The sequence below is a fragment of the Ornithodoros turicata genome, chromosome 1, assembly GCF_037126465.1.
Source record: "Ornithodoros turicata isolate Travis chromosome 1, ASM3712646v1, whole genome shotgun sequence".
NCBI lineage: Eukaryota > Metazoa > Arthropoda > Arachnida > Ixodida > Argasidae > Ornithodoros > Ornithodoros turicata.
This window is the reverse complement of record NC_088201.1, coordinates 128,111,973-128,400,330: the sequence shown is the minus strand read 5'-3', so window position 1 is coordinate 128,400,330 and position 288,358 is coordinate 128,111,973. Positions and strand designations below refer to the sequence as shown.

Below are 288,358 nucleotides of genomic sequence, written 5' to 3'. Positions count from 1 at the left end.
TCACCATCCTCAACGGGTATACTAGTTGGTTGTGTGACGGGCACCCACTGATACAAAAATGCATTGTCAGCAATGACAGGAGCAGAAAACTCAACTATTCCTGTTTTTCTGGGTTGATCGCACTTCGAACAATTTTTTTTTCTTATTTCTCTAGGCAAGATACTTCAAAAAAATATCTTCGATGCCGGTACTCGATACCCTCAAAAATTTTATTTCCGATACCGATACAAGATACAGAACCGAAATTGATTTTCGATACAGATACTCGGTACTGTATCGTTGATACTTCGATACATAACTGAAATCCCGAATATAATACAGCTGGTGTTATGATCAGCGAAGTCTATATTACTGAAATCACAACATAATAAAGCTGGTGTTATGATTCCCGAAGTTTACATCACTGAAATAACAACATAATAAAGCTGGTAATATGGTTAGGGAAGTAAAAACATTTATTCGTTATTTCTAGAGCCTTTAGAGTATTTTTATAGCGCACTTTTTCTGACAGGGCTTGAGCGTATCCGACCGCACGGATTTAATGAAGCTGCACTGTCTAAGCAACTAGTCTTGTTAGAACTTTAGACTGAAGCCATGGGTACGTTGAAACGATCGCATCAATAAGCAGCCTAGCAAAAAACAATTCTTTAAGACAATGTTCTTCGTGCGTACCGGTCTGTGAGCACTTGACTATACATACGAATAAACCTGAAACTTTTTTTTTCTGTTGCTTTTATCGTTTGGTACTGCAGTACTTACCCGGTAGCCTGTGACTTTGCCTCTGACTTTGCCTCTGACTTGATTTTCTTAGTTGGCCGTTGTGAATTGTGAGCTGTAGAACGGTTTACAGTGCTGAAGGTAAGCCGTCGGTTATTCTTTCCGCATGGCAGACGCGGAATCCACACTTCAAGTCAAGTGGACGTGCTTTTGCGCACTGAGGAGGGGGACATCGGGCAGCGCAGTTCCAGAAGCCGTGAGGTTGGTCCTGTGTAAGGCGTTTTCGGCGCGTCCGCCGTAGAAAGAGACGGAGGAGATTCTTCTGGAACCAACTAGAAGCCGCGCGCGCCCACGAGCGCGTCCCAGGGCATGGCCCAGGGCCTTCTCTCCGGGCGACCTTGACGATGGAGCGCGCACGCGGACGTAAGCTTCGAACGAATTTATGGTCGACATGTCTACGCCGCTGCGGCCTGGCTTGTACTACCGCCTGAGCGAGCGCCGCCGACCCAAGTCTCACAACAGCCTCAATATTTGCGTCTTTTTTTAGTATCGAGTATCGTTAAAATACACGATACACTAAAATGTATTTTCGATACCGATACTCCGATACTCTCATTTTTGGCACGCGATACCTAATACCGATACACAAAATGTATGGAAAGATTGTATCGAAGATACATGTATCTGCGATACTGCCCACCACTGCTAGACAAGCTGTATGAGACGGCGACCCGGGAGCTCGTGTGCCGGTTCCCATGTCTCTCAGATACCATTGGCTCTGGGAATGTAAGTTTATGTGCAGCATTTTGCCGTGGTTGCTCATTAGACGGTAAAATAGACTGGAAGCAATGGACGGCGGGAATCAATGAATTTGCACTGTCGTAACCTTGTAGTATCAGTCATCAGATCAGTCCCGGCTTGGTACGCTGTTATTTCATCTTGCCCGTCATACATTCTCCAGGGATCATGGAAAGCTGCACTGCGCTCCAAAGCCAAATATGAGCGTGTCAAAATAAGACGATCCGGGGACGCCGTTATCATTGCAGAAGCGACGAGGCCGTCCAGTCCTGGGGCCAAAAGGCCGGCGGATAACACTCTCGAAGGCACCGCGAAGCGGACGTACAGAGCAAGAAGCTCGAGCAAGACAAAATGTTTTACTTATGGATGCGAAGCTATGATAGCATATCTGTCATCTGCTTGAGCTATGTGCTCTGTATGATTGAATTTCACACGCGTTTATATTCTCTGAGACTATTTTGTAAAGCTATACTTATTAAAGCTTACTGCTACTTTTCTAGGTTCCCGTCACAGATGCGCAACCCAGTGACACCCCCGATACTGTACAGCAGCACATGGAATTAATTAAAGAAGAAATGCTGAGGGAGCACCCAAGCGCTCTGTTAATTGAAAGCAGCATGGATGGTGAGCAAATGTCCATCCTTCAAGGAGGTGCTGGAAACGTACCCGGCGTTTCAAGACCCCAAGCAGGTACTTCTCATTGCCTTATGACTTGTATTTAGCTCTGATTAATGTCAGCTTTTGCTCATTGTAGGATCGCATAGTTTATGTCTGGAAAACAATTATTTTCTGGTGCTTCAGGTTCGGCAGGAATTTAACGCGTTGACAGGCATCAACATTGAAACTGCCTTCGACCGAGCGCTCCAGGACATCTCAGGGGCAGTTTTGAAGTATGGCAGGAACAGGCGTCATTTGAGAGGTCTCTTTGCGCTTTTGGACAGCTCGGAAGGAAATGACGGTCAGATAATTCAACAACAACAACTTTATTTTCGACCTTGGAGAGTGGGGAGTTTCATCGCCACAGGCGATACTCGACCCCATTGCTGGATGGAATGGGGGGAATAAAATAACGAGCCCCTTCACAATAACGATCGAAGTCCGATGGTGTCCAGAAATGTCAGAAGAGCTTTGAGTGCAGAGCGTTGCTGGGCTGGATTGGGCCAGGGACCAAGCAATTTCGATAGGGAGAAAGGGCGAGAGTCCAGCTGACGAAGAGACTCGGAGAGTGTGGTTCGGGAAGGTTCGTAGTGAGGGCAATGAAGAAGAATGTGCTCCAGATACTCAAGAGCACCCCAGTGGCAGCAGGTGGGAGAGTCAACTTGTCTCAAGCGGTAACGCCACTGAGCTGTAAAGGCCACATCGAGGCGCATTCGGTGGATTAATGCAGCATCTTGACGAGAGGTGTTTCGTGGCATGCGGAAAGCGAGCGTGGGATCAACTCTGTTCAACATAGAGGGGGGAAGAATGTCGGTTGTCCGTTGGCGGGAAGCCAGGGGTGTCACTAGGCGTCGCAGAATGGAACGGTGGTCTCCTCTCAGCAGAACAATACGGGTCCGTTTCCGATACGAGAGTGCTGCTTCTGCGGCGCTGTCGGCCTGCTCGTTCCCCACGACACCACAATGGGCTGGAACCCACTGGAGAACTAGCCTGTGGCCTGCGGCGTAGATAGTGTGGTAAGACATTAGCACATTTTTGACTACATTTTTGACTAGGGGTGCGGATGGGCCTCGTATGCCGGAATTTTCAATTGGTTCAAGGGCAGATTTGGAGTCTGTAAAGACTGCCCATTCCCGGGGTGGAAAATCAGCGATGTGTTGTAGAAAGAAAAGGATGGCATAGAGCTTCGCAGCTGTGGAGGAGGTTGGATGTGAGAGGCGTCTTCCGTGCACGACGCCTTCGGATGGAATGACGAAGGCTGAGGCGGACTTGTTGTTTCGGGATGCGCCATCAGTATATGCTGCCGTAAACGTAGAAAACTTCGCGTCTACCAGAGCATGAAAATGGGCTCGGAGGACTTGAGGGGGGACCTGATCTCTTCTATCAGATAATTCATATTAAGAATATCGTATTCTTTATCCATTTTATAATATATGTAGTGCATGCGTATCTTTTCTGAGTGTCAAGACGACGTATCAATCTATGTATCGTGCTGAAATACCCAGAATCCCTGATAATTCTCTCAGTATTGCGCGTTGATTGTTGTTGATTGTTGATGTTAACAAAATAAAAGGGAGAGGTTGAATTCCTCACACGATGAATTCGCATATTGGGCGTGTTTGATATCGGTCGAGGTCATTGCCACGAATAAAAGCGGGGTCTTATTGCTGACCGTTAGGGTTAGCAGGGAAGCCGGCGTCAAAGAAGCACAAATATTTGGAATTTGGTTAGGTAACGCTATTTTTCTAAGGTCAGGTTAGTATTTTGGCAGTTTACCAGTCCGTCAGAAGGCTCCACGTCTGAAATTCCCGATTGCGATTTTACTATGAGAATCGGCCCTCCGACATAAACGCTAAATGACCTTGCAAAAATGGCTTCTATATAATATCCGTAGCTTCTGTTAAAAAAAGGTACATCGATTATTCCCTGTGTATATTCATTGAACATTCACGTTTTCAATATATGCAGCAATGACTGCGACACTCCTGGTGGCTCCCAGTCTTGTACGCGAAAGACCCGAGTCTTTCATTAAACCGCCGGTGAGTGTTCTGGCTCATGCTTAATCTATTTGGATTTCACTACTGAGTTCTGCTTTAGACATCACATAGTGAAAGGTTTTCTTTTGTGACTTTCGGCTACCCTACCAATGCATTGTGCGTGCCTTTCCGCTATTGCCGCTGGTGCGAACCTTGAAGGCGATATTGTTTTAGAAACGCTTCCAAGATTTTACCCTATTATAACATTCCAGGCGAACGACGAGCACATCTACCCTGTGGTGTGCTACTCCGGTGAGCTGCCCTCTCCAGAACGAGTGCTGGTATGCCTGGAGGCTGAGTCTATAGCTGTATCAACCTTGAAGGAAGGAGTTGTGACGCTCATCACCCTTTACTGGGTGATGGACATTGAGTTCCTGCCGAAGTGCACTTCTACACTGCAAATGCTCTGCACTTTAATTGATGTACCCCTTGCTCGCATCAACCCGTGTGCTAAAGCAGCGATTTCATCGCTCAAGTAGGTTTTTAAAATAAAAATATTGAGTTTGAAACAGTCTTCATGATGTGCTTTCTTCTTATCCACACACACAAATCACCGTAACAAAGTCGTCATTCAGTAACGTCATTAATATTGGCATCAGGGGCAACCCGACATTGGGGAACAGTTCTCGTTATACCCGTAGAAAAGCAGCATGAGTTTGGTGGCAAACGCCTCACCGAAGGATGTAAATCGCTCCTCTCTACAGGCAGAAATGTGCTGCCTATAAGGTAGAAATGTCTCATCACCGGGGTGTAAGAGTTAACCCTCTCGGGTAAAGCTACTGTCTCAAGAAAATAGGGGACTATACCCCTCTAGGGCAAAACATTCCTGCCGCCACGGTAGAATATTCCCTCACGAGGGGAGCAGCATTTATCACCAAGACGGTTCCAACTATCTCTTTACGGAGGTAGATTTGCGTGCCATAAAAGGCAGAAAACATATACTCACAGAAGGAGGACATTCCACCACGTACGAGGAGAACTTTGACACGAATGGGGGAGAACCGCCGACCCTCTATCGGGTTGCAGAGTTCAACCCCTGGGGTAGAAGTGGAGGGGTAGAACTGTTTCTACCCCTCACTTTCTACCTGAAAAGGGTTGAGAATTTGGGACAACGCACTTCTACCTCAAAAGGTTGAAATTTACACTTTTTTTTCTTAGAGTGTGGTATTTCCTATAACGGACACAGAGCGCGGCGGTTTAAATGAAGCAAACAGACAAATGGAAATGCTCACAGTCCACAAAGCTTGGAAAGGTACTAGCATTCCCTTTCCAAGAGAGAACAAATACTATACATATATTGCTTGTCGCGCGAACTTCCGTGAATTCGAGGGTACTGCTCGCCTCCGAAACAAAACGGAGGGTGAGCTGTGTTAGGCTGCGTTCCAATACCCCGGTAAGTCGACTGCCTAGCGGTCTAACCGGAAGTGCCGCCATGTTAAGTCTCGTTTCAAATCTCGCCAAGTCCGCTATTCAGTCGGCTACCGCCCAGTGCGCGTCGATGCAGTCTAGTTATACGCCTGACCATCTGACAGACGGGATGGAGACGCGCGTTGACGGTTCCAGCGTGCCCGCTGTTTCTGCTGGCTTTAAATGTAAAGTTGCACATAGTGGTATGTTTTTTAAAACTGCGTACAGAGTTGCAACACATGTTTAGTTGTGAAGGTGACAGTTTATGCACGATGCCCTACAAACTTAGCGCATTAGAGTCATGCTGCGCTTGCGCCGTACGGATTTCTTGCGTGAGCAACGAGATAGCGCCACAGGTGCCTCGGCTAGGCACGCCTGTTCCAACAGTGACAAGCAAAGGGGTCTACTTAGCTGCTTAGTCAGGCGGCTTCGCGGGCGCGAGGTATTCGAACGCAGCCTTAGTACAGGTTTCGCGAAGATAAACTTCGGGGTTTGTAACGAAGATAAAACAAATAAGAACAGTGTCGGGAAGCTAAAGTAGATGTTAGAGGACGTATTATGCCCCAAAATTTTATGTCGATACTGCCATTTGGTCAGTTTCTCAGCAGATAAACTGTGAAAATTTAAAAACCGCCGCTGCCTAATCGTCTATACCTGTGTTTCAGCTCCTTCCCGTCAGATGGCGAAACTGTCGAACGCGGCGTTGCAGACGACATCAAAACCAAGTGAACAAGTGGAACTGAATGCAGGGTCGTACTCTGCAACGCCGCGTTCGACCGTTTCGCCATCTGACGGAAAGAAGCTGAAACAAGTAGTATGGGATCAGCTCAAGAAGCCGGCAAGTCACATCTTCGTCTGGACGCCATTAATTAGCAATTAGAGCTAATTAGGACCCCCCACATTAATCAGGACCCACCAGGGAGTCATTACACTAATTGGGGATCATCTAAGACACGTCCAGACCACTGTGTGAGTTGCCGGCTACTTGAGCTGATAAAAAATAAAAAAATAGGTAGAAAATAAAATAAAAAGATAGAGATAGAGTGGAGAGAAGGAGTTTAGTTGAAGATCAACGACGTCATCTTGAAGAAAGCGGCCCGGAACGGCCGCTGACCGTCGCTGGGCGACGGAGCACAGAGGCAGGTTGCAAAGCATCGCAGCACCAGTTCTGCACATCCTGTGACGTCAGCTGTGACGTCATCATGGCATGTCTGGGCAAGTTAGGACAGCTCTGGACATGCAAGGAGAAAAATACTCGTAATACAGAGGCTGGGAAAGCAAGAGTATGCAAACCATCATTAGCTAACAAGAAAAAACAATTAGTTACACAACAAATGAGCCCACCAGAACAGGAGCGCAGAACCATGCGACTGCTCCATCCGAGAGGCAGGCAGAAACTGACTCGTAATGCTTTTTTGTCCTGTATAAAGCCCCGCAGCTGCACCCCCTAGCGGTTACTTTCTCAACTAATCTCACAACAAAATTATTAAGAATCACGCCAGCGCTACTCCCGGTCCCAAGGCAGAAGATGATAGAAAATGGCGGGAATGCCCGGACAACAGCAACCAGCACTGGCACGAAAATCGCAAACAAAGCGGGAACAAAGTTGACAAAAGCATTAGTTACGCAACAAATCACCTCACCACAGCAGGAGCGCAGACCGATGCGACTGCTCTCGTCGACAGCCAGGGATCAAGTGACGACGGAGCGAACGACCGCACGTCTTCTCCCAACGAGAGCCAGAGGTGGACTGACGTAAGCGCCACTCTACGGGTGCTACGCATGCGCGCGCTCGTAGCGCCCTCTGCGCGCTCCTACCGCCACCTGCGAGAGGCTAAGAGAGAAGAGCATTCCTGCGCCCCCTGCTGGCCGTTCTCATTGGTCGTGAGGCTAAGTGAGAAGAGCATTCCTGCGCCCCCTGCTGGCAGTTCTCATTGGTCCAGACATCATCCTATTGTCTCAGGGCTACACTGTTTTTTTCCACTAATGTCCTTTGGTCAATCTGCAGTGAAGCCACGGTATGACGTCATCATGCACCTGCGTGGCTCAAGGACGCGTGCGCTCTAGACAGGGGACCTATTATTTATTGAATCACTATCCCAAGATTATTTCCTTTATTCTTCTATAACGATTGCATAGGAAACTATTGCAGAAGAGCACCATGCATGAAAACTGATCGTAGGAATTCCAAAGTCTTACTAAATGAGACTTTCAAAAGAACAAAACATCCTAACATGTAACTCCATCAATGGCTAATAAGAGGACTAGGCACTCAACAAATCAACGCGCGCAGAACTCGGGGCAGCACTATCGTCAAGACGACAATGTTCCTTGTCAAAAAAGAAAAAAATACTAAGCGTCAACAAAGGAAAGCATGCATATCGGGGCATATCAGGACAAATTCGTACGACTGCTGGGCAACAGAGGAAAACAAACACTTGAACAGAGTGAAAAGACGCTCACTATCATCGGACACGTACACTACATTCCCTCATTGTAAATCCGCTCGTCACAAAATCCACCTGCATCGTCGAAGACCATTCACCAGTGACGAACCACACATCCGCACCCCATCAGAGGCAGACAGAACCCCACCTAAGCTACGCTCTTCCACTGACGGCCAACGCCAGGAGCAGAATTTGCGTGTCGAGACCCGTCAGTGTCCAAGAGAGAAGTGAATCCTTGCGCCCCCTGCAGGCCGTTCTCATTGGTCGTAACGGCATCCTATTGTCTCAGGGCTACCCTGTTTTTTTCCACTAATGCTCCTCTAGACAAGGTCAACCTGCAGTGAAGCCACGGTATGACGTCATCATGCAGGTGCGTGGCTCAAGGACGCGTACGCTCTAGACAGGGCACCTGTTATTTATTGAATCACTATCCCTAGATTATTTCCTTTATTCTACTATAATGATTGCGTAGGGAACTATTGCAGAAGAGCACCATATATGAGAGGAGATTGTAGCATTTCATTCCCAAAGTCTTACTGTACAGGGAAAAAAATGGTTCAGCAAGACATGTTCATCCCACCCGAGAGCCAGGTAGATAATTGAATAATGATGCTTTGTTCCTCCTGAATAAAGTCACACACCTGTCCCCCTCGCGGTTACTCTCTGAACTAAATGAATCGCAAAAGTATTAAGAATGGCACTATTCCCATTCAAGGCAGCACTATCGTCAAGAATGCTTCTCTTCAAAAAGGAAAAATCTACATCTAGAAGGAAAGCATGTCAGAACAAGCCCAGGCATGATCAGCACATGTTTGTCAGACAAGGGGGGAAAAAGCGAAAAGAAACAAAGAAGGAAACCAGCATCAAACTATTTCTAAGCACACGCACTCCTCTTATTCAAAAACAGTGCTCATCATAAATCTGCCCAGGACAATACACACCATTCTGCCACACTTTTTTCCAGTAACGGTCAATGCATTGCTACAGACTGTGTGACGTCATCACATCCTGTCTGAAGAAGAAGACACCGGCAAAGACTCCTATTATTTATTGAATCGCAAGATTATTTCCTTTGTCCTACTCTTAATGACATTGATTCTCTCATTAAAATTCAACAAAAAAGCACCCCGCATATTAACGATTTTCACCCCAAAGACTCATCATGGTCATTAGAATTACAGTAAACTACCACTGCTCTTTTAAAATAATAAGTGAGACCACTCAACATCACCTCCAGGCTTATGTAATACATGACCCTTTCTATGCTCATACATTCGTTGTCTGAGGCTACACCTGCGAGCAAAAAAGGCGCGGAAGCCGGGTGGGCAAAGTTCCATTCGCGCATTGCGCATAAAGGCGGGAAAAGCCTGGGAGCAAAGTTCTATTCGCGCATTCCAAAGCACAAGACAGAACGCCTTTACGGGAACACGATAGCATTCCTATACTATATTAATGATTATTGCATTGCAGTTTAGAAAAACTACAACTAAACTATAATTTTAGGACCCCATTAAAATTCTACTTTCTATGGAAACTATAATTGCCCTGTTACTTGGATCGCTACTAATGAAGCGCTCCAATTTTTTCTCTCTTCCCATTTCAGCCTTGTCATGCAGGGAAGCAGACTCATATCCAAAATAATTAATTTACACTGAGGGTGCCGTGCTTCAGGAATTCCTATCCTGCGCTCAGATGCAAGCATTTCTTCACGGATACCTTTAACAGCTGACTTCCTCAACATATCGAACACCCAACAAAATCAAACAAACAACCTCACTTCCACTGGTAGAACACTATTTAGCTTTTACACAGGAGGCTTTCTTCTACATAAAAAGTAGAGAAAATAAGAAAAGAGCAGCAAAAAATTGCGTGCACTTTTGCTTGACTTAAAAAACCTGAAGCATATGCCAATAAACCAAGAAAAAGACACTCATGTCTGGTATCTGATAGTGCCACATACACAGACGCATTGCCCTTGCGTAAAGAAAGCACAGGACAGGGATACACAAATATCCTTAGGTGAGCAGGGAAAAGGCTTAAGACCTCAGGTCACCACACATCGCCACGCGGCTAACACAAATAATAAGATACTAGCGGCGGGAAGAACTGCAACACTGCTAAACAAGTCCAGACATGCCACGATGACGTCACAAATCAGGGGAAAAAAAAGCACACGCATGCACGCACAGAGGACAACGCATTAAACACACGGAGCGCTCAGGAATAATCGTAGCGTTACCGCACATTGCTACGAAGCTCAACGTCTAACACAAGACGGCAGCAACAAGATATTAAAGGATAAAAATTGCAACACTACTGAACAAGTCCAGACATGCGACATCGCATACAAAACACTGCTCATCGGGGAAAAGGCCTAAGCCCGCGGCGGATCATCATAGAGCATACACAACTTCATTTTTCTATTTCGCGTAAATTAAACGCGGTCTGCTTGGAAAACGACGTACAAATTTTCTTAAGGAGCAGAGAAATATATCTACTCCGTGCTCAGATACCAGCATTTCTGCTCAAAAATCTGCAAAATTAAGCACTGCTTACTTCGTCAAGATATCGAACAAAATCAAACAAACAAACAACCCCACTTCCACTGGTACAACACTATTCAGCTTTTACGCAGGAGGCTTTGTTCTACATAAAAAGTAGAGAAAATAAGAAAAGAGCAGCGAAAAATTACACGCATTTGCGCTCCAATAGCTGTAACTGCAAGAAACCGTAGCGCACGCCAATAAACTGAGAAAAAGACACTCATGTCTGGTATCTGATAGTGCCACATACACAGCCGCATTACCCTTGCGTAAAGAAAGCACAGGACAGGGATACACAAATTTCCTTAGGTGAGCAGGGAAAAGGCTTAAGACCTCAGGTCACCTCACATCGCCACGCGGCTAGCACAACATGACACCAACAACATACTAGCGGCGGGAAGAACTGCAACACTGCTAAACAAGTCCAGACATGCCACGATGACGTCACAAATCAGGGGAAAAAAAGCACACGCACACACGCACAGAGTACAACGCATTAAACACACGGTGCGCTCAGGAATAATCGTAGCGTTACCGCACGTCGCTACGAAGCTCAACGTCTAACACAAGACGACACCAACAAGATATTAAAGGGTAAAAATTGCAACACTACTGAACAAGTCCAGACATGCGACATCGCATACAAAACACTGCTCATCGGGGAAAAGGGCTGAGCCTGCGGCGGATCATCATAGAGCATACACAACTTCAATTTTCTATTTCGCGTAAACTAAACGCGGTCTGCTTGGAAAACGACGTACAAATTTTCTTAAGGAGCAGAGAAATATATCTACTCCGTGCTCAGATACCAGCATTTCTGCTCAAAAACCTGCAAAATTAAGCACTGCTTACTTCGTCAAGATATCGAACACCCAACAAAATCAAACAAACAACCCCACTTCCACTGATAGAACACTATTCAGCTTTTACGCAGGAGGCTTTCTTCTACATAAAAGTAGAGAAAATAAGAAAAGAGCAGCGAAAAATTACACGCACTTTTGCTCGCATAGCTATAAGAGAGAAAAATAAAATAAAATAACGACGCACACGCTAATAAACTGTGACAAAGACACCCATTTCTGCTATCAGATAATTATTGCATAATGCTAAATACTCATTTGGATTGGCCCTGCGTGAAGAAAGCACAGGACAGGGATACACAATCTATCTTAAGCGAGCACGGAAAGTCACTTCTACTCGAACAGCTTAATACCATAAAGTCTGAATTTTTGCAAAGAAAATAAAGCTTGAACAACGCTACGAAGGTGACAGACACATACTAACAAACAAACAAACACTTCTTCGAGTCTGTATTATCTTTTAAAAAATAACGAAAGCACACACAAAAAATCAAATCGGCTAGGTAGCCTACCAGACGTTGCGCCTTAAAGTTGACTGCACGCAATGCGCGGAAGCATGCTGTGAAGCCAACTTGCGGTTTTGCTGGATGTACATGAAGTCCGATTCCAATTGGAAATCGCGCTAAGGACGTGCCAAACGTGGAATTTTCGCAAAATTAATCCCAATACCTGGAATTCTGTTCATTTTAGCGGGAATGCTGGCGCTTGTGCTCCATTATTCGAAATTTTCGAATATTCGAATTTCTCGATTATTAAATTTTCGAATACGAATAGGGGTCGAATATCAACAATATTCGAAATTTCGAATATTCGCACACCTCTAGTGAATACTGACACTCAACGATATATAACAAAAAACAAACAAATTCCATTCTCATGAACTCTCCTCTGCCGAGCGGCTTTCTCCTGCTCTACCTGAATGCTGACTTTTCCCCCCCTCACCTACATTCTGAGTAAAAGCAGTGACAGAAGAAAAGAAACCCGAAAAATTACACGCATTTGTGTCACAGGACAGGGATACACAAATTTCCTTAAGTGAGCAGGGAAAAGGCTTAAGTCGTACCGCTCAGGAATAATCGGAGAATCACCGCTTATCGCTACGCGCCTAGCACCTGAACAGCGCTACGAACGTGACAGATACATACTAACAAACAAACAAACAACAGCAGGACCGGCGTCGGGCACTCATAAAATACCCTGCCCAAAACAAAGACTTCGCCAGGTTCGCGAGGCAATTCCATCAAAAACGCTCGTCCTATCCTACAGATAGCAATGCAAACGCGACTGCCCTTATTTTTTAAACCACTATTTCACGCAATAGTACATAAATGTATCACTCGTGTCACACGAAAAGGCAAGCGCGCGTCCAAACCGCGAGAACAGGTCCGCGTTGCGCTCGCGCCGCGGGGAATCGCGCGCGTCGCGAGTCCAAACCACGAGACCGGGTCCGCGCGCGCGCGTCGCGAGTCCAAACCGCGAGACCGGGCCCGCGCGCGCTTCGCGGTTCGGGCGCACTGCTTTATCACTTAAACAGCAACAGAGCTGACATCGTAGTACCCTCGCGATAAATCTTTTATTCCAGCGCCTGCAGAATGTATTCAGAAAAGGCTTCGGGTGTGTAAGGTCAGCCCAAGGCGTGTTGATGGGAGCGCGCTGCTCTGTTGGGTACCCAAGCTTGCAGCCAGCGATGCTGGAATGATTATTTTATTTGATTTTATTTGGAGTCATTATCGGCTCACCTATTTAGTGAAGACCTATGAACACGGTTTGGTTTAAAAGTGATGAGAGCTACAGTGTGTAGCGAATGATGTTCACATTTACGCGTCTGTATAATGATCGCTGCGTAGAAGCACGGCACCGTTTTCTTCGTAGCGAACATGCATTCCTTTCTTTCTTTATTGGTTCGCGCCGGCCGAGTGGCGATATCCTATTGCATCCGGAACGAGGACCGATCGTCTTGCGTAAGCATACATGTCTGTACCGTCTTTTGGCGATGGTAGGATAATTATTGACCTGATAAATAATATGGATTTATGTGGTTGTGAAAATAGACTTTGTGTTTGTGAGTGTGAAAATGTTAGTGTGTGTGCGCGCGCGCACGCGCTGGGACCCCACTTGACAAGTAAGTGTTTGCCTTTTCGTGTGACACGAGTGATACATTTATGTACTATTGCGTGAAATAGTGGTTTAAAAAATAAGGGCAGTCGCGTTTGCATTGCTATCTGTAGGATAGGACGAGCGTTTTTGATGGAATTGCCTCGCGAACCTGGCGAAGTCTTTGTTTTGGGCAGGGTATTTTATGAGTGCCCGACGCCGGTCCTGCTGTTGTTTGTTTGTTTGTTAGTATGTATCTGTCACGTTCGTAGCGCTGTTCAAGTGCTAGGCGCGTAGCGATAAGCGGTGATTCTCCGATTATTCCTGAGCGGTACGACTTAAGCCTTTTCCCTGCTCACTTAAGGAAATTTGTGTATCCCTGTCCTGTGACACAAATGCGTGTAATTTTTCGCGGTTCTTTTCTTCTGTCACTGCTTTTACTCAGAATGTAGGTGAGGGGGGGAAAAGTCAGCATTCAGGTAGAGCAGGAGAAAGCCGCTCGGCAGAGGAGAGTTCATGAGAATGGAATTTGTTTGTTTTTTGTTATATATCGTTGAGTGTCAGTATTCACTAGAGGTGTGCGAACATTCGAAATTTCGAATATTGTTGATATTCGACCCCTATTCGTATTCGAAAATTTAATAATCGAGAAATTCGAATATTCGAAAATTTCGAATAATGGAGCACAAGCGCCAGCATCCCCGCTAAAATGAACAGAATTCCAGGTATTGGGATTAATTTTGCGAAAATTCCACGTTTGGCACGTCCTTAGCGCGATTTCCAATTGGAATCGGACTTCATGTACATCCAGCAAAACCGCAAGTTGGCTTCACAGCATGCTTCCGCGCATTGCGTGCAGTCAACTTTAAGGCGCAACGTCTGGTAGGCTACCTAGCCGATTTGATTTTTTGTGTGTGCTTTCGTTATTTTTTAAAAGATAATACAGACTCGAAGAAGTGTTTGTTTGTTTGTTAGTATGTGTCTGTCACCTTCGTAGCGTTGTTCAAGCTTTATTTTCTTTGCAAAAATTCAGACTTTATGGTATTAAGCTGTTCGAGTAGAAGTGACTTTCCGTGCTCGCTTAAGATAGATTGTGTATCCCTGTCCTGTGCTTTCTTCACGCAGGGCCAATCCAAATGAGTATTTAGCATTATGCAATAATTATCTGATAGCAGAAATGGGTGTCTTTGTCACAGTTTATTAGCGTGTGCGTCGTTATTTTATTTTATTTTTCTCTCTTATAGCTATGCGAGCAAAAGTGCGTGTAATTTTTCGCTGCTCTTTTCTTTTTTTCTCTACTTTTATGTAGAAGAAAGCCTCCTGCGTAAAAGCTGAATAGTGTTCTATCAGTGGAAGTGGGGTTGTTTGTTTGATTTTGTTGGGTGTTCGATATCTTGACGAAGTAAGCAGTGCTTAATTTTGCAGGTTTTTGAGCAGAAATGCTGGTATCTGAGCACGGAGTAGATATATTTCTCTGCTCCTTAAGAAAATTTGTACGTCGTTTTCCAAGCAGACCGCGTTTAGTTTACGCGAAATAGAAAATTGAAGTTGTGTATGCTCTATGATGATCCGCCGCAGGCTCAGCCCTTTTCCCCGATGAGCAGTGTTTTGTATGCGATGTCGCATGTCTGGACTTGTTCAGTAGTGTTGCAATTTTTACCCTTTAATATCTTGTTGGTGTCGTCTTGTGTTAGACTTTGAGCTTCGTAGCGACGTGCGGTAACGCTACGATTATTCCTGAGCGCACCGTGTGTTTAATGCGTTGTACTCTGTGCGTGTGTGCGTGTGCTTTTTTCCCCCTGATTTGTGACGTCATCGTGGCATGTCTGGACTTGTTTAGCAGTGTTGCAGTTCTTCCCGCCGCTAGTATGTTGTTGGTGTCATGTTGTGCTAGCCGCGTGGCGATGTGAGGTGACCTGAGGTCTTAAGCCTTTTCCCTGCTCACCTAAGGAAATTTGTGTATCCCTGTCCTGTGCTTTCTTTACGCAAGGGTAATGCGGCTGTGTATGTGGCACTATCAGATACCAGACATGAGTGTCTTTTTCTCAGTTTATTGGCGTGCGCTACGGTTTCTTGCAGTTACAGCTATTGGAGCGCAAATGCGTGTAATTTTTCGCTGCTCTTTTCTTATTTTCTCTACTTTTTATGTAGAACAAAGCCTCCTGCGTAAAAGCTGAATAGTGTTGTACCAGTGGAAGTGGGGTTGTTTGTTTGTTTGATTTTGTTCGATATCTTGACGAAGTAAGCAGTGCTTAATTTTGCAGATTTTTGAGCAGAAATGCTGGTATCTGAGCACGGAGTAGATATATTTCTCTGCTCCTTAAGAAAATTTGTACGTCGTTTTCCAAGCAGACCGCGTTTAATTTACGCGAAATAGAAAAATGAAGTTGTGTATGCTCTATGATGATCCGCCGTGGGCTTAGGCCTTTTCCCCGATGAGCAGTGTTTTGTATGCGATGTCGGATGTCTGGACTTGTTCAGTAGTGTTGCAATTTTTATCCTTTAATATCTTGTTGCTGCCGTCTTGTGTTAGACGTTGAGCTTCGTAGCAATGTGCGGTAACGCTACGATTATTCCTGAGCGCTCCGTGTGTTTAATGCGTTGTCCTCTGTGCGTGCATGCGTGTGCTTTTTTTTCCCCTGATTTGTGACGTCATCGTGGCATGTCTGGACTTGTTTAGCAGTGTTGCAGTTCTTCCCGCCGCTAGTATCTTATTATTTGTGTTAGCCGCGTGGCGATGTGTGGTGACCTGAGGTCTTAAGCCTTTTCCCTGCTCACCTAAGGATATTTGTGTATCCCTGTCCTGTGCTTTCTTTACGCAAGGGCAATGCGTCTGTGTATGTGGCACTATCAGATACCAGACACGAGTGTCTTTTTCTTGGTTTATTGGCATATGCTTCAGGTTTTTTAAGTCAAGCAAAAGTGCACGCAATTTTTTGCTGCTCTTTTCTTATTTTCTCTACTTTTTATGTAGAAGAAAGCCTCCTGTGTAAAAGCTAAATAGTTTTCTACCAGTGGAAGTGAGGTTGTTTGTTTGATTTTGTTGGGTGTTCGATATGTTGAGGAAGTCAGCTGTTAAAGGTATCCGTGAAGAAATGCTTGCATCTGAGCGCAGGATAGGAATTCCTGAAGCACGGCACCCTCAGTGTAAATTAATTATTTTGGATATGAGTCTGCTTCCCTGCATGACAAGGCTGAAATGGGAAGAGAGAAAAAATTGGAGCGCTTCATTAGTAGCGATCCAAGTAACAGGGCAATTATAGTTTCCATAGAAAGTAGAATTTTAATGGGGTCCTAAAATTATAGTTTAGTTGTAGTTTTTCTAAACTGCAATGCAATAATCATTAATATAGTATAGGAATGCTATCGTGTTCCCGTAAAGGCGTTCTGTCTTGTGCTTTGGAATGCGCGAATAGAACTTTGCTCCCAGGCTTTTCCCGCCTTTATGCGCAATGCGCGAATGGAACTTTGCCCACCCGGCTTCCGCGCCTTTTTTGCTCGCAGGTGTAGCCTCAGACAACAAATGTATGAGCATAGAAAGGGTCATGTATTACATAAGCCTGGAGGTGATGTTGAGTGGTCTCACTTATTATTTTAAAAGAGCAGTGGTAGTTTACTGTAATTCTAATGACCATGATGAGCCTTTGGGGTGAAAATCGTTAATATGCGGGGTGCTTTTTTGTTGAATTTTAATGAGAGAATCAATGTCATTAAGAGTAGGACAAAGGAAATAATCTTGCGATTCAATAAATAATAGGAGTCTTTGCCGGTGTCTTCTTCTTCAGACAGGATGTGATGACGTCACACAGTCTGTAGCAATGCATTGACCGTTACTGGAAAAAAGTGTGGCAGAATGGTGTGTATTGTCCTGGGCAGATTTATGATGAGCACTGTTTTTGAATAAGAGGAGTGCGTGTGCTTAGAAATAGTTTGATGCTGGTTTCCTTCTTTGTTTCTTTTCGCTTTTTCCCCCCTTGTCTGACAAACATGTGCTGATCATGCCTGGGCTTGTTCTGACATGCTTTCCTTCTAGATGTAGATTTTTCCTTTTTGAAGAGAAGCATTCTTGACGATAGTGCTGCCTTGAATGGGAATAGTGCCATTCTTAATACTTTTGCGATTCATTTAGTTCAGAGAGTAACCGCGAGGGGGACAGGTGTGTGACTTTATTCAGGAGGAACAAAGCATCATTATTCAATTATCTACCTGGCTCTCGGGTGGGATGAACATGTCTTGCTGAACCATTTTTTTCCCTGTACAGTAAGACTTTGGGAATAAAATGCTACAATCTCCTCTCATATATGGTGCTCTTCTGCAATAGTTCCCTACGCAATCATTATAGTAGAATAAAGGAAATAATCTAGGGATAGTGATTCAATAAATAACAGGTGCCCTGTCTAGAGCGTACGCGTCCTTGAGCCACGCACCTGCATGATGACGTCATACCGTGGCTTCACTGCAGGTTGACCTTGTCTAGAGGAGCATTAGTGGAAAAAAACAGGGTAGCCCTGAGACAATAGGATGCCGTTACGACCAATGAGAACGGCCTGCAGGGGCGCAAGGATTCACTTCTCTCTTGGACACTGACGGGTCTCGACACGCAAATTCTGCTCCTGGCGTTGGCCGTCAGTGGAAGAGCGTAGCTTAGGTGGGGTTCTGTCTGCCTCTGATGGGGTGCGGATGTGTGGTTCGTCACTGGTGAATGGTGTTCGACGATGCAGGTGGATTTTGTGACGAGCGGATTTACAATGAGGGAATGTAGTGTACGTGTCCGATGATAGTGAGCGTCTTATCACTCTGTTCAAGTGTTTGTTTTCCTCTGTTGCCCAGCAGTCGTACGAATTTGTTCTGATATGCCCCGATATGCATGCTTTCCTTTGTTGACGCTTAGTATTTTTTTCTTTTTTGACAAGGAACATTGTCGTCTTGACGATAGTGCTGCCCCGAGTTCTGCGCGCGTTGATTTGTTGAGTGCCTAGTCCTCTTATTAGCCATTGATGGAGTTACATGTGAGGATGTTTTGTTCTTTTGAAAGTCTCATTTAGTAAGACTTTGGAATTCCTACGATCAGTTTTCATGCATGGTGCTCTTCTGCAATAGTTTCCTATGCAATCGTTATAGAAGAATAAAGGAAATAATCTTGGGATAGTGATTCAATAAATAATAGGTCCCCTGTCTAGAGCGCACGTGTCCTTGAGCCACGCAGGTGCATGATGACGTCATACCGTGGCTTCACTGCAGATTGACCAAAGGAGCATTAGTGGAAAAAAACAGTGTAGCCCTGAGACAATAGGATGATGTCTGGACCAATGAGAACTGCCAGCAGGGGGCGCAGGAATGCTCTTCTCACTTAGCCTCACGACCAATGAGAACGGCCAGCAGGGGGCGCAGGAATGCTCTTCTCTCTTAGCCTCTCGCAGGTGGCGGTAGGAGCGCGCAGAGGGCGCTACGAGCGCGCGCATGCGTAGCACCCGTAGAGTGGCGCTTACGTCAGTCCACCTCTGGCTCTCGTTGGGAGAAGACGTGCGGTCGTTCGCTCCGTCGTCACTTGATCCCTGGCTGTCGACGAGAGCAGTCGCATCGGTCTGCGCTCCTGCTGTGGTGAGGTGATTTGCTGCGTAACTAATGCTTTCGTCAACTTTGTTCCCGCTTTGTTTGCGATTTTCGTGCCAGTGCTGGTTGCTGTTGTCCGGGCATTCCCGCCATTTTCTATCATCTTCTGCCTTGGGACCGGGAGTAGCGCTGGCGTGATTCTTAATAATTTTGTTGTGAGATTAGTTGAGAAAGTAACCGCTAGGGGGTGCAGCTGCGGGGCTTTATACAGGACAAAAAAGCATTACGAGTCAGTTTCTGCCTGCCTCTCGGATGGAGCAGTCGCATGGTTCTGCGCTCCTGTTCTGGTGGGCTCATTTGTTGTGTAACTAATTGTTTTTTCTTGTTAGCTAATGATGGTTTGCATACTCTTGCTTTCCCAGCCTCTGTATTACGAGTATTTTTCTCCTTGCATGTCCAGAGCTGTCCTAACTTGCCCAGACATGCCATGATGACGTCACAGCTGACGTCACAGGATGTGCAGAACTGGTGCTGCGATGCTTTGCAACCTGCCTCTGTGCTCCGTCGCCCAGCGACGGTCAGCGGCCGTTCCGGGCCGCTTTCTTCAAGATGACGTCGTTGATCTTCAACTAAACTCCTTCTCTCCACTCTATCTCTATCTTTTTATTTTATTTTCTACCTATTTTTTTATTTTTTATCAGCTCAAGTAGCCGGCAACACACACAGTGGTCTGGACGTGTCTTAGATGATCCCCAATTAGTGTAATGACTCCCTGGTGGGTCCTGATTAATGTGGGGGGTCCCAATTAGCTCTAATTGCTAATTAATGGCGTCCAGACGAAGATGTGACTTGCCGGCTTCTTGAGCTGATCCCATACTACTGAAACACAGGTATAGCCATTTAGGCAGCGGCGTTCTTTTTTTTTTTTTTTTTTCACGATTTATCCGCAGAGCGGCATTATCGATAAAATTTTGGAGCATACTACGTCCTCTAACATCTACTTTAGCTTCCCGACACTGTTCTTATTTGTTTTATCTTCGTTACAAACCCCGAAGTTTATCTTGGCGAACCCTGTATTATTCGATTATGCACAAAAACAACAGTCAAGTGTGGAGTTGCGCGGTGCATTAACTCTGCAACGAGGTAACGCCTGTGTTTCTTACTGCTCTTAGTCTGAGACACTCAGTAGGTTCATCAACAGTCAAATTTGAGAGTGCCACAGAATTCTGCATCTCTGCCTCTTTCGCAATAAATGCTCAATGTAACAAGACGGTCAGTTTTGGAAGGAGCGAAATCTTGAATCTTGCACAGGACCGCCCTTTGTTTCTGAGAAACATCATTCAGCCCCTGTATGGCACGTACTTTTTTGTTCGTGATGCGATCACCTCAGAATATCAAAACCTCGATGTACCCAAGATATTCTCTTTGGGACGTACAGAGGATATACAGAAATATATATATCCCCAACAACTAAACTATTTTGAAAAAAAAAAAAGAAAACAGACTGGACGTCCATGTGACGTCCATGGAACATAGCTACAGTTGTGACATCTGCGACATAGTTTGGGTCACATCACGAATATCCATGGGACGTACATAGGATGTCTCGACGTCTTGGACGTCTGCGACACATTTCGGACGTCTCCAGGATATTCGTGGTTCACTGGGATTGTGTAGGGTGACATCTCTTCCTGTAAAATTCGCTTCTTCTTTGCTTCTCGCGCTGTTTAACATCGTTTTGCAGATATGGAACGCCAGGGAAGGGCGGGTAACGGGATAACGATTTCTCGACTGCACCTCCACGTACTGACGTGCATGACTGCAAAACAACAAAAATCCAAAACCCTAGGGAAATCCACCACTTGCGGAGAAACTGGCGTCGTCTATTGGACGCGGAAGGAACTATAAGTCTCAACAACGTGCCGTTATATGATGTGCTCCATTAGTTTACACGAATCCTAAAAAGTGGAGCTGGTTAGTAGATAGAATTAGCATAGCTGACACCCATTCTGAAGACAGAAATTAGCTTGTGACCTACGCCATCGGCTCAGACACATACAAAACATAGGTGGGGAGTAACGCCTTACAAAGTAGGGCGTTACCGGTAACGCGTTACATTCGAGTAGTGAAATATGGTAACGCATTACATTTGGGAGAAAAGTAATGAGTAACGTAACGTCATTAAATTTTTAATAACTAACGCGTAACGGCGTTATGCGTTACTGCGTGTTCGGGAACATTGCTTCATCGTCTAAACTTGAAAGCTCGAGCGAGGACCGTGCCTGCAGAATCCGGGAAAATCCCCGATTTTTTCTAGTCATGTTCAACAATGACAAGAAGGTCACATCGGCACCCACGAAGAACGCAAAAGAAGGGTTATTGACCTACCCTTGTTGAGATGTCACCTTTGTTTACCACCACTGGTTTTTCACTCCCTCTGGTATTTTTCGGACGAATGGGGCAAAAGCGACAGGAAAATAGCCTCTACCCTCTGAACAAGTAACAAAGTACCAAGGCATTGGCTGTTTGGATTTGTACTGTGTGAGATAAGAGGTCACCGTCTCTATCAGCCTTGACAAGGAGCACTCACTGGTCATTGGGCGTCCTCTCAGCCAAACGGGCGAAGGTCACAGATGAAAATTTTGAACATCAACTACTTCTGTGTTGCAATAAATCGTACATGTAGGTTGTGTTCATGCGTGACCCTTGTTTGTGCCCAACATTGCTTGTATTGATTTGCGGAATGCACTTATATGACTCAACCGAAAATGGTACATATTATAAGAACAACTGGTGAAGTACTGCAAAAGTAACGGCATTACTTATCAGAAGTAACGGCGTTAGTAACGCGTTACCTACTACCGCAACAGTAACGAATAACGTAACGCGTTACTTTTTGAAAAAAGTAGTGAGTAACGGTAGTGCACTACAAAATAAAAGTAAGTTTCCCACCTATGCATACAAATCAGGTTTCACACAGATTAACGCATCTTCGTGCCAGCACTTCCACCTTCAAATGTTCATCGCTCTTGAGTGGTCTGTCGTTCTTGTAACACAGCTCTTAATTGAAATGCAGGTGCATGACGCTCTGAAAGAAAAGTGCTTGGTTTTAGTCCTCTTAATGTTTCCGAAAACTTCACAGTGACTATTCTTCTGAAATGAGCAAATGCAGAACGAAAGCACGTGGCCTTCGTTCGAGAGTGCTCGGTTAGAACGCTCCTGAAATATCGCAGTGGTTTTGTTTCTTTCTGGTCGTCGGTTAGACTGTTTCTTTGGGTGTTTGTCGGTCTGGTCGAGAACAGTGTGAATTTCTATCCATGATCGAGGAGGACGGCATCCCGTTTGCGTTCTTGGATTTCGGGTGGACAGCTGATCTAACTGCACGCAATGTAAGGCAGCAACAAGTGTGGGAGTACCTGCATCAAACAACAAAAACGGTGAGGCCGGCGCACTGGGGCTGGTCGCACATGGCAGAAGGGCACGTAAGCGACGTTATGCTGAATGCTACGTGCGCTAATCCCGATCTCGTTCTCATAAGAGGCACGTGCCTCCCGTCGATGAAAAGTGAAAACTACGTCGTGACTGTGTGGCTCCATCGCGACGATGGACTGTCCTTGGTGGCCACTGCAAATGCGTTATAGGGTGAGTACATTTTCACAACAGGGGTAGATTCCCCTAAAGCAGTGAACGCATGGTTTTGGAGTCGTTTATTAACTTCATGTGGTGGTTATTCACGTGCCACGACGTTGCAGCTCTCCTCTTCCACTTGTCCACAGAGGGAAGCCGTGGCTCAGGGTCAAAACGGCCATCATGTACAGACTTGCCTTGCCAATGGACTGTTGCCGAACAAGGTAAGTTTCCCAATATGCTGTTCGTACGACAGACGCCTTGCTTTGCGATCAGTGGTTTACCCAGAATATCGTCCTTTTGGGGGGGGGGGGGCTCTGCTCCGCAAGGGGGTTTATTTACGTGCTTTTGACACAATATTGTGCAACCATACAAAATTTTAGGGGCGACCTCCAGATTCTTTTTTTTCGGGTGGTGGGGTGGGGTGATGGTGGATAAATCACTGTTTGTAATGCACAAATGTGCATCGTGTTCTTGCGGAGGAGGCATCAGCAAGTGTCTTTGGAAGCTAGCGTGCACAAAGATTTTGTTGCTACACATATGTACTAGGGGCCACTTGCTCATTTTGCTGGTCTTGCTATTACAGCTAAGAGACACTGCCCGCCACTCCCACTGAGTGACATCACATTCAGAAAATGTGTGGTGAATAAGCCGGCTCCACCCGTGAAGAAGACGTTTTACAATCCATGCAAGGGAGTTGAAAGCTGTCCCTCAGATTATGACGCTTTTGTCGAAAAGCTGGGAGAATGCTGCCCATCTCTCCTGTGGCTTCGGTACACTGCTAATTCGTCTGTGCCCACAGCAAAGACTGTGGCCCCCATCCCCATTGAAGACAACGAAGATCTTTAGAGTGCAAAGGCTCTCAGTGAAGTTCGATGTTTTATGAACTGTTTATTCCCAATGTCAGATGAAGAAAGGGAGGTGCTGACGGAGGTGACAAAAGGGCAGGCAGAAAATAGAAGGTGGCACAAGGAAAGAGTTGGGCGCATTACCGCTTCCAACTTTGCACGCGTGATTAACTGCCAGAAACATGATGGACTCATATCAGATATCATGTACCCACGAAATCGTGTTGCAGCGAGGCAGCTTGCCTATGGGAGACAACATGAAGCTGTTGCGGTTGATGCATACAGAGAAATCATGGCTATGTATGAAAAGGACGCAGACGTCAGAGAAACGGGTCTCCATGTCCATCCCCAATACAATGTTTTGGCAGCATCCCCAGACAGAATTGTGGTTGTGGATGGGGAAGAAGGTTTGCTGGAGGTCAAGCGTCCCTCCAGCAAGCAGAACATGTCCCCAGTGGAAGCCTGTGCTTATAGGGACTTTTCTTGTGAATTAGTAGACGGTGTAGTTACATTGAAGCGTACACATAGCTACTACTTCCAGGTCCAGGGGCAGATGGGAGTGACAGGGCATCAGTTGTGCGACTTTGTAATTTGGACGTACAATGCAGAACTGGCAAGGTCGATCAGTGTAGACCAGGAATTTTGGAATGTGATGTGTTTGCCAGCATTGTTGTATTTTTTTGAGCATGCTCTCATCCCAGAACTTCTCACGAAACGCATTCGCCGCTTGGGGACCTTGAGGAAGTATATCCCATACAAAAAATATATAAATGGGTACTATGTCGTAGACAGAATATGGGAGCTGAAGTCCGTCTAAGGAGGCTCTAGTCGTGAAGCACAAAATGAATGTATATATTGTAACTTGTAGAGCATATAGTGAATGTATATAATGTATATAGTCTTAATGTGAGGTCTATAGTCTTAATGTATAGTAATGTAATGCATAGCGTGTGAATGTATGTACAGAATGTATAGTCAGTGCTTATAATGAATGTAGTAAATGCATATAGTGCAACAAACATTTTCCCAGATGCTCTTCTCATAACTGAGTCATTTTTATTACTTTGTTCATCATGCAGTCACTTCAGATTACATTATGATAAAATATGCACAGTTGTTTAATATCTTCCCTCTGTCGTGTTAGGCCTCATTTATTAAGGGCATTTGGAAATTACTAAGGTAGCAGTATACATGAAATACGTGCTCAGCATTGTCCACCATGCTGATGGGAAAGGCCCGATCAAGAATGTGAAATTCTTTCACACGTCTGATCACACGTTCAACATGCGTTCTTGCACTGGCAATTTGCTCTTGAACACTGCTCTTGGACATTTGGGCTTCTCCTCTCACCCTGAATGGTGGATTGTACACTTCAATTCCACAGTCCAGACACGGAAAAATTGAAGCCCTTATCTACCATTATGGCATCACCTGCTTCGAGGCGGTCTAGCAATTCACTGCTCTGCACTATGTCCACATCAGATACGGACCCACCCCAATGCCGGGAAACAAAGCTGATGTAACCATCTGGGATGCAGCCAACAACTGCTTTATATGTGTTGTAATGTTTATAATGCGAAAAAGTATGTCTCTGCGCATTTAGTGAGGATGGCCTTTGGATTCTGACTTCAGTCGCATCGAGTATTAATCTCGTGTTGGGAAACTTGTGAAAAGCTTTTGGCAAATTCGTTTGTGTTTCCTGGACAGTTGGAAATGCTGTCATGTCTCGCAATTCAACATTAAGAAAATTTATCCATGTGGAGAATATTCTGCTGAACCTTCCCTCGGATATTCCAAAATTACGTGCAATCTCTTTTCCAGGCATTCCATTTCTTAACCTCACTGCACCATGAAAAACTCTTCCATGAGCTCTCTTTCCCTGATTCTTCCCCGCCGTTCATGTGGCTTCCTCTCTGAGCTGCCCCCGTATGTCATCGTTGAGGCTTTCGGCGACAACCAGTCAAAGAGTGTTTCAAAAACTCTGAAGTCTGGTAGTCCTGTATAGTACCGATAGTCAACTTTGTCTCGAATAAGTGACAGGCTTAAAAGACAAGACCTTGCATCACGGAGTTCTAATTGGAGATACGAAGTTTGGACCGTGAGAGTTATTACTTGCTGCTGCAGTTGTGCAACCTTCCGAGAGAGGTCTTCTTGGGGTACATCAGAGTGTGGCGATGGGGCAGCTCGTTCTTGTGCATATTGTGGGATGACATATGAAGAAAAAACATTATTATGAGCCTGTTTACATTTGGCTGCAGTAACACATGAATGACCATGCATACTTACCGGTACTGACTGCACAAGGTAGTTCATGTGCTGCTTCGACGGTGCTGATATCGAAGTGATCTAAACAGTGTTAAACAAAAACATTACAGACATACACTAACATGGTACTTCTGTGAGGTGAAGATGTATTTCTAATAATTAAAAGCTATCTTTTGCTGCTGTTCTGATACTGCAGAGTATGGAAACACCGACCTGAATCAACGTTTGCCAATCGCACAGTCACTTCCGTCTGCTCCGACTGTTCCACGGAGCCAGGGTCATTGTCTTTGCTTAAAATAAAACGGAAGATAGATTGAAAGGAACTCCGGAACATGTTTAGCATACTGATATGTCGCCCTGTCTAGCTTTCCGTAGACAGCTCCAAGACTCCAACTCACCTTACAACCACACCACAGAGCTCATTGTCATCCTGACTGCGCTTTCTCTTGTTTGGGCCTGGAATACGCCACGCATAAACAACAAGCAACACAAAACACCGTATGTGGTTCTCTTCATGCCCGTACCACTGTTCCCATATCTTGAGACGTCCTACGCCGTTTAAGGCGTTGATACCGGCCTTCAACGGACATATTGTGATGTTTGCGGTAGACCAAAACTGTCGGCACATAGTCAACGTGGTTCTTGTCGCTGCTAGGCTCACCTGGAACACCCGACAACGAAGTAATGCGTGGTTGCCGCGAAAAAAGATATTGCACGGAATAACTATTCAATCAACAGTTTCAACCTTTAATGAGATTGCTTACCGGTTACAAAGTCATCCCCGCATAATCTTGAGTGTTGCGTAGGTGTCCAAGGTTTTCCGTCCTTCCCCAGTCTTTCCATAGCCCGAACCCACGCTTCTCGTTTTTGAGGATATAACCTAGCACATGGAAACCTAAAGAAACGAAACTTCCTGGGGGGGGGGGGGGCTGCACATAATAATTCGTACAGCCATAAGAGACGCAATTCACAGGCATGGCTTGCAGCAGTAGCGAAATGGCTTCTGTTTTCCCGCCAGTTCGCAACCCGGCGGGAAGCAGGAGGGAGCGGAGGATGTGCGCATGCGCATGTTTCGCGTTATTTTCGCAAGTGGCGGATTGGGAAATAAAGGCAATCCTTCTCCGATACACCTAAGCTCATCCACTTTTAATAGGGTAGGGCCAACCGAATCCTCGAATCCTAGACAGGGATTCAAGATTCGGGAATCCGAATGCCTGAGGCCAAAACGAAGAATCGAATCTTTCGAATCCACCAACCACGCTCAGCAAGGTGAGACGTTGGGCGTGTAGAAACATGCTTGTAGTAGAGTAGCGCAGAAGACAACACGGACACAGAAGAGAACCTACAGAAACCTGGCCGTCACATTTTGTTCTGCCGGAGAAATGTCATCTCCTTTTCAGATAGGTGGATCAATGGTGTCGCCATGCATTCACTTCATTACTTATCTATTACATCTGCCTCCACTATCTCCCGTGTGAATCGGCAGGAAGACCTTCAGTAGCAGACGGTATCTCAAAAGCTAGGTACACACCCACACGACTTGCAGTGGAGCGCCAGCCATCCTTCCCTTTTGTCTTTTGCAACCACTGAGGAAGCATTCGGACAATTTTAATTTACTTTTTAAACTTTGAAAATTGCCAAGCGAACCTCACTTTTTACACAAATATGAAGTCCTCCACGGATAACCACAGACCCAACAAATTATGCACAGCATCGCAACAGAAATAGTCGAAAAAGACCAGTAAAATTTCCGCTTTAGCGCCGACTGCTTGATTGTCGCAAAGAACAGCGCACAGAAGATGCGGGAAGAGGAGGAAGTGTTTCCGCCTCGTGTTTTACCTTTCTTTCCCCCAGCTTTGACCTTGATGCTGGTGACAACCCGTCTTATGACAAAGAAAAGCAAACAACCATTTTATCACAAAGAAGGCAACACAAATGAATGCGGGGAAAGGGATTTGCCGCACCTGCGTATTCGTTGTAACTTCGAGGATTTGTGTCTGTTCCCTTTTCTCAATGTCGTTACTCTGCCAAGGGTCGTGGTAAGAGTCGGGATGCATTGTTTAAAATTGGGAAAGACGGAATGTCAAGTTTAGTATCATTCTTGAAAGTGTTTAGTACCTCAAGAGTGACAATGAAATGAGGACATTTCATTTTCTTAGAATGGGTCGTGTCAGTGTCATTGTCATCGTCAGCTGACATGCTCATCGTCAATCTGTGTAAGTGGCGCCACCACAATATTTAATGGCCGTGCCGACGTCGTAATTGTCTGTTGTCATTCATATGTTACGGTAGAACGTTGTGCGACGACCTATTCCGCACTTTACTATCCTAAATTATATTTGTAAATACGTCTCACCATTGTTAAAACGTTTGTATTTCTTGATACCCCGGCTGCCGCATCATTTGTTTCAAGAGTTTGGCGGAAGATGTCTTGGAGTGAGCCACGGCCAGTCCACCTTCCTTCCACACTTGGCAACGCAGGACGTTCTATTTTTCATCCCACCTCACAGTTTACATTACTCAGGGCTGCAAGAGTTAGGGCAGGAACTCTTACATTACAAGTTTAAACGTGTAATGTTCTAGGGAGCCTTCTGCTTCCACCGCTTTATTCTATCTTCAACCTTCACTAGCTATCCCTCCGTGTTCCCTTCTCTTCGTCGTCTGCCGAGGAGGAGGAGGAGGAGTGTCGTTGGGAGGAACCCGGGAGGTCTGCCTGCCTGATTAGGCGGCATGTTTCTCGGGAAGGGAAAGGTGGTGGAGAGGAGGAGTGGGTGAAGTGGAGGAGGATAGCTGCGTCCATGGGCCGACTTCAGGGGAACTGTGCCGGCATACGCCTATTACACATCTGAGGGAAACCCAGCAAAAACCCCAGACGGCACAGCCGGCCCGCGGATTCGAACCGCGGACCTCCCAGTCTCCAAGCGCACGCGTTACCGCTGCGCCACCGGAGCTGGTCGTCGTCTGCCCGCTCCATCCTCCTCAGCTTTAGGAATCATCCTTCCGTGAATGATAAGGAATGACGTTGCTTATCGTTGCCATCTCTCTTTTTGTGTGGGCTCCTGTATAACCAAAGGCTTTTAAGACGCCTCCTTGGTGGCCCGTCTTCAATACGACGAATAGGCCGCGGAACCCAGCTCGACTTCCTGGGAGACCCAGCCGGACTAGCACCTGTTCCCCCACTTTAATGTCCGGTATCTTTGCATTTAGACGTTTGTCGAAATTCCTCTTCATGCGACCGCTGTATTTTCTTCTTCCTGTGCGGATCGCCGCCGCTCTTTAAAGTAACGTGGTCGGTGATTCCTAGCTGCTCATCCGCGGGGAACACTGCAGGCATGTTGTAAGCTGCAAAATATGGACTGCACCCAAGTGCTGCAGTGTGGGACCGATTGTGATGACGCACTGTTGCTTCTAGCGCGCACTTCCACCCTCCTCCAAAGTCATGGTAGACAGACATGTATTGTTTCAGGTCTCGGATTACTCTCTCTGCAGGCCGTTGGCTGCTGGGTGGTACGGAGTTGTGGGTCGGAGTTTTATCCCTCCTTGTTTGGCCCATTCCTTTAGTCGGCGACTTCTAAATGATGGCCCATTGTCCGACACTATAATAACACTGGACACAATAACTTTGGTAGTCTTGAACATCTCGCGTTCCATGAATGTGATGACGCAAGCGGAATCCTCTCTCACCGGCCGCGCTGCTACCATGCGTGTGCACTGGTCGATCACTACCAAAAACGCCTGTGTACGCGTGACGCCTTCTCTCTTCTTTTTGAGTTCTGCGAAATCCAAATGGATGGTCTCAAATGGTATACTCGAGTGAATAGGTAACATTACAGTATCCGTTGCCTGACGGTACTTCGCTTTGCACTTCTGGCATATTGTGCAAGATGCTGCGTACTTGCTTATGTCCGACCTCACATTCTTCCATGTGAACCTTCTGGAGATCTTATTATATGTTCTCCAGAACCCATCGTGGCCTCCTGAGTCTGGGCTGTCGTTATTACGCTCCAGAATTGTTGGACATGCGTGCCAGGCACTCGTAGTCTGCCATCTTGTGGGTGCAGTTCTTCATGTCCTCCCCTTCGCTTAATGAGGTTCGCCGATTCCTTTGCTGGAGAGATCGTCAACCTGGAGATGGCATCTGCATCAGTCAGATCTGCCGCCTGTCGGTGAAATGCTTGGAAATCGAACTGCTGGAGTTCGTAAATCCACCTCGCAGTCCTTCCTTTGCGTTCCGACAAGGCTAGAAGGTAAGACAATGCTTGGTTGTCGGTGAAGAGGAATAATCTTCTCCCCTCATATAAGGACGGAAATATCGCATGGCTAGCAGTACAGCAAATGCTTCCTTCTCGGTCGTCGTAAAATTTGTTTCACTGTTGGAGAACGTGTGTGAGTGGTATCCAATAAGAGTTTGTTGTTGGCCCTTCGGTTTGTCTTTACGTCGCTAGTGCAGGATAGCTCCCGTCCCGTAATTCAATTCAATTCAGTTTTATTCGAGATTATTTTTATTTGAGATTTTAATGAGATGCATCGGTCTTCAGTTCAAAGCCCAGGGAGAAATCTGGCAATGACAACACCGGGTCGGATGATATCCGTCGAATGAGTGCCGTGTACACTCGTGGTACACTGGTCACACTCGTCGGTCCACAAGAATGGAACATCTTTGCGTGTCAGTTGAGTCATACACTTTGTGAGAGTGGCATATCCTGGGATGAAGGCTCGAAAATGTCCAACTAGGCCGAGAAAGACCCTCAGGGAGTGGACAACGTGGGGTTTCTCGAGATTCCCTATCCGCGCCACTGATTCCTGCTTTGTAGTCTTCGTGTTTCCGTCCAGTACCCGCCCTAGGAAGACTACTTTATCCTTGAAAAACACGCCCTTCTCGAAATTAATTTTCATTTTCGCTGTGCATAGGGCCTCCAAGACTTTTGCGAGGTGTGTGCGATGTTCCAATTCGGATTTTGAATAAATTATAATGTCATCGATGTACACTGCGCAGAATTGATTGAAAGGTCGCAATACTTCATCCATGATCTTCTGAAACCGTGCCCCGGAGTTCTTCCACCCAAACAGCAACCGGTTGTATTCGTAGAGGCCAGGGTGTCGAACCGAAACGTGTTTCGTTCCGGTTCTATCAGAAACGGTCCGGTACCGGTTCTGCTCCGGAGCAAAAACATAACGGTTCATACCGGTTTTAACCGGTTCCACTACTGGTGGGCATATTCATTCCCAGACAAAAAATTTATCTTGCACAATGTAAAGCCGTTTGTTCCGCATAGAAGGTATTTAATATTATGAGGCAGCTGTGAAATTGGCAGCTCCTGGTTCCTGTAAGTGACTGCCTGTTCAAATAGGCTTTCTCCTTTCTTGAAGCATATGCTACTGACGGACTTGTTTGTTGTGATGTCATACTTAAAGTACTTTGTTGCTGGCTTGGTGCGATCGCGTCCCATCCAAATGTCTGTTGCTGCTTCCTAGCCTGCAAGCACCACCGCACGAGTACGACGCAAATCGAGAAACACCTTCACTCACAAACGCGCTTGACTGCTCCGTTTTCTTTTCTTCGTATCCTGTCCACATAGGTATCTGCCCTTGCGGATACGTTAATGTATACAACTTCGCTGCTCTCAAGCAAGGGACGCGTAGCGCGGCAGTACTGAAAGAGAATCAGTTACGCCGCCCCCTTGGGTCGCTCTTTAGTTGAGGAGAGTTTGGGCGGGTGAAGTTAAAACGAACACTGCGGCACATTGGTAGAGAGTCACAACCGGTCACATGCACCTCTAAGTCTATGTGCGCGAACGATAAAACGTTACAAAGGGAGCCTAAGGGTCATAGTATACCGACATATATTCCACCGTAGCCGTAACCCTCGTAAAGTATCCATGGCATGACTTCAGAACACTCGACGTCAGTTTCGTTCAGGGTGTCGGAGCGAACCGAAAATCAGGACCGAAAAGCGAAAAAAAAAAAATGAACAAATAGGCGAACGAAACTTTCGTTCATCTATTCGTAGTCCAAACTGGCTCTTCTTGGACCGAAGACCGTTAGATAAATTTTTCGGTTTCCCTCCTGAGCGAAAAAAACGAATATGGTTTCGATTCTGTTCCGGTTCGCACCAAAACAGCGTTTTTTTTTCGAGTTTCGTTTCTTGGTTTCGGTTCGCTCCGACACCCTCGTAGAGGCCGAAGGGGGTCACGAAGGTCGTGCACAAAACATAAGATGGTTTTGCTGTTGATTGTTTCTTAGTTTTACGGAAAGAATTCAGACTCGATAGTGTATTTATTTCCTGTGGTCGATGAAGAAAATGTTAAGAGTGGATATCACCGAGGAGCCATCTACGATTCACGAGTTAAGGCGGAGATTTGGTCAAGTTGGTACTGTGGTTCTCCTCGGGAGGTTGCACAAAAAACACGAAGCGGCTCCCAAGCATGATCCCAGGCATGTAAGGCCTTTCGTCGAGTGGAGGTGCAATGTTATTTATGACATTCCTCTGACGTGCGGGAAGTCATACGACAGGCTGCGCGAACACTCATCCTCCCTGCAAACCCACACCGGCATCAACCTGGCCATGCATTGCCGCGATTGCGGATGCCCACCTCGTTTGGAAGACACATGTGTACGCGAGGGCTACTCCGACAGGCTCGGTGAGAAATATCTATTGACCTATTGTAAAAGGAGATTAGTTATCTTCAAGATTGTTCTTGATTATCCCGCTTTCCTGTTCTTCTCTCCTTTCCGGTTTTTGCCCCCTTTGGGAAGTAAAGCTTCAGTTGCTAGTCAGCGCTCTGTGTGTGCACTTATCTTTTCTTCGTGCCCCGTCTCTGCGTTGTTTTTACGAGTTCGATTCACGGCTTTGTTGCATGTAGATGGCGCCACACAAACATCGGGGTCTCAGCAAGGTGAAAGCTCCAACCAATGCCCCTGTTACGAGTTACTCCTCCGCGGGATTGTGTAGTTCCATAAATATGTGTGACCTCCTTGACTGTAGAGGTGCAGGAACCTCCCGTCATGTGTGCGTTGCCAAGGTCAACTGAGCTAATGAAAAAAAAGCACATCCGGTCAAGAGATCCATCAAATCAGGAGATCCAACCGGCCACGCGACAGTGAGTGAAAAGATCCAAAGCGCCAAGAGTTTCAACCTGGTCAAGAGATCCATCGAGTCAGGAGATTCAACCGGTCACTTGATAGACGAGGCGAGCCAGGAGATCCAACCAGTCAAAGCGTCATACTGGTCGGGATCCCGACAGGAAAGAAAGTCTATCCCTTACCATGTTAACTGCAGAACGATTGCGCTGTACGTGATATTAAGTTGGGAAGTAATATGCCCGGTAACAGTGAATACTTTTCGGTGTTTTCTCTCTCCTTACCACACACGCACACTCGCACAAAAAAGTAAGCGAGAAAATCCTGAGGTTGTGCTGTAGGTTACGGCGGCGAGTCCCCCTGGTGAGCTTAAAGTTGTCTTTGCACTTTCATGGTCAAGCGTCTTCCCTTCACTTCTCCGCATCTTTCCGGTTCATCCGTACGTTTTGTCATGAAGGGCGCTTCGATCGGCAAAAATTTTTGGGCAGAGACAGGGTGTTCATAGATGTTTCTGTCAATATCCTGACCTTTAGCTACCCTGGGGTGGCTACGGCACGTCTGACGCAAATGATCCGCAGACTTCGGCTGCAGCACCTGGATTTCATTGTGCTATATATCGGCGGGAACGACCTACAGAGTGGGAAGCCAGTGGACGATCTATTACGGGACGTAAAAGTGCGTTGTAAGACGCAATCACTCGCGTTTCTCTCGAATCGATGATTTCACGTGTAATGGATGGCTCTTGATATACATGAAAATTTACAGGAATGCGTGGAGGTGGCGAGACAAGTTACCGACAAGTATACAAAGCTTTGTACATACCGAGCTCTTGTTCCGACTTATCCCGCGGTATCTCCTCAGATTAGACACTACAATAAGCAGTTGGCTCGACTTCGCCAGGTGGCATCGGGACATGTCACCTTTGAACTTGGATGTACTTATATAAAACGATCTCTTGAACTTAGCTTGAAATATCATCGTGTCAACATGAACGTGCGCTTTGGATTTTACCTGTAACGTGTTCCACACATGTGCTGTCTCAATGTGGTAAATTCGCTCTTTTTCACTGATGCAGCGCTATATTAGTGCCTTTGATGATAGCAGGGACAACGGAATGCGCACGACGATCAGCAGTACAGGCTAATGAATGTCTGGTTTTGTGAAAGCTTTCTTTTCGATACACATTTATAACCAATCCTGTTGTCTATCGTCCTTTCTTATAGCACAAGATATTGACGAAAGCGAAGGAGCCGAAGGAAGGAATGCTGGAAAGAGACGGCAACCACATCTCCCAAGGGCTTGGACTTTCCTGTATCACAGGAATCATCACCGTAGCGCTCACAAAGCCATATGGAGGATAGATAAAGTTCAAGCACACAAGACCTATTACCTACATGAGGAAAGCGAAAGCTTGTGATAAGTGTGGTGCAAAAGGTCATGTCAACGGGGAATGTTGTGACTTCCTAATGTGAATGACAAAATATGAGGTGACACAAGCGAGCTGATATATGATTCTTAGAAGCAGCATTTCCTTGAGCCATATGAAGGGAGATACAGACGAAGAGGACAACTGCCCTTTTGTTTTTCTCTTGCCTTCAAAGGGCAAACAAAATGAAGCCTCCATCTATCATACACTTTTCTATCATACACTATGATACGTCTTCGAGTGTTGGCGTTGCGATGGTTGTAGACTAGTGCGTTTGTAGCGGTAAAGGGAGCCAGCCAAGAGATATGGCTGGTCTTCCACCATGATGCCAATATATATATATATATATATATCATACACTAGCTCTCTTGTGCACTTGCGATTTTTTCTGCACATGAGGATGTCACAAGGTAGACAGTAGAGACTTTCTTCAAAGAAACGGCATCTCGATTTTTATTTGTAGCTACTTTTATAAGACTTGGAAAATGTAATCACCTCAAAATATTCGGCGCACGTAAGACCCTCCGTTGGGCAAGATTAATCCACAGATCTGACCACTGTGGCGTCGGACGGTGACTTTTTTTTTGGGGGGGGGGAAATTTTTCCCTAAACCCCTGCACCGGAGCATCTAATAACAAAAGTAGTGCCAATTTTCATATTCAGTGCAGTTAAAAAAAAACTTATATGCTTACAAAGAAAAGACAGCACGATATAAACGTAAACGTCCCTTCGAAGGATGGAAGGGTCCCTTCACCGAAAAATTAGCGGCCACAGTGCACAGAAAACAAACAAGGATGATACGACATAGCTGCAGGCCTGCCTGCCGGAAAACGTGCATTGTCATTGTCATTGTAAACGTGCATTCTCACGTGCATTGTCATTGTCAGGGCTGCCTTCCGGAAACGTGCATTGTCAACGTGCACGTCATAGGGCGCAAGAGCCCTATGACGTGCATTGGACGTTTCATGATCAGGTCGGAAAAGCCCAAGGCAGAGGACAGAATGGGAGAGTGCGACACAAACACTATCTCCAACTATCTCAAACCGCAGACGCTTTTGTCGTTCCCTTACCTAATCTCCCACAAAGGGCTGTTTCAAGGACTTCAACAATGGGAAGGGGACCTGTCAGGAAAGGCAATCTAGCATAGGGTGTTGTATATACGCTGCTGTGTGGCGGAGGGGTCCTTTTCTCCCATCTAGCCCGCGGTATGGCGCCACAGGGAGACGCGCAAAATATATCAATCAAGCAGCGCGTTACATACCTTCATATTTTATCATATATCGGGAGAACAGATAACCGGATGCGGATGATCCTGGTGTTAAAATGCTCTAGAAAGAGTTTTGCTTTGCCGCTCCACGAAAATTTCTGCATAAGTCTTCTTGTTTGTTTTTTTTTTTTTTGTTTTTAGAAGAGCGTGTCAAAGCGTGAGTATCCAATTTTGGTAATTTTTTGTACTTCAGTGACGTGTTTAGAAAAATGGCTTGAGGAAACCAATAATTTTTCCTGAAGCGACAAAGTGCATTTCCGAACGCTATCGAACAAGACCAGTCTCGTGAAAATCGGTTCATTGTTTACCGAAACAGACTGCAAAGTTTGTCCCATAGAAAATATATGGGGCCACCGGATGTGGTACCCCCTCTTAATGAGTTACATTTAAGAATTATAAGGGTACGTTTTCTCCTGAAAGTGAACTATTAGTTAATTAACTATTATTAATTAGATAACTATTAGGAAGCAAAGGTAGACTAGGAGTACACTATAGGCCTGTTGCCCTGGGCCAGGTGGCGCTGCAAACCTTGTGTGTCAGCGCCCTAGTGGCGGCCTTTTCAACACACGGCCGCTCCCTAGCAGACGACACTCATTCTAAGCTGGCAATGTTGGTGTGGTGTTATCGTTTATAGTCTCTTTTAGGGATGTAAAAAAGTCGAAAGGACTGGCAAATTTATTCGAAAAAAGTTGTTGAACCACGTGTACAATGTGCAGCACGACATGTGTATGCAGCACGACAAAGATGTATGTAGGCACCACGCGTGTATGTCGCGAATGACGCTGTTTGTTAGAGTGTTTGGTGTGCTCCTCTGATGCACTGGGGGTTCCAAAGTATACATTTAATTCTGTGAAAAATCAGGCCTAACAAGAACGAGGCAAAGATGTATTCGTAGGGTGCTTATCGAATTCAATGGGGACTCAACGAAAATGTTCGCCGTTATACTTGAACATAAGTGAACAATAATAACGGGACATCTAAAATAATAGACAAACTGTTTAATGGCTCAACACCCGAACAGTTGCTCTTTCCTGGGACCTCTGGGTATGTTCTCCGCGTGCGGAATGTTCACGACGTTAGCATGAACACAGAACAAACAGCCAATGAGTAACACAGTCCCATGGTTCCGGAGCGTTTTCGGGCACAGCTATGTAGCGTGAGAGTGTAGTGACACGGCATCCCAAGGAAGATGAGGGATGCCGTGTGCGCACGCACCACCCGCACCCAAGCTTCGCTCCACCGCCATTAAACCATTCTCATGCCAACCGTCAGCCTGTGTGGTTGTCCTTTCATTTGAACTGAGAGCGCAAGATACACGGACAAAGAACGGAGAAATAGACAGGATGGGTGCTAACTTCCAACTAAGTTTATTGAAGAAAATGAGCAAAAAAGAGCAAAAAGGCAGAAATCTCCCCACAGCGCACGTGTCACTTTCTGGGTGCACCGGTTCTGAGCACACCGGTTCTGAGGAAGATCAGTTCCTTTTCGGTTAGAGATACAGAAGGTGTGCTAACGCATACATCTTGATGGTTATTTATCTTTTCTGGCATCCCCACGCGAGCGACGAAGTATCAGCACGTCGTTTCCGTCCTTCCACCCGAGATATCTGCTGGTGTGACCGACATTATCTGCGCTCCGTCGGGCCCTACGGCCTTCGACACACTCCCAAGCAGCACAATGTACTGAAAGTCGAGTGCAATAGGGGTGGACGGTATGTGTCTTATCGATGTTCCTTAGTTCCACGAGTCTGTTCAAGGCCTTCCACCTACCCGTCCACCCCTATTGCACCCAACTTTCAGTACATTTTGCTGCTTGGGCTTAAGGCAGCTATCATTCAGCGCATCATGGCATCCGACCGGAAGCGTTTCCAACAGCTTCTCTTCGCTGAAGATCTCGGAGACCGGCGACCATCCCAATTTCTACGCATATGCAGAGCCTGCTCGGTGACCGCGCCCACACTTTTGACGAAGCACTCCTCAAGGAGCGATTCTTACAGCGCCTTCCATCTACCGTGCAGATGATACTGGCCACTGCAACCAACCTTTCGCTCACAGAACTGCCGCTTCATGCGGACCAGATTCTGGAAGTGGCGCAGCCTTCACTAGCCGTCATGCAGGCCACCCTCCCGATGCCCGCTCACGTGTCTGCATCCTGCACTTCCGTGACTGCCCCTCCGCCTTGCTTCCGTCCTGCCGAGCCAACAAGCGAAATTGCCGCTCTTCGAGACGACGTTCACGAGCTCTGTGCCCCCATCGCCTCGACGCAGTCGAACCGTGGCCCTGCCTCCCCTCGACGCCAGCAATTCCGTCGCGGTTCACGATCCCGACAATTTCGTAGGTCCCATTCTCCAGAGCGTGCCAACCCTCCGCCATTCTGTTGGTACCACTGGTCCTTCGGTGCTCAAGCTCGCAATTGCCAACCGCCGTGTTCCTGGCCGGGAAACCTTCCCGGGGAGCGCAAAAGGCGGCGAGCGCCCCTCCTCCTGTCCATCGGGACCGCCTGTTCTTCGTCGCCGACTTAGCATCTCCAGTCACCAGGGCCCGGCGCGTCCAAGTTTCCATGAGCGGAGGCTGACGAGGCAGCTTTTGACGCCATCAAGAAGGCCCTCGCGCGCGCGACACTTCTTGCTCACCCTCGTCCCGATGCTTCTTTTTCGTTGATGGTCGATGCCTCCGACCGGGCCTTGGGCGCTGTTCTTCAACAAGAAGTCGATCACTGCACCCAACCTCTTGCCTTCTTTTCACGCAAGATGTCTCCAACCGAGGCCCGCTACAGCGCTTTCGGCAAGGAACTGCTGGCAGCTTATTCAGCCGTGCACCACTTTCGCACTTTTTGGAGGGACGGCGTTTTGTTATCTGGACTGACCATAAGCCCCTCGTTGGAGCCTTCACGTCCGCCGACCAAAATTATTGCCCCCGCGAGATTCGCCACCTTGAGTACATCGCGAAATTTTCTACGGACGTACGCCGGGTGAAGGGCTCTGCCAATGTAGCCGCCGATGCACTCAGCCCCGTCTACGCTGTACCCGGCCAGCCCGTCCTCAGCATCGACAACCTGGCAGCCGCACAAAAGTCGGACGACCAGCCATGCCAGCTCCGCGCGTCCTCGCGCAGTCCCTCAAGCTCGCTGACATTCTCCTACCCGGCTCAGCCGTCCCCATCCTCTGCGACACGTCAGGCTCGTCACCCCGCCCTGTCGTCCCTTCTACTCTCCGCCGCGCAGTTTTTTGACAGCGTCCACTGCCTCACCCATCCCGGAGTTCGCACCACCATCAAGTTGGTTACCGACCGTTTCGTCTGGCCAGGGGTGTGGCAGGACATCCGCCGCTGGGTGCGCGCCTGCATGGCGGTGCCACCGCCACACCATCTCACCGCTTGGCCAGTTCGCCCCACCAACAAGCCGTTTCTCGAAGGTCTATATTGACATAGTTGGACCCCTGCCCCTCTCTGACCGTCATCGCTATCTTCTAACATGCGTCGACAGATTCACCAGATGGGCTGAAGCAGCACCCATGCAGGACAGCACAGCTGAAACTGTCGCAGCGACTTTTCTTCAGACGTGCATTGCCCGATTCGGTGTGCCAGAAGAAATCGTCACCGACCGGGGCCCGCAATTTGAAAGTCGACTTTTCACTGCCTTCACCACCCTTCTCGGCACGAAGCGTTTGCGCATGACCGCTTACCATCCGGCGTGTAACGGCCTGGTAGAAAGATTGCGCCGTCACCTCAAGAAGGCACTTATGGCTCATTTGGACGGTTCCCGCTGGACCGAGCACCTGCCATTGGTGCTCCTCTGAATCAGAGCTGCCGTGAACCACGACCTCGGCTGCTCGTCAGCAGAACTTGTGTACTGCACGTCCATCTGGCTTCCTGCCGACATTTTCAACCATCGGTAATCTTCGCGACCATCACCCCTAGCCCCATCAGACTACGCCCAACGCTTGAGGGCTGCTCTCTCCCGGCTGCGCCAAACACCTACCAGAGCTGTTTCCTCCTCTTCCCCGTACGTCGCCCAGGACCTCACCAGCTCCTCCCACGTATTCCTGCGCACCGACTCCACCCGCGCTCTCTCTAGCGAAGAGTTCGTTTAGGGCTTCGCATTTTAGGAATTATCTAGACCTGGAGTACAACAAAAATACCACCAACAATATCGCTGCTAGTAGGGAACATTTCTTTCGGTGACATCTTTTCTGGGGACTTTTCTTGCGTGGGTTTCTTTTCTTGGGACATTCTTTCTTACACCCTTCGCGCCTACTCTTTCCGTAGCCTCTTCCGGGAAAATGATACAAGCATACTCCCAGACGCTGTTCATGATTCCCCAAATTCCACGAAGAAGACATTGCCTTAGCCACCTTCCCGCTGTTATGGCACCGAACGACACAGCCGTAATTTACCTCAGGCTTACGCTTTCGTTTTTTGCGTTCCTTTTCGGAAAAACGGTGAACTCTTCGACACGTCCTACCAGCTGCTACCAGATGTGCATACGAGGCGGGAGCGGCCGCGTGTCGTAGCATTCCGACGGTAGGGGTCAGAGTGGCGCTCCAGTCGCTCGCCTCAAACTTTAGTGGAACAGCCCTGTATACAAGTTTATTTACACAGGGATACCAGTGTCCCGCCCGACTGCCAAATCCTGAGTGCTAGTAACAATCATATTCTCGTTCCGCTACACCTCGGTCCGAGGTCAGAGACAAGGTAGGTTTCACGTTCCGAGACATTCATTCATTGTGACGAGTTTGGTTGACCTTTCGTTCCTATTACAGAGTCCTGTCTACAACGCAGAATGTCGTCGGTGATGACCACTTCAGATACATTAATCAGAAGTTGATCAACGCCTTATGAATGGATGTGCCTCATGTTCAAATAAAATCGCAGTTTAGATAGTGCACGTCGTTGACATTAACAGCAAAACAATGCAATATATTAAAAAACGAATCTAAAATTTAATGCGTGTTGGTGTCAATTTCTTTACTTATGACAGTGTTTTAGGAATTCCCAGCAGGCAGTGCAAACCAGAGCAACATATTCAGAAAACGAATCTCAAAATGGAAGGCATCTGGATAATCGTTCAATAGTACCAAACTCTTACGAATCAAACAATCTTTCATGAAAGCCAAGGGAAAACCTCAGACAGCACATCCGGTGTCCGGATTGCGTCACCTCCTAGTCTAGGCGGGGAAGGCGATCATCCTAAGAGTAACGTCACGGGAGCTGGTAATGTCAAACATGCCACAAGACGTTTTTGCTTCGACCAAATAGACGTGCACTGGAAGATTCGATCTTTGAGAAAATGTTATAATTAATGTCAAATAGCCAGTAAAGCATGTATTGTTTCAAACAACAGTAACTGTAAATGGAACAACCATGGCTCCAAAGGCTCCACATGAATCCACTGATTGGAGCCTCATTGGAGCTCCATGGCTCCACTGAGGTAAATGGAACAACAAATGGAAGACACCGAGCGCGTTCGACATCCCATCCTCCTTCCCAGCAAGCATCGCCTGGCTGAACAGCTTATCATGGACGTGGTGCACACGCGCCTTCACCATGCCAGGGTACAAGACAAGTTATGCGAACTGCGACAAGGCTACTGGGTGACGAGGGGACGTCAAGCCGTGCGCCGGACACTGCACACGTGCCTCCAATGCAGGCGAAGGCGTCTCAGTCCAGAACCTGCACCGGTCGCACCTTTACCGAGAGAAAGGCTAACCCCCTCGCTCCCGTTCGACACCGTAGGCGTCGATTTCGCCGGACCTCTTTATATCTCTAGGGAGGGCGGCACCGAGTACAAGGCCTACATCACGCTCTTCACCTGCGGAGTAACCAGAGCTGTCCACCTAGAGCTAGTCTCCGGAATGACCACGCAGCACTTCCTTCCCGCCGTTCGTCGCTTCATCTCCAGACGGGGTGTTCCATCCCTAGTCATGTCAGACAACGCGCGCACCTTCCATCACGCCACCCGCTTTCTTTCAGTCATCTCCTCCCCCGATGTCCAGGAACTCGCCGCCCACCACCACATTCAGTGGAAGTTCATCTTTGAAAGGGCACCGTGGTGGTGGTGGGGGGGGGGGGATGGTGGGAGAGGATGGTGCGTTCCGTCAAGGAGGCTCTGAAACGCTGCTTGGGCAGGCGGCGTCTTAACTTTGAGGTGCTCACCACAGCCCTATACCAAGTGGAGAGCATCATCAACTGCTGTCCGTTAAGCCACATCTCCTCGGACCCGCTCGACCTCGAACCTCTCACGCCATCCCACCTTTTGCTTGGGAAAAGATCCACCACTCTGCCCGAGATCATCCCTGTCGCACCACCAAGGGACACCAGAGGTCTTCAGCGCCACTTGAGGACCCAAGAGCAGACGAAACAGCACTTCTGGACGAGATGGCGCAGGGAATACCTGCTGCAAATGAGATCCGCTCACATCGCACAGTCCAACCAGGAGGCCCAACTGAGACTTGGAGATGTCGTCGTCATTCACAACAAGGGGACACCACCGATGCTCTGGAAGCTCGGTCGCGTCACCCGGCTCGTCCTTGAACGCGACGGCGTGATATGTGGTTGCCGTCTCGCGTTGGCAAACAGGTCGACCATTTATCGCCCGGTTCAACTGCTTCATCGCATGGAAGCAGACTTGGGAGCACCGCCGGCCCGGGAGGGTGTTGAATAAAGACGAAGAGCGTGGAAAGAGGACGAGCGCGAGATGGGGCAGTGGGCCATAGTTCACGAGAATAAAATCAGTGTTCGAAACGGCCGCAAGACGAGCGGTCGCGTACTTACTGTAATACCAGCAGCTCCACGGCGGGAGTAGCCTTGGGTCGCTAGCTGGGGTCATCTGGTCACCTCGAGGCTCAGTAAAATTCCACTACAAGCAAAGACTGATGGAGGCAGTAACTTCACACCTCCACACAAATAATGTTCTACGCACAGAAGTATGTCGCGAAACTTCAACAATCACAAAAGTTAGTGCCGTACCACGCACACACACACAGAAACCCTAGAGTGGACACCCTGAGCGGTACATTCTAGGCTTCACCATGTCTTTGCACAAAACACTGACATGTATGAAGGAGATTAACCAAATAATATATAACAACTTAAGTACTCGGTAGCGCCACAATAGCTAATAAATATACACACCGTACTGATTCCTATCAAGGAGGGGTAGCGCGTCTGCGCAATATTCAGCGCACCCGTAATGTGGCTTATTTCGATATTGTATTTTTGCTGCACGAGTGACCAACGTGTCAGTTTGGGCGAGATACACGAAGGGATTGTAGTCTGTCACTACATGGGGGGGGGGGGGGGAGGATATGTTTAATAGAGTGAAAGAAGAAAAACGGAAATGTCAGCCAGGCTATTGCCAGCTTGCTATTTCGAAAAAGAAACTGAAAAGTAAACAGAAAAACAGAAAACGAAAGAAACTGAGAATAAACAAAAGAAATAAAGGAAAGGAAAAAATGAAAGAAAAATAGGATTTTTGCTCCATATACCCAAGTACCACGTGCCCGAGTGCACACAGGATAGCAAAGGCCTCCCGCTCTATTGCAGGCCATTTTGTTTCGGAGAGTGCCAGCTTTTTGCTGAAAAATGCTCTTGGCATACGCGTATCGTATTTGCGTATACGCTTATCGGCGTATTTGCCAATGGCTGTGTCCTTTGTCGCCGCATCTCCTCTCCCGACGACCATCTCATCCTTCAAGATGACCTCACCCTCATCGATCACTGGTGCAGTAAGTGGTTAATGACACTCAATATTGATAAATGTTTCCACGTCCCATTTTGTAGGAAAACGCCAAAATTCAATCACTCGTACTCCCTTAATGGTTCTGTAATTTCGTCCGCTACATCATATAAGTATCTGGGTATTAATTTGCAAAACGATCTTTCTTGGAACGTCCACATAAGCTCGATCGTTAACAAAGCTAACCGCACCTGAGGATATTTGAAACGGCATCTCTCGTCTGCTCCCCCTGGCATATCAACCGTGCCGAACTGCACGTCCGTAGGAGGGTCGCACGCTTATCACTGTTTCACAAGTTCTACAATTCTCCTGCCATCAGGTCATCCTACATCAATCCTCCTCACAGAATATCATCTCGCATCGACCACGAACTCAAAGTTGCAAGCTTAAAATGTAACACTCAATCATTTTCAAATTCCTTTTCCCCCAAGACTGCCATTGAATGGAATAACCTCCCGCCCAACATCGTTACCATAACAGACCCGTCTCAATTTCGTAATTCTATTTCCAGTGAATAAACCTTGCGTCATATACAATACCTTGTGTAACCTACTTGTATAGCGTTGTTGTTGTTTCCATTTCTTGTTGCTGTTTTACTGCCTTTTTTTCTATGTATTATTTTTTTCTTCACTTCTTGTAACCCACTCCTCCCATGTAACGCCCGTATGAGACTTCTGCGAGTACAATAAATTGATTGATTGATTTAGTCGCCTTGACACTTAGGCCAACATTTGCATTGCCTGTAGTACTTTGCGCAAATGCTCTAAGTGTTCCTCCCAGCTGTTGGAATACACGGCTACGTCATCTATGTAGGCACGCGCATATTCCCTGTGCTCACGTAGCACTTCATTCATCAGCCTATGAAAGGTAGCCGCGGAGTTTTTTAGCCCTTATGGCATGACACGCCACGCGTATAGCCCATACGGTGTGTGGAACGCGGTGTACCTTTGGGACTCAGCATCAACCCGAATTTACCAGTAACCACGCGTCATGTCGAGCACCGAAATGTAGTTTGCGTTGGCTACACTGTACAGCAATTCGGATATGTTGCGCATCGGGAAGTTCTCCGTCTCCGACATTGCGTTTAATGATGGAAGATGGAAGTCGCTGAAAAGGTTAGCCAGCTGTAGGACCCGAACCCACATCTTCTGGATTACCGGTCCAGGGCTCTACCAAGCGAGCTAAGCTAACACACCTCCCCAGCCGCTTCCAAGGGCGCGTCATCTGATGGGACAAACCAACCACTCTCTCACTCATCCCGCTTTCACTATTACATTTTTCTCACTCATACACGTATTCATACGACGGGATCAACGCAAGCGGCAACTGTTGAACATGAGACAATTGATGTCCTGAGGCTGGAACACAGACTTTGTATGTTTGAGGCTTTGTAGGCTTTGAGGCTTTGTATGTATTTGTCCTTGTGTTCCAGCCTCAGCACATCAATTATCTCATGCACTGCGTTTAAGTTACGACAGTCGGCACACATAGGAGCGACCCGTCCTTTTTGGCTACACATGCGATCGGATGGGCGAAACTGCTTTCTATCGGGTAGATCAATCCCCAATTGAGGAGTTCGAAAATTTGCCTTTCGACCTCTTCTCGCAGTGCCACAGGGATACGATAGATACAGGGCCTGACATACTTTGCGCCTTCCACAATGCGGATGGCATGCGACCCCACTTTGCGCTGCCCCGGTACATCAGTGAATACAGCCTTAAATGAGTTGATGAACTGAATTAGTTGCTCCTTTTTTACTTTGCCTAGCGAATCGCATCCCTCTAGCATTTGTGAGATGGTTGCAGGATTCTCTCTCTTTGGTATGCTCTCCACGTCACGGAACTCTGCGCCGCTTTCGAAGATAATGCTTATCGCATGCACCCTTGATATTTCGTAACTTTCACAGCCGACAGCCGGCGCTGCGCATTTCCAATATGGGGGTCACAGCGGTGATGGGCAGCGTATGACAGTATGACAGACCGTTGTGGCATCGCCAAGGGACGTAACTTGCCCTTTGCTACCGACGAGCATGACTAGTCTGCCCTAGGCAACAATAATGTCGCATATCGGAGCAACAGCAGAAAGCACTCGTGGGTGCCTTGTCGAGGGCGAAGCGGTACTCAATGCGGGGCACATTGTATATTGCGGCATAAAACCCCGTACAGCAGCGTCACTGACCGTCCAAGGATTGCGTGTGCAGACTTCAGATGTGCAAAGCAAGCCGCCGAAGACCTGCTTCACGTTGACAAAGGACCGGAGTCTAACCGTAAGTCATTAGATTATGCTCCAGTTGAACAGCAGGAAGAATTCGCCAAGCCCAAAGTTTCGGCTGGTTCCCGCTTTCTTATGCAAAAGTTACATAAGTTAGATTATCGCCTAACTTATCTTCACCCAAGATCGTGGTTTATAGTATATATATATATATATATATATATACAAAGGAAAAATAGCCGAAGCACTGTAGCTGCACGTTGAGCACATGTTTACAATTTGATCGTGCCCTCCCAGCAGAGGACAGCTGTTTCGGTCTACTTGGACCTCGTCAGCCTGGAGCAGGGAAGTGACACGATCTTGGATCGGCGCAACAGTGCGTCTCGGCGAGACGTCAATGTTCCACGGTGACGGCGTCACCTGTGGAGGCCGCAGTGCAAGCCAGCAAGTACATATACAAAGGAAAAATAGCCGAAGCTCTGTAGCTGCACGTTGAGCACATGTTTACTATTTGATCGTGCCCTCCCAGCCAAGGACAGCTGTTTCGGTCTACTTGGACCTCGTCAGCCTGGCGCAGGGAAGTGACACGATCTTGGATCGGCGCAACATTCTTTCGTACACTGCAAGTAACTTGGATGACTCTGAGACTAAGGATGGCTCCACGTATGATCAAGAAAGCGGGGCTGCTGCTAGCAATGTTCCCGGGACATCTGATGTGTCGGATTCTAATTCCGACTGTAGCAACGAGCCTGCCGGCGACATCACTCAGCCACATAAGATTTCATGCATCTAATTTAAAGACAACAGAAGTGTCCATCTCATAATCAAATATCACAACCCCTCACAGGAGGTAATGTTAAAGGAAAATTTATTAAACTTAAGAATGAAAAAAAAAAAACTGCTACTTTACACCTTAGTTGACATACACCTTACACACATACTACATACTCACTTACTTACATACACAGATAGTACTCCTTAAGTCCACCACTCTAGATGTCTGCGATTATCTACAGTATGGAATGCAGTAAATAATGAGTATATACACAGATGCAGAGTATTTACGGGGCAAATGAGAGCACGTTAATGACGCTCAGGGGGGTCGCACCAGAGACGGTCACACACACACTGTGAAGCAAGATAGAGGTGTGATGCCGCCATTCCAACGCGAACCGTTGCACAACTAAATACAGTAGTCAATGCTGTAACACTCTGGTCAGCAAAACGCGCATGTTGCGAACTAAGGGGTCGTCCGCTGACGTCGGGCCACAGCAGTGCAGCGAGCTTACCACATAACCGAAGCACCACACGCAGTGAGCAAGAGGTACTTGTCATGCGAAAGGACAAATATATGGGTCACATTAAAGTGTCCCGTGGCCCTACGCGACCACAATGCAAACATGAACTTCCTTAATGGTTTGAATCAGTTGAAGGGGCAATACTGCATCATTAGGAAATAAAAAAACAAGAAAAACATGGCGGCTTTTTTTTTCAATAACTAATCCATATATTGTTTACAAAGGACTGCATCCTGAAAACCATATGGCAATGAAAGAGTTCAAACTCAGCATTGTAGCAGCCCTAACCACACAGTCAAGGACGGAACCAGATAGAGGAAACAAGCGTGTTCTCTCCGTGCGCCAAATCAAACCATCAAAACTATGCATTGACCCTGCTCTCGCTTCCACTGCTGCAAAACACTAGACCGAGCCTTGCACCACACGGCAGCGTGCGAACTGTACCACAAAACAAGGCCGTAAGGATTTCTGTGATATGCTGTAGAACCACGACCTCCTCTACGTGGTATGTTGCTTTGTCTTACGATACGAGACGTGAAAAGGGGGAAAATTCTTGTTAAAAGTACACACCCACACATACTTGCTGAAACTGTAGTCGTCCTTTCTCACCTTTTCCTTTCCCACTTTTCCAAAGCCCTTCATCCCTCCCCCTCCGAAACCAAAGCCTTTCACTCACCCTTTGCTGCGATTCAACAGGTGCACCATCGGCACGCCGACCCCTTGTTACAGGTGGCGCCGCATCGGCGCGGCTGCGTATACTACCTTTAATACCCCACTTACACTAGCGTTCTAACCGCCGTTTTGTAGACCACGGTTGAGTAGTGTCAACCGCATTTTACCCAACCACGGTCGAAACCTGTTATACAGAGCAAATTGATCTCAGTCGAGACTAGCGCCCCAAACGAACAAGATCAGAAGCTACGAAACAGTAAAAAAGTTTACGCTGAGCAACAATAGAATAAAGTCATGCATAGATTACTTAAACGACATGCAACGTTTATTTAAAACAGTTTGTGGGATCACTGCTCGCCATCCCATCACTCGGGGTCGTAGTCCCTCTGTGCAGTGTACGAGGGAGGCACTCAACAAAGCCCAGCTTACCAGAAGACAGCAAGGTTTATTACATCTTATCGACTGACAGACCAACCGCTCAGCCTGAGCCCCCACGGCAAAACAGCCCCGGCCAAATGGTTTCCTCCGCTTTTATTAAGTTCACCGGAGGCCACACCTCCAATAGGAACCGGTGGCGCACCTTGCCACCACAGGTAAACAAGATAAGCGAGATAAGCCCCACAGCGGGTGTCACATCCACGTGCCGGCGATAACGTCCCCCACACTCCCCCCTCCTCAATCTCACAGGAGGAGATCATCTGCGCCCAGCATGATATCTTCCGGGTCTTCGGGAACCAGAACTGGAGCTGCACCAGGTCGGTCGAGTGTAGGCGGGACAGGTCCTCTCAGGAGGTCCGGGCAATGACGTCGGAGCAGAGCCAAGGCAGCAGCAATGTTGGACTCCACTGAACTCGAAGCGGACCTCTGGGCCTCCGTGCGAGCATGGTGAAGATTTCCCCGACGGTGGGCGGTACGGTGAAGCTCAGGGACGCCACACAAATGGCATAGGATACGCCTTTCCTCGTCCGTCATGGGCAGAAGAGGGTCGGCGGAGTGACGAACCTCCAGGGTCAGGCCTCGGAAGGGATGCGGGATCTGGTTCGGGTCCATTCCCCTCAACGGTCTAGGTTGGGAACTCCAACGGGATCTCGACGCCCACGACAGAGAGCAGCCGCTTTCGACGACAGTCCACGTGGCTACGGAATGCGATGCTCGTCGGGCAGGAGTGTTGACATCAGGAGCAGAAAACTGATTACGCCTTCCACGAAGTTGGCGGTGGGAGGAGCTGCGCTCCCCTGCTTGGTGCCTCGGTGTCATACCTTTTAAAAACAATAAAACAGTGAAACAGTACAAATGGTAAGAAGGAATCTCCTGGCGGCTAGGGTCTGACTAAACCCCGAATGCATCGTGAGTAACCGTGAAGACGGGAAACGCACGGAAAAGACTAAGTCGGATGCAGTATGCACTAAAGACCGAGATAGTCAATGCCACTGAGCTACGTCTGCAAGGGCGTGAGCTACAGCGTATGCAACCTGGTTCGAAATTGGAACTGGTGCAAATCTGCATGATATAGCGGAAGCACGCAACTTGCGACATCAAACGAAGGCACCGGCACGGCGCACCTGATTTCAATCTCGTCTGATATTTCCGTTGTCGCCTGATAAGGCAGGCTGCTGATCATGCAAGGCTGCGATCCATTCGTACAAAGTACTTGCAAAGGCACATGCACGTAATGTCGCAGCAGCGCCTGCGTTTGCGGTGGCGATGCCAAACCCACGTCAAGGCACTTTCCCCCGACGACGCCACACTTGACAAGCGCTCTGTCATACGGTGGTAGCAGATCGCGGCACTGCAAGTCCGCAGTCAGCTCTACTTTTCACGGGTCTGAGCCGTGCACCTGCTGGGCGTCAACGGCGCTGCACCACGTGAAGTACACGCTAAGCGGTGTATCTCCCCTGCCCTGGGGGGCGGAGATTGGGGGCTGAAGCGGGTGATTAGGTCCGTGGCGGGAACTAGAAAACAAAAAGGACCGCAACCAAATTTAGCAGAAAATGAAAGCGTCAAAAAAGAAAACCTACCCACGGCCACGCTCTCAAGGCCGGCTATTTGACGTAACACACGCAAGGAAAGAACGGATAAGGGCAAAAAAGGGAGCACACCGGAAACCCGCGGTATAACTGCTACCCAATACGAACCCTCCGCGCCCATCCAATCAGCGTAAACAACATTCAAAATAAGAACAGGCCGAAGGTATGACCCGTTATTAACATGCAGCAATTAGCGAAAAGGGGAAAGGAAGCTGTTGGGCTGTATCTTTTGCGTCTAGTGCAAATCCTTTAGTTTCGGATTAGTTATCTTTTAATAATAAAAGGCCCGAGCAGCGCGAGGTGTGTGATGACAAAGTGGTGTACCACATTCTCTCGCTGACTGGACCGAACTGGATGTCTGACTGATGCTCTCTCGGTAGTGTTGAAGCCACACGCACAGATTGTCCACGGCATAAAACCTCAACAAAGGTTATGGGCCCAGATCGATTTCAAGACACCGAGTAATCTCAAGCGGTGAGCAAGTTCATATTCTTTTGAGAAACCAAAATGGCGGAGGGAACGTCGACTAACCACTCGGTCCACTTAGAGAAGCTTGACTTCAGCAATTATCCCACATGGCGTTTTAAAATGACGATATACCTCAAGGCGAAGGGACTTTGGTCAGCCGTGGAAGGCGAACGCCCAATTGACCAAGATGCATACATATGCACCGCCGAAACCCAACTTGGACGGACTGTCAAAAGGATTCGTACTGACAATGGGGGTGAGTTCGTCAACGATCGTTTGGCACATTTCTTAAAAGCAAGGGGAATAGTTCATGAGAGGACCGCGCCATATTCACCCGCTCAGAATGGCGTTGCAGAGCGAATGAACAGAACATTAGTCGAGACAGCTCGAACGCTCCTGCACGAAGCTGAACTGCCTATGTTTTTTTTTGGGCCGAGGCAGTCAACGCTGCGGCATACATAAAAAACCGTTGCAGCAAGAAGGTTCTCGATGGAGGCATACCAGAGGAAATATACTCGAAACGCTACCAATCGGTACGATACTTTAAAGTTTTTGGTTGCCTTGCCTATGCCTGGATTCCTGGCAACCAAAGAAACAAGCTCGATAAAAAGAGCCGGCAGGTTATTTTTGTGGGATATTACCAAGACAAGAAAGCTTATCGTCTCTATGATCCGTCCAGCAAGTCAATCATTGCTAGCAGAGACGTAAAATTTATAGAAGACAAAAAGGGTTCACTCCTGTTGAACAGCGACAGTAACAGCCAGGAGGATTACGAAAGTTTTCAGTACTCAAGTCAAATCCTACCACGAGAACCAGAACCTCCTCATGATAACGTATTTGTTGATATGGATGTGGCTGAATCACAAGCAGAAGGTGGGAATGTTGTGACCACCCAGGTGGGAAATCACAGCTCAATATCTCAACTTGAACAAGACAGTGAGTATGAAGCTACTGACGAATCTGATGTGGAGCCTCCACAAAACGACGCTCCAATAAGACGATCGACGAGAATCAGTAGACCACCTAGTCGTCTGCAAGTTGATCCAAAGAAGGCTAACTACTGTGAAATGGCGTCAGAACAGCAAACGGAGCAAAAGCAAACTGACCCACGATCTTACGATGAAGCAATGGCGTCGCCACAACGAGCACAGTGGATCGAAGCCATGGAAGAGGAACTCAAATCTCTTCATAAAATGGAAACGTGGACCTTAGTACCAAAGAAAGCAGGCATGAAAGTGGTCAAATCAAAATGGGTCTATCGCATCAAGAGAGACGCCGCAGGAAATATAGACAAGTATAAGGCACGCCTTGTTGCCGTAGGGACATCGCAGGTTGAAGGCGTGGATTATTTTGAGACCTTCTCACCCGTTGTCAAGTTGACAAGTTTGCGAATCCTCCTTGCATTAGGCCTTGAGGAAGGAATGGCGATGCACCAACTTGATGTGAAGACGGCGTACCTTCACGGAAGACTCGAGGAAACTGTCTACGTGGAGCCACCTTTGGGCTATCCCGGAGCTGCCAATAAAGTATGTCTACTAAAGAAGGCACTTTACGGCCTCAAGCAATCCTGGAGGACATGGTACCTAACGCTTGATGAAATCCTCAGGAACTTGGGTTACAGGAGACTTGAAGCGGATAGATGTGTTTACCTATTGATCCAAGGACATCAGAAGGTTATTCTAAGTGTATATGTGGACGACATGCTTATGATGGCCACTTCATCAGCCCTTCTAAAAACAGCCATCAAGGACCTAGGGCAACAGGTCGCACTGAAAGACTTGGGAGAGCCAACCTATATTCTCGGAATTGAGGTACAACATGACAGACAGAACAGGACCCTAGCGATCAGTCAAAGAAAATACATTGACGAGATCTTAAATCGCTTCAAGATGGAGGATTGCAAACCGATAAAAACACCAATGGAAGTTGGACAGAGGAATGACACGACGACTGCGACTGCTGCAGAGAAGAATCCGAATGTACCATATCAGTCCCTGATAGGAAATTTAATGTATTTGGTGCAAGGGACACGCCCAGACCTTGCATTTGTCACTCGCTACCTGAGCCAGTTCAACTTAAATCACACGCTAAGTCACTGGAGGATGGCGAAAAGAGTGATCCGCTACCTCAAAGGAACCCGCAACGTTGGAATAACGTACAGCGCATGCAAGGAGCCCATAACAGGTTACACCGATGCAAGCTGGAACGAGTGCGGCACTGGCAGATCGAGGAGTGGTTACGTATTCACAATGTCTCAGGGTGCGATCAGTTGGAGATCGACGAGACAACAACTAATAGCTTTGTCAACATGCGAAGCGGAATACATTGCGCTTACGGAAGGCTTAAAAGAAGGAAAGTGGATTAAAACGTTCATGGCAGAACTTGGATTCAATAACTATGGAACTCAGACCTTAGAAGTCCGTTGTGACAACCAGTCTGCCATCAGAATAACTGAAAACCCGATGTATCATCAACGAACAAAGCACATCGATCTCAAATATCTATTCGCCAGAAATGAAGTGGAAAACAAACGGTTCAGGATCACATTCTTACGCACTGAGGACATGATCGCCGACGCTTTGACGAAACCAGTGTCGAACGCAAAGAACACCGTGTGCGGCAAAGGATTCGGCTTCACAAACTATCCTTGATGTGTAGGATTTGCTGGACGCAGGGGGGCATTTGTTGGGCTGTATCTTTTGCGTCTAGCGCAAATCCTTTAGTTTCGGATTAGTTATCTTTTAATAATAAAAGGCCCAAGCAGCGCGAGGTGTGTGATGACAAAGTGGTGTACCACATTCTCTCGCTGACTGGACCGAACTGGATGTCTGACTGATGCCCTCTCGGTAGTGTTGAAGCCACACGCACAGATTGTCCACGGCATAAAACCTCAACAGAAGCGCGTTGGAATTTCTCAGCGCTGCCGCTATCCAACCACCCCGTCATGCCAATCCAAACATCAAATGAGACCACCAGAAATACCCTTTTAAACTTTTTGGAAACCTATTGGGTCTTCCTCGCAACCAGACAGACGAGCCGGTTGGGCGCCACTTGTGGGAAAAATGTCCAGTATACGAGCAGGCAGTTATATATGACAATATTTTTGGCAACTTGTTGCAACTAGGGCTTTCAGTTTTAACGGAATACGACCAGGCGTTAGCAGCATGTCTTTGTCTGCTTGCCTCCGTCGTATTTTTGCCCATTTGCCTTCTCTTTCGTTCGTTTGCTTTCTGAGTTCTTTGTTATAATAACCACCATGCATTGTTTTCGTGTTGTTGTATGTATCTTGTATATATTATTGTGCCCATTGTGCTTCATCGTGCGTAGCGATGTCACTGAGCAAAGCTACATCCGCGGAGATACGGGGGAAAGACAATAACTTTTTCCTCTGTTTCGCCCAGCTGCAGTGTGAACTCAGACGAAGGCAGTGTGAGCCCAACGCTGTCCGTAACGAACTCGACCGCCAACGCCGGAAAAGAAATCGAGCGCAACAACAACTGCAAACTCTGACCTTGCGGTGTACAAGACAGAGAGAGCATCGCAACTACCGCCGTTCAGCATCGTGGTGGAGACAACACTCCCAGGACTTCCCGACGACTATTTTAAAAGTGTCTTTCGTGTAACTCGGGCCACTTTCAACTACCTGGTTGAAGTATGCCAAAGCATGGTCAAGGTCGACACCCACTTAAGGAAAGCGATACCGCTCAGACAGAGAGTAGCCGTGGCCCTGTATAGGCTGTCGTCATCTGCGGAGCACAGGACTGTGGCGAACTCGTTCGGGGTCAGCAGGTCTTTCGTCAACATTTTCTACAGGGTGTTCTGCGCACAAATTGTGAGTAAACTGGAAGCGCAGTTTGTCAAACTTCCAACAGACGCTGAGTTGCCAGAGCACCTGCGTCGGTTCGAAGCCGTAACAGGTTTTCCGCAAGGCTTTGGAGCTCCAGATGGCTGCCATATTGAGGTATGCCCGCCGACGGACCACGGCTCAGACTACTAGAATTCTAAGGGATGGTACAGTGTTTTTGCTTGCCATTGGTGATCATACCTACAAGTTCTCATGTGAATGTGGGGTCCCCTGGAATGAACCACGATTCAGCAGTACTTCAGAGGTCCAGGCTGCTTGCTGTAATCAACAGTACCCTCTTCAACACATTCACAGTGACTTTGCAAGGTGTGGATGTGGGTCCTGTCATATTGTGTGACCAGGCTTTTCCGCTGCAGCAACACCTAATGAAGCCGTATCCTGACACACCACGAAAGCAAGAGTGCAACGCCCGACTCTCTGGTGCAAGGCGAGGCGTGTAGAACGCATTTGGAAGGCTGAAAGCGAGGTTCAGGATTTTACACAAAGCACTTGAGTGTGTATTGACAAGGATAACGAAGTCGGGATAACCTTATTAAAAAAAAAAGAAATTAGCGAGTTCGTTCCCGATCACGCAGACCGGATAAGGAGTTTTCCTGTTAACTAATTTCCGGATAACTGGGAGGCATCACTATATACTTGGATTTGTGTGTGTGTGTGTGTTGCTTACGCATACGCCTCTAATAAGAACAGTTTCTGAAGTTGTACGTCATCACTCACATTACGAAAAATAATTAGCAGGAGCTCTCTTTTGCTGCACGTATAACGTGTGTTTGTAAGTGCTCAAACGTCCGCATGCCAGTACTGGACAGCCGTTTCGACAGCCGAAACAGCTGTCCAGTACCGGCATGTGGATGCTTGAGCACTCACAGCCACTCACATTAGTTATGCTGCTGTGTTAGGTATCGCCGCATAGCTCCCTCTGTGTTCAGTTAAACAAACTTTTATGTAACCGCCACCTATTGAACATTTTGTGAAATAAACATAGATATCCTACATGGCGCAGCCGACTGCCACGTAACTGTGCAGTGCGAAAACCACGCGGTTTCCCAGGGAATCCCGACATCATCGCCGAAATGAAAACGCCACCACAAGAAGTTTGATGTGTATTGCGACGTGACCGGAACGTTTTTCTCCCTCGTTCGCCCGCCCGCAACGCTCACCACTCGACAGCAACGTATGTACAACTCCCCGCAACCTTAACTTGAACGCCACTTGGCGTGGCGGAGAAGGAGGAGAGACACCCTAGTGGGACTCAGCTGAACTATTGGGAGAGCGCGTTTCGGGCCACTCGCGTGTAGGGGTGTTTGGTTGTTGCTCAAATGCCTCGAAGGCAGGCAGGGGTTGCTTTCTGAAGACGCTGTTATCGGGATGGTGATTGTTTGTGTTGCTTATTTGAGATGTACGTTGGATGATATCGATAATATCACCGATATTCCAGGCATTGCCGCGTTGACAGCTAAGAATGATTATGTGCACCCGAATGGATTAGCAATGATGCTGTATCAACTCGAGACGAAATAAACAAGGATAAAACAACTTTATTTTGTGACTGTGATTGGGAGGTTTCATCTCCTTATGTGGCGATGTTGTACACCATTGCTGATGGTAACGTGGTGCAATCAGGATAGAAGTGCGTCATACATTTATTTGACTCAGGAAATAATGAAATTAAGTCAGCCGTAGTAGGTGCGAGCAGTTATGAATAGGGCACCGAAACCGCAGTCGAAACAGGACAACTTGTGCATTTTCATGTCGCTACACGTTTAACATAATACTTCAGAGAGAAAAGTAACACATACAGTTCAAAAGGACTTGAAGCTCTTCGCCTTGTGACGGCTGAACGCCCCAAACTGCTAGGCAGCATCTCAAGGCGTGGGCTAGTCCCGGGACGGTGCAAATATGTACAAGGATGTATTGACCGTCAAGAACAGTTGCAAATATAACGACATGAAAAGGAAAGGCAAGTCCTGTTTCAATTGCCGCCTACTACGTCGTATTTTTAATTTATTTTAAATTTTAATATTTTTTAATTTAATTTTATCGTCTCAGGATTGTTCACCTCAACCGACTTGCCATATCGAGCAAACTACATATTTGGACATGTCTATTCATAACTAAGTTTCCATTTCAAAGTGTCAAGTGAACAGGAGGAGCAAGTAGGTTCGCTAGTCGACGAATTTGCGGACATTTTTTCACTAGCGACAAACGTAGGCTACTGTCCATATGTCGAGCTGGACATCAACCTCTCCCACGATCGACCAGCTCGATGACAACCGTATCGCCTATCACAACCTGACCGCCAATTGCCCTCTGACCAAGTCAACACCTGGAGACAGCAAGGCATCTGTCGTCCTTCAACATCTGCTTATGCATCACCAGCCTTCATCGTAGAACAACCACTTCAGGAAACCACTCCGAAACGTCTACAGGTTTTCTCGCTCAATTTAATCCAATGGTCACTCAATTTAATCCCGTGGTCACTCATTTTAATCCCATGGTCACTGAAATTAATCCAATGGTCACTGAATTTAATCATATGGTCAACCAAATTAATCCAGTGGTCAGCCAATTTAATCCGTCCCATATCATTGCATGTGCCGCCATTGGAATCAGTATAACCCAGTAATTTATGACTACTGCTGCACGATAAGGAGATAAATTGCGAGTACTTGGTCATTTATTACATTGGTATTGCGTCATGAGTTATGACTATGTGGGATTTTATGAGCCTTTCATGACTAATCCCTGCATTGTATACTGTGACTGCACTATTTCGGACTACTCTTGTTGCAAATTGAATAATGTCATGACTTATGACTATGCGGGGTTTTATGAGCTTTTGATGACTATAACGTACATTATAGACTATGACTCGACTATTTCGGACTACCCTTGTTGGAAAGGGGATAATGACATGAATTACGACTCTGCGGGATTATATGAGCCTTTCATGACTATAACCTACATTATCGATTATGACTGGACTATTTCGGACACTACCCTTGTCGGAAATGGTATAATGACATGAATTATGACTATGCGGGATTTTATGAGCTTTTCATGACTATATCCTACATTATAGACTATAGCTGGACTATTTCGGAATAACCTCATTGCAGAGAGTATAATACCATGATGTATGACTATGTGGGATTTTATGGGCTTTTCATGACTCAAACCTGCATTGCATACTGTGACTGCACTATTTCGGACTACTCTTTTTGGAAATTGAGTAATGTCATGACTTATGACTATGCGGGGTATTATGAGCTTTTGATGACTATAACCTACGTTATAGACTATGGCTGGACTATTTCGGACTACCCTTGTTCGGAAATGGTATAATGACATGAATTATGACTATGCTGGATTTTATGAGCTTTTCATGACTCTAACCTGCATTGTGGACTACATCTGGACTATTTCAGAGTAGCCTCATTGCAGAGTACCATGATCTATGACTATATGAGATTTTATGAGCTTGTCATGACTAAAATCTGCATTGTATACTGACTGGTATATTTCGGACTAACCTTGTCGGAAATGGTATCACATGAATTATTACTATACGGGACTTTATGAACTTTTGATGACTATAACCTACATTATAGACATGACTTCGGACTACCCTTGTCGGAAATGGTATAATGACATGAATTACGACTATGCGGGGCTTTATGAGCTTTTCATGACTATGACCTACATTATAGGCAATGACTGGACTATTTCGGACCATCCTTCTCCGAAATGGTATGATGACCTGAATTATGACTATGCGAGACTTCATGAGCCTTCATGACTATAAACTAAATTATAGACTATAACTGAATTATTTCAGAGTAGAGCACTGCACGAGCCCGGGCTTACCCGAAATCCCGAGTGCGGCCGGCCCGTGGGCCGGGCTTTGCCTTTTTTTACGCGGGCCTAGGCTCTGCTCGGATTTCCGCCACTGGGTAAGGGCTTGGCAATGCCCGCCATGGTCGGGCATGTACGCGAACATATTTCAGGGGACTGGACAGCTGAATTTTCATGTCACTCCTTTTCTCCATTGGTTATGCGATATCACGATATTTTCATCTGAGAACTGTCACTTTTTTATATGTGATCATGCTTATTTCTTGTCATGGGTCTGGATTTCACACGTGCAATTAGACTGCATGGATGACGTACCCTACTCTCAACAATCTCTCAACAATCGCTGGATGCCGCTTTACGTCTAACATGGACATCAAAAGCGCCTTCTTCACTATCAAAGTCAAAGATGTGCCTTCGTCACACAGGACCATTATGATGAATTCTTACGAATGCCTTTTGGATTAAAGAACGGTCCACTAACTATGACGAGAGCTATAAAAATGGCTTATGCACACCTCCGCAAGTTAGGAGTTGTAGCATATGTAGACGACATCGCCTGTGCGCACGACAGTTTCGAACAGCACATCCACTGCCTCCGTGAGATTTTCCTCGCTACTCGTACCATGGGTTTCACCCTCTCACCAGGCAAATGTATATTTGCATCGTCAGCCATAAACCTACTAGGAAGGGTCATCACGCCCGAGGGCATTCTTCCAGACTTAGAGCGTGCCGCAGCGGTCAGTCGTTACCCAACACTGAAATCTCTTCATGTACTACGAAGTTTTCCGAAAGCACATCGAACACTTCGCAACAATCGCCAAGCCGCTCACTGGGCTTCTCAAAACGAAAGGCCGCAAAACAAATGAAAGCGATGACTTGACTACACAGCCTCAGATCGTCCTCGACGCAAAACAACAAAGGGCCTTCGACACACTCAAGGCAATGATCACATCGCCGCCTTTGCTTGTATTCTTCAAGCAAGGATTCCCAACTTTTGTCGAGACAGACGCTTCACACAAAGGACTCGGAGCTTGCTTGTCCCAAACCCAGGGAAACGCAAGACGCGTCATCGAGTACACGAGCAGATAACTAATGGACCCGGAACAGAGGTACCACATAAACGAGCTCGAGTGTACAGCAGTTCACTGGGGCCGTCACGGAGAAGTTTCGTTTGTATCTATACGGACACAAGTTCACACTCATCACTGACAACTTCACGATTGCTTACGTTGTCAACAAAGCAAAAATCAACCGCAAGTTTGCCCGCTACACTGTAGACCTTGCAGCGTTTGAGTTCACTGCCGTACACACGCAGGAAAAGAAAACGTCATTGTAGATCACCTGTCCCGCTACTCGCAACCACAGACAGTCTGCCTTGCAGTGATTGTCTCTCAAGACTCAGAACTCATCTGCGCTCAGCAGGCAGACGAATACTGTCGCCAGATTTTTGAAAAACTGAGCAAACAGCCTGACGCTCACCATTTGAGACAAATGCACGATTCTTTCAACGTCTCTGAATCAGTGCTGCTTCACGTCACAAACGTCGAAGGCCACAAGAAAGAGCAAATTGTAGTTCCATTTGCATTACGCTCAACAGTCCTACGACTTTGCCACGACGACGACGGCCACCTCAGCGACGCAAAAACGCTCGAAAGAGTGCGTTCCAAGTACTGGTGGTCCAATGTAAGACAAGATGTTCGTGCGTACATTCGTGGGTGCGATCTGTGCCAACGCGCAAACCGCCGAACGACACTCGCTATCGGTAAACTTGGAGTTCTTCCAATTCCGCACACACCGTGGGAATGTGTGTCCGGTGATCACATCGTTTCCTTGCCGAAGACTGACGACGGGAATACCCACCATTTTGTGCAAATTGATCACGCTACAAGATATTTGCTCGCACGAGCCACGTGCTCTCTTTCTTCAGCATCCGTAATCGACTTAATAGAGGAGGACATCATACTACGTTTCGGACCTCCATGTGTCTACATATCAGACAATGAACCTGCTTTTGTTTCACGCTCAGCTGAGCAGTTCGTCAATAAGTACGGCATTCAGTACCGTCTATCGCCACCATATACGCCACAAGCCAATGGACTAGTGGAAAGGGCCAATGCCACACGACTATCCTTGACGTTGCTGACCAAGAGCGAGGGAGGCTCCGCCTCCAAAATGCGCGCCACTAGGAGGACTCTGAATGCGGAGCGCTGCGGCTTCTGCTATTGCCTAACAGATGGCGCACCGGTAGCGCTCGGCCCGGGATATGTGAGCCGCTGTAGTCTGTTTCTTCAGGTAGAGCTACGACCTTGAAGCTGACCCGCAGCCTCTGCTCTCGCATCATTGGCGCTCGGTAAGGGCACCTGTGGTCGCGGTAACCTAAACTCCGATGACGCGGCGATACTGCGTAGTTTTGTGTGCGGAGTAGAACAAGCAGCAACATTCTCTCCTTTTTGCGTAATTCCGTACTTACAAAAACGAAACACGCACACGCAGTACAATTTTTTTCCGTAACTACTTACAAAAAGAAAAGAAAGAAACACACAGTACAATTATTTCAAATGATTTATTTCAGTGTGAGGAGTAGACCAAGCAGCAACATTTCTCTCCTTTTTGCGTACCTACAAAAACGAAACACACACACACACACAGTGCAATTATTTTAAATGATTTATTTCAGTGCGAGGAGTAGAACAAAAGCAGCAACATTCCTTTCCTTTTTCGTCAGCTGAGGCAATGTTCACGCATAAGAGCGGAGCGAAATGTCGAAGTGGCCAAAAATTTGGTAATGACACATCCACAAAGCATAATCGTCAAAACTACGCAGTATCGCCGCGTCATCGCGAGCACACGTGCCCTTACCGAGCGCCAATGTTGCGAGAGCAGAGGCGCGGGGCAGCTTCAAGGTCGTAGCTCTACAGGAAAAAGCAGACAACAGCGGCTCACATTAGAGCCCTTCACCATCAGCGGATGGAAGCGGATATCCGCGAATAACCGCATGATACTTGCGGATTCTGATGAAAATTTAGCACTTTCAGCGGTGTGCGGTCGGATGCGGATGGTGCGAGGTCGGATGCGGATCGGATGCGGATACGAAGGCAGCGGATCGGTCGCGGATAGGATGCGGATATGCAGCGTGCTGTCATTTTTCCTCCAGCAATTTATTTGTATTGCGCGCCGACAGCCGACAGCGAGCGCATGCTCGGCTCGAGTTTTTGACCATGCACCGCGCCAAGACGGGAGAGGAGGCATTCTGTCGTCTCGAAACGCGCGAGCACCGACGAGGTAGCGTTCCACGCGTTCAAGAAGTCTCTCCATATCGCGTTTGTTTACCTTTGCTTGTCGTCTCCGTGACAGCATGGAGGCATCCGAAATTATACCAACATGCTTCCGGCGGTCTTCACGCGCCTTTCGAAACGTGCGGATTTTGCGGATCGGATGCGGATGGCACGTTTTGCTCAGCGGATCGGATGCGGATGTAAACTGTTGTGTATGGTGCGGATGCGGATCGAATGCGGATAACGTATGCGTGGATACGGGTCGGATGCGGTTGCCAAAAATCTCATCCGCGCAGGGCTCTAGCTCACATATCCCGAGCCCAGCGCTACCGGTGCGCCATCTGTTAGGCAAGAGTAGAGGCCGCAGCGCTCCGCCTTCCGAGTCCTCCTATTCGCGTGCATTTTGGAGGCGGAGCCTCCCTCATTCTTGGCCAGTAAAGTCAAGGATAGTCCACACTCGTAACAATGCTCAAGAAACTGTCCTACTCCACCCCAAAGGGCCGGTCCCGATAGCTTTATGCGAGCAGCTGCAGCAAAGCAGCAGCGGTGCGGCAGCAGCAACACGGCAACTTGGCAGCAAAGCAGCTTTCTGCTGCCGCTGCTCTGCTGCTGGAGGTGTCCCATAGCTTCATTTTGAATTAGCGGCAGCAGCGGCTTAGGAAACACAAAACGTGTTGGCAACTGTGGCATTGTTTACATTTCGCACATTCCGAAGGCGTACGCAGCGGCTAAGCCTTTTAGTACACACGCCTAGGAACGCTATTCTAGGGGAAAGGCGTTTGTGAGAGAGATATATTGTGGATTTGGAGCTCATAAGTGAACTCTGAGGTGAGTGTGGTGGTGGTCTGAGCCTCATATTACCTGACTGGCTCTTCCTTGATGTGTAGTCAGGTTCGTGACATTCAACGTACTGCTGTGCAGAACAGTCCTTGCTGTGTTGTGAGGAGATTCTTCAACGCGATTTTGTCGTATAAATATTGCCTCGTTACTATAGTATTGGATATTTTGATTTACGGTGTCTGTCAAATGCGAACGTTGCTCTTAGTGAAATAAAATTGTCTAACGAAAACAAATGCCCTTTCTGCTAGTATTCACTGCTTTCTGCCTGTTTTCACAAGGAATGGGTTCATTATCTATCTCTATCGAACCTTTTTTTTGTTGTCTGAACGTTGTCTATCTCCATCTAACCCTTTCCAAGGGTCAGTTTCATCTACAACCACCTAGCAAGGTTTTGGAATACCGACCACAAGAAATGTGGTCGGTGTGGTTTTTACACGGCATGGACGTGAAAGTAGTTTGCTTGTACGAATCAGGTCACGGGTTTTGAAGTACTTTCCAGAAAACAAGCGAACATGTAGCTGCAACTGGTACACAACATATGTATCACGTCCCCAACAACACAAACGTCCCGTGATCGTCCCCAGGATGTCAACCCCGGACGAAGATGACATCCTCAGGATGTTATCAACTGGTCCTCCCAGTGTTACCTCCGTGTTAAAGTGGGACTCCCGGTCATATCACCTGCACATCCTCAGGGTGTCAACCTGGAACACTCGTAGGACCTTGTGAGGACGACTTCACCTGCACCCAACTGTACCTCATTTCTCTGCGTATAATTTATACCAAACCAGACACGGTCCTGATAACTTCTCTTTTTCCATAACTTACGCAATACAATCTCTGTTTGTTTATATGTAGTACAACTCATAACGGACAACGAGCGCAGCGGTTTAAAGAGAAAGCAGAGAGAAATATATAAGACACACAAAAAAAATATTGTCAGGGGCACGAAGTCCGAAAAACCCACTCCGAAAGGTACTAGAATTCTCTTCCGAAGCCAAAACAGACACTGTTTATTGCTTATAACGCGATCCTCCGTACATTCGAGAGTACTGCTCGCCTGTGACACAAAACGAAGGGTGAGCTACCCATGTTTCTTTCGATTACGGAAAGAAAGAATACTCGAAGTGAGAAATTGATTGAAGTACATATTAGGTCCACATCAATGCAAAGTCTATGTTTCTTACTCCTTTGGTTTGAGACGTTCAGCTAGGAGCTTTGAAAGTCAAAAGCAGTGCGACAGAATCGCGCGTTTCGCTCCATTCCACGAGTAATGCGCTCCATTTATCATAGACAGTCATCCTTTTTAGATGCAGATAATTTTACCCTGGACCACCCTTTATTTCAGAAAAATGTCAATCAGGTCCCAAGATTGGTCCAAAAAGAAAACAAATGTGTTTAGAAAGTCTGAACAGGTAAACTAAACAAAGTAATATTTCCCGTCCCGCTAGCTACCCACAGGTACGGGCACTGGACGTACCTGAATGACTCTTAACGGACAGTCCGAGAGTGTTATCCTCAGGACGTCCTGAGGATAACCTCGAAGAACGAGGATACGATGACACTGTGGGGACGTCCTGAGGACCGCGTGTGTTCTTTGGGGTAGGTTCGGTCGAACGCTTTATTGAACTTTATGAACTGAATTATGTCCTGAAATCGCACTTCACGCAGTCTCGATGATTGAACACTCGCTCCAAACTAGTGGCAATCGCAACCGTATCCAGGTCTGCAGAAACAAATCACAGAACAACCAGACACAAACCTTCTGCCGTCACCGCCGTCACTCACCGCCCTGCTAACCCTAAACACCGTCGAACGAAAACAATACCAACCAGCCTCCTGATTGGCTTTCGAGACCGGCTGCTCAGGCTGCAGAGCAACAGGGCAGCACAGTAACCAAAAATTTGGATACGAGAGCAGCCGGGAATTTCTGCAGCTCGGCAGCTCTGCTGCTTCGCTTCTGTTGCTCTGCTGCTGCTGCTGCTCAAATCGAAGCTATGGGACCCCGCCTAAAGGCATGGGACAAAGCTCTCCCTCACGGGCTCTTAGCCATCAACACGGCAGTTCAGAGCTCTTTTGGCCTTTCGCCTTTTTACTTACTTCACGGCTACCAACCGCGGCTTCCACAAGATCTTTCTTTTGGAACTCTGACTTCAGATGAAACACGTGAAAACCAACCTGTTATAAGTTGCTCGTACGACCGCATCAGTCAATTTGGAGAAAGCACAGAACGCAAGCAAAGCAAGGTTCGACACACGCCGTGTTGACAGAAAGTTCAGTGCCGGCGACGTTGTCCTCTATGATTGGCCTCAAGCTTCCGATCACAAGTTGACACCAATCTTTAAAGGCCCGTACAAGGTACACCAATCTTTAAAGGCCCATACAAGGTACTGAGACCTATCGGGACTGTTTGCTACGAAATCTCGAGGCCAACTGCAAACCAGGACAATCCCACTACTAAGGTCGTCCGCGTACAATCTTTAAAGCCCTTCCACGACCAATCACAAATGAACATTTCCCCAGACCTTTTTCCAGAAGTGAACTGACCGAAATCATCGCTGGTCAAGTCTTGTGTGTGCGTGTACATGCCTGTTTTGTAAAAAAAAAAAAAAAAGACTTGACAAACTCGATTATCTTTTGGGGGGCATGTGGTAGGTATCGCCGCATAGCTCCCTCTGTGTTCAGTTAAACAAACTTTTATGTAACCGCCACCTATTGTAAATTTTGTAAAATAAACATAGATATCCAACAGCTGTACGTGTGATACTTAATAACCGCACTGTATCAACTGAAATAGCGCAGGAACTAAAGAGTGTTGCTAGTGCAATACCATGTCAGCAAACTTACCGCAAAAAAAACATTGTGCTGTCACGGCCTAAAGAAACATATTCTATTTGTCATGCGATTGGAGGATGTCAAATGTGGTGAATTCCCCACCAGCGGCATGGCCGCTGGGTTAAGGCGTCACGCTCGTTGGGGGTAGCCAAGGTCGTGCTGAAGACAGGGGGCACGTGGGGGGTTCGCATTATACCACCGGCTGTCTGAGGTTTTCCCTCTGTTTTCCGAAGACTTTCCAGTCGAATGCCGGCTCAGTTCCCCCTGAAGTCGGTCCAGGACGCATACTAACCCCCTGTCCCCCACTCCTCCCTGCTGTCCCTTACGCATTTGCCAACACCCGTACACAGCTCATAGCCACAGCAGCTTCGCGGCGCTAGCACCAAATTAAAAAAAAAATCCCCGCAAAGCCTACCGTCTTGTTACGAGAAAAAAAGCGTCACTGCAAAATGAAGCTGAACTATATGCGGTACTCCTGCGAATTCTTAGGCAAACATGCCATACTGAGGGAAGCGCACTTCATCTACGGAATTCTCATAAATCCCCGCCTCTCCAACCTCCACCCCATTCTATCCCCACGTCATTTCCACTTCTGTCCACACCTGTATACTATTCGCTGTTGCTTGTCAGTGCTAACACACGATAAAAATACGTTAGTTTACTTTCGGTCATACCAGTCAAACTGTACTCAAATGTATTATTTCGACTTTTTGTTTGCTTGGTTTCCATTCCGATTTGTTTTTATGGACTTGTTCAATGTGTAAGTCGGTGACACTGATTCGCCCCAACAAGTACACATATTTTTATTTTTTCTGCAATCAGTGCGCAAATGCATGCACAGACAAAAAGCGGAAAGCCAACAGCATGAACTGCGAAACTGAAACCACAGTTTCGTCGTCCCGAACTGCATTGTGCGTGCTCGCGCTGCGCAGCTATACCTACTTCGGTGTTTTCCACCAAAACGGCTAAAAAGAGCAACTTGGGTTTCGGGTCCCGAAATTGGTCAACCTGTACCACGTGACAGTTACTTTTGTAGAGAACAAAGTTGATGCACATTATCGTTACAGCTAAACGTCATTTTAAAAACGACGTTCACTTCCAGGCATTTGAAAAACATTGTTTATACATCAATCAAACATTCAGCTACTTCGCCGGCACGACCAGCCAATGCCGTCTGCAAGGCCGTCTGTGTTATCGCGCTTATTGTATACGCCGTGGGTGGTCATACTAGCAGCGCGAAGCAGAAAGTGGAAGTCTGTGAAAGTAATCAAATTACTTGTCTGTCACTGTTGTGTCACGTATTCACGTATTCCTGGTGTACGTTGTGGCGTTCGGGGATGCAGAAATGGTTCATCTTCGACGACGGGCGTTTTCTGCCACAAGATTCCACAGGACAGTGCGCGAAAACGAATTGGGTCGGAGCACTCTGCTATGAGATACAGCAGTCGTGTCGTGTGTGCTCAGTTCATTTTCCTGCCGATGACTACGAAGATGCCGCAGTAGGTGGAGTGCGAGAACGTCTGAAGCAAACTTCTGTTCCGTCACCAATTATTCTGCTTCGCAGAGGTGACGGGCTCAACACAACATCTCAGGTATGTACAGGTGTCACACATCCATACATTGTAATATAGCGATGACGTATCCCATTTAACTTGTGTTATCCTACCTGTCGCTTACTGGACATTGTCAACATGAACAAATTTAATTTTAGGGTCATTCCGGTGTTGAAGTGGCACCAGACTGCTTCGTAGTATGTAGAGATCTCATCATTTGATCATCTTTTGAAAATTTCTCTTTTGAAATAGTTTTAAAACTGTTTCAGGTCGACTGCAATGATTCCATGGTCTTGTGCATGGAAGTCACCGTATCGGACGACACTACACTCTAAACCGGCACCCGATATGTACCGCATGGAAGACGACCCGCACCTGGGCCAAGCGGTGCACATGAGGTACGGTCCTCAACCAGCAGGTACAGTTCGCGACCACTGCGAAATTCAAGCGATACAAGGGCTCCGACACCCCATCCGTACCGGCTAGGTACCTTTTTAAGCGCGGTCTAGCAGCTGTACCTCATCTGTAAAATATTTCGCGTGATTCCGAAAACCACCCAAGCAGCACAATGTACTGAAAGCCGAGTGCAATAGGGGTGGATGGTATGTGTCTTATCCATGTTCTTTAGTTGCACGAGCCTGTTCAAGGCCTTCCACCTACCCGTCCACCCCTATTGCACTCGACTTGTGTTGCTTGTGCAGGCAATAAATTCTCTTATGCGGCAGTGCCGTAATGGGTCTGCACTATCATTCTCTCAAAGAAGTGCAATAACTAGAACCCGTGACCGTGAGGGATCGCACGTTTGGGAAGAATGCGCTTCTTGCAACTGCTGGCAAATCCGTTTGTTTTGAAACGTCGGGGAGCGAGGACGAGTCTGCTCGGTTTTTGAAGAAACTCGTTCGACGCTTTCAAGATTGGAGTCATTTAAGGTGCGTATTATATCTATTGAGTAATTATTCGTCCGCACGACGCATTTTCGTTCATCTTCGCTCTGATTCCCAGTGATCCTGATCACCGGCAGGCTGGACACAACGAATGAGGAACGGAGACAACGAACTTCACTTCGCTTCATGCACAAACGTTGATGTGTGAATTAGAGAAGCCTAGATTGCACTTTATACCTGGATTACACAAGCAAGTAGGCATGTTTCTGAGGCAAGCTATTTCGGTTGTTGGATTTTTTTTTTACATTGTATTTTCTCTTAGGTTACGTCTAGGCGATGTCATATATGGGTGAGTCAACCATCTTCTGTGGTTGGTGTTACGTTCTGTGGAAGAAACGGAGGTTGGGGAAGAACAAGAATTCAAAGGTGTAGAAAAGATAAAGAAGCGTGACCACAGAGCAGCCGCAATGGTGAAGGAGAGATGCAGGGGTCAGCTTTCATGCATGTACGTTGTGCCCCGTACGTGTGTTCGGCGTTTCTGCATCAGGACAATGCAGGCTCGCGATGGACAAGCATCACCCCTGAAAGGGGTGTAATTTTCGAATAGAGGTATTTGTTTGTGATATTTATCGTACAGCGTAGCTTCCTGGGGCTGTTAATATATCGTAGAGGAAGGTAACCAGCCCAACGGGTAGGCCTAAATATGCGTTGCATGTACCGCATGTGAGGACGCGTGTACCTCTTAAATTTAAGAGCTTCTTGGCCAAGCGGTACTTAACCATTACATATGCGTTACCTGGTTTACAGTGCACTGATGATGCCAGCACATTATCTACGTCGACGGACACTGTTTTGGAAGTACGCAGTAAAAAAGGGTATTGTCCAGATCAACACTGCAAGAATTGGGAACCAAATATACTCTGTAAACTTGAACTTTCCTACTTTGCAGGAAACAACTGTAGTCGAGCTCGACCATGCATACTGCAGCACTGTCTCTTCAGCCACTATGAAGTCTGCGTGTAAGAAATGTATACAAGATTAGTGCTCGACATGCTCCGCATTTCTTATTACTCTTTTTTTTGTGTGTGTGTGTGATCCAAGCCTTCAAGTTAACATGACAGAAATAGCTGGAAGCAGGTATGCTAAAAATCATGATCCGGATTTGCCAGGAGTGACAGCTTTCTTACCTGTGGCTTCGTCCCCCCTCGTGCTTCTACCAGTTACAGCTGTGTGATTGCTTAAGAGGTAGAACAACAACAACAACAACTAAATCATGACTACGGCCTGGGGTGATTCACCATTTTTGGAGTCTTTGAACAGGTGCAGAACATCAGTATGACATCAACAGTGGGTGAAGAAACTGATTAGAGCGACTACCCATCTGAAGGATAGCTTCTTTGAAGGGTGCAGGAACACTTTCTGTTGAGGTATACTTATGTCTAAGGTCGGTCAATTAATTTTCTAGAGACACCACTACACCTGAATGTCCAGTGGCACAGCGAAAATTCATTGTCTTTGAAGCCCCGCTACTGGAATTGTTCAAAGCGTGTCGCAGTTGCAGTGGGCCACGCAAGGTTACTACATCAGTTCGGGGCACGCTTCTCACTGTTGTGTCGGAATGTGCAAGTGGTCACAAAATCTCTTGGAACAGTCAGCCATAATTGAACAGGATGGCTGCAGGAAACGTTTTGCTCTCCGGTGCAATACTCTCCAACGGAGCCAGTCCCACCAAGGTGTTTACTTGCCGGTTTGGGAGCATACGTAATAAAGCATTACATCCTTTTCTACAGGTTCTTCGACTGCTGAGCTCTATCACCATACAAATGATTTCAAAGGTTGCATACAACACATATCAGAAAGGTTGTCTACTGCCAGCTGTATCACAGGTACTAGTTCTTAGTCACTTACACAAAACTTGAAAATCTATGTAAAGTGTTAATTATCATCATATAATTGTGATAAGTAGTAACTGACAAGCATCGGTGCTTCAGTCACTAAGGAAGTATTGAGTTTGCTTTGTGCAATAATGGCCCTTATATTGCACAAATCTTACAGGTTTGGAATGCAGAACAGAGCAACCTGCTCCTTTCGCTTCGAGGCAAGACGGTAGACCTCCTTGGAGATGGCAGATATGATTCTCCTGGTGACTGTGCCATGTACCTGACATACACTTTTATGGAAGCCCATTCAATGAAAATCGTCACCTCCGTGCAAGTACAGGTTGGTGAGGTAAGTGTTTGGCATATATTAGTCGCATAAGGCCTACCAGCTGCCATAGTTTGAAATGTAGAGGACGGTGGTCTTCCTCTACACGAGCCCCGACCGGCGATGATGGTATGCCACGGAGAGGCGATGACGGTGGCCTGTTTCCATGGCCGCGCCGGTGGAACTGAGGCAGGTGCTCCAGGCGCGTGGCCATCTTCGTCGCTGTCCACCGGCCGCTACATCACTCCCCCCCCCCCCCCCTCAGACGCGGAGCGGCGCTTGCGGTAAGACGGGAAAAGACTAAGACGGGAGGAATGGCGACGGCACGTGGACGTGGGAAAGTGAGGCTTGAGAAGTGAGAAAGTACGGCTTGAGTTCGCGGCAGCAGGCGCGGCAGGATAGCGATCGTGGACATTCGTTGTAGAACGTTGTTGCGGACGGTCGATTTAGTGCGCTGTGCCGTCGTGCTGCTGCGCCAGTGATCAGCTTGCGTCGTGTCAAGTGGAAGCAGGACGATGGGGGCAGCGTGAGACATTTCCGCGAGCGACCTCCGGAAAGCGTTGCCGAGCTGACGCATTTGCAGCGTCAGGGCGCAAGAACAGCGACGTACCGATACCGGTAGTGGAGCGTGTTGCTCATTGAACAGTCGCTGGTGATGCCGGGGTGTGCCATCGCGAAGTACGTGGAGGCCTGAAGAAGAGTGCGGGACCACGGCGTACCGCGACCGGTACGGGGCGTTGAAGCCGAAGAGTGCCGGGTCAGAAGAAGTGAGCGTAGCCTCCGATTACGAGCCCCGGCGGAGAGACGTGCTCGGTGACTCACGATAGGTGGGCCCTAGCGCCATCGTCTGCTGTCTTGAGCAGGTGAGCGGATGTTGCTGCCCCCAATAGCCGTCGTTGTGAAATTTGGGATGGTACTGGGCCAAATTATGCCGAACATGGTGTTCGTTGTTCGGGTTCGTTGTTCGGGCCGGTGGACAGCGACGAAGATGGCCACGCGCCTGGAGCACCTGCCTCAGTTCCACCGGCGCGGCCACGGAGAGGCGATGACGGTGGCCTGTCTCCATGGCCGCGCCGGTGGAACTGAGGCAGGTGCTCCAGGCGCGTGGCCATCTTCGTCGCTGTCCACCGGCCGCTACAGACTCTTTCTTTTTGTTTGTTTTTCTTGCTCTAGTCTCCAGATGTTGCATCCAGCACAAACCTGGAAAAGGTGGGATTTGTGAGATGCCTGGATGAACTGAAATCAAATTACATCATCGTGGCATCCATTACGACTGATCGATATCCTGCAGTCAGAAAGCATATGCGTGAAATGGGACCCAGCATAGTGCATGGATTTGATACCTGGCATGTGGTGAAAGGTGATGTTTACTTGCTTATTGTGTAACCTACACCCTAGGGTGGATTGCACTGCTACTGATATGCTGTACATCATGACCATTTCAGTGCTCTCCCGTTGAATTTGTGTCATGAATTTTTATTGTGGGCTTATATATTTATATTTTGTATGCAGGCTTGAAGAAGAAATTGGACACAGCAGCTAAAACCAGTGCAGGTGCTCCATTAAAACCATGGTTGCATCATATTTGCAACCATCTCTACTGGTGCAATTCCACGGCCGAGGGGAATTCAGAACTGCTACTTATCATGTGGAAAAGTAAGACTTAATCATATACTAACAGATCTGTAGATCTAACACTAATGTTATTTCATTAGGCTTGACACGCCACATCACAAATGTCCATACTGGTCACAAAGGTCCATATCATCGCAGCCTACAGGACACAGTTTGAGACAGGCCGTGGCTGGAGCCTGGTAATTTGAATTACTAGAAGCACATTTTTCTTTAATGCGTTAGTGTAGCATACTTCACATGTACTGCACATAATGTATGTATAGTGTACATGGCAAGGAGGACAATAAATGCTCTGGAAGTAGAGGTAGAGTAGCTTATGCAAGACTTCTGAAGATTGTACTGAACCCAAGACAAGCATTCTACTGAAGGATGTTTAACAACTATCAAGAGTGGGTCAGACATCAGGGTTCGAGTCATACCACTCCGTTTTATTGAAGTCCGCTCCTAAGTCCACAGCATACACACCGAAAGTTATGCGTGCAAGGTGTTGATGTAGTGCTTGACCTTTTTTTTTCTTTACTGTATAGATTGGCAAGAAGGTTATTTGTATGGTATCACATTTACAGTGTATTTTCTCTTCTATCACTCCTTGTAGGACACATATAGCTACCCTGCACTTCAATGAAAATGCTGAGCGGGAGTATGCTTACGTAAAGGATGGACAGCACATGTTCAGAAGGAAGCTCCTAAAAACAAAGAAAGGGGAGAAGTAGTTTCTACAGTGAAGACAAAGGCCACTTACAGTATGGAAATCGCTTTCTGTTTATGATACAAGCATTTGTACTACTTATCTCTTTACAGATTACGTGGCAAATTTTCTGAAGGGGGCTGTGACGCTGTGCGAAAGCACAACATACAGTACCATGGTAGCAGCCCACAAAAGTCCTGAGCCTGCGCCAATGACTGCAGCTTACCCACGTGAATCCAAAGAGGTCCTGATTGCGAGAAGGATGCTTCGCTTTCCAACGGAGTGATCTAATATTGCATCACCCTTCTTGCATAACTTCATGTTGAGCACTGTTGCATTCACTTTGCAGTGTAGCTCTCATGAGGCCGCCTGCAACTGCAGTCCTGCACTGGGAGCTGCTTTGGATAGCCAGCTCTACCAAAAGTCCAAGGTCAAGGTCTCCGAAGATGAATGAATGGAAGTACCAATTACTTCAGATAGGGTGTTAAAGGAGCACTAAAATGCAAAAAAAAAGTTTACTTTAAATTGTGTTACACGCAATCAGAGCCGTTTCGAGGGGGGGCCAGAGGGGCAGCAGCCCTGGGTACCTTCCCTAAGGCGGCACAGGATCGTAAGTCTGGACAGCACGTGCGCAATAAAGCGACAGCCGGCATATTTGGCACCCGCACCCAAGTAAATTGGCTCCAGTGTTGCTCCTATAAATTACTGAAAAAAGAATAGGAAAGGACGTGTTATAAAAAAGTACCACTTTGTTCTCATTGTAGCACACTGGAGTCATGTGACCAACTACTGCAATTCATACGGATAAATTGACACCGGAAACGGTTTTTCTCTGTCGACTGCCCCCTCCCCCGTCTTCACCTCGGAAGGGCATGTTGTCTTAAGTGGTGGGGGTTCTTCAGCTTTATCATGCCCCAGGCGGACTTTAACATTGCGACTGCTAACATGCTAACTTTGCACTTGTCATCATCAGTCAATACATTGATTCCATTACGAAGGTGCAATCAGAACTATACCAGACTCCTTGCTTCGGCACGAATGCAGTGAACGTCTGCCGCATGTGCTATGCCACTGTGAAAAACAATAGTGTGAAGGACGTGAAGATAATTGTTGTCAGTGGAACATCTGTGATAACTGTTGTGAGCAACGATTCAGTAAATCTGTATATAAAAAGTGATGTGACCAATACACATCGTGCCGCACGTATAGTATAGTGCTACGGCCGGCCCCGTTCCAAATCCACATGAACACGAAAGCCATGCGCGTGCTTCCCCTGCTGTATACATCTGATTGGATGCTGCCAATCTTTGCTTCCACTCTTCAATCGTACTCATTGCTGCCAAAGACTGTTTACATCGCGTTTTTCTTCAAATGGTGGTGCTTTGTGAGCTAGTTTCGATTGGATTGTACCATAATCCGAACAAGTACTTTCATGTAAATAGCTGGTTTTGCATTTTAGTGTCCCTTTAAATAGAGACGGTCTGCCTTCACCGGGTTATGGAACAGCTCTTTTTCAATTTGTTGCATAATAATCAAGTGGTATGTTGAAAACCTGTAGCCCAGAATATGAGCCTGCAGCCCAGAATTTAGGTGTCATCCTCCAGGTGCATGCAATAGTTGGAGCCTCAAATTTTAGGATTGAACCTGATTCTTCCCTGAATTTGCAAATTTGCAGTGTATACGCTTTTCCTTGCTTTCCGTTTATTTGCCTGTTACGGCTGTTATAGAATGCGAGACATGTTTGATATTGTTTTACTTGCTTTTCTTTGAAATCTTAATCCTTTCTCCATTAAGATGTGTTCCACAACCGACCTCCCCATCTCCGTACTCACAAAGTGCATGAAGGTGCACCTAATGCTTCCTGATCCATGAATATGTATATACTGCTATGTGATGCCAGTGATCATAAGGTGGCCAGCAGAACCTTTTACTCATATAAAGTGTTGCGACTCCTTATCTGAGGTTTTTGTTCATTGAAAGTACAATGTAAACTATACTGCAATGTGACTTATTGATTTGACTTCGTTGTACTCTATGGTATGATAAGTACAGGGCTGCACAGACAGATTTTCCCTTTTTTTAGGTGTCTGTGGCATAATCATGCCACGCAGCGCTTTGTACAGTGTGGGGCGGTAGGTTCCTAGGGAGAACGAAAAAAGAGATTTGGTCAAAAGCTTTTCTTTTTTAACCAACTGTCAAATGACCATGGTAAGACTGCAGTGGAAAATTTCGCAACCACTTACGTACCACAGCATGTTAGAAATATCATTGTCATTGTCCGCTACGTCGAAATGGCTGTCGTGCACTCTTTATATAATGCGTTCAGATTGTAGATCCAGTATTTTTCTTTTTTCTCCTTGTCTTTCAGTTGCAAGTCTTCGCACAGGCCCATAACAGGACCCTAACCACAGATCATGACAAGACTGGCGTAGTCCAGGGCACAGAGGGGGACAGTCACAGCGGAGCTTTTTTCCTAAACAAGGACATTTCTAACATGCGTATCTTATATATATATATATTTGTTTGTTTTCATCAGGTGATGGGTAGAGCCGGGCTAAAAGCTGACAAGAGCTTGAAAGGGTGCCGCGGCTCCACATTGCAGTAACAGCAGCAACTGTACAGAAATAAGTAGTGTGAGTTAAATATAAATAGTAGACAGGACATTCAGTAACATAATGACATGTTCTTGTAATCACTGTAGGCTAACATCAAGTACAGCATCATAGCAGCATCATCACAACATCATATAGTACAGCATGTCCAGTCAAGCACATAAGTTTCGAACATACATGTTTTTAGTTCACGAAAGGAAATATTTGAAATATCTATCTTGCGGTGGTGTAAGCGATTCAGAAGACGAGGGACCATCACTTGTAGTCTTTGGTTGCCGTACTTTGAGCAGGAAAAAGGAACTATATAGGCGTCGGGATCTCTAAGTGTATACCCTTGTTTGTTTGGAAGCACATCGGCTAATGTAAATAGATCATTCAGAGCCCTTAACGACTGCTTATATGCTATGGCCAGACGGAATGTGTATTGCCTCAATATAGGCAGCACGCTATGTTTGGTATGTAATGGTCCAATTGTGGCGTCATAAAGCATCATTGGTAAGGACCTCGTATATGTCTTTTGGGGTGCTACAAACTGACTTCATTTGACATACAAACACCCTAAGGTGGTAGCCTTATAGTTTCTGTATCTTAACATCAATTATGCACTGATACATGTATGCAGGGTCTACAAGTCAAGCTCAAGGAAATATGCCTTGCAGTACTATTCACCGACCCCACACAAATTGTCAAAGCACTTCTAAAGCTTTTGGACACCATAGGATTTCCGACATCGCTCTGAGGCAACCCATTACTCCATTCAGCACATTACCTCAAGAAATGAGGTAGGGCCCATAATATTTATTGCAATTCCGAATGTAGACTGGATCGGGGTACCTCAATGATCTTTCGCTCGATGCAGCAGAAAAATGCATGCAAAACAATTGAAAGGGTACAATTGAAACAGAGTTTATGTCGGAGCAGCCCATATCCTTGGTCCTAACTGTGAAAAGTTCCCCTGTTTCGGACTCAACAGTCATTTATTGCTCTCCCGATCCTGCCTTCCCAGAGATTAATGTGGTTCTTCGTGTGTTGCATGGCCACTGCCTTTTTCGACTAATGCTTTCCGTTTCTTGTTTTGTTGCAGAAACCTTCAATTGTGAGTTTGCAGTCATCATGTTGTCTATGTTGTCATGTATGTCGATGTGCACTATTGCCCTTGTGAACATGCCAAACCTTTTTGTAGGCACAGATTATAACTTCCAACTCTGCACACTGTCGCGACTGAAGAATGTCGAGTAGTCCTACTTTTGGACGGAAACTACATGAATTGTGGTAACATCCAGATTTCTAAAATTTTTGTCAGCAGACATTTGCTGTGTCTGTACAACTTTCATAGTATATTTCTTTTGTCACAATTAGCGCACTCGAAGAAAAGTGCTCAGCTTCATCTATGTGCTTCATTATTATTCCAGTACCATTTTCATCAACAGGAGAATACAAAAGCACACATATGGTAAAATATAACTTTCTTGTTAAACTCTAAGTGAAAGACAAAACTGTTTGTACTTCTATTGTTTATTTTTTTTTCAGGTTTTACAGCTCTATGAGGTACATGAAAACATCAGAGGGCAGAAATTCCTACTCTGTCTCCTAAATCGCTGGACATTAAAACAGAAAAATATAGAGTTGTGACAAAATGTTGTTTGTGCTGTTATATTATATTTCAATTAAATGTTCCAAGAAGTCTGTTGCGTACACTGAACTGAAGCCAGTTTCTATTTGCAGGGCTGTCAAAATTTATTTACAAAAGTATCTCGGCCACAGTAACAGAAAACTTATGCAAAAAATAATACATGGGAACAGTCATTCCCATTCGCAGACACTCTTCACAGTAGTATGGTTATCGAGTGGTGACGAATCGAATACTGTGTGCAGAAAAGTGTCAATGTATTTCATGTTCAAAAAACAGCATTGCAAAGATAGAGAGTGCCTGTTATTGCAAAATGAATTATGTAGCTATTTTGGAGTACTCTTGCCCACACCAATGCTGCATGGTTAACTTGCAACCGAGATTAAGGGTTGCTAAACCTGTAAGTCAGCGCTCAAGACTTTCTTTGCAAATGTTAGTTGGTGACATGATAATGGATCAATTACAAGTACTCTTTCTAGTGAAACCAAGTTAAGTGTTAAACCTCAATTTCGGTTCAAACGTTAATTGACATTTGGAAATCTGGCCAATCTCTAGTATATAAAAGATTATGAGCACAGTTCAGGTGAAGTACACTGATAAAAGTTATCTTATTTACTCTCCATATATACAAGACATGAGTACAATACTGAATACAACGTGTTTCCTTTTATCAGCAACAAATTTTCATAAAAAGGGGAGTTGCCTTAGGGCGGTTTTACTTTTGGCATTCGATTACTCCATGGGACTACTACGAATCCATTTTTTTCCTCAGTTGGGGGACTAATTAACAGAGATATTCTAATCAACTTTTTAATTATTGACTTTAGGGAGCACATTGCAATAGCAATATCAAAGCCTGATCACTACATGACCCGCTAGAACCACTGATGAAGCACTAAAGTTATCTCAGCACGTGCTGAAGACCCAAGCACGAGTATTTCACCTCCGCCATCCGCTGGAAACAAAGTGATCGCAAGAAGAGCGACGGTGACGTTGATATTTCCGCCTTCAGAAAAAACGTCATGGGCGATGTTGGCAAACCCTTATCGCGGTACGTTTCACAGTCTTTGTTTTGTTTTCCTTTTTCCTTCCTTTCATTCTTTCATCCCAAGCAGCACAATGTACTGAAAGCAGAGTGCAATAGGGGTGGACGGGCAGGTGGAAGGCCTTGAACAGGCTCGTGCAGCTAAAGAACCATGATAAGACACATACCGTCCACCCCTATTGCACTCGGCTTTCAGTAAATTGTGCTGCTTGGGATGTGTTCGAAGTCGCTTGCCGTATCAATCATTTCACTCTGCCGGACACAGCTCTTGTCCTTCCGCGGTACGATAAGCGCTGATATGTAGTGGTAATGCGCAAAGTTCTTTGCAAGAAAAAAAGAAACGAAAGAAAACAAACAGCGTGAGGCGTTACGTTTTTCTGTGACGGTAAGTTTGCGGAAACATAGACGTCGCCGTCGCTCTTTTGGCGATCACTTCCTGTTTCCAGTGAGCGGCCGAGGTTAAATACTCAGAAGGCTTAATCGCTTCGCGAGCGAAACGAACCGACATAAGGAATCGTTAGCTTACCGAAACGAAAAATGATAACGAAGTTGCACGCATAACGAGGAAACGAGGCTGTCACAGCGGGCCTAGCGGGCCCGTGATTTGCTCCTCGTGACGCGTGACGTAACTTCCTCGTTTTCGTTAAAAGTGGCGCAATCTGTGGTCTTTGGCTTAGGCAAACTACATACCGTGATCGGTAGTATACGAGAGGGTAACCCAGGTGGAAAGACGTTAACGTTGCATGCGCCCACAGAGAACAAGAAAATGGCGGAAGGTTTCTTTGCGTGGAAGATAACGGAAGCTGCGAACCGTGAACCACGCAGCCGTAACCTTCAAGATGGATTTCAGTTAGATGAAATAGATTTTAGGAAGCTATTCCGCCTGTCAAAAAGAGCAGCCCACGTACTACACTGTTAGAAAATTTTATACCTTTTAGGGTATAAACAGCTTGTCCCAGGGCGCTTGTACGTCCCAGGTATAAAAGTAATTTTATACCCCCTGAAGGTATATTATTTGCACCTAATGGTATCGATTTATTTCAGCGTTTCATATAAGAGTACTTGGCACTTTCATGATCTAGCTCGTAACAAAATTAAAACAAAATAATATTGAGTGACAAGTGTTTTAATAACATCAACTACCGCGAGAAGGAAAGGGAGAAAGAAAATGCCTGGAGACGAACGACGCTTAATTTTGAACACCCTCTATATAACGGAATTTCCTGCAGAAATAAGGTTTTTCCGTTCCATTTGCCGTTCAAGTAGCGCGTAAAGACTCATTTGTCCTCGGCGCTGTCATGCACGTATGTTGTCATACTCTTCGGTTTCTCGGATGTATGTAAAAGACACTCGCAGGACTTCGGTGTCAAGGAACAGTATCTCAAAATATTCGTTGTCTGTAATGCAGTTGACTGTCTGCTTTTTACAGACGTTCTCTACCTCTCGACAGCACAAACACTCGTCCGCGGTATCCATCGGCTTGCATTTCGCACAAGAACACCTGCACGACGAAAAAACAGCGCTTGTTTCATCTTACACAAGTGCTTCACCCTGATACATATAAATTTCACTAAGCAGTCCGTGTTCCCGGCGCGATCAGCTTATGGTGAGGACGGCAGTGACTCCGGTAAATGTGAGGACGAGGAGTCTTCTGCTGCGACGAACACACTTTCTTGCAGGCTATCGTACGAACAAAAGTTCTGTGCGCGCGATAGTTCACTAGCACTAGCACTAGCACGCGATAGCACTTAGGTTCGGGAGGGTCGACATTTTCAACGTAGAAAGTGGTTGCAGATACTCATAGCCACTTTCATTTTCGCCGGATGAGCGAGCGGAAGCGCGCGTATTACATGCGTCCTTGACAGATGGCGCGGTGTGATACCATTGTTTAGAGACTGCCGGTCCCCTACTACGTCCCTGGGCATGCAATCATCAAAAATTGGATTGAAAAAAATACAGCGATTTCAGCGTAGTTCTTTGACATTTGAACTTTAGAAGGTTCAAGCTTTTCGCTGAACACAAAAGTTTAGATAGGTTTATATTCACTTTTCAGTCCATTTAAAGCTCACCTTCGAGGCATGAGGCGGCACTGTGCTCCTTCACCCTCTCACATTGGAGGTGAAGGAAAGAAGCGTCTCCGAAGATGCGCAATCAACAAAATAAAGAAAAAATGGTGTTCCTTCACGGATTTTTTGCGGACCATCTGTCGAACAGAGTTTTGTTCTGAAAACGGCTACGATATTAGGTGACCGACACTGACAGTTGCTCTCACTGGGACAACTTGGCACAGATCTTCTCTTTCGGTCGAAACGAGCTTCGTAGGTTTTATAATTAGGCAGTTAATTAACGATTTTTAGGTTATTAGTCATTCGACGGTTTAGCAACAGATGGCCAAGAACGTCCGCCGGACCAGAGATGATGGAAGTGAAAACAGATGCCTATAGCCCTCATCATTTTTTAACGAAAAATCTGTACAAACAAAGGCACCCTGTATAATGTTGGCAAAGATAGATTTGTCTCTTTGCTTCTAGCGATGTAGCCCCGAAAAAATATGGCAGAATTAACGTGAATCGTTCACGATATTATACCAACAGCGGTAGCTGTCGGCTCCGCCTAAGTAAGGTGTGCGGCGAGGGCAGTTTTGTCGGAGGCGCCACGCCGATCTGTTACCCGTGCACCCCGCTTTACCCCCTGCCGTTATACCCGACTCCACGCCTTTCCGCTTCTGTAAAAGTTACGCAGAAGTACACCGTGTGCACGGAGCCCTCGTTTTGTACAGTCTTTTATACACTCAAGTTTTACAGATATTAAATATAAATTATCGTCAGAATGCAGTGAGTCAATGGCTGCCGGAAAAAGCAGAGTTAGATTTCGGATAGAACATTAACGAAATAAGCTTTACCATAAAAAAGAACGTGCTACGGGGTCAAAGAGTAGAACCAGATTCGGCAAAGCAGAAAGAATGCACAAGGTGTATCTAAGCAGGTAGCGCAACTCCCATAGGCCCTTGTGCCTTCAGAATGACGCCATGATAGAGACGGTAAGCGCCATCCATCCGTTGGGCGCGCTGCTACGATTGTAAATAAATGGTGTCATAGATGACGTCAGCAGCATGACTAATAAGTAGTTCATAATTAGCCATGGCACGTTTACATTCGCGCGCTTTGTTTGCGTTGTATCCCCTTTCCTCACCCAGGCAACAACACCTGAGACAGAAAAATCAATCACATCAGGTTTAATTAAACATATCAATTCGAAATACATAGTTATCACAGATTTGACAACTCCAAACTGAAGGGCATCGTGATGACCACACGGAAATTAGGAAGGTTCACTGAAGGTCAATTTCTCACCTAGAGCAATACGTACACGTAGTGATTACACATTTGCATTTTATTCAATGAGTGGCAATTATAGGTACAGCTCGAAGCAGAGTTAACTGGAACGCCGCTTCGACCGGCGGAGCAAGAGGGGAGCCACCCTGGCGGCCTTTAGGAGAAAGAATGGGAGAGGGCGTTTCGACATTTCCATTCCAGTCGGAGGGGTGTTCGCTGTGGTGTGCAGCACAGTGCCCAATCAAGCTGGCGTTATCAACCCTGCGCCTGTTTGTGTTTTGGCGATCGTGTCTCAGATAATGCGGAGAATCGATGTCATGGCACGTGACTGGAAACAGGTTGGCGCATGGGCACGCGTCATCCGAAACGCTCATTGTGTGATCGAATGAAATGAATAACAACTTGTCTCTTCCGGAAAATTTACTGTGCTCAGAATAGAGGATGCGAAGAGGCTTGAAATAACTAACGATGGTAATCGCGAAACCATCGTAATGAGTTTTTAAATAATAACAAAACAATGCTTTCATGGTGCAGCATATCGCCTTTCTCGGGAGTTTCTCGGAAGAACACCCAATTAGTACACAAAAAAAAATTTTGTGTGCATGCTGGCACGCAGTGCAGGGCGTCACCGTGAAGGTTTTCTATTATTGGTGTAGTGAATGATGATCAGAGCTAGACAAATTCACCATGACCTTTGTCCTCACTTCAATTTTCGTCAGCAGATGTTCGCCCCACCTCGACTGCATGTTCCCCAAATTTGCCTCTCCCACCTTTCGTAAATCGCTTGATTTCTTTGATTTGATTTCTTTTCTTTTTTTTTTTTTCTTTTTTGCCACACATCAATCCTTTTTCTGAAAATTTTCCTCATCTGGATCACTTCACCTTAATTTTAATTTTTGGAAGTTTGGGAGAGGTGAGAGACGACTGGTTCGTACATGCTAACCTGTCGCGCGCCATCGGGATATCATCGATTATTCGCAATCCCTCAGTTCGCATCCCTTCGCCATTCGCAATCCCTCGCGTTCCCTCAAACGAGCGCAGCGTTGATAACGCCAGCCCGATTGCGCACTCTTCGGCACGCCACAGCGAACACCCCTCTGACTAGAATGGAAATGTCAAAACCTCCTCGCCCTTTATTTCTACTAGACGCCGCCAGGGTGGCTCCCCCCTTGCTCCGCTGGTCGACGCAGCGTTCCACTTAACTCTGCTTCGAGCTGTACATTGCAACAAAACATGGCATCACTGGCATCGTTGCATGACATCGTTGGTGCACAGCTGATTCCCGCTAACACTCACGCTATCATGGCCGCTCTCGTCCCATGAAGAAATCTTTTTCGTGGTGCCAGCAACAGGGGATGCATTGTATTCATCTGTTCACACGTGTAAATCTTGGTCTACAACTTCGAGATGTGAACGTCGCTTCCTGTTTAACCCAAAAAGTGTACGAATTCCGTATTACGATGCACGGGCACACGACACGAATACAGAGATGCACGGATAAACACGCCCGCTGTGACACATGCGCAAAGAGACCAGGACATGGAAATGTACTCGGGTGGTAGATGATTTCGTATATGCGCACGAGTATGGCAAAAGAAAGTTTGTTCTACATTGAAATTATGAATACCCTATTAGGACACACACAAGCAATGCCCATGTTGTAAAGTTTTTCTGTTTACGATCGTACCTCTACTACCAACACCCAGGATCGCTCGCGCCTCATGCTGGTAGCTTTGCCGATGGGTCTGATTTGGTATTTTCGCTTGTTTTCGCTACCAGTTTAGATATACCTTGGAATGCACACACTATCTGGCTTCCCAGTACTTTTGTGGACTTCCGACAAATGACGCTGTAATTTCGTGGTTCTGACGGATTTCGAACACCGCCTGATGTCACATTTAAAGGAGACAGCATAAAAAAAGAAAGAAAAAACTTTGACATCTGACATGCCACGCAAAGAGCGTTGTATTTCGTCCTAACAGTGCTCCCACTCACCTCTCAAACGGAAACGTATAGTCCTTCTGTGCGTTTTCTAGACAACGTTTCCAAAAATCCAGAAGATGTGGGTTCGAGTACTAGAGCTGGCTAACCTTTTCACTGACTTCCATCTTTCATCATCAGTTTCTTAGGCACTTGAGGCTTTGTATGTATTTGTCCATTCTGTCTGTTCCAGCCTCAGAACATCAATTGTCTCACGTTCAAGTGATGCCGCTCGCGTCGTTCCCGTCGTATGGATGTGTGTATGAGTGAGAAAAATGTAAGAGTGAAAGCGGGATGAATGAGAGAGGGGGGTTGGTTTGTCCTTTCTTGTGACGCACCCTTGGAAGTTTCTGGGGAGGTTTGTTAGCTTAGCTCAATTGATAGAGCCCTGGGCCGGTAATCCAGAAGATGTGGGTTTGACCCGCGCGTTTTTGATTTGAGGATTTCTTTATCATATGGCTTTCGTACAACGAACGAAAACTACGAAGCCTCTCTGTTGAAAACATGAACCACGAGTGCCCTCTATATTTATGTGGTCAATAGTTCGCGTAAGCCTCGCTAAACATTCGATGCGTAAGGGATGCAAGCTTCTCTACACTCTTCAGCAGTGCTATCTTTGTAAAATGAAGTTTAATAGTACTGACATTATTTAGACCAGTGATTCTCATTTTATCTTATTGGGTGGAACCAATGATCATGCCAGCATGACCTCAAGGAACCTTCTACACTGAGGCAACTGTGAAGAAGTGGGCGAGACGTAGGAGTACCAAATTTTTATTCAGCCTAACCGAATATTAAAATGTTTAATTATAAGCTTTTTAATTATACCTTGCCCGAAGCGATAGATAATTAAATAAATTATAACTGTAATGGCGTCGCGAGATATCGATTGATGTTTGCTGGATTCAGTCAAATGTTTCACAATACTTCCCCATAGTTAACGCATTGGGGGTTACCACTGATGCTTGTAAATCCCAAGTCCTATGTAGGCTTTAGAGGCGATCCGAAGTTTCTCCGAAGTAGCTTTGACTCCTCAAATTATTGTAAGCCTTTCGAAACACAAAAGAAAAGCGAAAGCGTGTCGTGAAACGCTGGGGTTCTGTTACTGGATGAGCCCACCGATGAAAACCACAGCTGCTGGCTCTACTGTTCGCAATGACCGTCAGCCGCAACAACCTGAATTGAATTTTTGAATTGAATTGAAGCTTTATTTCACATTGTAGCAAGTACAATGTGGGAGGCCCAGTGCAAAAAACTGCAAGCAGCAGCTGGCCCTGTGAACTCGATGTCAATTCTAATGCCAACGATGAAATGTCGAGCGCTGTCCGATAACAAGACTGTCTGAGAGCGTGCCTTGGTCAGGTTACACTCGCGGGTGCTGAACAGAATCCTGTTCGCGGAACCTCAGGAAAAGGTTCGCCGAATCCCTGGGTTCCGCGGAACACCGGCTCAGAAACACTGATTTAGAGGGTCAGTTTTGATCAACTGTTATTTTATTTTATTAAGTTTCGATAAACTGTTAACTGATACATAATAGTTTCATATAGCTAATGGTGAAATATTCAAGCACTGTACTTCCAAGCTCCATGGAACACCTCTCCTACGACGTTCAAACGTCTTGCAGTTTTCGCCTACAAGTTTGTCCTAAGCTCCTCCAGGACGTCTAGGCTTGACTAGATCCTCTTCTTTGCCGCATAAGCCATTAATGCAAACCTGGACACAACACAAAATTCAAGTTCCGGGTTATCTTTTCTGGGATCAATGAGGATGAACTAAAATCTGGGTCGGCATAGCATACCCAAGCAGCACAATGTACTGAAAGTCGAGTGCAATATGGGTGGGAGAGTAGGTAGAAGGCCTTGAACAGACTCGTGAAACTAAAGAGCATTGATAAGACACATACCGTCCTCCCCTATTGCAAATGCATAGGGGAAGCTGGGGAATATTGCAAATATTCGATACAAATGCACTCTCCCATACTCATTAACAGGCAGGCAGAGGAACGTACTAAACGCCATGAGCGACGACATCCAGAATACTTTCTTGTACACAACCGGCGCTCAATGAAGACACCTTAGACGCCCGCTAACGCATACACTTAGTAATCAGTAGAGCGCGGATAAATATGCACTAAAACTCGTGAAATATGCATGTAAGTATGCACGAAAATGTGAATTGAATATAGGCGGCATTGTTCTTTGTTCTTAGTATGAAAACAATGCATCTAATACATACTTGAGAATAGAGCATTCTATAAAGGATGACACGGTAGAATAAAGCTGCCTTGTTCCAGTACAACAAAAGAAGAAAGAATACCTACAACATGAAGTAGGAAGTATCCAAGTGAACGCTTCGATTTCGGCAATGCCCCACAATGCAGAATAAAATCAGACGTCGCAGAAGAAAGCGACGAAAGCGAAGTGCACGTGCAGCGAACACAATCCGCCGCTGTAAGGAACGATCTCGAATCTTTCTGGGTATGGTGTTCTAGGCACTGTTTTGATTCTGAATCTTCGCATCTCGTGCCGTGCAGCATCCCGGCTCATAGCTGAAGGCCCCACCCCTCCGATATATAGAAACATTAAATAAAGAGGACCAAGTGCTTGACTGAAAGCAGGAAAACCTTACAGGAAAGAAAAAGGGCCGCGCTCTGGCACGCGACCATCCGAGAATACAGCAAAAGATGCACCTGCATGCATTTCGAATCTAAATATGTCACACTGTGCAAAACTTGCATTTCTATGCACCATATGACCTTTCTAACCTGCCCCAAATCAAGACCAAACGGTATGAAGGTCTGCGCTCTAATAATCAGGTAAGCAAACAATCACCGCTGGACGCTGCCTAGAGATAGTCTTACTTTACCCGGACACGAATAACATCGGAATACGAGTCCCAGTTCTGATCTGTGCAACGCAGTAAACGTGAATTTCCGTACGAGTGGCCGCGTGCCCACTTATACTCAGTGGTTGCAATTCGAAAGATTTGTTTGATAAGGAACATGCCATCCCCTGTACACTTGGACTGTCGTGACACTATGTTTCTTCGGAGGAGAGAGTTTCTTTGCAGTCGACTTCATCCAGTGTGAGCTTGATCGCTGAAGGGGTTGCGACACGTTCTTCCAAGATATACGGTGCAAATGTAAACTACGACTGTCAGCATACTCACTACGTAGCACACGATGGTTTGCTTTCTCCAGTGCAAGACGGAATGGACGCCGGTCGACGGTGTCGCCCACAAAGGGACTATACCAATACCGCCAATACTGCCTCCGAGGGGAGGGCGCGCTCAACCGCGCCCCACGCCATCTGTCCCTCGAATCCATTCTCTCTATGGTTCAAGGCGGTCTCCCCTCGGAAACGGTGGTGGTATAGTTGCTTTCTTCAAGACACCGCCATTAGGGCATCGCACCACTACGAGCTGGACATCAGTCTGTCGAATGGGAGTTTGGTCATTGGGACAATCCATGGTGTGTGCATGGAGCTGTACCTTTGAATGGTGAAGCGAATATTTCGCGATAAAACATTTTCATGAGCTACTGGATCGTCATTTTGTAACTGTATATGCTCTCGTCGCTGCCCACTGTTTTCCAAGAGCAGCATTCAGGGGCACCCCCTCTGAAACCCGGCTTGACCTGATAGCAGAGGACTACACAAGGAAGCTATGTTGTCAGGGTGGTGCCTGAGTACGTGAGGAGGTATAGATTTGGGCAAGGAGAGGAGGACATATCTGAGGCGAACAATTCCCTTTTCGCGCCTCGACATTGATAACAACACCGATAACTCGCCCGGGAGCTTCCGCGTAAGATAAAGAATAAGGTGTGGTGTATAACTGTGGGAACCAGCATGAGGCTTTCCAGATATCGGGAGATTGCCGGATGAAATTGGCAGGTTTGCGCCTGTGATGGCTTTCTGGACAACAAATTGACTAAATGCGAGTTCTAAGGGTGCAGCAAGGACAACAGCTGCGGTCCGCAGACCATATACAGACTACGTAATTTGATGATGATACCGTCTGTATCAAGTTGGTATCAAGACTTATTACGAGCTAAAATAGAGAAAACGAACAATTTTGCGCCAGTGAGAGCCACTTGGGCGACAATTTGGCAAAATGTCTGAAGTCGATTGGGCTGGTTGGTGGAAATCCACAAGCGACCAACCAACAGACACGAAACCACAGCAGGAACATCAGTGGCGAAACGAAAATAACATGAAAATTAGCTTTTTTCTGGGGGTTCATTTTGAAATGCGTTCAGTGTTGTGTTATCGCATTTCTGAATGATAATGCACGTCTGCCGCCTTCCGCCTGGAAAGGAAACATTTCCGCGAAGTGATCCAGCGGGTGAAAGTATTTCTACCGAGGCGACATTCGTCTCTTACAACTACAAATGTAGGGTGTATCGGATGCACCGTACGGATCGTGGTGCATTCGTTTTTTTTAATTGCGTTTAGCGCCGCGAAGTAACTGCGGCTATGAGCGGCGTACAGCCATCGATAGATGTCTGTTGTATTCAGTAGTATAGCTATGCGTGGAAAATGTAAGATGCTTCAAAAATAAATTGCATAGCAATCAGTGAGTTTAGATCAGCTTTAAACGAAACAATAACGCTGTTTGATGGTGCGACCCGTTCCTTCAATCCCTGCCTATACCTTTCAACTTGATCTCCAATGTTTATTGTAGATTTCCAATAACCAGTTGTATGGATCCATGGTATGAAGACTGGCATAGGATTGAGTATAGCCTGTATAGGGGAGTAGAAACTGGGACAGGGTAGAATATCGCCGGTGGCGAATAGACACCCCAACATCAAAAATGAAGTTACATAACAATAAACAAAGTTACAATAAACTAACAGATTTGGAGATAACGCTAAACATGTGCTACGCGCCCTCGAGTACATTATTTATCCCTCGCTTAGGATGAAGCAATTCTTAGATCAGGGCAATCTGGGCTCCCACACACGGGGGCCGCATGTGCATGGCTTGCAGTCAGCTATTGTGCCCCGAGGGCTCTTGACCACTTAATAGAATAAAACTGCCCCCCCCCCCCCAATAACAAAGAATACGGAATGAAACCAGGTTTTCAGGCATTGTTTTTACCCTTGCTCGATGTAGTGCTGCTCCTTCTACGTTAGGAAGTACATTCACATTCGAACAGTTCTTGTGACTCATGAACAAGTAACTCGACTAAGAACTACTCGATCTGGTTTGAACGCGCATTTTGAGAAACTACAGTGTAAGTAATATGATAATTGAGAAGTAATAGTGGAGACAAGTGCATAGAATGACATCATCTTAATCATTACACTAAGTTTATGGGCTTGCAGCAGTAGCAGCATCCTCTCCGGATATCATGCGCGAAAAACTATATGGAGCATAGAGAGGCGCAGAGATAAAAAGGAAAAAAAAATAGATGGTGTAGTTATGTACGAGGGTGATTGTGTGAAAATTTTTAATTATTTCTCTTTCCCTGATTTTTTTTTCTTTTTCACGTTGAAAATGCAAGCAAAATAAACAATACAGTGTGTAAACAGACAGTTTCAATGCTCCTGAACGTTGGGATAATCATTTGTGAAGAACTATGTACAAAGAACTTGAAACGCCTTTCAAATTTTCAGTGTCTCATTTGGAAAAGAAGCTCATTTGTTTCTGGTGGTGTGTCAAGTGAAGTTTTTCACTGACGAAGTGTATATGCGAATGCCTAATGACTATACCGCTCAGCTGTTTACGCTAAGGTACTTTGCTACAATTGGGGTCCTTTCCAGAGGTTTCATTACCCCCATCCTCCAGGGAGGTGTACACTCCCCCTGAATTTTTCCAACCACCGCCCTGTAATTCATCAGATTTCCTGATACAGCTTGGCCACCAATGCATATACCAATAGCACAGAAAGGTGCAGAGAAAAAAAAAAGGAAGAAAAGCGAGTTGGAGCTGTTATGTACTACACTCCTAAAACTGAACTTCACCGCATAGCATGCTCCTAGCCAACCATCATCTCGAATGATATCGTTATCTGCCCAGATTTGTTGAAAACGGGAGGCGTACGCCTTTTCTGCGACACTTATGCTGTTCATAATTGTCACAGAAAAGGCGTACGCCTCCCGTTTTCAACAAATCAGGGCAGATAACGATATCATTCGAGATAATGGTTGGCTAGGACCGTGCTATGCGGTGAAGTTCATTTTTAAGAGTGTAGGGTCCATAAACATATACCCCCTATATGGTTCGCTCCACTCGAAATCACGCAAACATCTTATCACGCCGGGTACAGCATCTTGGGTTCTATGCGTATTGATGATAGTGCCAGCCGCAACAGCAATGACAAGGAAGAAATTGTCGTTGCTCTTCTGTGCTGATACGAGTTGCACAACGGACTAAAAGCTGATACCTGCCATTTTAATTTAGCGTGAGAGAGCCACGAAGATATGGCAAGGAAAAAAACTTGCCAAGATACGGGGCACAAAAGTGAACTTGCACGGCAAATCGCCGGTAGTCCGAGCATTTACACGGCAGCAGACACCTACGGGCACTGGTGCTAAAGTCTGAGGAAAAGACATCATAGATGAAGATACATATCCGTTACGAAGCCGTTTGAATTTCACTGTTCATGGTAATCAACCAATTTTTCTCAAAGTGCAGCACGCATAGAGAAGTCCATGATTCGCTTACACGTCTACCTGCAAAAAATGACCCACAGTCTCCTTCTGAAACATTGCATCACTTGCCAACTTCTTTGAGAAAAGTAAAAAGTAACCTTTCTGGCAACCCCGATGATGGCAGGGGCATCCAAGGAATACACCACAAAGAGTCACTGGTGTATTCTGCATAGCGAAGCAATGTCAACGACTTATACTAGGCTCTTGTACTGGGAACAGTGCTGACCGCAAAATTTGAAAAAGGTGCCGGCAGAACGCTTTAAAATGGGCGAAACCCTTTGTATCATGGTGTCAAAGGCATACTCGACACGGCTTATGCTATTGCCCTACCCGCTGGGATTGTAACGGAGGCGACAGCAAAATCCGTAAAAGACCGCAGCAGAGCCCTTTAGAACGGGCGAAACCTTTTTAATCATGGTTCCAAACAGATATTATCAACAGCTTATGATGCTCTTCTACTGGGATTGCAACAGAAACGACCACAAAATTCGGAAAAGGCAGCAGCAGAGTCATTTTAAAACGGGCGACACTCCCTGTATCATGGAGCGAAAAAAAGAGTTATCAGTGGCTTGTGCAATGCCATTCTGCGGGAGTTATAACACATGCGATCGCCAAATTCGGAAAACGTGGCAGCAGAGCCCTCTTAAACGAACAAAACCCCTTGTGTCATGCTGCCAAAGACATATCAACAACTTATACTATGTCATTCTACCGAGATCATAACACAGGCGACCGCAAATATCGGAAAAAGATGCAGACTAGCCCTTCAAAACGGGCGAGACCCCTTGTATCATGCTGCCAATGACATGTCATCAATGGCCTGTGCTATGCCAGAGCTGTGCTATTGTAACAGAGGCTACCGCAAAATAGCCGCAGCAGAGCCCTTTAAAACGGTCGATGCCCCTTGTATCATAGTTCCAAAGTCACATACGTATTCGCAACGGCTTATGCTATTGCCATTCTACTGGAATTACTATAACGGATACGGCCGCCAACTCCATAAAAGGCTACAGCAGAGACCTTTAAAACGGACAAAAACCCCTTTAATCGTGGTGGCAGACATTTTACACACATATAAAGACGCGACGGCTTATGTTATGCCCCTCTCCTGTGATTGCATCGGAAACCACCGCAAAATTTGGAAAAGGCGGCAGCAGCACCCTTTACAATGGCTCAACTGATTTGTATCATGGTGCCAAAAAGATACTATGAACGGCTTGTGCTGGGATTGTAACAGAGGCTACGGCAACGTTCGGCAGCAGATCGAGCTCTTTAAAACGTGCGAAGCCCCTTTAATCGTGGTGCCAGGGTGTACCTGTTTCCCCTGTACATGGAGAGGTCGCATTAGAAGAAACTGCTTCCAAAAACCACACTCGCGAAGGCAGAAAAAAGAAAGTAATAAAATGCTATCAAATTTGGGGCTTCATATCAGCTCAATAAAAAATTTCTTAAGCTGGTTTTACAGAATGTGTACATGAAATCCAGATTTCGGAGTTTGAGCCCCGTACCATTTTCCCCTTTTGCACCCTGAGAGGTCGCGTTTTACAAAATCGCTTCGAAACCGGCACTCGAAATGGCCAAATAGCAAATTTCGTCACCTTCGGGGCTTAATATCATTTGATATAACAATAATATTAAAAATGTCCTAAGCGGATTTTGTAATGTGTGTATGTGAAAGTCAGATTACGGGGTTTGAACCCCGTATTTTGCTCCCCTGTTGCAACCTGAGAGGTCGCGTTTGACAAAATCGCTTCCAAACCGGCACTCGAAATGGCCAAATGGGCAATTTCGTAAACTTCGGAGATTGATATCATTTGATATAAAATAATATTAAAGATGCCCTAAGCTGATTATGAACTATGTATATGTAAAAGTAGGATCACGGTGTTTGAACTCCGTATCTTGCTCCCCTGTTGCACCATGAGAGACCACCTTTAATAAGATCGCTTCCAAACCGGCACTCGAAATGGCGAAATGGCCAATTTCTTCAACTTAGGGGATTAATATCATTGGATACAAAAATAATACAAATATTAAAGATGCCCTAAGCTGATTTTGAAATATGTATATGTCAAAGTAAGATCACGGGGTTAGAAGCCCGTATCTTCCCCTGTTGCACCATGAGATGATGCATTTGACGAAATCGCTTCCAAAACGGCCCTCGAAATGGCCAAATGGCGAGTTTCATCAAGTTAAGGGCTTAATATCATTTGATATAACGATTATAATAAAGATATCCTAAGCTGATTATGTAATATGCATATGTAAAAGTAAGATCACGGGGTTTGAACCCCGTATCTTGTTCTCCTGTTGCACCCTGAAAGATGACGGTTGACAAAATCACTTGCAAAACGGCACTAGAAATGGACGTTTTTATCAAGTTGTATAGTTTAATATAAAAGCGATATAAAATACAAAACGGTATCATTTGTATATTACTCACTCAGCATAAGTTGTCTATCCTATCAGCCCTTTCGAGTTCTGAAAAAAAATGACTGTTCGCCTTTCGAACTCCTTCAGACCGGCCGTCTCAGTCTCAGCCGACAGTCTCAGCGCATGCGTATTAAATACAGAAAACGACACCGAAGATTTTTGTTTAAGTTTGATTTGTACAAGCTTTCGCGTGGACGTCCACGCTTCCTCAGGTACCTCAGCGTGGGTCTCCAAATCTTCAGTGTCGGTCTCTGTATTTTGTTCATGTGATCTACAGGACTTGACTCCCCTCTTCGTATACGCGCATGCGTACTACGATAATACTGGGACTTAGTCCGTCTAGCGCCTTGGCATAATCATCTGGCATTTCTGTTGTTGTGGGAGAAATGCGCGCGAGATCATAACAAATGGTTTCCAATTACTTTTGCTGGTGGTGAAGCTGCTGAATGAGCTCGCCGTTAGCGACCACACAGAGGTGCGCAATGTCACATCTAACACGCTGGGGAAATGTATGTCGCGGAGCCGACTTCTAAGGGAACTGTGCCGACATATGTCTAGCAGCGTCTGAGGAAAACTCAGAAAATTTCAGAGACTGTTACGTCGCGTTCGGATGTGCTCTCAGCCAATAGCTATGGTCAGCTGGACAGTAAGATCCACAGCAAACAGTGGTAGAAAAATGATGATAATGGCACCGCGGCAAGCGGATGCTAAAATGCGTTGACGAAGTTTTTTTTTTTTCGTTTAAAAGTAAATACGCCACCGAATTTGTAATATATTATAGGAGATAATCTCTTCGTGAAATAGTGCGATTTTTCCACATCCTAGGCGGCTTCAGGTACGTTAGAACAACCAGAAATGACAACGAATCTGTTACGAAGCAGCAACTGTGAGTGTTAAGTTCGTAGAACTTCGCAGAACAGCAGAACACGAAATTCGTCCAATGGGTGATAATGGTACCTTACAGACGGTATGCAAGTGTGCTGACGAATTTTTTCTCTCGCGTATGAACAAATCCATCTACAGATTTTCGAAATCGTAAAGGAGAGGGTCTCTTTTCAAAGGAGGGACACAAAGGTATCACTTTTTATTTCCTAGACGACCTCACGAGCTGCAACCGCTGTATGGTAAGGAAAAAAAATATTTTTTTCTCGTCTAAGGAAAAATACACCTGTACATTTTCAATATGTTATAGGAGAGGGTCTGTCCTCCAAATGGCACGACTTTCTTCACTTCCCAGACGACCTCAGGTATGTGAAAATGCCATCTAAAATGTGAAAGATGAAAGAAAAAGAAAAAGAGAAATCTTTCATCGTTGATTTCTTAGGCAATTTGAGGCTTTGTTTGTATCTGTCCCTTCTATGTTGTTCCAGCCTCAGAACATCAGTTTATCTCTTATCTAAAATGTGTCATTTTTGACGAATGATCGATATTCTCGATTGCTTAGTTAAGCAATGAACACAGGTCAGCTCCGAATTTTTACGTAAAGCGAACCTCCATACAGTAGTTTATGAGTATAAATAATATCGGGCTCCTGAGAGAAGGCTAACCTGTAAAAAAAATATCGTAAAGCTGGCCCAAAACGCGCTCCGTTCTTGAGCCCTTATGACGTCACCGGATTTCTTCTCGTTCCATATGCTCTTTGGGAAGCTAGATGGCCCCTTCCCGTCTAACAGCAGACAAAGAAAGCGCAGACATCCTGTTTGTGTGTGTCAGAGGGGCACACGTAACGGACAACGCTTTTTCATGTTTGGGCAAAGTTCGATGCACCCCCAGTGCTCAAAAAAACAAAATCTTGAGAAAAAAATCTATGTCCTACATACATACCCCTAAGGAAAGCACACATTTTTGTTTTTCAGCGAAATCTAAGGGGGTCGAGCTACACCTCTGGCTTGTTTTGGCTGGAATGGCCCTGCTACTTAAAGATTGCACGGCCACTTGTGGCGCTATTTGTTCAAATTTATATTGTGTAGCATTTCTGGTTCCATCCTTAGTCGTTGCAACGACAGGCGTGACACAATGTTAATATATATGCAGAGAAGGACCTGCAGATGAAGCGAGACAACTTTTAGTGACGATGAATTCACTTATAATGTCACATCAAACACATACAAAAAGAAGAAAAGATCCCCGCGCGGTATTGCTGTTGTGTTGTGAGGACCATCGGCGCCTAAGAAAGCTGCTCCCGCCACCCCGCGAGTGCTCCATTTGGCTGCATGGAACGTGTTTGGAGATCCGCGCAAAACAGCTGCAGCACAAAGCGGTTCTCGACAAGCGACAACAAACGCTTTGCGTCCGCCTATTCGAGTCTCCTCCGAGTCGACGCCGCCTCAAAAAAAAAAGAAAAAAAAGAAAAACTTATGTGTGAGTTTACCTTACGACCCGCAGCAGAAACTACGGCAGTAATATCAGTAACAGCCCAACAATTCGACAAGTGCTTGTACTTTTGGGGACACGGTTAGCTAAAATCGCCTGTCAGTGCCTCGTCCTCCCATATTACCTTTGTTGAGCTTGAAAGTGTTTTGCCAATAGTGTATTTAAAGGAGGACTATGTGCTGCACGTGTTTATTACTCGAAACAAATAGTCTTGCAACACCTGGAGATTTGAGGTACGATAAACCACGGAGTGCTGATTTTAGACAGCCGTGTGCCCTACAGTCACTTGACAGTGCCGTGCGTTCTCAAGGTGCGAACCTCACGGATATAGTGTGCCATCTATCACTAATTATGATCGGTGATTCAATGTCATATCCACAAGAAGACATTGGCGGCATATGGGCACCGTGCACTAACTGGAGGGCGCTGCGCTCGTTTGATCGACAGCGACACTCGTGGCGATTTCGTGCGTAACTGTCTGGTACTGACGCCCTATCGGCGCCTTCCCGTATGTAGCTTTGGAGCGTACGGGTGGTCTCCCGAATCTTATATGTCGGCTATAGGGCTTTGGCCTCACTAACCCGTGAGACTGCTTGTGTGGAAGTGGTTTGTAGAAAGGGCATCTGCTCTGCAATACGAAACACGTAAAATGTATGCGAGGGAAAAGCTTTTTGGATGTAGAACATTGTTTGTAGCACATACAAGCGTGTAGTATTTACGTGAAGTGAAGTGCATATTTATTTGGAAGGGACTACCAATTATCGACGACAAATTGGGGGTCAGCTGCGTCCAGCACCTGCACTATGAGGATGGAAATCTCGCACTGAAGAATTCACATGAATAATACGGTCAACAACAAATTGGAATATATATCATGAAGATTGCGGAAAAAATCTTTTTCGTTTCTTTCTCATGCATAATCCGTTAACGTAATGATGCACTCTGAAGTTTGCTTAGTCAACTTGTTCCCTATCTTGCTTCATTCTACACATATCTCACACAGAGGTTGCTCAAGGCGGGAAGCGCCCTTTTAGCCCTTTGTGGCTCCATTTGACACACGGTCATAATATTAAAAATGAGTCACTCAATCAAGATTGTTTCAGAATGAAAATAATGTATTTTTATGTTTGAAAACTGATATGTAATGGTAATAATAACCTTTTATTAGTGCCAAAGAACGGCTATAGCGGCCTTCGCATAGGCGTATATAGTGTAGCGCCACCGCCATCTAACGATAGTCACGATCCTCGAGGAATGCTTTTTCTCTCTCGAGCTGTCTGTTCCTTTCGGGCAGTGCCGAAGTGGCACCGCGCAGTAAACACTGTTTTCCCCTTCTGTCGGAGTCTAGTGTGGACTCGTTTACTCAGGCTTCCACATCTCTGGTGACCCGGACTCAGGCCTTTAGACGCCAGGTCTTCGACGCGTTCCACTGCCTCGTCCACCCCGGTATACGCGCCACGCAGCGTCTTATCTCCACCCGTTTCCTGTGGCCCAGCATGCAGAAGGACGTACGTCACTGGACCCGCACGTGTCTTGCATGCCAACGAGCCAAAGTGCACCGTCACACGTCGTCGCCCTCCGCTGCCTTCCCCGTACCCGAAGCCCGTTTCCGGTACATACACATCGACCTCGTCGGTCCCCTTCCACCTCCTTCGGGTAACACCTTCCTTCTAACATGTGTTGACCGGTTTTCCCGATGGCCAGAAGCCTACCCCATTCCCGACATTACCGCCGCTACTGTCTGTGGTGCATTTCTCACCACATGGGTATCCCGGTTCGGTGCGCCAGCCACTATCACCACTGACCGCGGTCGCCAATTTACTTCCCGCCTTTTCGCCGCGGTATGCAGATTCCTGGGAGCCCAGCACTGTCTCACCACTGCATATCATCCCTGCTCTAACGGGCTCGTAGAGAGGCTCCATAGACAGCTCAAGGCAGCCCTGAAGACCTCGGAGTTTCCGAAACGTTGGTCCGAGCACTTGCCCCTGGTTCTGCTTGGTATCCGCAGCGCCATCAAAGACTGCGGTGTTTCCGCAGCAGATTTGCTGTACGGCGGCCCCCTTCGCCTCCCCGGTGAATTCTTTGCTCCCGGCGCAACTCAGCCCCTGCCCGACCCGCAAGATTTTGCCACCCGGCTCTCTTCATTCTGTGCCACCCTGCGGGCGCCGTCTTACGGACCCTCATCCGATCGTCGCGTCTTTGTGCACCCCGACCTGGCAACCACGACACATGTCTTCGTACGCCACGACGGCCATCGGCAGCCCCTGCAGAACCCATACGACGGTCCCTGCCTCGTCCAAAGTCGCCGTCCGAAATCCTTCACCCTCCTCATCAACGGGCGCTCCGAGGTGGTTTCAACGGATCGCGTTAAGCCCGCGCGGCTTCCAAAAGCCAGTCTCTGCCGACACGCCGCAAAATTAGGGTCCCAGTGAAAGGGATAAATACTGTCTGGTACATAGCAGACCTTATTTTAAGCCAAGCCCACTATATTCATTGGTCATTCATTGGTGTATTTCGCAGTTGTTTCACGCAAGGTGCTGTGCTATAAGTCCGCAGCGTGATGCTCAACTGGTCACTGACAAATACAGGGTGTCCCAGAAAACGTGTCATTGAATTATATAATTCAAGTTTTTTTTTTTATAATACCGGGTGTTTCACGAAAATCCCCTGACTGAATAAGCCGTGAACATTTGGCGCCATCGAAGAAATTTCTTTTTGGTAAAGATCCTTGGGGGACATCGGGATATGGGACATGTGAGAAAGCGTGCTCTTATCATGAATGATGACGAATGCGCCGCGAGCGCTGTGAAGTAGTGGGTACACTCTTAACAATTAATTACACTACATAGCACGCTCCTAGCCAACCATTATAGCGAATGACAACGTTCTCGCCCAATTTGTTGAAAACGGGAGGCGGAGCCTGTGGAGAAGGAGAAGGAACACAAAAGCGTCTCCTGCGGTCTTGCGGCTGTTCCTTATTTTCCGTCATCCCCGTGTGTCAACTAAGCGGATGAACACGAAATTCATAGCCGGGTTGCTGATCCAAAGAGCGCATTGGCGCAGTGCTCCGCGCAAAAAATATGTAAACCGAAACCAATTAATTACTCGGAAATACCACTAAGTGTCGACGCGTTTTTTTTTTCCTTGCAATATGTTTTGCTGAAGGTCCTGATGCCTAAAACAGAGGTTCGGTAAGCGTGCGAAGTAAAATTTAAAGGTTAGGAAGTTTTTAATTAGTGAGCGTATTCAAATGAGCCGCTCACTACTGAGTTCATGTGCGATGTCTCGAGGATTTTTACCAAAAAGAAATCTCTTCGATGGCGCCACCTATTCACGAATTATTCAGCGGGGGACTTTGGTTTAACATCCTGTACAATAAAAAAAAACTACCCCCACCTGGAATCATGCGGTCAACGGCATATGTTCTTACCAGGTTTTCGCCACCTCCTGATGTGTGTGTCGTGTAACGTAAGTTTAATTATGTAAATTTTTGCGAACTGTAGTAGGAAATTTGCCAAGTAAATATCACCTTTTTACCCCAACAATGTGAAGAGCGTGCCCATAATTTACTCAAATTAATGATAATTAACAGGGATATTCAGGAGCTATCCCGTCAGAAAAAATAGCCGGACATCATGCTGTACGGGACTAGCGGGGGACGAGTTTTTCAGGGCAATCGTTGTCAGTCCGACGAAATGAGGTTGGGAACCCAGCCCACCACAACATCGATGAAAGAGTCACAGTCAAGGCTTATCGCGTCCGGCTTTCGCTGGGAACAGTTTCCCTCTCCCAATTTCATTTTTTCATTTTTACATTTTTAACTATCACTCTGTGGGCTGAGTTTCGAACCTCCTTTCGTTGGACTGGCGATTGCGCTCAAAAAGTCATCGCGCGTTATGGTTCGGTGCTCTGAAAAGCATGATGTTCGGGTATTTTTTTCCGATGGGATAGCTGGTGAATATCACCGTCAATTATCATGAATCTGAGTAAATTCGGCAGGCTCTTCATGTTGGTGGGGTAAAAAGGGACCTTTACTTGGCAAAGTTCCGAGTTCAGTTCGCAAATATTTACATAATTAATTTTACGATACATGACATTCACAGCAGGAGGTGGCAAAAATCTAATAAGAACAATTGCTGACCGCATGATTCTAGGTGGCGTAGTTTTTATTATAATTCAATGACCTCTGGGACACCCTGTATACCAAATGCACGAAATTTGTTAGAAACAACGGATTGAGTAGGGAGTTGGACGGACTGCCGTGAAAGCGCTCTCTCAAATACGTGACCGGCGGGTCGATACAGCGAGAAGGACGAAAACTTCACGGCAAGTTGCCTCTCTTTCACATTAACTTGGTTGTCGTGGCAAATTACCACATAGAATGACTTCACTCTTTCTCTAGAACATGAGTCCCCAATTCATTTTATCTTCTTCTTTGACTTTTTATGCAGGTAACTTCAAATAAATCGCTCTTTTCGAACGGAAAAACTAGCACAGCACTGCTAGACGCTGCTGGTACCAGGGCATTACGCCGCGTTTCCCCTCGAGGTGCCGCTGTAGTCGACAGAAAACTCTAGCGCACGGTGCCCATACGGTGAATTCCGCTGACATTTTGCATACGCAGTACTGGCATGACGCTGCTTGGTCCTCTTTCCATGATAATTTGATGATTTCGTTCGTATCTGTTTTACACCACCTTCCCCTCCGTTATTCGGAAATGACACCTGTCGCAACTTATCTCGCGAGCTTTCCCAGTCAGAAAAAAAGGGACTTGAACAATGAACCCTTGGAGTTGAACGGCAATCCAGAAGATGAGGGTTCCAGTCCTAAAGCTGGCTAACCTTTTCAGTGACTTTCATCTGTCATCAAAAGGCACATGTTAATATGCAAATTTCTACGGAATTCTACTTGCTTTCTCATATAAAAGATGTCTATACAATACAAAGTAAAAAGCAACGCCAAAGTCCAATTAACTGTGATCACACTGAGGAAAGGTAAAACGGGTAGGAACACTTTATTACAATTAAGATGAACAAGGTTTTCGCGCAGAGCCTGCACTTCATCAAGTTAAAGAGTAGCCATACAACATGCCGTATATATACCAGTAGAAAGGGAGGGAGAAAGGGAAATACAAAAGCAAAAACACAATCGAAGACACTTAGCTAGCTGAGGGAGCTGAAAAAACAATAAGTAAAACAAGTAAACAGCGAAGCAGACCGGACAAGACCAAAAACTACAGCCCTGGGGAGCTATTCTCGTCAAAGTAAGCTACCTGCTTACTTTCTTTGCAAGGAGGTTATTGGTCGCCGAATAAAGAAGGCGTGAATAATGGGAATGTCATTGGGAATGGTTTTCATGCGCCATTAGCCAATAGTCGAGCATTTGATCGTCCAGCCTTGCTGCTGTGTGTGTGTTTTCACGATACGATCATCATGATACCGCCCTTAGATTGTCTCCCCGGAAACGGAAGACTACAACTTGAAAGAGAAGGTTGGAGGAATGCGGAGAAAAGTGGTCATGACAAGTTCACTTGCTTGATAGTAATATCTAAAAAACTTCCACGGGGTAAAAATAGGAAAACAATCCCCAAGCAGCACAATGTACTGAAAGTCGAGTGCAATAGGGGTGGACGGGTAGGTGGAAGGCCTTGAACAGGCCCGTGCAACTAAAGAACATTGATAAGACACATACCGTCCACCCCTATTGCACTCGACTTTCAGTACGTTGTGCTGCTTGGGTCGTGTGTAGCGATCGCGTTGTGAGCGAGATAGCGAACAAGTAAACAGTGAGGTCGCGCTCGTGCATGCCCAAGATTTTGAACCCGCGGAGTGGCGCGAAAAGATTACTATCCCCCTACAGTTTCTTATGTCATTTCTTGTTTACGCGCAACGCCTCTGCGCCGCCATTTGTTATTAAGTGACACTGATTGCGTTGTCTTCGCCTTGCATTCGTATCTTTCATTGTCCACAACCCCGACAACGCCCCCCCCCCCCCCCCCTCATGTAATGAGTCGTGTGAGAAAGTAGCACGAAACGACCACTACATTATTCTTAATTCTGTCTGTGTAAGGGACAGACTTTTACTAGTTTAATAATAGACGTCATCGCTTCAATCGTCGATATGACGAACGACTCTGTATCGGAGAGCGGTGCATTGTGGTGAAGCACGAACCACGGCAATGAGCATCGTCCGATCATTCTTCCAACGATGATGATGATGATGATTGGGAGTTTAATGGCGCATTGACAACAAAGATCATAATGCGCCATAAACTGAGGTATGATTGAGACATTGGTGATGTTATGATTATTTAAGAGTAAACACGATGACTAATAAAAGATGAGTGTATACGTGTAAGACTACAGAAGGCTAATAACGCCAACGTCTCTCAGGAAATCAAAGACGCTTGTAAAAGGGACGAGAGCCTCGTCACCAAGCAATAGGGCTGGGTGAAGAGGTAAGAAGTATTTATAAAATACATTGAAGTGATGTTTGCGATGGATTTCATGATGTGTGCATGCGATGAGTATGTGTACAACAGACAGGAGCTGACCACAGTGCGCACACTGAGGTGGCTCCTCTCCCCGAAGTAAGAACCCGTGTGTAAGGTACGTATGGCCTATACGTAACCTTGCTCGTAAAGTACACAACAGGCGGTTTTCCAGCCGGTCTCCTGTATCCTGAATTTGAGGTTTAATTAAGTGGAGCTTGTTATTTGTTTGTGTGTTCCAAAATGATTGCCACATTCTGTGCAGTGATTTCTTGAGTGTCAATCTCATGTCTTGTACGGACATATCAAAAGGTGTGATGTTATTTTGGAGAGCAGCTGCAGCTGCTTGATCTGCCAACTCATTTCCTTTGATGCCTACATGGCTGGGCACCCAGCATAGGATGAGAGAGTAGCCCTTTGTTTTTATCGAACTGGCTAAGGATCTTGCTCGCTGCACAAGAAAGTTTTTTGTTATGTGCTGATTACAGATTGCATTAATGGAGCTCAAGGAGTCTGTATATACAACCGAAGACTTTATGGAATTTTGAAGGATGTAGTTGAGCGCCAAGATGATGGCGTAAACCTCGGCAGTGAAAATCGATGCAGAGGTTTTTATACGATGAGACCTTGTGTGCGTGCCACAAATCATGGCACAACTCACACCTGCACTAGACTTCGACCCGTCTGTGTAAATCTCAGTATGGTTATCAAAACTGTCTTTCAAGTGTGCAAACTCTTCTTGGAGTACTGATGAAGCAGTGTCTTGTTTCTTGTATTTTGCCAAGGAAGTGTCATATCTTGGAGGTGGTTCCCAGGGTGGGATCTTCCTGCTACACTCTACAACTTGTAGGTCACAGGATGAGAAACCATGACAATCAAACTCTGATGCAATTCGTAAAGAGAATGGAGGGACAACAGAGGGCTTGTTAATAAACAGCTGTTTAAAACGTGCGTGCTTGACGCAAGTTGAGGCAGGATTTTGGGGTAGGCTACGTATTCTAAGTGCGTACGACGTACCGAGGTAAGAACGCCGTCTTTGCAAGGAGCATTCCTTCGATTCAACATACAGACTCTGTACTGGGGACGTTCGGAAGGCGCCAAGCACAAGCCTGAGCCCCTGGTGATGGACAGGGTCCAGGGCTTTCAACACCGACTCGCGAGCAGAGCCGTAGACAAAGGACCCGTAATCAAGTTTCGAGCGAATACATGCAGTATACACTTGGTGCAGTGTTTCCTGGTCTGCACCCCAAGATCTGTGAGAAATGATTTTTAGAATGTTTAGTGACTTGACACACTTTATCTTTAGGTTTTGGACATGAGCCCTGAAGGTCAGCTTTGAATCAAAAGTGATGCCAAGAAATTTGGCTTCTGGTTGAACAAGGATATCTTGTCGGTTAAGCTGGAGTGTAGGTGGTGAAAACAGTCCTCTAATCCTAGAGAAATGGACACACACAGTTTTCTCAGCTGAAAATTTAAATCCATTTGATGAAGACCACTTGGCCATATTGTTGATGGCCACCTGCATCTGTCGTTCGCATATTGACAGGTTCGTGGAGCAACAAGATATTTGAATGTCATCCACGTACAAGGAGAAAGATATGGAGGGTGGGATGACATTGGTCACTGAGTTGATTTTCACAATAAATAAGACAACACTGAGAACGGATCCCTGCGGGACACCATTCTCTTGTACGAAGGGGCGGGATAGAGTGGTTCCCAGTCGCACTCTGAAGGATCTGTGCTGGAGGAAGTTTGAAATGCATTTAAGGAGTCTGCCCTTCACGCCAAAAGAGTAAAGATCCTGCAGAATACCGTGTCGCCACGCGGTGTCATACGCTTTCTCTAAATCAAAGAAAACGGATAAGCAATGTTGTCTTCTGACGAAGGCTTCACGGATAGTGGTTTCTAGCCGAACAAGGTGATCCATAGTGGAGCACCCCATTCGAAAACCACATTGAAATTCAGAAAGGCAGTTATTTTGTTCCAGATGATGAACCAGCCGGTTATTGACCATTCGCTCAAACGTCTTCCCAATACAACTCGTAAGGGCGATAGGTCTGTAACTGGCTGGATTGGATGCTTCCTTTTTTGGCTTGAGAAGGGGAATGACAGTCGCAGTCTTCCATAATAATGGTAGTGTTCCCTCTGCCCAAATGCGGTTAAAGAAAAGGAGCAACATTTTTTTAGAGTCATCAGACAGGTGGCACAGCATGGAATAGGTTACTCTGTCTGGGCCCGGGGCAGTGGCTTTAGCAGCGAATAGACATCGCTGAAGCTCCACCATCGTGAACGGCTGATTGTATACGTACTCATCGCCACCACTCATTGGAATTTTTCGTTTCTCAGCGTTTGTTTTTACTCTAAGAAATTCGGGACTGTAATGGGATGAATCAGAGATGCGTTCAAAATGTTGTCCGAGCGCATCCGCCTGTTCTTGTAGGCTTCCGCACACCTGCCCATTTACTTCTAAAAGAGGGATTGTATAACTGCGGTGTTCTCCTCTGATTTTGCCAAGTCTGTCCCACACCACTTTGGATGGGGTACTGTGAGATAGGGAAGACACGAAGTTGTGCCAAGATGACCGCTTTGCTTGTTTCCGCGTCCATCTGGCCTTGGCTCTCGCCTTTTTAAACAAAAGAAGATTTTGTGATGTGGGGTACCTCCGAAATGTACCCCACGCACGATTTTGAAGTTTACGAGTTTCCTTGCACTCGCTGTTCCACCATGGCTTCGGTCGTTTCGGTAGACGACCGGAAGTCTGGGGGATGGATTGTGTTGCTGCATCGAGGATGACGTTGGTAATTACATTGTTGGCCTCTTCAATCGTCATCCTCTCCACAGGGATTAACGACAGGTCACATTTTTTGGAGAAAGCATTCCAGTCGGCATGTTGGAACTTCCATCTAGGAGGGCATGCTGTTAGACTATTGACTGCACACATATATTTCAGGACCACTGGAAAGTGATCACTACCAAGTGGGCTTTCTTCCACGCTCCATTCTAAATCTTGATATAGAGATGGACTGCAAAGAGATAAATCTAAGACCGAGAAAGACTGACTTGAACAGTGGACGTACGTCGGTGCTCCTGTATTTAAAAGACAGATGGAGGTTGATAACAAGACCCTTTCCAACATTTTCCCTCGGCTGTCGCTTCTTGCACTGCCCCAAAGCAGATTGTGGGCATTAAAGTCGCCTAAGAGTATAAATGGAGTTGGAAGTTGGCTGATTAAGTGTTCTATATCCCTCTGTGCAAAACTTCCTGATGGTGGCAAATAGACCGAGCAGATGGTGACAATTCTGTCCAGACACATCTGCACGGCTACGGCTTCCAAATCTGTAACCAAGTGGACCTCTTTGGACGGAACAGTTCCTCGTGTGACGATAGCCACACCGCCAGATGCGCGAGTGGCGTCTATTCGATCTCTTCGAAATAGATTGTGTCTACGAATTGGATTTGGTGTGTGTGTGTTCAAATATGTTTCTTGGAGGCAGAAACATGCTGCATTGTACTTGTCGAAGAGATCGTTAATGTCGTCTAAGTTAGAAAGTAAACCACGGCAGTTCCACTGGAGAAAGTGGTTCATAACGGTCACACTAAAAAGGAGGAAAAGAAAGTGCAGCACTTGGTGAAACCGACTAGAAAAGACTTGTACCATTTAGGGGGGTTGGACCCTTCGCGGGGGTTGTTTCTGTTGTTCATTCCCTTTGAAACCCCTTCCTCGTCCTTTTTCTCGTTTTTCCTTCCCTTGTGAAGGAATGCTGGGAAGGCTCGACGATGACTTCTGCGACATGCAGTCGTCATCGTCGACCTCCATACTTTGGGTGCCTTTTTGGGAAGGGGCTTTTACGACCCCGTCCCAAACTGACGGTGTGCCATCGACCTTAGAGGAGGCCGTGGACACCTCTTCCTGACCAGTTGGCACGTTGGTCAGGGAGGAGGAACGCGACACTTGCGCATCCTCATGTTTTTTGGGGGGAGTGTGGAGTGGAGGCCCCAGAGTCTGGGTCCCCACGGATACACTGAGCGGTGCCACTCCCCTTTGCACCGACTCAGCGAAACTTTTTCCTTTTTTCCGGAAGTCCAACTGTGCTCTAGCTGCCTTGTAGCTCACATTTTGTTCTGTTTTTATTTTCAAGATTTCTTTTTCGTCCTGGAATTTTGGGCAACTTCTTGAGTAGGCCGGGTGATTGCCGTGGCAGTTAGAACAACAAAAACTGTTTCTGCAAGATTCTGGTGTGTGTTCCTTCCCATCGCCGGCACACTTTGGGCAGACTAGGTGCCCACGACACACTTGCGAATGGTGCCCAAAACGCTGGCACTTGAAACATCTGCGTGGGTTGGGTATGTAGTGGCGGACAGGGCAGTTTACATAGCCTGCTTTCAACTCGGAGGGAAGACTGTGCAGTTGGAATGAAAGAACAAGATGTCTGGTGGGGATCTCTTTGTTGTCCCTACGAATAACAATCCGCTTTGCGCTCACGACACCCTGATCTCTCAAACCCTCTTCGATCTCCGATTCGGAGCACAAAAGTAGCTCATCACAGGAGATTACCCCCTTTACTGTATTCAAAGTGCGGTGTGCTGTCACTGAGATCGGGATCTCACCAACCAGCCTCATCGACAACAAACCCGAACTCTGCTGACTGGTCTCAACCTCGATCTGGATTTCTCCACTTCTCAACTTTTTGGCCTTGTATGTTTTTCCAATCACGTGTTCAAGAGATTTAGCCACGATGAAGGGAGATACCTTATCAAGTGACTTTGTTTCATCATCAGACTTCATTATCAGGATTTTCGGGTACCATGGTTCTTTGTTTTTCTCAAAGAGATGCATGGCTTGAACCTCGTTGCGGCCCCTCTTTCGAGGCCGATCATGTCTTAAGGGAGGGAATTGATTGGAATCCATAAAAGATGGTTGTACATTCGGTGCAGATGGTGTGCCAGCCACCATCGACCCCAACAAGGGAACATGCTACGCATGCTAGCACTTGCCACTGCACGATACCCAAGTGCAGTTTCTAGGAGATAGAAAGAACTGCCCAAGGTTGACCCTAGCCGCCAAAGAAGGTGAAGGGAGAAATGGAGAGCGAGAAGGAGAGAAAAGGGAAGGTGATGAAAAGAGAGATGGCAACTAGCTGAATAATCCTGGCCGGGCCTTCCAGGACCACCCGACTATGGGAAGCAGGGGCCAAAGCGGTGTGTTGCTTTCCCGGAGGGGCCCCGAAGGGTCCTAAACAACCTCCGGGTCCACTCAACCGCCAGGATCCCCCTTTCCCCAGACACGGGAAAGCCACGCACAGCTATACGTGGGGGTCTCCCTCCTGCGGCGACCCAACCGTTGGTGCAGGAGGGGGCTACTGCGGCTGCTGCCGGGCGATGGGGGCGCCAAGTTCCCGACGCCGGGCATTCTTCCAACGAAATGCAAATATTTATGCACTATGCGCCATTTCCGCCGTCGTGGAAACGTATGTGGAGTCAAATAAAAGTCATAGTCCGAGGCATGTACGCCATTCTCATCGTTAACGCCGTCCCCGTTCAAAGTAATCACCCTCTTTTCGGTGCTTACTTTTCAGCGCAAAAAGTAGGATACTACGTCACTGCCTACGTCAAAATGACGTACCTCTTAACATGATCCCGTGAGCTAGGGAAAATCTAGGGACAGCGAGGGGACAACTTCAACGAGCAATGTTTTTCATAGAAGCACGGTATTGGGTGTGGCGCCACTTTTTGACTGTAAAAAAGACAGCGGCGGCGGCAGCCCGCCGTCAAACATGTCACGTCAAAACAGCCAGAGCTCCGTTCATGAGAAATATTCCATAGCAACTATAATATCAGGACGTCATAATTATTCCTGCACGTTTAAACCGATGTACTATTGTTTCTCCTTTTTTCCCATACAACCTATTTAAATCCGGTACACAGCCCCACTGTAGGTCTAAGCTGTGATGCTCTACACGCTGTGTATGCGCTGGGGATAAATGTCCCTAGAAATGGGCGGATCGTTCAGGCGGAGCTTGTCGCGGTGGCTCAGCCCAACAGCTCGTGACGTGTAAAGTAAGCAGGTAGCTTACTTTGACGAGAATAGCTCCCCAGGTTCATGTGTCACAGACACATAACAGGGGAAAGTTTACAGCGCGGACAGCCGAAAAACGCAAGACGACCCTTCCGATGCTCCCTGTAACCGGGAGTTTCGGGGAAGGCTCAAGGTCGCTCTGCGGTCCCCAGCCGACCGCGACTGTGGATGTAGCACTATGCAAGCATTATCTGATAGCAGAAATGGGTATGTTTTGTCAGTTGATGCTAGTTTGTTAGCATGTGTTTATTTTTGAAGTCATAGCTATTTTGCTATTCGAGCAGAAATGCGGGTATCTGTGGACTTAATGCTGAGTGTAGAAATTCCTGTCTGAGATGAATCTGCATTTCAATGCAATTTGTTTCTTTTCAGTAATATTATTGAAATTGCAGAGCCACTGTGAACAAAAAAGGGATGGTTGTGTGCCTGCTCATAGAAGCAACTTGCATATCGGAATGACATGTGATGAGAGCGAACTTTGCGCTCAGGTGCGGCAATGGCGTAGGCGGAGGGAGCATTATATAAAGCCAAGGGCAAGCTGCGACCTTGAACATGCAGAGCAGGTTATTTTTAGGCAATGACGACTCCCCGCACCTGTACATGTTCGTGCATGCAGCGAGGTTGCGCTATATAACTCGGGAGGATGTGTAAAGAGGCCGCAGTCCTCGCATCGCTTCGGGAGTGTGCGGAGCTCGCTTCAAAAGTAAGTATTTTTCATCCACGCTCTGTGGTGCACGTCTTCTTAGTGTTTCTTCTTTCTTTTCAGTGCCCAGATGCATGTACTGCTTTTTTTATCCTCATGATATCGAGGACGATGAGCCATTGGAAGAGAATTCACCATCTTCTCCAGACATTTTACAAGGCACATTGTGTGCACACGTCGAGCGATCACATCCCTCTGTGGACATTCCCTTCCTGCCTTTCTTTCAAACTGACAGCACATTTCGAGGTATCGTCGAAGCGTTCGTGCTATTGGCATCTGTTCACGACCAGAGAGTAGAGGATTTGCGACAATATTTAATAAATCACTGCCGCAATATGATTGCTATTTTGCAAGCGCAAATAATGCCCCTTAGGTTTTACATTTGTTCAGACACTCTAAGGATGAAAGAAAATCGAGGGGACATAATCGCGCACATGGATCATTTTATGGCGTTCGCTCGTGAAGTCCACAGTGACGGAGCTATCGCAAATACTTTGATGGACATGATTCAGGCTATGGGCACCCTTCCCTATGGGCACTGCTTCTGGGGCCAAACTTTTGTCATACCGTCGTGTTTGCTCAGTGGACCGCCCTATGCAATTTTGCCTTCTCCTGCAAGTTTGCTGCATTGAGATCTTCCGTCCGGCGCCTGCTCATCAGCCAAGTCCGAAAGAAGCGCCGCCTTCGTGCTTTGTAAACCCTACTTGTACGATTTTATCAAAGGGCCCTAAGTTTTGTTTAAACTTGACTCCCTCCCGTTTAGATGTAGCTGCTTGCATTTATAAGGTTTCGTCTGTCATAACTGATCCCTCCCTATCCTCGTCTTTCATTACTCAGGCAGTACACCACATTCCGCACACTCTGGGTTCCAACAACCGTCCCGTAAACCGTAATCGCTCTCCTGTTAAGTTAGTTCGTAATGATTTGTCTGAGGAGAACTTATGTCTGTTGCAAACTGATATGTGTGCAAAATTCGCTGTTCTACCTGAAAGTGTTTTTGCATCTAAGAGGTCGGCAGCTGTTGCAAACGTTTGGAACTGTATAACCATGCTTTAGACAAGATCAAGAAAACGATTTGTTCTATTATTCTTGACAATAATCTGACTGGCCTATGTAACTGTATACGCTCTGCTTCTCGTGGAACTTTCGCTGTAAAGTTCCTGCTCAAGAATCACAAGGTGGACATGCCGCTTAGAATCGTAATCAATGAGAATCAAACCTGGCAAAAAATTGTTTCGACCTTTTTGCAAAATGGGTTTTTCTCTATTTTTGTCCCTTGCGGTTTAACTTTGAAAAATTCTGAACAACTTATTTCGGATTTACAATTGTTTCATGGAAAGAAATGCTTTGCTTTTTCCTGAGACATCAAGGATCTATACTATTCAACACTAAGAGAATGTGTTGTTGATTAGAATACGCAGATTTCTCGAAGATAACTTGGTGCGCTTTCAATCGAAAGTTGATATATCTGTGACTGAATTTTTGCGCTTATTAGAAGTTTATCTGAGATCAACTGCCATAAGTATTGACGGGCATCTGTACACCCAAAAAACTGGTATCTGTATTGGTTCGAGCATCGTGCCTGTTCTTTCGGAGATTTACCTGATTGTAATTGACAGCGCTGTATTATCCTTTATATCCTCTCTGTCTTCAAATGATGTCATTGTAAAAAGGTTTGTAGATGATCTGGTTTTCATTTCCACCAATGAGAGTGTTATTGATCAATGTAAAAATGTAGTTGTGTCCGCGGCCCCAGAGCTTGTGTTCACCAGTGAGTTCCCCACTGTTGGCGTGCTTCAGTTTCTTGATATCAGGCTTTTGTTACAACCCGCTCTTTGTTGTTCTTACGGCAAATCTCAAGCTAAACGAACTTTGCCCGCTTCAAGTTGTCATTCTAAAACTGTAAAACGGGGTTTGGTCACAGGTATCCTATGAAATGCCGTAAAAAATCTTGTTGTCATCATATCATTCCCTCTGTGGAAAGTCAGCTTCTCCGTTTGAATGATGCTGGTTACTCCCATCACATGTTACTTGGTGCTGGTGTCACAGTGCTGGTGCTGGTGCTGGGGGTGGTCACAGGTTACTTGGTGGTGGTGGTGGTTTTGTTAAACACCTTGCTTCCTGGTTCGCCTGAAACTAAGCCCTCTGTCCCCAAACATATGGTTTTATCGTACTTTCACAAAGCGTCTCACAACTTGTTAGCCGTTCCGAAGAAGTTTCAAGTCAACCTCGTTTTCAAGAACAACTTCCGTCTTGACCGCCTCACGCCTTTCGCCAAACCTGAAGTTATTTGCAAGAATCACCGGAATAAATTTGTCCCCTGTTCTTCAAACGTTGTTTAACAAATCCCCCTAGCTTGTGGCTTCTGTTATATTGGCCAGACAAAACGTTGCTTAAATGATCGTTTGAGAGAGCGTCCATTAAAAGTAAAAAATAAAACTTCAAACTCTGAAATTGCAAAACATTTGGAAGAATGCACAGATTGCTTCCCTCTATGGGATGAAACAATTGTAAAGGCATCCGAAGTGGACCCTCACAGAAGGCTTTTGAGCCCAGGACGCACACTAACCCTGCTGTCCTCTCTTATTCCGTCCACGTATGTACGCCACTCATAGCCATAGCTGCTTCGCGGCGCTAGCACGGAATTTTAAAAAAGTATTTTAACCGGGCACAGCATCAGCTATCCTATGCCAATGTGTATAAATTAAAAGAAAATACGGTTGTTTAAGTAAGACATGACACATAACATCAGAGATAATGCGAGCAATGGAACGTTACATGTCCTTTGGCAGCATTGCATGTGGATCCATCGAGAGCACTTGTAGTCACACACTCCAATCCAAGGCCGTTCCAAAGAGTTCTGCAGCACCTCATGTCGCAGCGTGATCTCGCGTCGACACTCTGCAATGAATGTTTCAGTGGTTAATATTTACCTTATAGAAGAATGCGAGCATGTGGTCCCTTTAAACGGACGGTCGTATCGGAAAACCTACCTATAAAACCAATATCACTATGTTCGGCAATGCGTACGATCTACTTGGCTATTTTTTGTGTGTCCCAAAAATGCTTAAAAATTAAATGATCGACTTTTAAAAATTAGCTCTGCCGCCGCAGCTACAGATGCTCCGGCAGCGTGATGTCACCCTGTAAGCGGAAGAGCGAGAGGGCAGCGCTCAGGCGAGAAAAGAACAGTCCGGACGCCCGTGAGTAGTTATGCAAACTATTGATATACAGGGTGTCTCAGTTAAATCCCCGGGCTAAATAATTCGCGAACGGGTGCATCAATTGAAGAACGTTCTTTTTTACAAGTATCTGTCGGATACCACCTACAGACTGCGCACCGTGTGAATGAGTGGGAGGCGCGCATTATTTAAATGAAAATTCAAATGAGTTGCTACGGCTCCGGTATCAGGTGAGGAAAGGGTCCACTTGATCTCATCGGGACAACTTCGCAGCTTCTATAATTAAAAAGCTATTTACTGAAAGTTAATTAAAACATTGCCTTTTTTCAGCTTGCTAATGCCCTCTTGTGGAGTGCCCTTTAGCATATGCTACATTGCAATTGATATAATCTCGGAGAAAGCGATATATATATATATATATATATTATCAAAAATATGTTCGCATTTAGTGGGGACAACCTGTATATATAAGAAAGGTGCCGAAGCTCTTCGGCTGCACGTAGAGCATATGTTCATAAGACCCTTACAAGGGTTATAAGGGACTTATAAACACATCTTCCACGTGCAGCCAACGAGCTTCGGCTACTTTTCTTCACTTAATACGTTCAATACGCCATACGTTAATACGCCATTCAATTCAAGACGTTTCATTATTATTCTTCAAACAAACTTCACTAGTGGCCGATCCCCAGAACAACCGGAATCATACTTTATCTACAAATTCCAAAATCCGTTCGCTAGATCGTCCGCAAAAAATTCATGAAGGAACACCGTTTTTTCTTTATTCTGTTCATTGGGCATCTTCGGAGAGGCGTATTTTCTTCATCCCCAACGTAAGGGGGTGAAGGAGCACAGTGCCGCCTCATGCGTCGAAGATGAGCTTTAACTTGCGGAAACCAACAAAAATGTATCGAATGACTCTATGGGAGCTGCCCTTATCTTGTGTTGCATTTTCTGTTTTCTTTCGATCTTTTTCGAGGACGCAAGAAGCGATAGTGTGCTCTTTCGCCCTCTCCCATTGGGGATGACGGAAATACGCGTCTGCGAAGATGCGCAATGAACAAAATAAAGAAAAAACGTGTTCCTTCACGAATTTTTTGCGGACGATCCACCTAACGATTTTTTGTTCTGAAAACGGCTACGATACCAGGCGACCGAAAGGAACAGATGCTCACTGGGACAACTTCGTAGTTTTTATAATTAAAAAGTTAATTATGGAAAGTTAACTAAGACATTGTCTTAGGAGTTTGCTAATGCCCTCCTAAGGAGTGCCCTTCAGCATGTGCTACATTGCAATTGATTTCATCTAAAAAAAGTGATATGAATTAGGGCTAGGGTTTCTAACACGTTTTTTTCCGATTTTCGTTTAAAACGTTTCCGTTTAAACAGTTTGTCAAGGAGAAGCGTTTAAACGTCTTGTTAATACGAAACGCAACGCGTTTGGAAACGGATAGCTATTTAAGCAACTTCTTATCTTTATTAATCGGAAACATGGACGCGCAAGCATTACGGGGACACAGACATAAGTTGTCCTCGTTATGCCTGGAGCTTCCATGGCTCCCATCAGCAATTAGCAACTACACTAGTTTCTCACTGTCTTATAAGTAGCCTATAACTTCAGTTCATGTTCCGCTTTTAAGTAACCCCCCCCCCCCTATTTGTGTTAATTTTCGTCGTACATTTCATTATGAACCAACGTGTTTCATTACAGTTTCAAACATGTCGAGCTCGAAATGGCGGTGATGACGTTTGAACATTTTGAGTACTTTATACTAAGAATACCGTATTTTAAGCGAGTAGTATTTTGGTGAAAAGACCAACGCGGAAGATCGTGACGTTTAGCAACTACTTTAACCTGAAGCATGTAACCTGCTCTTTTCTACTGGTTCCCACTATTGCACTCTCAAACCAGAACATTTGCCAATTATGCTTTAAGAACCAATCACTGTCCCCAATGATATCATTCTTGCGCCAGAGTGGGAAAAAAGGGATGACCATTACTTATGTGGCATCATGCACTGACGCGAATTCCCACAAAGAGCCGTACACCTCCAGTTATGAACAAATTGGGATGGAGAAAAGATTAACACCCAGAATTGTAATTCTGCCGGACGATGTCGTAGAGGTAAAGCTCGGTTTTTGAAGTGTCAGCGATCCCAATGTCATGAGTGCAAGCGGAGCTGAGTTCGGTGTACGCTGCGAACGGGGTCGTGGCAACGCTCTATTAAACACCAAGAAACGAAATAAAATGTGCCCTGCGCTGTTACTGTTCTTTATTAAACATAAGACGATCACAATCGAGCTGGACAAAGTAACATGCCGCTTTAACGATACCCTGCACTGCCATTTAAGCAAAGTAAGCTGTAGTATTTAGAGGAGGAAAGAAAAAAAACATGAAAATTTGCGGTTCACGTCTTCCTCGTAATAATATCACCACCGTGGTCATCGTAACATATACAAATAACGAACAGTAACGGACCGTGTTTAACGTCCATGTGATCTACCGCTTGTAGTAACGAAACAAGGAAATAAAAAGTTTCCTGAAGAAACGTTTACGTACACATTCGTACCGTGAGAACCGTACCGTGTAAAAGAAAAACGACTAAACCTTTCCTATGAAAACGTTTATATAAGTATACGTGCCACTGTACGTTTATGCAAAGGAAAACGTTTAATCACTGAAACCTGTTACAAAACGCGTTTCTTAAGAAAATGTTAAACGTTTCGACGTTTCTTGGTTTTTTGGTTTCGACGAAGGCGGGGCCTTATTTATTATTTACGACGAAGGGGGGGCCTTCGTCATTTCGCCTAAAATGTCGTTCGCACGGCTGAAGAAACATTTTATCCGAAGTTAAAAATTGCACAAATTGCAGGAACAATAATAGAACACAGATTTTTATAGAAAGGAAGGGTTGTTTTTCCGTTCTCTAGACACGGTAATTAAATCTGGAGAACGAAAAAAAAAAACAACTTACTGTGACCGTGGTGGGAATAGATGGTCGAGTTAGGCCCATGATGAGTGTAAATGCATGCTTTGCACGTCATGGCATGTTTTTAACGGAAGTGCATGCTCGCTGTACTTGCGGACATTGCATTTTTCGAAGAACTGAAGTTAAAGTATTCAGAGTTCTCTTCCCCGCGTGTCGTTTATGTTTTCACTACTTGGGTCAAGGTGGTGTTTAGTCGCCAAACTGGCTTCTCCACAGAATGGGGTATGTTTACCGTCAAGCCAATGGCAACTGCTCACGATTCCAATTTAGGGTGTTCAGTTTGCGGTTGCGCATCTTCCTTCATGTGAGGTCGCCCGGGTGGGCAGTAATAGTAATGATTTCTACTATAATAATTATCAGTGTAATACTTGGAAGGTCTTGTATAACATTAATTTCGTAAATATGTTTGTGTACATACTACAGTGGAACTGCATGTGCTTGTATGTCAGAAAGATGAAAGTAATAAATACATATTAATATAACATCTCCATTAGCACTTTATCGGATGAATACAGCCACCACTGATGCACCTTATGGATAATAATCTCGCTTCTGAAGTGCGTCGGCTTGGCCTTAAAACGACACCTTCTGTGGAACGACTTCAAAGCATCCATCAAAGCACTACTATTGCTCATGTTACCATCATATGTTGTTTAGCTCTTTCCTTACCAAGGCCTTATATCGCCATTTTTCTGTGGGTTGACAAATACATTTTTGTAGCTTACAGTATCCCTTCAAAATATGTTGTGATATAGCAAAATGTAGCTGAATGAACGCCCTATCAAATGATGTAAGTTTTATGAACAATGCTATCTATGTATTTTCAAAATTAATTTCGGGATACAAAAAAAAATCGGTGCAAGCAGACGATACGCGTGTGTCTTGAATAAAAATATCTTGAATAAGATGTTTAAGTAAAGATCTTGAATAAGAAACGCAGTGCCGCGAAAAAAAAATAAAATCTCCTCACTTCCTCCTTGGCGTAGAACCAGCCTCATAAGCAGAGCGTCGAACCGAACCGGAACGAAAACCGGAATTAACCACAGTTTTTTAACTGGAACTGAACCGTAATTACTAGAGCCATCTTGGAGCTGAGCCCGAACGGAACCGAGATAAAAACTTCGATTGCCGGTTCGGTGGGGTTCGTGTGTGTTCGGGGTGGCGTGGGGGTTCGAGCAGTGTACCTGCCTTGATTGGCGGCACGCGGAGAAGTGATGCAAGGAGGTCCTATTGATCCAAAAACAGAAATAAATACATAACAACGTAACTAAGTGATATTCTATCACTTTTAGTGGCTACCTATAATTTTGTAGCATATTAGAACCTCGAACAGGTTCCGAACCGATTTGCAGCCTCTGAAGAGGTTAATCGAACCGAAACTGAACCTTTATGCACCTTTATGAACTCCGGAACTCCGAAGCTGAACCGGAACTGGAACCGAACCTTTATGGCCGAACCCGAGCCCGAAACAAAGCCCCCTACCTGTTTCCCCTGTTGCTCCCTGAAAGGTCGCGTTTGACAAAATTCCCTCCGAGTGGGGCACTTTGAAAGACCAAATGGACAATTTCATAAACTTCGGCTTTAGATATCACTTGATGCAAAAACGACATTAAAAATTTCCTAAACCGGTTTTGTAATATGAATGCCTGAAATTAGAATCACTCAGTTTGAGCCCCCTATCTATTGCCTTCTTGCTCCCTGAACGGTCGCGTTTGACAAAATTGACTCCGAATGGGGCACTCTGAAGGACCGAATGGATAATTTCATAAACTTCGGCTCTAGATATCACTTGATGCAAAAACGACATTAATAATGTCCTAAGCAGATTTTGTAATATGAATGCCTGAAATTAGAATCACTCAGTTTGAGCCCCCCCTATCTATTTGCCTTGTTGCTCACTGAAAGGTCGTGTTTGACAAAATTGCCTCCGAGTGCGGCACTCTGAAGGACCAAGTGGACAATTTCGTATATTTCGGCACTTGATATCACTTGATGCAAAAAAGACATTAAAAATGTCGTAAGCAGATTTTGTAATATGTATGCCTGAAATTAGAGACACTCAGTTTGAGCCCCCTACATATTTCCCCTGTTGCTGCCTGAAAGGTCACGTTTGACAAAATTGCCTCCGAGTGCGGCACTCTGAAGGACCAAGTGGACAATTTCGTATACTTCGGCACTTGATATCATTTGATACAAAAAGGATATGAAAAATGTCATAAGCAGATTTTGTAATATGTATGCCTGAAATTAGAGACACTCAGTTTGAGCCCCCTATCTGTTTCCCCTGTTGCTGCCTGAAAGGTCACGTTTGACAAAATTGCCTCCGAGTGCGGCACTCTGAAGGACCAAGTGGACAATTTCGTATACTTCGGCACTAGATATCATTTGATACAAAAAGGATATGAAAAATGTCATAAGCAGATTTTGTAATATGTATGCCTGAAATTAGAATCACTCAGTTTGAGCCCCCTACCTATTTCCCCTGTTGCTGCCTGAAAGGTCACGTTTGACAAAATTGCCTCCGAGTGCGGCACTCTGAAGGACCAAGTGGACAATTTCGTATGCTTCGGCACTTGATATCATTTGATACAAAAAGGATATGAAAAATGTCATAAGCAGATTTTGTAATATGTACGCCTGAAATTAGAATCACTCAGTTTGAGCCCCCTACCTATTTCCCCTGTTGCTGCCTGAAAGGTCACGTCTGACAAAATTGCCTCCGAGTGCGGCACTCTGAAGGACCAAGTGGACAATTTCGTATGCTTCGGCACTTGATATCATTTGATACAAAAAGGATATGAAAAATGTCATAAGCAGATTTTGTAATATGTATGCCTGAAATTAGAATCACTCAGTTTGAGCCCCCTACCTATTTCCCCTGTTGCTGCCTGAAAGGTCACGTCTGACAAAATTGCCTCCGAGTGCGGCACTCTGAAGGACCAAGTGGACAATTTCGTATACTTCGGCACTTGATATCATTTGATACAAAAAGGATATGAAAAATGTCATAAGCAGATTTTGTAATATGTATGCCTGAAATTAGAATCACCCAGTTTGAGCCCCCTACCTATTTCCCCTGTTGCTGCCCGAAAGGTCACGTTTGACAAAATTGCCTCCGAGTGCGGCACTCTGAAGGACCAAGTGGACAATTTCGTATACTTCGGCACTTGATATCATTTGATACAAAAAAGATATGAAAATTGTCATAAGCAGATTTTGTAATATGTATGCCTGAAATTAGAGACACTCAGTTTGAGCCCCCTACCTATTTCCCCTGTTGCTGCCTGAAAGGTCACGTATGACAAAATTGCCTCCGAGTGCGGCACTCTGAAGGACCAAGTGGACAATTTCGTATACTTCGGCACTTGATATCATTTGATACAAAAAGGATATGAAAAATGTCATAAGCAGATCTTGTAATATGTATGCCTGAAATTAGAATCACTCAGTTTCAGCCCCCTACCTATTTCCCCTGTTGCTGCCTGAAAGGTCACGTTTGACAAAATTGCCTCCGAGTGCGGCACTCTGAAGGACCAAGTGGACAATTTCGTATACTTCGGCACTTGATATCATTTGATACAAAAAGGATATGAAAATTGTAATAAGCAGATTTTGTAACATGTATGCCTGAAATTAGAATCACCCAGTTTGAGCCCCCTACCTATTTCCCCTGTTGCTGCCTGAAAGGTCACGTTTGACAAAATTGCCTCCGAGTGCGGCACTCTGAAGGACAAAGTGGACAATTTCGTATGCTTCGGCACTTGATATCATTTGATACAAAAAGGATATGAAAAATGTCATAAGCAGATCTTGTAATATGTATGCCTGAAATTAGAATCACTCAGTTTCAGCCCCCTACCTATTTCCCCTGTTGCTGCCTGAAAGGTCACGCTTGACAAAATTGCCTCCGAGTGCGGCACTCTGAAGGACCAAGTGGACAATTTCGTATACTTCGGCACTTGATATCATTTGATACAAAAAGTATATGAAAAATGTTACAAGCAGATTTTGTAATATGTATGTCTGAAATTAGAATCATTCAGTTTGAGCCCCCTACCTATTTCCCCTGTTGCTGCCTGAAAGGTCACGTTTGACAAAATTGCCTCCGAGTGCGGCACTCTGAAGGACCAAGTGGACAATTTCGTATACTTCGGCACTTGATATCATTTGATACAAAAAGGATATGAAAATTGTAATAAGCAGATTTTGTAACATGTATGCCTGAAATTAGAATCACCCAGTTTGAGCCCCCTACCTATTTCCCCTGTTGCTGCCTGAAAGGTCACGTTTGACAAAATTGCCTCCGAGTGCGGCACTCTGAAGGACCAAGTGGACAATTTCGTATGCTTCGGCACTTGATATCATTTGATACAAAAAGGATATGAAAATTGCCATAAGCAGATTTTGTAACATGTATGCCTGAAATTAGAATCACTCAGTTTGAGCCCCCTACCTATTTCCCCTGTTGCTGCCTGAAAGGTCACGTTTGACAAAATTGCCTCCGAGTGCGGCACTCTGAAGAACCAAGTGGACAATTTCGTATACTTCGGCACTTGATATCATTTCATAAAAAAGGATATGAAAAATGTCCTAAGCAGATTTTGTAATATGTATGCCTCAAAATTAGAGTCACTCAGTTTGAGCCCTCTATCTATTTCCCATGTTGCTGCCTGAAAGGTCGCATTTGACAAAATTGCCTCCGAGTGCGGCAAACGATAGTAAACGATAGTACAGAAACGATATGTAAAATGTCCTAAGCCAATTTTGTAATATCTATCTAAAATAAAGATCACTGATTTCGATTCCCGTGCCTCTTTCCTCTGCTGTTCTCTGAGAGGGCTCGTTTGATAAAATTGCCTTCGAGTGGGGCACTCCGAAAGACCAAATGGACAATTTCATAAACTTCGGCGCTTGCTACCATTTGATACAAAAACGATATGAAAAATCTCCTACGCCCATTTTCTAATATGTGTTTCTGAAATAAAGATCACTCAGATTGAGCCCCCTGCTTATTTGCCAAGTTGGCTCATGAGAGGTCGCATTTGACAAAATCGTCTCCGAGCGGGGCACTCTGAAAGACGAAATGGTCAATTTCATAAATGTCCGCGCTTGATATCAATCGATACAAAAACGATATAAAATATATCTTAAGCCGATTTAATAATATCTGTATCTGAAATAAAGATCAATCAATTTGAACCCTCCGCCTCTTTCCCCTGTTGCTCCCTGTGAGGGTGCGTTTGATAACATCGCCTCCGAGTGGGGCACTCTGAATGATAAAATGGTCAATCGCATAAACTTCTGCGCTTCATATTATTTACGGGAGCATACAGAGGTAGCAAGAGAGCTAGTGGGTTTTTTTAGCAAGCGAGCGAGTCTCGGGTTTTTAAGTTATGGATCATATTATTTGTTATAAAAACGGCATGAAAAATGTCCTAAGCCGATTTTGTAATATGTGTATCTGAAGTAAAGGTCACTCAGTTTCAGCCCCCTGCCTCTTTCCCCTGTTGCTCCCTTACAGGGTGCACTTGATAAAATTGCCTCCGAATGGGGCACTCTGAAGGACCAAATGGACAATTTCATAAACCTTGGCGCTTGATATCATTTGATACAAAAATCACACCAAAAAATTCCTATGCCAATTTTATAAAATGTATGCCTGAAATTAGAATCACTCACTTTGAGCCCTCTACCTGTTTTTCCTGTTGCTCCCTGAAAGGTCGCGTTTGATAAAGTCGCCTCCGAATGGGGCACTCTGTAGGACCAAAAGGACAATTTCATAAACCTCGGCGCTTGATATCATTTGATACAAAAACCACACCAAAACTTTCCTATGCCAATTTTATAAAATGTATGCCTGAAATTAGAATCACTCACTTTGAGCCCTCTACCTGTTTTCCCTGTTGCTCCCTGAAAGGTCGCGTTTGATAAAGTCGCCTCCGAATGGGGCACTCTGAAGGACCAAATGGACAATTTCATAAACCTCGGCGCTTGATATCATTTGATACAAAAATCACACTAAAAATTTCCTATGCCAATTTTATAAAGTGTATGCCTGAAATTAGAATCACTCACTTTGAGCCCTCTACCTGTTTTCCCTGTTGCTCCCTGAAAGGTCGCGTTTGATAAAGTCGCCTCCGAATGGGGCATTCTGAAGGACCAAATGGACAATTTCATAAACCTCGGCGCTTGATATCATTTGATACAAAAATCGCACTAAAAATTTCCTATGCCAATTTTATAAAGTGTATGCCTGAAATTAGAATCACTCACTTTGAGCCCTCTACCTGTTTTCCCTGTTGCTCCCTGAAAGGTCGCGTTTGATAAAGTCGCCTCCGAATGGGGCACTCTGAAGGACCAAATGGACAATTTCATAAACCTTGGCGCTTGATATCATTTGATACAAAAATCACACCAAAAAATTCCTATGCCAATTTTATAAAATGTATGCCTGAAATTAGAATCACTCACTTTGAGCCCTCTACCTGTTTTTCCTGTTGCTCCCTGAAAGGTCGCGTTTGATAAAGTCGCCTCCGAATGGGGCACTCTGTAGGACCAAAAGGACAATTTCATAAACCTCGGCGCTTGATATCATTTGATACAAAAACCACACCAAAACTTTCCTATGCCAATTTTATAAAATGTATGCCTGAAATTAGAATCACTCACTTTGAGCCCTCTACCTGTTTTCCCTGTTGCTCCCTGAAAGGTCGCGTTTGATAAAGTCGCCTCCGAATGGGGCACTCTGAAGGACCAAATGGACAATTTCATAAACCTCGGCGCTTGATATCATTTGATACAAAAATCACACTAAAAATTTCCTATGCCAATTTTATAAAGTGTATGCCTGAAATTAGAATCACTCACTTTGAGCCCTCTACCTGTTTTCCCTGTTGCTCCCTGAAAGGTCGCGTTTGATAAAGTCGCCTCCGAATGGGGCATTCTGAAGGACCAAATGGACAATTTCATAAACCTCGGCGCTTGATATCATTTGATACAAAAATCGCACTAAAAATTTCCTATGCCAATTTTATAAAGTGTATGCCTGAAATTAGAATCACTCACTTTGAGCCCTCTACCTGTTTTCCCTGTTGCTCCCTGAAAGGTCGCGTTTGATAAAGTCGCCTCCGAATGGGGCACTCTGAAGGACCAAATGGACAATTTCATAAACCTCGGCGCTTGATATCATTTGATACAAAAATCGCACTAAAAATTTCCTATGCCAATTTTATAAAATGTATGCCTGAAATTAGAATCACTCACTTTGAGCCCTCTACCTGTTTTTCCTGTTGCTCCCTGAAAGGTCGCGTTTGATAAAGTCGCCTCCGAATGGGGCACTCTGAAGGACCAAATGGACAGTTTCATAAACCTCGGCGCTTGATATCATTTGATACAAAAACCACACTAAAAATTTCCTATGCCAATTTTATAAAATGTATGCCTGAAATTAGAATCACTCACTTTGAGCCCTCTACCTGTTTTCCCTGTTGCTCCCTGAAAGGTCGCGTTTGATAAAGTCGCCTCCGAATGGGGCACTCTGAAGGACCAAATGGACAATTTCACAAACCTCGGCGCTTGATATCATTTGATACAAAAACCACACTAAAAATTTCCTATGCCAATTTTATAAAATGTATGCCTGAAATTAGAATCACTCACTTTGAGCCCTCTACCTGTTTTCCCTGTTGCTCCCTGAAAGGTCGCGTTTGATAAAGTCGCCTCCGAATGGGGCACTCTGAAGGACCAAATGGACAATTTCATAAACCTCGGCGCTTGATATCATTTGATACAAAAACCACACTAAAAATTTCCTATGCCAATTTTATAAAATGTATGCCTGAAATTAGAATCACTCACTTTGAGCCCTCTACCTGTTTTCCCTGTTGCTCCCTGAAAGGTCGCGTTTGATAAAGTCGCCTCCGAATGGGGCACTCTGAAGGACCAAATGGACAATTTCATAAACCTCGGCGCTTGATATCATTTGATACAAAAATCACACTAAAAATTTCCTATGCCAATTTTATAAAATGTATGCCTGAAATTAGAATCACTCACTTTGAGCCCTCTACCTGTTTTTCCTGTTGCTCCCTCACAGGGTGCATTTGATAAAATTGCCTCCGAATAGGGCACTCTGAAGGACCAAATGGACAATTTCGTAAACCTTGGCGCTTGATATCATTTGATACAAAAATCACACCAAAAATTTCCTATGCCAATTTTATAAAATGTATGCCTGAAATTAGAATCACTCACTTTGAGCCCTCTAGCTGTTTTCCCTGTTGCTCCCTGAAAGGTCGCGTTTGATAAAGTCGCCTCCGAATGGGGCACTCTGAAGGACCAAATGGACAATTTCACAAACCTCGGCGCTTGATATCATTTGATACAAAAACCACACTAAAAGTTTCCTATGCCAATTTTATAAAATGTATGCCTGAAATTAGAATCACTCACTTTGAGCCCTCTACCTGTTTTCCCTGTTGCTCCCTGAAAGGTCGCGTTTGATAAAGTCGCCTCCGAATGGGGCACTCTGAAGGACCAAATGGACAATTTCATAAACCTCGGCGCTTGATATCATTTGATACAAAAACCACACTAAAAATTTCCTATGCCAATTTTATAAAATGTATGCCTGAAATTAGAATCACTCACTTTGAGCCCTCTACCTGTATTCCCTGTTGCTCCCTGAAAGGTCGCGTTTGATAAAGTCGCCTCCGAATGGGGCACTCTGAAGGACCAAATGGACAATTTCACAAACCTCGGCGCCTGATATCATTTGATACAAAAACCACACTAAAAATTTCCTATGCCAATTTTATAAAATGTATGCCTGAAATTAGAATCACTCACTTTGAGCCCTCTACCTGTTTTCCCTGTTGCTCCCTGAAAGGTCGCGTTTGATAAAGTCGCCTCCGAATGGGGCACTCTGAAGGACCAAATGGACAATTTCATAAACCTCGGCGCTTGATATCATTTGATACAAAAATCACACTAAAAATTTCCTATGCCAATTTTATAAAATGTATGCCTGAAATTAGAATCACTCACTTTGAGCCCTCTACCTGTTTTCCCTGTTGCTCCCTGAAAGGTCGCGTTTGATAAAGTCGCCTCCGAATGGGGCATTCTGAAGGACCAAATGGACAATTTCATAAACCTCGGCGCTTGATATCATTTGATACAAAAATCGCACTAAAAATTTCCTATGCCAATTTTATAAAGTGTATGCCTGAAATTAGAATCACTCACTTTGAGCCCTCTACCTGTTTTCCCTGTTGCTCCCTGAAAGGTCGCGTTTGATAAAGTCGCCTCCGAATGGGGCACTGTGAAGGACCAAATGGACAATTTCATAAACCTCGGCGCTTGATATCATTTGATACAAAAATCACACTAAAAATTTCCTATGCCAATTTTATAAAATGTATGCCTGAAATTAGAATCACTCACTTTGAGCCCTCTACCTGTTTTTCCTGTTGCTCCCTGAAAGGTCGCGTTTGATAAAGTCGCCTCCGAATGGGGCACTCTGTAGGACCAAAAGGACAATTTCATAAACCTCGGCGCTTGATATCATTTGATACAAAAAACACACTAAAAATTTCCTATGCCAATTTTATAAAATGTATGCCTGAAATTAGAATCACTCACTTTGAGCCCTCTACCTGTTTTCCCTGTTGCTCCCTGAAAGGTCGCGTTTGATAAAGTCGCCTCCGAATGGGGCACTCTGAAGGACCAAATGGACAATTTCATAAACCTCGGCGCCTGATATCATTTGATACAAAAATCACACTAAAAATTTCCTATGCCAATTTTATAAAGTGTATGCCTGAAATTAGAATCACTCACTTTGAGCCCTCTACCTGTTTTCCCTGTGGCTCCCTGAAAGGTCGCGTTTGATAAAGTCGCCTCCGAATGGGGCACTCTGAAGGACCAAATGGACAATTTCATAAACCTCGGCGCTTGATATCATTCGATACAAAAACGATATGAAATATGTTTTAAGCCGATTTTGTAATATCTGTATCTCAAATAAAGATAACTCAATTTGAGCCCCGTGCCTCTTTCCCCTGTTGCTCCTTCACAGGGTGCATTTGATAAAATTGCCTCCGAGTGGGGCACTCTGAAGGACCAAATGGACAATTTCCTAAACTTCGATGTTTGATATCGTTTGATAAAAAAAAATATATCAAAAGTGTCCTAAGACGATTTTGTAATATGTGTATCTGAAATAAAGGTCACTCAGTTTGAGCCCCCTGCATGCGGCCTTCCTCTGTAGCACCCTGAGAAGTCGCGTTTGACAAAATCACGTGCGTGACGCAACAGTGTCAAGGTTGAATTAACTAGAATGTTTAATCAATTTCGGCGCTTTATACAATTTAATGTAAAAATTATCACAAATGTTCGAAACTGATTTTGTAATATGTATATCTGAAATTAGGATCACTCAGTTTGAGTCCCTTACCTCAGCGGTCTGTGACCAAGGCAGTTCTGACTTTCTTGAGAGATTCAGGTCTTATGAACAACCTGTGAACTCAGTCGTGCAATCCCACTCTCACCATCAGCGCATTAACCTCATGGTTTCCTTTTAAAGTCATCTTCTGTGATCCATCTCATCATTGTTTCACCGATGAAAGATGAAAGTCACTGAAAAGGTTAGCCAGCTGTAGGACTCGAACCCACATCTTCTGGATTACCGGTCCAGTGCTCTAACAATGTTACAGCCCTAGACCGGTACTCCAGAAGATGTGGGTTGGAGTCCTACAGCTGGCTAACCTTTTCAGTGACTTTCATCTTTCATCGTTCATTTCTTAGGCAATTTGAGGCTTTGTATGTGTTTGTCCTTTCTATGTTGTTCCAGCCTCAGAACATTAGTTCTCTCTTATTCTTTCACCGTTTGTTAGTCATCTTTTTTTTTTATTTCTTTGTCTTTAATCTACCCATCCTTCTTTCATCATTTGTTAGTTAATCCTTTATTTCCTAATTACTTTTCTTTTTATTTATTCATTATTCCTTAATTTTCTTTCTTGCTTTATTTATTTCTGAAATAGCGAGCCGACGTCCCGTTTGGCTGACCGTTCCGCCGTTTTTTTTCTTTTTCTTTTTCGTGTAATAAATATATCTCCTACCTCTTTCCTCTGTTGCCCCTGAGGGGTCGCATTTGAGAAAATCCGAGTGGGGCACTCTGAAGGACCAAACGGACAATTTCATAAACTTCGGCGCTTGATATCAATTGATGTCAAAACGATATTAAAAATGTCCTAAGCCGATTTTGTAGTATGTATGTCCGAAATTTGAATCACTCAGTTTGAGTTCCGTACCTCCTCCTCCTGTAGCACCCTGAGAGGTGACGTTTGACAAAATCGCCTGCGAGACGCACACTCTGCTTAGCAAGATGGACAATTAAATCAAATAGAAAGGTATGAAATTTGAAACAGTACCATTCTGATATCAAGCATTCAATGTGAGGAAATTATCTATTGTGCGGACCTTTCGGGGTTCCGGAAAAAATGGTACATCGCTCTTTCGGACTCCTCCATAACGGATGTAGCGTCTCTGCGGGTGTGCATTACGTATGTATTACCGACTTTGAACGTGGAGCGGCTAGGAGAGGTGTGGTACTTAGGTCTCATCATTGAAGGTCCTGGGTACATCACTGTTAACACTCACAAAGCGTGCTGCGGTTGGTATGTGGCGTGGAGGACGGTTGACTCATAATATGTGATGACATTTGAAAACTTCCATTGTCGAAAAATCATAGTGCAGAAATCGACGAAATCCTTTTAGGCACAATGCATTAAAATTCTTATGCAATAGATTTATATCCTGTTAACGCCTTTCAGGCTTCCTTCTTATCTCTCGGGTTTTTAAGTTATGGATCATATTATTTGTTATAAAAACGGCATGAAAAATGTCCTAAGCCGATTTTGTAATATGTGTATCTGAAGTAAAGGTCACTCAGTTTCAGCCCCCTGCCTCTTTCCCCTGTTGCTCCCTCACAGGGTGCATTTGATAAAATTGCCTCCGAATGGGGCACTCTGAAGGACCAAATGGACAATTTCATAAACCTCGGCGCTTGATATCATTTGATACAAAAATCACACCAAAAATTTCCTATGCCAATTTTATAAAATGTATGCCTGAAATTAGAATCACTCACTTTGAGCCCTCTACCTGTTTTTCCTGTTGCTCCCTGAAAGGTCGCGTTTGATAAAGTCGCCTCCGAATGGGGCACTCTGAAGGACCAAAAGGACAATTTCATAAACCTCGGCGCTTGATATCATTTGATACAAAAACCACACCAAAACTTTCCTATGCCAATTTTATAAAATGTATGCCTGAAATTAGAATCACTCACTTTGAGCCCTCTACCTGTTTTCCCTGTTGCTCCCTCACAGGGTGCATTTGATAAAATTGCCTCCGAATGGGGCACTCTGAAGGACCAAATGGACAATTTCATAAACCTTGGCGCTTGATATCATTTGATACAAAAATCACACCAAAAATTTCCTATGCCAATTTTATAAAATGTATGCCTGAAATTAGAATCACTCACTTTGAGCCCTCTAGCTGTTTTCCCTGTTGCTCCCTGAAAGGTCGCGTTTGATAAAGTCGCCTCCGAATGGGGCACTCCGAAGGACCAAATGGACAATTTCACAAACCTCGGCGCTTGATATCATTTGATACAAAAACCACACTAAAAGTTTCCTATGCCAATTTTATAAAATGTATGCCTGAAATTAGAATCACTCACTTTGAGCCCTCTTCCTGTTTTCCCTGTTGCTCCCTGAAAGGTCGCGTTTGATAAAGTCGCCTCCGAATGGGGCACTCTGAAGGACCAAATGGACAATTTCATAAACCTCGGCGCTTGATATCATTTGATACAAAAACCACACTAAAAATTTCCTATGCCAATTTTATAAAATGTATGCCTGAAATTAGAATCACTCACTTTGAGCCCTCTACCTGTATTCCCTGTTGCTCCCTGAAAGGTCGCGTTTGATAAAGTCGCCTCCGAATGGGGCACTCTGAAGGACCAAATGGACAATTTCATAAATCTCGGCGCTTGATAGCATTTGATACAAAAACCACAATAAAAATTTCCTATGCCAATTTTATAAAATGTATGCCTGAAATTAGAATCACTCACTTTGAGCCCTCTACCTGTTTTTCCTGTTGCTCCCTGAAAGGTCGCGTTTGATAAAGTCGCCTCCGAATGGGGCACTCTGAAGGACCAAATGGACAATTTCATAAACCTCGGCGCTTGATATCATTTGATACAAAAATCACACTAAAAATTTCCTATGCCATTTTATAAAATGTATGCCTGAAATTAGAATCACTCACTTTGAGCCCTCTACCTGTTTTCCCTGTTGCTCCCTGAAAGGTCGCGTTTGATAAAGTCGCCTCCGAATGGGGCACTCTGAAGGACCAAATGGACAATTTCATAAACCTCGGCGCTTGATAGCATTTGATACAAAAACCACAATAAAAATTTCCTATGCCAATTTTATAAAATGTATGCCTGAAATTAGAATCACTCACTTTGAGCCCTCTACCTGTTTTCCCTGTTGCTCCCTGAAAGGTCGCGTTTGATAAAGTCGCCTCCGAATGGGGCACTCTGAAGGACCAAATGGGCAATTTCATAAACCTCGGCGCTTGATATCATTTGATACAAAAATCACACTAAAAATTTCCTATGCCAATTTTATAAAATGTATGCCTGAAATTAGAATCACTCACTTTGAGCCCTCTACCTGTTTTTCCTGTTGCTCCCTGAAAGGTCGCGTTTGATAAAGTCGCCTTCGAATGGGGCACTCTGAAGGACCAAATGGACAGTTTCATAAACCTCGGCGCTTGATATCATTTGATACAAAAACCACACTAAAAATTTCCTATGCCAATTTTATAAAATGTATGCCTGAAATTAGAATCACTCACTTTGAGCCCTCTACCTGTTTTCCCTGTTGCTCCCTGAAAGGTCGCGTTTGATAAAGTCGCCTCCGAATGGGGCACTCTGAAGGACCAAATGGACAATTTCATAAACCTCGGCGCCTGATATCATTTGATACAAAAATCACACTAAAAATTTCCTATGCCAATTTTATAAAGTGTATGCCTGAAATTAGAATCACTCACTTTGAGCCCTCTACCTGTTTTCCCTGTGGCTCCCTGAAAGGTCGCGTTTGATAAAGTCGCCTCCGAATGGGGCACTCTGAAGGACCAAATGGACAATTTCATAAACCTCGGCGCTTGATATCATTTGATACAAAAACCACACTACAAATTTCCTATGCCAATTTTATAAAGTGTATGCCTGAAATTAGAATCACTCACTTTGAGCCCTCTACCTGTTTTCCCTGTGGCTCCCTGAAAGGTCGCGTTTGATAAAGTCGCCTCCGAATGGGGCACTCTGATGGACCAAATGGACAATTTCATAAACCTCGGCGCTTGATATCATTTGATACAAAAACCACACTAAAAATTTCCTATGCCAATTTTATAAAATGTATGCCTGAAATTAGAATCACTCACTTTGAGCCCTCTACCTGTTTTCCCTGTTGCTCCCTGAAAGGTCGCGTTTGATAAAGTCGCCTCCGAATGGGGCACTCTGAAGGACCAAATGGACAATTTCATAAACCTCGGCGCTTGATATCATTTGATACAAAAATCACACTAAAAATTTCCTATGCCAATTTTATAAAGTGTATGCCTGAAATTAGAATCACTCACTTTGAGCCCTCTACCTGTTTTCCCTGTTGCTCCCTGAAAGGTCGCGTTTGATAAAGTCGCCTCCGAATGGGGCATTCTGAAGGACCAAATGGACAATTTCATAAACCTCGGCGCTTGATATCATTTGATACAAAAATCGCACTCAAAATTTCCTATGCCAATTTTATAAAGTGTATGCCTGAAATTAGAATCACTCACTTTGAGCCCTCTACCTGTTTTCCCTGTTGCTCCCTGAAAGGTCGCGTTTGATAAAGTCGCCTCCGAATGGGGCACTCTGAAGGACCAAATGGACAATTTCATAAACCTCGGCGCTTGATATCATTTGATACAAAAATCACACTAAAAATTTCCTATGCCAATTTTATAAAATGTATGCCTGAAATTAGAATCACTCACTTTGAGCCCTCTACCTGTTTTTCCTGTTGCTCCCTGAAAGGTCGCGTTTGATAAAGTCGCCTTCGAATGGGGCACTCTGAAGGACCAAATGGACAGTTTCATAAACCTCGGCGCTTGATATCATTTGATACAAAAACCACACTAAAAATTTCCTATGCCAATTTTATAAAATGTATGCCTGAAATTAGAATCACTCACTTTGAGCCCTCTACCTGTTTTCCCTGTTGCTCCCTGAAAGGTCGCGTTTGATAAAGTCGCCTCCGAATGGGGCACTCTGAAGGACCAAATGGACAATTTCATAAACCTCGGCGCCTGATATCATTTGATACAAAAATCACACTAAAAATTTCCTATGCCAATTTTATAAAGTGTATGCCTGAAATTAGAATCACTCACTTTGAGCCCTCTACCTGTTTTCCCTGTGGCTCCCTGAAAGGTCGCGTTTGATAAAGTCGCCTCCGAATGGGGCACTCTGAAGGACCAAATGGACAATTTCATAAACCTCGGCGCTTGATATCATTTGATACAAAAACCACACTACAAATTTCCTATGCCAATTTTATAAAGTGTATGTCTGAAATTAGAATCACTCACTTTGAGCCCTCTACCTGTTTTCCCTGTGGCTCCCTGAAAGGTCGCGTTTGATAAAGTCGCCTCCGAATGGGGCACTCTGAAGGACCAAATGGACAATTTCATAAACCTCGGCGCTTGATATCATTTGATACAAAAACCACACTAAAAATTTCCTATGCCAATTTTATAAAATGTATGCCTGAAATTAGAATCACTCACTTTGAGCCCTCTACCTGTTTTCCCTGTTGCTCCCTGAAAGGTCGCGTTTGATAAAGTCGCCTCCGAATGGGGCACTCTGAAGGACCAAATGGACAATTTCATAAACCTCGGCGCTTGATATCATTTGATACAAAAATCACACTAAAAATTTCCTATGCCAATTTTATAAAGTGTATGCCTGAAATTAGAATCACTCACTTTGAGCCCTCTACCTGTTTTCCCTGTTGCTCCCTGAAAGGTCGCGTTTGATAAAGTCGCCTCCGAATGGGGCATTCTGAAGGACCAAATGGACAATTTCATAAACCTCGGCGCTTGATATCATTTGATACAAAAATCGCACTAAAAATTTCCTATGCCAATTTTATAAAGTGTATGCCTGAAATTAGAATCACTCACTTTGAGCCCTCTACCTGTTTTCCCTGTTGCTCCCTGAAAGGTCGCGTTTGATAAAGTCGCCTCCGAATGGGGCACTCTGAAGGACCAAATGGACAATTTCATAAACCTCGGCGCTTGATATCATTTGATACAAAAATCACACTAAAAATTTCCTATGCCAATTTTATAAAATGTATGCCTGAAATTAGAATCACTCACTTTGAGCCCTCTACCTGTTTTTCCTGTTGCTCCCTGAAAGGTCGCGTTTGATAAAGTCGCCTCCGAATGGGGCACTCTGAAGGACCAAATGGACAGTTTCATAAACCTCGGCGCTTGATATCATTTGATACAAAAACCACACTAAAAATTTCCTATGCCAATTTTATAAAATGTATGCCTGAAATTAGAATCACTCACTTTGAGCCCTCTACCTGTTTTCCCTGTTGCTCCCTGAAAGGTCGCGTTTGATAAAGTCGCCTCCGAATGGGGCACTCTGAAGGACCAAATGGACAATTTCATAAACCTCGGCGCCTGATATCATTTGATACAAAAATCACACTAAAAATTTCCTATGCCAATTTTATAAAGTGTATGCCTGAAATTAGAATCACTCACTTTGAGCCCTCTACCTGTTTTCCCTGTGGCTCCCTGAAAGGTCGCGTTTGATAAAGTCGCCTCCGAATGGGGCACTCTGAAGGACCAAATGGACAATTTCATAAACCTCGGCGCTTGATATCATTTGATGCAAAAATCACACTAAAAATTTCCTATGCCAATTTTATAAAATGTATGCCTGAAATTAGAATCACTCACTTTGAGCCCTCTACCTGTTTTCCCTGTTGCTCCCTGAAAGGTCGCGTTTGATAAAGTCGCCTCCGAATGGGGCACTCTGAAGGACCAAATGGACAATTTCATAAACCTCGGCGCTTGATATCATTCGATACAAAAACGATATGAAATATGTTTTAAGCCGATTTTGTAATATCTGTATCTCAAATAAAGATAACTCAATTTGAGCCCCGTGCCTCTTTCCCCTGTTGTACCCTGAGAGTGCGCATTTCATAAAATTGCCTCCGAGTGGGGCACTCTGAAAGACCAAATGGACAATTTCATAAACTTCGGCGCTTGACATCATTTGATACAAAAACGATATGAAAAATGTGTTAAGCCGATTTTGTAATACGTGTATCTGAAGTAAAGGTCACTCAGTTTCAGCCCCCTGCCTCTTTCCCCTGTTGCTCCTTCACAGGGTGCATTTGATAAAATTGCCTCCGAGTGGGGCACTCTGAAGGACCAAATGGACAATTTCCTAAACTTCGATGTTTGATATCGTTTGATAAAAAAAAATATATCAAAAGTGTCCTAAGACGATTTTGTAATATGTGTATCTGAAATAAAGGTCACTCAGTTTGAGCCCCCTGCATGCCTCCTTCCTCTGTAGCAACCTGAGAAGTCGCGTTTGACAAAATCACGTGCGTGACGCAACACTGTCAAGGTTGAATTAACTAGAATGTTTAATCAATTTCGGCGCTTTATACAATTTAATGTAAAAATTATCACAAATGTTCGAAACTGATTTTGTAATATGTATATCTGAAATTAGGATCACTCAGTTTGAGTCCCTTACCTCAGCGGTCTGTGACCAAGGCAGTTCTGACTTTCTTGAGAGATTCAGGTCTTATGAACAACCTGTGAACTCAGTCGTGCAATCCCACTCTCACCATCAGCGCATTAACCTCATGGTTTCCTTTTAAAGTCATCTTCTGTGATCCATCTCATCATTGTTTCACCGATGAAAGATGAAAGTCACTGAAAAGGTTAGCCAGCTGTAGGACTCGAACCCACATCTTCTGGATTACCGGTCCAGTGCTCTAACAATGTTACAGCCCTAGACCGGTACTCCAGAAGATGTGGGTTGGAGTCCTACAGCTGGCTAACCTTTTCAGTGACTTTCATCTTTCATCGTTCATTTCTTAGGCAATTTGAGGCTTTGTATGTGTTTGTCCTTTCTATGTTGTTCCAGCCTCAGAACATTAGTTCTTATTCTTTCACCGTTTGTTAGTCATCTTTTTTTTTATTTCTTTGTCTTTAATCTACCCATCCTTCTTTCATCATTTGTTAGTTAATCCTTTATTTCCTAATTACTTTTCTTTTTATTTATTCATTATTCCTTAATTTTCTTTCTTGCTTTATTTATTTCTGAAATAGCGAGCCGACGTCCCGTTTGGCTGACCGTTCCGCCGTTTTTTTTTCTTTTTCTTTTTCGTGTAATAAATATATCTCCTACCTCTTTCCTCTGTTGCCCCTGAGGGGTCGCATTTGAGAAAATCCGAGTGGGGCACTCTGAAGGACCAAACGGACAATTTCATAAACTTCGGCGCTTGATATCAATTGATGTCAAAACGATATTAAAAATGTCCTAAGCCGATTTTGTAGTATGTATGTCCGAAATTTGAATCACTCAGTTTGAGTTCCGTACCTCCTCCTCCTGTAGCACCCTGAGAGGTGACGTTTGACAAAATCGCCTGCGAGACGCACACTCTGCTTAGCAAGATGGACAATTAAATCAAATAGAAAGGTATGAAATTTGAAACAGTACCATTCTGATATCAAGCATTCAATGTGATGAAATTATCTATTGTGCGGACCTTTCGGGGTTCCGGAAAAAATGGTACATCGCTCTTTCGGACTCCTCCATAACGGATGTAGCGTCTCTGCGGGTGTGCATTACGTATGTATTACCGACTTTGAACGTGGAGCGGCTAGGAGAGGTGTGGTACTTAGGTCTCATCATTGAAGGTCCTGGGTACATCACTGTTAACACTCACAAAGCGTGCTGCGGTTGGTATGTGGCGTGGAGGACGGTTGACTCATAATATGTGATGACATTTGAAAACTTCCATTGTCGAAAAATCATAGTGCAGAAATCGACGAAATCCTTTTAGGCACAATGCATTAAAATTCTTATGCAATAGATTTATATCCTGTTAACGCCTTTCAGGCTTCCTTCTTATACATGGTGTTCTTCCATGTTATAGTATATCATCTGAAAATGTTTAGTCTGTTTCGCTCTTAACCGCTATAAACGCAAGTTGCCATTGTTTTTCACGTCCTTCAAGGCCGCTTTCTCGCATAGCACCTCAGCATAGCAGTCGAGCGCGGCAGCGGGCGATGACCGCAAATTCTGTGACCCCCGTTACTAATGCCATTCCTTTCATGAAGTGAGGTCATTAGTGTGACATTACATTCTCCCACAAGTATTTCATGAAGCCGTGCAATGTAGTTATCAGTCAACCGAATATGCGTCAAATCCGTGCAAGCGAATTTGAACACATATGGCTAAAGTGTCTACGGTCTTATTGCAGCGCAGAAGCAGTTGTTCAGTACAAGTAAAAAACCGCCAATCACTTGTAACAGCGTATAGGCTCTTTTTTATTGAGAGAAAAATGGTGATGACATCATCATGACATCGTCAGGGCACATGTTGGCCTGTTCCGAAGTATACCCGGGCTTGCTTGAAAAAATTCGTTTTTTTAACTGTTGACTTTAGACGGTGTAAGAACATTAAATCTAAATAATCAGAAAATCCGTGTCGCATCACTCTGTCAAAATGTAATGACAATGCATTACTCATTACATGTTTCCAAAATGTAACGCGCTACCGATACACATTTCCTAGATGTAATGCATAATGTTGTAATGCGTTACATCTCTGCTGTATAGCATATGAGGAATGTTTAGAGATAAGTTATTTTATGTGTTCCGAAATGCACAACACTATGTCGGCAAATAATGAGGCACTGCAGAGCAATTAAAATTACAGTATAGCCGCAATGAACCCTCCACTGCCGCAATTGCAGTCAGCATCCTCCTAGAACACAAAAATAAGAAAGTGATCACAGCGCATGCGTTCCAACAGGTGACTACTAACGAGGACCAGAAATCCAGTCATTTTTATTGCGGCGCTGCTCTTTCGCCCGCGTTCTCAGTGACTGAGGTGCTGTACTCGGTGTGCTATCTTGTAGTCTGGTTTATTGATTTGATATGGATTATGTAGAACGATTGCACTTCATTGTGTAACCCGTTGCAGAAGTCCGTTCAAGTATTTGGCTACAGATGCTACAAGGTATAGTCTACGCAAGGTATAGAGTACGCGCGTAAAGCTTACCAAGCGGGCGAATGTCATTTTCTTATCGACCATGTTGCAGTACTTGTCCAAATTGATATTTTTACCGGGAAGTCCTATCGGGGTCTCGTATACAGGGGTGGCCATCGCTGCCACACAACTTTTATTTGCAGACCTGAAATATGCAAGACATAGTGTACAGGTGCTGGAAATCAAAAGAGGGCTTTTGTGAGCGGAATACAACTATAGTCAAATTAAATCAAATCGAATACAAGGAACCGTATACGGTTCCTTGAATTTGATTTGATGTTTGAACGCAGGAACAAATATGGAACGAAATGAACAACAGAGTCTTTGATTCTTGTCTACTTCGTTAAAGATGTTTACCTCTGAAACTACACGAATGCATATTTTAGAACAGGGACACACAATGTAGGCGAGCTGTATTAGGTAGTTCTTGGTTACTTCTCTGAGTCTGGGGAGATAGGCAAAAAGGAAGACACGAAGGGTCGAGGATAGAGTTGCAAGGGCACAATGGATGACACATATAAATTGATCGTGATAAAATGGATGATTCACCGCTTCTCTGACGCTAAACTGCCCGGTTGCTATTGGGGAAGGATGACGGGATGATGATGGGAGAGCGTCCCCAAAAAGTCTATCACTATGCCTGCAAATGTACAGCAACTCTGCAAGGCTTGCAATAGTCCAGGGGATGGTGGGAGGAATTCGGCCACGGTCCAAGAATCTTGCAAGATCAGGCGGTGGTACATGCCGCGTAAGCGACGCTTCATAAAGGGCGTTGTTGATTATGTAACCTGCTCTCAAGTATCATGTGGTTGATGTCACTGCGCACACAGTAGGTGGGGGCGCAGGTCAGATCAAGCAGAACCGATGTGAAATTTGAAGTCAGGTAGAAAAGTCACGTTCAGCCTTATGCGGTGGAAGGTTGTAAACGGACACGGCATTCGACGAGGAAGGGTGAAATACAATGTGTAGACGATAGTTGAGAGCACGGAATGGGACCAGCTCGCGCGGCTCAGCGGTTAGTTTGCTCACCATGTCAAGTAGAGACTGGGAACAAACCTGGTCCAAATCCCTGTGCGGGCTGTGCGGTCTAGGGATTTTTTTCACACACTTTCAAACATATGTCGCCACAGGTCCCTTAAAAATCTGCCCAGGACGCACATTCCACAAGGCGACAGTCGTTACATTACAAACCTCCGTGAGGCCGACAACAGCGAGCCTTTCACATCATCAGCACCACCACCACCGCAGAGAATCGGAGACACTGTGAGTCCATTTCCTATAGAAAATGTGTCTAAGAGACCTCTCAAAATTTCCTGAGAGGTCTGGTAGGACCCTTGAGCACTTCTGAAGGGTCTGAGAGGACCTTTCAAGAAATCTTGAAAGGGAACAGAGGGGTCTGAGAGGACCTTTTAGAGAAAATCTGGAAGACGTTGTAGAATCATTCATGTAGCCCTGAGGGGTTTGGGGGACCTCTCAGACAGCTTTCCGACAGTGCGTCGTGCAACACCTCCAGAGCAAGTTGCTACATGTTTTCCGCGCCGCGGGACATGCTACCTCGTCCGCTTTGGAAAATAGTTCGCAATATTTCACATGTTTGTGCATTATTCCTCCAAGGAACACGTGCCGTGATAACCTTGTATTGCCGTTCCCCCTTGAAGCTATTGTTCTTCCAATCCGTGCATTATTGCACTGCACGTAAGTGGAAGCGTTTCGGCCAGTCGCCAGCGGTTCAATCAGTCCGTTTTGAAACGTTGAAGTGTGAGGACGCCGGCCGCGGATCTCAAGTAATTTGCGTTTTGTCTTCGGGATTCTAACTGTTTTTGAGGTATGTAGACGATGTGTCAAATATGCTTTTGTGAGTGACATGCATTCCTGTTCACTTTACGCTTTTACAACTGTTCGCAGACACGCATTATGAGCGCCGATAGGAAGATTACCAACCACGTTAGGATAACAAGGGTGCTTTGTCCCAAGCGGTATGTTATATATTTCGATGCCTACACACTGACTTACACTGACATTCTGAAATCGTATTTCGTACAGATGAATCTCGTTCGAAGAGACAGGTGGTGAGAACCCAATCTCGCCAGTTAGTAGGCGTCTTACGCAAGCAAGGGAAACTAGACGGTGCATCACGAGTCCCCAAGTATACGTAAAACAGACGAACTTTATGACCGAGAAGCAGAGTTCCTCAAGAATATTTTTCATCGCCGTTGTATGGACATTGCGAATATGTGTCCCATGAGTTCACGCTTTGTGGAATACGACAGTATGTGTTGATGATGACTCTATGCTTTCGTAGACATGTAAGTGCTAAATCTAGTTTCTGTTGCTGCTCTTTACCGTTTCTGTAGTTTCTTGCGAGCGATCCTTCAACAAATATTGGATATTCACAATTCTGCAAGACATTTGAAATAACTGTTAGATAATCTGATGCAGTGTGCATGCCTTGAGTGTATCTGTACAATCGAAGGAACTCAATATATATGGAGTTTTGTGACATGTACTTGTCGATCTGTATGTATTTATGGTGTATCATAGCACTGTATGATTGTACCGCTCCGACGACAGGTGCAGCGTAGACGGCGAAATTGAACATTGATGTTCCGATGTCAGATCTGGACATTAGCTTCTGAGAGGTCCTGAGAGGTCCTGTCAATCTGAGAGGTCCTCTCAGCCTCAGAGGTCAGCCTCATAGGCCCTCTCAGGCTGAGAGGACCTCTCAGTCCCATAATACATTAGACCTGAGGGGTCTTTTCACTAGGGTTGGGCTGGCATTCTCGGGACAAGGAGGGCGGAAATAAAACAGGTGCGGCTACCTGAAGAGAATGTTATTGGGGCAAAAGCTAGGAGTTGGTAGCAGCTCAAGACATCTCTCTCCGCCTTCTCATTGCGGGCGATGCCCACATGACGAGTAATCCATTACAATGACACAGTGTGGCCCGCCTCCGCCGTCTTCTCGTATGCTTGAAGTATGTCAAAGACCATAGGGCTAAGGGGGCCGCGTAATCCCATGGTAGCATTACACTGAAGAGGTCATCTATAGTCTGTCAAGGACCAGCTTCCGTGGCATAGTGGTTAGAGTGATCGCTTTCCACGTCGAGACTGGGAGGTGACGGGGGTTCGAATCCTGTCACCGGCTGTGCTGCCTGAGCTTTTCCTTGGGTTTTCCGAAGGCTGTCCAGATGAATGTCGGCACAGTTCCCCTTGAAGACGGCCGAGGACGCATACTTACCCCCTGTCCCCCCTATCCTTCATGTTGTCCTCTATCCATCTGCCCACATCTGTACGGCGCTCATAGTCACAGTTGCTTCGCGGCGCTAACACGGAATTAAACAATAATAATCTCTCAAGGCACCTGTGGGCGGGGCTATCCGAAATTTTGTGCATGGCAACAAGAATAATGTAGAGTTCAACGCACGTCGACGAAGTCCTGCGAAAGACGGAAACGCATGCGATGGAAGGCGCGGGACTAACGAAAACAGAGGAGGAACTTACACGGATACATGAACCGTCTGTGCACCTGCGATAATTGTAGTTAATCATGTGCGGAGTAATCTGCTTGACGACGCACGGGCATCATCCCGTTTCCTACAGTGGAGGCCAGGTGTTGATCGGGTGAGATGACCGGTGGTTTAGAGGTCAAAGAGACGTACTTAAGGCAGATGGTTTCCCCATGAAATGAGTAATTCTAGGCTTTGGCTGGGTATTCGATGGACGCGCGACGCACCGTGCAGTGACTGCGACTAGAGTCACTAAATAAGCTACGCTAGCTTATTTAGTGTCTCTATCTGCGACTCAGTAAATTTGACACTAACGGATGTTTCGCGTTCCAACTTCCTTTCCCTTCGTGAGAAGCGTGCAGCTACAATGGCCTTAAGCGTGTGTGCTTGCGCTGTAATGCTGAGGGACATCTAAGAAGGAACTGCGTAGCACCAGTCTGCGCAAGCTTTTCTGAAGTGGGTCACAAAAACGGTGATGCTTTTTGCAAGCGTTGCGGAGGGGACCAACTTGGGTTAACGACTTTGGTTAACCGTATAGCTAGTGGTAGTGCGCCACGAACCACTGATGGGGGGTCGAGATAGCTTGCAGTTGCTGGCCGCACACAAGTGGGCATGGTCACACCAACCACTCATGTGCTGCCCTTGACTCCGGTCACGACACCACCACAGGAGCACATTGTCGATACGATGTTGCTTTCACAATTTGTGCAATTTTCGTGCAGAATTTGTGTGATATAGCTACAGAAGCAGTCGGTAGGGAACCGGCTTGTGCTGTTCAAGATGACGATAATGTTTGTCAGGCATGTTCAGACAGACTGGTCATCGACTGAGGTTAGCAGCCTGAAGAGTAATTTATGTTCACTGATGTTATACCAGGTCCTGGGGAACCTTCAACTGGGGGTCCCCAGTTGGCTCTTGATAACGACCGCGCCACATTTAAATAGCATGCTTCGCCAGAAGCATCCCTGTGTTTAGAGACCGCGAATAAGCGTTTCGCTGGAGTTTAAGTTCCCATTCTTTTATTCGACTATTAATGACAGCGTTCACTATTGCAACTTTAAATGTTCGCGGTTTCCCCAGGCAAAGCAACTAATTAGAAGTAGTCGAGTGGGCAAAAAAAAGCTCATGTCGATGTTCTACTGTAATTGACAGAGGCGCTATCGGCTCGGTCTGTCCACCCGCTTGAACTTTCACATGGGTTCCGTGCATTATTTAGCCACGGGTCACCGCATCATGCTGGAACAGGCACACTTATACTCCCCACTCTTAGGTGTTCGATGAAGTAGCTCAACAATGACATTGAGGGAAGGGTTGTCGCCTTGGTGCTTGGATATGATCATCAGCCTTTGCGAATTGTCAACGTATATGTCCCCGTCCGTCGAAGTAATCGCTCAGATTTCTTTCGTCAGATGGATACTTTCCTACACGAGCAAGCAAAATTTAATATTAGGAGGTAACTTTAAATGAACGATTGACAGCAGGCACGGAAGACAAGCGAATCGAGAAATGGAACGACTCGTTTCTTCAATCGGATTTCTTCACGCCTGGGCACATGACAATGGCAACGTGTACCAGTTTACTTGGAGCAATCGCCGTGGGCAGTACAGCGGAATAGACAGTTTCTATGTGTCGCCGGACCTAGCTAGCTTCATGTCGAGGTGCCCGGTTTATCCTGCTGGTGACATTACGAACCATCAAGGAAGCCTGTTGTCCCAATCTGATATTGCAAATTTTTGCGCCTGATGCTGCGTCTCAACGTTCCCTTACTAGATGACCCAGAAATCATAAGTGATTTAGACAAATGGCTGCGGGAACAATGTTCCCACGTACATTCATTTTTTGCCACACGACTACGAGATCTAGAAGCAAGCCCTAGTAAAAAAAAAGATAAAAACAGCCTGGATGCACTGTGGAACCAGCCTGGAAAAGCCATCCCAGGCTGGAGCTGAGCTGGTCAAGACTTTTCCATGCTGGGTCTAGTGCTGTTTGAATTTCGTTTCTGAAAGTATCCAACTTCCATTCGGAAAACAGGATGGTTTCGTGCTGGAGCCGAGATGGAAATGGGCTGTTCCAGTGAGTACGCTCGATTGTGCGAGGTTCTTCGCAGTCAACGATGTGAAGATAATCGTGGCTTATATACGGCAAAAAAAAAAAAAAAACGAAATGAATTTCACAAACATGTGCAAATAATGTATGCCCAAATATAATAAAATAAATAAATAAATAAAGAATAAATAAATAAATACCCAAAAGTGTGCAAGGTGATGCACAGAACTCTACGTACGTGAATAGATTTAAAAAAAAAAATGTTGATTCGCTTTACGCTGCGAGACGTGAGTTTCCCGACCTGTCAAACCGGAACTATAGCCATAATGCTCTCACCGTAAAATGCGACGAACCGCCATTGGCATCAACTGAGAATCTGCTTCATCCACGATCATCATCATCATCATCATGCTTTGAAGTGGGGAGCGTCGGTTGTCGTGCTGGCGTCTAAGGCGTAGCCTGGTAATTTAGGTGTTTCCTCCTGCATTTCGCCTTCGCCGACCGTATAAAAGTGTGAACGTCTTTGCATTTGTGTAGTCGTGTGCTCTGTTATGCATTTTGTTCCTGAACCCGTGCACGAGCTCTACTACGACAAAGGGCAAGCGGCGTGTGTAGTACGGTTGATCCTCAAATCCTAAATCTGAACCAAGAGGTGCAGTAGTGACCCGGTACTTATCTATAGTTATCTGAACTGCCTTCATGATGTGTCATTGTCTTACTTACTTTGCCGGACTGTAAATGAGAATGAGCGATTGAGAAGTGACCTTTGTGATTTGGCACGTGCATGTATCAAACTTTGCATCAAATTGTGTGATATCACATTATCGTCTCATAGTGTTGCCACGGTTGCTGCGTGTACACTATTTGTAGCATATCTGTTATAATAATTGTTATGGGGTGTTATTTATCCTTGTTCAAATAAATATTTGGATTTATTGCTGATTTGTAATTTCTTAACGTGTTTCCAGTTTCCGCTATGTGCAGCAATTTGTCTTGTATAAGTTGCTTCTACTTGAGCGGAACCTCCTGCCTTGGACCATGGGTTCCAGCAGGAGGTAGACTAAAGTGAAAGCACTCCTACATCTGGACCCGATAATTCGGATGGAGACGTCCTGTACATCCAACCTTGTTCCAGCCTGCATCCGCTGTGGAACGCGTTCTAGACCAGTCTTTCTCCGGCTGGATGCAGCCTGTTTATAGCCTGGTACAAGCCTGTTTCCAGGCTGGATCCAGTCATATTTCAGGCTGGAATCAGTCCAATAATCAAGCTGGAATTCCCACTGCATTTCCAGCTACTATTTTTACTAGGGAGGGGCTGCTGCCCGCTTAGGGTTTTGGGGTGGAGAACGGGCGCGTGAGCACCGGCAGTGTAGAATCGCACTCAGGCAGGTACCCTGACACACGTTGCCCTGATACTGCCAGTGAGCTTGCGGACGTGTCGAGACGCATGGCATCTCTAAGGATGCACGCGTGGCGCAAATTCATCGTCAAACAGAACGTAGAACGTTGGTGCCGTGAGGCATACTGTTCCCACCTGCTGTTGCGGCGCTACATGTCAGGAAATCCGGGCTTGAGTAACGCCGAGCTTAGGTCGGTGGACGGCTCCCTTCTCACTGACGGAGATGACATTCGACGAGCAGAGCGCAATCACCGTGGGGCCCTTTATACTGAGACATCTTCAAATGAGCCTGTGGTCAGCCGAGAGTGCCCACTGCCGGGGAAAGAAATGAATGACTCAGGGCGGCTCACGCCAGAAGGAGTTTTCGCTCCGGCATTGCTGTGAGACACCGCAATGCCGGGTGGAAAGTGTCTTGGCGCGGATGGTCTCCTGGTAGAGTTTGATAAGCGCTTCTGGAGGATCCTTGGAAGCTCCGTGACTAAGGATTTTAGTATTTGTCTTTCAAGGGGGCACTTTGCAGGGCAATGCAGTCGGGTGTTGTCGTTCTGTTACGTAACGGACGGCTGCGCAAGCAGGACCCGTGCGCGTATCGTCCATGACCTTGTTGCCATGTGACTACAAGGTCCATGTTAAAACGCTTCTTTCACGAGTGACTCACCTACTAGACAAGGTATTGCACCCTTCCCAGAACTGTTCTCTCCTGCGCAGGTCGGCCCACCTGCACTGGTTGGCTGTGCGTGACACGATTTATTGGGCCAATTTGGTAGGTATCCCTGTCCGAAATTTTGGAGGTCACAGTGTCCTTTGACCAGTCGAAGGCCTTCGATCGTGTGCGGCACGAATACCTGTTCGCGATGCTTGGGGTTTACGAGTTTGCTGAAGCTTGGGTGCGCAGCATCCTGGTATTGTATAGGAATGAAAGCAGCCGTGTTTCCGTTGCTGGCAGGTTATCGAACCCATTTGGCATCTCGTGTAATGTTAGACAGGCGTGTCCTCTCTCTCCTGCGCTCGAAGCAATTGCGATTAATCCTCTACTCGTGACATTGTCATCGATTTATGTTTCTCCTATGTTGCGGGGCACGTGTCCTTGAGTTGTCCTCGGCTAGGCCGACGACATTTCAGTAGTTTTACACCGGGAGAGCTGTTTGAATGTTGTTTTGACGGCCTTTGAGGATCACGGTAAGGTGTCAGGGGCCAAGCTCAACATATCAAATTTGCTGTCCTGTATTTGAATGCCCAACCTTCAAATGGTGCCCCATTTGGGGTTCAAGTGACGCCGGAGCTCAAAATTCTTGGTGTCATCTTTAACGCGAGAGGTGTGGCCAAAGACTTCTGGAGTCGGGTATGTCGACTTTGCTCTATATTACATCGATCACCTTAGGGCTGTTCACTTGCCGATTAATTTTCGAGCCCCGTTTCTTGTTTCGCGGTATTTCTGCCTCAGACAAGGGGGAGGGGGGGGGCATTCAGACCTACGTCGGCACAATTCACATAGAAGTTCGCCCAAGACGCACCTTCCCCCAAGGCGTCAGTCGCGACGTTGCCCACCTTGGTGAGGCCAAAAGCGGGTAGCTGTATCACCATCACCACCACCACCGTGTCCATTTTGGGTCCCAGTGGGGAGAAGCACTATACGGCCTGGTGGAGTGCTATCACTGCTTGCTGACGCCTTCTCGTCTTTTCCGCCATGTGCAGTATGAGTGATCAATCTTGTTCTGGACAGCTCGCAAGGAGTGTCCTGCCTCCCACAGCGATTCTCCCGCGGTTGGATTGTTCGCTTGGTACGGCTAGTGCAAAAAACAATCTTGCATAGTACTGTAATATAGAGGTAGTGTCTGTGTAAGGCAGTACCTACATAGCTAGTTCTGATTTTCGCAATGCACATAAGGCACATGAAAATGCGGCAGGGTTCAACGAAGCCACGAACATGTACTGGGCTTCTCTTCTTTCGGCAATAATCTGCAGGTCTGAGATGCTCGAGGGACTCGAAGACACGCGCGGAGGCCTAGCGCCATGATGCATTCCAGCTCATGGTGTGATGATGGAGGGAGGCCGTCCAGCACCGGCAGACCGTAAACAATTCACCCACGCACCAACCCGCGATGTTTAGCCAATAATGGAATCTAATCGGTGCCTCAGCTCATGCCTGCGGAGCAACGAATCAGTGCGATGCAAAGGTTGGACCCTGATTTCCAAGCTGCAATATGTATCTATCAATATAGCCTGGCACCTAGAGTAACTCAGAGAAACTAGTGGTGAAATACATCTGGTAGTGGTATGTGACAGCAACACTGAGTGGAAGAGGACGCACGTTATGTCGCATAAAGGCCAGTACCGCCGCCTTCGCTATCCATATGTCTAAGCTAGGCATTCCTAAGTAATTCTCAACAGCGTCCAGGACGAGTTGGTGGCGTCACTGGATGACAAACAAAATTCGCCGCTGGTCCAGAAACAAACATCATCAGCAATGATGGAATTGGGAACTTTCTTACAGACGCAACTCTGGAGACCACTCACAACCACATTAACAATACCGGACTGAGTCATGAACCATGGGTCAGCAAAACAAGGTCTGAGTCTCCATGGCCCGTGTCGAGTGTAGTTCCCGTCTATGCAGGAGCTCTGTCAGCCACACGAGTACACTGGAGGATAGAGCGGCTTGGACTATAGCATGGAGGTCAAAACCTTCGTATGCTCGTTTATCATCGCGAAAGACGCTAAGAACAGTGTTCTTGCGCACCTTGGCTTCCTCCACGAAGGTAATTTGGTAAACGACTGAATTCATTGAGGACCAATGGTGTAGAAAACCCGCCATTTCTTGCCAACACAGCTACTCAGGGTAACTGATCTGAAGGGCTAAAGCTACGAAGGCGATTTCCTTGGCATCGATAAAATCCCAGGCAGCACAAAATATTGGGCCCACATTGACTGGGTGTTGGCGATAGGGGTTCAATATGAGAACCGTTTTCCCAGGATTTTCCTCATATTCGTTCAAACATCGAAACATGGGACCGATATTGCCAAGTTTGAGCAAGCAATGGGGAAAATGTCGGTAATATAGGCCCCATATTGGCCGTGTGCACGGTGCACCTCATATTGGCTGAAAATGCAGAAAATGGGACGTACTCGTATTGGTGCTTGTACCAAATGCCCAAGCAGCATGGCAAGATTGGACGTTGAAGCGTGTGAAATGCCCAACTCAATACGTGGTTACATCCAACAATTTCCCGCAGATGATACACATTGTTCCCGTCAACATATCTGACAGTCCCATTGTAACATGCACTGTAACACTAACTAACCTAGCACATCTGCTGCCACGGAGGAGAAGTAAGGCGACTGACCTCGCCCGGCGCCGCTCGGAGGAACCTATGGTCCGTAATTCCTCGAACCTTTTGTGGCCGCGCCGTAGCGCTCGCGCGCCGTGGGAGGTTAGATTCCGGAGGCTCTTGCCTTTGTAATACACAAAAATAATAAAATAAAATAAATAAATACACAAAAATAAAGCAGAAAAAAAAAGAGTTTCTGCTTCATGTTTTTGTTGAAAACCACACGCTCCTTCAGCATAGCCTGAGTGGAGTGGGTAAGCTTCCATACAGGCGATTACCGGAGAAACAATGGGACGAAGAAACAAACTGCAAGCTTGCTCTTGCCCTCGAGATTCACTTGTTGTACCTTGCGTTCCATCATATTTAAAGGGCGTGTATCAAGCGTTGGCGAGCTAGTAAGTCCGGCGAAGGTTAGGCATATGGAGAGCTCGATTGTATTTGGCCACAAAAGCCCATGAAAATCACGAACATTGCAGTAACCGTTACGTTGTATTCAGCGGCGCACAAGCTCTAGAGCTTCACGCAGAGCTCTAGAGAAAACAATATTAAAGTTTAGGCAAGATGAGTACGAATGAGAAAATATGTACACTATGAATTATTTCTCACAACATCTTGGATTTGGCGTCCATCATGATCCAAAACCGACACCACGGTGAACGTTAAAATAAGATTGCAGCCAAGTACAAAAAAATTAAATAGACGGTTACGCAATTCTTTTGCGATGTCAGCAGTGTGTGAACCAACGTTTAATGGCTTTTATAATGCAATTGTTGAAATGGTTCATTTTCATACGGAATCTCTCAGTCAATCCTATCGTGCCTTTGTAAGTGACGCTGTAAAATGACACCAGCGTTCAGTTTTCGAACGATAGATCCCACGCCAATTGAGGACCTTAAAATTTCAAAACATGTAACAGGAATAAGTTTTCTATCATTTGTCGTCAAGGCCCCGTTTGTGGGCCTTTGACCGCAAAAATTCGTGGTCTTACATAACACGCCGTGCTGTTCACAATAACCGTAGCACGTCAATGGCCGTCAAGGAGGGCGCAGCCAGGTGTACTTTTTGAACCTGAACCGATTAACCTACCCATCAACCTACAGCAAGAATCGAGCGAGAAATGACATTTCAGTGTATGGGGAATTTTCCTTGAGAACGCCTGCAGTACGCTCTGCGGGGGTCACGTGACGCGCCTTTTCTGCGCCCGACCGCGACGTTGCTCGCTTGCGTTTTACTTCTATGTTCAGAGCTGTCTTGGGTGCGTTTGCCTTGTTCCGCACTTAACAGCTGCCGATATAAAACACTATTTAATTGCCTAACACACGAAGTGGATGTTTCCTGTTCAAACTCACTCTGTACGGTCACCTTCACAGAGTATTTGGGTTGCACTCAAACCGCTGCCAACGCGTGTATCTTCGTTAGCCAGCCTACCAGAAAACGCGAGCGCCGCCCCGCGGCGGCAAGTGGTTCGAGGAATTAGGGGCGTCACATTCGGTGGGGAAGTTCGATCTCCTTACTTTCCCTCCGTGCTTGCTGCAAACCTGCAAACAGCCGCCATCTAGCTTCGCGATGCCAGTCGGTCGAAACGACTCAGAGCCTGGTAGTTTGAGCGAAATCATGCGTCCTGCAGCAAATGCGCATGCGCGACACTCGGATCGGACATTTCGTTCGGGCGGAAACGTCGTTGCTTTCTCTAATGACAACGGAACCGGCAGGTCAAGTAAAGAACGCAGTGTTTGATAGGAAGTGGTGTGTTTTCTATAACGCTATGTGCTTTCAAGTTACTACAGAGGCAGTGCGAGTCGTTGAGAAGTATGTCCGTCACCTTCACGAAAGTGTTTCTCTCCGTTGTGCTGTACGAGCTGGTTGGAAGTTTTTGGGTGATATAAGGTAACGCAATCCGAATGAAGGTTTCGGAGGGATAGTTCTTTCGAGGGCACGCATCCTTGAGCAAGACGTGCACGGCACCTGTTGTTTGTGTGGAAGTGGGCATTGATAACGCCGACCATGACAAATAGTGGGAAAATATCTTGAAAGTGTGACCGAGGTGGCAGCCGTGTGGCGGCAAGTAGAAGCCAAAGCTAACACCTGAGTGCTAACAAAAACGGATTGGTAGGCGTTCTCCGGTAGGTTCGTCATCGTTCTGCAGCCAGTCGGTCATCGATCTGCTGGGCTAGTACAACGGAGGACCCTAGACCTTCCGTGTAGTTTGTGGTGAATTGACTTGAAACGTAATAAACCATTTGTATAGGTTTGCAATTATTCTTGTCTGGCCGTTTTCTCCGTCTATCGGCAGAGGGCTTGGAACCCCTGCATGAGAAGAGATTCCACAATCTATGGTACGTGAAGTCAGGAAAGCAGCCCACGGTGGAATGTACACGCTCACAATAGATGGAACAGTGGCCCATAAGCACATTGCACTCCCTGTAGTGTTGAGGGTAAGCGTAAGTTCATGAAGAGGTCAGGGCATTCCGGAAAGACAGAATGGTTTCAGACGGGAGTTGTAATGACCAAGAGTCAAGTCGGAGTAGCAACCAACACTACTTTATTCCCAAGCAGAGCACGCGTCCGATCAGTTCCAGAACCAGCGCACAAGAACGAGAGCTCGCGCTGCTGTGCTCGCATTGTACAGTCAAGCGCGGTATCTTTGAACATAAACAACAGTCCTCCCCGCCTATTTCGAGACCACCACACCGTAGAAGTCCGGCCTCTTTCTAGCTCGCTCAGAGCGTCGCAGGCCCGATGAACCAGGATCTACTAATGTGTTTCCTGTTGTCTCCGGCGATTCTGTATTGTCTCTGCTCGGCGTAAGAGTTGGGGTTGGAAATAACCACCATTCACTGCTGGCGTCGTCGTGGCTATTGCAACTTGCCTGACATCTGCGCATCTGGTTTGCATGCGCTCTTTGCAGTTCGCCGTCCTCGCGTTGTAACTTGAAAGTGCAGTTGCCCTCGACGCCAACCACTGCAGCAGGTAGCCATTTGTAGTTACCCCTGTAGCTACGTACGAACACCTTGTCACAAGCTTTGAATCTTCGCTCTAGTGACTGGTCAGCTTCCTCCGTCAACTGCCGTCTTGGCCGGACATCGCTTAGCAAGGTCCTCAGGCTACGGTTCATGAGCAGTTGCGCCGGAGATCTTGTGCTGTCCGCGCATGGTGTTGTACGTAATGCGAACAACAGACGTGATAGACGACAGTCCGGATCGTCGCGTCGTAGTTGGCGAAGCTTGTTTTTTACGTTCTGCACCATACGTTCTGCGACGCCATTCGACTGCGGATGGTATGGCGGAGAGAACATATCAGTCTTCCCAGTAATAATGATGTCATCAAGAAAAGCTGCAACGCCAGGAACACCATGGAGTACCGTCTCAATGAAGCGTTGAAATATCCCTGGAGCAGCGGACACTCTAAATGGCAAGCGTTTTACTTTGAAAGCCCCGGTGGCGTATTCAACGTCAAGAGCGACGATGACTCTTCATCTACTGGCAGGTGTAGATAAGCCTGTTCCAGATCAAGCTTCATAAATAACACTCCATTGGCCAGCACAGCGAACATCACTGTGGATGTGGATGTGGGCAATGGATACTTGTCTGGTTGGCTTAGGGTATTCACCGTGCATCTGTAGTCTCCGCAGATGCGGATCGTTCCGTCCCGCTTCTGAACCGGTACAATTAGCGTAGCCCATTTTGAGAACGCGACCGGCTCGAGGACTCCTTCCGTCACCATCTTCTGAATAGCCAACGACACTTTGTCGCGCATGGCAAATGGACTCGGGCGGCATTTCTTGAAAACAGGTGTAGCATCCTTCTCGATGTCGATCGTGACTGGTGGCCCGGTGAACTTCCCCAGTCCTCCTTCGAACACCGGGTTGCGTAACCAAACCTGGTCTTTATCAAGCATGGCATGAACTCCTTGAACCTCAATTCCCAAGTCTCTGAACCAGGAGTGCCCGAGTAAACACGGGCCGTCGCCAGGTGCTACCAGCACCGACTGTCGAGTGCTGATGTTGTTGTACTGCACCTCAACGTCAAGATAGCCTAGGTTGGGTACTTGTTGCTGAGACTAAGTCCGAAGAACCGTTGATGACATATGAAGCGGTGGTGGCCGGCTCCAAAGCTTCCGTACACCGTCTCGCAGAGGACGGAAGGTCCGGCCCCAGAGTCAACCTCCATGGTCAATGGTGCTCTGTCCAGTCTATGTTTGACCATGATAGGGTCAGTGTCCCCTGTGTTGCCTTGTCGGTCCATGTGGTATATCGAACTTGTCACCTCGTCCAGGACGTCGTCCGCGATGTGGTTAAGAGGTCCTGGGAGAGGAACTCCCGTCGCTGACTTCTGTTTCTTAAAGCGCACACACTCCAGGTGTCCTTTCTTTCTGCAGAAGTTGCAGACCGCATTCTCGAAGTGGCACGATTGATTGTCGTGACTTCCTCCGCAACGGTTACAGCCATTCTTTTGGGTTCACGACGCTGTTCCTTGGAGCGGTGTCGCTTTTTAACTTTTACAGTGGCCTGATTCGAAGCGTAGTGAAGCTCTTTCGCTGCGTCTTTAATCTCCGAGACGATATTGTTGGCGGCTTCAGCGGCTAGCGCAATCTCCAAGGCCGACTTCAGCGTGAGCTTGGAATCAGCAAATAACCGTTTCTGGATAGCCTGGTCTCTGATGCCGCACACCAGACGGTCGCGCAACATATTGTCCAAGTCCGTGAAGTTGCAGAATTCACTTAGCTTCCGAATTTCAGCCATGTACTTCGTGATACTCTCCCTTTCTTGCTGGTCCCTTTTATGGAAGTGGAATCGCCGAAGGATCTCCGACGGCTGTGGAGCAAAATGTGCCGTCAGGGCATTGTGGACCTACTGGTAGGACCATACGGCCAGTTTTCGAGGAAGCAACAACGACCGAACCAAGCCGTAGGTTTCGGATCCGCACAAAGTCAAGACAACTGACTTGCGTCGACCGGCATCCGATATCCCGTTGGCCTCGAAGTACAAGTTTATCCTTTCCAAGCAGCACCCCCAGCCGTCCGACATGTTGGGATCGAAGGGCTCGATGTGTCCTAGGTATCCCATAGCCGTTGGAACTGACTGTCCCGTCACGTCGCCTGAAGCTCCGGTAGGCATTGCCTGTTGCAGTCTTTCTACATCCGTCGTCGCTAGGTGTAATGACCTAGAGTCAAGTCGGAGCAGCAACCAACACTACTTTATTTCCAAGTAGAACGCGCGTCCGATCAGTTCCAGAACCAGCGCACAAGAACGAGAGCTCGCGCGGCTGTGCTCGCATTGTACAGTCAAGCGCGGTATCTTTGAACATACACAACAGGAATATAACCCGCTAATATGAGTGAGGTATTCGCTGCGACGAAGACCCTAAGTGTCGAGATGCTTGACGGTGATTCCGAGCAGCATCGGTACAAGAGTGCTTAGATGGAGAAGAAACCGTTGTGAGCACAGATGACCCATCTGGGTTCGTGCCTGCAGGGGGAATTAGTCAAAACTGAACAATGTCCATCATGACCATGAGTGGGAAGTGTGATGTAGGACAGGAGGCTGCTTCAGAAGTTCGGCCCGCATCAAAACAGGTTTAGTAGGTGTGCTACGAGCACACGTAAGGGTATGTCTATCCGAGCTATCAGACCATATGGCAGAACAGTTGTCGGGCAGACCTTACCGCGGGGTCCTCCAAATAGGACGCAATCACTTTGTCCGTATAAGACGAAGGGACGTCACTGATGTTCCCCTTGTTTGCCACATACGGCTTTGGGACGCGGACCTGACCACCAACGGCCACGACGGCTTGCAGACGAACATAAACATATTATACTGCCATCCACATTGAAACAGTATGTTCTAATAGGCGCCTGGGCCATAGAGGAACGAAACACAGGATCGGCCTCTCCGACAGTTTTCTATCGGGACGAGCTTAGCTGCCGTCGCATTGCATTCTGGGATGCTCCTGTCAAGCACGTGACCGCACACGTCACCCTCGAGACAGCAAGGCGCCACCAAAGCAGACGACGCGAGTTGTAGTTCCGATGGTAGTATTACGTTGAACGCGTCATTGCACTTTTATTTCTCTATGTTCGGTTGTTTACTCTTCTATTAGAAGACGAGTTACAGTGTGCAGAACGCAAAAGGAGTACGCGGGTCCGGAAACATCACCTGTGGCAACGGTGACTTCCAATGTGTGTACCCAAAACACCATTAATCAGATTTGTACAAAAAGAGAGGATATCAAATCAACCTCAGACACAGTGCAAGGCCCCAAACGAACGATTCAATATGACTCGAACACACATAGGCGACTAACGCAACCAATCGTGTACTTACGAATAAAATGTGTTCCCGTGGCAGAGCTGCTTTCCGTGACAACGAGAGCCGTAGCCGGGACCGGAACACAGTACCATACGTTGTTTCTACGATGGAGCTCACCTTCTCACAATAAATGACACTCGAAAAGCAAAACCACACGGAGAGCAGCACGAGAAACAAAGCATTGCAAAACCGAAACCTTAGAGAGGATCACGTGGTGGACAGGACGTAATGGTGATTTTGACTCCAGCGACCGCTAGAGAGTGGCTACGCTAGTCTGCAGGGAAGAACCGCTCCTTTTGTTTCCTTCCTCCATGACATGGGCGGCCGCAAAAGACCCCATACGCAACTACACTTGGATTCACACGCCAGAAGGAGAACTCAGGGTGTGCGGGTGTAATAACGACCGGGGTACTATCTGTCCGATCGCTCTTATATGTCACCAAAGTGGAGCGGTTTGCGTCGTTGTTGCCCCTGTCCACGACCTTCATGTAATCATGGAGTGGGTATGTTACTGATGCTAATCCTCCCGGAGGGCAGGCGCACTTGTGCTGCGGAGCAGCAAGGTCGCAATTGACTTAGTGGCGTCGGTCCATCGGTGATCTACTGCGGTCATTCCGCCGTGCTCCCCCCATACTTGAAGGCGGATGAGGGTCCCGGGTCAGTACCATATTTTTTGTGGCAATGCAATTACTCCCCAAAAGGAGTAAAAGTACTCCTTTTTTCTTAGAGTGCACTGCCAACTATACGCTCCGTATTCAGATAGGTTTTATAACTATTAGGTGCGTATTTCATTCCATTTAATTTTAATACCTTCAGGGGGAAAAGGCAGTACATAAGGGGGAGAAATGCACATGTGGATAACATAAAATAGTAGAAATAGCTACGTGAGGTACACTCAGAAACTACGTGAAATACAAGCAATTCAGCGTGAACATAACGCGAACATAGAATAGTACAAATATCTACGTTAAGTACAGGCAAAGGCAGAAAACACAAAAAACGCGAATGACTGCGTGAAATACGAACAATTCAACACGTGCAACAAAACTAGTATAAGTAGAGTTCATTACACATTCCCCTAAAATAATTTAGGTTATCGAGAAAAAACAAAATTAGCTGATGCCAACGTGTTACAGTCAATAATACATGACGATAAAGGATAATATAAAAAATATTCATTATGACTTTTCCAGCTGCCTTCGCAGCTCTGTTCGCAACGCTCTACCGGTTCACTGGATTTATACCCATCTATATAACCTGTAAGGGTGATGAGATCATTCAGAGACGGAATGCGGTGCACGCAGGTATCGACTCTGTTGTGAATAAAGTTTGTGCATTAATTGCAACCGGTGCATCTCACGTCTTGCTTCTAACAAGGGAATACCATACTCTACTTAGAATTTTGTTATGCTTGAATCCCTATCATATTTATTGAAAATAGTGCGCACAGCTTTGGTCTGCACGGATTGTGATTTCTGAACGAGAGCCCTTTGCAGGGGTTCCATATAAATGAAGCATATTCTAATTTTGACCGGATAAATGTGTTAAAGGCAAGTACAGTCGACCCGCGTTTATCCGGACTTCATTTATCCGGATCCTGCGCTATCGGGACAAAAAGACATGGGAACGGATTTCCCCATGTATTTCGCCCTCGTTTATCCGGACTTCAGCTTCCGGACTCGGACGCGAATTCCAGAGAACAGAAGTGACTAATACCCAACAATCGGCTTCAGTTGTCCGGTCATTGTCCAGGAATGACACTTGGCCCACACCTAGTCAAGCGAGGTCGAGAACCCTGGTCGTGGCCTCCTTTTTGCTGACACAGAGACGGTGTTGCTAGAAAGAATTTTCTCCCTTTCCGACTTTGCACGCTACACAAAAGTAATCCACTGAGCAGTCTGGTCATTTCAAACTGAGAAAGTCCGCAACGACGACCCCTGCGCTGCTTTCACAGATGACGACATCGTCAGTGTCATCGCTTCCGATAGTGTTCAAGAAGAATCTGATGATGAAAGCGTGGATACACCAGGTGTGACGGTAGAAAATGCGCTGGCGGCACTGAGAACATGGCTATTATTTTTGGAGCAACAGAACAATATTTCGCAAATCAATGCCATTAGCAAAGGTTTGCAAGAACTGGATGCATGTATTAGAATGAAACAGATGAAAATGTATAGCTATCTGTGTAATGGTCAATAAAGATGTCCTTTTAGGATCACTCTGAATTTTTGTGTTTCACTTATCCGGTTCCCCCGCTATCCGGACATTTTCACAGGAAACGGAGCCGTCCGGATAAACGCGGGTCGACTGTAATTTCACTTCTGAGGATGCTGAGGAAAATGTACGACGAAGAAATCCCAAGGTTTGCAGAGCAGAGTTACATTCCAATGCTTTGGTTATATATTTATTCTCCCCGAATTCGCTTTGGTGTTAAAGGAACGATTCGTACAGGCCCAGTTACGTGCTTTGGAGGCGCCCCTCTTATTTATTTATTTATATTTATTGAGTTTTTATGTACCATCTGGGCCTATAGATGGCACTGGCATTATTTTGCACCAGTTTCAGCTTTTTGTGGAATCAAGTGTAATTATGAGTTTGCGCATAATCAGAAAATAAATAAATAGAACTAACATTCGAGTAACATTCTTTAAGTTAATGTCAAATGCAGTAACCAGCTACTTACTTGAGGTGTGCCCTTATAGTCTTTTGACTGCACACAGAAAAGGTGTAATGGTTGACGCCTTTGCTGTCGTAGCCCATCATGTAGCCATCGGAGAACCTACAGCTGCTGGCAGTCACAGATCCATCATGTGGTGCGCCCAGTCTGGATTTGATTTTAGAATTCAGGAAATAGAGATGAATGCTGTTATGAATATCACACAACGGAAACCCACCTTCTCTTTAAGAGAAAGCGATTATGACAGAAGAAAAAATAAATAAATAAAGACACCGGTACACGAAAACGCAAAACGCATGACCTAACCGGGTTGTCCTACTATGAGTTGTCCCGAATTCCAGATTGCGCCCAGAGGTGTGCGCGGGTGCTGTAATGTCCGCGGAACCGCGCTATATCCCTGATTGGAGATCAAAATATAAGCTTCCGAAAGCAGCGGGTACAGAAAGGCGTACCGCTGCGGTACGAGCAGATATTCGCATTATCCTCGCAAATTAATCGTCTCACGTGGTTTAGCGGCTACGGTTTTGGCATTTCACGCAGAGACTGCGAGGCTGTTCTACCTGGGTGTTCTCCGTCGAGTTTCCTCAGGCTCTTTGAAACAAACATTGGGACAGTTCCCCGTGAAGTTGGCCCAAGAGGCACAATCCCGACCGGAGAAACATGCCACATGCAGAACCATCAACGCTATCCCTTACGTACGCAAAGGCGGTAGCGTACGATGTACTAACAATGTTACCGCGAATCCCTCTAACTATGTATGGCTATGGTGAGCAAAGGCTTAGTTATCAATAAGGAGTAGGACAGATAGACTTCGGCATGAACAAGTCGTTTCAGTAGTCGACGAATTTTCACGCTTCCAGCTGCATCTGGTAACATCTGATCGGGCATTTTAATTGAAATTCATCAAATATTTTCGCATGTTTTTCATATCCTTGCATTTGCAATAGTTTTATCTCCTTGCATGCTTTCCTGAGTGCACAAATTCAAGGGTACTATCCGCACTCTGCGTGTTGGCATCTCCGCAGTCTCATTTAGTTCGTACAGAATGGGGAGTCGAAGGCACACGAGACAAACATACCAACCGCGTGCCAGCGACCAGCTATGCCATATAGTCCCGTGAGCAGAATTCCGGGAACACATAACACACCCGGGACCTTGTGCGTACGTGAAAGATTAAGACGTGTTTTATTACTGTGGGAACAAGCAGGAGACTTTGCAGATATCGAGAGATTACCGGATGAAATTGGCAGTTTGGCGCCTGTGATTGCCTTCTGGAGGACAAATTGACCAAAAGTAAGTTCTAAGGCTGCAGCAAGGGAAACAGCTACGGTCCGCGAACGATATAACAACTAAATAATCACATAATGTTATCGTTAATGTCAAGCAGATATCAAGAGTTATTACGAGCTCAAATAGAGGAAATTGACAGTTGACACTGTCATAAGATGATTGCAGCAGCAGCAACAACAACAATAATAATAATAATTTTTATTAGTGCCCAAAAACGACCGCTAAGGCCATGGTGTTGGCGCACACAATAGACATAACTCACAGTGGACTGCAGGACTGCAAATAAACTGGACTGCACATAAACGCACAGATAATTATGTACAGACATATATATAATACATATACAGTGGGATACTAACAGAGGTACATTGCAAACATAACAGGCATACGCACTTACATATTTACAGACAAATATACCATGCAGTACACGCGATGAAACATCAGCAACAAAACTACATAACAAGCATACGTACTTTCATATTCACAGACAAATATACCACGCAGTACACGCAATGAAACATCAGCAACAAAACTACAATACATGGATTACGCGCAGCACATAAGTTATAAGATGGAACGATGAGACGATATACGGTACAAAACAAAGGAAAGAATCACGATTGAAAATTCAGTGATGAAGGAAAGAAATAACGTCGCGTTTAAGGGATGCGCTGGAGGCGTGGAAAATATCACATGTGGGGGGAAGCGAGTTCAGAAGCATTTGGCATCGGGTAATTGGATCGCTGGGGCACAAGCGTTTAACGTAGAAGACTGGTGGATTACGAAAAGCCGCGCGAGGAATACAAAAGTTTAGGAGGCTCTGCAGGAGCGGCGAATCAACACGGGCATGGACACATTTGTACAGAAATAGATCGTCGGCGATAGAGTGACGTGTGGCCAGTGGGTGAAGGTGAAAATATTGCAATAGTGTGTCATAGTCATACAATAACTTTTCCCGTAAAAAGCCATTGTGTATGATATGGAGCGCTTGTTTTTGTACAGCCTCGAGACGCTTTGTATCAGTACCTGAAAGTGCGTTCCAAGCAACAAGGGCATATTCAAGACTGTGAAGAACATAGGACTTGTAAAGTTTAACGAGGACAGAAGGAGTCTGAAACCCCTTGCATGTATATGACAGGAGGCACAACGTGCGAAGAGCGGAAGAACGAACAGCTGTGACATAACAGCAACAGGAGTAAAAGAACAACAGCAACAACAACACCAATAACAACAACACCAACAACAGCAACAACACCAACAACACCAACAGCAGCAAGAACAACACCAACACCAGCGGCGGCGGCAGCGGCAACAGCAGCAGCAGGAGCAGGAACAGCACTCACAGCAGCAAGGGCAGCAGCAGCAACAGCAGCACCACCAACAACAACAAATACACGAACAACAACAACAGCAACAACAACAACACCCACAACAGCAGCAGCAGCAGCAGCAGCAACACTACCAACAGCACCAATGCCAGCGGCAGCGGCAACAACACCACCAACAGGAGCAACGGCAGCGGCAGCAGCAGCAGCACGAACAACAACACCAGCAGCAACGACAACAACAGCAACAGCAGGAACAAGAACAGCAGCAACGACAACAACAGCAGCAGCAGCAACAACAACAACAACAACACCAGTGGCAGCGGGGGCGCAGCGGCAACAGCAACAGCAGTAGCAGCAGCAACAACAATAATAATTTTGGGCTTTACGTCGCGAGACAACTGCGATCACAAGCAACGCCACAGTGGTCGGGACTATGGATTAATTTGGACCACCTCAGGGTTAACGTGCGACGAAATCTCGACGCTCGGCACACCACATTTAACGTCCCTCGCGGAAGACGGCGTGTCTGAGCAACTTGTACCGTTCCATCAAGTTGCCAACGTCCTCGGTCGTCTTTGAACCCGTGATCTTGGAATCAGCAGCGTACACGCTACTGACTCAGCCACTAAAGGCGTGTGTGCGCGTACTGTACTGTACGAGTATTGTACTGTATCGCAGCAGTGGCACACCTGGGCTCCGATTCACAAACTAATAATAATAATAATAATTGGGTGTTTACGTCGCGAAACAACTGAGATCATGAGCGACGCCACAGCGGTCGGTCTGTGGATTGCTTTTGCCCAGCTGAGGGTTCTTTAACGTGCGATGAAAGCTCACCACACGGCACCCCGTATTTAACGTCCCTCGCGGAAGACGGCGTGTCTAAGCAACTTGTACCCTGCCACCAAGTTGCTGGCGTCCTCGGCCGGGTTCGAACCCGCGATCTCGGGATCAGAAGGCGAACACGCTACCGACTAAGCCACCGAGGCCGGTAGGATTCACAACGCGATCGCAAGTAACGATAAAATGCGCTTAAGACGTCGCAGCCTGCGACGCACCTACACTCTTAAAAGAGTGTACCCTAACTCATTTTTTGGGAGTACACCCTTGCCACATATACTACTCCCTTAGGGGTGTACCGTTACTCTCCATCCTAAACGGGGGTACCAGCACTCACCAATAGAGTGTACGGATACTCTCATTAAGGAGTCTCCTCACTCCCTTAGTAGGGTTGCCAGTACACCTTGAGAGGAGTATAGTAACACTCACGAAAACAGTATGACAACTCCTAAAAAGGAGCATAGTTACTCCCATGAAGTCAGTATCATCACACCTTGAGGAGGATTTGCAGTGGGTTGGGGCAGTCCTTCACGTGGCAGTACATACAGTGCAAAATGGAAGATTGATGATCGAAAGGCATGTACGAAGTGGGGAAGTCAGTCAAGACATACGCAAATGGAAAAATCGACATACTGAATAAGTTGTTTATTTAGATGATACACAAATTCTACAGTAGACCCTAAAAACAACAAAAAGCATAAGCTTGCCTCAAACTATGCTGCACTTCTGACTCTCGACTTAAATAATGTTTGTCAGTTATACCATACTCTTGCAATGCATGCAGGAGAACATGAAATTGCTAACAGATGAAGCACAATAGTTCTTACTGAAGACCACTAGAAAAAAGATAAAAAAAAAACGACTCATGATCTAAAACGGAATATTTCTCACCCATGACATTTTCTCGGCCTACAAGGATTAAGTTTTTTGCATGACGAGCAATTGTGTTTGTAGTGGAGAGGGTAGGAAGAATTTATTTCTCACAGCAACTTGTGCATGTCCGTAAGAATTAGGCTAGGCTATCAGTGCAAGGGGATAAAACAAAAAACATATACTAGACCATGACACGCGATGTGATCAATTTCATCACAGATTGATACTAGTTCCATGAACCAAAAGAGCCAACTCTCCTTCCCAAGCGCTGGCAGCCACTTCAGAACACTCACAGTAAGTAGTCTGGAAACTAAAAGTACTGGATTAAAAAATATTCCAACTCAGTCAAGATATCAAAAAAATTACTGCATCGCAATCGAATAAGCAACATGAAAGACATATGCTCGTAAGAAAAGAAAGCAATTGTACAAAATGAAAAATGGCTTACTCTGGTAAGCTAGCTGGGCAACTTCCATTTCATGTGTTTAATAAGATGTTTTGGAGCTCATGTTTATAAATTTCACTGCTCACATAAATACTTTACAAGAACAACAGCAGTGAATAATCGAACACATGAGCTCCCATATTCATAGAATACAAATATCCATACAAAAATACATACAAATATTGATACAATACTTTTTGCTTCAAAAATGAAGTGATGAAAGTGTTGTAATTAAGGTAATCTATTTCGGAGGAGATTAATACCAGTACATAACGTTCCGCCATTACTGGTGAAAGAATCATATTGTTATGAAATTATTCCAAAATTTGTGACTGAAAGAACTTTTGGAACTCTGAAATAAGGCCTGTTAAGTGATCTGACAACTAACACTTATGTGTGTCAAGCACTGATGAGTCCTATATGAAGGTGTACTGCCTGTCCTGTTCCTCTTCAAGTCTGTCTATATTGAGCCAGTTTACTTTTGCTCTGCAAGATGTCCTTTTGTATGCCATATTTAGAGTCTTGTGTCCAAACACTCTGATAAATTTCGGTATTGGTGTGGTAGCATCCACATTTATGATTTGTTTGTACTCATTGCGAATCTCTAATGCACAGAAAAGACGGTGTTAATGTTCTGAAGGCCTTTGAGCTTAAAACACTAAGTACTTAGAATTCTAGTCAGACAGGAAATAGAACATCAGTATGGATGGCAACCTAAATACGTTTCAAGAAAGAGTAGTCATCACAAAGTAAAGCGCAGGCGTGTCCGACCATCATCAAGACACTAGACTCTGGCGTCTAGACATGTTTTTCTGTTGACCAGTGATACTGTTTCACTCTGTTGTGCGTGTGTGCCAAAGTTTGACAGGCAATGCTCAGAGTTACTCTCAAATTTACTCTTTACTATTAGAGCTACTCTTAGCACAGAGCATACAGCCACAGTTACTTCGTGGCGCTACCACGAAATAATAAATAAAGTAAAATATTAATAATTGGCAGACCCTGGCTCATATTGCTGTACAATGGAGTTGCAGTTCTGAGTTTTGTTGGATAGTTATTCCTTCGTCCTTGTCAATGCATCTGTTAAAATCAAATCAAGCACCTGTTAAGAGCAATCCTGCAAATACTAGAATCGTGATACTACATGCATATAGATAATGCACTGAACTCGCACGCCTTTACGTGAAAGACTACTGTACTATCACTATAAGTACATTAAAAAGGATATTATGAATTACACTTGCAACCTTGAAAACTCACCTGCGCGAGCAGAACGTGTGTAGCTAAGTCAGTAAAAAGTGATCCCTTCCAGGAGGCAATGACACCCACTACGCCTGTTTCGTAGACTCACTGTGGTTTGGAGTTAGTTAAACAATGCCCGCTTCTCCTATGAATGGAACTGCAACTGTCAGCACAGTATATGACTTATGTCCTGTAAGGTCGAGATCATCACATAAAATACGTTAGACACAATGCAAGATTCTAGCAAGAAGCGTCTGAAATGCTATACACTACTGCAAGGTACATACATGTGCTGCTACAAAACCAGAGATCACTTACCCCTGTCTGAAAACAGAATGGCAAAACTTAACAAAACGAACACAGAATTATTGTAACGGTTTTAACAGACGCGCCTTTTAAACCAGCTATGAAGTTGTGCTACAGCTTGGGACAAAAGTGTACGTAGTGTCTCATGTCTCCATTGGAGCCACAGCCTAGCAGCAAATGGCAGCGGACAGACATACTGGTAGATGGACAAAATATCCGGTCACACGTTTCCTACTCGGCCTCTTCCGCTCTAATGAAGAAATACACAAGAGCCATTTTTCTTTGTTCTTCGTTTTCTTTTTCATTCCCCTTTTTGTTTTTCTTTCTCCTTCCTTTTCTTTTTCATTCCCCCTTTTTCTTTTTTTTTTCAGAATAGCAAGCCGGCTCTTTGCCTGGCTAACCTTTCCTTTTTTTTCTTAATAAACATATCCCCTCCCCCCCCGTGTTCCGTGAACTGTAGCTGTATGAGCTGTAGTAGCGTTCGCGACAAGCTAAAAATATGGGTGAACTATGAGAGACTCACCTTCTGAAACATTTGCAGAACATCACGCAGTTCTTGAGTTTGCATATCAACATGCATTAGCAGCAGGAAGGCCGAAGTACAAGTTGAAGAGAAGAACACCGACAAGCATTGTAGCTAAGGTAGCTAGTGAAAAATACCGGCTGAGGGAGAGGAAGTGGAATAGAGGGAAAGGAGGAAGTGTTCGCGGGAAAGGGACAGTGGGTGAGGTGAAGGGAGTATACAGAGAGAGAGAAAGAAAAGAACGAGCGTACTCGCTCAAAACAACAATGATAATAATAATGAATAACTAAGAAAACGGCTGGTGACTACGAAGTTGTGTCTGTGCTCCAGATTTGTTCAAGCTGTAGTGGAATGTTGAAAGGAAAACCCCGTAAAAGTCCCTATGAAAGGTGTTGACCACAAATACCGGCAAAACGCTGCCGGTAACACCTTCCTACCGGCAACCGGCAGAGCGCGCAAATAACCGGTCGTGTCGGTATAATACTGGCCTGGTGGCAACCCTAATTGTAGCATAACATGTGCCCCGCGACTCGCTAGCGTTCCCGGCGGCAGATACAACGACTGCGCGTGCGCAAGGCTGCTCCGAGCAACGTCAATCCGGGTTTCGTCAACTCTCGTCTGCTAAAGCGAGTACGGGAACGCCCTATATTCTGACAGGGCAGTAGTAACAAGCAGACGGGAGTAACAGGTAGCCGTTACCCCTTTTCTACTCCCAAAGTACACCCTTTTTTTAAGAGTGAACGACGGCGTCGTAAGCGGGATTCAGCTGTCGCAGTGGAGAGGGTACCTCTATGCCCAGCAAGAGAGAGTTGCTTATTTCCTGTCACGTGCAACACGATGAGAAACACTGATCTCTATGTATAAAGGCTGGATCGCGCTTGGGAGAGGGGTTCGTGGGGGAGAGGCACGCATTAGGGCCGCCATGTTGGTGGGCTCTAAAGCGCTGTATATGTCCATAGAAAACAATGGGAGGCAACCGAGATTGTGAGTATTTATTGCGCTGCAAGCGTTGATCGTTGTTTGTCATCACACAATTTTGTAAGGTGCCAGTACACTGATGTATCCTAACAGTGTTTCACAGGTGTCCTACCGTTCGATTCTTAATTACGTTATGTTTTGTATTCCGAAAGTGACACCGTCACTGCAATGCAGCACAGGGGATTATGCTGCAGCACGTTTCACAGCCAATATTTCAATAAGAAACGATGTGAGGTTAACAGCAACCATGTATATAATCTTCCGTGTTGCGTTCTGGACAAAAACTGTTGACAGCGGTGTCTCCGACGTAATGCCTCGCAAATATGGACATATCGACACACAGAAGCAGCCCAAATAATTACTTCAAGCTCGTTAGGACAGTTAATCAGGTAGTGATGTAAACGTAATCAGGTTACTTAGAAAGTGGTAACACCTCCTTGAGACACAAGACTTATCTCCTTTTGAAGTACGGCTCTTGTGTGTTTCTTTGTTTCTTCCTTCATTTGTTCTGATTATTTGTGCCAAAGTGAATGTCCTTCTCACGTACTCACATGCTTTTGCTGAATAGAACTGCAGCGCGTGAGCAGAGCTACGTAGGGACGGGGGCCTGACATTCAGTGCTGACGTTGTCATGTTTGTTATGTAGAGCACGTTCCAAAAAATGCAGCTGCACATCTGAAACTCCAACCATTATCATCGTCACCTAAAAGGAGGCGTGCAGCACCGCCGTAAGATCAGATACGGTTTCTGAAGATCTTCTATGACACTGTCCGTAGTTAGCACAGTTTTCTTAAGCGTCGAAGTCTCTCATAGGAACCACTTCGCGTTAACTGTGACTCCCATCTTCCATTTTAATGTGCGAGGGCTCTCTTGCACTGCACATGTATCGTCTGCAAACTGCAACAGGACGACGATTTGGAGCTTGAAACAGTTGTGATTATGGCCCTGGTGTACCCTGTCTGTGAAATTATATCAACTGAATCATGTCAAACGTGATGTTTAGTGGAAGATGGCTTTCTCGGTTGTGCATTCTGCGTCACAAAGATGTAACACGATATGCTTTTGTGAGGAAGATAAGTGATGTTATGCTCGATGAATAAAGAGAATATGAATTTCCAGTGCAACATTTATTTCTTGCACATATGCGTTTCAAGATACCATGAATGTGCAGGGAGGCTACAAAAGACTAAGTTTGTTGTTTTGTGGCCTCCCTGCAATGACAATATATATTTCAGGAATGACAGCGTAGAGGTACACCATCGTATAGATTGTGCACAAATTTACTGTAGCACCCAATTTTAGGTTGGAATGAGCAATGAATAGCAACTGCCCTCCTTTTATTTTCTCAGATATGCTGAATTTTAAACTGAATGTGATCAAATATGTGATAATATAATAATATATAAGAATATAACATGTGATAAATGAATGTGATCAACAGTAGATGTAAACAACATCTGTAGCCAGAGAAGTGCATGCCTATTAATTGAAACAATTATCACAGTTTCCTGACAAGTTTTAATTTCTGAAACTATACTGTAGAGGTGGGTGAGATCTACAACTGTTAATACACGGTATTATATAATATGAATACCTTAAAATAATTCCGTGTGACACATATGCTTTTACTTTGGAGGTGCTGTGGTTAATCGAGGTTTGTGGGCACTGCGCAGGTTCTGCACCCATTTCTTGAGTATGTCGATGCAGCTGTGAAGGAACCTGTATTGATGATGATGATTCCAATTTTTATGGTGCATCGACAACAAAGGTCATAATACATCAGAACATTGGTTAGGATGCAACTACTTAAAAATAAATATGTTGTTTAATAATACAGTAAAACCCGCGGATAGCGACATCGCGTATAACGATATCCCTCGTAAAACGATGGTTCATGATTTTACCGTCACAATATACATTGGTTCTATGGGGAAACGACCCGCGTATAGCGATGGAGACCGCGGTTCCGAGTATTCGTATAACGATGTTGGACGGTGTCCCGTGCGCGTAACCACGCGGCGATTTTCGCGGCGATAAGATACAGTAGAGTCTCGATGCTACGAATATCACGGGGTAGCGGAAAAAATTCGTATCATCCGAAATTCACATCAAAAGAATTAAACCAAAATAAAAATTCGGGCAAGAAAATAGACAGCGACTGTTCATTTTCCAATACTGTCAGTGAAAGAGGTAGGTGGTAACGTTTTTGTATAAAACTGTGAAGTGATATGTTTCATGATCTGAACATGTAAAGAAAATGTGCAAAACTGAGAGAGGCTCACCACAGTGCGTGCACTGAGGTGGTTCCTTCCCGTAAAGTAGAAACCCGTGGATGAGGAACATGATCCCATCACACTGCACAGACGATCCTCTGGGAAGCCCCCATTAGGAAACCTGTATTGAGAGACCATTTTTGCCTTAAAAACTGCTACAAATAACACGACACGCTACAGATTACTATTATCGCAACAAGCTGACAACATAGCCCAGACACAAAGGCGGTATCCAAGTCACACCACACCACCGTTTCGTAGGATTCTTTGTCACAAATGAAACCAAGGCACAAAACAATACCAATACATGAAAAAGTGTGACAATGTTGGTCTCTCTACGACGTAATACCGAACTTGTGCACGAAGGTAATTCAAAGAAATGACCGTGTACCGTGCCAGCAATGCATGCAGAAAAGCGCTCAAGTTCTCGCACATATACTGATGACAACACTACCAGTGTAGTGTAACATGTTCTGTCTAGCATATTATGCACTCAAACTGTATTTGCCGCCGGGTAGAATGCAAGTGTGTTCGATTGAACCTCGGAAGAGCGATCAAACATCTTGCATCCAGTGCTGGTTTTGGGCAAAAAAAAAAAAACTTCATAACTGTCAAATAAATGTACAGAATGGACGCCTATTTATTCCTTGATAAAGAATGACTCACCTGTAGAAATATAGGCCCTGTATTCTTGTCGGTACGGTTGGTACATCCGTCATTGCACGAAGTTGCCATGATCCCTGCGGCGACTGTTTTGGGTCGAGTAAGATGGCGGCCGGTTGCCGCACGCTCGCGCTCCCTATCCGCGATCCAGCCTTTTACAATCGAGATCAGTGCAGAGAAACAGTCAACGGGTGCGCGACAATGTTTTCGCTATGGTAAGGATGACGAAAATCTGCAATCATACCAATAATAGTCGTCCCGTTAGAAGGAGTCCGTCCCCGATTGCGTTGTTACTACACGTGCTTTTGGTCTCTCGGTAGCCATTATGGATGCCATGCAATCACAGGCGATACGCGTTCGATGACGCAGTTTCGTGTTACACCCCCCTTCCCAAGAACGTGGGGGGAGGGTAGTTCTGTGGGGGGCGCGTGGCACCCATTTTGCAGCTTTTCTGACTTTTTCGTCTTTCTGGCATACAACTTGGGGGTGTTACAAGATGGGGGGTGTAGGGGATGCTTGGAAAATATCTGCGACACAATTTTACGGAACGCAAAACTGAAGCGCTTGTTGAAGGTTATGAAGCAAAAAAGCGCGCCATTGACTCTACGGGGAATGGACCCCAAGGGTCTGTGCCAAAATGCGATGCGTGAACGCGTATTATGGAGTCTTTGTTTGCCGTCTCGAAATCCACCGCTTCCACCTTTCGTCGTAAGACCGCTCGGGAGCTCTCGCAGGATTCCGACGTAAGTTGCGAAGATTTTGAGACGCGCGCCCTTCGTGAATCCAGACTTCGTAGTAACTTTCTCCCACGGCCGAGTTACGACAGATTCCGTCGTACGAGCATTTTGTGAATCCGTCCCTTGAACTGCGGTACAAACTATGAATGATGTGCCTTAATTTATTGTTCAGTACTCCGTTTAAGTCATTAATGAACTGATCAGACGTCAGTCAATGCCGCTCCGACGGTAATAGAGTGTTTCCATGCCAGTAGCACTGTCGTAGCCAAAGCCGGGAAATCCCACCTTTCCTACCCCCGAAATCGTACCTTTGATAGCGCATTTGGGATAGAGAAACCATGGTGAAATCCTCCATTGAAGGAAATACAGTGCAACAACAAGGACAAGAAGGATCCAGACAGCACAGACGGTGACTTGCAACAGAAGTTTATTATGCGAAGTGCAGGAAAACAAAATGAAAGAAAATAGAACGGGAACAAGGGATTGCAATGCACAGTGGCTGCACAGGTCACGCACGGTTTAGATAAGTAATATTCCGTGGTTGAAATTCAATTAATTATGCACACACACAGCCTTCTTGTTAGTTATGGGTCGTGAAATCCCCGTACATCCTTCTGGTACGGTAATTCCTGAATCTCGCGATAACCCGACTTCTTCCTAACAGAGGGCCGCATGCACAGGCTGCCCAGTGAATTGCTTCTTGCCCCCTGATATTAGAGAATTTTTATGTTCACTGAGCCTATCATTCACAAAGCTCCCCGTCTGCCCTACGTACGACTTCCCATAAGTCAATGGAATGTCATAAACGATGCTACTGCGGCACCCCACAAACTGTTTCCTGTGGCTGATCGTGGCACGAGGGTGCCGCCGGCCCTTCACTGTTCACCCAAAGGCACAGCCCGCCGAGTTGGCCTGCACATTTGGGCACCAACACGTTCTGCAGGCTTTTTATTGTTTATTTCGTGAGGCACTTCATGCGCATATGGAACCTTTGCTGTCCTTGAGTGCTCATCCTCTTCCCGCTGCCTCAAAGCCCCCCGCCTCACTTTCCGCAGGAGAACCTCAGCAATGTCACTCAGCATGGCCGGACGACAACCGGCCATTTCTAATCATGCAACTGGGGCATTAGGCCTGCACGGAGCTGGTGAGCGCTCCTCTCATTAGGGAATCAGACGCAGGAGGCCATTTCGCGCTACACTGCCCAGCTTGTGGCGCCCGGTCAGTGCTAGGGAGCACTCTTCTTATTGTTCGATACAGGGATCACCAGAGACATGTACGATGCTCTCGGGACCCATAACAGACACGAACGCTGTGTTAGTGCACGATCCATTGAACTTCAGGGGCGGGGGATCGCTTATCTAAACGCATGACCTGTACAACATCCCTGACTTGCATTCCCTCGTTCCCCTCCCATTTACGTCCCTTTCCCTTTTGTTTTCCTGCGGTTCGCAGAATAAACTACAGTTGTTAGTCGGCGCCTGTGTTGTCTGGTTCCATGTTGTCCTGGTTGTTGCGCTGCGTTGAGTTCAGCATGTAACAACTTGGAAAACTTTCCGCGTTAACTGAAATACTCCACCTCCAATGTAAAGACCCCGTAGAACCCCTTATATTTTTCTGTCTACGTCACTGGCATATGGTATTTGGACTATACGATCGGACAGCACCATTCCTCTGCAATTTCCCCACGCAAGATTTGGCGTGACGCTGAGCCGTATTTCCTTTGTAACAATGATGTAAGACTTACAAGTGGCCCAGTTCGTGTGCAACATTGTGAACGCTGCTGTAGCTGAGTGCTGTGTCTTCTGCGAGGGCGACGTTTTGTCCTGGAGTGCAAAGTCCTCCCAAGTAGGCAAGTCCTTTGTAACGAAACGAAACAGTGAGAGAGCACCACAAGGCCACTACAAGGGTACGTACAAATTGAAAACTGCAAGTGAAAACTGCACTTCTATCAAACAGTGAGCGCAAATGGTTCTCTACAAGCCATTGCATCGTGGTTTATTTAAAACACTGCTCCGCTGTTCAAGTATAATTTAGTAGCATTTTGTCGTCAATTAAGGCATCACTGTGGAACGTCTTTGTTTTTCGTTCTGGTATTCTCTTCAGCTGATAGAACACTCAGTAACCAGTAAGGGCTCTCCAGGCGTATCGAATTGAGTCAAAGCTCGAAGGAAGACGACGCGCCGCCGTCCACACGGATGCGCATCGAGAACAGGGCGGATATTGTATCACGCTGCGTCATTATAGAAAATCAGAGGACAACTTCGGGAAATACTGTCCTTTCTCGTGTTCCGCGATATTCGCACAGAACATGAAAACACCGCGAAGGTAGCATCTACGCACCGTGCTCACGTGTACCTGATGATGATGATTGATGACGATTCGGAGTTTAATGGCGCAAAGGCATGTACCTGACAATGTATCTTGTCCTACGTCTGCAAGTCCTGTTGCTCCTGTCAGCTATTTCCTCTATCCAAAGCAGAGCATGGCTTAGGATTCTTTCACGTCGCCACTTGGTCAACCCTACTCTCAGTAACATACGGCGTAACTGATCCGCAGCAAATGACATTAATTCTGTAATTCTTTTATTAAAGAGTTTTAGTATATTTCATGTTATAGCCTTCGCGTACGTAAGGGATAACGTTGTTTGTTGCGCGCACGCGGGAAACATAAAGGGAGCTTCGCGCAGCGCGTAGTACAACCACGCTATCCCTTAAGTACACGAAGCTGACAGCGTACGATATACTAAAACTCACTATTTTCCCTCTATGGGCACGTTCTCTTTACATGCAATGCGCATCCACCGTCTCCATCCACCTGTGTTTAGTGAATTGAATCCGGATTCGATGCGACAACCATAGTGTGGTGTTTCGTGCCTTCGAAACTCACGATCACAATCATCTGCTCATGCGTGAGGTCTGACCCGGCTACGAACTCACGTGATGGTCGACATAGCGTATCGGTGGGCTCGATCATGCCGCATATTAGTGCACACACCGGATAAAATCACACTTGTAAACAGAGGAGGTGTGACATTATCTGGTGAGAGCGCTCAAATCCGGCATGACCGAACTCACCGATACGGCATCTCGATCTTCACGTGAGTTTGTAATAGGGCCCGAACTCACGCCTTATCAGACGATTGTGATCGTGAGTTTCGAAGCCCCGAAATGCCGAGCTATGTCGACAACTAAACGCATCTGTCGTACACACAATGGTACCAAGTATAGCGTTTCTCGCTCCTCTAAGTTGCCTGCCCTCTTTGTTCCTTTCTATTGCCTTAAGTCTTCCACTTACCGGCTACGCTCGTACTCCATACGCCGTACCTTGGAAAAGAGGCCATATCCAATCTGCTCAAGGACAAAGCAGACGAGGGTTACGTACTGCAACGAGTAGTTTTGATGATTCACTTCATATAGACTCCAATTCAGTTTTTCGAACACTATGCCACCGTGTCGAATTCTTACCCCGTTGATGTCGCTGGTTGTCGGGGTTACGTGCTCGAGGCCATCGCAATGGCGTGTAAAGTATCGCTATTCGAACTCGCTTTGCATAAAATTGTGTCGCTAGGGGTGCTGGCTTAAAGACAATCAACGTCCAACAATACAGGGGATCTACTGCGTAGTCATAATAGAGAGCAGAGAAGCAGGAAAGAAATGCTCATTATCCTATAGAAGAGCCACTGCCAGTGTTGCCACTTTAGCGATTTTGCCGCTAAATGTAGCTCTGTTTGCTTTTTGCTCGATTTAGAGAGTTGTTTCATATACCTGGTTTAGTGACTTTTTTTAGCGACTTGCGTCAGCAGATCATTAGATTTTTAGTAACAGTGAAAATGTGAAAACGTCAGTAAAAATTGGTTCATGCAGCATTGAAGACACCAACTCGTCAGTCTGGGAGAACGTGGAAACAAAAAACGACTGAAATTAGACGCTTCTGGTTGGCATGCAACTAAAAACTGCTAAAGAAAAAAAATGATGTGCCCTTCTCCAGGAAGCAAAGTATCAGCGACCTCTCCCAATTAGTAACGGCGCGTCGGCGTCGCCCATTGAGAGAGAGAGAGGACGGTGCCAGCAGCGACTAATCAAACGTGTCTGAGGGACTGTTTCCCGTTGTGCATCCCCGCTTGTAGTCATTACAAGTCATTAATACCCGGTTCCAAACTCAATTCCACATGCTACGGGATTGCAGTTTTTGTTTTCTATTTGTGTTACGTATCCATGCATATACAGGTACAAATATGTGGAGCAGCCTATCGGGATAAACTTCCAGTCTTTCCTGTCATGTAACTCTTTCGTACGTGTTTGGAATTCCCTATTTGAAGCATGTTGCACCCGTAATATCCCTTTCTGTTTCTCTGATCTAGTATAGTCTACTGTCCGTTTCTCTCTTTCTCTATCTTTTTTGTTGTTACATGTTAAAGCGGTCAATGCAGGTTCTGCGTTTGTACTCAATCTACATATAAATATTTTTCCCTAGATCATGGTGGCTAGGAAATCAAACTACGTCTCGTAGCTTCACGTTACTCGTCTTACTGTGAGGTTCCGACTTCAGAGCAAAGTGCAGTGTAATTAGAGCACCAAATATCACCACGTATTTTGTGGTACGCGCCAGTAACCATATATTAACCGAAAACTGTTGCTGGTGGCATTATTGTCTATTCAGATTGGTGGGAAGAGAGATATTTCGTTTCAGTTTTATTACGCGTCTGTTTTAAACTCCGCCAGTTTTAGCGGCTATTTGCTCAAAGTTGGCGACATTCAGCGACTTCTAAGACAAAATTGAGTGACTACGAGCAGGGAAAAAGTGGCAGCACCTGCCACGTCCCGAACTGTGCCACAACAAGAGAAATAGGTCGAGTTGTCTGTTAGTCACTTGGTGATAAATACTTGATAAGTCACTAACGTGGACAGAAAAAAAAACGAGTGTAGGAAGTGTACAAGTGGAAGTGTCTTGGGTAGGTTGATTAGAATTATCCTGGCGCCCTCGGTTTTCTTCAGCTTCTCCTTTTCTTTTGCGACATGTCACTGTATTGCCAACTGTAGGATGGGACAAGCGCAAGCTCGCCCACATCACGTTTCAAAAATAGTAATACCCTCGCCCTAAAAGAGAGCAGGCACGCACTACTTTGTCTCCCTCCACTGCAATTGATAGAACGCCGATCTTAAGGGAGACGGCCATTTCAGCCTAGTTGGCACTCCTCAGCGCAGCGTAGGGATGCACAGGTAATTGTAACTCTTTGGTTGTCGTGTGGGTTCCAATATCTCTGACCGCAGCACGGATGAAAGCACAGAGAGGCTCACCATGACAAAACAATTTGCAGACCAAGACACGTGACACAATTGCTGGTGTATGTGACTGTGGTGTGTGGTCGGTGTGCTATTCCCGAGTAATCTACCTAACGGCGTGGTAGCACGATGTTTGGGGGATCGCGCGTAATAGGCCAACTTCATTAGGAAGTGTGATGGCATTTGTGTTAAGTCGGCAGAGACGGATTGACACGCTATCGTGACACGTTTATTCTTTCCAACCGTCTGTAGAACACACGGATGAGTAACACATCTGTGCTGCATCTCCGGGGCACGGAATGTAGAGGAGATGGTGTTCCTCTACACTCTACACCTCTACACTGGATACGCGTATGTTAGTGCTCACTATTTTTGTATGAAAATTTTTCAAGATTAGAAGATTTGTGTGAGAGGGCCATTGGTTGGGCGCATCACTTAAAAACATGCACAGCGACATTCTCTCCATTCATTCTTTTTTAAGAGACGAAGAATGTTCTCGACGCCCAATTCTCTTCGTCATGGTTAGCACCATTCTATCACACTCGCGAAAGAATCATTAAGAAAGTCATAGATGATTTTACTGCTTATTGTTTTAATACTTATTATTTATGTACTACCGCCTTAATGAAGGTACTATCTGGCAACCTTCGTGTATCAAAGTTTTCACGAGTTCCCAGTTTAAAGTGCGCATTTTTGTACTAGTGAGCTGTACACGCTGCCCATCCATTGGCCGATGTGCAAAGTGAACTACCAACAAGGTAATGGTCGAGGAAATGGTTACCGGTGCCAAATTGTTCGGCAGTCTCGAAACATACTGTAGGCTTTCGCATGAGATAACCCTTTTGTACAGCTTATATCCAAAATCTGTATACAGCTCCCGTTACACTCCACAACAACACTGACTCTCGTCCCCAAGCACAATCAGAGCCATCTTGGCAGTGCTTGGGAAATATTAATTAAACAGGATTCCTGGACCTTGACAGCTCAAAAGTCCTGTTTAAATAATATTCGACAAGCGCCGCAAAGGTGGCTCGATAGTCCTTGGAGACGGGACTCAGTGTTATTGTGGAGTGTAACGGGAGCTGTACAGATTCTGGATAAGCAATATAGAAGGATTATCTCACAGGGTACAAACAGCTTGCTAAATAAAGGCTACAAAAATGAGAGAGGAGGAAAGGTATATTTTAGAGAAAAGAGTCTCCTTAATATCAAGGCAATTTTGATAGTTTTAGAGGTGATCATGTAGCCTTCCTTCAGAAGATACAAAAGGTAACAGCACTTCTAAATAGAGATAATTTTTGGCCATGTTTTTCGCCTTTAAATAAAGTGGACGACATTGAGAATGTACCACGTGTTGTGTAGCCATCTAGCGGCTTGTCCGGTCCCTATGAAGAGCAAGGGCACGAAAACGTTAACCTTATTTTTAACCACTTTTCAAGCTTTCTTTTTGTTCTTTGTTTTATATATATATATATATATATATATATATATAGGGTGAGGTAAAAGGATTATCAAACGGCCACGAAGTTTTACAGAAGTTCAAAAAAAGACGCGGAAACAGATTTGAGGGAAGTTAAAAACACTAGTTTATTACATGGGGAGACGTTAAAAAGAAAAATGTGCAAGGGGTCGACGTTTCGACAGTGGCACTGTCTTCGTCGTCTTCGTCCTGACGAAGACAGTGCCACTGTCGAAACGTCGACCCCTTGCACATTTTTCTTTTTAACGTCTCCCCATGTAATAAACTAGTGTTTTTAACTTCCCTCAAATCTGTTTCCGCGTCTTTTTTTGAACTTCTATATATATATATATATATATATCAAGCTGTTCTCCTCCTCCTTGGTACCCTACTCCTTTCGTTGTTTTACTAACTGGAGCCTTGTCGTTCTAGAAACAGACGTGGGGGGGATTTATGTAATTCTCGATTCCCTAACACATTGTCGGCCACCAATATACGTCTCGTATCCTCTATTTCGTGCAGACGAAACATGGTGTTACTCATGCGCAATGCTCAAGACCTTCGTTTGTATCAGCGCTGACGGAGGTACACCGCGGTTGCTGAGAATGACATTGCTCATAGATAAACCCCATAAGCTGTTCCAGAAAGTCATACGATATCTCGTGGTGGGGATGACTAAGATCGTTGCCTTCCGCATCTGCCTGAGGTGACAAATAAATGAGAAAGCTTCAAAATAATGCAACGTCCTTCAGATTGTATGTCAGTTAGGGCGAACCATGACTGGAGAACTGACGGCGAGTAGCATGACAAGAACGGGAAGGTTTTATTGCCAACACTAGGATGGGATGTAGAGCAAAACGGTTATCGTTCTAGGGAAGATGGCGTCGGGCAGTGTTCCTCTCAAGCCATCAATCCCCAAATTGTAGAGCTGGTTTTAATGATAGACTAATGTGTGCGCACGAAAAACGACACTTCGGGCATGAATGGCAGAGACTGCGTGCCATGAGGGATTATGATCGCTACGATGCGGCTGTTGCAGAAGGTTTGTACTTTATTATTAGGCAGTACATAACTTTGAAACTAATCCGGAATCTCCCAAACTATCGTCAGTGTCAGTTTGCTAACGGTAAATCAACTTTTATCCCAACGATGTGAGAACTGGTGATTCAAAGTTCGCGGTTTTATCCGTGTGGTGAGGACATTTTACGTGTACGGAATGATAGACAAGATACGTACCCTGTCAATAAGATTGCAATGTCTTCTGTCCTTCTGGTTACTCTGTAGTTTTGCCGGAATTTCTCCAACGTCTTTGAATCGTCCAGGTAGGTGTGGAAGCCGTTACGGGTTTCCGACAGAATATCCGAATTCCCTTTCTATTACAGAATGGAAAATGATTACAGTCAGAAAAAAACAATGCAAAAAGTGGCATCCAAAAATTGTCATGCTCAGTGTCGTATCGCCATTAATTAACAAACAATTAATGTGCAGTAATGCATGAAACCACACGATATGATTTCGGAAGAAGTGTATCGCTGATAAGCTATACCGGTTGTGTTGGGAAGAGGCCCTTATTTCATTTCGATCTATTTACCATACCGGAAAATCCTGGGAGACGGAACGTCAGGGGGAGTGGGGAGAGTATGTACAAAAACTAACGTTCGCATGCAGTAACAAAGTCAATTTTATTAAGAGTATTCGCGTTTTTCGCCAGATCGACGACGCATAGCGGTGATACTGGGCACTAGCCGATCCAGGTTCATACGGCCAACCCCGCGTTCACCTGCGGAGTACTTGCTGCTTTTCGCGTGGGTCACTGAGCTGCACCTGTATTTTGCTGCTGAAATCATGGATGAAGGAGCCAGTTAAGACAATGGCCAGCAAAACAAGCCAAACGACTTTTGTTCTGTCCCACAATGCGACTCTGCGCGCCGAGTAAACAGGAGTTTGTCCTTCCGCGATTTCTTCTTTCCACACATCGAATACCGCCTACTTTGACACATTCTCGGAAGAGATGGATTGAGCGACTGGAAAGAAGCAATCCTGTTACATCGGCACTGTGTGTGTGCGTGTGCGTGTGCGTGTGTGCGCGCGCGCGCGCGCGCGTGTGTGTGTGTGTGTGTGTGTGCGTGTGTGCGTGTGTGCGTGTGTGTGTGTGTGTGGCAGAGCTCGGTACTGCCTACATATGTGATGCACGTTCTCTCTTTCCTGTCCTTTTTCTGAAGCGCTCTTCTGTGCAGCTCACGTCACGAAGAGAACCAAACCCTTGTCTATAGGCAAAACAACACAAGTTTGTTTCAAAATTCAGTAGGCATTATATGTAAGAAAGCGCAAGGGAAAGCGCGAAAACGTAGACCCAGTCAGTTTTGTAACTGTGCATATGAATCAGCGCGTCAAATCACTTGGGAAAGAATGCAGAAATAATGCAACGTTTCGTTAAGGGCCCCCCAAAACATGCTAACCAGCAACACACTGACGTCGCAACACCCTGTAAATTCTAAACTAGATTCCTAACTGTGCTACAGACTTAGAAGATGTGATCTGTAAGACAGCATCACGACAGCTGTCGTGTGCTTGCATGTCTCTGACTTTCCTGCAGTGCAGGACTCTCGCTGTTTGCTCTTTCGGCATCGCGACAAGTAAACGTGAAATTCGCCTTTACGAAGTGTCTTTGATGAAACACGACGGAACTTCGGAAATAATACGCGAAAACTATTGTCTTCTCCTTGGAAAACTCGGTTACGCTGGCGAGTAATAAAAGAGCCGTATTTAATACTCGTCCGCCTTCAACGCTTCCAGAGTCAACATTGCGGTTCACAAATCTGAAAATCGAAACTAACCCTGGTACGTCCGCCATGTTGCAGTTTAGATGCGCCACTTACAGGTCATGCAAAGCGCGAGTAAGCGATATTGTGCGGCTCTCATAAGGCGCTGAAGGAATGAGAGGAAGAAATATCCATTTCGAACAGAATACAGGTTGCAGCTTTGGTTGCAGCTTTATGTCGCGAGACAGCTGTGATGAATGGAAGAAATTGCGAGAACAGGACATGACCAGTGGAAGATAGAGATAAGAAGATAAAAAGATGATAAAACAACCCGGCTGTTCCCAGAGAGGGGTCGCGTTTTGCTCTTTTATGACATTTTTTTGTGACAACAGACTTTTTGTGACAATCGTCTGTTGTGCGGCCTGTGTGGTGAACTGCAACGATCAAGATAGCCTCTCGATTGATGGGGCATTCCCGCAGCGTATTTTATACGCTTTCGAGCCTGATGTCATGTTCGCAACGTGTGTGCAAGTGCTTGATCACTGTAGGCTATGTTAACAGAAAGAACATTGGTGCAAGGGTGGCCTTATCCTGCATGGACCTCCCACACGCATAACTTTTACGGTGTTATAGTTTTAAGAAATCGACGTGGTACTTTCAACGTGTCACAAATCTGCAACGCGTTAAAGCATGTCTTTGCTGGCTGTGTTTCTTTGGAGTGAGTCTCGCACGGAAAACTTACTCACGGTGCAGCCTTGTTTACGTCCTTGTCCTGTGTGTGTGTTTTCTTCTTTGTGTGTTTAGCGCTGTTTTCGTCATGTTCCCCAGGGCGTCCCTGCTTGTGAGCGTGGAAGTTGCCAGTGTCGTGACCCCCTGTTAGTGCGGTGCTGTGCTTACCTCTGACCTCCTTTAATTTCTGCATTTCAGCATATAAGATTATTGTAGAAATCATTGCACTAAATTGATTGTTCTGTTCAGCCAACCAAGATTCATCATTACGTTGTGACTGTCCCTTGCTCTGATGAAATTTCACAAAATGGGAACACACCTAATGTATATATTTGTCCTTACTTGTCATCGGCTATGATGCACTTGACAACACAGACGTAATAATTGATAAAATAAATGACCACACTTTAATGCCATTACACTGCATCCGAGCCATTCAGAATTTGTAGTTTATTGAGACCATGTACACAAAATATAGATGTTAAAATGAACCAAATATCTCGTAAAGGAGGATGTGTGGTACCATTTTCAATAGTGATGTTTCAAGGATGGAGCAAACAGGAAAGGACCAAAGAAAACACACACAACAACAGCTGCAACATCAGCCACAAACAAGCCTGTGCTGCTATTTTGTTCAATAATCGTGTTGTGCTTATTTGTTCAAAGCCATATATTATTCAGGAAACACTTTTACACACCTTGTTGGGGACTTATCTATTTTTTCCATGCTCATTCTTTACAAGCTTCTCTCTCGACTCCATACTGGCATTGTAAGCAATTTCACTGGCATTATCATCGCACCATTACATGTCAAACCATCACCACCGCCAATGCCTAAAAACTCCCCACAGCTCATGCCATGCTATCATACGGCTGCCAACAGCACATCATGCACTAAACAAGCGTATGAAGGCGGGGTAGTTGGTACGAATTCATTCCGCAGCAAAGAGACGTGGACAGAAGAACGACGACCCGGACGACTGCATCATTCACTACGATCTTTGAAATCATTCCTTATTCAGGCTTTTTTAAATTTACGCTTCTTGTTCAGAAAGAATTTGCATAGCGATGCAGTTACAGTTATCACTTCACTCTTGCACAGGTGACTTATCTTTAACTGTGAACTGACATAAGAGGCCTGTGTGACGCCATGAGAAAGATAATTGCCACTGTACAATTGTGTAAACTCATTTAGGGAATTTTTACTTCAGCAGCTCTGCACCTTTTTCTTTACATTTTTTTTTAGTTTTCCACTCGTGCAATAGTTCTCAGACTATATTCCCAGTTTTCCCTGCTTTACTGGATTGCAGACATCCTGAAATACAGACGATAATTGAAACAACTCAGCAACTGGGCGTTCGAGGCTTACATGTTTGTATCGTCCATATTTGTGACCTGCCTCGACTAATTTTCGTTGTTTACACAGATAGTAAAGCTATGAAAAATTATTGCACAGGCTGCATTTCTGCACTGTGTGGTTATGCAGTTTGACTGTGCACCTTTGTACTGAGAGATTGTGCTGTTTCTTGAGAAACAACACAGTGGAATACCACAGCAAGGCACACCTACAGATGCTCATTCTAGCATAAAATCTAAGTGCCACAGTAAACAGCAGCAGTGATCATTGCCTGCTCGGTTTCTATATTGATCTGTATCATACCGTAAGAGGAAGTCTGCAATGAAAAAATGGACGCAGTGCAAATAAGCGTACACAAAGAAAAGGATACAACTTAAAATCAGGTGCATCTTAGCTACAATGTGCTGTATTACTTTTATTAAAATTTACATGATTGTATATCTTTCTTCCGCGATTTCAGTCATTTTTTTAGCCACATTGGTAGTTGTCACTTTGCAGAAGCCGACATATCCATCCAGTTGTGTCAGAACAAATCTATGCAACTGGACAGTTTATTGTAGCGAGCATGGTGTACTGTATCATCAAGGACAAAGCCTGGGAGCAGATGTATGGGACACAATGCTGAATTCGTGGTAAAATAATGTAGATGCCTCTGTATGACTAACCACCTAACTTCAGTAATGAGTGATGAACCATGCACAGTCTTCAGACAACTTCTGGTAATTAATACATGACATATGGGAGATGGTTTGCAAGATACCAGCACCCAAAGCAACAGTTTCACAGATTCTTTGCATATGCATTACGTTGGCACACAAGAAGAGCATGCAACTATTTCGGTCAACTTTACTGAACTTCAGCACCCCTAAGGGTGCCATAGAAAATGTGGGGGAAGAGGGGGGGTTCTAAAAAGAAACAGTAGTAGTGTGAATTTCCCAATAAAAAGAAATGAAAAATTCCACACAAACAACCACAAAATTTCTGAACCTATGGTGAAGCTAGCTCTTACACAGACATGTTTTTGTGGGGCATGGCATGTTATGCCTAAGCTAATGCCAGCCACATATTTGAATAGCAATAAATTTTCTTCCCATATGGCATTGAAGAACTGCTTACCTGAAACAAAATAACCAGGTGTGACACATATACAATCGTACGTCACAGGCATTTGGTGCCAGTCATGCAGTGAAAGCAGTGTGCACGAGACGCCACATATTCTCCTGGTGATGATGTGAAGGCTTTCCAACAGTAAATGTGTGTACGTGGTATCTTGTATTGCAACAACATTCAGGCACTGTTTCGAATGACAGATCCATATACGTTAGAATCATTTGTCATGATGCTGGTGACACATTCTTAGTTACACCAGAACTTTGTGACCGTAGTATGTCCATATTCTGTTCATCCTCCACTCGCTGCTGTACATTTATGGGTGGAGTGTGAGTCAAGGCAGAGGAGAGCTGGTGTGAAATGAGAGTACCAATGTACAGGACATGTCGTACAGCAAAAACCGTGGACACTTAGCATGCACCTGAGCTGGTGCAAGGAGAACAAGTTGTAACATAATTGAAGGTAAAGTACTACACATATGGGCATATTAGCAGGATATTGGTTTGGTTGACTATCTTTGAACTCAGCAATTCAGAACACGTTGAAGACATGCACAACACAGCCAAATTAGAGGGTAGTGTTTCGGGTGTGTTGTATGTTGTGTCTTGTTACCGTCAATAAATTTTCCTACTACAATTAGAGGCATTGTGGCATTCGCGATAAATAGAAGCACGATTGCAATGTGGACGCTGGTGTATATGAAAAATCATGTGGCATGATTCCATAGGGATGTGTTTTTCCATTCTTAAGATTTACCTGTACAGGATATGAGGCTACACAACAAGAGTGCATAGATCATACCACTGTAAAGCTGCAGTGTCGTAGAACAATTTTTAACAGTCCTGCTCACAAAATGATGCAGAACAGCAAGCATATATTTTTGCCTTAAAGGAAAGCCTTGAGCTTCAGGAGACACAAAAGGAACACCGTTTTTTTTTTAGCGCTATATTCATACTGAACACATGAGCACAGAAATAAACTACGCGGCCATACGGCAGCTGTGAATAACGTAAAAGAACGATAGCTACTGTTAACACAGGTGCATGTTTTTCCACATGCTTGTGTGCTCAATGTAGATATAAGCGGCTGCACTGGTTGGACAAATCTGTACCCATGTTAACGGAAGCTAACTTTCTTTTAAGTAGTAGACAACTGTCATGTGGCCATGTACAATTAATCCATGCACTCATGCTACAGTATGGCAGAACCACATTTCCATTTTGATGTTGCGTGTACCAGTTGACTCCTATTATAATTGTCAATATCATTTCCTGATTAGTCTATAGCCTATGTTTTGTTATATTTATCTGGAAGGTGCTATATGCAGTAATTGCAGTTTATCTAATTTTCAACTTTAAGTGCAGTTCAATGGGAGCAAGAGAGCTTCGAAGTTTCTGTACACATTGCCCTTTATTCCTGTGCAATTCAACTGTATTGCAGTACGACACCTCAGATATATTAGTGGAGTCAGCATGTGGAATGCAGCAAGGATTTTTTTTTTCCTTGTGAGCCATTGCTCACTTATGTTCTCATGTGACCTTGGCAACTAATTGAGCAGGATATCCAGAGTACACACTTCTATGAAAAAAAGTAATCGTTGTGGAACTACGTAATAGCCTTTATTGTCTGAATGTAAACAAAACGCTCACGAATACAAAGTTGCGGTGATGAATGAGTCCATAGCAGATAATTTCGAGAAAGGATCTCCATATCTCCATCTGTGCTTATACAATGCACAAAAGCTGTCAGTGATTGGTCATGGTTATGTGCCTGCAATAGTAATGATGCTTCCAAAAGTTTTGCAGCCTCCTTGGGCACATTGCTGTGTAGTGTCTTGCGGCAGTGCAGAAGCGGCCCTACAAAAGCATATCTACTATTGCCAAATGATAAATCAATATAGAAGTAAGCAGCTGCCTCTTTGAATGTCTTCTAATGTAGCAGCAGTAACACGATACCTGAATAACTGTTTTTCATTGGTCTGTTCTGCTGTGGCATGCTGAAATAAGTAAAACACACATTTCAGTTTCATCTATGCTTGCATGTGAATCCAGGGGAAATGGAGACCTCGTTCGCTTTTGTTCCGGTATTTTCATAATCTGGGAACGTAAAATCTGCTCAGATTTCGTGTTCAGTGTAGTGCAACAACATGCAATATATCCATGCCTCGATAGTATCCTAACAAGAGCCGCAAGACGCTAATGAACTTTATGATCAGTCCTATTGCACTGTCAAATGTATCTGGAGATTAGACACGCTGCGAAGAGATGATACCAAGAAGAGATACTGGGATGACAGATGATAAACATGCCAGTGGATATAACGCCCCTCAATTTCTCCATCGGGGCTCGCAACAATCATTCAGCATGTTATTGCTCTTACTGTACAATGACGGGGCCGCTTACAGTGTGTATCACAGGAGATGACGATCATAATAAGCGCCAGCAGTTTTTGAAGATGCACATCGACGTTCGGCCATCCGCACGCTCTCTCGGTCCCTTGGATTGGTATATGGATTTTGTCCAGTGGCACATGTCGATGTCACTCTCTTTAACCACACTTCGACGGGGTTTTCTTCGTTTGTCATGCAAAAGTTCGCAATAGCGCGTTCTAAAAACAGCTGCCGCATTTCGTGCCCCGATCAAGCGTTACCCCGTTTTCTTTGCTAACCGTGCATTTAAAATGATTCTGCTAAATTTTTACCAGTTAACTTCGAATTAGTATGCAACATCGCTTAGCTGCAACCCACTCTACGATAGTTTTTTCAACACACACGTTCACAGTAGTTTCAACGTACTTAGACCGACGTTAAACTAGCCCCTCTTCTAGTTTAAAATACGTCCCATTGAAATGCATGGGGCTTAAACCATCAGTTTAAGTAGCTTGGGTGGATGGTGGAAGTGGAACATTTGAGGCAAATACTCGTCCTATTGTGATCAAGTCAGTTTCCTGGGTGCTTCTAGCAAATATATCAATCGAAACTTACCCAAGATTTGATGAACAATTCTTCGTGAACCGGGGATCAGGCCTATCGGTCGAAATCGCTTCTGGCAGACTCGGGTGAAATGCGCATGCGCTGTGCAGGAAGCTCGCTATGTGCGCTGTCATAGGCTTCACAGCAGCAGGTGGTAGAACATGGCGTGGTGATCAAGGATTGGCGAACGAAAGTCTCACGTGATCGATTTAAACCCGACGTCACTAAACCAATGGTTTAAGTAAGTTGGTGAATACGGACTGAAGTGTAGTGGTAGAGTGGCGCTGTTACCAACCGCGCTGTGTGCAATAGTAGGTAATATGTTTCGATGCCTATTGGCATGCTGTTATAGTAGCGTCTTTTAAAATGGTATTTCGTGCAGGTTGAACTCGTACGGCTTCAAGCAGAATTAACTTGGACGCGCCCCCTACATGCGGAGCGGCAAGAGAGCCACCCTGGCGGCGCTTAGGAGAAACAAAGGAAAATAGTAGGGCTGTGCGAATATTCGAATACTCGAATACGAATCGAATACTAAACACTCGAATTATTCGATTCACGAATCGAATATCAGGTATACGAATATTCGACTATTCGTCGAATATTCGACTAAGTTCGCGAATACATCTGCCCAACTTGTCAAAAAGTACAAACGACAACGCACTGCACGATAAAAAGCAAAACAAAAAAAAAACGCAATTGCGACGAAACCGTGTACCATGCGCGTCCGAACCCAAACCGAAACTGCGCACTTTCTTCAACTACAACTCCGGGCACGAGAGGGCGTCGTGCAGTGTGGCCTAATTTGAGGAAAAGTCGCTAAATTTAGCGGATTTCGGGGTCTGTTTTGTATTTGGGATTCTGTTTTGTAAATTTTGTATTTGGGATTAGCGGATTTTTTGGTGACTTTCTGACATGTTCAGCGACTTTTTAGCGACACAAATATTCCTCATGAAGTCAGGAAGAATCGTGATTTTCCTGTCACATTTCAGTGGCCAACAAGCTCTAGCAAAGAATAATATGGCCCTAACTCCTCAGGGCCAATCACCTGTAACGGTGGTCTCTCAGCGTGCTCCCTGCAGCGTGCAGTGGTGCAGTTTCGTCGTTGTTCTTCGCAGCGCTCGTTTCTTTGAGCTGTTAGCCCCTTAGCCAGTTAGCCCCTTTTCTGACGCGCCACGTGGCCTAGACGCAAGCGCTTTCCAAAATACCTCTTGAGTAACATCAGAAATGCCGCAAGGTATGGGTGATGCTGCCAGTATTCAAGGGATAGCTTCGTCCAGTCAAAGGGTGCTGTGCACCTATATTGCAAGCGTGAGATTTATGCGAGGTTGTCAGACAAGCAGGTAGCAAAAACACGAGAAGGCATCGGAACTTTTTGTAAGCAATAAACAAACCATGTTCAGTGCCTCCGGTGACAAAACGAGAAAAAGTTCTGCAGAAGATGCTCAAGATGCCGAATTTCATATACTTCCTCTCATTCTTGTCAACTCATGCCCATTTTTTCATGTTCTCTCTTGGCCATCCACTGCGCTCATTCGCTGAATCATCCTGGTAGGGCTGTCACCATATTGTTTCATAACATATGAAACGAACAAAAAGGGCACGATAGCGGCAGCGACTTTTTTAGCGACTTTCAATTTCAATTTTAGCGACTTTTAGCGACTTCCTGCGAATGAGATTTGGCAACACTGGCGTCGTGGGCGTCAGCGAGTGCGTTCCCACTCCGAGCGTTTGGCGGGTACCTTGTATCAGCGGCGCTCCTAGCTTCGTTTCCATATCGTGCGTTTTGAAGGCTTCCTAAAGATACAAAACATTTATTCAAGTCGCTATGAGCAGGAGCGCTGCAAAGAGTGCCATATGGCAATATTTTACGAAGGTAACGTCTGAAGACGCTAAATGCAATGCGTGCGACGCCACACTCAGGACACCGTCAAGCACGACAACGCCACTTGCGAATCACTTGAAGAACAAGCATCACTCCTCGTACGTTTGTTTTCTAGAGGCAGGAGGTAAGAAACGGGCAAACGAGAAAGTAAGCTCACAGCAGATATTACAAGCAACATATCAAAAGCGAACTCTGTCAGAGAAGGAGCGCGACGCAATAACACAGAGAATTGCGAGGATGCTCGCAATGGACCTACAGCCGTTTGACATCGTCGAACACACGGGGTTCAAAGAACTAATCGCGTATCTCAGCCCTTGTACAACATACCACATCGCACGACGTTTTCCAGAAGTGTGATCCCAGCATTGTACGAAAGTACAGTGCAGAATCTAAAGAAGGAAATTCGTGATGACGCTGAAAAAGGACTGCAGTCTATTTCTTTTACAACTGACCTATGGACGTCCAGTGCCAACCACAGCTATATCTGTGTAACATGCCACTACCTGACGTCAGGCTTTGAAATCAAGACCATGACCTTACCAAATGTGCATATGCCTGAAAAACATAGTGCTCTTAACATTCAGAACAAACTTGCATTTGTGATTGAAGAGTGGGGTCTTCCCACAGAACAGCTACCTGTGTTTGTAGTGACAGACAATGCCAGATACATTACTTCTGCTGTTAAGGCCATGGATGTCATACACCTTCCATGCATGGCTCACACACTCCAACTAGCAATTACAGATGCTAAAGAGCAAACCACTGGAATAGGCGCACTGTGCAAGAGGACTCGTGCTATAGTTGGGCACTACAAGCATAGCCCACAAGCACTGAGGAGGCTCAAGGAATACCAGCAAAGAATGGAGATTGCTCCAGTGGGGCTTATCCAGGATGTTGACACACGCTGGAATAGTGAATACGACATGATGTGTAGGCTGCTGAAGTTAAAAGAAGCAATTGCACTTGAGCTTCTCTCATCTGACACTGGAGTTGAAAACGTCACCCCACGTGAGTGGGAAGCTGCATCTGGTATGGTGACAGCTTTGCAACCGATTGCAGAAGCAACAAAAGGACTGAGTGGGGAGAAGTACAGCACTATTTCATCAGTGATACCATTTCTGAAGAAATCTGAAGCTGTCTTAAAACAACAGGTTGTTGCTGAGGGGCAAGCCTCTCTATTTGCAGCAAATTTGCTAAAAAGTCTCGAAGTTCGCTTCGCTTTCCACACTGAACGTAAAGAGCTCCAGATAGCTACAGCATGTGACCCACGTTCCAAAGATATATTTTGCACGGAGCCACTGCGGCGTACCCTACTGGTCAACACTGTTGCTGCAGAGATGTCGACAGGAACTCCTTCTGAGGCTGAACAGCCTTCTGCATATGGAAGCCACCACACTGAGCCATCTTGTAGCTCCGTATGGGACAGCATTGATCAATTGCGCACCCATTCGAACAAGAAAGCTACAAGCCAAAGAAGTGACCATATTGTTGAGGAAGTAAAAAGCTTTTTCTCAATGCCTGTGATCTCCCGCAAGGAAGATCCCCTTCACTTCTAGAGGACAATTGGTAAGGTGACCTTTCCTAATCTTGCAACGGTCGCATTGAAATAGCTAGGGGTACAAGCAACAGAAGTTCCAAGTGAGCGTCTCTTTTCAGTTGCTGGGAATACTGTAACAGTGAGAAGAGAAAGCCTCACACCACAGCATGTGGAACATTTAGCTTTCCTCCACAACAACCTATGAGCTGTGTAGGCTTCAACTTGGTTTTTGGATGCTTCGACTCTTCTTTTCATTATGCCATGTATACTTGACCCTGTAATTGTAACCATTTTTGTGCTGAAAATAAATATCTCTCGGGAATATTCGATATTCGATTCGATATTCGACATTTGGTTTCCGATTCGATTCGGGATTCGATTCGACTTCAAATATTCGGATTCGCACAGCCCTAGAAAATAGTGTTTGGACTGTCCCACTTCTGCTGAAGGGGTGTCCGCCTTGCCTCGGGCTGTTGACTCACCCTACTGTGGACTCACTCACTCACCTGTGGTTGTAATCAAAACGCTTGTTTGGGTTTGCGGCGATTACATAAAGTGTACTCTCGCCGATATCATACGGATGCGATGCCGTCATCTTAATGATACACGCTGAGGTGGATACGTTCACTGAGTGGGGCATTTTCGGCAGTGTGGTAAAACGAATGATGATGCACTCGGCAAATGCGACAGCATTCGCGTGTGTAACTGAGGTAACGACATCGCATCCGTGCTATATCGGCCAGCATACACCCCCAAGCAGCACAATGTACGGAAAGTCGAGTGCAATAGGGGTGGACGGGTAGGTGGAAAGCCTTGAACAGGCTCGTGAAGCTGAAGAACATTGATAAGATACATACCGTTCACCCCTATTGCGCTCGACTTTCCGTACATTGTGCTGCTTGGGCCTTTATGGGAAATGTAAAGGCCTTTACATTTTCGACGCAATCCCTAACAATGTTGCGATGATAACCACTTCTGAAGGTGATGCCGACTCAACAGCTCGTAGCAACGCTGATACCCCCGCGGGAGTACACTAAGTTAATTGGAACACTCAAAACTCTCTTTCCATTTACTTCTCCTAACCGCCGCTAGGGTGTCTCTCTTCCCGCACAGCAGGTCGGAGGCGCGTTCAATTTCACTCTGCTTCACTCTGAAATACAAAAGACGCTGCTATAAGCATAGCTGGGCGTCCTCACTCATGAGGACCCTCGTGAAGACGCCTCACCCTCACCCAGTGGCGGAGAGTTTTCATTTTCTCGGGAAAGGGAGGGGGGGCAAGGGCGCACCGCGAAGTAAGTACTCTGGCGGCGGGGATATGTTTATTAAGAAAAAAAAGGAAGGAAAGGTAAGCCAGATGTACGTCGGCTTTCTATTAAAAAATAAAGTGAAGGAGGAAGACAAAGAAAAGAAGAACGCAAAATAAAACAAAAAGAAGGAAAGAAAAGGAAAAGCAAAATGAAGAACAAAAACTTAAGCTGAAGAATCACACACTCTGGCGGGATCCTATGATGTATGCAGAAGTGGTATAGAAATAAGAGGAAGGAAGAACACACACACACACAAAAGAGAAAACAGAGAAAACGTAAACAGTGAACATGTGCACAACATTACACCTTTGAAAACTGAGTGCAAAAGGAACAAAATGCATTGAATCCTCGGTGTTTGACCCGAAATGCGCGCAATATAATGAATATGGTCAATGAAATGGAGCAGCGGGAGTTGAATCCGCTCCCAACGGATATGCGTTCCGAAGGTCCCACCGGTACACCTCACTGGCAGCTGCTGGTACCTTTCCGACTGCTTCGTTTCATTGATCTGATCGCTTTGACCGAAATTCAGACTATGTGTTGTGTCATCCTCTGTGTTTCTGCGCCTCACCTTCTACTGTGATCGTGAGTATGCTGGGCGCATACATATTTTACAAATCGCAAGATGCATTTTTGGGGTTGGTGCCTCTTCGCTCTTTTGACCCGGGCGCGCTGAGCCCCAAAGGTTGGTGTCAGTCTCTTAGCGGGACTTCCCGGGGGAGGCGGCGCTCCTCTTAGTTCAGTTTCCGAGGGGGGGGGGGGGGGGGGGGGCAAGGGCCCCCCCCCCCCCCGCAGTCGGCGCCTATGCCCTCATCTCACGACGATGAGGTGAGAGTGAGTAGGGCCAGACCACGCTGAACTTGAAGATAGACCAAAAGCCAGGGGACATCATGAGGAAAACATACACACACTGACTTGACGTAACAATGAAACAAAATGTAATATGACGTTTCGATGCCTCTTCGGGCATCATCATCAGAATGAAACAAGAAACGGTACGCCATCCGAGTTCTACTTAGAGCTTAGTCATGACCTTGTAGCAACCAGGTGGTGGCCCTTTGTGACGTCGCAAGATGCCTCGTTGCGTGGACAAAGCGTGCAAGCCTCTCACCTATTTTCCTAGAGACGGACGTTGCGGGATGTGCGGCTAAACAGAAACTGATATTATTATGACATCTGAGAAAAATCGTGACGACCTATGAAGAAAGCGCGTCTTCGCAAGTGGCCTTCAAGATCTAGGCACGACCTGCCCTGCACCGCTCCCGGTACGCCCACGGTTTGAACGTTTTGGAAAGCCGGACGACGGCGAGTCTGCTGTGGTACGGTCAAGTTTTGGAAGTGTCTGTGAGAAATTTACAAGTTAGCTATGTGCGGCAGTAGTTTGGAACTTTGAAAAGGTGCGTCGACAGAAAACGGAGGCGCGTTCCACTGCCCTTGTAATGAATGCCCGCGTCTGTGCAGGGACGCTGGCACTTGAATGCCGTCTGGAATGTATGTTCGTTTACTTAACAACTTTAAAAGGAACGTCGTTGCTGCGTATGCTGGATCATAATTCTTGCTGAGAGGAAAGACTGGTGTTGACCTTCATTATCTCTGTCATTCATCATGCCGTTACATGCTCGCTGCCAGTGTACCTAGTTCAAACATGCACAGTCACCTGTGTAACACAAACGAGATCAAAGGTGAACCTGGTGATCATAAAATGAAGATTGTCGTTCGCTGTGGTCGGCAACAAGAAAAAGAAATTCGACTTCACATGAAGGCTGCGCGTTATCGCGTCCGAAAACAGATGTGAGGAGGCCCTCAGTGCGCTGGTTTCGAAACAGCAGCGGCGGCGGCGTACCGAAAAGTATCGGCGACAGCGGCTTAGCGAGGCGGCACACACATCTACTTTAAATATGTATCGCGCCGTTGACGCCGCCGCGAAGGACACATTGAGCTGCGCGTTGCCGCCGGCATATACGGGTCTCGGGCTACACCACCGTCTAATCGATGTCGTGTGACATGATGAAGTGATTTCAATTGCTACCTGAAGTTTCGTTACCCCTCTGACGTTGAAACGAACCGCCGGGTCATACAGCTCCTTTAACCTCAGGTTTACCTGAAACAAGACAGGAAAATGTGCTGTTCAAATTCACAATAAGGTTCGAAGAGTACCCGAGACTAGGCACGGCGTTGAAACTGTTGCGCGTGGAACGTCGGCCTACGTGGACGAGTGCTGGGCAATTCAGTGTAAATGGCTTATGCAGGCCCAAATTTTTTTAATATGACTGGTCTTTCACTGCATTTGATCCTTCAGAAGTTACACGTTATTTCCCTCGGAATACTGAACGCTTTGCAATATGATTGCACGGGCATTACGGGTTCCTGGGCAAAGAAAATATGAATACTCTCGGCGGTGCGTCCGAGAGCAAAGACGAACTACAAAATGCTGCATCCTAAAAGACAAGCTACTGTCCTTAGTTTTGAGTCGAAAATGTTTCAGATGTGCCATACACCCGCTCGAGAAAGAACGGTCGAATTATGAGAAAACTTCTGAGGAGCAAGAACCTTTACCGTCTTTCGACACAACACTACCTTCACGAGCGGCGTAAAAGTTCGCGAAAACAACATCGATGAAAACAACTAAGTTTAACCGTCGAAGAGCTAATTAAATCTGTAATGTATCCTGCAATGTAATTTCCAACAGCCGCAAATGCTGAAAGAGCGACAAGAAACAAAATCTCGTGGCTTCAGAGCCCTTTCGTATTTACGTATATGTTTATGCACTAAAAACTCCTGTAATATGCATGCAACTAGACTCAGAAACTATACAGTAAAAATTATGTCAATATATGCAGTATTTTTTATTGTTCTCAGTACGAAATCAATGCACTGGATTCTTTAAGTGTGTATTTCATAGGGATCACACGGCAAAATAAGGCTGTTTCCGTTCTGCAGCACTCATCAGTGAATACTTGCGCCACAGATATAAATAATCGAGCTGAAGGCTTTGCCCTCATAAGTAATAAAATACGCGGCTAGCTGGTGGTCGAAGTCCATGACGAAATATGCCTGATCATGCGCAATAGGAAAAACACTTACACAACGAAGCTTGACTTTGAACGTCGTTTTGTATGCTCGTGTTTTTCGTACCCATGCTCAGGTTTGGTTCGTTATGGCTTTTTGTTCGGTACTGCCATACTGACTAAAATGTGAACGCCGCCCTTGTTCGTAAGAGTAAAGTGGCAAAGGTGAAGTACAGCCCATCGGCCATGCACGTGGTGGAGGATGGAGCAGTCAGAGTACGGGCTGAACACCGCAACTCACCCAACCGAAACGTGAAAAATATTCAGCTCTGGCCAGAGTTTTGGCGTGCAAGGCGACCAAATGCTGTCACGAAACCAGCAAAATCATCCGTGAAATGAGAAGTTAGCACTCGCCCCTGAAGATATGTCAAAGAATTCACTATTGATGTACTACATGTAAAAAAATACCACAAAGGGCAAACCATGAATTTATATGCATCCTATAACCACTCCGATTGGGTCCAAACTAAGACCAAAAGTGCTTCATCGCAACGGTACGAAACCATATCAAGAAAAAAAAAAACACACGTAACATGAAAAACGGTTAGGAGCAACTAATATTTATTCGAACAAGAACTTTCGTGCAAGAGACTGCACTTCTTCAGGTTACACAACTAAGTGTTACAGCCTGAAGAAGTGCAGTCTCTTCCACGAAAGTTCTTGTTCGAATAAATATTAGTTGCTCCTAACCGTTTTTCATGTTACGTGTGTGATTCCCTCTTCGCGGGCTCCTTGACAGTGTTTTATTTTTTTCCCCTTTTCGAAGAAAAAAAACTGAAAAACATGCATCTGTATGAAAATCCGGGCTCTACAACCAACGAGTAATCTCACGATGTATTTTCACTAGCCGTTACGGTAATCAATACTTTTTTTTCGGTATCGAGGTGCGGATCGAGATACTTTCTAAACTGAGTACTTATGGTAACGCGGTCTCCGTATCGCTATATCGATACGAATACTTTTATAGTGCTTCCACAATTTATCCATCGATCATATTTCTTACTTGTATTCATTGTCACTAGTCCGCGCATGGACAAGAACATCTTTTCGAACGTTCACCGTGTCCTCAAAGAAATGAGCACAGCGGTTCCCTCCAGTACTTAAGCGGAACGTCCGTTCAGTGTCCGTGCAGACACGCTTCCACGAAAGCGCTGTAGGATGACAGATTTTGAGCGCCAGCTATTGCTAACGGTCAACGAAGGCGTTACGATTCTATTATAAATATGTTGCTTTCTGTTGCAAAAAAGTACTTTTCTGATTCGCTGTTGTGTAAAGGGAGTGTTTACGTAAGCAAGATATGGCCATCCACAGGAAGCTCCAATTGACGCAATGGTCCAGGGAAAATGGCGGGCGCCCAAACCACGTGATCTACAGGAGCCACTCACAGCGTCCCAGATCAACGCGTGAAAAAACCTCGAGTCAAGTGCGCATGCGCAGACCGATCTCCTTTCCCCACCTCCTTCCCCTTCTCTCCTCGAGTTTTTCGTCTCTCCTCTCGTCCCCCCTACCCCCAGCCTCGTCCATTTGTCGTCGGCACTTGCTGAAGAGCAATCATCATGCTGTCCCAAAGCAGACAATCAAAAAGTGATGGTGTATGACAAAGCAAGTTTATTTGTCCTCGGGAAGTGCCGGGAAAAAGCTACAGCACATATCTTTTTACGTTTTGTAACAGACTTCACTGGAGCTTTAGGTGCTTCGACATCGAAGGCAGTTCAGAAGCCAATCGCAGCTCGCACACCCAGAGTGTAAAGGTATACAGTTTTCGAAAACAGGCGGAGCCATGTGGCGGGAGCACTAAAACAAAACAAAAGAATCTATTGATGATCCGTAACTCTGCACGAAAATCACTGTTGTGATAGGCAATCGATGTTGACTTCGTATTTGAACACCAAAGCACATTGTCACAAACGTTCGTACATCACAGTGAATGAACGGCTGCGACGTGCATGAGGGGCAACTAGCATAACCACACATAATTTGATTAGCGGCATATTCGAAACGCACCAAGTTACGGCAATGCACTGAACTATTAAACGCTGCGTTGTAAATGTTGTACGTAATACACTTGACGTGATAAACCTGCATTACTTCCTTCAGTCACACAAAGTAATCAAACTTGTCTTATCTTTTACCTGCGGGACGTCCGAAAGAGTGCAGACTTCCTCTCTGACGATTTCTGCGTCCTTTGGAGGTGCAGGGATTCCCTGTCATATTCGTCTTCCCGCTGTTGTAATGATCAGGTGGATGAACCATTCCGTTCTCAAATTAGCAGTTCGCCACAATCTAAATCTAAAGCATTCAAAACCTTCAAACTACTCGCTAGCGTCTGCGTGCACAACGGTTGTAGTCCGACAGAACTCGCGTGGCCGGACAGACGTGATGTTTCCTCCGTCGTTTTTCTTTCTCCTCCGTTCGACCGACCGTTTGGATACTCGCGCCTCAATCAAATGACTCTCGCCCAATCAGCGCGAAGGAAACTGACGACAGTTATCGGAGAGCAATGAACATCCAAATATTTACACATATAATGTGCAGCGAATCAGAGATCCCCAGATCAAGCGCGCCGGTGGCGACAGTATTTTGGAGGCGGTGCGTTTCGCTTTAGAGCCGGCGGCTCATATCGCTGTTGCAGATTGCGTGTGACTTCTTCGTATTAAAATGGTCGTGTAAAGTATCGCGCCTTACTTTCTTCAGTCACGATAGCGGTATTCCGTTAACGGTATTAGAATCGATATCGGTATCTTGCTGCTTTTTACACAAATAACCAGGAGCCAGACCTTGAACTCTCACACAGCAAGCGTTATCGTTATACAGTATTTAAACTTGGAAGTTTCACGTGGCGACACGTGAAAGCCGTTTTGGTAGGCCGCGATTAGCACGTAAGAGATCTTTGGTAAACAACGAGTTGAAGATCGGGCGGCGTTATCGGTATTGCGATACACTATTTCGGAAACTGCTAAAACACAGTATTTCACAAACTATTGTTTAGACATGTGACGCCGAAGTATCAGAAAAGTTATTTAGCGTTCTGAGAAGTATTATATCACAGGAAGCGCAGCCTGTCACGCGTCTGGCAACACTGCTCGTCGAAGATCGATTTGTCAAGCGGTGCATGGTGTTAGCTGTTGCTAGGATGCAGCCGCCACAGCTTTCGGTGACATCACCTACTCTTGGATAATTCGAATGTATGACGTTTTGCGGGTTCACTTGGAAATATGTGGAGGAGCGTAATGTTCGCCGACTCAATTCATACTATGTGTTCTTTGTCTGTGAGACGCTCATCTTCAATACAAAATGCAAAACATATTTTTTACTTCGTAGTGACATTTTCAGGTAATTCGACCCGTAATTTTTCACCTCCACTATCACCATCGTCATCATCATCCACCACCCGCGCATCATCCACTAGCAAAGTGCATAGTATTAGTCTAATCATAGAGGCGGCAAACCTAATGTACTGATTGTGACCTATTTACGTTGTATCTGCGCGGCATGCTCGCAGTCCATTGCAAGACGAACGACATACGTGACAACAGATGAAAGCAGTTCAGTCCTATCTCGATCCAATAAGAAACTGCGAGCCATAATTGAGAAGAAGGCCAAGAGCATGTTGACGAAAGGCAATGGTGAAAGGAAGGGTGCCTCATTGGAAGCCTACCCAACGGCAGTCATTTAGCGCATGTGAAAGCAAGGCCCATGAATTCTTTGGAATCCAGCTAGAGGTTTTCCTTTAAACGCAAAGGAGAAAAAACGCAATGGAAAGTAGCGTTTAAAAATCAGATTGTATGCGTGTCACCATCTAAACAATGGTTACTCTTTCAACGCATACCTCTAGCATTACCACTATTCCGTGTTGTAGTTAAAGCGTTGCGTCACAAAATCAATCAGTTAATCGTGCAGGAACACCAATGCGTTCGCACCATTGGAACGTAGTTATTATTTCGGTCACCATTTGGCCATATTACGGTAACCGCATGAGTTTGAAAAACTTGACTTTGGCGCCTGCGTTTGAGTCATGAATGGAGCTTTGCCTGAAGTTACATTCGCGGTAATGATGAGTACTAGTTTTACTTTCTACGTATAAAGGTGCGAGATCCTGCGAACTAGTACGGAAATGTTAAAGTGACTATCGTATCCATGAACGTGAGTATATGAGTGTATGAGACTAATCCGGTAAAGTTCGAAGGTGACAGGAATTAACCCAGAAATGACATCCACAGGCAGATCTCTGCACAGCCTCTCCGCGACCTGTGAACGCCGTCCCGCGCACCCGCCGGTCGCCAAAAGCCCCCCGTCTGCTCACTGATTGGACGTGTCCGCGCAAGGATTGCGCTCCTGATTGGCCTTATCTGAGTGACGTTTCTCTCATTCCAAGAGAGGAAATTCCGGAATATTCTCAATAACCTGCTCTAGCTATGCATTAACTCAAATTGCGTATAAACTACTCTACTTTTTCTCGTGGGATTTTTGGCGTTATTGTACAGTTGATGAGCGGGGAGTAAAGCGGCAGTCCTCGTCTGTGATCGAGCCTCCAATCTCGACGTCTGTAACCTGACGCACGAGCAACTGAACCGTACAGGTCAGTAGTTCCTTTGAAACGACACAAAAAAGATCAGTTAGGTGGTAGCTTCTACTTTCTATGCTTGGAGTTAAAAATATGCATAGTTAATCTGCTTCCAAAGTAGCTCGCTCCCATCACTGGTTCGTGCGATGGATAGGTGCAATGACTTACTTTTGTATCAAAACCGGAAGCTTATTATTGAAGTGGCTCAAGTACGAGGTTCACATAGAGTTATTTGTCAAAGCGGAAAGTAAATCACTGTTTCTTACGCTTGCAAAGAAGATAGCAATGTAGCGAACGAGCTGCTCTTGCGTCACATTCCCCGAGTGGTGGTAGTCGGACACAACGTGAATGCTCGGGTAGATTGCAGATGGAAACTGAAACTGGCTGTCCTCACCTGCACAAACGATCAAATAAGGCAAAGCTCACCAAACGAAGCAAGTGCGACGATATAAAGGAAACTTACGAGCTATTATTGGCGGTCTTCCCGATTCTGGAAGTTTGGTTGCTGGAATAAATCAATCAAAATACTTCATTGTTGCACAATATTAGGCAGGTATGTTCGGTAGTTAACTACTTGTAGTTAAACTACTGCATTGTAGCTTAAAATAGTTATAAACTACTTGCAAAAATGGTAGCTACAACTACTAGTTCAATTTATTTTTTGTAGTTAACTACAGTAGTTAGGTTACAGCTGGCTACAACTATTTCGCATTTTTTCACTTAGTCTTCCGTGTACTTCACGGGCTTGTCCTTGCGATAGCTCTAAGAATTTTTTTTAATATTGCGCATCACACGCATGCAGAGACTCTGAAGCAAAGCGTGCAGAAGTATTGCATAAAGAGTGCACGCATTGCACAGAGAGCACTGGCATCATTTTCTGTTTCAAATGCACGCAATCAGTACGTCAGTACGTCAAGTACGTCTTTTGTGTCAACCAGGGTACATAACGATCGACGCACACAGCACATTCAAAAGGCTTACGCGCCCTCCGTCGTCAGACTGGAGGCCAAGTGTGTATCGTTGCATGACATATCATTACACCAGTATTCTATGGAGGGGTGCGTGCTGTACTATGATTGTTCCGAATGTGCGAGCTCTGTGTCTCCTAGCTGCCCATGCACCCAGGCGCTATTTCTACGCCTCAGCGATCATAGATATAACGACGCACACAAAATATCAGAGCAGTTATAAATGTAGTTAAACAACTGCATTCTAGTAGCTGCAAAGTAGTTTTAACTGTTATAGTTACACAAGTACTTAATCTACAGTTTGACGCAGTACTTTCTACAGTAGTTTCTACAGTACTTAGTAGTTATATAGTTAAAGTACTAAAAAAGTATTTACAACACATCTCTGATAATAGGTGCCTCTAACTGAGGTCATACGTTTTTAAATGTTTGTTTTTCGATATGTTGTAGATGTGTTTAGCTCCGGAGGCACTGTTTACCTCACGAGTGGACTTGCATCGAGGGCTCAACATGTGAGGCCTGAAAAACGTTTGCAAAATAAAATAAAAATAAAAATCTACATCGTTAAGCTTTTCCTCCCAAAAGAACCACCTACTGAGAAGCAGCCTCAGTGCACAGGAGGTCCACACCCTATGTGAACATTACGCTGCCTTTGTTTCACCTTGCGGTTCATCATTATTCACCATCTTCTCCGACTCAAGTAATGGGATAGGGTGCCACCTCGTTTAGATCGCCGACGTCGCGGTACAGGAACCCAAAGGGAATATTCGGGGCACGTAATTCAAGCATTTCAGATCACTGTGGCACCCTGAGCGCTCATTCCGTATTATAAAAATACGCACTGTGCCTTGCGGTATGTGTGTTCATTATATTTTCGTTTTGCGTTATTAACGTAGGACAGTGCAAAGAGAATATACAAAGTAGTAACATCGCGAACGACAGGCATTACCCGTACCTATGTCGTAGTCGTGCCCTCCTTCTTCAGTACAATATATTTCGTGGGCGAGTTGTCCATCAGCAGATCGGGCACTCGTGATCGATGGTTGAATCCGATGAGTTTTGTTTATTATTCCTTCCTGTAACGTTTAGGAAAAACATGTAAAACGTGCAAAGAATGCAAAAGTATTCGTCGAGTTGGACGACTTGCGGGAAATAGAAAATTTGGGAGGAAATTTGAACAAATAGAAACACAATCTATTGCTCGCATTCCGATCACCGTTGCACGATGAAACTTTGCACGAAAGAAATGGTCAAGTTGAAATAAGACGTAGATGTAATGGTTATTTCGAATTTGTTGCCTTCAGAATACATGGTTAGGTTATCGGGCAAGGAGCTTATGTGGAGTTGAAAAACGTTGAGGAATACTCTTTAAAGGCTCATTAACACATCCATTTTAAAAAGCGCCTCAGGGATCGCGGTGCCGCCGATAGGGGCCTGTCACACATAGCCAAGCCGTCATCCTGAAAGCGTGCTTCGTTGTTGTTGTTGCTACGTCATGATTGTACCGACACGTCTTCCAGCTCTCTTCCTCCAAATTTACATCGTGAAGCATGTTATCTATTTTGCTATTATTGTGAAGCGTTTCTGCTGGAATCATCAATCGTTGGAACAACACGCTTGACAAAACATAGCACAGATCCAGAGAAAGAGCGGCAGAAGAAGCGGGACACATGTTTACCTACCGACGACCAACACACGGTCACACGCAAGTCGAACTTATTTTCGTCGATTCCGGGAACAATAAGCAATGAAAGCATAATTTTTGTGTAATTGCCATTTTATGGAACTTATGTGACTTCTGCAAGTACTTGACAGATATACGTGCCAGTAATAGCAAAGTAAAACAAATCAAAGCAATGGGGCGCCAGAAAGTTTTTTCCTTAATGTGTACTTAAAACAGCCCTAAATGGGACCCTGAGGATGAGCACGCGAGAGGCTCCGGGACATCAACTTATATGCCAAAGTGTTATGATATTCTGATGATGATATTTTGACATCCTAGGGATGTCATGCCCATCCCCGTCTGACAACCCTGGGATAGCCCGTGGATAACAGTGTGTTCTTGGGGTATCGCAACGCCAATGCGAATACTTTCTAGGAACGAGAATGCTTGCCCCTCTTATCTGGACGTGGATAGGGGTAAGCGGTATGTGTCTTATCAACGTTCTTTAGTTTCACGAGTCTTTTCAAGGCCGTCCACCTACCCATCCACCCCTATTGCACTCGACTTTCAGTACACTGTGTTGCTTGGGTCGTTAGAGGACGATAACTGCAAAGAGTGATGTAAACAAACGGAAAGCGCAATCAGATTTTGTCAAGTAGAAAGGGCGAGGAAGGCAGGCGTACTGCTACTTCACGACAACGCTCTGGCGCAAGTGTCAACGGAATCGCAGGCTGACGTTATGACAAAGTGGGTTTCAGCTGCTAGACTGCCTACGGTGCAGTCACGACGTGACTCCGTTTTTCGAAAATTTTCCCAACATTTCGAAAAAAGTAAACAATTTTTTAACTTCCGTGTTAGCGCAGTGAACCAACTGTGGCTATGAGCGGCGTACAGACGTGGACAGATGGAGAGAGAGGACAGCTGGAAGGAGTGGGGGACAGGGGGAGTTAGTATGCGACCAATTTTTATTGCACGTTATTGTGTGTGTGTGTTCTTATGTATTCCATATACTTACAGGAACGCCGTGAACGTGCTCACCTCGTCTTTCTACTAAAAACAAATCTAAGGAATAATTTGCAAAGGAGGGCGACGGAAGGCTAAAAAACGAATTACGAAGGAAGAACGGAAGACTGTGTCCGTACAACGTTCAATTCTGACTGCAACGATAAGCTGAGCACCAACGTTCGAAAAGCGTGCAAGTGGTCGCATGTGGATCGTCGTTTCCCTGTACCTTATGAGTCCTCATGAAACTTATGTCAATGTGTCCCTCTCGCTGCACAACGCGTGCTGGTCATTACTCCCTGTCTGCAGGGAAGAAAGCTCTGGATGCACAAGAGCAGTGGCGGCACTCAGTGTCCTGGTCAGCTCGTGGCAGAGCATCAAGTCGAGCTCCGAGGCCCTCATCTTTCCAACATGGTGCTGTTCTTCCTACTTCAATGGCTTCTTCGAAGCGATAGCTTTAATTTCTATGCGGATGCATCTGCCCTTAAGGTGTGTTCTCACTATGCTGCTCGGCAAAGGCGACCTGCATAGGGAGCCATAGGCAAAGCACATCGAGAAAGTCGACTGGTCCTGCCGATCGGCATAGTGAGGACGTACCTTAAGAGTCCAGGGAAGAACTCACCACCAGCACTAGCGTCGCTAGAAACTAAAAACAAATATATAACGGGCTACAGCTACCAAATAAAGGTAACGGAGATACTTTTCCGCTACCTACCCTCGGTGTACAAGCATACATATCTATTACAGACAACAAGCAAAATCAGACATTTCGATAAATGACTGAACGATTAGACATTTTATTAAATGCCGGGTTCGGCCATTTAGGGAAATGCCTAAAAAAGCAAGGCATTTCGTTAAATGTCTAGAGAATGCCTACAATTTCTAGGAACAATTAAACATATAATTGTGCGTATCCAAGACACAGCTTGACCTTAACCGGATGTTAGAAGAGTCTGAAATGACGAGCGCCACAAGTGCGCTTTTGACATCGACAAAAACAAGCACGTGTAAATTATGAATATGGCCCACCAAAAATATCGCAACGTATGTGCCTTTATTATGGTCAGATGAATAGCTACTAACTGAATTTCGTATAAATCAAAGTGACGAAGAACATTCGATGAGCTGGAGAACCACCGGACCCAGACATTCGAATATTCCAAAATTGGTGTCTCTTGCTCGTCGTTCACGAGTTACAACACTAAAGAAAAATAAAAGAAAGAGCTCCCGTGGCATAGTGGCTAGGATAATCGCTTGCTGAGACTGGTAGGTGACACGGGATCGAATCCTGTCACCGGCTGTGCTGTCTGAGGTTTCTCTGACTTTTCTGAGGGCGTTCCAAACGAATGTCGGCACAGCTCCCCCTAAAGTCGGCCCAGGACACATACTAACCCCCCTGTCCTCCACTCCTTCCTGCTGTCCTCTCTGTATATGTCCACGTCTGTACGCCGCTCATAGCCACAGTTTCTTCGCAAGGTGCTAACACGGAATATAAAAAAAAAAGAACTAGGAAAACAATAAAGGTCCAAGCAACATCATCGACACTTCAGTCATTGTCAAAACAAGCACGGTCCGCGCTGCAGGTCCTCATTCCGCAACACCTTCTGATATGATGAAACTACATGATACAAAAAGCGACCATGATATCTTGACTCATTTCCGTCACATCGGAATGCTACGGAAAACACCAATTATCGCTAATATCCTCATCTTCCCGGCTTTATAAAACCGTTATCAGGAGCTCTACGAGAAAATGGAGAACGTACAAGCCTGTCGAAGGAACGCAGCTTGCTAATCATATCGGTTTCTTTAGGAGCGGGCAAACATGAGTGGCAGAATCTTGCTACCTTGCTACGGAAACGCCCGTTTTCAGGGGAGGAGTCGGACCGCAGCTTTAAGGTCAATTGTTTGAATCTGAATGCAAAAAAAAAACAACCTAAGTACATAATTTTCAGGCCGCGGGGCAAGCAACTGCCTTTCGAACCAGTTGTTTGTTCAACGAAGTTGTTGTTGAACGAACAGAGTCATCGTGGACACATCATATCGGCTATTAGGGGCCGAGTTAGCATGAGCAGGTAGGGTTTAAAGTGGAGAAAAAAAATCCCGGAGAAGGCAAAAATTAGGCTTTAATATTCAGCAATTTACTCTCATATGCTACACTCGGGATTATTACAGAAACAAATATTGCTGCTCTCCAGCGAACGTAGAACACAGTGCTGCGGTTGCGTTGGCTTCGAGGCACCCGTTAAGGCAATGATGGATACGTGTAGTACTCTTAATATTACCGCCACTTACAAACATAAACTTCTTCAGAAAATATCCGCGGAATTTAGCTCCAACGTTGGTATTTTCTACTGTAGCCTTGACTTAACTGAACATCGGATAACCTATACCTTGGTCAGGCGACGATGAAACGGCGTTCGATGAAATGGGCGGACACCGAACTGTGTATGAGTGCCAATGTTCGAGTTTTCTAGTGCCGTTTTTTTTTATACAATCATCGCGCTGCTGTGCTAAATGCAAATCTCTTGCTGATTTTAATCGTCGGTGGGATGGTTAGGTTATGTGCTACCTGAGTGATGCTCATTACGTTGCACCTTAGATTTCTTCCGTCGTTTTATGTTTTCCTTTATATGTCTTTTTCTACGGTAGGTGTTGTGTGCTGTAGATCTGCGCTCCGGGGGCTGAGTTCCTTTTTGCGGGAACACGTGTGCTTCCCTTTTAACAAGCAAACATGTTGTTATATGTATCTCGCGATGGTGGACTATTTCAATCCATCCTATTGGCCAACACGCTGCACGAAATGCTCCGGAAGGGAACGGCTACGCAACCATTCCATATATTCCGTGCACCTCCAAATCGATACGGCGATCCCTAGCAAAGGTAAACATCAAAACAGCCTCCAAGCCGCCCAAAATCTTGAAAAAACTTCTCGGTCACCCCAAGGACAAGGCTTCTCTAAATGACACATGGAGGTGTGTGTGTGTGTGGGGGGGGGGGGGGGGGGGTACAGGGTTTCGTGTCAAGATTGCACACGGTCTTATATTGGGTAAACGGACACAGAGGTTGCCACGGGGATGAAAGAACATAAACGCAATCTCAACTATTGCGAACGCGTCTGGAGCACGCGGCGCAAAGTACATATGGATATGCCAAGTATTTTAATGAACGAAGGTCGATGGGGGGGTTGGGGGGGGGGGGTCAGGAAGTATCTGGAATTATGGCATATCAAGAAAGGGATAGCGGAATGCATAAACAGGCATCCGTGTCCGCTTTCCGACTGTTACGCCCCCTTGTTCAGTAAATCGCCCGTCCGGATGCCAGAACGGTTCCCTGTGTGTAGGTTCCGAATCATCGGTTTTTACTTGTTTTTAAACTGTTATAACTGCCAGTGAAATATTTTATTGTAAATAAACCTGGACAGCCCTGGCATTTAAACCGCTTTGAAATAAAATGGCCCTCAAGTTGCAGTTAGGGTAATCCATATCGTTCGCGACATTAACGTTGGGTAGGTCTAGAATAGCGCCCACAGGCGCTTTGAGGCCGCAAAGAAAAAATGGATTTCCACTATACGCATGTCCAAAACCCAAGCATTATTATGCGCACTGCGCATTGATGACGACCTTACTACTTTTGGGGTCCAAAGTGCATAGGTTATACTTATAGCCCTGCCACACGGCAAACGGAATGGCATCCCCAGCGAATGACAGTCAGACCGAATGTAATTCGTTTGTCTTACATCGAGCTACACAAAGAAACATAATGTCATTCGAAAATGATGTCACTGTCGATAATTAAGACACCAGGGCTGAACACATGAAGCATTATACAGGTATGTTTGTTTCGTTTTTATTTCCTTTTCTAGAAACTAGCGAAACATTAGAGTATGTCATAAAATCGTTGGGTTTTCGACGATATTTAGTTGGCTAAGTATCACATGCAAAGTCAATAAAGAAGCCTATCTGCACCAGGTAAGTGCATTAAACATTCCCCCCCCCCCCTCTATCTGCACCACACTAGCAACATCGCGAATGGGAACGAGGAGAGTTAACCGAAAAACAGTGTTAAGCCTTCCTTGCTCCGTGTCAAAAGTTATGACATTCGTGATAAAATATTGGAGTACAACTTTTCATTGGTCTTCAATTTCTTCGAACGGGCTATCGTTGCTGTTTGTGCTACTTCTCTACTACGAGGTTTGCGCAGTCCGTCCGAGGGGGAACAGCGAATGATTTTTCACGAACTCATTAGCTGGGCGAATATCACTCCCACATATAGCCATTTGATTCCACCGTGTGTCATACGCTGGGAATGACATTCAATTTGCCCTGTGTAGCCTAATCTAAAACCGCCTATTATGTCCAACGCTTAGTGTGTCCTCTTCTGCAACGCAATATTTTTCCAAGAACCCTGCTCTAGGAGACAGTTTCGTGCGCTAAACATCTACGATTTGCAATCTCGAGCTACCAGCACCATGGCCGAGTAGGTAAAACCATCCGATCATTTGTGGTAGACAAGGTCACGATGAAGTCTGATGTAACATATGATGGCGTATATGCTGTCCCCTTGTTTCCGTAGTCGGCGATAAGATACTGTGCTGTATCTCGTAACACGCCACCCTGTTCTACCTCACGTGAGGCATGAACGACAAATATAAATACAGTCCGGTTCCGCTGGTGTCTGGCGTGCGCCTCAATGCCATGGCAGACACCGTTTGCATGGTGTCAGAAGTTGGACGAACGCCAAGACGCTTCCAACCGGTATGACCGACACTCAAGCAATGCGCCACCAACAACACTGTCCAACAGCCTACTGCCGCCGCAAAAGCCTCGGAACACAGCGGACACATACCTCGTCACGGCATGGAAAGTCTGATCGAGTGAGCTTAATCGGTTCGCGACCGCGACGAGCCTATAAAGTCACGCCCGAAAGATTTAGAGGCGGCAACTTTTTTTAATTGCCATAGGCGAGGAACGACGCAAAATTTTGGAAACGAGAAAGCCTACCATTTAGCGTACCAGGATTATTTGTTCGGCACCAGAGACCAGAGGAGCCACTCGATGGCTGCTTAACAAACGTAAGGCTTTTAGCAAAGCAGTGCGACATTGCTTTCAGCACCGTGTGTCGGAGAGTTCCGCCGCTCGTGAAACGAACCCCAGGTGGTCGAGATAGTCCGGAGTCCTACCCTGCGTCACGTGCAGCAGGTGGCCACACTAGTCAGACAACACTTTCGTGTAACATCACGGCACCATTATGATTAGATAGTGCGAATTCGCAGAGAAGGAAAAGAGAATGTGGCGAACAAGAATCATCCTCTAGACACGAAAGAGGAAAACTTGCAAAGGCAACTGATTCAGGAGGATTTAAAGGTACTGTAAAGCTGCATGATATGCCGGTGATGTGACTAGAGACTTTGTTGCTTCTAAATACCATATGAGGAACTTTACGACCGACAACGCGCTATAAATATTTTTAATTTGCCATGAAAGATGCGGCGTAGTGGAGCGGTGCGACGCCTGGTGCCAGGCAATCCCCTGTACAGCGGGCAACACTGAAAATTGGTATTACACACTATTACATCGGAACTTAATCCCGGGATTTTGGGATAATAAATTTCGGCTTTCTTCAAAATGGATACTAGGCGGTATGGAGTGACTTTCGGTTTCGTTACCGTACCGAACTCGAAAACAAAGTCAAGACCGCCACTAAGTCACTTACCATTTCAATCCCAGTGTCCTGGTCTCTCATTATAACAGCCGACAGCTTATCAGGGTCGTGATAGAGGTTGTCTTCGATATCCCGTACATCAACCTGCGTCGGCAGCGAAAATTATGGTATGCTTAGCTATTTATGCACGTACAGCTACTTGCTTATTTAATTAAAGCTATCAGTTCCAAGCGGCGTCTTTTAGTGTGTGTAAAACAGCGCGGTATTGAGAGTGTTTGCTGTTAACGAGGGCAACACAAGAACTGGAAGTTGCACCGCTTTTCTTTTTTTTGCTCGGAATTTGCCTTAAAAGACTCGACCATAGCCGGGGACGTTCTCAACAGATTGCCGTTCGTGTAAAAGACGCGGCAGTGAAGCAGAAAACGCAGCGACTAACGGAAAGTGATCTACTGCGACAAATTCCCCTAATTTTTGCTTAATGTGCCATCACGGACCAAAATAGTTCTATTTCTTTTATTTCTTCACATAAATCGACCTCGCCTAACGATGCTGTACGTGCTGGCATGAATTTTCGAGAGAAGACGCAAAACTGTACAGATTCGGTTCACCTTACAGGAGGTAACATCATCGAGAATTGTCGCCTCACTCCTACGAACAGCACGCACGTTGGAAGTCTGCCGGTAGCTGTGGTGTACAGTCGAGAATAGATCCTCGGGGAGCAACGTTGGCAGTCGCATTGGTATATTGCGGACCCTATAGAATACTTTTCAAATTTTTAAATTAATTTGAATTTTATGGCGCTTCCACCTCACGTAGAGAAACAATATTTTCGGGGAATGGAGTGCGAGATAAGTGGATTGTAACGACACAAAGTCGATGAGGTTCTGAAGACACGAGATTTAGCCAGTAGTGGGCATTTTTATAATGGGTCTGTTGAGTCAGAGCCCTGAAATTATTTTTGCGTCGAAGAGCTGCGTCTCAGGTTGGCAAAACAGAGACAGGTGCTTCGCGGCGCTAACATGGAACTAAAACAAAAAGAAACAGGAAAAATCGGGTTGAGAAAACGACCAATAATATTACGAAAAAGATTTGACCGCCAACGATTAACAAAAATATGTCAAAGAAAATAAATAAGTGAGGTTCCACTTACGACCGAGTCCCTTGGCACTTTTCCTTCGTCTGTAAGTGTAAATGGCTCGGACAATACAGATGTCTTTTCCAGGTTGAGGGTTAGCTGGTCGTCGATATAGACCGATTTGGCTCCATCGGCGGATCTGCCTGCCAGCAACACTGGGTAGAATACCGTCGGAGGCTCTTTGCCTGCGGGATCAATAATTATTGTGTTACTCGACGTACACTCTAAATCGTTTTACACCTTAAAGGGTGTAAATCAAAATGTTCATGGCGCACACCTTTTAAGGTGTATTTTAACACCCTCGTGGCAATTGGGGTGTAAAGGGTGTAACGCCGAATAGAACTGCTGGGTTCGTGGCAATATGCTGGTATACTTGTTTTTACTTCATCTGTGTGATATATTTTGTTTGAGGAATAGCAAGCCGACCTTCAGTCAGGCTGACCTTTCCGAAATATACGTATATCCCCCCCTCCCCGCTGGTAACCGTGTATTCACAATTACCAGCAAATTTCATATAATCAGATTGAGGTCCATATATGTATGTAAATCAAGGTGATTAAATACGTGTGTAAACATGCACACCCGACATACAGAAAATCATGTATGGCGTGGCAGCTGTGCATAGCAATGAAGCATGGCAGCTGTATATAGCTTTACGTGAAATTGTAGACCTTCTCATGAGCAGGCACCTCCCCCATATGCATGTTCATTACTTAGAACGTTGGATTTGTTCGTTTTTTCAAGGCTTTGCAGTGTTGTACCACAAATATATAACCCCTGTAAAATGCATTACATTGTTCATTATCCGCGACTCATCAGGATGTTTGGTCCTCTCCTAGCTGTATTGTGTATGCGTTTCGAAGGGAAACATCAGCATTTTAAGATGTTGCTAGAAAAACTCGACATTTTAAGAACATAACCCTTTCATTAGCAAGAAGACATCAACTTTATCAAATGGATGTGTGGTCGCAGCCCTTCATCAGAAATGTCACATCTACTGATGGTTCCAAGGAGATACTACTTCAACATGCCCCAGAAGCAATTCAGAGTTCTATGTAAAAAGTGCAGATGATAATGATAACACATTTGCTGTTGGCTGTGTTGTTGCCAAAGAATCTTCCGAGGAGGACTTACCCGTGTTCGTTGAGATTACAGGCATATATGTTATTAACTCTGATACTATTTTTCTTATACAAACATTAACTACAGTTGAGTATATATATCATGAGCACTATCATGTATTTGTTCTGTCTTGCAATGAGGGGCAACGTGTTTTAAGAAATTTAGGCACTATCTCAACAGATCTTCTAAATCTGTAGATGGTAGACGTGTTGTAAATCCACACCATGGACTTTTGTAATGTAACTTCCCGTTCCCGGTTGTTGTATACATTTACTTTTGTTCATGTGAACGAAAATAGACATACTCCCTTCCTACACCCAGGCGACACATTTATCACCATATTTCACCTGAGGGTGTAGTACACCATTGTTACACCCTCAGGAACTTCCAAAACAAAGTTGTAGGGTGTGAAAGGGGTGTGATCTTTGTTAATACACCTATTTTAAACCTTTAAAGGTGTGAAACGATTTAGAGTGTAGCTTTGAATGAGTGATTTTGTAGTACCGTAGAGGCAAACCAACCCAAAAGAGCGAAACCATTTAATCGGGTTGTAGATGAGGTAGTGTCCCTCTACATGAGTCCCGACCGGCATGGTGGTATGCCACGGAGAGGCGATGACGGTGGCCTGTCTCCATGGCCGCGCCGGTGGAACTGAGGTCGGTGCTCCAGGCACGTGGCCATCTTCGTCGCTGTCCACGGGCCGCTACAGGGTTAACAGGTAATACTCGGATAACAGTCGCCGGATATACGAGGACGAAGCGAAGCTTCCAGAGTGACACCTCGCCTTATTTGACTGGTACTCTCGGCGGTGAAGGAAATCAAACCGAAACAATAGTAATCATGAAGTAGAATGTATTTCCCTAAAAACATCGCTCTTAAAAACGATTTTGACGAAAACGTAACAGGTCGCAATTGTCCTTGTGATAGTGCATTCTAATACGAGGGTCGCTAACCAAGAAAGCTCTAAAACGAGCTTCGCCCTCTTCGCCCTACTCTTTCAACATATGGCGGCACTCGGAGTCTAGAGACAATCGAAGAGCACCGTTCTTTCCAGGAACATTTTTTGCTGCACCCGTCCAGGCACCATACAGAGTAAATCATTTTACACCTTTATTTGCTGAAAAACGGTGTACTCTTTTAAAAACTCCATTTTCTATTCCGCAAAGGGTGCAAGAAGAGCATTACTAAAGGTGTAATATCGACATACACCACGTTTTATCCAATGTCGATCATTATGGGTGTAAAGTGAGGCGTTGAAACAGGTGTTTACCAATACCAAAATTCGCGGTCACCCCCCCGTCGGCGCACTCCGTCACTATACTCAGCCGCTATGCGGGAAGCGGCCTTGCAGGATGTGAATTCAATGGGAGACAGCGTTTATGCCAATTAACAGCAAAACAGAATAAAATTTTTAAAATGTCATCGTCTAATAGAGAAGAACACCATGTAAAGAACCCCTGGAGACATGAAAGGCGCCAGCATAATATAAGCCTACTGCACCCTGGCCAAATGAATTTTAATGCATTGCGCCTATGAGGATCCCGTCGATTTTTGCACATCGCCCATGTTTAGACTACGATTTTTCGACAAAGGCAGTCAAATTCTGGAAATGTCCTCGCCTATTTTCGTTTAGTACGTCCTCGAGGCCACATACCAACCACGGCACGATGTGTGAGTGTTAATCCTGATGCACCCAGGGCCTTCAAAGTTGCGACTCAGACAGGGTTCGCCTTCTAGGCGCTCGACGGACAAAGTCCCAGTATTATCGTAATACGCATGCGCTGAGACTGTACGGCCGGTCTGAAGGAGTTCGAAACGAGAACGGTCATTTCTTTTCAGAACTCGCAGGGGCTGACAGAACAGACAATTTTATTTTGAGTGAGTAACATACAAATGATACCGTTTTGTATTTTATATCGCTTTTATATTAAACTACCCTATACAACTTGATAAAACTGTCCATTTCGAGTGCCATTTTGGAAGCGATTTTGTAAAACGCGACCGTTCAGTGTGCAACAGGAGAACAAAATACGGGGTTCAAACCCCGTGATCTTACTTTCACATATACATATTACATAATCAGCTTAGGATATCTTTATTGTCATGGTTATATCAAATGATATTAAGCCCCGAACTTGATGAAATTCTCCATTTGGCCGTTTTCGAAGCGATTTTGTCAAACGCGACCTCTCAGGGAGCAACAGGGGAAGATACGGGGTTCTAACCCCGTGATCTTACTTTCACATATACATATTACAAAATCAGCTTAGGACCTCTCTAATATTATTTTGATATCAAATGATATTAAAGGAGCTCTGAAAGGCATCTCAAAAATTTTCCGTTCCGAACGCGTTGTGGAAGCAGGTAACTTAACTTGATGATTAACACGAAAATTTTCTCTGTGCGCGATGTTTTTCGTAGAAAAAAAGACGCTTGAACATCGCCGCGCGTGTTCCCACTCGACTCGTTCCTCCGGGTCAAACGAGGAGGAGAAAGAAAAAAACGTCATTGGTGACGTAATAAAAGTTGAAAGCGGCGACCGCGCTTCTATCCGGGTCAGTGCTGACTGGTTTTCTTTTCTTTCTTTCCGTTTTCTTTCACCCTGCTTTCTCTCTGTCACGGGATGAATAAGGGAGGACCTCGATATTCATGGTCGTGAAACCCCCGTTCTCGAAATTCATGTTCTGGAAACAAGGAAAAGGGGAAATGCTGCTTCGTAAGATGTTATGCCGCGATTAAGAACATAACATCACTATTTAACCACTCAAATTCAGGAATTTTCTATATGTGTTCAAGTCGCCTTAGCAAACGAAAGGCACATTTAGAAGCCATTTGGCTTAGCAGGGCGGCATGTTGGTTGGTTAGTTGTGTGCTTGCAATATTATGGGTGGGTTAGTCACAGTTTGCCGTTGGCAGTTTTCCGCGCGCAACATGTGCATTTTATAGTCAGTTAAAATTTACGCTAGTCACGTGTTGTTTCAGTGCACGCTGATATATGTCGCCGGACGCTAACTTAACCGGCGTTGTCTGTCACTATATGGTGGATAAAACTGATGCACTATATGGTGACAAAACAAATGGCGCCGAGCACGGATGAACTCAAACTTGCGTGTCTGCGTCGTCCACATTTGTAGTCTGCATCGGCCAATTCTCATTTAGCTCGATGGTTGGTAAGTTGACCATAAATTGTGGTGGTCTTATGACACTGCTTGGCTATGTTGGTGTGTAACTCAGGCAATGAATGTTCAACTCCTGATGCCACGATGTGCCGGCGACGGCATATTGCGATAGATTTCACTGGATTGTATCTGACAACGTATGGACAAGAACACTCCTCCAGCTGAATAAGGAATTAACTGAATGGCTAACAAAGTGGTAGTCAAAGTGACGGGCACTAGTGATCATAGCGAATTAGTGATATAGCGTATATTGATATAATGACATAGCGGACGGAATTAGTGGTCATAGTCATGCAGCGATCATTTCGAGGCGTGAAGTGAAGCAGCGCTTAGCGCCGCACTGTGTTTATACGTATTGCCACAAACAACACAACAAGAAACAGTCACCACGATAACGAACAGCATACAAAACACAGACACGGACAGAACAGCGTTCAACCGGCACCTGAAGTTTATTTTCATAATCCACCTACTCCGGAAGGTCGCTTTAGGGAAAGCAAGGTCAAGAGGGGAGAGGTTGACCGATTTTTGGTTGACTTCGCTCGGGGAGTTCAATGAGGAGGCCTCTACAATCTCACGGTCTAACCTTGAACTGTGTCTGTAGACCAGTCTTCGTTTACTGTATCTGATAAACCAAAGAAAAAGCAAAAGAAACTTCTTCCACCGTTGCAGCGGGGTTCCGAGTGAAAAATAGCAGACGACGTTCTTCGAAACCAATCAGGGGATCCACCTTTCTGACGTCAAAATGACGCAAGCGGCTCGACGGCTCGTTCCGGGTATTGCCACCGTTGCGCACGGTCGCGATTTTCAAAATCGAATTCTGCGATATTTATGCACCTGTTGATAGTATTACTTCGCATGGTGCATTTTAATATGCTTATTAACCACTTGGTTCAAAAAAATGCTAGGGATTAAAGTGCTTTCCTGGCTCCTTTAAAGCCCCGAAGTTGATGAAATTGGCGACTTGGCCATTTCGAGTGCAGCTTTGGAAACGATTTTGTCAAACGCGACCTCTCAGGGTGCAACAAGGGAAAAAGATACGGGGTTCAAACCCTGTGATCTTACTTTCACATATACATACTACAAAATCAGCTTTGGACATATTTAATATTATTGTTATATCCAATGATTTTAAGCCCCGAAGGTGATGAAATTGGCCACTTGGCCATTTCGATGCCGTTTTGGAAGCGATTTTGTCAAACGCGACCTCTCATGGTGCAACAGGGGAACAATGTGCGGGGTTCAAACCCCGTGACCTTACTTTCACATATACATATTACAAATGTAACGTGGGACATCTTTAATATTATTTTTATATCAAATGATATTTTGCCCCGAAGTTGACGAAATTGGCCATTTGGCCATTTCGAGTGCCGGTTTGGAAGCGATTTTGTCAAACCCGACCTCTCAGGGTGCAACAGGGGATCAAGACACGGGGTTCAAACCCCGTGACCTTACTTTCGCATATACATACTACAAAATTAGCTTAGGACATTTCTAATATTATTTTTCTATCAAATGATATTAAGCCCCAAAGTTGACGAAATTGGCCATTTGCCCATTTTGAGTGTCGTTTTGGAAGCGATTTTGTCAAACGCGACCTCTCAGGGTGCAACAGGGATCAAGGTATGGGGTTCAAACCCCGAGGTCTTACTTTCACATATACCTATTACAAAATTAGTTTAGGGCATCTTTAATATTATTTTTATATCAAATGATATTTAGCCCCGAAGTTGACGAAATTGGCCATTTGGCCATTTCGAGTGCCGGATTCGAAGCGATTTTGTCAAACCCGACCTCTCAGGATGCAACAGGGGATCAAGATACGGGGTTTAAACCCTGTGATCTTACTTTCACATATACATACTACAAAATCAGCGTAGGACATCTTTAATATAATTGTTATATCCAATGATATTAAGCCCGGAAGTTGACGAAATTTGCCACTTGGCCATTTCGATGTCGTTTTGGAAGTGATTTTGTCAAACGCGACCTCTCAGGGTGCAACAGGAGAACAACATACGGGGTTCAAACCCCGTGATCTTACTTTCACATATACATACTACAAAATTAGCTTAGGACATCCTTAATATTATTTTTATATCAAATGATATAAAGCCCCGAAGTCATAGGTCGGCGAATTCATTCATGATGGCCTTCACCGACTTCATTCACCATCACCTCATAGAGAATGATGTGATGTGAAGTTGAAGTTGAAGTTGAATGAACGGCATGATGTGAAGTGAAGTTGAAGTTGAAGTTGAATGAAGGGCTATGATGTGATGTGAAGTTGATGTTGAAGTTGAATGAAGGGCTATGATGGGGATTTGAAGTTGAAGTCCGCGTGATGGGTTTTGAAGTTGAAGTCCGCGTGATGGGTTTTGAAGTTGAAGTCTGTGTGATGGGATTTGAAGTTGAAGTCCGCGTGATGGGTTTTGAAGTTGAAGTCAGTGTGGTTGGATTTGAAGTTGAAGTCAGTGTGGTGGGATTTGACTTGTTGTGTATCGGCGGTCGCAGGGAGGGAAAGTGTTTGGAACGCGTTACTCTCTGGCGTAGTGGGGCGCGGAGGGCAATGTCATGTAGCCGGAGGCAACTGTATGTTGCGAATGTGAGCGGTAGATTAGATCGAGATGCGATTTGGCGTTCTGCGGTCGCGCGGTCTGCACGTTGCGGTTGTTCAGTTTGACTCATTTGCTCGCCTACAGCTATAATGTGCGTATATATGTATATTGGATGGGTTTGGATTTGAGCCTCCGCCTTCGGTCGCGTACGCGCGTTTTACTAGACGACAGTAGATTGCTGTCGTGCTGACGAAGTGTGCTTTATTAGGCTTATTTTGTGTCTTCTTAGATTGCTTATTTTTCCTTTGTGTGATTGGGATCCAAATAGGACAAGATCGGGCTGGCATTGTTTTTGTGGACGTCTTTTATTTTAAATGTGATACACAGAGGTCACTATAGGTTATTTATCTGAGGTGCATAGGTCATGTTTTGGGGAATTATGTGTTCGGCATGCATGTAGCATCCATCGGACACAAGTGTCCCATCAGAGCACGCAGCTGCTATTTCTTAATCCATCGCCAATAAAGTACATTTCAGCAAAGCGGGGAAGTTAATTACCACCCAAAAGTTGCTAGTTACGAGTTACGTCATTAAGCTAAATGTTTAATGAAGTTACAACCTTCAAGTTATCAAAATGAAATTAAGTGAGAAATGAAAGTTCTTGCTACCATGCCGAAATTAAGTTTGGAGCGGAGTTCCGAATATACCTTGTCAATTGGGCACAAAGTGAGAATTGGAATTCCAAGTTCTGCGAGTTCCCATTTTCCGCGCACATTTCATAGAACCTTGCCAGTGGCCTTATCACCTTTCCCGTAAAAAAATGCCCTCCACGCACTCCAAACGAACGCTCTGCTGCGACCTAACTCAGAAGCACGTCGGAATTGCGTTTGCGTACATCCAGTACATCGCGCTGCAACAAGGCGGAGCAGACAGGCTGCTGGCGCCGCGCGCGGGGTCACTGTCGTCGGATTTTTCAGCAGTAAAATAAAAAGAAAGGAGCCCGCGTTGTGCGTTCTGCCTGCTTGGACGTGAAGCGAAATAGAAATTTCTAACTTTGCTCATGATACTTTGGCGAAGTTGCCTCAAGAAGTGACTATAACTACAGTCACGTGATTATGTTGAGAGGTTGTTTCAAACATCAAATAAAAACAGGCAAAAGTGAAAATTGTTGTAAACTGTGTCGACACATATTTATTCACAGATTGTGAGAGAGGAAAAGAAACTGTTTCACGGACTGTAAATCGGTGGTCTTCCGGGCTCCTTGCAGTCTTCACCTCAATTTGCACCTCACATTCTGTATGTATTACATGTGTCCAAACGCCAAGGTTGTTAAGAATTCACTTAGTGTTCGTCTGTATATGCCCTCCTCGGAGGAAAAGAATACAATGGGGTACACTTTTCCGAGGACAGATTCTCAGTTTTTGGTGTCAGTGATTTATCCAGACTATGATACATCCCTGTGACCCCCCCCCCCCCCAAACAAAAAAGTTTGGCGACACCCCCTGCAAAAAAGGGGGCTTGCCGTTTCAGCTGTAATGACATGTCGGTAATTATACGTGTAAAGCTGTCATCAAGTAGCGGTAATAATGACCACGTCCCCTGCTTGGGATTCCGGATGAACCACTGCAGTGGTGTATTGCATGAAAGAATTAGAGTAAAACATATGTCCAGCGAAGGTGATTGGAGGTCGCTGAATTCGTTCATGACGGCTATTTCCAGTGTCAGTAAGCATCATGTCACAAGAACTCATGTAATACTGAGTGGCTGGCCACGATGTATTCCGATGCCGAAGCTAATACCCCCGCGTCACGAGTGAAAAATGGCACGGCGGAAAAGCCAGACGTACGAAGCCACATGATCGTGCAATGTACCGGCAGACACGGCGATCGTACGAAGTCATATGAACGTTCAATGTGCCGGCAGGCAAGGGTATCGTACGAAGCCACATGAACCTGCAATGTGCTATGCGCTCACTTAGCTGTCAACAACGGGCGCAACATTGTGCAACAACCCTACCGCGTAGGCAACATACCTCCCGCCGCTGTTCACATGCGACAGCGGAGGTCAAACGTTGCATCCCTCCCTTTCCTCCTTTCTTGGTGCACCCTGCTTCCAAGCCCAACCCAGAGCAAGGCGACCGCACCCTCCAAACAGCATACCCCTCCTCCGCTTACGCTTTCGCCGCCACTACCAGGAAATCAACGCTAACAGGGGCGAGGAAGACGCCAACGTCGTAATCCTCCAGCAGCGAGCAGCCGGACACACCAACGTAGGCCTTCGTTGGTATTCAACTTCAACACCCCATCAGCGGTCACCCGAAGCCACATAAACGCGCAATGTGCTATGCGCTCACTTATCTGTCAACAACGGGCGCAATATTGTGCAACAACCCTACCGCGCAAGCAATACACCTTCCGCAGTTCACATGCGACAGCGGAGGTCAAACGTGGCATCCCTCCCTTTCCTCCATCATTGGTAAACCCTGCTTCCAAGTCCAACCGAGTGCAGGCTGACCGCACCCTCCAAGCAGTATACCCCTCCTTCGCTTACGCTTTCGCTGCCACTACCAGGAAACCCACGCAAACACAGGCGAGCAGGACGCTAGCATCGTAATCCTGCAGCCGGGCACACCCCACGTAGGCCTTTCTTGGAGTTCAACTTCAAAAACCCCATCACCGTCTTCAGCACCCATCATAGGAATTCAACTTCAAAACCCCATCACAAACTTCAACTTCAAAATCCATCACCGACTTCAGAACCCATCATAGGAATTCAACTTCAAAGCCCCATCACAAACTTCAACTTCAGAATCCATCACCGACTTCAGAACCTATCATAAGAATTCAACTTCAAAACCCCATCACAGACTTCAACTTCAAAATCCATCACTGACTTCAGAACCCATCATAGGAATTCAACTTCAAAACCGCAATGGGATCTGAAGTTGAATTCTGATGATGGGTTCTGAAGTTGAATGATGGGTTATGATGTGATGGATTCTGACGTTGAAGTTGAATGATGTGATGTGATGTGATGGGTTCTGAAGTTGAAGTTGAATGATGGGTTTTGATGTGATGAATTCTGAAGTTGAAGTTGAATGATGGGTTATGAAGTGATGAATTCTGAGGTTGAAGTTGAGTTACGGGCTCGTGATGTGATGGTTTATGACGGTGATGTGATGTGATGGGCTTTGCGGAAAACTGACCATGATGTGATGTTGAATGAATTCTTAGCAAAATGCCGACCTATGCCCGAAGTTGACGAAATTGGCCATTTGGCCATTTCGAGTGCCGGTTTGGAAGCGATTTTGTCAAACCCGATCTCTCAGGGTGCAACAGGGGAACAAGATACGGGGTTCAAACCCTGTGATCTTACTTTCACATATACATACTACAAAATCAGCTTAGGACATATTTAATATTATTGTTATGTCAAAATATGTTAAGCCCCGAAGTTGATGAAATAGGCCATTTGGTCATTTCGAGTGCCATTTTGGAAGCGATTTTGTAAAACGCGCCCTCTCAGGGTGCAACAGGGGAACAACATACGGGGTTCAAACCCCGTGATCTTAGTTTCGCATATGCATACTACAAAATCAGCTTAGGACGCTTTTTGCTTAGAGAGCGTCGTTTTGGAAGCGATTTCTTCAAACGCGACCTGTCCGTGTACGCAATGGCACCAGGGTTAAAGGGGGCCGCACGTTTTAAAGGGCTCAATATGCTGCCGAACGTTGCGGTAGCCAGTACAAGCCGTTCATAGTATCTTTTTGGCACTATGACACATATCATTTGAGTCATTGTAAAGGGCCCTGCTGCCGTCTTTTCCAAATTTTGCGGTGGTTTCCGATGCAATCACGGGAGAGGGGCATAACATAAACCGTCGTGTCTTTATGTGTGTGTAAAATGTCTGCCACTATGATTAAAGGGGGTTTTGTCCCTTTTAAAGGGCTCTGCTGCCGCATTTTCCGTATTTTGCGGTAGTCTCTATTACAATCCCAGTAGAAGGGCATAGCACAAGCCATTGATGACATGTCATCGGCAGCATGATACAACGGGTCTCGCCCGTCCTGAAGGGCTATGCTGCATCGTTTTCCGATATTTGCGGTCGCCTGTGTTATGATCTCGGTAGAATGACATAGTATAAGTTGTTGATAATATGTCTTTGGCAGCATGACACAAGGGATTTTGCTCGTTTCAGAGGGCTCTGCCACGTTTTCGGAATTTGGCGATCGCCTGTGTTATAACTCCCGTTTTAAAAGGCCTTGCTGCCGCCGTATCCAAATTGTGCGGTCCCCTCTTGCGCAATTCCGGTAGAAAGGCATAGCATAAGCCGTCATGGAAATGCCTTTGGTACCATGGTACAAGGGGTTTCGTACGTTTTAAAGGACTCTGCTGCTGCCTTTTTCGAATTTTGTGGTCGCTTCTGTTGCGATCCCTGTAGAAGAGCATCATAAGCCGTTGATAATATCTGTTTGGAACCATGGAGGTTTCGCCCGTTCTAAAGGGCTCTGCTCCGGTCTTTTACGGATTTTGCGGTCGCCTCCGTTACAATCCCAGTGGGAAGGGCAATAGCATAAGCCGTTTCGAATATGCATTTGGCACCATGATACAAAGGGTTTAGCCCGTTTTAGAGGGCTCTGCCGGCGCTTTTCCAAATTTTGCTGTCACCGCTGTTAAAATCCCAGTACAAGGGCCTAGTATAAGTCGTTGATAATAGCTTCGCTATGCAGAATACACCAGTGGCTCTTTGTGGTGTATTCCTCGGTTGCCCCTGCCATCATCGGGGTTGCAGAAAGGTTACTTTTTACTTTCTCAACGAAGTTCGCAAGTGATGCAATGTTTCAGAGCGATAGTGTGGGTCATTTCAATGCGCATTCAAGCCAAGATGCGGTACCCGGCGTGATAAGATGTCTGCGTGATTTCGAGTGGAGCGAACCATAGCGTCGTATATCTATATGGATACATATCTATGGGTAGATGTATTGTGGCCAAGCTGTATCGGGAAATCTCATGAATTACACGGGCGTGGTTGGAAAAATTCAGGGGGAGTGTACACCTCGCTGTGCGGGGTGGGGGTAATGACCCTGGAAAGGACCGCAATTATAGCAAAGTACCTTCGCGTAAACAGCTGAGCGGTATAGCTATTAGGCATTCGCAAATACAATTCATCAATGAAAAACTTCACTTGACACACCAACAGAAACAATTGAGCTTCTTTTCCAAATTAGACACTGAAAATTTGAAAGGCGTTTCAAGTTCTTCGTACATAGTTCTTCACGAACGATTATCCAACGTTCAGGAGCACTGAAATTGTCGGTTTACACACTGTATTGTTGATTGTGCTTGCAGTTTCAACGTGAAAAAGAAAGAAAATCAGGGAAAGAGAACTAATTAAAAATTTTCACACAATGATCCTCGCACATAACTACTCCATCTATTTTTTTTCTCTGTGCCTCTCTGTGCTCCGTATATAGTTTTTCGCGCAAGATATCCGGAGAGGCTGCTGCTATGCTGTAAGCCCATAAACTTAGTGTAATAATTAAGATGATGTCATTTTCTGCACTTGTCTCGACTATTACTTCTCAATTATCATATTACTTACAGTGTAGTTTATCAAAACGCACGTTCTGACCAAATCGCTATAAGTACTTGTTGAGGCTCATGAGTCACAAGAGCTGCTCGAGTGTGAATGTACTTCCTAACGCCGACAGGAACAGCACTACATCGAGCAAGGGTAAAAACAATGCCTGAAAACCTGGTTTCATTCCGAATTCTTCATTATTTGTGTGTGTGTGTGGGGGGGGGGCAGCTTTATTCTATTTAGTGGTCAAGAGCCCTCGGGACACAGAATAGCTGACTGCAAGCCATGCACATGCGGCCCGCATGTGTGAGCGCCCTGATTGCCCTGATCTAAGCATTGCTTCATCTTAAGCGAGAAGTAAAGAATGTACTCGAGGGCGCGCAGCACTTTATTAGCGTTATCTGCAAATCTGGTATTTAGTTCTGCTCCAAGATCTCTGGTCCAACGAGGTCGCGTTTGATCAAATCATTGCCACTCGGAGACGCCACCACTCGCATCCCCACAGCACTCGCAGACGCCAAATTGTCCATATCTTCCAATTCATTTAGTAATAACTCTGGGTATAAACGTGATATCGAAGATGTCATCACTTAGTTGCGTAGTCTGTATATCCATGCTTAATAGCTACGAGTCCGCGGCCCATACCTGTTTCCCTTGCTAGAGCCTGCGAAGTAGCGTTTGGTCAAATCATTCATTTTCAAGCGACCAAAGAACAAACAGGAGACAAGATCACACACAAGTCGCTCTGTTGTGGTTTCGTGTTTGTTCTTTGGTCGCTTGTGGATTTACACTAACCAGCCCAATCTATATACTTCAGACATTTTGCCAAATCGTCGCCCAAGTGGCACTCACGGGCGCCAGTTTGTCAGTTTTCTCTATTTGAGCTCGTAATAACTCTTGATACCAATTTGATACTGACGGTATCATAATAAAATTACGTAGTCTGTGTATCGTCTGCGGACCGTAGCTGGTGTCCTTGTTGCACTCTTAGAACTCGCCCAAGCAGCACAATGCACTGAAAGTCGAGTGCAATAGGGGTGGACGGGTAGGTGGAAGGCCACGAAGGAACATGCTCTTGCAGCTAAAGAACATTGATAAGACACATACCGTCCACCCCTATTGCACTCGACTTTCGGTACTTTCGGTGCTGCTTGGGCGCATTTAGTTTACAAACAGGGGAGAGGTCTATTGTCGGATATAAACCAAAACGATCTAAGCGTGTTGCACTCCTCCGCAGGCAACTCAAGATCTAACTCAACTGCTCACGCGCGCTGGCTGCACCTGCGTAATGCTATTTTGTGTCCGAAGTAACTTGGAAGTAACTCGTTCTTTCTGTTAAGTAACTCAGTAACAGCGGGTTACATTTCAGGCTCAAGAACTCCGTTATTAACTTAGTTACATTTTGCACACGGTAACCTAACTTGTAACGAGTTCTTTTTGGCGGGTAACTTGTCAATCTATGCATTATAGACGACAACCTGAGTAGACACAGTATTTGGCAGGGAAGGATGTTAGGTATTGAGCTGATATCCTTGACTCGTTGCAAGCCTGGGTGTTAATTGCAAAAACGCATTCCCGTCACCGTTACAAACGTTTCCTGCCCCACCACATCCAACGAACGTACCCCAACAAATTGTATTTCAGTATATGATCCATCCGACATGCCAATATAGGCTACTGAGGGTGCCCGAGGTCTCTTCAAGCCTCGGCGCTCACGTTGGTCCCACAGTGTTACCTAGTTAACAAGGCGTGCCTGCGACGCATTGCGCACCGGTTTATGTTCTACGATGGAACCACGGCTGGATGTCTGCCGTGTTCAGGGCGATGCTTGCCATATAAGCACGAACGTCGAACTGTGTGTCTCGGAAGTGGTGTTGACACGCTGCCGCAGAAGCTTTTGTTACACTAGCTGTTTGCAAGGGACTATTTGCCAGCAAACAATTCAATCATAAAAGGTGTTTTCAATGAAATACTCCCCTTTTAAGGGTGTTTTTGTTTTTAAACGCCCATTATAACAGTGTTTTATTAGAAATACATTTAAGTAACGGGTGTATTAGAAAACACCCATCATTTGAGTGTAAATGCAACACCAAAAAGATGTGCGCCATGGGACAAGTCATTTACATAAAAAACGTCTACTGTGTATCCCAAATTATGCGTATTTGCAAAGGCAACAGAACGTCCTACTTGACAGCCTTTCTCGTGGTTGTCTGCGGCCCAGGTCTTTCCGTTATTGGTTCTTTTCATCATGGTGCACCAGTTAGTCGGCGCATTCACCCTTTTGTTGATAGCTTCGTTTCATTTTATTAATGACTGTTACGAAGAACCGCGTTTCTACATTGCTGTGAGCTAATTCTGGGCCCCAGACCAACACTATATAGACTCCAATCACGACATGTTACCTTCAGATAATCTTTTGGTTAGCGCTTCTCGGTCTATTTTGGTTAAGGGGGTTGAGAAATCATAGGCAATCAACTAGATGCACGGCTCCGTTTCGCACATTGTAGTCCATGAACTCGACATTCCTAATTCGCCGGCTCTTAAGTTTGAACGGTCGAACGGTTGAACGGTTTGAACGGCCGAAGTGTTGAACGGAAGTTTGCTGGTTCCTAATTTGAACGGTTTCTTAAAGGGACTCTGACCAGAAACTGTAGGAGCTCTTTCGTACTTGCAGTCGATAAAGCACCCAACAAGGACTCTCCATGCGAAAATTCATGCATTAAAACCCCGCGGTTTCTCTAAACTCGAATTTTAACGATTCGACTTCATCCGAGTGCAGCACGCCTAGCGTCAAACCGAGAAAACATACGTTTATATAGAATATCCACCCCGGCCCACCATCAAGATGACGTCAACACGGGGGACACTCGCAACACCCACAATTGGCTCAAACGCGTCACGTGGTCACGCAATACCTGTCAATTCTCTTCATGAAATGGCATTTCTATGTTAATATGTTTTTATTACAGAGCCTCAAAAAGAAAAATATACCCTGCATTTATCACCTGCAACAGTTTCTACGATTTTCTTTTCAATCTGTACACGCGTTCCATATATGCTTCCGTATCCGGTCAGCTGTAATGGATGCCGTATGCCGAGCTTGCGAACTGCGAACTTGTGTGACTCCCGGTTCATCCTCTTTGTTCGGGTCATTGGGTTGGTGTTGGAGTTGGTCGCCATATTCTGAACGTTTCACCTGTCGTTGCGGTGTACTGTTCTTGATCTGCTGCGAAGCGACGAACCGCAACGGCAGTCACTCGCCTCAGCGAAATTCTGTCTGCTGCATCTCAAAGGAGCATGGGGATCTGATGATACCTTCAACTAAAGAAACCAAGTGTGTTCTCGTGTGGTCCTGACGGAAAAGTAGTTTCAACAAGGTTAGCAGATTTATTTTTCAGTTCCAAGTCTACGTACTGAAAACCATGCAAGTGCAGTCGATCATTCTCGTAGCTGTTGTTTAACGCGTATGCTTTCTTACGTATCCCACAGAACCCTCCACTTTTTCGACCAAGTTATCTTTATGAGATCCTTCTGATGGCTTCTTACTAGGCTATGCCGCTCCGAAGCATTGAGATGGGGAAGCGTCGTGGTAGCTGCACCTCCGCTTTCGAAAGATGAAACAGTCTTTCCACACTGTGCTTACTGGCTTTGTATAGAGTCTGGCAAATTCGACAGACTTGGACTGCCTTTTTCAAGAAAGTTTGACATGTAAGTATGTGTATATTGGTTTCACATATCCACCACATATTGAGCGTGTGTATGATTGTACTTTACATGCTACAGCATATCAGCGTACATTATTATTCAACACGTAGTGTGGCAAACTCGACATCAGTCACACAAAGCCAACAATTGCCTTTTCTTCAATTGCTTATTTTTATCATATCATGTTTTTGTCTATATTTGAATTTACCAACCAACAAAGTATATTATTTTAGTATAATCGTCTGATATTTAACAAGTCACAGTTTTGCCATGGTTTTGGCGCACTATAGCCCGAGTTGCTTATGTGCCATTAAATTGAATCATCATCATCTTCAACTGCCATTATTCAATTGAAGTGCCAGGTGAATATAATGATATGGCGAGATATATGTTTTGCTGTCATCCTGGAATTGCTCATTTCAGAAGAATAGTCACCGTGAAGTTTTTTTTCGTTTTCGGAAACATTAAGAGGACTAAAACCAAACACTTTTCTTTCAGAGCATCCCTTATGCACCTGCATTTCAATTCCAATCTGTATTACGAGAATGACAGACCACTCAACAGAGATGAACATCTGAAAGTGAAAGAGCTGGAATGAAGATACGTTCATCTGTGTGAAAGGTGCTTAGTATGTGTGTGAGTCGAGGACATAGGTCTCAAGCTGATTCCTGTCTTCAGAAGCGGTGACAACTATGCTCCTTCTATCTATTAACCAGCTCCACTTTTTAGGGTTCCCTGTAAACTAATGGAGCACATCATGTACTACCACGTTGTCAACCAAGTTTAGTCTGTCGATTTCTTTTTTTTAAATTCCAGCATGGCTTTAGAAAAGGGTATTCAGGCAAAACTAACATAGTGGAATTCGTTCACAGCATTTTGAACTGTCTTGATTTCTGGATCCACGTAGATGTAGTATTTTTTTTATTTTGTAAGGGCTTTTGACACTGTGCTGTGTGCTTGCGTGTTGGCCAAAGTAGCCTTATTAAAATTTGATCCTGCTAACTGGATATGCAGTTTCTCAACTAACCGTAACCGTTGCGACACCTCGCGAGGAGAACCTATCATATCGCCACCATGCAGCATTTGTTATGTTACAATCGCTTCACATTTTAATCTAGTCAAAAGCAAGGCCTTTTGGTGATCGGTCTTGTATGATTACATGCCCCTCCGTTATGTAAGCCCACACTCGGTTTTTCAACCTATGAGAGATAAATAAATATATTTCCAAGTACATTGTTTACAAGGCTCGTTATTCCATTTCGCCACACTACCCCAAGCAATTGTTAGAGTAGTGGCCCAGGGTATGAAGCTCGCCACTAATCATCATTCAAACAAAGTTGATAATGTAAAATCCTTTACTGAGAACACCGGCTTAACACAGCAATTAAGAATAGAGTAAACGTTTCATTGCCTATCCAGTTGGCATCATCCCTACAACAGAGAACAATCAAAAACAACATCAAAGGAATTAAATCGGTGGTGCGCATTCCTTTCATCCAACGTATTTCATACGCTATTTGGAGGGCACTGTGCCCATCGGGCATTTTGACTGTTCATATCAAGTTGAGTGCATAGAATGTGATGCAACCTACATTGGCGAGATAGACAAAAGACGCGGGACAAGACTAAAAGAGCACACAAGGGATGTTGCCAGGGCTACTAGTGCTTAGCTTAACTAGCCAAAACCGAATTAATCTACCATTGCTGTCCTAAGGGACATATATTTTGATGGTGCAGTAACCTTTGCACATGACTAGCGATGGGGCCCTAGAAAGCTCTTAGAATCCTGCTTTATCAGGCGTGATGCTTCAGCCTGTAATACAAACCGTGGCCCCCTATCGGATGTGTATGATGCCCTCTTAGATAGGCTGATGTGCTCGTCTTTGGCCTTTGTTGTACTGATGATGCCAGCTGGATAGGCGGCAAAACGTTTACGCTCTGTTTTTAATCGTTGTGTTGAGCGGTGTTTGCAGTAAAGGACGCTACATTATGAGGTCGTCACAGGCTTTTGGAATTTTTTTTCAAATAAAGTCGTTCTCTTACAAAGCTCAATAAATGGCAGAAATCCTTGTCATTGCCTATAATTTTGGGGGTGCCATTCTTGCAGTCACATGAAGCACTGACGGGCCAATGTAAAAAGTAAAGGCAGTCTGATTTATGTTCTTGCCGACATGGTACAGCGTATGTACGAGGTAGCTCCATTTCAGAAGCCTGAGAACACTCAACGCAATTAGTGTGCTAGCATCAGATATGGTGTACAGCATTACATATTTGCTTTTGCTAGGGCAACTAAGAAGGGTTGATAGAAAGGCAGTTACAACCTGTTTCCACAAAAGACACTCAAGATTTATTAGCAATTTCCTCCAAGAGAGCCAAGGCTTTTTCTAGATTACTAGAACATGGGTACCTGGTTATAAATAACAAGAATGCATCTACCAGAGGTCAGTGTTTCACACACCCTGCTCTCCATCAACACTATTAAAAGGTGTAACCCCCAAACCTGCACAAAATTCCTGGAGAGTCTTTACTGGACACTGTTGCTGTCCCTCTCACCAGGTGCTCTCTATGAACCTGATTCACAGTTCTGGATGCACTGCCTGAGCTAACTTCAGCATGCTTTCCCAACACGAATGGTAACTGCTATGAGGAGTGTTGTACTTACTGAAAGCAACATGAAATGCTGTACCTTGACAGGTAATGTTGATATCCTTCTTAAGACCGTAGAGAGATGTTCCTTGCTCCCTTTATCCCAAATTGTACTATCAGACGCAAGCACACTTGCCACCAAGCCAATGAGTTGTGCCTCACAGTCAGTGCAATCAAGGGAATCTATCACTGAGGCTCAGAAAAGCTGTTTTCCATCGGGATCTGATCCAGGACTGAGCCGTGAGTAGCCCCGTGAAAGCACCAGGGTTTCTTCGAATTTTAGATGTGCCAGCTTTTGTTTTCCTCCCCCTCCTTCTTTTTATGTAGTAGCTGATTACTTTAGCCTTGTACTGCTTTGGGGATTGGAGATGATGTAAGAGGTGGAACTAGGCTTTACGCAAAATGAGGCAAAGTGTGACTATGTACAAATCTTCTGAGAATGATAACGAAAGGAAAGTTAGGTAGCAAGTGAGCTGGTGGTGACGATCCATGGCTTGAAAACCCGAGGCGAGGTAGGGACGATAACAGACAAACACAAACACGGTCTCTGAGACCGTGATCTCTGGGACCGTGGGATCTGAGACCGTGTTTGTGTTTGTCTGTTATCGTCCCTACCTCGTCTCGGGTTTTCAAGTCATGGATCTTCTGAGAATGTTTATGTATCATTCACACAAAGAGAGGATAGGTGTTACATCTTTTTCCGGTTTTGATATTTATTTATTTATGAATATATCTCAAAGGCCTTCACAGGCATTACATGACGGGGACATTAACATGGGTCACTTAACAAATACGGAAGTTACAAGGAACATACATATTTGGAAGACAGACTCTGTTTTTCGTTCGTTCATCAGTCTTGCTCAAGAAATTGTTCACTGTAGCAATGGTACACAATGTCACGAAAGGAGTGATCATCTATCGTTCCGCAAGACTCATTAAAAAGGGCTAGAGTTGTGTTTCAACACAACATATTGAACTCATGAACTCATACTGAGAGCTATAAATCATCCCAAATACAGATGCTGAATCATTTTAAATGCGATAGACGAGCTGTGCGAAGAGGTACCTCCAGTTAGGATCTTGCGTACTTGAAGCCTGTGGCATTTTCTGTGGGAAAGGCTTGCCAGACCCTCTTCACTGCACAGGCTGGGATGACCATGCTCTTGTTTTTCCCAAGCTTGTGCCATACTCACCTTGCAAACTTGCGATACCCAGTGTATCTGCATCGTCTACACAGATGTACATAAAATATAGTTTAGGCAAATAGGTAACCGGTTACAGTACAGTGTGTGTGCAGTGTCATTTCTACATGTACCTGAGAGCAACTGCAGTTTACCTGCCCACACCCTGTACATTACTACACATGCTGTGTTCTTTTAGAAACCAACATTGTTTTACTTTTCACTGAATCGACAATCAAGAACACTCAATATCGCTAAAAACCTACGTTAAAACCTTATGCACAGGGCAATACATATAAAAACGTGACTCAGGACACAGCACACTGACAATTACAAATTTGCCTCTATTGGTTTTCTCCAGTTCAGATTTGTGTACTGTACAATCTTTTTACGTGCTGCGCACTGTACTGGAGTTTTTAACGACTTTAATGCAGGACCAAACCAGTTTTGGGCGCCCAAATGTTAACATCGTTCGACAAGGACACATGTGACTTACTTGTGAATAGTCGCTCATAAGTTCGCGCTGCCCACGGAGTTCAATATGCGACCTTCAGGACAGTCATATTGAAGCATAGAAGTTGGAAATCTTCGTGGGTTGTAATGCACTCATACTGCAGTCATTCGGCAGTGTTTTCGAGCTCCTGGCAGCACAAGCATTCGGTCTCCTTCGGCATTATGACACACCAGCCACACCGGCACCATGAACAGCAAGTGCGTATTAAATATCAGAACACGAAATTTCAGAGAACGTTTACGTGTTCGATCACAGTGTGCGTTAAAAAGCTCATCGCTTACCTGAAGACAGGCGACTCATGCTGTTTGCTCCATCTGTGACCGATGTTCGTAGAGCTCAAACTTTGTCTCGCATTCGCGGCATCGGCGACGTTTCGAAAGCCTATACCGAGCTGTTCAGCACGCAGAATTTTCTTCTCGATCGCAGAAAGGTCAGAAAGAAGTTCCGGGCTCGAAGTCTCCGCATTTCTTCCTTCGACGTCCATATTGAAGATCGCTTTCCGGACGGATGCCAGCGCTCTCACAAACTCACTAACAACAGAACTTCCGGTCCGGGCGCCCAATGAAACGTGGACCTCGTGCTTTCGTCACGCACACGGAAACTGGAGGATGTCCACTACAAAGAGGCTAGATTTCGGCCCTGATTGCGCGAGTTGAGGAGGAAAAGCGAAGCCAGTTTTCAGCTCGCCGTTTGGCAAACTTTGCCGCCGCGGACAGCCAAAATATTTCGCGTGTGGCTTGGAGGCATATTATACCTTCGTAATAGATGCAAACGAAAGATTTGTCGAACTTCTGGTCAGAGTCCCTTTAAAGGTCAGCCACGCCGATTTCCCGATGTGTTGAAACGGTTGTGATATTCAGAACGAGCACATCCAACTGCCCCCGAAACGCACCTTCGTTTCTCAATTTTGTCTTCCTATTACGAAAATTAATTCATCAAAGAAACCAAAACAAGCCGTGGGCGCAGCCATTTTTGTGACGTAGATGGGATAAACCTGCTCCATCTACGTAGATAGAGAATCGTGCGTCTGATTGGATGAAAGCTGAGGCTTTCTCTGACTTCCCTGGCGTCTTCTCCCGTTTGCGAGGAAATCCAGTTATGGCCGCTGGCTACGATGAGCGTTTCGTCCGACGTAATCCCGACAACTATTGAACGATGGAAACAACAACCGCGAACTCACCTCAACATCATTTTCGGCGTGAAATTGCGATTATGTGCTCGAGAACTTCGCAGTTCAACCGTTCGGCTGCCATTCACGTCAACCCGTTTGCTGCTTTTACTACAAGTGCAGGAATGGGAGCGATTGAGCAACAACGTGAGACTTGGTGATCGTTTGAGCATATACCTGCAGAGGACTGGTCTTCAAATAAAGAAGGCCGTATTTCTGCCCATGCACATCGTGCGATAGCCAGGCTTGTTACACGAGATACATATATTGTGCAGCATCATAGCGCGACTGCAATGAACGACGTAGGAATGTATCGTGACCACTCGAACTGCATTCGTTGAACCATTCGTCGGTTACATGAAAGTGTTCATTAGAGTTGCCCCGCACAAAAAGTGTTGGATGTAGTTTTGTAGTGTGTTGTTTATCTCGTAGAGCGCATCGCGGCATGTAGGTCGAGAGTCCTTACACGTATTTTTGCATGTTTACTTGAGTGTGCGCATTGTTCTATACCACACAGGCCATATTTCATTCATAATAGTTTCGCAAATAAACACGTACGGGTAGATCACATATTGCTTTTGAGTTAGGCATAGTGTCTTCAGATCAGGGTATGTGTACCCTGTTTGCTGGGTATAACAGATGTTATTAAGGGTAGTGCAACATTTCCCACTTCTTGAACCATGCTAACATTGCCAGAATAAGGAACATTACACTGTGCTGTGTATTCCACACTCAGTTGTCTCGCGACGTAAACCCCCAATTATTATATTGGGTACTCCACATGTTCAACCAGTCGGCACTTCCCATATCGTATTTTCTTTAAACATGTGCTTAAAATTGCACAAATGCCACTCAAGTAACTTTGCCACCAAATTAGTCAGTGACAAAAGGTATATGTATTTTATCACAAATTTAATAACCTTAGTGGAAATGGTTGATGTTGTCCTCTGCCTTGTACGGTGCACTTCATAGCAAAATGCACAATAGTCCAAATGTTTTCCTTGTCCCCAAATGCCCTGTCAAAGCTGAAAGACTCTTATCAAAATGGGGAAGCGGGCTTGCTTGTCCAGAGAAACAAATATGAAACTGCAGTGCTCAAGGTAAATCACAGCATGCTCAGCAACTAAGGCTGGTGATGCCGAAGACCTAAAATTTCTAGGTTAAAAGGAGAAAAGACTACTGCAGCGTATTAATGTTGTTTCAAAAGTATAATACCACAAAATTTGTGAGAGTCAGTTGGTGTATTTAGTTATGTTGGTCACCTCCTGCACCAATTTTTAATAAAATTCAAATGCGTTGCTACCAACCAGGACCTAAGCCTGACCTATGATCTAATAATAATAATAGTATCTATCTATGACCTATATGGACCTTCACCACTAGTTTGGTCTAGGTTTCACACGTGGCTTCTAGTGAAATTCGAAGCTGCTCTGTAGAGCTGACAGGAGACTTGCAGAGTAGAGAATTTTTTATTTATATTTTCCAAAGAACATGTAAAAACAATGTGCTGTACCAACTGTATTGAAAGAAATACAAATATACTTTGTTTTAGCTATGTGCATATTAGCAGATTATAGGTGACCGATGACACACAATGGGCGTCAAGGGTGAGAACACAAGAATACTACCACTGCAGGCACTGTCCTGGAATTCGAAGTCACGAATTTGTCAGAAAGCAATAACCACGCACAGCCTAAGGGTCATATTGAGCTCCTTCCATTATTCTTTTTATTGACAGCATGTTGGCTGCCATCCAGTCCATGAAAGTGACCCTTATCGTTGAAAGAACGGTTCAACAGCAAGCTAGCTGGTGATAGTGTCCATGATGGCGAGACCTGAAGAGGAGATACAAGAAGGGACATAAACAAGCTATGTTGAGACATTGTGTATGTCCCTTCCTATCCCTCGTCTCAGGGTTTTTCGCTATCGACCTTCATGATATTTCCTTCGGCAAACTTTACATATTTTTATGTAGAATTGTGAAAGTACAGCCAGGCACCGTTAGCAAATCACACAGTACTTTTCTTGAATCAAGAATCCATAGAAGGTACACAGTCATCTTCAGCATTGCACACATCTATGGGACATGTAAATCACTTTGGAATGTCACAGACATGCCATGGAGGCTGGCACATGATTAGTGGTGCTGAACAGACAACTATTTGTCATAGTTTAGGCATAAAAAGCAGTTTTGTCACCTGCATGTTGAGACAGATGTATCTCTACATACTTTGCCATGACACAAATATATGAAGCAACAAATGTACCCACTACTTTATTATGGTTATTAGTCAACACTGCCAAGAACGTGGGAACACAGTCTTGTACCACCTACACTCTTCAAAATGACCTTCACACACGACACATTGTAGGTCAACGAGACTCCAGAATGATGTCCTCTCCCTCCCCATTGGCTGAAAACATTTTTCTACTACTTTGCATAAGGGGAAGTTAGAACAAGAAACGCACACATTCCTTTTTTGAGCAAATCAGTATCCAGAGCGTTACCATACTGTGGTAGGCCTGCAGTGCATTACGTGGTGCAGCAGACACTAAAAAATTTCACCGTAGAACATGTGCCCCGTTCTAATGACAGTCTTCTCCAGTTTTTCAAACTGCCATTTCCCATAGTGCTTTATGGTATGACACAGTATTTCTAAATCTTTACTGTAGTTTACTGGTTGTAGCAGAAAAAAGACACCACTGTTTCCGATCACAGGACGCAAGCCATAAGTGCTATACGGAAACAGTACATGCTGCTCTCTAGCAGTTGTTAGTGTTTGGACGTGGTATGGTGCATGCAGGGTGAATTCCATGGTTAAAATATCCAAACGTGAACAACTGTTAGATTACATGATGTAGAATGCTCTATAGTACAGTAAAACCTTCAGGTCGGGCACCTCCCTACCTCGGACAACTCCCCATGATTTCATTGCACGGGCAGGCTCCCATTGAAACTACATGGGGACGAAATTCTCTATGTCGGACACCTCCCTATCTTGGAAGTAGGATAGGGTTTTCCCTGCAAAGTCGGACAAAACCCTGGCCAAATTACCTCAATATCGGCCCATCTTTGCACCAAGAAGACCCAAAATGAGCCAGTGGCCTTGACTTTTGCCCCTTTTTTCCCCTATGCTGGTCTCAGCATTTTGTTGCTTTAGTTTTTAGAGTCCAAAAACCTATGTCGGACACCTCCCTATCTTGGAAGTAGGATAGGGTTTTCCCTGCAAAGTCGGACAAAACCCTGGCCAAATTACCTCAATATCGGCCCATCTTTGCACCAAAAAGTCCCAAAATGAGCCAGTGGCCTTGACTTTTGCCCCTTTTTTCCCCTATACTGGTCTCAGCATTTTGTTGCTTTAGTTTTTAGGGTCCAAAAACAAGTGCTGTCAGTCTACATTGTAAATCTTTATGTGAGCACTTGTCTTCAGTTTGTCTAGAGCCTTTGAACGAGCACTGCACCAGAGCTATGATAAGTAGGCTGACGCTTCAGAGACAAGTCCTTGCTGCTCGAAAGGCTCCAGAGGTAATGCCATTGAGTAGAATCTGAACGGAATTGAATATACTAAAATCAGTAATAATTATCAGTGAGTGGGTAGAGGTACCACTACCAGGCACCACCACCAGGTACCACTAAGGACCTTAAATTGAAGAAGGGGGACATTTCTCACAGCTGTGATCTCTTCCATTTTTTGTTTGCACTCATATTCTGTAACTCGGACACCTCTATAAGTAGGAGACGCTTCGCCTGCACCGCGGGTGTCCAACATAGGAAGGTTTCACTGTATTTATGTTCCGTGTCATGTGACCACAAACAATATATGCTTTTGCTCATGCTGCACAGCACAGGCGAATTGAGCTGCATGTGAGGATAATAACATGAAACCCTAGGCACGGAGGAAAAGGCATGACTTTACGGTCCCTGTGTCAGTTTCATGTTGTAATTGCGTACCAGCTGGCCTGTACCTGAGAATAGGTTTGATGCATTGTACACGCAGCATAGACATGCAGTATGTGGCGTGTTGTAATGCTCCATGTGGATTGTTTCGGTACAATCTTGAACTATGCATACCAAGGGGTAGGGCATCTGCGTGACAGGTTTACCTGGAAGTAAGAATGTAAATGTTAGCTGAAGTCATTGAATAATTAACATTATCAATATACTGCTGCAGATCATACCAACAATAGCACACAAGATGCTCCGATATGTTATGCAGGAATGTCTCTGTACTCACAATATTAGTACAGCAGCTACAGAAAGGCGTAAAACAAGTTTTTGTATACATGATACCATTGAATGCAACACAAGCTTCTGCTGCACTGCCAGAACACCACGGCGGACAGATTTACCATACTTCACCTGAGAAAAAGTATGTACTGTTGCACATATGATGCTGTTTGAATGTCTCGAAAAACATAATTCATGACCGAAAGACATCAACTGGAAGATTTCGATTTACCTTAGTCAAAACTGAGAAAAAGTATGTGCTGTTGCACACATGAAACTGCTTGAACTGCCCTTGAGCGGTCTGGAAGAACACCTTATTGGTGACCAAAATACAACAGCTGAGCCAACATTGAATTTATACCTTACTCAAAATACACAAGATGTGCTGCCATGCATATGATACGATGATACCGCTTAAATGTACTCTGAAAGCGCTGGCACCTCAGGCATGGGTGCTCTAAGCTAGCGAGCAACAGCAAGGGTATACGAACACAAGAAGTCGAGCACAAGTGATGGAATGCACTTGATTAATCAGAAAATGAAATGTCTCAGTACCAGGTGTCACTGTTCCGTCAACAAAAACATATGAACTTTGAAGGGGCGTCTGGTTGGCACTGGCGAAAACCTTCAGCTTGAAACCCAGATGGTGATAGTTGAGACGTGAAGTGCAAGCTTTTCGGTGGTGCCAGAATGCCTGCGAAATCATTTAACAAATAAGGCAATTCCAAATCTGTACTGAGAATACACCCACTGGGATCTCTAATCTCTAAAGAATGAAGCAGTAACTGACAGATAGCGTATTTTTCTCTTCTACGCGATGCAATTTACACCCCATGACTGACTTGTCTAACATTACGCGTCTTACCTTTATCTGCTGCCTAGTCCTGCCCCTGCAATCTCCTGCTGCAGATAAGGTTGGCACAGCATCCCGGACGAGACATCTTCAGCTTCTTGTGAAACAAGTTGCGCATTGCTTCCGTAACATTCGTATGAGGCAGATGAACAGATCAAATCACTGCTTTCGAAGGTGGCACCCAGTCGGAGTTGTAACCGATTGTTGCAGTCAATAGATTTCTCTTTCGCCTTTCGGAAAATTGTGGTTTGAAACATTGGAACTGCATGCTGAAGTGTTCTTGAAGACGGGAGCAAAACGCTCACGCATTCTCGGCACGCAGCACAAAACACGAATGACACCAGGAAGTCTGTACTGGCCTAGCAAATGCTTTGTAGTCGAAGCAAGCAAAACTCACGTTCCTCGTGGGTTTAGTGAAGTCCAGAAATATATTGGCTCCATAATAGCGAATTGTTTATCACTTCCCCAATGTGAATCTGCGCAGCAGACGGCTCGGCAGGAGAAACTGGCCGGCTTGGCGGAAGAAACCAAGCCAAAAGTCATGCCAAGCCGGAGCGCGGGCAGACCACTAATGTGTCGTCGACACAGGGTTTGCGGGCCACAAGACGGGATGTCAGTGAAACTAAAAATTCACTTTTTCGGAAAACCACGAGGAGTTTGGGATAACTATTTTGCATACATAATCAGTGTTCCCTTATGAACACACCGTGTGAGTACCATTCCATTCTGTAACACTCGAAAATCGGCGTAGCTGAGCTTTAAGTGTTGGGTTTCTAAAACGGCGATATTTTTTTAAGCGACCGTCGACGGTGTCGCCGAACAGGGCTGAGATGCGTCGTTAGTCAGGAAGCGATGTACTATACGTACTTGGTTGCCCGAAGTACCTGAAGGACATCATACCATAGGCCCCTCTCCGATGGTTGGCTCCCTTTACAACCACCTTCGTCGTCATGGAAACGGAAAAGTATGCACTTTTGACCGTCTCTTGGCCGCGTAAAGAATTGAAATAAGATGTAGGTTCGTGTCCTACAGCTGGCTAACCTTTAAAGTGACTTCATTCTTTCATCGTAAAGATTTGAGAACGACGGAGATAATGTTCTTGCACGTAACCTGCGAAAAAATGTGCAGGGTGTGCGCAGATGAGGTTTTGCCACATTTGGGCACGTAGCATTTTGACTGCTTACCGGACGAACATCAGGTGGCACACCACGACGCATTGATCGATCAACACACAACAACAACAACTTTCTTGTGAGATGATGCATAGGGAATTTTATCGGCAGGCGCGATACTCTACCCCATTGGAGGTTGTGATGCGGGCACTGAAATAAGAGCCCCTTCGCAATAAGGATTGAAGTCCTACGGTATCAGAAAGGTGAAGAGAGCTTTGAGGGCAGAGCTTTGGTGGGCTGGATGTGGCCAGAGACCAAACAATTTTGTGAGAGAGAGGGGTCTAGCTTGTTAAGAGATCCTGAGAGTACGGTACAGGAAGGTTGCTAGTGTGGACAATGGAGAAGACTGTCTTCTGCAGCGCCGCGGTGACGGCATTGGGGAGAGTCAAATTGTCTCAAACGGTAACGTCACTGCGTTGTAGAAGCAACATCGACGTGCATTTGACGAACGAATGCAGCATTTTGGCAAGAGGTATCTCGAGGCATGCGAGCGTTGGATCAACTGTGCTCGCCATAGCGCTGGGGGAGAATGTCAGCGGTCCAAATCGTCACACAAAACCCACAAACACAAAAACCTCGAAATTCAAAACCCACAAAAAAACTTGGTAACGAAACTCTGTATAACACGTTAAAATAGTCACGCAAACATTGCTCTCAAACCGCGCTTGACCACATTTTATGTTACGAAGTGTATGGTTACCACAATTTGTTGTTGGTTCTGGTCTGATAAATTCATCGGTGTAGGGGTAGTACTCGTATTTTGTACCATAATATATACACACACATACGTTAGATGATGATTAAGCAGGTGGGCGAGCATTATACGAATACGTAATACTTCCCAGAAGTTTGTTGCTACTAGGAATATTTTGATTTTGCGGTGTTATAGTACTCAGTACTAATGCTGATGTGTATTATATGAGTTATGATAGTAACACACTGTGATGAAACTTGAGTCCTCAAGAACGAGAAAGCATATATAAACACAAATTGTGCACTGCTTATTGAGTCAGTCATTCCCAAATCCAGTTCCATTTCATGCGGCAGCATTTTAGCATGACCTCAATGGTACAGAAGAAAGCTGCCAAATGAGAATAGCCCCTCCAATCTGATGACATAGAGCTGGTCAACTTCGAGCACAGTTGTCACATTGCTTTCAGTGTGGAACAGTCTAGATTTCGTCCAGTCCGCAAAAAAAAAAAAAAGTCTCACCGTCCAAGAGTGTGTAACCGTCGATGGCGCATAACAACAGTGACCGAATTGCGCACACTGTTTCCCGACAACAAAACCCTTGCAAATGAGACAACTCATTCTGATGGACGCTGAACTAGAGGGAATGCAGGAGAGCCTCCAGACACGTCTACGGTGAGGTCCACTCTCATAGGAAGCATAGGAGGTAAATTAGTGGTAGGGGTCTTGTTTTTATCAAGAAGTATGTGTCACCAGGGAAAGTTACTGATAAAATACACGGGCGGCACTCTGTAGGTCGGACTTACGACTTCTGAATACGTATTACGGCTTCTCGGGTTTTATAATAGGTCCTAAACATGAATTATGTGTACATTACGGATACAAATGAGATAATGAGTAAAATACATAATACACATGCCCAAAAGTGTTAGTATGGCAGTGATAGTATCATAATACAAAACATTACTAGTATTGCAAACCCTATCGTTTTGTACCACTGAAGGCTCCTCTGGTAAGCAGGCCGCGCGGTACATGCCTATTTATGTGCATACGTTATCCGAACGCACTCTGTGCATCAACACTTAAAAATGAGCTTACCAGTACAGGTACAAGTGCATCGTGACAGAAGACGCAGAATAGCAAAAGCACTAATAAAAGTGAAGCTCATTGTGCTGACTTGGTCTCTTTCCTCGTTGCCTACACTAACCTCGTACACCTTGTGAAGCCACAACCAAGAGACTGCGTGCGATGGTTCCTCACAACCCGTAATTGCGCGCGTTAATAAGATACGCGCGTTAATATGATAAATTGAGACGTCAGTGTGTTATTAATCTTTTAGCAGCTGGACAATTCCCTAGACAATGTGTCTGCACACTCATCACTCTTCTGGGCACACTAACCAAAGACGGCACCTGTGTCAGTATCCGAACACTCATTTAGAGCAGACCCACGCTTCGTACCTGTAGAATGAAACGTTGCAATGCTATTGTCTTCGCCTTCTGACTAATGAGAAACATGAATCAACTGCTTTGATGTCGTGCAGACCTGTATTAATCGTAAAGACAAGGATACAATATTGTTGTTCTCCCTAAGCGGTGCCGTCAGATTCGGATGACGAAAAGTTTCCACCTAAAAACGCGAAACAGATATATGAAAGGAAAATGAAAGCACAAAAAGAGCGAAAATGCCTTAATATCCTTATGACACTAATGTCTTAATAGGCCTTCTAGCCTTATCAATTCTTGACGATATATACCCTCACGCAAAGAGTGCGTTGTTGTCGCCTGAGATTGCTACGAATAATTTGGAAGAACCACAGTATGTCATTCAATGTGCATCCTCTAGCTATGTCCTTCACAAGACGGACATCCACTGCCCCTCGGTGGCAACGGTCGGTAGAGGCCTATTGCATTTGCCACGTCCTCACGCGTACGGACCCCCTATGCCAGCTTTGCGTTCTGCAGTTTTCTTTTTCCCCACTTTTTCGCTGAGGATGTGTACGACATGCAGTTGAGAGATGCAGGTCACAAAGCAGTCCTGTTTGAAGCGCCATGAACCTCATACATAGGGGGGAAATAAAGAACTTCACGTTGTTTAAATGTTAGCCTCCATCGCTCACACGAACGAAGCGAACCCTCAATGCTGGTACAGTGCATGGTGTACCGCCAAGACTGAGCGGCGTTATCACGCCAGATTCAGTCGAGAGCAGCGACAGGCACATTGTCGAGAATTTATAGGGGTAAGTAAGCGAGATGTTGTCGTCCCGAGAGAAGGCGGAATCTAAACCATGGAGGTAAGAAAATAAGGAGGGGGCTATAAGCACGGATAGCCGTGGGACTCCTTTATTGGACTCTCCTGGCAATACAACGCCCATCTAGTTGGTCGGTCACGTGATCCCCACATGTTTCGGTGTTTTGGCAGTCTGCGCGAAGACTTGGAAGTTTAGCGAACCCCATCTTCAGCAAACCTCATACCTTCAAGGAGTCCGTTCCGTACGTTCAGCAAAACAGAAGAGAATCCAGGAAATGTCACGATGACGTACGTACGTCTTCTAGAGATTTAGTGATCCATTGCTTCTACACAGAGCTTGTCTATTTTGTGTTTCATCGGGTATGATAACCTGTGACTCCAAAGATGTCATGAAAGCGAAAGCAAGTTATTCGGTCGCAGCTCTTCTCTGTATTCAGGTAAGATACACGGCGGGCATGGAGGGCGCCATGTTTTATGACGTATTGCCGTGATCTTTATGGGTCACGTGTGTGCGCAACTAACCACAATGCCATGCGCGGGTCACAGCACGCCCACTTGCACTGGGTGAGGCGCTTAGAGCATCTCCTTAGTTTCTTACCCCTATGATCTAAACGTACTCGCTAAAGCTGATTGCGTCACAGGTTAGGTACCATAGCGCCATTCACACAATGATATGCGTCGATAGGTATATTTCCAAGTGCGGAGTCGTTGCAGCTTCCAGGTTTCAGCAAACGCAGTCGTGTTGGATGACGGAATTTAAATTTAAATTATTCTCTTAGATGTTGTGCTTCATTGTTTTATTTCGTATTTATAATCTGCACATCATTTGCATTTCCTTTTTATTGTCGGTGCTGTTATTTGCTGCATATGGTATCCGACAATGTCCGTTTGTGATAGTTTAGTAAAATACGAACTGCGGCGCTAAACAACTCCTATTCCAGTCTTAAACCACCAGCTTTCACTGTGTAGCTTCGTTTCGTACAAGGTGTTACACGCAGAACTCTGAGCAAAAGCAATGCACGAAGTCTAATAGGCGCTTGCGAGAAAAAATTTGCCGCTTTCGCTAGAAGGGCGCGCTATGGGAGCGCGCGCAAGAGGATTGTGGTAGTTCTGGTACCCCTGTAGAGCCCGCCCGTATCGTCTTCTTTGTTCGCTCGTCTTTACAAAAGGTGGAAGGACTTCAACCTCAAATGCGAAAAGCTTCTGAAGAATGAAATCGTGTCCAGTTGTTACACCAATTCCGCAATGAACAAAGGCCTAAGCTTCCACCAATTCCCTAAAGACAAGCGCCTTAGGAATCTATGGGTTGCGAAGATAAATAGAACGGGACATAAAGGAAGGTATTTATCTTAAGAAATTAGAATATAATGTGCTCGTGACATACTAAAGTAAAAACAGACAGGATTGCACATGTTTTAAGGGACCTGATAGCAACAGGTAGCTAGGCAAGAGTAACATTTTTAGAACGGAATCCTGCACTTCTCTTGCAACACGAAAATTGTATAATCAGTTGAGCGAAGGTAGTTTGCGAAAGGGAAGCCTCGGTGGGAAAGTTTTCAGACATTAAAGTGCTGTTATTAAAAAGCAGCGACATACCGAAATATGCACAAATATTCCACAAGCCAGGAACTAGGCATAGCAACAAAAAAACGATTCAATTACACCGGCTAATGTAACAAAGTAACAAATTACTTCAAAAGACGTTTCGTCTCCTATGCAAGAGACAGCATCAGTGTGGACACACACAAGAGAATTACACAATCACTAGTTGAGCAGGCCACTTTACATGTCCGGGAGAGGGCCCGGACATGATTGACTACGGGCAACACTAGGAGAACAGAATCAACAGATCCAGGAGAACACTATCGTACTACGTGACGCGAGGCAGCGCCTGGAATCCACTGAAATATCCTTACTGCGTACCTTCCAGAACGATGACATGCACAGTCTTCACTACACGAAAACAGGTTGAAATAATGCAGAGCAATAAGTGTACCAGTGATCACTACAGGAAGTTGTCTCGAGTGATACCGTGAGACCCCCTGCTGTGAGTCATATCAACATCAGCAACGTATCCTCGAAACACCTTGACGACAAACACGTGGGTGTCCCGACTAAAGGTCTGGACTTCGCCGTGACACCTCGGGAAGCAGACAAATAGGATATCATCGCTCAGGTGGAGAATGAGCTTCGCCAACTAAAGGATACCACCGGGATTAACCTTGTACGTAGCCGCATTGCGCCACATTATAATGTGGGCGCAATGCGGCTACGTACAAGGTTAACTCTGGTGGTAAACAAAGCTAGACAAATACCGACCAATGTCACAGCTCAGGAGCAGCGGCGATAATCGGATCAAACGGTTCTTCCGGCTGACAAAGGCAACGCGACGGTCATACCCAACAGAAGCGATTATGAGGAAAAGGTGCAGGACATCGTTGACGACTTGGCACATATTACGGAGCTACAACGCGACCCGACAGCCAAAACCGAGCATTTACTGCTAGATCATCCACGTGACTTAAAAAGGAAAGGACGGTTGGATGACATCACGTACCGACGACTGTTTTCGTCTGATGGTTCGGTCCCCAGTATCTATAGGCTACCTATGGTTCATAAACCTGAGTGCCCCTTACGGCACATTGTCTCGTTTATCGAATCGCCCACTTGCAGACTTTCTAAATTCCTAGTTGAACTGATCACCCCGGTATCCGGACGAGTTCCGGATGAGAGATCCAGTCCTCAACCCGGATGAATTTGTGAAGCCTCTCCGAGGCCTGACGTTGGACGAGAAAGACGTCCCGACGGAAGTCTCTATTGCTGTGACCGAAGCACGGCTCCGTAGTGACGACGCACTGTTCACGCGCACTTCTCTGACTCTTGACAATATTGTGATTCTCCTTCACCTGTGCCTCAACCAGACACATTTAGCCTTTCGTGGTGAAATTTACCATCAGATTGCAGGTTGCCCATGGGAAGCCCTGTGTCAATGACAATGGCGAACGTGATATCGAACACCTAGAGGACACAGCGTCGCTGAGAACACAACATGTTCCCAAGTTATACAAACGGTACGTCGATGACACTATCGTTCTTCTTAATCCAGACAACCTGAATGAGTTTCTCTCCGCTTTGAATGGTGTTGAGCCGACTATACAGTTCACGCACGAGGCCGAACAACACGGCACACTCTCCTTTTTGGACGTCAGCGTACACAGGCGTCAAGATGGCAAGATGTAAACAAGCATTCACCGTAAGCCCTGCGACACGGAGAATTTCATGTCTTCCGGATCTCACCATCAGGTGGAACACAAACGAAGCGTCATGAGGAGCCTTCTTCGTAGGTCCGACAATCTCGCGTCGACCCCTCAACTAGCGCAACCGAAGAAACCATGATCGTCGACTCACTGATGAAGTGGGGTACCCGAAGCCATTCATTCCAAACACAAGGAGGCGAATGGAAGAGAAAATGTCGCTGGGCAAACATATAGTTTCGCCCAGGGCAATGTGTGCATCCCCTATGTCAAAGGCGCGTCACATTCTATCCGCCGAACTCTGCTCCCCTCACACAACTAGTAACCGCCCGTGGACGTCCGACAAGGGTACGAACATCCGCAGCATGATGTTAACACCCATCGAACGCCTCCGGGACGCATTAAGGGCGGGTTACATGGAGCGAATATGCGACGAACAGACGGCGAACTTCGCCCGGCGTCAAAAATATACGCCGGCAGTCGATCTAGCCAGGACAGAAAATTTCGCTCGCGTCCGACGCTCCCCTGCAGTCAATAGTCCAGTTCAAAATAGACCAGAAATCTCATTCAATTTAAGTGGATATCACATTCACAATTCTCATTGAAAGTGACCAAAATTTCTCACTCCCAATCGACAAGTTTGGACAAATACCGTATTGAAAACAACAGGAATTTAGTGGGTTGCGATGAGAAACCATTGCAAATGTCAATGTGGAAGAAGTGGAACCGCGCTCAGTCACACCCATTGGAGGCAAGCCTAGCTTCTCATTGGCCAAATGTACACAGCAAGGATTTTCCCATTAAATCCCATTAAGTCGTGACGTTGCCCACCTCTGTGAGGCCGACAACGGCGAGCCCTTTCACCACCCACCACCACCACCACCACCACCCATTAAAGTCCTTTCCTTTTTTTTTTTTTTTTTGCTATAGTCGTGACGATGCCCACTTGAGTGCGGCCACCAACGGCAAGCTACCTCGACCCCCCCTCCCCCCCCCCCATTAAAGTCACATTGGAAGTCTCGTTGCCGATGCACTTTTTGAATGTGCAGTGGCTATCCTGTTGCATCAGAAACCATGTTTTCGTTGTACAAGTGAATTACAGAAAATAACGTTCTTGCTTGAACATGTATTCTTACATATACATGGTGTCCCAGAAAACGTGTCATTGAATTATAATAAAAAAAAACTACGCTACCTAGAGTCATGCGGTTAAGGGCATTCGTTCTTATTAGGTTTTTGCCACCTCCTCATGTGAATGTCATGTAACGAAATTTTTATTATGCAAATTTTTGCTAACTGAACTCAGAAACTTGCCAAGTAAAGGTCACTTTTTTAAACAGCCATTGTGAAGAGCGCGACGAATTAACCAAAATTTGGATAATTGGCACGGATATTGAGTACCTATCCGACCGGAAAAAATAGCCGAATATCATGCGTTTCGGAGTACGAAAAGCCTAGCGCTCGACGACTTTTCACTTCACGACTTCACAGTCTTTCACGGGATGCTTGCCTGGCCACATAAGAGCAAAAACTGTATCAACACTGATCTGAGAGACACATAAAGAAAAGAAGCCGCACGTACAAAAATCACAGGACTGTTACAGCTACACAACACGAATTGCAGAAACAGCTGAAAATCTGTTTGTGCGTGACTACCTGATGTGGACGCTGCCAGGATCTCAGGGAAACGAGGATGTAACAGCTGTCGCTGTGAAAGACACCTGGTGAAAGTACATCAATGTGACAACCGTTTTCTGGTGATGCACGACCTTACCTGGTCGAGCAGGCGAGTGCGAAGCACTCCACGATTGGCGCAGCACTTCCATCACTGCATTACGCTAAAACAACAACTGTGCTGCTCTCATAACTTTGGTGCAAAAATTCTGTACAGGATAAAAATAAACACTGTGTATCTTATAAAAGACAATACAAAGCAAGAGTTGTATCACCATGTCAAATATTATAAGGTTTATTCACATGACGTCATCCACAGGAGACCGCGACTGTCGCTAGCAGGCAGATTTGCTGCCATCGGCCACCATATCCCAGCCAAGCTGTTACCCATATTATACTCACCGTATATCTGGTGTTTCAAACTTGTCGCTCTGTGATTTGTAGAATATCCAAGCAATTTTCATGTTTTCGGTGTTAGTCACCTAAAAAGCATAATGCAGCGAACAAATGCAAGGACGTAGACTGAGGGACCTAGTATGGCGCTGAGGTGACTTCAGTGAATAAACCCTTTAGGAACTCAAATCTTGCACTACTGCCAGATAGCTGTTTGGGTCAAGTAAGACGGAATGACATAGTAACGCTGTTCTCCATACAATACCAAGGATGTTTCAAAACGACTAAGCACAGAAATACTAGTTTTGTACCGTTTGATGAATATTTTGTCTGCTGCCCATACAAGTTGTGCGGTTCTTTAGCAAGCTTCTGGCAGTCCTTTCTTCTACATCGCACTTTCCTACTGACTTTCACAGCATCTGAAAAAAAGTTTGATTTCGTTAACCACACAACAGCCATGTAAATGGAAAGCAGTTAGAGCCTTCCACCAACTGCATTTGCAATACTTTGTTTACAAAAATTTAAAGAGGCTCCCTCTAGAGTAAGATTAGGGGGCACATCGAACATCAGAAACATTGGAGGACAACACAGCCACACGTCAGAGACAACTGCTTCCCCTTACCTCACAGGGAACTGTTAAGCTTATGTGCAAATAGATGTTTCGTAGGGTAGGTTACCACTATTTTCATATCCACCGATGCAAGGTAGTCCAAGCACCTATAAAAAGAAAAATGCAGTTGCTATAAAACCATGATATGCAAACAAAAGTACTTGCGCAAAATTTTCAGACTGTAGTTTCACTACCAGCGAAAAATGCAACAACCGAAGTCGGGCTGACATGACAATGAACTAACCAGCATTTATGTTCCGGCGTGTCCGCCCTGCAAACTGTAACTGTCGACTTTCGTTTACTCATGACTTCAACAGTCATCGAAAACTCGTGAATCCCGATGGTTAATTAGTGATACCGTATTTGTTTTAGCACCAAGACGAACCAAGGCACTTACTGAAACATTGTACTGCCGAACATACAACGTTAATCACTACTTTGAATGCAAGTGCAGTCAGGTCAACCCACACTTCCAATGTGCTTCAATCGGTGATACGAAGCCGAAATAGATAAAGGAAACGATATTCCGATATTATGCCACGCATCTATACTACATGCGATTTGGTACACAGAAACAGGCACATACTTTTAATGAAGACTGAACTCACCCCTAAACTTGAAAGCCAGAGAACAAAGAAACGCTGTCCACCACAGTGTACCCTGGGAGCTCTGCTGCGCTCAACAGTTTTTATCACTGGACAGCACGGCGTACGTTCTCGCTATGCTCAAAAATTGCAAGACAAAAGAAAGATTGCCGTATAACACCCAGTGGAGTGCAGCCACTGCAGCCGCCAAGACCCAACTGCTACCAGTTGCGCGTCCGGAATGCTTTGAAGTTTCAACGGTTGAAACTGAACAGGTTCGAACTGGTTGGATGGATGGATGATGGATGGTGGTTGGGTAGACGGGCAGACGTCATTGACATTGCTTTAGCTCGTGCTTATTGAGTACTTATTTTTTGTAATATTCTTTAATTTCCGTGGCCGTTCATCATAATTGGGTGGCGGAGGTTAAATGTTAAATAACACATATGCCAATCCAGCGGAAGTGACACCAACATCATCATCATTATGTCAACGCCATCGTCGTTGCAGCGACGAGTGACGAGTGTCGTATGTTGGTGCTGTGTGTGTTGAAAATCGCTGTTCTGTTTGCAAACATTTTATCAGTGCCTTTGCTACTGAGCTGCAGGTGTGGCTATTATGTACCGTATTGCCTGCTCAGCGGTTTCAAAAAGATACCATGGGCAGTTTCAAGATTTTTTTAAGGGTCCTGAAATCCCTGAGTCACGTCAGATTCCATTTTACTGCTGCAGCTGTGTAGCTTGTGAGAAAATGTTATGTGCAGTAAACAAACATCTGTCATCTGCTGTCCACAGTACGTGCAAAGTGCTTCTGTGTTTATAGAGCATTGGTTTACAGTGCTGCGCTGAACGATTCGTCGGAGTCGTCGACTTTTTTATTGACATTTAAGTGATTCGATAATTTAGTTGCTGATTTCTTTAGGTTGGTGTAGCGTGTAGTATTCTGCAGGGGAGTTACTGACGTACAAGATTTACATTTACCAGCAACGGTAACGCCATCAGGAACGCTAGTTCAAGAAACACTGCCCCGAACAAATGCGGGCTTTCGTTAAGAAAAAAGATATATATTCAGTAAAATAAAATATTACTTCACAGCACTTAGATTCTGGTAATGTCTTCTAGTTGTGGATGCTATATATATGTATGCCAGTGAGCCAAAAAAACTCGGATCATCATATGTATGGACATTATTTAAATTAACTACGTACCTCAGTCAGACTGCCTTCATCTCACTGATCTTTTGTTACAATATATGGGCATACAACTCACATAGCATGAAAGACTACATACTATCCATTTGGTCATAATATAATTGGACAAAGTTAACGTGGTCCATTCGTGCATAGTTTGTGAAAGTTGTTACAGAGTCCAGTTTTATTACCTCAGTACGATCATTTGCAAACAGAGTGTACTTGCTGCTTCGCACATGTGTGATAGAAAGTAACATAAGGAATTTCCTTCATGTATGAGGATCATCCAACAAAAGTTCCTCTGCTGTGAACAAAATAATAAATCTATAGCATAACATTGAAAAAATTCATGTACAGATTAAAGATCAACGTTACTGCGTAATATAGTCACTTTATTTAGCTGACCATTTTTGGTGCGTGCTGTGATATCAAGTATTCAATACTGTATTGTCTGTGCCATGCTATGTCCTGTTTACAAAGTGAGGCATTTCACCTGATCAATTTGTGTTTCATGATCACTTGCGAATTGGTGACTGCCGAGGGGCGCTTTGAGAGCAAGATGGAACAGCAAATTGGGCAAATTTTCATTGAAGTAGGAATCATCACCTTGAGCATGAGGAGAACAAAGTATACAGGAAGCTCACGAAAAGGAAACTCACGTTTGTGTGTCTCCTGTATACTTCATTCTCCTCATGCTGAAGGTGATGCTTCCTACGTCAACGTTGCACCAACTCGCTTGTGTAATTTTTCTCTCTTTGGCAAATTTCCAGATGAATTTCTGGAACAAATCCAGAGTCTTTCAAGACGAGTGCAGACAGCGTTGACGTAGTACGCTACACCCTTCCAAGTCCTGTGCGTTTTTGTTTCGTTGTAGTTTGAAGCTTACCCAGGATCTCGCAGTACATCTGCATGTACTGTGATTGTGCGTGTGAGATAATCTACAAGTTGCACACAATGATAGTCCTAAAACACTGTCGGCATAGCCTTTCCAGACGAAAACGCGAGTTTGATTTCCTTCAGAATGCTTTCACCGGGCACCCACCATGACTTCTTATGGTATTTTGTCTCAGCACTTGCATAATGCACGCACGTTTCATTAATAATAATTGTTCCAAGAAATTCATCTTGACCGTCTTGATACCACTGAAGGAAAATGCAAGCTGCATTCATTCGTTGCTCTTTACGAACGTTACGGAGCAAATCTGGCCCCCATCTCGCATAACTTTCGTTGACCAAGCTGAAGGAAATTTGTTCCCATTAGTATCAGAGTGCAGTAGCAGTGACCCGCCAGTCTCCGTTAACAATTCTTGGAATTTCAGAAAAGAAACGTTGTTTCGTGGTGTTATAGCTGATCTCCCACTGTACTGTTCATTGTGCAGATTTTCACGACCCTGTATAGAGGACACACCATCTCAATGCCTGTAAAGTGTTTTGTAAAAACAGGTGTTAACTAGAGAGAAACTGATGTTCTGAGGCTGGAACACATAGAAGGGACAGACACAAACAAAGCCGACGATGAAAGATGAAAGTCACTGAAAAGGTTAGCCAGCTGTAGGGATCGAACCCACATCTTCTGGATTACCGGTCCAGGGCTCTACCAATTGAGCTAAGCTAACACGCCTCTCCAGCGACTTTCGGGGTACGTCATCTGAAGGGACGACAAACCAGCCACTCACTCTCACTCACCCTCCTTTCACTCTTACATTTTTGCTCACTCATACGCACATTCATACGACGGAAATCGACGCAAGCGGCACCTGTTGAACAAGAGAGAAACTGATGTTCTGAGGCTGGAACACATAGAAGGGACAGACACAAACAAAGCCTCAAATTGCCTAAGAAATCAACGATGAAAGATGAAAGGTATCCGGTAAGAAATCCGGTAATCCAGAAGATGTGGGTTCGATCCCTACTGCTGGCTAACCTTTTCAGTGACTTTCATCTTTCATAGGTGTTAACTGTCAGTGGATATTCTCTAAAGCACTCTTTTTTCTTTAACGAAAAGTAGGATAACCCTTACTTACTAGGATAGTCAGACGTACTCGGAAATATTACATCCATTCTTGAATGCCTGACACATAGGTGAACGGCACTCCATTAACCAACGTCTGCAGTGCCGGGATGTCACACCCAACTACTACACCATTCAGTTTGTCCTAGTGGTGTTTCCTTTGAATAACAAATATCGGGAAACTTATTTTTAGATGACCGTCCTGATTCCAGTTCTCTTTCTGCATTTGGCTACATTTTTTAGATTTCTTGTGGTGACTCTTGTGGACAGATACCAGCATGGAAGACTTAATAATAATTGGGGTTTACATTGCGAGACAACTGAGATCATGAGCGACGCCACAGCAGTCGGTCTGTGGATAGCCCATCTGAGTGTCCTTAAATGTGCAATGAAAGCTCACCACACAACACACCGTGTTTAATGTCCCTTGCGGAAGATGGCATGTCTAAGCAACTTGTATCCTGGAACTAAGTTGCTGGTGTTTCTGGCCGGGTTCGAACCGGCGATCTCGGGATCAGAAGGTGAACACACTACAGACTCAGCCACCAAGGCCGGTTCACGACAACTTTAACAACACAATTATGTTAACTCTGCCGTCAAGTAATTCAGTTTCCTGTATATGTTTTGTAACAATTGAACTTCAGTTTTGTAAGCCTGAAGGCTAAGCTTAGAACCACCTCTTATAATTTAGTGACTCTATTTGATGTGTGAATGTGTTCACACCTCTTAAAAACCTAATAAGACAAAATCTTGATGATTTCTAATATGTGGTATATACAAGGTCAGCTACAAGACGTCAACAATTAGACGTCAATTAATAAATATCTACCAGATGTCTAATAAATCACTAATTTTAGACGTCTAAATAATAGTAAGACTTTTAGACGTCTAGTCAACGTCTAGTTTGGGCACTATCCCTAAAGTCTAGGGTTAGAACAGTTCTGGACGTCTAGTAGACTACCATGTGTTCCCTGGGTGCCCTCTTTTTCTTCTCCGCTGCCTGTATTCCAATAACTGGCGTGCTGTCGGGGTCGTAACTGTCGTGCACAGGGCGCATACGCATGAAGGTGAATTTGGTGAATGTCAACCTATAAAATTAATTATTTTTGCTCAGGAAGGTTTCACTGTTTGTTATTGTAAGGTACTTCCGTTTTTATATTTTTTTGTTTGTTTTCGTTTGTTGTTCGGTTTTCGTGTGGTGTTCCGCGGTTCTCGTTCGTTATTATGTGCTTTGGTATTGTACGCTTCTCGTTTGACTTTTTCCTTTATCGTATTATGTTCTACGAGTGTCTCTGTGTGTTCTGCAATAAGACCTCGATCCTTATTCTGAAGGGGCTATTTTATTCACCACATCACCACCAGCAATATAGGGTGGAGTATAGACCCTGGCGATGAAACTCCCAATTTCTCATCTCAAAATAACGTTATTGACACGAGTGCTTTGCAGTTATTCAGCTGTCAGCGTATTTCATTACAGACATTCGAAGCGCTGTGCACGAAGAGCATGCTCATGCATGACTTATCACATACGCTGCAGGAACGACTCCACATACGAGGTTAACAAAGCAGTTTATGTACTTCCATCGTACCTCACAAATTAAAAGCACAGTGGAACAAATTGGCATATTGGCGCAGGTTCCTCATCCGCTTCTTCGGCACAGCTGAGCGACTGTCGGGGGAACCTGCAAGCACAAGCGCATTGTTTATAGAAAATACATGGTCTTGAGATTTGTAGGAGCAGCCACAAATACTTTCTTAGTACGTAATGGCACCAGCGAAGTAGCAATGCAAACGAGTCCGACTTCAGATGCATGCGATACGAATAAACAGATTTTTCGTCAAAATGAAGAGCTTACCTGTGAAAAATTACCCCTCTTTCTCTGTCCGTGTGAAGTGTACTCAAAGATGCAACAAACTGCCATGACATGCCCTTTCGTTTGAAGTAAATTTTACAAAATACGGGCAGCCCCGCTTGAATGCAGACGACAGAATGCGTTGGGCCCACCAATATGGCGGCCGGTGACCACGCTGTGGAGCACCCTATGCGCGATCCAGCCTATACTATAGAGATCAGTGGTCCGCACACACCATAAATATGAATGTGATGCACTTACCGCCATTGTTAGCGTCTCCTCTCTACTCTCTCGCCCGCGTACTCTCGTTACCCGCGTGTAGTCGAATGACAGCAATCCGTCCGCACACATCGAAACAAGCCATAAATATGAACACGATGCACTTACCGCTATTGATCACACCTCCTCTTTGCTATCTCGCCCGCGTCCTCTCGTTATCCGCGTGCACTGGAGTGACGGCAATCGGTCCGCACACATCGACGCACGCCATACATATGAACAAGATGCACTTACCGCCATAGGTAACACCTCCTCTCTACTCTCGAGTCCGCGTACTCTCGTTACCCGCGTGCACTCGAATGACGGCAATCTGTCCGCACACAACAACACATGCCATAATATGAACGCGATGCACTTACCGCCATTGCCACCCACTGCCTTACCACCACCTCCTTTCTACTCGCTCGCCCGCGCACTCTCCGTTACCCGCGTGCACTCGAATGACAGCAATCGGTCCGCACCACTGATCACTATGTATAAAGGCTGGATCGTGCATAGGAGAGAGGCTCGTGGGAAAGAGGTGCGGCAACCGGCCGCTATGTTGGAGGGCCCAATGGCGCCGACTGCTCCCATAGGAAACAATGGGAAGCGATTCGATTTGGAGCATTTGTTACTCTTTAAACCAGGGTGTCGAACCGAACCCGAACCCGAACCGAAAACCGTACCCGAACAGTTATTTTTGCCGGAACCGAACCTGAACCCGAACCGACATTTTCTTGACACTGTTGAACCCGAACCGGAGCAGAACCGTAAAAAAAAATAGCGGTAACCGGTTCGCAACAAAACGGTTCGGACATAAAAGAAGTCAGCATAAGAGTTCCTCTCTATCCCCGAACGAAGACACATTTGTATCATCATCACGTGCCTATATCATGGATTTCAGAAATTTTCACCTAGCAGTGAGACGACGACGTATAGTAAGTATACTTTCAGCGTCTTTTTAACATGTTGAAGCGCAGTTGTCCTTGTGAGCGCCGCGGCATCTACGCTTCAGAGACGAGGTGCCACGCAGACGAATGAAACAGGAATAGAGTAGGCCAGTTATGTAGCTCTACAGGACGAATATGCGATCAAATAAGCGCCCAAGATTTCCCTTTACACGTGAGCAGTACAAATTAAACGAGTCACAAACATGAAAAGTGGAAAAGGAGCGTATGCAGAACGGTGCCTGTTTGATTGGTCGTGGCTTGAAAAGTAAATTTGGTTCTGCTTATTGGTAGTGCAGTTGTGTCGTGACATATTGCCTTTGTGTTGTGGATTAACTAGTACACTGCTGTGAGCTCGGACAGAGTAAGGATGGCAGGCTTATTTTCGACATGCTTCAGTACGGTTTCAGATCGATTCACGTTGCGAAGGCAGTGTGCCGGCTAGTACTGTCGTCTATGTTACGCTGTCCATCTTATTAGGCTTCCTTTAAGTGTATCTTGCTGGCACTGTGCGTGTGAAAAAAAGAGATTTTGGGAACAGAAAGTAGCAGGACTACACCACTTCAACAGCGTGGACTCTATTTGCAATAAGTGTTTATCCATTCCTCATTTCTCTCGCTAAAGGGCTACCTCACCGCTAGACACGTCAATGCAGACAACAGCAGTAAGCTATTAGCCACGCATTTCCTGATAAAAGCAGTTTTATGGATCATATAAAACGGAAGCGTTGAACCGGTTCGCGAACCGGTTCGGGGCTGCTAACCGGTTTGCGAACCGGTTCGATTCTTGGCGTGGCCGAACCGGAACCGAACCGGAACGAAATCAAAACAACGCGAGCCCGAACCCGAACCGAACCCGTATTTTTTGCGGTTCGACACCCTGCTTTAAACGCTCCTCATTGTTGATTAGCACGCATCTTTCTTAGGAATCGGTGTGCTGGTGTATTCCTACCGTGCTTTGGCGGTGTGTCTGTAGTTTTCATGGTAATTACGTTCTTTTTCTTCTCCGCTTCCTGTACTCCGAATATGGTGTCGTTAGTTACGTGCACGGGAAGCATAAAAATAGAGGAATTTGGTGAATGACAACATCTAAATTTAATTCCTTTTGAACGAAGGGTTTAGAGAGGGTTTGCACTGTTTGTTATTCTAAGGTAGGTTCGTTTGTGTGTGGTTTTCGTTTGTTATTGTGTGGTTCGTTAGGCGCTGTAGATGGTTCTCGTTTGGCCCTTTCCATAATCCATTGGCATTCGTATTGTGTTCTACGAGTGTGTTGCAGTTGTTCAGCTGTCGGCGCAGTTCGTTACAGAAATTCGAAGCGCTGTGCACGAAGAGCGCATGACGCAACAAGTGCTGCAAGAGTGATTGCACTTGCGAGGTTAACGCCGCAGTTTACTTCCACCCTACCTCACAAACGGCAGAGGGTCGTAGAGGGTAGGGAAAACGTCGTGTCACAGAAATGTGGACAAGATGTCCTGTAAAAGAGCTCTTGTGAGAAGCTGCCCGTTCTGAATGCTAGACGGCAAATTTCCCTCCGAAATGTGGAGCATTCGTCGAACTAGTTTTTCTGTCACCTTGCATATGGCAACGACGCTTTGGGATGGCTTGACAAGCCCACCACGCGATTTGCGGTGGAGTAGGGCACTGCTTGAAGAACTGTCTGTCAGGGCATCAATGCAGTCAGCGCAGGAGATTCTCCTTCTTACTGACTTCACTATGTACCCTGTAATGTACCCGACGACATCCTCAACAAAGGCATAGAGTTGCCCAGCGTATAGTGCTTCTGCATAGTCGTGGTCTCCACCTTCACTTGTAGAGGTGCCAAAATATCGAGAGGCTTCAATATCAAGCTCATCAAGGGAAGTGGCTTCTGATGCTGCTGCAGTTGTCACTGTAAGTATATGTGTGCTGTCTTGAGCTGTACAATTGCCTCCTGCTGATGGCTCTATTTGGTGGTGTACAAGGAGTCTTTTGTATCCAGCCATGAAGTGTCCTGCAGTAGGATTATTGCTCCACCCACCTCTGCCTCTTAGTGCACAGAAGAAAAGCTCAAGGTGATCTTGTGAAAGCTTGTAGATAAGCATGTACTTCAAGTGTGGATTTTCGCCAGAGAGAAGGCAAGTGCAGATATTTTGAAGGCTTCTCATGTTGATCAGGAATCCAAGGAATCCCGTTTTTCTTGCAGGTTCTACAACTGGCCTCCCAAATCCATCTTTTAGAGCGGTTATATAACCATCCATGTCATTAAAGAATGACATTCAAAGGTGGCGGGTTGCGTATCGAATTCGTGCCTTGAAGTTCTTTGCCAGAGGATTGCGAGAGTTCAGGATGTCGAAGAGACGGTCGAACCTTCTGAGGAAGCTCACTGTAGCTTCGCACCCTTGAAAGCTTGCAATGTTTAGGTCTTGATCACAGAATTCCAGCGCATCTGCGATGCTTGCACTGAGTGTCTGGGCAGCCAAGTTGACTTTCATCTTCTAGCTGCTCCAATCAATGTGTGCAGCCCTGAGTTTGTTGCCTGCCCGCAACCCTTCTGTCTTTTGGAGCTCCTGAAGGCGTACAATGTAGCTCTACTTTATCTGCCCTCCATTGCTATCTTGGAGGACTTGCATGGTCCCAAAGGCATTGCGCACAAGCTTGAGCATGTGGCAGGCATCAAGCATGATGTGAACCCTCCAAGAAGAATCTGACGGGTGTGTGGAAACCACGGCCTGAGGGAGGGGAATGTCTGCACCAAGCTCTCGAAACATTGTGAGATTCGAGCCCAAACCATCACTCACGACAGCTGCTATTAGAATGCCAGTTTCATGTAGTTTCTGTAGACAGAGAGTTAAGAGATTTGCCTTCTCTTGTCCACTCAAACTGTTGATAAGGAAGTATGCGCACGGCACTTTCCAACTGCTGTCCATGGCTACCACAAGGAAAACGAGAGCCTGCGTAGCTGGCTCCTGCCTATCATCAACATGGCCGATACCAAGGTTAACAAAACCTTGAAACGATACTCCTGCGAACTGGATGTGTTTCTTTATGCTCATTTCATCAAGCATCAGGGAACAAACAACACGTTTCGACAACTTCTGTTGTTCCCCGACTAGAACCTTGAGTGCATCACAGGCTTCCTGTGTGAGACCTGGTTAGCCGTGTATAGAGCTGTACCACGACCTAAGTGTCGCCTGGTGTGGAAGCGAAGGGTTAAATGTCTTCCTGACGTACTCGTATGCCTTTGCTGAATAAAACTGGAGAGTGAGCACAAAGCTACGCAGTGACTGGGGATAGTGCTCTATGCTTACTTTTCCAGCTTTGTTCTGTAGGGTGCGCAGTACTAAATCTAGCTGCACATCAAACAAGGTGCCACGAAGCATGTCAGTGCATTGACTTGATACGAGAGATTTCTTCGGGCATTTTCTTCAGAGCGTTTCAGCTTCTTCTTCACGTTGTCCAGTGCTTCAACTGTGATGTCTATCTTCCTTTGTAAGGTCCGTGGACTCTCTTGCACTGTGTATGTGTGGTCAGCAGCAGGGTTATGTGAGGATCGGACTGGCTGAGGTGACAAGACCCCTGGACCGGCTGCCCACGATGGTCCTGCCTGTGAAATCTCATGGTTGACGTCCCGCTCTACCTCTATGTTATGTCTTGTTGGAGGTGGTTTTCTTGGCTGTACCCTCTGTGATGGAAAGATTAATTAATTATTTTTAGAAGCTGTTGTTCATGTGGGATAAATGACAACATTTGTTAAATTCAGCATTTATTTCCACATTTGTTGCACATGCCAGGAACTGAGGTCATGATGGAGGTCAGTGGGCACTGCAGTGAAAACGTAGAAATTATTATTTTTCCTTCATTATTATTTTTTTTGCATTGCATTGCATGAGAAATACCTAACGAGCTAGTATGCATTGGTTTCTACAAGCTCGAATATTACGCCACAGGACCCTGACCTTATACTAAGACTGTCTTGAATAATCAAATCAGGGACATGACTCTGCATTTCTAGCTAGTGAATGTAAAATTACATTGCGAAGAACCATAAAAGCAAAAAGTAGTAGTGTCAGTTCAGTCCAGCAAGTGCAATGCGAGTTCGCAAAAAAAAAAAAAAGAAGAAGAAAAGTCTTACAAGTCTCCATAACTTTGCACCCAGAGCACAGTGCACAAATTCAGAGCTTTTGTGATCACCACCAGCTAAAATTGAGAAGTTGTGGAACCTCAATATAACAGAATTTTCTTAGCAAGCTATTTCTTGCATTGTCATGAGTCCTTAAAGGTACTGTAAAGCTGCACCGATCAAATGTCATTTAGTGTGGCTGTTCGATAGTCCAAGCCACCAGGACAAAAGCTGCGCAAGTTTCATTCCAATCGACGGTGCAATTAATTAGAAAATTAGAATTAAAGATTACGGGCAACACTGTACTAGGTATTCGAAATGAGTCCGTACTCCTGCCACATACGGCGGCAATCACATTGCATGCATATAACACTGGGCCCGACATAACAATCCACCACAATCCACCATAAAATCCGCCCCTGCAATCCACACAACCATCCACATCTGAGGATAAACGGATAAGTGAACTGAAATGAAATGTTGAGCCGTTGAAAAAAATGTGTCAGACGTTCAAGAAGCCAGACAGCGTCGGGACTTGTTTGTTCACAGAGGTTCACAGAGAGAGTTTGTTCGTTCGAAAGAGGTCGCGAACAGAAGGAGCGCGCAGGTTCAGCAGAGAAGTAGGGAGCGCCTCCATCGAACAGCGGCTGGCGAACTCCCAGTGGAGTTCCTCCGTGAGCGGGAAACGGCTCGACACTTCCTACGTTTGCGTGCACACATTCCCCGTCACCCACTCCTCAGGAAAATTCGATACCGTCCTGAAAGTGATTTCCATCGCGTAGCGCAGAGGGCACGCCAGGCTCTCATTGGCTTCATACCCAACGACGTCACACCGCCGAATTAGCCCTGGTCTCTGCTCGTGCCACCCATCTTCGCACGTCTTCCGAACCTCCAGGACCGCATAGATCAGGTTCCCCCTCAAGTCCTTCCAGACCATTTTTATGCTCTGGTAGACGCGAAGTTTTCTACCTCTACCGCAGCATACACCGATGGCGCATCTCGAAATGGCAAGTCCGCGTCGACAATCGTCGTCCCATCCGAAGGCGTAGTAGAAGGACGTCGCCTTTCGCATCAAACCTCGTCTACAGCTGCGGAACTCTATGCCATACTTTTCTTTCTGCAGCACATCGTTTACTTTACCCCACGAGATTGGGTCGTATTCACTGACTCAACATCTGCACTGCAAGCAATTGAAAATTCGGGCATCCGAGGCTCATCCGCACCGTTGGTTATGGATGTGTTAATGGCTTACAAACTTGTCTACGAAGCAGGGCACAGGCTGGTTCTCCAGCCTATTCCGGTGTCGAAGGCAATGAACAGGCTGACAGCCCCGCAGAAGCAGCTCTCTCGTCTCGGAGACGGACGTGTACTGTGTTGCTCCGAGCACATGCAAACGCAAGCGAACAATGTCCGACGTGGGTACGACAATGGGTACGACACATTGCGTCCGAGGAGATCATCGGTCCGTACTTCGACGCCTCGTGACTCCTCTGGCTACCCGCCATTGGACCACTGACATTCTCACCCTTCCCGCTATGCTGAGCAGAGTCGATCCAGCACCTGGTTTCCGCATGCTTCAACATATCTCTCGTCAAGATGCCGCATTAGTTCATCGAATGCACCTCAATGTGGCTTTCACAGCACAGTGGCGTTACCGCTTGAGGCAAGCTGACTCTCCCCACTGCAGTCACTGCGAAGCTGTTGAAGATCTAGACCACATTCTTCTTCATTGCCCACACTACCAACCTTCTCGAACCGTTCTCTCCGGATCCCTTAACGAGCTAGACTCCCGCCCCATCTCTCTCACAAAATTACTTGGTCCCTGGCCACATCCGGCCCACCAACGCTCTGAAGGCTCTCTTCACCTTTCTGGACACCATAGGACTTCGATCCTTATTGTGATGGGGCTCATTATTTCATTCCCCACATCACCACCAGGAATGGGGTAGAGTGTCGCCCCCGGCGATGAAACTCCCCAGTCATCATCATCTCGTAATAAAGTAATAAAGTTGTTGTCGTTTGTTCTTTGCGGAAACGGGTTCCTCGTGGTCATTTCGAGCGCCAAAGTGCGACGAATGGATGGGGGAATATGTTTATTTTAAAAAAAGTAAGGGGGAAAGGTTAGTCAGGCGTAGGCCGACTTACTATTCCTTCAAGAAAAAAGAAAAGAAAGGAAGAAAAGAAAAAACACACACACACACACACACACAAAATGGACCCTAAAGGCTGGTCGAGATGCCGGTGGCACGAAGAAAACTCAAGAGGGTCGTCGTAACCGCCCCCTGGTTGTGCAGGACCGGGCCGAGCAGGGGTAGCCAAAGTGACGTTAGGGTAGCCAAGTTGTCGCAAGTGGTGTATGAGGATGAGTCTTTGTCAGAGGTAGCGGTTGCAGGACAATAGGTAGTGCTCAATGTCGGCTTTCGATTCCACAACAGTTAGTAAGATGTTTCATGAATATTTTAGCAGTATCATAATTATATAGCTCCTCCGCAAGGCGCTCCGCTTCCACTGTCTGAAACTAATCCATCAACGTTCTACCTAGAGCCAGTATGTCCACACTGAAAATGTTCTGAAATCTGAAATCAAACGGTGCGCAGCCCGTAGGTGTATCGGACAGATACTTGTAAAAAAGAAAGTTCTTCGATTGGTGCACCCGTTCGCGAATTATTTAGCCCGGGGATTTAACTGAGACACCCTGTATGCTCGAAGGGTATCAGCATCCCGCAGAATGGGAACAGGCGTCTCCCGTGCTTCAGCAAGAGCACAGTAAGTCTCTGATGTTCGTGGTACTCCCAAACAAATGCGAAGGCCGCGGGCCTGGGTGTTAAGTAGCTCGCTCTCCTGTGTTTGGCTGAGGGCATGGAAGACAGGGAGGCTGTAACGCAGTGTCCCCAACACGAGGGCCTGGTGGACGCGATGAAGATCATAGCAGAACGGGCCCAAGACGCACCACCTGAGGACGTCTGTCTGAGGATTGTCTGTCTGAGGGGGATTGTCTGAGGACGTGAACTGAGGCAACCGCCTTTGTGTTGATCATCTTTACATGGCGGGACCACGTAAGGTCGCGATGAAGTATTAGGCCTAGGTATCGGCACGACGTGGCAAAAGTCAAAGGGGAGCCGTGAAGGTAGACCGCATACCTGCGGAAGCATTTGCGCGAGAACGCCATTGCAAGAGTCTTCGACGGGGACACTGTTTGGCAACGGGAGGCAAAGGTAGGTGGTAATCACATGTAGAGAGCGTTGCAGTCGGCGCTGGATCGTATCTCGGCGGGTTGCAGAAGTCCAGATACAGATGTCGTCGGCGTACACCGTGATGGATGTATGAGCAGGGAGCAACGGGGTAAGGGAGGCCATGATAAGATTAAAGAGGAGGGGGCTAAGGACACTGCCCTGCAGGACCCCACGGGCCTCGTGGTGCTTGGTACGCTCAGCACAAGCTGTGCGCACGATGAGATAGCGGCCTGATAAGAAGTCTTGTATCCACAGCAGAGGGCAGCCGCCAACTTGAGCCGCAGCAAGAGCGTCAAAGAGGGCAGCGTGGTAAACGCTGTCGTAGGCTTTCTTTACATCGAGGTACACAGTGGCAGTCAATAATCCTCTGCTTTGGCTTATTGTACCTGGGTGAATAGGGTGACAACACAGTCCAGCGCTGGGCGGCCCGGGCGGAAACCCACCATCACTTCCGGGAAATACTCAGCAGTCTCGAGGAACCAACATAGACGTGTGAAAATCATGCGTTCAAGTGTCTTCCCTATACAGCTGGTGAGAGCAATGGGACTGAAAGAGTCAATGTGGTGCGGAGACTGGCCCGGTTTGAGGATAGGAACCACCATTGCCGTCTTCCAATCCTCAGGAACTTGTCCGGTGCATCAACTTTCTTTGAGATATCGCAGGAGGTGCAAGCGACCCGACAGGGGAAGATGCCAAACGGCATGATAAGTAACTTGATCTGCCCCAGGTGAGGTGTGCAGAGGAGCGGCTGCAAGTGCAGTTTCGAGTTCAGGGATGGTGAAGGGCGTGCCCAGAACCGGATGACTTGGCGCGTGGATTGGGACTGTAGGCGTCGCTGAGCTGGGAGTGCTGGTTGTAAATCTTGCGCAAAAATCTTCTGAAATTTGTAGCTCAGACTGTGATGTACAGAGATATAGGGAGCGGAACGGATTCCGCTGAGATACAGGGGAAGAGAGGCCTCGTATAGTACTCCAGGAGAGTGGCGTACGTGGGGATAAAGAGGGCGTGAACCTGCGCCAATGATCCCGCTCAAGGTGACGCAGATGGCGCCCAATAGCTTTCTGAACCCACGAGCTTCGAAGCGGTCAGGAGCGCGACCGGTGCGTCGGGCACGGCGTTCCGCCCGACGACGAAGAGCATGAAGCCGCTCGTACTTAGCATCGACTGCAGAGAAGCACACCGGGACACGGAAGCAGCAAGTAGAAGCCTGCGCAGCCCTTGCCACCGTACGCAGGAAATCCTGCTGCATGGTTTACCAGTGCATTGTTTGACAAAGCCGACTCCAGTGTGGTTTGATAAAACTGCCAATTAATCCGCTAAATAAAGGAAGACAACCGTGTGATCAAGAGAGCCCAGACGAACGGAGCTGGCCACATGGTCACCAGTCCCCTTCATGAGCACTGTCACGCGGACTACGGGAATGTAAGACCAGACAAAAAGCGCGACACGACTTTTTCATCCTCGGCGTCCAGAAAGGAAGGTAAGGTAGCCGAAAATCTTCTGTGATACCACATTCGGTGAATTGCGAAGAGCAAGGGGAATTTGTGCCGCCATGCGAATTGGCGAAAATCAAGCGTCTTCGACTGGAGACTTCCAACATTCCATTGAAAGATTGTCGTGTGACGGTAAGGGGCTGTTGTTCTTGGAGGAAGTGGCAGATGATTAGCCACTCACAGGTGGAGAGGGAAAATGGCGCAGAAGAGGCTCGAGCGCTAGGACTGCTTCAACAGCCGGCAGATCACCCGACGCAGGGATTTGTTGGACAATGGCGCGCAGGGCAGTGAACATCATAGCGATTACTACGCCAAAGGTGTGATCCTCTTCCTCCAGTCGAGCCTGGGACGGCTTAGACGATCGTGTGGAACTGTCTTGAGGCGCCCGTTTTCCCGCTGGCTGGAGAGCCTTGGCAGTAGATTCAAAGGTATTGGGGACGAATGGAGGTTACATTGACACGCCATGCATCCTTAGAAATGAACTTCACCTCATAGCACGCTCCTAGCAAACCACCATCTCGAATGATATCGTTATCTGCCCTGATTTGCTGAAAACGGGAGGCGTACGCCTTTTTTGTGACAATTATGAACAGCATAAGTGTCATGAAAAGGCGTTCGTCTATTGTTTTCAACAAATCAGGGCAAATAATAATATCGTTCGAGATTATGGTTGGGTAGGAGCGTGCTATGCGGTGAAGTTCATTTTTAAGAGTGTGCGAGGGGGAGAGAGTTAGAACCCCAGCCCACAGAACAAATACGCGCGGTGAGTGCGAGAATCAGAGCTATCTTATTAAAAACGGAGGTCACCTGACGTTTCCAGCGGCAGGGGAGGAAATGAATTTTCGGCGCTCAGACTAGAGCTGAGAACAAAAAAAAAAAGAGAGAGAAGGGGGCGGAGCCAAGGACCGCCGATTTTTGGCGAATTTATTTCAGCAATTGTTGTTGCGTTACGTGTCGTATCAGTTGCTATACTGAGTAAAATGACCACGAGGAACCGATTTCCGCAAAGAAAACGTTAGGTTGGCTTGTAAAATTTCGCAGTTCAATTCGAGAAATTAAATTTCTATCAGTTCAAAATGACATATAAATGTTACCAATATGAGTAAACGTCCCTGGCACACAACCCTTAATGGCATGTCTCCCCGTTGCCTATGTTATTTACTATGAATTTCTCTCATGGTTGTTGGACCACTCTTTATCTGTAACGTTAAATTTTCACGCAGACACCACACCAAGTGCAATTCTTTTTTTACAGCAAAAACGTCATTTCTGCTCAATAGAAGCAGCGTCACCAAATGTTACTACACCTTAACAAAGTGCATTCGGAGTGAGAAATTCAGGGTGACTTTGTAGCGCCCTTGGTGGCCAGGCTAGAAAGGAAGGACGAAGAATAAATGAGCGCACCCCAGTTGATTCCTGGCAGCCGCTCAGCACGGACCCTTGTTCTGTCCCGCTAGTTCTACATATTTGGTGACCCGAACTCAGCGCACCTCATGAGCGAACCTCAGACCCCCCAGACCGCTCACGGAGACTGAGTTAGCCCTCACGATGGAGGTTCCGGCACGACATCGTCCACTCCAGCTCCGACAATTTCCACGACTACGACCCTACGACTCCCATCGTTTTGGATCAAGAATCCAAAGACCTGGTTTCGACAAGTCGAAGCGCTCTTCCAGGCCCGTCGCATCCAGAACCAGATGACGAAGTACTGTGAAGTGCTGCCGCTTATCCCCCCGGAGCTCATCGACGACATTGATGACGTTCATTCGTCGATACGGCCTGACAACGCGTATGATACGTTGAAATCTGCCATTGTCTCGCGCAGGACGGTTTCGGAGCGAGCGAGGATACAGCAGCTCCTTACGACTGAGGAGCTTGGTGACCGCCGTCCGTCGCAGCTCCTGCATCGGATGAGACAGCTCCTGGGAGATCGATCAGACGACCACTCCGCGATCCTCCGTGAGCTCTTCCTCCACCGACTTCCGCAAGATGTACGACGCATCTTGGCTGGGAACGACGATGTTGCCTTAGACCGTTTAGCCGACCTCGCTGACCGCATCACAGATTATGCTTCAGCCGGCGTGGTAACAGTGCGTTCCCGTACCGCCGCGCCGCCTCCGGCGACTAGCGAACTGGAGGTGCCATCGCCCGTTTGGCGGGAGAGATGGGAAAAATGTCGACGCAACTGGCTGATCTGCAAGCAAGTCTCCACGGCCAAACTCGCAGGCCCCAATCGAGCAGTCGCAGACGCCCCCGCGCATCGTCGCAGCATCGTACCCAGAGCCCCCAATATTGCTTGTATCACCGACGCTTCAAACACCGTTCTACGTGTTGCCAAGCCCCCTGCAGTTTTCAGGAAAACTCTACGGCCGGTCAGTAATAGCGGTAACCGACCAAGGCCCTCGACCTGCCCGCCTTCTGTATGTCAGGACACTGCCGCGCAAGTCAGCGTTATACCCGCAAAACCTTCCGACAAGAAAGTTCGTCCGGGTCTCACGCCGTCACTGCAAACTGCGAACATGTCCACCATAAACACATACGGTCTACGTTCCCTCACTCTCGATATCGGCTTACGCAGGACGTTCAGGTGGCTCTTCGTGGTTGTCGACGTGGAGCACCCGATTCTTGGGGCAGATTTCTTACATTTCCACAATCTCGATGTCAGCATAAGGCAGCGCCGCGTGCGGGACAATATCACGAACCTCGTTACCGTCGCTTCCGTCTCTAGAGCACAGTCTGCTGGTATTTGCACATTTATACCAACTTCACGCTACGAGAAGATCTTGGCGTCATTCCCGGAACTCGTGAAGCCATGCAACCTTTCCGCACCAGTGAAACATAATGTCACTCACCGCGTCGAGAGAACAGGTCCACCGGTCACGGCACGCTTCCGACTTCTTTCCGGCGAACGCCTGGCCATAGCTCGTCGTGAATTTTAGCACATGCTGGCCCTGGGAATTATACGACCGTCCGCCAGTAATTGGGCTTCGCCACTACATATGGTTCCCAAGAAGGAGGCCAATGACTGGAGGCCATGTGGTGACTACAGAGCCCTGAATGCGAGCACAATCCCTGATCGATATCCTCTACCACACATTCATGATTTTTCTGAGCTATTAGCGGGAGCTACTACGTTTTCCAAGGTGGACCTAGTTAAAGCCTACCATGAGATCCCGATGGAAGCTGAGCATATCCCGAAGACTGCCATCACGACTCCCTTCGGATTGTTTGAGTACGTCCGAATGCCATTTGGCCTGCGGAACTCCGCTCAAACTTTCCAGCGTTTCATCAACGAAGTAACCCGCGGACTGGACCTTGTGGTAGCCTACATTGACGACCTCCTTGTCTTCAGCTCATCCCCCGAGCAGCATGAACACCATTTACGCCAACTCTTCAGTCGACTCCAAGAAAATGGCCTTGTTGTCAATGCACAAAAGTGCACATTCGGAGTGTCGGAACTCGAATTTCTCGGCCATCACATCTCCGCCGCAGGTATCCGCCCTCTGGACCACAAGGTCAAAGCCGTCACAGACTTTCCCAGACCCACTACTGATCCGCAGCTCCGCCGTTTCCTCGGCCTTATCAATTTCCACCGCCGTTTTATCGCCAATTGCGCAGGCATCCTTCGGCCTCTCACCGACTTTCTCAGAGCAAAGGTAAAGCCATCGGCAGCCATTCCCTGGTCGGAGACTGCGGACGCTGCTTTTGCAACTGTCAAACAGGCGCTCGCGGATGCCGCTCTGCTGGTTCATCCGCAACACGATGCGCCCACTCGGCTCATGGTCGACGCTTCAGGATCCGCTGTCGGCGCTGTGCTACAGCAGTGTACATCCGACATATGGCACCCAGTGGCGTAGTTCTCCCAACGGCTTAACGATGCCCAGACCAGATACAGCGTTTTCGGCCGGGAGCTTCTCGCAATATATGCAGCAGTCCAACACTTCCGTCACTTCCTCGAGGGCCGGACCTTTCACATCTTAACGGACCACAAGCCCCTTGCATTTGTGTTCCGGAACAACCGAAATGACTATGTGCCACGAGAAACTCGGCACCTCGCCTACATTTCGGAGTTCACAACCGATATCCGACATGTCCATGGTGTCGATAACATCACCTCGCATGTCCACACGTCACACAGTCTTCGTTAGCCAGGACCTAAGCACGGCGACGCATGTTTTCGTCAGAAACGACCGTGCGAAGCCCTCGCTGACGCCGTCTTACTCCGGTCCCTATCCCGTCCTATCCCGGACACCCAAGACTGTGCGTATCGAGATCAACGGCAAGTCGGACACCGTCGCCCTCGATCGAGTCAAGCCCGCCTACATAGCATCCTGCCTCCCGTCGTCCAGTTCCCTTACCCTCGACAGCTCCTCTCCACATCAGGGCACACCAACCAAACGTGTCACTTGGGCTTGAGATACGTCGACCGTTCCTTTTAAGTACGGTCTGGGGGGAGCCCTGTAGCGCCCTTGGTGGCCAGGCTAGAAAGGAAGGACGAAGAATAAATGAGCGCGCCCCAGTTGATTCCTGGCAGCCGCTCAGCACGGACCCTTGTTCTGTCCCGCTAGTCCTACAAATTTAAATGTAGAGGACGATGGTCTTCCTCTACGTGAGCCCCGACCGGCGATGGTGATATGCCACGGATAGGCGATGACGCTGGCCTATCTCCATGGCCGCGCCGGTGGAACTGAGAAGCGGGTGCTCCATGCGCGTGGCCATTCTTGTCGTTGTCCAGCGTCCGCTACAGGGGTCCCCCTGCCGTCAGATGCGTTGCAGACGCATCGCAAGGGCTAGAGTCCAGGTAACGCGCCTGGAAAAAGCTGCAGTTGAGGGCGACCGTGGTATACGTGCAACAACGATCCGTCAGGTAGAGACGAGCGAGAGAGAGTGAGGCGCTCGGTGTCGTGGTCCTAGGGTGCCGCGACCGGCACGGGAGCCGAAGCTCGAGGACTTAGATACGTCGACTATTCCTTTTAAGTACGGTCTGTTGGGGGGAGCCCTGTAGCGCCCTTGGTGGCCAGGCTAGAAAGGAAGGGCGAAGAATAAATGAGCGCGCCCCAGTTGATTCCTGGCAGCCGCTCAGCACGGACCCTTGTTCTGTCCCGCTAGTTCTACAAATTTAATGGGGGGGGGGGATTTCTTGCTGCAGCACGTTGGCTCAATAGCAAGAAAGACTGCCTTGCAATTGGTTTCTATGGGTGTTACTCAGAGTTATCCCAATTGGGTCACATATTTTACAATGATTTCTCATTGAGACCCATTAGAATACCGGTTTCCTTTCAAAATGCTTGTCCAAAATTGTCGATTGTGAATTGGAAATTTATATCACTTTCAATGAGAATTCTCAATGTGATATCCACTTAAACTCAATGAGATTCCTGAGCCATTTTGAATTGGTCTATTTCCAGCAGGTCTATAAACAATATTTTAACCGTTGTGTTTTGGAAACTGCGATTTTTTCAAGCCATCGTCGACGGTGGCGCCGAACTGCGTTGAGGGACGTCGGCAGACGTACGAGAAGTGACGTCTAACCCTTGCACGTTTGCCCGAAGTACCCCAACGGCACGATACCCAAGTCGCGTCTCCCTCAGGGATGTCCTTCCACGTGCAGCTCCATGAACGACAGCGTAGAGGTCAACGCAGTGCATTCTGGACAGGAGCTGGCCTGACGTCGTCACAAACGTCGTCATGCACGGGACCACAAAAATGGCGGCTGTAGCTGCTGAACTTCATGTGTTTTCTAGAGAAGTTGGACTGCTTGTTGATACGCTTAAAGGGGCCCTAAAGGGGTTGGTGTATGTGGGTCACATAGGCTACTGGAAAGACGTATATTTCATGCTGAATGTTCATTATTTCGAATACGCTCGCAAAGCAACGTAGGAACAATAACAAGTGCGCGCTTATTTCGCGATGCGCGCTGATTGTGAGGTGTGTGTAATGAGGAGTTTCACGTCAAAATGACGAATGGATACGTTGTAATGACGAAATGTCCCACCTGCTACTTCGAGATCGCGTTCTCACGTGCGACTCGGTAGCTCCACCCACGGCTCCACCTACAAGTAACCTTACGGCAGCCGGAGAACGTGGGTTCGAATCCGACAGATGGCGTCTTTTTCTTTTTTTTAAGCGTTGTTTACCAAATCTTAGTTGTTTTTTGCGCCAAAAGATCATCATTATCTTCAATAAATGACTATTGACATGTTTGTGTGGCATTAGTAAAAAAGAAAAATATTTCTCAGCTGACCCTGCCGGATTTGAACTCATGAATCCACGATCGAAATCATCATGCCATCGGAAGTCACGTGGCAATGCCCCCGCCACTGATTGGCGGGTGCACGAAAACTTCTCAAAATCTCTGTCGGGGGAACGATGCCGAGCAACTCGGGTTGCTGGAAGTTCCTGGTTTCGGTCGACTGACAGCATAGTTGCTGAACAAAGTTGCCCCGCATGAACGCTGCCTGATTCTGTGCCTGTTACCTTATTGTGTGGCGGTATTAGAGAAAGCTCCCGCTGCTACAGATGAGCTCCAGCTGGTGTGTATCCCTACGCGTCACAACTAAGTCGAAACTTCCCTCGCACTGTGCTCATTGGACAAAGAAATGCTGGAATGGACTGTTCCCGCAATGTGTTTGCTTTGATAATTGGCTGCACTGGGTGTGACGTGCCCATGACGTTTTGCGCCGATTCGGAGGAAGGAAAGAGGAACCTCCAAACTGGCACCTTTGTTCACGTTTTAATTCCAAACGGCGCAGCGGGTGAATCTCGTTCCTTTTGCATTACTCTCAGGTTGATTTTCTTCTATAGCGCGAAGAGATATTTTTGCACTGTAGGGCCCATCTAACCAGCCACTAGGGCGACAACAGCTGATTTCAATATCCAGAGTCGCAGGTGGTGCCGCACTTCGATGTGTAACAGTATTTGGGGCGGTTGAAATATTCTGTAATATCACAGAACCGTACTCAGAGACACACCAACTGCCAAGAACTTCTGCATAAGTGATGAGGATACAGTTATGAAGGCGTTTATGAAATTATATCATAATATCTCCTTTCACTGCTTGGCGTACTGTTAGTAGTGCACAGAACTACGGCTTCTTTTAAAGATTCTGTTCGGGTGCTGGTAGCAATCTTAAAGAATGCTGTATTTCTACCAACAAAAGAACTTGTACTTGGTTGCCTGACAAAGTACTTCAAGCACAAATGAACACAGCTAGTGTAGCAAAGACACGGAGCGTAGCGAGTGCCCGAGTTCACGTGGAACGTGTGATACGTAGAGTGAAGGGATTCCGTATACTGGATAAGCCGTTCCCATTAAATATGGTGGACATTGCGGAACCAATGTTTCACGTTTGTTGTTACCTCTCAAATTGGAGGAATCCCCCATCAAGAACTCATGTAGTGCAAGCCCTTATGCACTCCCCCATTTTTTAAAGTTCTATGTTGTCAATAAACTGGTTACTGTTAGAATTTTGGCAGTGTTTATCTTCCACTGGCCTCTGCCCAAAGCACCAGGAGTTCCTCTCCAGGGAGGAACGTTGCATAGTGTACACCTGGGGTTGCACATATGGTACACCTCTCACCCAAAGGCAGGTGAGAGGTGTCCCTGTGTGGCCCTCATTCTTCTCCCCATCTAATTCATTGAGCTTGAGGTCTAGCCCCTGATTAGCTGTAAGGTAGTTGTTGCTCTTTATTCCGATAGTCACAGTCGGAAGCTGTTGCTCTTTCGGTATAGTCACCTCACTGAAGCTGGCCATTTCCCTTGCTAGTGCTGTTCTTGTATCTGGCAAAAGGCACGTAACTGCCTGTTCTGTACAATTTTCCAGACCTCTATATCCTCTTTGTCAGGATTTTCGGGACCATTCACACCAACTTTTACCTGCTACCCTCATTTGTCCTGCACTTTGTAGAAATACGCATGACTTCGTTTGAGCGTCACTTCCCTGTCGATGATACTGCAGCAGAACCGCTTGTCTTTGCCTGCTGCTTCTACTTGTATCTCTTTCTTGGACGGCGGGCACTTCACTTCAACGAGTCCTTCGCTCTCACCTTCTTTCACCAACCGGTCTGGTGATGCTGCAATGAAGGGGTACTCGGAATGCACAATAAGCCCTGTCTCACTCACAACAACGGGCCTGTCATACAGGTTCATGAGATACACATAGTCAGCTACTGCATCCGCCTCATGCTGCCTCCCATACGCAATAGCCTCTGAATAGGCACCTCCTTTTGGGTAAAGTATCTTCTTCACGAGATACTCGGGTTTTACACAGCGAACTACTTTGGAAAAAAAATTATGCCGTGAGGCGGCCAGTGCTCTCACGGTACCATGTAGAATTGCTTGATTGCCCTTTTGTATTTCACACAGTTGTGCTCTCTCTTCAGCTGTCAAGTGAGGGAGACCAGCGATATATTTGTCCACTTCTTGGGAGGCGAGCGGTCCCCAGAGATCTTCCTCATCTCCTATTGTGATTTGTGGTTCGGCTGCTCTTGCGGGCTTGGTTGACTTCCCAGGAAGGTACCTCAGGACCATCAGATCTGGATCTGTTTTGCGCACTCTCTTTTCAATCTTTTGTAGTCATCTCTGTCATGATCAGGAGACATCGCACATGGGTCAGAACGCCGTTGTTTTGTCGTCACCCTCGTGACCTTGTTGATGAGGTATTTCCTGAATGTGATGTTTTGCAGTGGCGTGACAGGAACTGGCTTCTTCGCTGTAAATATGCAGAAAATAATAAGCCTTGGAGCAACTTTCTAATGAAATCAACCACTGCAATGCTTGACAATAGCATTTTCCATTCAGGAACGTACCTCCTGATGGCACATTCTATGCACAGGGCACGTCTGTGCAGGCAGCTCCAGGCTGTGTGCTTTCTGTCACATGGAAGAATAGGGCGCACCAACGTGTTCACAAGTTTGGCTGAGCCTGCAAACACAGTCAATGCTTTCATTAAAACTTGGCACGGGTTATGCGTTACCCACTCAAAGTTCAGGAAATATAGTTGAGAAGCGAATGCAGTTCAGAAACATTGATCTATTATTGCTTTGATGTAACTTCACTTCATGCACAAACACAGAAGTTGAGCTTGGAAGACAAACTACTGTCAACAAGAACAACCGTTCGGATATTGCTTGCAAACGTTTCCTTTGATTGCGCTACAGTATGCGTTCAACAAATATGTGTGTACTTACCCTGCTACGCACTGACAGTGTGCTCCAGTAACAGTGCCGTCATCTTCGTACCACGCCGAAACGGTGGAGACACCTTTCCGCATCGACGGCAGGCACACACCACGCACTAGCGTTACGTGCTTTGGACCACTGTTCGTGTTGTAAAGCACATTCCGGATATATCGTTGTTCTTTAAAACCCCACCCACGCCCTTGACGAATGCAGTGCGTAGATTTATGCAAATAATCCCACACATGGTCTACTTTTGTTTCACCCTGGCGTCACCAGTCCAGCTAAGTTTTCCAACTAAGAAGGGCACTTCGAGCTGGATCATGCTGCAGGTCCGTATGAAGCTATATGAAATATGATCCAGCTAGGCAAATGGATATATTTCCAACAGGGCCTTTGGAACAGTGAGAACTCGCCACGACGTAAAAGCGACCGGCACAGACCCGGCTTTGACTTTTCGTTTGACGGCGTACCCTCAGAGGGCGCGCTTCCCTGCGTGGATTTGTTGTCAGCCAACTGCCCCGAAGCAGACGACATTCCAGAGGGCGCCACATCTCCGGAAAAAGGCGGATTCCCTGTTTTTCCAGGTTGGTAGACACACTGACTGATTTCTAAAAAAAAAGAAAAATGTAACACTTCCTCGAGATGGACGCTGCACCCCAGTGAGCTCCTGCTTTCGTCTGTATCTCCTGGTTATGTCCGCAAAGTGGACGTTCGTAGGAAGTTCGAAGCTCGGCCAAGTGGATCTCGGTTAGGATATCCGCTGAGGGAATTTCATTATTCCGCGGATTCCTGTATCTCCGTGAAAGTATATCCGGCGGACATCCGTGGGACACAATTTTCTGACCGGGGGTACTTGGCTGTAGAGACGTTCCGAAACAGAAGCCTAAAGTTTGGCTTCGTGCATAGTAAAAGTGGTTAATTTCGCGGTCTTAATAATTCGCGAATTCGTGTGGAAACGCGTTTCAGGAACATTTCGTGGGTCCTTAATTTCGCAAAGTCGTGCGGAAGCGGTCGGAACCGGAAATCGCGGGATCAGGGAGATCGGGGGTTCATGACACTGCCGGCAACGTCATGAAGCCGCTACATACCAGCTGGCTTATAGAGGTTTACAGTGAATTCCAATCTAGTGACAATGACATGTGCTGGTTTTGTGTGCAGGTATTCGCAATGTGATACAGTATTCTAATAAACTACTAGAACTGATGTTGAAGTGGCGTTTCAATGAATGCAGTGTTTGACAAGAACACATTTGTGAGAATAAAAATCGTCGATTTGTCTTAGTAGAGCTCATACCGTCGCGAATTCCAATGCCCATATTTTTCATTCGCCGCTACCTATATGTCGCGGAACCTTAATTTTGCGAAAAAAAGTATGTTCGCGAATTTCGCGAAAATTAAGTCCTCGCGAAAATTTCCACTTTTACTACTTGCGTAATCCACTACAGAAAGACCCACACTGTAAAGATTCTCGTGCGCGAGACACCAGGCGGACATATCAGTTATGTGAGCCCTGCCTATGGGGGAAGGTCATCGGACAGGTATCTGACGAAGGAGATTGTACCTCCAGCCGAAGTCTTATTAGGACCGAAACTTTCATTGCGGCCGATAATCTCTTAATCACCAAGTGTCCCATTACGGGCGAAATTTCAGTTCGTCCGAAGGTGTCTCGTTCAAGGTTCAAAAGTTCAAGTAAAAGTCAAAATGTTGCCACATTTATTACGACCTGGGTATTCACATTCACATTGCATGGAACATACTCTGCTGAATGCGCATCTACGAGGAGCGTTCAAGTCAAACCGGGACTTTCTCTCTCCTGAGTGTACAAATGGCTTGCGCTACTTCTTTTTCGTCGTTTTCACACGCGACATGCCTCCGCATTCACCACGTGGTGGTCCGAAGTTTGTGCAAAACAGAAGGCACGTGCTGGACAAGATGGCCGACAACGAGATGAGCGCGCACATCGAACAGCGAATTGTCATGAAGGTTCTCGTGAATCAAGGCGTAAAGTCATCTGAAGTTCACAGATGACTTCAGGCTCAGTATGGCCACGATACACTTAGCCGCAGCTAAGCGTTTCAGTGGTGCAAACGGTTCCGAGACGGCCGTACATCAGTGCAGGCAGACCCCGCCCGAGGCGGCTCAGAGCCCAGTGTCAGAGTTCCTGAGAACATCCAACTTGTGGAGCGCCTGATCCTCAAGGACCGACGGATAACATGTCTCGATATCAATAGTGCATATAGTGCGATCAATAGTGCATATTACTGCCAGGTTCTCAGGGATGTGCATAAGGCACTGAAGCAAAAGCGGCCGGCCCTCATCACCAAAGGAGTCCTCCTCCTACAGGACAATGCACGCCCGCATACAGCGCATATCACGAAACGCACCTTACAGGAACTTGGCTTGGAGTTGCTGCCACATCCCCCTTACAGTCCAGACCTAGGCCCCAGCGATTTCCATCTTTTCGGGCCACTGGAGGCCGCCACTTCAGCTGCGGCGATGAGGTCAAGAATGCAGTCCGATCATGGCTGCTACGCGCCGGTAAGGATTTCTACGCTGCTGGCATCCAAGCCCTCATGAAACGCTGGAACAAGGGGATTAGTGCCAGCTGGAGATTACGTTGAAAAATAAAACTAATTTCTCGCCTATACCATTTTACTTTTGCGAAAAATGAAAAGTCCCGGTTTGACTTGAACGGCCCTCGTATATACTGGGCTGCAACATGTATTATGTTCTGACAGCACTGTCCGGCTCATAGTAGACATCAGGGATGGGCATAAATACACTTTTCGGGTATTTAAATATAAATACAAAATACTACACGTTTTCATGTATTTAAATACTGCCTATAAATACTTTATGATGAAAGTAATTAAATACAAAATATAAATACATTAAGACAGTATTTAAATACTGTAACTACTTCCGTACCTTGAGCCGTCCAGGCACATTATTCTTTTAAATTAGTGTATAAATGGAGCCACCTGTGGATGCATGTCTGCTGCACACAATGCCCACATATTTTTCTGTGATGCAGCGTGATGATTTCAGCATCTTGCGTGGACCGACTTTCCATTGACCGGAAACGTCTCCTTGAGTCTCGGGAGCAGCGAGAGGGTATGCTAGACAGGATGGACACGGGACAAATACCGACGACGACACAAAACCAGCTAATGAACTCGTTATCACTTCTTCCACTTTCTCTATGTTGAATAAAGTGTTCATTTGTTAATAAGCCGATTTCACCGGCCTCTGTGCACTTGCGCGCGCAACACGAGGGAATTCCACCGACGCCATATTTGTAGTTCTTTCCGCGCTGCTCCAACGTAAACATACAGGTGCTCCGACTCGCACCTGCCTTGACTCGCTTTTGCATGCGGTGGGTTTGTTCATAATTTGCACATGTTGACATTGTACGCTTGTCCCAGTCCGTGCCAGTAGACACCACTTGCGGCTACACATTGACGACATCAAGAAATCAGCTGTCACAGCCAGCGTGATGCTCCAACAGGTATGTAGTTTGTTGGGGAGTGGTATTCACATGGATGTATGAATTTATTATTTTTTCATCGATGGTTTTATTAACAGCACTGTGCCGCCATATCGGGCAGGGAGACCTCTCGGCTATCCCATTACACACACACACACTGTCGATTCCGCGCGCCCTCGGCTGTGTGTAGCAAGTTTAGCCATCGCAAGATACGTTCCGCTGCGCACACTGCGAAATGGCGCACTTGCGAATGTAGCACTGACCGGCACATAAACAATGCGGTGCTACATGACGAAATGGAGAAATAATAAACGCGAATACCTCGTTGCTGCTTCTGTTTGAAGAGAACGCGCCAGTTATACTAATCGGCATGATAAACTATTTCAATCTCTACATCTGCATTTTCCAGGTGCAACGACAGAAGCCTACTTCACTATCCACTTATAGGTCACTACAGCAGTGAGAAAGGAGGATGGACATGTTCCACACGCAGCCTGAACCTGTTCTTTGGGAAGAAGCATATATACCAGTACGAGAACTGTTTTATTGTAATACAGGATTATGGACCCTTAATATGTATCATACCATCAAACATTGGAAAGTATCATTTTTAACATTTCAATGATGTGCCTTCTTGTAGGTAAACTGAAAAGCATGGAGCCGGAAAGCACAAGGATGATGGCTTGCGGCTCTTCACGTCTGATCACGTTCAGGAGCTGGAGTTTTTCGAAGATCATTGCAGCCCAGATACACTGGTCCGTGCTGATATTTGCAAGCATGTAGATCTCTGTTACCTACGGAGTCAGGGCAGTGATTGACAAAACAACTGGAAATATCCGCGGGTGGGGGGGGGGGGCTGTAAGTGTAGTGCAAGTGGTCTGCAAACATGTTTGCTGTTGCCTCTATGCTCTAGTGTATGTCATAACACATGAAGGCTTTTCCCAAACGCAAGTCATGTACTGAAGGCCCAAGGCTGAAGTTACTCTTCTCTTCCTATGAGCTGTTCTATGATGTTCCTCTGCCGAAGGAGCATTGTTCGGGGGTCATCATTTGTCTCTGGTGGAAGTCCGTAATTGTGATCCCTGCCCTGCTCTGGGTAGGATGTCACGTCATCTGTGAATGGATCAGGTTACGAAGCCGTTTCTTCAGCCTCGTTCATGTCCTCATCCTCAACCAACTCGGGCTCCTAATAATAAATGAGCGAGACTATATGTTTATAGATCACCACAAAAGCATATATGATATATCAAAATCCTATATTAAAAAATATTACCAATTGCTGTGTCTCTTTGTTTCTGCAACAGTACCGAGAAACTCTGTCAACACTGGGCGTAGTGGAAACCCTTTAGTGGAAACACTGTTGGGGTATGGTCCATATATGTCTTCGCACCATTCTTGAAGTGAAGACCACAGACTTGATGACCATCTGTAGGTACGAACTCCGAGTACCTGCATGCAAAAGTACTATGGCTATCTGCTTCTACACTATACAACGGCAAGTATTAACAGAATTACAAAGCATAAACACCAATACTCAAAAGAGGCAATACAAATGTCAACTGAAAAATAAGTCACCGGAGTGCAAATATGAGGGCAATGCAATCACAAGAGGACAAAAAAAAAGGTTATCTTGACAGGGGAATAATAAATCTGACTTCATACAATTCCTCCTGGATGACATGTAGGATGGCCTGTTCACTGACTTATCGTTTGCTTGAATATGGGGGACACAGAGGGAAGAGGACGGACAGCTGTGATCCCCATACTCACAAGGAAATGGGAAATGATACCCTGTCAACGTTACACCAACTCGTCTTCACCACTTTGATATGCTCATTGATATTCCTGGAGAAGCGGGGGAGCAGTTACACGGTAATTTGTGTGATGAAACCCGCCTATTCCCAATAGTAAATGAAATTACAATATCGTTTCCCTACCATGTGCTGCCCTAAGGGAGTCTGTGCACTCATTTTGTCTTGACGTACAGTTCAGAGACGACAAAGAAAACAAAGTGCATGCACCGCTCTTGATTGGCGTTCACCGCAAGCAAAGTGCCCCGAGTTTTAGTATATCGCGAATGCTTCACGATAACCGATACGAAAAACAGACAAGCCAATCATGGTAATTCTTTCATCGGGGTAGCACCACCTCACTGCACGGAATTCCATTCGACAACGTCGTTTATCGCATCGTTTTCGGTCTCGACTACCGATGTACCCAAACCCCAGAAAGCCGGGTGTTGACAGTTAGTATATCATGTACCATACTGCACTGGTGAAACACAGCAAAATAGAAGCAAGGTGGAACCACGGAGTGCTACTTACTTGCCGCTGTTTCCTTTCCGGCCGATACGCCGTATCCATTCCTTTCCCCGCGCTTTCTTCACGGGAAACTTGTAAAATCCGAGACCTTTGTGCTTGGTACTGTTTTTATATCAGCCTGGAACACAACAGGTGAAGCCACCCATCTTTCCCAAACAATTGCGAAAAGCAGAAGACCAAGATCCCGCGGACTATGCACGTACGAATGGTGAAATTCGGACGGATGACTACAGGTACCGGCATGCATTTCGGCGCGCCCCCCCCCCCCCTTTACGGTGACCCTTTGAACCTCGCAGTGAAATCGGCTTATTTGCTGGTTTTGAGTCGTCGCTGTTGGTTCTTGTCCCCTGTCTGTCCTGTCCTGCACCCCCCCCCCCCCACACACACGCTGCTCCTCGGACTCAAGGAGATGTTTCCGTTCGATCGTATACACCAGCTTGCTTGCCTCCTCTACTTATGTTCATCGACTCTCCATCATCAGCGACGACAGTAAAAAACTCCCCGTCAAAAACTGTCTGTTGCGCTGCAGCCATTGTCCTGAGTTCCCAGTGAATGACTGAGTAGAATTGCCGCTAAAGGTGCATTTTTTGGGTTCCCTTTAGACACCAGGCTTTGTCAAGTGACGCAAGAGGGTCACGAATCACATTTTTCCCAAAATGCTCTCGCTCCACTGCCAAGACTGAAGCAACGGGGGTGGTGATGCCCTCATTCGCACATTGTGCTGTTTTCTAGAAGGATGGAAATCCTCCAACACACGGGATGAGTGACCTATAGCCTCTAACCAACCTTCATTGCTGGAGGCTAACAATGTAGAACTCGAGGGAAGCCCGCAAATACGGGAGGATGAGATATGTGTATCTAAGTGTATTTTAAATATAAATACGCCTAAAACGGTATTTAAATATAAATATAAACACATTTTCTTGCCTGTATTTAAATACGTATTTATATTTTAAATACTATTTAAATACAATGTATTTATATACTGCCCATCCCTGGTAGACATACAGGGTGTTTCACCTAAAGTGATAAAAAGTTATAACTAGCGATGTACTCGCCGGATGATTGTCGGACTTTCAGCAATTACCTTGTGGATCTTTATCCACCATTAAAGAAGGCTTTGGAAATTTTTAATTGCGGGAAATTTATTTTTGCAATTAAACTTTGAAAACTGCAAAGCGAACCTTCCTTTTTTTACAGAAATATGAAGTCCTCCATGGATAACCACAGACCCAACAGAAACTATGCACAGTACCACAACAGAAACAGTCGAAAAAAACAAGTAAAAATTCCGCTTTAGCCCCGCCTGCTTGATTGTCGCAAAGAAGAGCGCACGGGAGATGGGGGAGAGGAGGAAGTGTTCCCGCCTTTCGTTTTACTTTTATTTCCCTCGCTTTGACCTTGATGCTGGTGACACCCGTCTTATCACAAAGAAGGCAAAACAAATGAAGGCGGAGACACTTCCCCCTCTAGACGCACATTTCGCGCGCGCTTCTTTCAGCAGGCGGGACTAAACCGGAATTTTCACAATTTTTTTCCGACTATTTCTGTTACGATACTGTGCATAGTTGTTGTTGGGGCTATGGTTATCCGTGGAGGACTTCATATTTCTGTGAAAAAAAAAAGTGAGGTTCGCTCGACAATTTTCAAAGTTTAATACAAAAATAAATTTCCCCCAATTAAAAATTTCCAAAGCCTTCCTTAATGGTGGCAAAATTTTCCAGAAGGTAATTGCCCAAAATCCGACAATCCTCCGGCGAGTACGTCGCCAGTTAGAATTTTTTATCACCTTAGGTGAGACACCCTGTATATTGAGAGATAAACAGTATATCAACATACAACAGCACAATTTCGGCATATTGCGTGATGTGTTTCTAATGAGGTAGTGTTGACGTTGTTGTGAAGCAAGTTGGTATATGGAGCTTACAGTTAGCTGAATATAGACTTTGGTGTAACTTTTTTGGAGTCATCCAGCAGTCGCTGGCAAAGAAAGAAGAGGTTTCTCATCTGATCTAAACTTATTTACAGTCTGCTTGCAATGGTACTGAAGGAGACAAGACAACCTTCATGGTGCGAGAGCTAACGAGAAGTGGTTTAATACATATGATCTGGTGGAAGGCTCTGCAGCTCGCGCCAGTTGAATATGATCGCGCCAGGTGAATATGATCGTGGTGACGATGGTGCTACAGTTGCCCCCCCCCCCCCCTAGCGAATGGGCGAAGACCATGAGTGAAATTGACACAGTTTAGGCGCCCATGAGGCCCGCAGACTGCGCTTGGCGGGCTTCAAGGGGGGGCTGGCAGGGGAAAAATCATAGGTCTTCAGAAGGTTGACGTCGGTTGATGGCGGCGACTCGGTGTAGGCCGGCTTGAGCCTATCGATGCAGATCTCCTCTGCTTTCGCGTTGATGCGGATCGTGAAATGCTTCGGAGAGCGAGCGATGACGAGGTAGGGACCGTTGTATGGGGGCTGCAAGGGTTTCCGAACGACGTCGACGCGCACAGAGACGTGCGTGCACGTGGAGAGGTCCGGATGGACGTACACATTGGTGGCGGAGCCCCGGCGCGTGGGTGCGGGACGGACACCGGCGAAGGCATCGCGAAGGCGGGAGACATAGTCCGTGGGATCGGGAATGGTCCCGGTGGGATGTGGCGCGAAGAATTCGCCTGGAAGCCGCAAGGTCGTTCCATAGACCAGTTGGGCCGAGGTGCAACCCAAGTCGGGTTTGAAAACGGACCGGAGTCCAAGGAGTATCACCGGCAAGGCTTCCGTCCAGGCGGTGGGGTTGACGTGGGTCTTCAATGCGGCCTTGAGGTGGCGGTGGAATCGCTCCACGAAGCCGTTGGATGACGGATGGTAGGCGGTCGTGCGGATACGTTGCGCGCCGAGGAGCGTGGCGAGGGCAGCAAAAAGAGATGACTCGAATTGCCTTCCTCGGTCTGTCGTTATGGTGGAGGGTACCCCGAAACGTGAAATCCAGGTGGTCACGAATGCCGCCGCCACCGTGGCAGCGGTGATATCCGGGATGGGTGTTGCCTCCGGCCACCGGGTGAAGCGGTCGATGGCTGTTAAGAGATAACGTTGACATTGAGAGGGTGGTAGGGGGCCGACGATGTCTAAGTGGATCTTGTCGAACCGTGAGTCAGGCGGGAGGAAGGCGGCCACGGGCGCGTAGGTGTGACGATGAATTTTAGCTCGTTGACATTGGAGACAGCAGCGCGTCCATTGCTTGATGTGGGCGTGCATGCGTGGCCACACGTAGCGGGCAGCGATGAACTTCTGTGTGGCCCGTACTCCAGGATGAGACAATGTGTGGAGCATGTCAAACACTTGCCGACGCAGGGCGACTGGAACGACTGGGCGCGGTGGTCCAAGCGACACGTCGCAAGCTACGGCCGTTGCCGCGCCGGGGAGGAGCAAGTCTTCAAAGCGAAGTCCAGATCGTGCATCAGCACGGAGCTTGGCCAATTCCTCGTCCGTGCGTTGCTGGTCAGCCAACGGGTCTAGTGTGAAACTGGTACCGAGCGGCGGGTGCACGACCTGAGAGAGTGTGTCGACACGGCTGAGGGCGTCGGCTGCCGTGTTGTCTTTGCCGCTAAGATGCCTGATGTCAGTTGAAAACTCAGAGACGTAAGAGAGCTGACGAACTTCCCGAGGGGCGTAGTTGTTACCGGAGGATACGAAGGCATAGGTGAGCGGCTTGTGGTCCGTGAAGATGGTGAACATGCGGCCTTCAAGGAAATGGCGAAAATGCTTCACCGCGAGATAGACTGCTAGGAGCTCGCGGGAAAATGTGCTATAACGCACTTCCCTGTCCTTCAGCTTGCGGGAGAAGAACGCGAGTGGTTGCCATTGGCCGGAGACGTGCTGCTGGAGGACTGCGCCGACGGCAGACGCTGAAGCGTCTACCAGTAGGCTGGTCGGGGCGCCGTGGAATGGAAGGGCTAGGAGGGTAGCAGTGGCCAAGTCACGTTTAATCTTCTCGAAGGCATTAAGAGCGACTTGCGTCCAGGTGAGTAGGGCGGTACGGCTTTTGGTGGTAGCAAGCAACGATTCCAAAGGGATGAGAGTTGTTGCACAGTCAGGAACGAACCGCCTGTAAAAGTTAACAAGCCCAAGGAATTCTCGAAGCTTGCGTGCAGACGAAGGTTGTGGGAAGTCCTGGACCGCTTGAACCTTTGAGGGAAGTGGGGTAATGCCGGATCTGGTGATGAGGTGACCGAGGAACTCCAGTTTCACCACCCCGAATTCGCTCTTGGCGGCATTGACGACGATACCGAAGTCGGTGAGGGGAGTAAAGAGCGCGCGAAGATGGGCGGCATGCTCTTGCGGGGTGGAACTTGCGATCAGCAGGTCGTCAATGTAGGCAAACACAAATGGAAGACCTCTGATGCTGGAGTCGATGAACCGCTGGAAAGTTTGCGCTGCGTTTCGCAAGCCAAAAGGCATTCGCCGAAACTGAAACAGTCCAGACGGGGTGGTGATGGCGGTCTTCTGCACGTCTTCGGGCGCTACCGGTATTTGATGGTATGCGCGTACCAGATCAACCTTCGAGAAAATTTTCGCGCCGTGCAGGTGGCTGGTGAAATCCTGTACGTGAGGAATCGGGTATCGGTCTGGGACTGTGCCGCGGTTGAGGGCTCTGTAATCTCCACATGGCCGCCAGTCTTCTTGGGGACCATGTGGAGAGCGGATGACCAGTTACTGGGTGAAGGTTCGATGATGCCGAGGTCGAGCATGTGCTCGAACTCAGCTCTGGCCACCTTGAGTTTCTCCGGAGCGAGGCGGCGTGGGCGGACGTGGACAGGTGGGCCGGTGGTGACGATGTGATGGACCACGTCGTGCTGGACAGGCAGTTTCCAGTTTGGCGGCTGGGTGAGCGCCGGGAATTCTTGCAAAATGGCCTCGTATTCTGTCGTCGGCTCCGACTTGCGGAGGAGTGGCCCAACTAGGTGTGCCGGTGCTACTGTGCCCTGCACCATAAGATTGGTAGTGGTATCAATCAACCTGCGATGGCTCATGTCCACGAGAAGGCCCAGAGCGCCAAAAAGTCCGCTCCGATTATGGCGTGCGGGAGCTGTGCAATGGTGAACACCCAGCGAAAAGCGCGGCGAAGACCAAGGTTGAGGGTCACAAGCTTTTCGCCGTAAGTGGTAATGGGCGTGGTGTTGACAGCGAGTAAGGTGCTGGTGGGAGCACGGTGATGCACATCCATGGTAGAAGCAGGAAGGACAGACACTTCTGCGCCAGTGTCCACGAGGAAGCGCACGCCGGAGGAGCGGTCAGGGATGAAAAACAGACGTGGACGACTGGATGCGCCGTCAGCAAAGCTGGTCGCCGTCAGTTGCTGACTGCCCCGTTTCCCGGGTAGGTGCAGGGAGGCTGGCAGTTGCGTGCACTGGCTCCGAAAGTCTGGTGGTACCAGCACTCGCCTGGGTTGGGGGACGGTGAGCGGTTGGAGGGGCTACGGCGCCGACTGCTTCGACGAGGACTACGATGCCTGGGTGTTGTGGAGCGGCGGTTGAAACGTAAAGTCGAAACCATGTCGGTCAGCCGCGCGACCTCGTCACGAAGGATCTGGAAGTCTGACATCGTGGGAGTGGCCGAAAGTGGGGAAACCGCGTGGGGTTGCGATGATACCGCAGAAATGGTTGGCGGTGCGATGTCCATTATCTTATCAGCCATCTCGGCCAAGGCTTCGAGGGAGACTGCGGTGGAGGTCGTTAGAATCATGCGCACAGTGTTCGGGAGCCGCTGCAAAAATAGCTCGCGCAAGGTGGAATCGTCCAGTGCTGAAGCGCGGTCGCCCAAGAGTTGTTGCATTCGTCGGAGCAGCTGGGACGGCCTTCTGTCACCGAGGACTTCAGCGGTGAGGAGTTGCCTCAGGCGCTCCTGTTCAGACGCGGTGGTGCGCCGGGTCAGAGCTGTCTTGAGGGCGTCGTACGGGTGGTCTGCAGGAGGCACGGTGATAATGTCACGCACCTCTGCTGCTTCATTAGGTCCGAGGGCGCCGACAACGTGGTAAAATTTGGTTAGCTGGGTGGGAACACCTCGGAGTATGAATTGCGCCTCGATGTTAGCGAACCAAAGAATGGGGTCGGCGGGCCAGAACGGGGGAATCTTGATGGAAACTGCGTTAAGGCCTGGCGATGGCGTTGCCTGTGGAAGGGATTCCTGCCCGAGAAGTCCTGTAGGATTGGGCTGCGGAGCGGTCATGGTTGCGGCTCGGTCAGATCACGTCCAGGTCACCAATATGAAGGAGACAAGACAACCTTCATGGTGCGAGAGCTAACGAGAAGTGGTTTAATGACATATGATCTGGTGGAAGGCTCTGCAGCTCGCGCCAGTTGAATATGATCGCGCCAGGTGAATATGATCGTGGTGACGATGGTGCTACAGTACGATTCTTGTTTCCGGAATGAGTATACTTGCAAGAAGCAAAAAGCGACTGAGAATAGTCTACAATCTAAGAAACATACTTTTGGCTCTACATGGCAGGTTTTAATGTGCACAAGCTTCATTTGATGCGGGGGATATAGGTTTATTGCAAAACAAAACAAAAAACACGAAAGAGGGGAAAGGTTAGCCTGGCTCCAGCAGCCGACTTGCTATTCCCGCTTACAAAAAGGAAAAGGGAGAAAATGAAAAATAGAAAGAAAGAAGAAAAAGAAAGACAAATCGGAAAGAGCGAAAGAAGAGGCGCAGTCACAGGCTCAGCACGAGCCCTGTGTCAGTAAGGAAGCGTACGAGTTCCCTTCCGACGCGCCACTGAATGGGGCGTTGCAGAGGGCCCAGTAGCGTTGCCAGTGTGACCTCCCTGAGCCCTAGGGCAGCTAGCCGCTCCATCAGAGTGGCACGGGGAGCGGCGAACAGGCGACAGTGGAGGAGTAGATGGGAAGTGTTGCCCTCGGTAGAGCAGGCTGCACATGTAGGGGTGTCAAGCGTGTTGAGTTGGAAGAGCCGTGTTGGCGTTCGAGCCACGCTTAACCGCAGACGGTGGATAACGGACGCCTCCCTCCTCGTGATGTTTGGGGGAGGGACGTATTGCATTTTTGGGTCGATGGAGTGCAGAAATGTATTGGGCGAGATGGCACGTTCTGTGAAATCTTGGACACAGCGAGAGCGCAAGCGACGTATTTGGAGCAGGCAGGCAGACATTGAAAGCGGGATGCTGAGACTCAAGGCAGCCGTGGTATGGGCACGTTTCGCAGCAATGTCGGTACGGGTATTTCCGGGCAACCAGACGTGACTGGGTACCCACTGGAGCCGTACGCTGTGGCCGGAAGCCAAGAGCTCGTTGTATCTGGCGATTACAAGCGTGCGGAGATCGCAAATAGCACTGCACCGGTAGGACGCCAAGGTCACCAATGCTGACTTGCTGTCCGTGAAGATGGACCACGAGTCGGCCTGTGAACCGGATATGGCGTTGAGCGCTTCATAGATGGCTGTCAGTTCCGCTTCGGTGGATGAAGTTTCATGCGGCAGCTTGAAAGTCTGCGTAGTGTCGCTGTGAGGTATGTAGAAAGCTGCAGACGACGCGCCGTACACAACCGAGCCATCTGTGAAAATTCCTTTACGCTGACCGTGGACAGAGTTCAAATGGTCAAGAGCAAACTGGCGCGCAGCGAGGACAGTAGTGTCGTTTTTGCGGGACATGTCGGGAATATGCAGGTCCGTCGGAGGCAGCTCGAGGGTCCACAAAGGTGGAGCGTATAGCAGGCGCGACGGAGGGGGCGGAAGAGACTGTGCCAGTCTGCAAACAGCAGCCCCGAAAGCTGAGCTTTCATACTGTAGGTGAATGTCCCGTAGGTAGTGGGCAGCATGTCGTGTGCGGTACCGCGCACAAGCGCGCAGGGTCTCCATGTCGCGTGGGACGTGGGCTGGCGTCTCCTTCACCTCAGCCAAGACCAGGAAGGTGTCGGTCGTTTTGGGGACCCCAAGGCACACTCGAAGGCTTCGCGCCTGGATGTTCAAAAGTTCGCGCTCTGTTTGATACGTGTTTGTTTTCTTATGCTCGGCTAACATAAATCTAGACAACAAAAAAATGGAGGTCCTTAAAATGTGACTTCCAGACAAACACACAGAATGACCATGGAATGAATTTGGTTTCACTAGGTCATTACTTTATACGAAAACACGAAGAAATAAAATTGTCATACAAAAACGCTTACAATCAAAAATTACAATGCATTAAACGATACGTGTATTTTCTTCGTTTGCTTGTCAAGGAAGCAGCGCAACAAGGTTAGAAAGGTGTAACCTCAGAATTTCTCACGTACAGGGAGACTCCGAGAACAATTCGAAATTCTTATAGCGATTGTGTAAATAAGCTCGGTACATTCTTCAGAAATGAGAAGCAAAATTGGTCTGGTGGTCGGGTACTCATTAGTTGCCAAAGGAGCTGGGACGCTAATATCGAGGCCGAAACCCCTGGAGGCTCCCTCTCCGACTTCCTGTGCCCTGCGTGACGTCATAGGTAGTTTGGTGCGGCTATTTACTTAGTTTCGGGCACACGCTTGGTTACTTCTTTGTGGCCCCTATGAAGATCCTGTGCTCCATCTTCGGGTTCTGCACCTGTTCATGGACTTCCTGTCGTCCACTGGATTGATCCAGACGCTATAGTTCTTTCTTGTATTTTCATCCTTCCTTCATCATCTTCACGTGATGTTCCACGTGCAATGGGGTAGGGTACCGCACCACCGCGGTGAAACAACCCATCTCATCATCATCATTTATTGTTGTTGTTGTTGTCTTTGTGCGACATGGCTGAAAAGTCATCTGCTCACTCGGTTTCTTTGTAAAGTACTCTCCACTGGTGGAACAGAACCTACAGAAAGGCGTCCACGAAGAATACCGGTGAGGTGAAGCCCAGCATTTTACTGGACTGCTCTTCCGCGGAGGAGCGCCGAATCACTCAAAGGAAGATATTATTTTTCTAATTATCTGTGACACATGGGGATGAGAAATTGTGTCCACTGAAACATCATACGGTATGGATTGATGTCGCATTGTTATTTCAAAACGTTTTCGGTGCGGAGTCTCCCTTTAACAACAGAACCAATAGTTTTGTAGTGTTAACTGCTCACCTCTTCGGGCATACTATCTGAGCAGCAACGTGCTATTAGTCGTACGTGTATTTTCATACGTTTCATACGAAAGTCATACGTTTTCTGGCCCTTCAAATCCGCGTAAGCGGTGGAGGGAGGCAAATGGGAGCCGGTCCCTCATATACCGGAGAGGGGCCCTTTGATAACGCGGTCCGCCCGTGGGCCGTGGGCGGTGGGCCGTGTCTTTGAATGTGCGGCCCATAAAACGGTCGTCGGGGCAGTATCGCTTGCGATGCTGTTGCGGGAAGACCTTTTCTTAAATCCCTTTAAAGTGACAGTCGCATCCGTTTCGGGCGATTTCGAAACTTTAGTGTCATTTTATTCCTTATGGACTGCTGAACACGCCATCGAAAACCCCACACGAAATAGTGGCGTTGTTCGGCTGTTATTCGATGGAATACATGACAAGAGCAGACGCCGGATGTTGTGCGTATTCCACTAATCTCTCTCTCAAAAAGCGTGGAAACGTATTTATCTAAGAACCATTGAGGGCGCGGCCTCCAGGATCTAGACCGGGACGCTTTTGATACGCCGTCGTCTGCGAGCTTTGCAAGGCATTTGGATGTCAACATGGCCGACACGAGCGAATGTTACCTGTCGTCGCTATCCAGATATTTCCTCGAGAACAGCAGTGATGCAATAATAGAGGACAATGATCCTTATTCTACGGATCCGTTGCAACGACACTGTATACTACGCAGACGATACTTGTCGCGACGATCACGCCGTTCGTCAGTGACGAGCAGCTTCTCGATTCAGTGCTTGACAGACGCCCACTTGCAAAACAACAGCCCAAATGGGGCCTCTGGGGGTTTTACAGTCAGAGGAGCCGGACGTGTATTGTGTTGCCGTACAGTGGATCCGGTAGCACATTGTTCTAGTGCATTACGGAGCATCCTCTTTTTTCCCCGACCTATGGTACCGGCTGCAACTTCCTACTCCAACAGACAAGAAGTACAGTAACGTGGTTTTTCAATTTCTTTGAGGGGCACTGGTTATCACTTTCAAACGATAACTAGAAAACTAGAAATCACGCAGCCATGGTTGATGTAATCGTACAGTTATGCCAGTACCGCGTTAAAATGGTGTCGAAAGGTGAAAGAAACTACAAATTCCGTATCAAATCTTGCGTCTATCTCTTCCTTTTGTGCTGTATTTCACACGAAATGCATGTTTCTCCACAACTAGCACCACACTTTTTATCGGCTGAATTCAGAAAAGCATCTCATCTGAACAAGTCCCACCCTGCTTATTATATTACGTGAAACATCTTGTTGGGCATGTTGGACAACGATATCAAAAAGGGTAAGAGTGCAAACAGTACAGGACAAACACTATAGGACGCGACACGCACACACCAAACACACTTTGGTGGCATACTTTTTATATATGTTGCTTCATGTTTATATCCTGCGTACAGTTTAGCTTCATTGTTTTTCGTGGCACAAGGTATATTTTAGTGCTTTTATCCCTTTTAATTGACACAGCAGATTTAATGATTGTTTTTTCTCACAGGTGTCTAAGATTCACCAGCTGGATCTGGGGCTACCTGGATGCGCTGTTGCTCGTCCCATTGCCATATGAGGGCAGTAACATATTCAGAAGGATAACATATTCCATTTACATGTTATAACTTACCTTACTATGAATACCATTTTTTTTACAATGCGGTGTATTGTTCACACTATGAATCTGCTATTTGCCTGTATTCGGAGCAAACTTGCGCAGTGTTGTAGTTTGTACTGAGCGATCATCCTCCAACAGGAAGAGACAGGGACACGAGCACGCACAACAAGACAATCTACTTTACTAGCAACTAAAAACTAATAACGAAAGAATGAAGCACGAAGTCAGAGTAACTATTTAATAAGTGAGCTTTCGGGCAATGCCCGAAAGCTCACGTATTAAATAGTTACTCTGACTTCGTGCTTCATTTTTTCGTTATTATTTTTCTTGACATTTCAACAAGCTGGACTGTGTATTATTTTACCCTCTTGGTCTCTTCTAGCAACTAAGTAAAACATTACTAGAAGAAGTTGCTCACAGTTTTTCCAGAAGAATGTGCTGATGTTGCGCATGTGTTCTTAAATTGTTCTTCAAGTAAAAGAAATGCCTTTGTTGTATTCTGTCACGCAGCCGCTATAGTGAAGTACATAGTCTTGTTGTGTATGTTTGTGTCCCTGTCTCTTGCTGCCTGAAGATGATCGCCTGCATTCGTAGGACATGGAAATTATGTGAGTGTAAATGTGTTCACACACTTATTCCATTTTATGCATGTTTCTTTCATATAAATTGCTGCTCTTTGCATCATTTTGCTCCACAGCAATCCAGTGTTGTAAACTAACAAGCTGCAAGTAAATCTTTCTGATCAGTCCAGTTGTAACTCATGTCATGCAGCATAACATTGATACCTGTCTCACTCCTGCTGTCCATGTCTTGTTTCAGCTCTGGAATGTGGTGTAGACGTACATTGAACTGCACGATCAAAGGACAAGCAAAGCATGACTGTAAAATTTTGCTTTATCTTGAGAATTTTACAGTGCAACAATAGAGCATGTCTGTTTGAACTTATTACATATTAGAGAATTGAGGATGGACAGCGACAAGGACAACAAAGACAGAGAGCGATCAACTTGCAACAGACGTATTTCAACTAGGGGTGTTTGTCCAAATAAACCTGATGCTAGTTTAATGTTGTGTGTGTTTTCAATTTCAATTTCAATTTATTTTCCTTGCGGTTGGGAGAGCAGCAAAAAGCCAATGAGGCGTGACACCGGCTCCTCCCCCAAGTTCACTATTTACAGCAACAATACAGTAACTATCATAGCAGAAACCAATACTGTAACAATAGCCAAGTGAGAGTGGGAAAAAAGTGAGAAAATGGAAAGGAATATTATGCCTATAATACAAACAAATCAACTAACAGTTCAAAATTGACTCAATTAAAATTAAATACCCAACATAAAGCGACAGAGCATTCCTTTTGACATCAACAATGGGTCCGGCGACGTACCAACAAATTGAAGAAAAATAAATGGTGACATATACGTCAATGACTGCTTGCCGTAGTTTGTTCGATGCAATGGGACACACCAAATCCTATGTCGAAAAGAATACATAGATGTCAGCGTAGTTAACTGACATAGTTCTAGAAATGTCGTCTTATTTTCACGGACGCTTTTTGAATAAGTTAAGGTAAGCTCTTGAGCTGAGTTGATAAGAAAAGATGCTGTGTGTTTGTTGTACTTGTCCCTGTGAGTTCTCCACCATGTTCAACTTCACAGTGACGCATTCAGGTGCAGGGCCCTGTATTCCCATTTGCTTGCGGGATGGGTTAATGTATCATGGGCTTGCAGCCTAGGCAGTAGGTCCAAGATGGGCATCAGATGTGCACAGAGGAGGGTCAACATAACGCATCCGTGAAATGGAACAGCAGTACAAGTGGGAGGCAAGTGAAACAGCAACTAACCCATAAAAAGTATGTCCGCAATAACAAGTAGTTTATGAAATAATTTCTCCCTGATGCCACTTTGGACATATTTGTCCATAAATGTAAATTGCTAGAAAATCCAGCGAATTGGTTCGGAAATGTGAAGGAAAGTGCCTCTGGAGGACAGCTACCAGTATTTTGACTGTTGTTCTTCTGTGCACTGTCCTCATCATTGCCAGGGTATTTAAAGGGCATGGAAGGACTCGAGAACAAATATTATACGACAATTAGAGTTACAAGCCATGTGCAGAATATGAAGACATCTCAACAAAAGACACATAAGACAGCATCAATATTTCGATTCTCAGTGTGCTTAAGTCTTAATTACATGTAGGAAATAGAAACAGTTACGAGCATGAGACTTATACTGTCCAAAGTTGTACAACAGTAACGTACTCATGTCGTTCACAGCAAGAACTAAGAAATTCGTCAGGGTAGACACTGTCATGATGTCTAAAATGCAAAGCACCTTTGCAACATTCATACCCTAAAAGAGAATGGCTGATCACAGGAGGGTGATTCCCCCCAGGCAGCACAGCGCGACGACCCAACGTCGGTGCGCCGGCGGCGACCGACCCGACCGGGTCGGCTCCCGACCATGGTCCGGCATACGGTTTGCAACACGGGGATGTTAATGGTCCGTTATCGGCAGCCTGTATCGTACCCTAACGGTTTCCCGAGGTGCAGCCAATGCACACTTGCGGGTACCTCCTACCCTCCAAACAAGAGTTAATTTGCGCGATTTTTAAAAACAAAATCAATATGTCATTGTAGAAAACTCTTTATTGCATCATAGTCACAAAATACATGGGTTCTTTAATGCATAACTTCACCAGCAATGAAAGAAAGAGAGTTACATTGAAAGTATATAACCACCAGTCCCGCATATGTACTATTTACTTCACAAATATTCACTTAACACAGGTTATATGGAACAGAGATAGAAGTTGGAACTCTTTACCATTTAAGTTCTAACTGTTGAAAGATGAAAGCCATGAAAAGGTTAGCCAGAACATAATTGTAGGCCGGTTCCACGTTAGCTCAGACAAGGACGTCCCATGGACCTTCTGAATTTTCATGAGTTTTCATATATATTTAGACGCTCATCGCAGATGATGATCAACATTGGTAGAATTAATCATTCGAATACTTTCCGTGCAAAAAATCGAGAAATCCAGCCGTGAATTCGATTGTTGCAATTTTGCCGTGTTTGCACGTGTATACATCCTGAGTCCTACAAGATATCGTAGTGCATTTTTTGTGTGCTTTAGTATACCTACCTGCCAGCACTCCGAGCGCAAATTTAGGCGCACAGGTGGAGCACTGTATCGTATAAAAAGCGGCGAACATGCTCTGTCGCGCAGTTTTGTTCAAACTTCGACGCTTCTTGCTCTGGCTGTCGATATCTCCGACACGTTCGTACGCAGTGAGGCCGCGTTTTAACGCGCTAATCAGCAGTATACGCCTTTGGAGAAGAAGTTTTTGCGTTAAGTGAAAGGCCTAACATCGGGCCATATCCTGGCAAAATATATACGAAATTAAGTGGGACCTTTTTGAGAAATACACGCGCAAAATCCACGTTTATTTCGAAATATGCCTAAACATTTGCCTATTTAAGCACATGCCGCTAGGAAGTATATGCAGGATAGATATATCAGATGAAAGAGCATTAAAAGATGAGTTAGCTGATACCAAGTATTGCGATCAGGGACATCTATAGCCAGAGATATCTGGCGTTGAAATTAGGACAAAAGTGCGCGAGAGGGCATGTTCGCCATTTTTTATAGCACACAGCGTTGCACCTGCGCGCTAAAATTTGCTCTCTGACAGCTGGCCTGTAGGCATAATAAAACAGCATAAAAAAAATTCACAACAGTATCTCTTAACACTCGGGAGGTATACGCGTGCAAACACGGCAAAACTGAAACATCAGAATTCAGGGCCGGATTTTCTCAATTTTTTTGCACGAAAGCTATTCGGCAAAAATGTTGATCATAATATACGATAAGCTTATAAATATCAAAAATACTGAAGACCCAGGAGGTCGATGGGACCTCCCTGCCTGAATTGACGTGAAACCGTCCGGTAACTAAATTTCAAACGCAGTTACACGTAATAAAACGTAATGCAAATTGACGTGAAGTTAAGCTACTTTAGAAATGTAACAGGTTACCTTCAAGTTATTTGCTACTCAATATATATACTTTTCAGCTCTTGACCTGTCTATATGGTTAATTCAGACCTTGCTGTCACAATGGGCGATTCAAGACGTTTCAAAATAGTCTTGATATACAAAAATGATATCAATATCTGCTACGACAAAAGAAGCCTACATTTACGGGCCTCTTTAGGAAGGGATTTGATGATTTTAATCTCGTAATAAGGCACATGAAAAAGGAGCACAAAGCAAGTTTATGCTCTACGAGTTGTCCCCAACATACATATCGTAGAACTGTGCAAAGTTTTAATCCTGCTACTCAATGCCCTCAATACACTTCTTATCGTTAAGATGCGCGATACCTGAGCTTCCTAATGCTCGGCTAAAACATAATTTGTAACATTCACAGTGTAACAACACCGTGTAACCGGAGTTCATGCACGTGCCATCTTTCACGCGCCATGCACGTGCCATCTTTCATCTCAAGTCATGGGGGGAGGACTCAGCCTGCGATGTTTGTAGACCAGGATTGAACAAAAGGAACTTTGAACATTCTTCAAGTTACTTTGACGAACTTAACCCCCACCCCACCCCCCACCCCCCGAAGCAAAAGAAAAAGGGAAAGGAACGAGCTCTTCAAGAAGTTACTGGAGCCCAAAAGCAAAGAGCTATGCAAAAAGTTACTGAAAATAGCTAAGCCGAGTAGCCTAGTTACGGTATCGAGTTACTGGTAACGAGTTACGCCCAACAACATGGAACACGTGAACAACTTGAAAATCCGTACTACATGTGTCATGATCGTTCTATACCTTCTTTTAAGAAAATAGAAGAAATATTCGCGCACCTTTGCTAATACGAGGACAACATACACACAATTTGGGAACCACAATCTAAGGAAAAAGGCGTGAGAAGGTGGGAACTTCCTTAGTTACCTCCTAAGCCAACATGATAAGGGGTGTAAAAAGCTGGTAAAAAAAATTATCATCCATCCAAATTACAACAAAAAGGTGTACGCCCCCCTCTCTCAGCAAATCAGAAGCGGTAACCCTATTATTCGTGGCAGAGAGTGAGGTAGCAGGTAGAACTTTGCAACCTTTTAGGCACAACATATGCGACAGCTATTACCTCCTAAAAGGTCCACCCTTTTTTCTGAGAGTGCAGCATGACACATGTAGTGTGACTCGTACCCTTGTCTTTAGGAGAAATATTAATGTATCAAGAAGATGCCTTTTCTTATGGCTTTCTTGCTAGGAAGGCCTCTTATTATGGATACCTGACGTTCTTTTAAAAGAAACACAACACAGCATACCAGACTGTATTCCTTTCAAGCAATCATCACAGCGCGATAGGTCATAGTGTTGTAACCAAAGCAGGGTGTCGAACCGAAACGTTTTTCGTTCCGGTTTTCGTTCCGATTACATCATAAACGATCCGGTACCGGTTCTGCTCCGGAGTAAAAAAAAATAACGGTTCATACCGGTTTTTAACCAGTTCCGCTTCTGCTGGGAATATTCATCCCCACAAAAAAAAATCTATGTTACAAAATGTAAACCCGTTTATTCCGCATACACGGTATTTAATATCAATAGAAAGCTGTGGAATTAGTAGCTCCTGGTTCCTGTAGGTTACTGTCTGTTCAAATGGGCTTTCTCCTTTATTGAAGCGCATGCTACAAACGGACTTGTTTGTCGTGATGTCCTACGTAAAGTACTTTCTTGCTGGGTTGGAGCGATTGCGTCCCATCCGAATGTCTGTTGCTACTGTCTAGCCAGCAAGCACCACCGCACGAGTACGACGCAAATCGAGGAACACCTTCATCCACAAACGCGCTCGACGGCTCCGTTTTGTTTTCTTCGTGTCCTGTCCACAAAAGAGTTGCCACTTTGCACGGGCTTGCCCTCGCGTATACGTAAATGTATTCAACTTAGCTGCTCTCAAACAAGGGACGCGTTGCGCGACATTACCGATAAAGAAGCCGTTATGCAGCCCCCTTGGGTCGCTGTTTAGTTGAGGAGAGTTTGGGGGGATCAAATTAAAACGAACACTACGGCACATTGCTAGAGAGTCACATGTACCTCGAAGTCTGTGTGCGTGCGCGAACTATAAACCATTACAAAGGGAGCCTAAGGGTCATACTATACCGACATGCATTCCACCGTAACCGTAACCCTCGTATAGTATCCATGACATGACTTCAGAGCACACGACGTCTGTTTCGTTCGCCTATCCGTAGTCCAAACCGGCGAAGTTTTCTCTTTGACCGAAAACCGTTAAATATATTTTTCGGTTTCCCTCCTGAGCGAAAAAAACGTATACGGTTTCGATTCCGTTCCGGTTCGCTCCAAAATAGCGGTTTTTTTTGGTTTTCGGTTCACTCCGACACCCTGAACCAAAGTGCGGAGTGGATTCTGAAAGTGGAAGACAGCTCGATTTCAGGGTTACACTGAGAAAAGTACACCACACCACATGATGCACACGTTATTGAATACAGACCAAATAGCCAAATAGCCAAACTTACAGTTTTCAGCATGACATGACAAGATCCGCTAGAAAAATCTTGACCATCATCACTAGCACTGAGGCAGAGAGCTGGTGGTGGGCACTTCGGTGATACCTTCATCAAGGCATTGATTCCTTTAAGCACGCTCTGGTAGTGGTCCAGCATGACATTCTGAATGAAAGATCAGGATAGCTTTCATCCACTCACAGTTTCAAAGAAATTGACATATCATGCGTCGATCACATTGCGCAAACGGATTAAAGCGGAATAATTTATTCACTTTGGAGGTTCCTTTGTTCTTTTCTTTTTATTTACTCTGACTCCAAAAACCAACCTTGAGCTGAAGTCCTCCAGCATTCCAGTTTTGTACGCACGCAGGAGATGAAAAGCACAGCTGCAGCACGCAGTCGTCCTGAGAAATGGGTACATTTCAGTTGATGTCAAATACACAATACATACGATTCCACACTTTACTGAACCATATTTTCACCAAAACGGAGTCCATTATCCTAAAAGCAACGCATAAACCACAATGGATCACTGAAATCGAAACTATGCGATGCTAAGTTTCGAGAGAAGCCTTCTAGAACGGTGTCACTCATGTTGAAAAGCATCTATACGAGTAACATTTATCAATGCGAGGAATACCACAAAAAGAAATAGCACTTACCACTTGATGAATCGCTTAAAAATGTTGGAATTCCTCAAAAGTTTCGGGAGCACGGCCGGATACATTCGTTTCTCGCAGCGAGAGCGACGGGGACTCCGACAGTGCAAACACGGCTGGATGATCGAGGAACATCATTGGCCAGATTCGAAACTGTCGGTTACGTGATTG

General features: G+C 45.8%; 3 protein-coding genes, 1 long non-coding RNA gene and 1 pseudogene across 4 annotated transcripts; 2 read left to right on the top strand and 3 right to left on the bottom strand.

Moving 5' to 3' along the window:
* Positions 1-24,727: 24,727 nt before the first annotated feature.
* Positions 24,728-25,412, bottom strand: LOC135385253 (uncharacterized; annotated as a pseudogene).
* A 12,140-nt stretch (positions 25,413-37,552) lies between these two features.
* LOC135385244 (uncharacterized) lies at positions 37,553-38,146 on the top strand. The gene has a single exon (XM_064614451.1). The coding sequence runs from the start codon at positions 37,553-37,555 to the stop codon at positions 38,144-38,146; it is 594 nt and encodes a 197-aa protein (XP_064470521.1).
* A 45,714-nt stretch (positions 38,147-83,860) lies between these two features.
* Positions 83,861-248,925, bottom strand: LOC135385232 (venom metalloproteinase antarease TserMP_A-like). Its single transcript, XM_064614428.1, has 16 exons — positions 248,743-248,925; positions 236,634-236,700; positions 232,531-232,671; positions 202,849-203,018; positions 201,750-201,842; positions 194,325-194,445; positions 192,865-192,906; positions 192,668-192,795; positions 186,799-186,870; positions 172,351-172,487; positions 167,668-167,720; positions 166,118-166,229; positions 152,882-153,022; positions 133,627-133,759; positions 109,781-109,903; positions 83,861-83,985 (listed from the first exon to the last, which is right to left on the bottom strand). The coding sequence occupies exons 1-16, from the start codon at positions 248,923-248,925 to the stop codon at positions 83,917-83,919; spliced, it is 1,785 nt and encodes a 594-aa protein (XP_064470498.1). The 3' UTR covers positions 83,861-83,916.
* An 18,836-nt stretch (positions 248,926-267,761) lies between these two features.
* LOC135368808 (uncharacterized) lies at positions 267,762-268,760 on the top strand. Its single transcript, XR_010414875.1, has 3 exons — positions 267,762-267,965; positions 268,354-268,473; positions 268,585-268,760. It is a non-coding gene; the product is annotated as an uncharacterized LOC135368808 (long non-coding RNA).
* Positions 268,761-275,605: 6,845 nt separating this feature from the next.
* On the bottom strand, positions 275,606-276,481 carry LOC135385205 (uncharacterized). Its single transcript, XM_064614409.1, has one exon. The coding sequence runs from the start codon at positions 276,479-276,481 to the stop codon at positions 275,606-275,608; it is 876 nt and encodes a 291-aa protein (XP_064470479.1).
* Between the last annotated feature and the right edge of the window lie 11,877 nt (positions 276,482-288,358).

What these genes read in the sequence shown, in the direction of transcription:
- LOC135385244 (XM_064614451.1), top strand. Translation starts at nt 37,553, where the DNA reads ATGCAGAGCCTGCTCGGTGACCGCGCCCACACTTTTGACGAAGCACTC.
- LOC135385232 (XM_064614428.1), bottom strand. Translation starts at nt 248,925, where the DNA reads ATGAAAGTCAACTTGGCTGCCCAGACACTCAGTGCAAGCATCGCAGAT. An exon ending in AGGACACTGGGATTGAAATG is followed by an intron (nt 194,446 to 201,749) that starts GTAAGTGACTTA and finishes TAAACGTTACAG; the next exon opens with GAAGGAATAATAAACAAAAC. An exon ending in GCACACGAACTGGGCCACTT is followed by an intron (nt 153,023 to 166,117) that starts GTAAGTCTTACA and finishes AATCAAATCCAG; the next exon opens with ACTGGGCGCACCACATGATG.
- LOC135385205 (XM_064614409.1), bottom strand. Translation starts at nt 276,481, where the DNA reads ATGACCGCTCCGCAGCCCAATCCTACAGGACTTCTCGGGCAGGAATCC.